The sequence below is a fragment of the Homo sapiens genome, chromosome 5 (genome assembly GCF_000001405.40).
Source record: "Homo sapiens chromosome 5, GRCh38.p14 Primary Assembly".
Taxonomy (NCBI): domain Eukaryota; kingdom Metazoa; phylum Chordata; class Mammalia; order Primates; family Hominidae; genus Homo; species Homo sapiens.
The window spans coordinates 3,396,471-3,684,828 of record NC_000005.10 but is presented as its reverse complement, the minus strand read 5'-3'; the positions used below and the strand labels follow the sequence as shown (position 1 = coordinate 3,684,828).

Sequence of the window (288,358 nt, the reverse complement as noted above, 5' to 3'; positions counted from 1 at the left end):
CAGCACTGGACTCAGTCCCAGCAGGCCGAGGAGGAAGGAGGTGTTCCGTGGGGAGGTGTTAGATTCACTCAGAGAGGGAGACATGATTCTGGGACACCTTTAGGTTTGTAAACCTCATGACATTTTGTTAGCAAAGCTTTCCCTGAGCTCCCTGACTGGAGGTTGGAGTTGGGTTTTCAAAAGTCTCAAGGTTGCACGGGGCCAACTATTTATAGGGTGAATATAACCGGTTTCAGCAAAGCCAAATGAGAGGATTGGTCTAATCTTTCTGCCCTGTATTTCTTTCTGTGACCTAAGGTCTAATGTTGAAAATCTATTAAAAGACTTCCTGATAATAAAAAAAAATGTTGACATTTCACTTGGTCAAAATTGAAACCCAGCAGGGACAGCCTCGACTTCTGATGCTCCCGGATTGACACAGCTGCATTTTTGCTGATGAGCCTGTCAGACGCCAGCCCCGGCACAGCAGGCCAGTCAGGACAGGGGCACCTGGAGGGCAGCCTGGGAGCCGGTGGGCAACATCTGTGCAAACACGCTTTACAGGTGCGGGATCACAGGTGCGGGATCAGCCACCGAGGGCGCCCAGATGACCCACTTCTTCCAGTGTGGATACTGGCTTTTCCTATTAGGTGTCCCCCATCTTGGAAGCCAACCTTACACATGGGCGGGAGGCACGGGGACTCAGGAGCACGTCTGTCTCCTCTGGGCTAAAGCAGAGACAAGCCTGGCCCCTGCTCAGGGGAATTTGTATTTCAGGAATCTCCTGGTGCTTTTCACGTAACTGACCCTCACAAGAAGCACAGAGCTCTGCACTTAGAAAATGTGAAGGCGGACGTCTATGAACAACAGGTCCTGGGAAAACCATGGCGTGCACGGAAGCCGTAGTTTCACATTTTTAATTGATCTCACCCTTAATCTCATTTCATTCTCCCCCAGCTCAGCGGAGGATGAAGGAGGCCTGTGGTCTCTGTTTCACAGGAGAGGATGCTCTTCGGGGGCCCTTTTCTCCTTTGTCTTTCTGACCAGATGCCTGCGAAGAATAGCCCCTGGAGCATGCATTTGGGAGGGGCCATTGCAAGCTCAGAAATGCCCTCTGGGCTGAACAGGGCCGGCTTGCTCTCTGGGCAATGGCAGGGCTGCCTGGGCAAGAGGCTGAGCTTTGCGCTGAGTGAGAGGGGTGCAGGTGAATTGAAAGCATGCAGGGAGACAAGAGAATGTATACCAGATTGAAAAGTTATCATCTGTCAAATGCAGTCAGAAGTATTTTAAATACATGTTTAAGAGAGTCTGAATGAGTGGGTGATGCCTGTGGCTTCAGGACTTTGAGATTGGGCTTCTGGGTTCCAGGTTCTAATAAAATCAGCCCTGGTGCTGGCACCGTCACAACCCTCCCTGTTCATGCCATTTTCTTCTGCTTCTGTAGACCCCTCCCACCCTCCCACTACCTAAGGAGCCAGCACAGGAGAGAGAGAGAGAAAGAGAGAGGGAGAGAGAGGGAGAGAAAGAAGGCAAAAGATTCTCTACATATTTCAGACTGCAAGTGATTGGTGACATTTATGAACACGCACCGTGGGCCAGGCCCCAGTGCCCAAATGAGCACCTCACCCACGTCATCTCACGTGTTCCTCACAACAGCTAAAGGAGGGGACCGTTACCTCACTTTTCAGATAAGGATGCCAATACCCCTAGAGCTGGGATGATGTGCCAACATCACCCAGCTAGACAGCAACGAGCTGGGATTACAATCCTGACTGTGGGACCCCAGAACCACTCAGGCCGGTGTTTGTGATGACAGGTACAGTCAGTCCTCTAAACCCCTGAGATCTGCACCTGCAGATTCAACTCATGGAGAATAGAAAATATTTGGAAACTATTTCAGGAATGGGAAACCAAACATGGTATGTTCTTGCTCATAAGTGAGAGCTGAGCTATGAGGATGCAAAGGCATAAGAATGATGCAATGGACTCTGGGGACTCAGGGGAGAGGGTGGGCGGGGATGAGGGATAAAAAACTACACAATGGGTACAGTATACACTGCTCAGGTGATGGGTGCATCAAATTCACAGAAATCACCACTAAAGAGCTTATTCCTGTAACCAAACACCACCTGTTCCCCAAAAACCTATAGAGATAAAAAAAAAATGTAAAAATATGACTATTAAATGGGCAAAAAAAGAAATAAAATATTTGGAAAATAATTGTGTCTATGGCAAACATGAACAGACTTTTCTCATCATTATTCTTAAATAATTAGCATAACCACTATTAGTGTTTACATTGTGTTAGGTACTATATGTAGTCTAGAGATGATTTAAAGTATACGGGGGATGTGCATAGGTTATATCAAATGCTTCACCATTTTATATAACAGACTTAAGCATACATAGATTTTGGTATTTAAGGGGGTCCTGGAATCAGCCCCCCAGGGTCACTGAGAGATGACTGTGTATTCCCTGTAACATAAACCTAAATTAAAAGGTTCACTCGCTCACACAATAATTAATTTTGGTGAGATAAAACAGGAATTATGTTAGGCATCTTTGTTTCTAACACTGTAAGTCAGTTTGAATCAGTTCTTCACAACATAAAATTAAAACAAGTATCATTTACAAACCAAAGTAAGACTAAAACAACTCTTGTTCTGCCAACATTAACTTGGAAAAAAAATCACTGTTATAAAGATCCTAAGACCATTTCTAAACTTCTCAAGGTTGTCCAAACAGGAAAGAAAAATAAAATTAAAAAGGAAAACTAACACAAGTTCCCTGGAAGCATTAAAATGCAAAATGATTCATCTGCCCTCCACCCCCTCCAAATGGGATGGCTTTGGACTCTTTATGTCCACAGACTCAACACCCAATTAAAAAGCCATCAGCCCACCACCCACGGTGCAAGCTGACTCTCTGAGCATCAGGCCAGACCCTCCACCCAGCCATGGCCAGGAGAGAACTGGGGACCTAGCGGACAAAGAAGAGATAGCGAGAGAAGAGAAAGAATCTGGCTGCTCCAAACAATCCCTTGAAGTGGAGTGTCCTGATTACACTGGTGGTGATTGACTCGGAAAGCCCTCAGTCTGGCAGTGAGAATGGGCCTCCTTCTATCCTCAGGAGAAGTGTGGACAGCATCACCCTCTGGGAATGCACAGGACTTAGGGACCACTTGAGGCCAACTTTCTTCCAAGCCCTGCAGGTCTGAGCTTCCAGGAAACCTCAGGAAATCTCCCTCCACGGAGCCGCTCATGGTGTTGAATGCTCGGTAAACTGCCTGCGATGTAGGTGAAACTGCTCTGCCTGCCTAGATCCGAGCTTCGTCTGTACGCTAATACCTCCAGAGAGTTTCCAAACACTTAATCTGAGCCAGACAATTTGTTCAAACCATGTATGTGTGTCCTCAGGAATCCTTGGAATACCTAAAGCACGCATTCTTACTTTCCCATTTTACAAATGAGGAAACTGAGACCTGGAATGGTCCAGTGACTTTCCCCACCTACCGAGGGCGGGGCCCCGCTATTCAGCCAGAGTCTAGTGGTTTCCTCAGCCTGCTCCATTCCCATACTGTTCATACACTGATCAAAGCTGAAACAGAGCGTTTGGTTTAGATATATTGTTGAAGTTTTCTGAATACAAATTGCTTGATTGGCGCATCCTGAACTCAGCTGGTTCTTATTTCACATCCCTGTTCTTAAAGAGAACCCATTCACAAAGACCCAAGCAACAGGATTGTGCTTCTATCTGGAAACACTTGAAAGCAGCAGTGTTTTCTCTCACTTGTCCTTCCCTCTGATGGATTAAGTGATCAGGAGGGAGAATGGTGACTGCCCTGGATGGGAGCCAAGAACCGCTCCAAATAGTTCCTATCTGAAAGGCGGGGAGAGGATTCTCTGTGTCCATCAAAACCCCCAGCACCATGTGTCCTCAGATCAATGGGACGGGGTTACCCTGCAACTGAACTTCTAAGAAAGTCATCTAAATGCAAGTACAGCAGGAATAAAGGAGAGAAAGGCAGCGCCGTGAACTGGAGTCAGGTGCAAGCCTCCCTCTGCATTCATTGGCTTTCCTCATACAGTGGTCAAGAACCACACTCTGTTCTTGCCGGTCATGAGGTTACTTCTAAAACATCATTTTCTTTTTCTTTTAGACGGAGTCTTGCTCTGTCGCCCAGGTTGGAGTGCAGTGGTGCAATCTCAGCTCACTGCAACCTCTGCCTCCTGGGTTCAAGCAATTCTCCTGCCTCAGCCTCCTGAGTAGCTGGGATTACAGGTGCCCGCCACCATGCCTGGCTAATTTTTGTATTTTTAGTGGATACTGGGTTTCACCATGTTGGCCAAGCTGGTCATGAACTCCCAGCCTCAAGTGATCAGCCTGGGCCTCCCAAAGCGCTGGGATTACAAGCATGAGCCACCGCACCTGACCTAAAACATCATTTTCAAAAGGAATAAAATGAGTAAACAACTTCAAATTTAAAGCAGTCAAGTAACCCTTTTAAAAGATGCAGATCTTTTCTGCTGTAATTGGCAGTATAGAGGTGTAACTTTCATCTGGGTCTCTGATAATTTGTAGGTATGGAACATAGAATCAGAAGAAAACACATTTAGTGGATAGAGATGGGTAGGTAGACAGAGATCCATAGAACAAAACCTGACTGTGAACTGCTTATTCCCAAGGGAAATCATTAATTTGGTGAGTATATGGAACACTTTTTCTATTGAAAGTATCTGCCACATCAACACAAATGGCCATTACAGGAAGTTCATCCTGCTTCCTGGAGGTGTTTTTGGGGATAAGTCAACTGAGACCTCCAGGGCGAATGGACATTAAATCGATTGATTGATTGATTGATTGATTGATTCAATTAAAAGAAGACTGTAAACTGAGGGATTGGGGTATGGAAAAAGGGAGACATCAGTCAGTGGGTGTAAAGATTCAGCTGGATGGGAGGAATCAGCTTTGCTGATCTATTGCACAATGTGATGACCGTGGTTAATCATAATTTGTACATTTTAAAAATGTTGGCAGGGCGTGGTGGCTCACACCTGTAATCCCAGCACTTTGGGAAGCCGAGGCAGGCAGATCACGGCCAGGAGATTGAGAATATCCTGGCTAACACGGTGAAACCTCGTCTCTACTGAAAACACAAAAAATTAGCCAGGCATGGTGGCGGGCGCCTGTAGTCTCAGCTACTCGGGAGGCTGAAATAGGAGAATGGCATGAACCTGGGAGGTGGAGCTTGCAGTGAGCCGAGATCACGCCACTGCACTCCAGCCTGGGCAACAGAGCGAGACTCCATCTCAAAAAAAAAAAAAATGTTAAAAGGGTATATTTTAAATGTTCTCACCACAAAACGTGATAAGTTGGTGAGGTGCTCGATGTTTTCATTAGCTTAATTTAACCACTAGGCTGTATGCATAGGTCAAGCATCACAGAGAACCCTATAAATATATGCAATTAGTATATGTCAATTAAAAATAATTTCTAAAATTTGAAAAAGAAGATTGTGAATAGAAAAAAAAGGATGAGGGAAGGGAGAGTGGGAAGGAAGGAAGGAGGGAGAGAGGAAAAGTAACTAGAAGGATGTCATACACATCAGTCTAAGAAAGAATTGTTTGAGAATAAGAGAAAATTTAATAACTGATATACCCTTTTTTGTTTGCTTGAGTAATTATACTTCATAAAAATGTACAGGATTATAAACACTGTCACAACCAAAAAGACTCATACGACAAATTGACTGCTTATAAAAGCATTTCTTGGACATAAATCACCATGACAAATGTTTCAAAAGAGATTCAGTTCTAATTTTCTTTATCATAATTTATTATGAAGCAATGCAAGAATCTATTGCATAATCAACTCATTTGTTCACTCAACAAATATGTAGGAATGCCCAGCACGAGTGAAGCTGCAGTGTAGCACGGGGCTGGGGAGGGGGCAGTGATGGAGGGATGGCAGTGGGCAGGCTCCACTCCTATGGAATTCACATCCTTGATACACAATGCGGGGGTGGGAAGGAGGTGGTGATGGAGGGACAGCAGTGGTCAGGCTCCGCTCCTATGAAATTGACATGCTTGAAACACAACGTGGGGCTGAGGAGAAGGTGGTGATGGAGGGATGGTAGTGGTCAGGTTCCATTCCTATGGAATCCTTGATACACAACGCTTTAGCCATAAATGCAGCTCTTGTCATTTCATAGAGAACTTTATTTTTTACTCAAATTTCTACTCACATTACATTTTTGTGTGCCTGTTAAGTTTTCTTCTTTCTTGAATTCCTAGATATGGTGGACTTCAGGTGAACTCCGCAGAACAGAACAGACCCTCTAGTGGTCCACAGTTACATGCTTTTAGGGCTGGACCTCCCAGGTTTTGTCCGGCTGCACAAGGCCCTTCTTTATAGGACTGAGTAGGGTCTCCCTTGTTCATTCGGCTCCAGTAGTGAATGCCAGATGAAGGGCGTAGCTCCCATACTGGAAGAAGAACCTCCATTACTGGACTATCTGTCCTTATGTCCCCTCAAGATATTTTCTACTGAAGTGTGTGTGGAATTCCCCACGTCCAGTCTCCTCCCCTCTCAGAATGAGCCCACACCAGTGCAAGGACAGTTACCACCCTGACTCTAGGTACTTCCCAAGCCCAGTCTGTCTTGACCCCATACCTTTGGGCCTAGTTTTGAACTGAATTGAAGGATCTGTGGGGTCCTTCAAAGGGCCTTGGAAAATTAAACACCTCCCAGAAGGTGTCATCCACACAGGGAAGCAGGGCAGCATTTCAGGTGAGACCTTTCACCCTCTTATGGGACCAGGAACAGCCTGCCCACAGCCCCACAGTCTGAGCAGCTGGGTCTACAGGCCCCATCACAGAAGCAGAGGAGAAAAAGCCAGAACCACAAGCACCCTCTTCCAGGAGGGCCCTGCTGAGGCCACACTGGCCCTTTTTTGGGGGCACTGTCTCCTCCTAGAGGGTCTTCCTTTTTACAGATGTCACAACAAGGAGACTCCCTTCTGGGACTGAAAATGGAGAGGCTTCCACCAAACACACCCAGGACTGGCCAGTGCCCACTGCCAGGCTGGGAGTCTGCTGGGGCAGGTGCTCCCCATGTGCTGCAGGAGGCACCCTCTCATGGTCCACACAGCTGCCTTCCCACCATGAAAAGAACAGATGCTCACTCACTGCTTTTCTCCCTGCTTTCTAAAAGCCCCCATACTATAGCAAGGTGGGCACTGATGTTAGAATTAAGAGAAGATGTTAGAATTAGCTGGGCTGAGGAAGGACAATATACTTAATAACCAGGTAACCCATGCTTGGGAGAAGAACAGTTGTAAGAAGTGGCTGGTTCACCATGTTTGCCAGTTCCCATGGTGTAAATTCTCCCAACAACAGGGCTCCCAGGTGTGGCCCTGAATGTCAGGTTGGCAGTCAGGGCTATCACCCTGATGCACACCATGGGCACTCCTCAGCCCAGGAGGAGGCTCCAGCAAAGGGCAGGAAGAGGCTAAGGCAAGCCAGACTCTCAGGGCGTGGCCTGGAAGGAGCTATCCATGCTTGGGGCCATCCTGTGTGACCTGAGCCTGGGCATCGCCCCGAATGCCCCTCCTGAGCTGCTGCCTGCTCCAGCTTGACTTGGGAGCTGTCTGCTTGGGATTCCATTTATTATTGATCAACAGCAGCTTTGAGAGGCTGTGAAAACCTCAGGGAAGCCACACTCGCTTCTTCACATCTCCTTTGCCTTGATTGGGACCCTGCTGGTAGCTCAAAAGGTGAAATCGTCGCCCCGTGAAACCAGAGAGGAAGCCCTGGGAAGCAGAGTTTTAAAGGGAATCCAGGGTTGAGGAAGGACTGCAGAAGAGGGGGCAACATCCTGGCCATGAGGGACCGAGAACCCCACCCCGAAGACAGGAACTATAGGGACAAAGATCAAAGCGAAGAATTACCGCCTCCAGGACCACACCTGGACCAGGAAGTCATTCTCAGGGGGAAAGTGCCATCCTCTTCCTTCCCACTTGAATGTCATCTGCAAACCCAAGAAAGCCACACTGAAGCTCAAAGGAACAGAGTCCCCACATGACTGCTGCCTGGCTGTGACAGTCCTGACAGTTATGATCTTCTCCTCCTGAAACATGAATGTATTCATTCACTTCAGATGCAGAGGGAAGAGAGCAGAGAGGGATGGTGTCTCAGTCCCACCCGTGAGCTTGTCAGAGGGCCGGCTGCCAGGCATATGGGCTGTTAGGCCTCACAGCTGGAGGCCCCATGGGTGGCACAGTTGGCCAGAGCAGAGGCTGGGCAGGCACACGCCGGGTCAATGGCATGCCTTGTGTTGGGAAGAGGCAGCAAGGTGCATGTCCAGGGTCTCTGCAGCCACCCCCTGCGATGTCCTCCAACCCTGCTGCTCAGTTCTCTGCTGTGTGCAGTCGCTCAGCCATGGGGAGCTTCTGCTTTGAGTCTGCCGGGCAAAGGCAAACCTTTTATGCTGTCTTGAAAGCCAAAAATTAAATCACATCTAGGAAAATGCCCACAGTGGAGCTGAGGTCCTGCTCTGTCTCGAGAGGGAGGATGTGTTCCCAAAGCTACTCTTCCATTTCCTGTCTTGTCTTCCCAACACACTTGAGGACACTGATGTCTTAAGGAGTTTAAAAACAAAGACACACCCATGGGGAGGGACCATTATGCCTAAGAGTAAACAGACACTCACGATGAGGCCAGGTGATGTCTCAGGAGGAAATCCAGCAGCCTGGAGGGTCCAGAGAGTGGAGATGGTGACGGGAAGGCCACAGCAGCTCTGAATTCAAACCCTGCTCAGCTGCTCACCAGCTGCCGGCTGGCCAGCCTTATGAATATTCCTTAGGCTTCCTGGGTTCCCATCTTTTCTTCCAGAAAAGAGGATCATGAGCACTCCCTTGAAGTTTGCTTTGAGGCTAATGTAAGTTTAAATGTAAAATGTCTTAATACAGTTTAAATGTAAAAATGCCCCTCAAACAGTAGGTGTTTAGTAATTGTCCCTCTGTCTTCTTCGCTCCCCTTGGCTCTGCTTCACTGTGATTGATTGAAGCTTCTTTCATCAGACAGCCTTAGATTCGGGTCTTGTCTATTGATTAACTCTAGAGACCTAGACATGCATTAGCCTGTGTGAAGCCTTTGTCTCCCTATCTCTTAAATTCAGAGTTGTGATATCTATGTCCTTGCATTGTTGTGAGAATTAAATGAGATAATATATGTCAAAAGCTTAGCATACAGTTAGGCCATAGCTAACACTTAGTAAATGGCAGCTACTGGTATCTTTCTTTCCTCAGACAGAAATTTCATAAAAGGTGAGTATTGAGTAAGTTGTCATTTCTCTATTCATAACAAATTGAGAATGTGAATAAATCATGAACCTCTAACACTATGGTAATCCACGAACAAGATGAGAAATTCCAGTTAGGAAGGGTTTTTATAAGCTTGCATAGCCCACTCAAATAGCAGCATGACAATCCTAACTGAGAGACGGAAGAACGGTTTCGGCTATTTTTTAAAATTGTCGATAATGTTGAGTTAGAATTATTTATTTTTGCTGAAAGTAATATGTTCATAAGACAAATTTTAAGCTAAGACACCATAGACATATAAATGCTTTGCTAAGGTTTTTACAAGTTATTTATGATTTTCTAATGACTTTCCTAATAATTCTAACATCAAATTAATTCCATATCATCAGCTTAATACAAAGTACATTTCACCTTCAAATTAGCATAAGAAAACTTAAAAAAATTTAAGGAAGAAGACGTAACTTTTGATTAAATTTCATTGAGAATTTCTTTTCGCGGTGACTACAGCAAAAGCATGGCTCTTCCTGTGATCTGGAGTGAACTTCATTCAGCAGGATTAATCTGTATCAAATGCTAATTTACTTCTATTGAAATTGTGCTTCTTGAAGACATTTAGTTATTAAAGATATGTAGCAGCAGGCCAACAGGACCAAGAAAGAAATATCTGGCTTTAATCCTATCCTGACTGGCAGCCCCCAAAAGCTCTAAATAATTTAACAAAAGGCTAAACTTCTAACAGCCTAGAAGCGACGTGAACAGAAGAGACTTCCAGCAGGTGAGGAGTCGCACAGGGAAGCAGAGCCTCACCCGACCTTCCCGCTCCTGGAACAGACGTCTCCATTTTCCCTCTCCTGAATCCACTGACTGTCAGAAACCACAATTGCGGTGGCTTTATAGCCTCTCTTGTTTAGTAGCTTGTTTCATAATTTAAAAGATTAAACTTGAAAGAAAACTTGAGGTCAGGGAAGGTAAATAGTCCCTGGGACCATCCCCTCTTCCCATCTCTCACCTGGGGAATTTGGGAGGTTTGTGTTGGCAAGGATGCACCTGCACGGTATGCTGGCTGTCAGGAGCGTGGCTGGCTGGCCGCTGGCGAGGGGCCTAGTGAGCACACCGTCCACTGTCCCTCAAATCCACTCATGTGTCCTTTGACAAAGATGCTTGCTCTGGGCTTGTGGAATCCACTGGGGAACAAAATGGACAAAGATCTCTGATCCCTGCCCTCCGGGGGTTTACATTCTGGTGGTTGGGGAATGGTAGTACCATAAAAGTAAACATACAAATAAGTAAATTATCTATATGGGAAAAAATATATATATATATATTTGCTTCATATATATATATATATATATATATATATATATATATGAAGCAGAAAGTAGAGGGAGAGAGCCAGCTCTGTAGAAAGAGGGTGGTCAGGGCATGCTTACCGGAGAAGGTGGCATCCAGGAAGGAGCTGAGGGATGAGCCCTGCAGGAAGGCCGGGAGCAGCATCTGTGCAGAAGGAACCACCAGCACAAACACGCCCAGACCCAGCTGCCGGGGGTGCTGAGGAAAACATAAGGAGCAGCCGGAGCGGAGTGACTGGCAGAGAAAACGGCAGGAGGCGAGAAGTGAGCTGAGTAGAACCAAGGCTGGAGCTGTCCCTGTGACGATGTGAGCATTCTCAACAGGGAAGCCAGGACCTTGGCTGGGTTTGGTCCCATGATAAGTCAAATAAAACCTGCAGTTAAAGACCCAAGACAAACAATACATTCAATGCCGAAAGCAGTGTGCAAAAATCACAGAGCTGGATGGATAGAAGAGAGGTGTCAGTATTTGCAGGTGGTGGTAGGATTCACTGCACTTTGCTTCTCCCATCAGAGAGTTGGTGGGCTCCTTTCCTATCTATGAACAAGTGTCTGCCAGTGAAAGGTTTCCAGAGACTTCTCTGTGTGGTGATAGGGCTTGGAGGGGATCCTCGTCACTGCAGCACATTCCAAGCTCCAAGGAGCATGCCTCTTAGGCCAGCCCATGCATGCCCGTGAGAGGCTGCCCATGAGGAGGAGCTGGGAGGCCTCTGGACTGTTCAGATGACTGAAGGGAGGAGGCCGATTTGCAAAGGGGCCAAGAGTTTCCTAGAAGCCCAACGTAAAGACCTTGAGCCTTGGCCCTGAGAGTGGTGTTATCAAAAGTTTTCTGATTGATTGAGAAAGGCCTGACCAAGACTCCCTGAATTTACCCTGGAAACCCAACGGGCAGTACCCCAACTTGGAGTTCTGGGGTGGTAAGTGAGGAAACACGACTCAAGAAGCCCTTAGCAGTAAAAGGAAGAATTCCAGAGTGTATTAGTTCCTTCCCACACTGCTATAAAGAAATACCCGAGACTGGGTAATTTATAAAAGAAAGAGCTTTAATTGACTCACAGTTCTACATGGCTGGGGAGGCCTCAGGAAACTTACAATCATGGCAGAAGGCAAAGGGGAAGCAAATTTGGACCTTTCACGTGGCAGGAAAGAAAGGAAAGCACAAGCACGAGAAACACTGGATGCTTGTGAACCCCTCAGATCATGTGAGAACTCACTCACTATCACGAGAACAGTATCGGGGAACTGCCCCCATGACCCAGTCACCTCCCTCCCTCCACATGTGGGGATTACAATTCAACATGAGATTTAGGTGGGGACACAGAGCCAAACCATATCACAGACGTAAGGCGGGCCTTAGGTGGGCTTGACCCCGTGGCCACTGTGACCTCAGGGCTGTGGCTCAGTTCCTCTGGCTCTCCCGGCTCTGTGACTGCTGTGTGTTTACTTCTGCCTTGGCAGTTGTTCCCTGTGTCACAGCAGCTCCTAGGACAAGTGTCTCCACTCACATCAGGGCAGGCTTTTGGGATTCATCCTGACTGCACAGTCCTAATGTGTGAGCATAGTGCAGTGGGGCAGGGTTAACCCAGAGGGCTCAGACCAGGCAGCGCTCTCCCCTTGAGGTGGAGAAGTGCCCATCCCACCCAACCCTCCCAGCTGCCATGTCATGGGGATGGGTGATGTGGGTGAAGCAGGGACAGAAGGGCACTCACTGAGAGTCCACCTGATGGCACTGGGAGCCCAGGCTCCCTGCACACTCCAGCCATGGCCCGGTGGGCCTGCTGATCCAGGCTGTGTAGCTCGGGGGAGGCCTTGAGCACATGCCTGGGCAGCCCCTTTGCCAAACAAAACACAGAGGAAGCAGGCAGCCTTTCTTTTTGGGGTCACCATACCTCACTTGGCCCCACCAGCCCCGGGGTTATCCAGCAGTTGAGGAACCGTCTTAGGAAGGGTCTTGGCCAAACCCAATGGCATCTCCTTTATGCTGCTCAGCTCAGCACAGAAAGTATCTCCACAGGGCCTTTTCTTACCCTTGTTTCGTGTGGCTCTCTGGGGGCTTATTTGGCCCTTCCTGCCCCCTACAGCCTCTGGAGTACAAGGTCAGCACCATCACAGACAAAGCCTCGCTGAGCCTCTGCTCACCCCCAACACAGTTAAGGTCCAGGAGCGGCACAGGTCTTAGTCGAGTCCACACAAGTTTCTACTAGAGGTGTTGGGTGGACTCTGTTTATCACTCAGGGGTTCAGAGCAGCAAAGACCACACACCATGAGCAAGGAGACCCTCTTCCCTGGCTTGTAAGGAAGCCGTTCACACAGGAGAGAGCAGGGCTAAAACCCAACAAGCAATGCAGCCAAGTGGCAAGAGGAAGCCATGACGCCACTGTCTCAGTCTTTCCTTCCACCCAGGCCTGAGCCTTTTACCCCAGACTTTTCGATTATGTGAACCAAAATTTCCCTCCCCAGGGTTAGGAGGTGGGAGTCGGGCCTTTAGTCAGAGCAACCAGCAGGGCCCTGGGGCACACACACATTGAACATTCATGACTCCCCAGTACAAAGCCTGGCCACAGCACTGCCTTGCTCTCAGATATCTCCCTGCAAACACCTGCTTCTCCCATGTGACTCATCTCAGTCACCTTCCATCCTCTCTCTCCCAGCAGGGTGCATTCTCCCTGTCTGTGTCCCTCCCTACCACATCACATTACATCAGTCCACGCTGGATTGAATCAACTGGCTTGCAATTCTCCCTCCCCACTGGCCCATGGGTTCCTCTGGACACAGCTCAGAAGGCATATCTGTGCCTGAGTCAGCTTCGATTCTGCAGTCCTCAGCACAGTGCTGGCACACATTAGATGCCAAATAAATAGGTAAATCCCTAAACTAGCAACTGAGCTGCAGGCTGTGGCTCTCGGCAGCCTTATCCTCTTTACATAAAGGTACAAATTCACACTAAACAAGCAAATACTATGAAGAACATACATGGAAGACATATTCAAACTCCCTGGAAAATCACTGATTACCCAAGTCCCATGTGGAGTTTGTTCATGTATCCCAAACCCACATCAAGTCCTCTTGTAGGAATCTATTGAGAACATCCAAATATGCCTAGGATGGTGAGCAATAAGATTGTTACCATAGATTAAAGTTTTTAAATTGCACAAGAACTTTGTAAATATGTGATAACTGTATCCACATATGGGGAGGGGATAAAGTTACACTAGTAAGTAAATATTTGAAAAGATGAAGGTGCAGAACCGTGTGTAGTCTTCTGCCACTGTGCAGAAGCAATTGTGCATGGCTATGCGGACAAGAACGTATCTCTGGCGATACACAGATCCTAGCAATGTCAGTTTCCTATTAGAAAGGAAAGGTGGCTAAGCCACAGGAGAGGAAGGGAGGTGTTTTCTTTTTTAAATATCCTTTTATTTATTTGTTTGTTTTAATTATGAACCATAATATTGTATTAGGTATTCAAAAATTTTCATGTTTTAAACACGGTCAAGTCTCTGAAGGGGGATTAATATAGTTGTATTTGTTTGCAGAGAGAAGCTCACCAATGAATGAGCATTGTCTCAATCACTGCTTCTCACCTCTTTTGCTCATCTCATCCATGTGGCTTTTCAACAACAAAAGGTCACTTCAGGGAGCAAGGCCGGGAAGCTAATCAATAAAGGAATTGGACTGCTCTTGATGCTTTAACATAATATTTGTATTTTCCTTTCCTGTAAATGTAATGAAGTTATGTCCTCACAGGGAAATCTGAACTAATTCAAGGTCGTATCTGCATAACTTAAGAAAACTTGGTCTTCGAGTGGCTGGCAAGATGGCTGAATAGGAACAACTCTGGTCTGCAGCTCCCAGCCAGATCAATGCAGAAAGCGGGTGATTTCTGCATTTCCAGCTGAGGTACATGGCTCATCTCACTGGGACTGGTTAGACAGGGGGTGCAGCCCATGGAGGGCTAGCCAAAGCAGGGTGTGGTATCACCTCACCTGGGAAGTGCAAGGGGTCGGGGAACTCCCTCCCCTAGCCAAGGGAAGCCATGAGGGACTGTGCCATGACAGATGGTGCATTCTGGCGCAGATACTATGCTTTTCCCGTGGTCTTTGCAACACACAGACCAGGAGATTCCTTGGGTACCTTCACCACCAGGGCCCTGGGCTTCAAGCACAAAACTGGGCGTCCATTTGGGCAGACACCAAGCTAGCTATAGGAGTTTTTTTTGTACCCCAGTGGCACCTGGAATGCTACTGACACAGAACCATTCACTCCCCTGGAAAGGGGGCTAAAGCCAGGGAGCCAATTGTTCTAGCTCAGCTGATCCCACCCCATGGAGCCCAGCAAGCTAAGATCCACTGGCTTGAAATTCTCTCTTCCAACACAGCAGGCTGAAGTCAATCTGGGATGCCCAAGCTTAGTCAGGGGTGGGGTATCCACCATTACGAAGGCTTGAGTAGGTGGGTTTCCCCTCACAGTGTAAAGGGGAAGTTCAAACTGGGTGGAGCCCACCGCAGCTCTGCAAAGCTCCTGTAGCCAGAATGCCTCTCTAGATTCCTCCTCTCTGGGCAGGGCATCTCTGAAAGAAAGGCAAGAGCCCCAGTTAGGGGCTTATAGATAAAACTCCCATCTCCCTGGGACAGAGCACCCAGAGGAAGGGGCAGCTGTGGGCACAGCTTCAACAGACTTAAACTTTCCTGCCTGCCAGCTCTGAAGAGAGCAGTGGATCTCCCAGCACAGTGTTTGAGCTCTGATAAGAGACAGATTGCCTCCTCAAGTGGGTTCCTGACCCCCATGCCTCCTGACTGGGAGACACCTCCCAGTAGAGGTCAACAGTCACCTCATACAGGAGAGCTCTGGCTGGCATCTGGCCGGTGCCCCTCTGGGACAAAGCTTCCAGAGGAAGAAACAGAATCTTTGCTGTTCTGCAGCCTCCACTGGTGATACCCATGCAAACAGGGTCTGGACAGGACCTCCAGCAAACTCCCAGCAGACCAGCAGCAGAGGGGCTTGACTGTTAGAAGGAAAACTAACAAACAGAAAGGAATAGCATCCACATCCACAAAAAGGACATCCACGGAAAAACCCCATCCAAAGGTCACCAGCATCAAAGACCAAAGGTAGATAAATCCATGAAGATTAGAAAAAAAACAACACTAAAGGACTAAAAATTCCAAAAACCAGAATGCCTCTTCTCCTCCAAAGGATCACAACTCCTCACCAGCAAGGGGACAAAACTGGAGGGAAACTTAGTTTGATGAATTGACAGAAGTAGGCTTCAGAAGGTGGGTAATAACAAGCTCCTCTGAGATAAAGGAGCATGTTCTAACCCAATGCAAGAAAGCTAAGAACCTTGAAAAAAGGTTAGAGGAATCACTAACTAGAATAACCAGTTTAGAACATAAATGACCTGATAGAGCTGAAAAACACAGCACGAGAACATTGTAAAGCATACACAAGTATCAATAGCTGGCTTGATCAAGTGGAAGAAAGGATTTCAGACATTGAAGATCAACTTAATGATATAAAGCATGAAGAAAATATTGGAGAAAAAAAAAGGAACGAACAAAGCCTCCAAGAAATGGACTATGTGAAAAAACCAAACCTACGTTTGATTTGTGAACTTGAAAGTGATGGGGAGAATGGAACCAAGTTGGAAAACACTCTTCAGGATATCATCCAGGAGAGCTTCCCCAACCTAGCAAGACAGGCCAAGGTTCAAATTCAGGAAATACAGAGAACACCACAAAGATACTCCTCAAGAAGAGCAACCCCAAGACACACAATCATCAGATTCACCAAGGTTGAAATGAAGGAAAAAATGTTAAGGGCAGCCAGAGAGAAAGGCTGGGTTACCCACAAAGGGAAGCCCGTCAGACTAACAGCAGATCTTTCTGCAGAAACCCTACAAGCCAAAAGATAGTGGGGGCCAACGTTCAAGATTCTTAAAGAAAAGAATTTTCAACCCAGAATTTCATATCCAGCCAAACTAAGCTTCATAAGTGAAGGAGAAATAAAATCCTTTACAGACAAGCAAATGCTGAGAGATTTTGTCACCACTAGGCCTGTCTTACAAGAGCTCTAAATACGGAAAGGAAAAATCGGTACCAGCCACTGCAAAACATACCAAATTTTAAAGACCATTGACACTATGAAGAAACTGCATCAACTAGCAGGCAAAATAACCAGCTAGCATCACAATGACAGGATCAAATTCACACATAACAATATTAACCTTAAATGTAAACTGGCTAAATGCATCAATTAAAAGACAGACTGGCAAATTGGATAGAGTCAAGAACCATCGATGTGCTGTATTCAGGAGACCCATCTCACATGCAAAGACTGACATAGGCTCAAAATAAAGGGATGGAGGAAGATTAACCAAGCAAATGGAAAGCAAAAAGAAGCAAGGGTTGCAATCCTAGTCTCTGATAAAATAGACTTTAAACCAAAAAAGATCAAAGGAGACAAAGAAGGGCATTACATAATGGTAAAGGGATCAAAGCAACAAGAAGAGCTAACTATCCTAAATATATATGCACCCAATACAGGAGCACCTAGATTCATAAAGCAAGTTCTTAGAGACCTACAAAGAGACTTAGACTCCCACACAATAATAGTAGGATAATTTAACACCACAATGTCAATATTAGACAGATCAATGAGACAGAAAGTTAACAAGAATATTCAGGACTTGAACTCAGCTCTGGACTCAGCAGACCTAATAGACACATACAGAACTCTCCACCTCAAGTCAACAGAATATACATTCTTCTCAGCACCACATCACACTTATTCTAAAATTAATCACATAATTGGAAGTAAAACACTCCTCAGCAAATGCAAAAGAACAGACATCATAGGCCTGGCACAGTGGGTCACGCCTCTAATCCCAGCACTTTGGGAGGCTGAGGTGGGCGGATCATGAGATCAGGAGATCGAGATCATCCTGGCTAATACAGTGAAAATCTGTCTCTATTAAAAACACAAAAAATTAGCCGGACGTGGTGGTGGGCACCTGTAGTCCCAGCTTCTCAGGAGGCTGAGGCAGGAGAATGGTGTGAACCTGGGAGGCAGAGCTTGGAGTGAGCTGAGATCACGCCATGGCACTCCAGCCTGGGTGACAGAGCCAGACTCCGTCTCAAAAAAAAAAAGAAAAGAAATCATAACAAACAGTCTCTCACACCACAGTGCAATCAAATTAGAACTCAGGATTAAGAAACTCACTAAAAACTGCGCAACTACATGGAAACAGAACAACCTTCTCATGAATGACTACTGGGTAAATAATGAAATGAAGGCAGAAATAAATAAGTTCTTTGAAAACAATGAGAACAAAGACACAACGTACCAGAATCTCTGGAACACAGCTAAATAAATGTTTAGAGGAAAATGTATAGCACTAAATGCCCACAGGAGAAAATGGGAATGATCTAAAATCGACACCCTAACATCACAATTAAAAGAACTAGAGAAGCAGGAGCAAACAAATTCAAAAGCTAGCAGAAGATAAGAAATAACTAAGATCAGAGCAGAACTGAAGGAGACAGAGACATGAAGAACCCTTCAAAAAAAAATCAGTGAATCCAAGAGTTGGTGTTTTGAAAAGATTAACAAAATAGATAGACCGCTAGCCAGACTAGTAAAGAAGAAAATAGAGAAGAATCAAATAGACACAATAAATAATGATAAAGGGGCTATCACCAATGATCTCACAGAAATACAAACTACTATCAGAAAATACTTTAAACACCTCTACGCAAATAGGCTAGAAAATCTAGAAGAAATGGACACATTCCTGGACACATACACCCTCCCAAGACTAAACCAGGAAGAAGTCGAATCCCTGAATAGACCAATAGTAAGTTCTGAAATTCAGGCAGTAATTAGTAGCCTACCAACCAAAAACAGCCCAGGACCAGACAGATTCACAGCCGAATTCTACCAGTGGTACAAAGAGGAGCAGGTACCATTCCTTCTGAAATTAATCCAAATGATAGAATAAAAGGAACTCCTCCCTAACTCCTTTTATGAGGCCAGCATCATCCTGATACCAAAACCTGGCAGAGACCCAACAAAAAAGAAAATTTCAGGCCAATATCCCTGATGGACATGGATGCAAAAATCTTCAATAAAATACTGGCAAACCTAATCCAGCAGCACATCAAAAAGCTTATCCACCACAAACAAGTCGGCTTCATCCCTAGGATGCAAGGCTGGTTCGACATACACAAATCAATAAATGTCATCCATCACATAAACAGAACCAATGGAAAAAAACACGATTATCTCAATAGATGCAGGAAAGGCCTTTGACAAAATTCAACACCCTTGCATGCTAAAAACTCTCAATAAACTAGGTATTGATGGAACACATCTCAAAATAATAAAAGATATTTATGACAAAACCACAGCCAATATTATACTGAATTGACAAAAGCAGGAAGCATTCTCTTTGAAAACCGGCACGAGACAAGGATACTCTCTCTCACTACTCCTATTCAACATAGTATTGGAAGTTCTGGCCAGGGCAATCAGGCAAGAGAAAGAAATAAAGGGTGTTCAAACAGGAAGAGACGGAGTCAAGTTGTCTCTGTTTGCAGACGACATGATTGTATCTTTAGAAAACTCCATCATCTCAGCCCAAAATCTCTTTAAGCTGATAAGGAATGTTAACAAAGTCTCAGGATACAAAATGAATGTGCAAAAATCACAAGCATTCCTATACACCAATAATAGACAATCAGAGAGCCAAATCATGAGTGAACTCCCATTCACAATTGCTACAAAGAGAATAAAATATCTAGGAATACAGCTTACAAGGGATGTGAAGGACCTCTTCAAGGAATACTGAAACCCACTGCTCAAGGAAACAAGAGAGGACACAAACAAATGGAAAAACATTCATGCTCATGGATAGGAAGAATCAATATCATGAAAATGGCCATACTGCCCAAAGTAATTTAAAAATGCTGTCCTCATCAAGCTACCATTGACTTTCTTCACAGAATTAGAAAAAACTACTTTAAATTTCATATGGAACAAAAAAGAGCTCATATAGCCAAAACAATCCTAAGCAAAAAGAACAAAGCTGGAGGCATCATGCTACCTGACTTCAAACTACACTACAAGGCTACAGTAACCAAAACAACATGGTACGGGTATCAAAACAGACATAAGACCAATGGAACAGAACAGAGGTCTCAGATATAATGCCACACATCTACAACTATCTGATCTTTGATGAACCTGACAAAAACAAGCAACGGGGAAATGATTCCCTATTTAATAAATGATGTTGGGAAAACTGGCTAGCCATATGCAGAAAACTGATACTGGACCCCTTCCTTACACCTTATACAAAAATTAACTCAAGATGGATTAAATACTTAAACATAAGACCTAAAACCATAAAAACTCTAGAAGAAAACCTAAGCAATACCATTCAGGACATAGGCATGGGCAAAGACTTCACGACTAAAACACAAAATGCAATGGCAACAAAAGCCAAAATAGACAAATGGGACCTAATTAAAGAGCTTCTGCACAGCAAAAGAAACTACCATCAGAATGAACAGACAGCCTACAGAATGGCAGAAAATTTTTTCAATCTATCCATCTGACAAAGGTCTAATATGAAGAATCTACAAGGAACTTAGGCAAATTTACAAGAAAAAAATCAAACAACCCCATCAAAAACTGGGGAAAGGATATGAACAGACACTTCTCCAAAGAAGACATTTATGCGGCCAACAAACATATGAAAAAAGCTCATCATCACTGTTTTTTAGAGAAATGCAAACCAAAACCACAATGAGATACTATCTCACACCAGTTAGAATGGCGATCATTAAAAAGTCAGGAAACAACAGATGCTGGAGGGGCTGTGGAGAAATAGGAACACTTTTACACTGTTGGAGTGTAAATTCGTTCAACCATTGTGAAAGACAGTGTGGCAATTCCTCAAGGATCTAGAATCAGAAACACAATTTGATCCAGCAATCCTATTACTGGGTATATACCCAAAGGATTATAAATCATTCTACTGTAAAGACAAATGCTCACATATGTTAACAATAGCAAAGACTTGGAACCAACCCAAATGCCCATCAATGATAGACGAGATAAAGAAAATGTGGCACATATACACCATGGAATACTATGCAGCCATAAAAAGGATGAGTTCACGTCCTTTTCAGGGACATAGATGAAGCTGAAAACCATCATTCTTAGCAAACTAACACAGAACAGAAAACCAAACACCACATGTTCTCATTGATAGGTGGGAGTGAACAATGAGAAGACATGGACACAGGGAGGGGAACATCACACACTGGGGCCTGTTAGGGGGTGGGGAGCTAGGAGAAAGATAGTATTAGGAGAAATAACTAATGTAGATGATGGGTTGATGGGTGCAGCAAACCACCATGGCATGTGTATACCTATGTAACAAACCTGCCCGTCCTGCACATGTATCCCAGAACTTAAAGCATAATAAAAAAAAGAGAAAGAAAAGAAAACTTGGTCTTCATATGATGAGATCTAAAGGTGTGTTTCTCTAATAGGCATTTTTTTCTTGCAAAAAGGGGTCCACAGGCACTTCCAGCAATGTATGCATTTGCCACGCCAAGATGCTTTTAATTTTTCACTGCAGTTTCAATTGCAATAAAAAATGTGTGCAGGGCCAGGTGCGGTGGCTAACACCTGTAATCTCAGCACTTTGGGAGGCCAAGGCGAGTGGATCACCAGAGGTCAGGAGCTCGAGGCCAGCCTGACCAACATGGCAAAACACCGTCTCTACTAAAAATACAAAAAAAATGGCTGGGCGTGGTGGCAGGAGCCTCTAATCTCAGCTACTTGGGAGGCTGAGGCAAGAGGATTGCTTGAATCCCGGAGGTGGAGGTTGCAGTGAGCTGAGATCAAGCCACTGCACTCCAGCCTGGGCGACAGAGTAAGACTACATCTCAAAAAAAATAATGTGTGGAGACCTATCCTATTTTGGCTTTGTTTCATGGGTAAAGTGGCCTTAAGAAAAGGACAGAATTGGATGTAATTAATAAGTGGTTCTTTTCTACCAAACTGAGAACATTTGGCACCGTGGTGGATGAAGGGATGCTTCTCTAAAGTTCGGTGGAGAAAACAGAATTGGAGAATTTTGTCATCAGATAATACATGGTATGTTTAACATACAGCAAACTGAACCCTAGAAATCACAATAATATTCACATTGTGAAGAGAAACTTAATTCCAACCAAACAACACTGATGCTACTAATTTAAATATTATTGATAGTAAAACTGTATTTGCATCTAATTTTCAAATTTTGTGCATAAAGGTAAATGGGAAGGGTTGATACTAGTTTTATTTGTGTACATCTTCAAGTAACAGAAATCAACATCATTTATGCCAACAGTAGAGATCACTGAGAAAATGTATCCCCTGGGCAGAGAGCCTATGTAATATTCATGTCCAAGAAACCCTGCCCTGTGGGATCTCTATAAACTAGGAAATCCAGGGTTCCTTTGTGAATTGCTAAGAACTCCTCGAAGCAGAAAGCAGGGTAGAGCCACCACAGGAAGCATTTTTCTAAATTGATGCATTTCCTGAAAAATCTCTATGCAAAGCCTCCTTTCTTCTCCACCCACTATCCAGGTCTAAGCATGCACACAGGGCTGTAGATACAGGAGAATGTTTCTGCTTCTCTAATCTGAAGCACAGTCTATATTTGTTCATGCTATTCTATAATAATTCCCAGTCAATTTATTTCTTCTCTAATGTGTCCATGTAGAATGATCTGAGAATAATGCACTTGGCCTCAGGCAACAGACAATCCTACAAAGAGTGGTGTCTTTATAGGCACATAAGGCTTTCTTTTCCTCTGTAGCAGATTTCTGGAGGTGGGTGACTTGGAGGCATGAGGGTGCCAGTGCTGCACTTTGTAAATCTCTCAGCCTCTTCTCGATGGCAATCACCATGCCTATGGTCTCAAGGCTACAGTGGGAGCCCCAGAGCCCAAATTTGTAGGACAGGCAGGGATAAGGCCACAGCTGCCAGGGCTTGCTGGAGAGACTCTTTCAGTTTCATTTTGTTTCTGAGAAAGAGAGTTCTCCCCAGCAGAGCTTCTTCCTAAACTCTAACCAAAACTTGACCCCATGCCCACAGTGAGGCCAACCACTGGTCTAAGGGAAATGAGGCTTCCAGAGCCCAGGACCCTGGCCCTGTAGGGCCTCGCCCCCCTAAGATTACAGGAGCTGAGCCAGCAACCTAGCTCTCTTGGTGGCATAGCAGGAAGGGCGGGAGGAGGTGGCCATTCCACCACAAACAAGCCTTTCATTCTCATTTTTGAAAACACTGTCATGTTGGCTGATAACTGTAAGAAACCTCAGAATTGTAGGAAAGTCCAAAATTTATGAAAACAAACGAAAGGTTTATAAAAATTGTTCAGAATATCAGCCTGTTGTATGTAATAACAAAAATACTCATTTGGTATATCCAATATTGTTTGGACAAGATTCAATTCTATTTTTAGGAGATTTCAATTTCCTTTCCCATAAACTCTATGAAATACAGTATGTGGCATATTTATAGTGACCCTTTTGAAGAGTGTTACACTTTGGGCCCTTTAATAAGTCTAAATGAGATGGTCTCCCCCTCACCTCACTCAGAAAATAAATAGCTGCCTGTGACAATCATTGGAATTAGGCACAGTGTCCCTTTGCCTCTCATGCTTAACAATCTCAAGGCTTCCAGTTCCTGTAACAAAAGCTCTCTGAAGACGGTTCTAGGTAATAAAGACAATATTTAGGGCCATCTGGTGATTCTATTCAATTTATTTCATTGACAATACTTGTAAATAAGAAAGCGCAATTTCCAAAAGCAATCATGAAATTTACTATGCAAACTACAAGCCGTAGCCCCTTCTGCCCCTCTTTCCTTCTAGTGTACATGTGGGGCCTCCTTACATCATGATAATTTTACACCACTTTGCATTTTCAAAGCACTCTGCAAAATTAACCCATTTATCCTCAGAGGATGGATGGCAGCAGTATCTGCAATGAAATGAAGCAAAGGCAGAGCTTTTACGCACCCGGTGAGAATCGCAGTGGACATGCCCTTTCTGTTTGCAGATATTTATTGCCACCCCCTGTGTTCCTTGGGTGCCTTCCATCTCACGGAGGCAGCCCCTAAAGAAGATGCATCTCACATGCTCTTCATGGAGCCACAGCACCCTGCCCTCCCAACTCTGGAGAACACAGCAAAGCCAGTGTCTCATCCTCAAGGCATCTAACAGCCTCCTCTCCAAAAGCATTCCCCTATAAGCCCAGGTGCCCGAAAGCCTGGGAGCTAGAACAGTCCCCTCTCCTGTGGTGATCCCCATCAGGGGAGGTGGGCACCAGGGAGGGCTTCAGGAGATGCTGCTTGGTTTTTCTAAATGAGCCCCACCACCTCCAGCCCACGTAGAGAGTCACACAAGTAACTCCTCTTGCATTGGCATAAACTCATCCCAGTGGCCCTACAATCTCTCAACACCCGTCAGGAATCCTTTCTTTGGAAGTTTTTCTAGGAACTATGAAAATGAGACCTGTATTGTGGAGGAGGGCTTAACAGGTTTTACCAAAGTTGCTAAAGATGACTACTGAGATATTCTGAGCAGCAAAAGCATTATTTTAAAAAGTGCCTTTCCATCCCTGCTCCAGGATTCTACGTAGCAAGGAAGAGGGATGAACTATCAGTACAGGCAGCAGCCGGCATGGGTCTCAAGGGGTTTATGTTGAGAGGAAAAAGCCAGTTCTGAAAGGTGGCATACTGTGTGATTCCATTTGCATAGCCTCCTTTCAATGACAAAATTCTAGAAATAGAAAGCAGATCAGTGGTTTCCAGGGATTAAGGAGGGGAAGAGGGAAGAAGATGAGATCATAACAGGGCAGGTCATCATATAGCATTCCTGCGGTGGTGGGAAGGTTCTGTGTGGTCATAACAGGGCAGGTCATCATGTAGCATTCCTGCAGAGGGGGGAAGGTTCTGTGAGGTCATAACGGGCAGGTCATCATATAGAATTCCTGCAGTGGTGGGAAGGTTATGTGTGGTCATAACAGGGCAGGCCATCATATAGAATTCCTGCGGTGGTGGGAAGGTTCTGTGAGGTCATAACGGGCAGGTCATCATATAGAATTCCTGAGGTGGTGGGAAGGTTCTGTGAGGTCATAACGGGGCAGGTCATCATATAGAATTCCTGCGGTGGTGGGAAGGTTCAGCGTCTTAACTGCGATGATGGGTGCATGAATCTGCCTGGGTGATAGCATTGCATAGAACTCAATGCTCATCTGAGTGAGTGAAGACCGATTGGGGAAATCTGAACAACATCAGTAGATGACATCAATGTCGCTATCTGGCTGTGAAGTGCGCTGTAGTTTCGCACGAATGTTATCATTGAGGGAAACTGGGCATTTGATATCTCCCTGCATTATTTTATGCTCCTGCATGTATATCTACAATTATTTCAAAACAAAGTTAAAAGTTGAGTTTTTTTAATAAAATGTATTACTTCTCGGAATTTGCTGGCACTGGGCAACGTAAATTCCATTCCTTGAATCTGCGCTCGTCATCCAACGTGCTGCTCTCTCACTGCTCTTATCGGAGCCGAGTCTGTGGCCCACACCACAGACCAGCCTCCCAGAGGCCTTCAGAGGCTGCCGGGCTGGGGCTGAGTGAGCACCCTCTAGGCCGTTTTGAAGCACTGCTCTTACTTTCTGGTGGTTCTTTGGCCAAATGTGATCCTACTTTTCTGTAAAAGGATGCTTAGAAGTTACTTCCGCATTATTATCAAATTTCTTCTATATCTCGCTGTTGAGAAAATCATTTCTCTGCTTGGCTGGATCCAAGAATGCCGAATAGATATGAATGCAGAGACAGGCCCCAGGCAGAATATCCACCGCGAAAATCCCACAGGCAACCCCAAGAGCCCTTCCTAACACGGAAGCAAGGACCATCCAGACCCAGAGCCCCAGGGACTCCACGGTCCCCTCCTAAGAGCCCAGTCCACGTCCATGGCCTCCCAGCCCTGCAGGCCACCCTTCTGCTCACTCTTGTGCCCTGCCCCAGTGTAATTTCATCAGTTCCAGCCACAGAGGCAACCTTGCCCCTCCCCAGACAGCCCAGGCCCTTTTACCCCGGGACTTTCGCACGTGTTTCCATCTACGTGTTTCCATCTGGAAAGCTTGCACCCTCAGTGTCTGCATACTAGGAGGGGCCTGGGTTTTGGATGCTAGAAGCCTAAAGCGAGAGTAGATCAGGAAGGCGGGGGTTTTTCAAGAAAGGAATACAAAACTACCAGTAGGAAATTGGGCACACAAGAAAATATTTCTTTAGAATGAGTACATAAATCACAAATTTTTAGTTTTATGAAGACCACATATATCACAACATCCAAAATGACAGCACATTTTATAAATCTCCTGCCAGACAGTCTAATACTGCTCCTCCACGTTTTCATTGCTTCTTATCATGACAATGATTTACTAACATCATTTTTCTGCAGAGAGAACAGATCAATGGTGTAACCTCGCTGATGGAAATTTGCGTTTTATCTTTGATGTTTGGAACGCATAACCATGCACCTTTACACACAGGTGTCCTCAGTTTTTGTAGAAATGCAACAAGTCTGTATTCTGTAAACAAATAAATCCTGCAAATTCTATTTTGATCTTTTCCCATTTTAAAAACAAAGAGAAGGGGGCTGGATGCGGTGGCTCACGCCTGTAATCCCAGCTCTTTGGGAGGCCAAGGCGGGTGGATCACGAGGTCAGGAAATCGAGACCACAGTGGAACCCCGTCTCTACTAAAAATACAAAAATTAGCCGGGCGCAGTGGTGGGCGCCTGTAGTCCCAGCTACTCGGGAGACTGAGGCAGGAGAATGGCGTGAACCCAGGAGGCAGAGCTTGCAGTGAGTCAAGATCGTGCCACTGCACTCCAGCCTGGGCGACAGAGAGAGCCTCCGTCTCAAAAAAAAAAAAAAAAAAACGCAGAGAGAAAGGAGAAGAGGAGGAAGTAGCCTGTATCTACAGAGGAGGATGCTGCCTAGGAGAGAGTGCCCCTGGGATGAAATCTCTTGTTTGGGCCAAGCATGGAAGAGAAACTAGTCCTCCTCCTATACAATCCTGTACAAGCCATGAGTGGAGGAATGTTCCAGCACTGTGCACTACGGACATGGTTTTTCCTCCTTCCTGCAGGTTTCCAGATAGGGGCACCCTGGGATATAGCCGAGGTGAGCTGGTCCCTCTGGCCTGGAATCTTCATGCCTCGACGCACTGGCGATGACCCGGAAAATGATGGACACCTTCCCATCAGGGCTGTGCAACTCAACAGAGAGTGGCCGCAAACCACATGCGCGTGGTTACTAAACCCAACCAAAGCATCCCAACTCAACCTTAGCCGGATCCCAAAATTGTCCGCAGCCCTCCAGGGCTACTCACTGCAGGGCAAAGTGACAGAGGGGAATTCAGGATGGAAATAGTCCTGACTGCAGAGAAATCATATGGACCTGGGAGCTGCAGGAACAGCCCATGCAGAAAGCGGGTCTTGAAGCTGAGGACCCGTGGCTTTGGGGCAAGCCCCTCCCCCTGCAGGGCTCTCCCTGACACAGTGCAGGTCCTCCCTCCACCCCTGTGAGTGCTCCCTCCCCTCACGTCCTCCCACACTCGCTTCCCCACTGCTTTTCCTACATGACACTTGCACGGTCGAATGTACTGTATGCCTTACATTAATTTCCTGATTGCTGGCGTCTCACCACTAAAATATGAGATGTTCCTTCTATTTGGTTCCCTGCTGAATCTCTAAACCTAGGAGCATCCTGGCACACAGAAGACACTCAGGAAATATTTGTTGAATGAATGAATAAACAGCTATAAGGTCCCTAATCATTCCTCCCTCCGCAGGTCCCACATACCCTATGATGGCAGCGTGGCATCAGGAAAACAGCTCAGCTCATGCCCATCACCTGCAGCCATCACCTCACCCGTGAGAATTTTTAGGATCAACAAGGAGTAAACAGAAAGAAGACCTGGGGGAGCTCAGAGGGAAGTCTGGAAAAAGTCTCGGTGAGAAAACCCTTCTCTGACAGCAGCTCTGAGAAGCACTGGGGAGTGGGGAACCCAGGAACAAGAGAGCATGGGAGGTGAGCATCCTCCTGCCCCCGACTTCAGGCCTGGTCCCCAAGCAGCACCCACCATCGCTGCCCAGGATGCTGGGTCTCCCCGGCACCTGGTTTGCACTCATTGGCCCTAAAGGAAACCAAGGGACTCAATCCTGTGCCGGCAGAGAGAAGAGCTGAGGTGCAGACTGGCTTGGCAGCCCAGACCCATAGCTCACGATCAGTGGCAGCTCACAAATAGCAGATGTGGGGCCATTAGAATCCTGCCTGCAATGATGCCTGGGTTAAGTAGCTTAGATTCCCAGGGATGCACTCAGCCCACTAAAGCATGGCATAGAGGAGGAGGAAACAGCCTATCTCCACTGTAAACACCTAAAGTCTTAAGAAAATCGTGCAGAAAAGAGACAGACTTACCTCAGTCTAACCCAGTGTTTCCCAAACTTACAGTATTTCCTAGGTGCTCGAGTGCTTTAAAATAAGAACTTCTGAAGTTTGGGTGCATCTAGGAAGTGCTGTTAGCATTACATGCCTAAGTGTCAGATGTATTCCAGAAAAACTGTCATTAAATTAATGAGGCATACTCCAGCTGTCAGCACCTGGGAATTAAGGAAATGTGATATTTAATTATCCACTGTTTCAAACATATCTCCCCCCACCCCCACCCCCAAACAATCAGAACAGAGTTTAGGAAAAGGAGTTTTACATGGAAAACAGAGCTGACCTGGCACATCGAGTGTCTGTAGATTGGAGAGGAGTAATTCCACAGAAGAGCACCCCACTGGGTGAACAGGCTGGGAGCCCAAGCACCCCCTCCCTGCTTACAGAAGGGCTTCTCCCCAAGATTTGGAAGCTGGGCCCCAAAGAGCAGGGTCTCCCTTGGGCCACCCAACTGTCCTGTCCAGGCCCCTGCTCTGTCTCCTCTGGAAAGCAACCCCTTCTTGCAGATGTGTCAGGGGATGTGGAGAAAAGAAAACCCTTGTGCACTGGAAATGGCGATTGGTGCAGCAGTTATGGAAAACAATCAGGAGTTGCCTCCAAAACTCAAAGAGAGAACTACCATCGGAGCTAGAGACCCTACTTGTGGGCATACATCTGAAGAAAACAAAACCAGCAGCTCAAAGAGACGTCTGCACTCCAGTGCCCATTGCAGCATTATTCACTGCTGCCAAGACGCAGAAACGAACTAAGCCTCCCTCGATGGATGAATAAAGACATACAGACATAACAGAATACTGTTCAGCCTTAAAAAAGAAGAAAATCCTGCTGTTAGTGACAATGTGGATGAATGTGGGGGCATTATGCTAAGTGAAATAAAAGTCAGACAGACAAAAACTAATACCACACGAGTTCTCTTATATGTGGCATCTAAGAGTCCAACTCATAGAAACAGAGTAGAATAGTGGTTCCCAGGGGCTGGTGATGGGGGCAAGAGGGAGATGTTGGTCAAAGGGTTGGGAGGTTCAGTTACAAGATTAATCAGTTCTGGAGATCTAATGAACAACACGGTGACTATAGCTAGCAATCCTGTATTGTATCATTGAAATTTGTTGAGAGTAGATCTTAAATGTTCTCAAGAACACACACACAAATGGTAACTAGGTGGGGTGCTGGATGTGTTAATTAACTTGATCGTGGTAATCATTTCACTACATATATATTATATTATAATAAATATAATATATATGTATATATATATATATAATCAGCATGCTATTTTCCCCCTTAATTCATACAGCTCTGTTTGTCTATTTTACCTTAATGAAACTGAGAATAAATTTTAAAATAATAAAATTAAATTGATAAAGATTTAAAAGGCAAATTATGCTGTTCAATTCACCAAGAGATGAATATAACTGTGATTTGATTGATAGCAAATCTACAAGAAAAAAATTGATTGAAGTCACCTTTGAACCAAATCCCTTGCTTTGAGATGTCCCAGCACACTCAGAGGCTGAGAGCAGGCAGAGAGCTGCCCTAGGAGGTGAGGGCAGTGGATTTCAGAGACAGGAGCAGAAGCAGGGAGGTCAGGAAGGGAGCCACCTCCCAGGGAGTTGGCAGGTGCTTCCTTTATGGTCAGATTCTACCTCCTTGGGTAACAATCAGTGCAGCAAATCACACTGACCACATTGGGTAGGATATGTGTTTTTGTCCCTGGAAAACTATATTGCCTGAAAATCCAGTTAGTGTCAATTTGCAGAGATCTGACTGGTCTGGGGGGCAGCAAGAATCAGTCCCCCATGGTTCTACAGTCCCATGGACAGCGGGCAATGCTCCTTCAGGCTGGGTCGGGGGCCAGGGAGAGCCCTTCAGAAGGATGGAGGCAGCTCCAGGCTTCATGTTGTCTCAACGCTTCCACGCTCTAACAACTGTGCAGCGCGACACAGCCACGAGTCCTGGGATCGCCACTTCATCTCGACAGATGTGGCTGAGGAGCATGTAAGTGGCACCTACTGAGAGTGGAAATGGACTTATTTCCTGGCTCTAAATTTTAACTTAGCATTTACTGTCTGGATTCAGATGAAGACCATGACAAATGAACAAACTCAGACATCTCCATTAGGCAGGTTGTCAAGGGCCCGTGCTAAATAGCTATCCAATATTTCCAAAGTCCCTCTCCCCACTCTGAGAATTAAGTGACACGGTAACGTGAGTTGGGTGACAGGAGAGTGGATCACTATTACCCCTGAGTTCTGACTGGGGCTTAATGAAAAGTGAGGCGGCAGGCATGCCGCATTCCAAACCTCCTGTATTTTCATAATTGTGGGCAATCTTTCACAGTGGGTTGTGTGTTTGTGTCTCATCAGATGTGTAATGCAATGGAAAAAAAAGTAATTTTCAGACTCCAACACACCTGGGTGCGAGGTTCCACTGTGCCATATCCTCAGTGGTGCCTAGATCTCCAGTGAGATGCATACATGTTTGGAGCCTCCGTTTTTCTCATCTGTAAAGTGTTATTCTTTTACTTACTTCATGGGTTTGTAAGGGTTGATTAAGACACTAAATTGGTAAGCAGATGGATCTCACACACAAGAAGCATTTGACAGTGGTGGTGCCTTTCCTTCTACCTCCTCAGTCGGGCCCTCTTGTGAGTCCACGAGTTGCTTCTCAGAGCACAGCAAACAAGGTAACATTGATAGGACAAGAATAACAGTTTCTAAATGACAATATATAAAGCCAGAAAAATAACTTATCAGGTAGTCTCTGATTCTAAGTTCATAAAGGAAGCTCACATGCTACATGGGTTCCCCAAGTAAAACCACTTACTCCTCCCAACTTTCATTCCAGCTTAGTCTTTTCTTTCTTTCTTTCTTTTTTCTTTCTTTCTTTCTTTCTTTCTTTCTTTCTTTCTTTTTCTCTCTTTCTCTCTCCTTTCCTTTCCCTCCCTCCCTCCCTTTCTTTCTTTCTTTTTTCTTTCTTTCTTTCTCTCTTTCTCTCTCTCTCCTTTCTTTCTCTCTTTCTCTCCCTTTCCTTTCCTTTCTTCTTTTCTTTCTTTCTTTCTCTCTCTTTCTTTCTTTCTTTCTCTTTCTTTCTTTTCTCTCTTTCTCTCTCCTTTCCTTTCCCTCCCTCCCTCCCTTTCTTTCTTTCTTTCTCTCTTTCTCTCTCTCTCCTTTCTTTCTTTCTCTCTTTCTCTCTTTCCTTTCCCTTCTTCTTTTCTTTCTTTCTTTCTCTCTCTTTCTTTCTTTTGTCTCTTTCTCTCTCCTTTCCTTTCCCTCCCTCCCTCCCTTTCTTTCTTTCTTTCTTCTTTCTTTCTTTCTCTCTCTCACCTTTCTTTCTTTCTTTCTTCTTTCTTTCTTTCTCTCTTTCTCTCTCTCTCCTTTCTTTCTTTCTTTCTCTTTCTTTCTTTCATCAGATTCTTGCTCTGTCACCCAAGCTGAAGTGCTGTGACATAATCAAGGCTCACAGCAACCTCTGCCTCCTGGTTCCAAGCCATCAAGCCATCCTCCCACCTCAGCCTCCTCAGTAGCTGGGACGACAGGTACATGCCAGCAAATCAGGCTAATTTTTTTTTTATATATAGCGGTGATGTTGCATCATGTTGTCCAGGCTGGTCTTGAACTCCAGGGCTCAAGCAATTCCACTGCCTCAGTCTCCCAAAGTACTGGAATTACAGGTGTGAGCCACCACACTCAGCCTCCAACTTAGTCTTTTTACCAGATTTTTCCCACTATAAATTTTAATCAATGAAATACAATGAACCAACCAGAATGCTTTCTTGCAGTGCAAAGTAAGTTCCTTATAGAAGCTATATCTTAGGTATTTTATGGTTCTGAAATGGTATGCTATGTCTATTGATTTGAAGTAAAACATGGACACCTAAACTTTATTGTTAGGAAATGAGACATTTTGGTCGGTGACAACATCATCTAAACGTTGGCCAATACTAAATATGCACTAAAGCCCTCCTCCCTCCACCCTCCTTGTCACCCCTGGTGGGAAGATCTAACCGTGCTGGGCTGTGCTTTCTATAAAGGGATGGATTTTCACCTCCCATTTCCCACTTTCCCTGCCCAACAACACTTCACAGTCACCACTGCAGACCAACACTCCTAGAAGATGTTGTTGGGGAAGAAATGTAGACTCGTGGTTAGGATTATACACTTCAAGAAACTTTAAGGTGAAAGTAGTTGAAAATCAAGGTCTGAGATTGCTTGGAATGCTTGACACTGACAAAGAAATATGGGGCTACAAGTTACAGATTGAGACATTAACTTGTTTTGTCACTCCAGGGAATTCTTCTGAGCACCAATCAATGAGTTCATTTGATGCTTCAATATCCTCCCTCATGGAGTCATTTCAGGGGTGAACATTCCCCAAATGATATAGAGGAAAAATAGCAGCAACTATTTTGTCAGGTATGATAATAAAAAACTCAAAAGGGAACATATGGGGATAATAACATTAGCAATGGAAGGTATCGCTACTGCCTTTTCAAGGGCATTCGGAATATTAAAATGCTGAATCCTATGGTGGCTGGGGATCCTGGCATGGGAGCTGCAACACACAGAATGCACAATGGTGGCCTAAGAAACACTTACCCTGTTTGACAGTTTGCTTGCTTTAGAAAAAAATGCAGATTAGATTTAGACTTCAAGGCTATTAAGGAGTGAGTTGAGAAGCAAAACAGGTACACAGAATGCATTGTTTTGAAACCTGTATCCACACCCAGTGCTACAGGAAACATGCTCTGCAGACACAGCTCTGTCATTCAGTCTGGAACATGGCAGGGATAAGGTACACACGAGCAGGGCTTTCAGGCAGCCAGTTCCCAGGGACCTGATTGCTCAGCCGCCTTGCCAAAGGAGACTGAACTGGAGCTGAGATGGAATGGATGGCCCCTGGTGATGCTGTCTGCTCAGGCACTCTATGGCAACCATGCTTACACAGTGATTACCACAAAACTACAGCTATGCATTTCTGGCTGCGTGGCTTGGGTTGGGCTTCTTGGACCCATTCTCCTCCATCTGCTCATCTCTAATGTGGGTTCATACCATCAAAAGTTTCTGAAGAGTCAACTACGTCTTGTCCACAGTGGGCTGCCCAGGACACCTGGAGCTTAGAATGCACTGAGTGTTGGCCCCTGATGTTGGTATCAAGAGACTTCTTGACTTTCCACCAAATAGGGTCTGGAAAACTCTCCTCCCAATGCCTCTGTTGAGGGCCCAGGTGCTGGGTGAGCACCGTCCTGTGGGTTATTACTGCCCTCGAGGCTCTTCTGAGACATGGAGGACCTATGGGAACTGGCAAGCAGAGAACCGGCAGTGCTCCAGGAGCACGTGTGTTTAGGGGGTCAAATTCGCCATGAGCAGCCAGGACCCCAAGAATGAAAATCATGGCAGGTGCCGCTTGGCTGGGGGTGCCTCTGAAATGGCTGCAATATTTATATTTAGGTGTAACCACCAACTGAAAGCACGCTGAGCCTAGAATACAAACACGGTTTCTCCCAAGAAAACAGTGGAGAAAATAGCATATCCGGTTGCATCATCCAGGCCCAGAAGAACAATCTCCAGCCCACGAGGCCCACAGCCTTACCTCAGTCAGAAGGTGGAATATTGTTCACAAGCTGAGTTGTAAAAAACACAAAGATTCTGTGTGTATGAAGGGGAAAAATCTAGCGGAAAGTTCAACCATTCCAAAAATGAAGCTCATAAAATAGTTTTGAGCAAATGACTCTGCTTTTAACAGTTATTTACTGGTTTTTATAGCCCAATGTTAACCAAAGTCATAAAAGTATAATGACTTAGACTGCACAAAAGCACCAGTACTTTTCAAATTTTATTCCCAGAATAGCAATGCATGGTTTTAATGTTTAATTGGGATTATGGGAGTGTCCCAAAAATGTGTTGTGAATTGTTGTAGAAATTAGAATTTGTTCAACAGAAAAATAAAAGAAACTATGGCTGCCCGCTCCTTCCCACTCTCAACCCCAGCACACTGTCCTTTGTGACATCTCCCTCAGGCGCCAGCCCAGTGAATGAGGCTGACAGGGGGAGCAGTTCCATGGGCAGACAGCAAACTTCCAATGACCTCCTTCTAGAGTTGCCTGACAGCCACAGCAGGCATTCCTGGAATGGATCTTCTCAATAGGAGAGGTTTCTGTTTCCCTCACTTCCTGTTGGAACTGACTGGTTACTGCTGAAAGAGGATAAGGTAAGGTAGGGTAAGGTTGTCCACCAACCAAGGAAGCATCAGCTTCTGAAAGGCAGAAGATGCCCCTGGAGGAGCTGAGGTCTGTACCTCACCCTGTTGTAAGAGGCAAGAAATGATGTCGCCACATTGATCTGTGGAGTCTTAAGCTCCAGGTAAAGGAAGGAAGGATTATTAGTCATTCTCACGCTGCTATAAAGATCTACCTGAGACTGGGTAACTTATAAAGGAAAGAGGTTTAATTGACTCATAGTTCACTATGTTTGGGAGACCTCAGGAAACTTACAATCATGGCACAAGGCAAAGGGTAAGAATGGCAGCTTCTTCACAAGGTGGAAGGAAGGAGAAGTGCCTGGCAAAGGGAAGCCCCGTATAAAACCATCAGATCTCGTGAGAACCCACTCACTGTCACAGAAACAGCATGGGGGAAACAGCCCCCATGATTCAATTACCTCCACCTGGTCTCTCCCTTGACATGTAGAGATTATGGGGAATATAAAGATTACAATTCAAGATGAGATTTGATGGGGATACAAAGCCTAATCATATAAGAGGGTCTCCAGAAACACAGCCGGATTCCCCCAGGCCAGCTGCACTGACTGAGCATCCCCACTGCCTCCACATTCGCCTAGCAATTAGGGTCATAGGAACTAAAGCTCAGAGAGTAGCCTAGCATCTCCTGACAGCCACCAGCCTGAGCCAGGGTGGTGGGACTGGCTTTGCCTCCATGAGGGGAACTCAGGCTGCAGTCATTGCTTTCCAGACCCCCTCCAGGTATGGGTCACAGTGAGGGATGGTTGGGAAGAACCTATCCCTGCAAAGACAGCTAGGAGAGGAAGAAAGAGAAAAGGAGCCCTGAACAAGTGGGTGACAAGTTCCCCACTCGCCCTGAATATGAGTTTAGCAATTGCTTAGCACCTTCTGCAGAACTTCAGACCTCAGGGAAGGACAGAGAAACCAGCCAAGGAAGATTCTGCAAAGCCCTCACAATGTGCTGGCATAGTCTTTATCATGAAGACTTGTCGGGACCTCTCTCTCTACCCCAGAACAGCAAAATGCAGAAAGAAACCCATGTTTATGAAGCACCTGCCATGCAACAGGGGCTGTGCCAAGAGCTCTCAGTGGATCATCCCCATTAGGCTTCACACTGGTGCACGAGGTGGGTAAGAGTGTCCCAACATTCGGCAATGCTAGGCAAGACACCCAAACTCACAGGGCTACAGGACGCAGCTGAGTCTCCCATGCAAGCCTTATGATCCCTCATCTTCTGCGCCACAGCTCTTAATGCACCTTAGATGCCTCAAGGATTTCACCAGGGGGTAAAATCAGGGGTGAGACCAGGGCAGCCTCAGCTCCTGAAAGGCAGAAAATGCCCCTGGAGGACCTGACGTCTGCACCTCACCCAGTGAAAGAGGCAGGAAGTGGTGTTGCCACATGGATCTGGAAGCTTTGGCGATAAAGGCAGGCTGAGTATGATCCCATCAGGAGCCAGGATGCTGGTCTTCATGTAGGGAAGGGAAGGGAGAGAGAAGCCCTGTCTAAAGTCTAAGCCCCTCTCTGTTTTGAGGGTTTCGTGTATTCAGAAGGGTGGACCAAGGAGCAATTAGTCCTGTGGGCATCTCACCTGTTTCCCCAGGACATGCAAGAGCTTGACCACCCAGGGTTTTTCTCCCTCACCACTGCAAGTAGTTGCCTGAGCCACTTCCACAGTTTGTTCCCTGCACACAGCTAAATCCAGACTACAAGGGTTTCCTTCCAAGGCCTCATGAAAACAAATAATCCTACTTATATTTGTATCTTTCACAAAGGATCTTTTATGATGATACAGAATATGTGTGAATTGTATTTTCTCCACTGGATGTACTCCCACTTATGAATGAAGGCTACGGAAAAGCTTCCACCCCTCCTGGTAGAAACAGCAGCCATTTGCCTTCGAGCCACCCTGACTGCCCTTCTTCCCACTCCTTGGTCAGTGTGCCGAACAAACAGGACCACAACTGCCACTGGTGAGAAGGACCCCAGGAGTCACCCCAGTGACCCCATCCTTCAACAGTGAAAAATAGAGCACAGAGTGATCCAACCAGCGCTACCCCCATGTCCACAGCCAAGCTGAGATGGGGAGCTGGGTTCCCTGATGCCCTACTCAGAATTCTTCCTACATATGAAAACAAAATTATAAGCAGAGTTTTGAAGTATGTAATGCCACAGCTAAGACAATGGAAAGATTTCAAAAAGCTAGATCATGACATAACAAAGTAATTTGGAAAACACTAGAAAATGACCATTCTCATCTATGTTTGGCCATTAAAAGGAAAGACTATAAAAAGGAAAGACTGTCTTTGAGGATTATGTCTTTATGTTACTAATGAACACATAACCAGGTCATGAAGCTCATCAGAGCCCCTCATTCCTGGAGCAAGTGCGAAGAGACCCCAGCAGGGGCTCTGCAATCCCCCACCAGCTGCACATCTCTGAAAACTGCCAGGGCTTCCACGTGACCTGCTGAGAAGCACTAAGATTCCTTCCTGGGTTCCTGGAGCTTCCTGAGGACAGACACCGTATGTGGGCATGACACCACCAAACATTTAATAAGCATCTGTTGAATTATTTGATTGATGGGTGATGGATTGATTGTCCCAGTGGGTGAGTGAGTTGATGACCTTTCAAACAACTGAAAAACATGTGTCAAGTCAAATTTCTGTTCAGGAATGCCTCCAGCAACAGAGGCAGTGCAGACATGGCACTGGGGGAAATGGCAAAAACAAAGCTCAAAATTAGGGGTCTTGCCAGGCCCATTTCTGTGGACAAAACATGGCTGTGGGGTTTGTTGAGAGAGAGGTTCTGTGGACCAGAACTGGTCTGGAAAATCTGGAAAAATCTAGGATCTATGCACGACAGTCCTTAGAAATCCAAGGCTCAGGCCGGGCACGGTGGCTCATACCTGTAATCCCAACACTTTGGGAGGCTGAGGCGAGTGGATCACGAGGTCAGGAGTTTGAGACCAGCCTGGTCAATATAGTGAAACCCTGTCTCTACTAAAAATACAAAAATTAGGCGGGCGTGGTGGCACACACCTGCAGTCCCAGCTACTTGGGAAAGTGAGGCTGCAGAATCACTTGAAACCTGGAGGCAGAGGTTGCAGTGAGCCGAGACCATGCCATTGCACTCCAGCCTGGGTAATGGAGTGAGACTCCATCTCAAAAAAAAAAAAGGAAAAGAAAGAAAGAAAGAAAGAAATCCAAGGTTCTTGGTGGGGAAGGCAGAGAATATTCCAAATGCTCAGTTGGCTTGATGGGAGTCTTCTTTTCAAGGTGCCCTCTAGAATAGCTAAAACTTTCTTTTTTATGATTTCAATTTTTATTTTATTTTCAGTGGGTACCTGTGCAGGTTTGTTACCAGAGTATACTGCGTGATGCTGAGATTTGGGGTACAATTGAAACTGTCACCCAAGTACTGAGCACAGTACTCAATAGGTCATTTTTCATACCTTGCCCCCTCTCTCTCTCCCTCCCTCCCTTCTTTGTAGAGCCCAGTGTCTATTGTTCCCATTGTTATGTCCATGTGTATCCCAAGTTTAGCTCCCACTTATAAGTGAGAACATGCAGTATTTGGTTTTCTGTTCCTGTGTTCATTTGCTTAGTATAATGGCCTCCAACTTCATCTATGTTGCTGGAAAGGACATGATTTCCTTCCTTTTGTTTGTCTGAGTAGTATTCCATTGTGTATATGTATCATATTTTCTTTATCCAGTCCAGTGTTGATGGATATTTAAGTTGATTTCATGTCTTTGCTATTGTGAATAGTGCTGTGATAAACATACGCACACATGTGTCTGTTTGGTAGAATTATTTATTTTCCTCTGGGTAAATACAAATACCCAGATATGGGATTGCAGGATCTAAAGGTAGTTTTGCTTTTAATTCTTTGAGAAATGTCCAAACTGCTTTCCACAGTAGTTGAACTAATTTACATCCCCACCAACAATGTATAAGCATAACCTTTTCTCTGCAGCCTCACCAGCTTCTGTTATTTTTTATTTTTATTTATTTATTTTTTTTTTTTTGAGACAGGGTCTTGGTCTGTCATGCAGGCTAGAGTACAGTGGCATGGTCATGGCTCACCATAGCCTCAACTTCCCGGGCTCAAGTGATCCTCCCACTTCAGCTTCCCAAGTAGCTGAGACTACAGGCATGTGCCACCATGCCCACCTTATTTTTAAATATTTTTTGTAGAGATGAGGTCTTGTTATGTTGTCTAAGATGGTCTTGAACTCTTGGGCTCAAGCGATTCTCCTGCCTCAGTCTCCCAAAGTGCTGGGATTACAGGCATAAACCACCATACCCAGCCAGCATCTGTTACTTTTTTACTTTTTCGTAATAGTCGTTCTGACTTGTGAGAGGTGGTATGTCATTGCGGTTTAAATTTGCATCTCTCTGAAGATGTTGAGCATTTTCTCATGTTTGTTGGCTGCTTGTATGTTTTCTTTGGAGAAGTGTTTGTTTATGTCTTTTGCCAAGTTTTCAACGGAATTATTTGTTTTTTGTTTGTGAGTTGTTTGAGTTTCTTGTAGATTCTGGACATTAGACCTTTGTGGAATGCATTGTTTGCAAATAGCTTCTACCATCCTGTAGGCTGTCTGTTCACTCTGTTGATAGTTTCTTTTGCTGTGCAGAAGCTCTTTAGTTTAATTAGGTACCACGTGTCAATTTTTGTTTTTGTTGTGACTGCTTTTGAGAACTTCATTATAAATTCTTTCCCATGGCTGATGCCCAGAATGGAACTTCCTAGGTTTTCTTTTAGGATTCTTATAGTTTGAGGTCTCATATTTAAATCTTTAATGCATCTTGAATTTATTTTTGTATACGATGAAAGGGAGAAGTTCAGTTTTATTCTTCCGCCTATGTCTAGCCAGGTATCCCAGCACCATTTATTGAGTAGGAAGTCTTTTTTCCTGTTGCTCATTTTTGTCGACTTTTTGGAAGATCAGGTGACTGGAATACGTGCAACTTATTTCTGGTAGAACCACGAAGACTTTCTGAGGACAGACTCCAAAACAAACTCTGGCCTCAGCGGCAGAAGGTGGCCCATTAGCTCCAATCTAATAAATCCACTTGAGCTCCCACTGCCAACAGACAGGAGACTCCCCAGCGCACCCCCGAGAGTCTGGGAGGGCTGTCTTGAGAGCCACCGAGCCCACCATCCACCACGGTGAGAGCCTGTCTCACGAGCCTGCCTCCCCACCTCTCTTCCTTCTCCCCTTTCCTCTCCTCATCCTTTCTTCTTCCCCTTCCCGTTGGTGGGGATGGAAAGAGCTTCAACTAATATCCTGAGGACAGTCTCACAACCTCCGCAGAGGAGACCAACAAAGTAGACCAGTTCGGGTCCTAAGCAATGCAGGAGGAAGCTGCCTTCCCCTACAGAGTCTGGAAACCCCCATAGTGGGTTTCATGGCAACTCAACTTGAGGGACACTGGGTTTGGCTCAGGAAGCAGGTATTTGTGAGGATTACACAGGAGGGCAGTTTCTGTTGGGTGTGCTTGGGGCCCAAGAAAGCCACTGTGAATATGAAGCCAGAAGGATGCAAAGGAAGTGAATACGTATACCTTTGACCCAAAGGAAATTTGAGTTTTTCCCTTGACTTTAGGAAGAAAAATGGAGCCTAGAGAATCCAGCACACTTGGACCTAAGTCTGGGCTGACTGCTCAGTTAAAGCAGACCTGTAGCAGGAGAACAGGCAATCTTCCTTTCTTGGCTGAGCCCCAGGGAGGAGCTTGACACATGCCTGGGATATGGAGACCACTGGATAAAAGAAATCTAAGCAAAGAACTTCAAATATGGCTCCATGTCCAGGGTTCTGCAAACTGTTGGTTTCCTAGGGACTTGCTGGGACAACAGCCATGCAGCCTGTCAGAGGGAATCCTTCCTCTTCTAGCAGCAAAACGTGGCTGTTAGAGAGAAGTTGTAACTCAGTGAGGCTGGCATCCTCTGGGCACCGAGGGCTCTCGTGCACACATCAGAGGTCCTTTCTGGGCTTCCAGACTGGAAGAAAATACACACTCCCGGGGCATGGAAAGGGTCCTCGTTATCCCCTGCTGCTGAGGGGCGGCCTTTTTCTGGATTTCCATCCTCAATTAATGCCCCCAGCCCTCTGCACCAGCCCTATCTGTATATGGTTTCCTGAAGTCAACGGGCTGGGCACAGAGTGAAATTGCAGGAAAGCTCCGAGTCCAACCACCATCTAAGAAACCAAGACAGAAGACACTCTTTCCCTGGCTGGGGCTTCTGTTTGTCTTCTTAAAAATTCAGAAAAAATTGTTGGTTTTCTGAAAACGTCCCAATGGCAGAATCATTCTCTGACTCGTACGTGCTTTTAGAGGGCTCTATGGCCCAGTTAAATGTGTTTGGCAAGTAGCGGAGAAAATAGTTTCCTTCCACAAGTCTGTTTCTGTAACAGGTTAACGCATTGTACTTACAGTATCCAGTTAACATTTATAAGGATGCCTATGTTTTAGTGCAAAGCAAATTAAGTATTAACAAGCCCCTTTCTGTCAAGAGCTGGCTTCTGCAATTTGATGTTCGCAATTTGATGCCCTCCTGCTGCTGTTTCCTCCTCTTTCATGCCATTGCTCTCCTTCTGCTCCGGGAGGCATAGCCAGCATCCGAGGTCTGACGCTGTCTCCAAAATGCAGACTCCAGAGGCAGGGCGAGATTTCTGAATGTTCTAGGAAAACTACTTATTTCCCACTCATTTTTTAACTAAAGCGATTACTCGTCATCTTTCCATTTTCATTACCTTCTGCCACTGGAGTAGAGGGAGGGGTAATAAGAGTAACGCAAACATGGGCTTCAGCATCTGGAGGGGGCAGGTGGGGGTTTGGCCTGTTCATAGAAATGGGGTCAGTAGGAATGACTCTGGATTCACCCTCAAGAACCCACAGTCCATATAATGACAATGGACATTTGTTTAGTGATTTGTAATTTTCAGCGTCTTTTCCTCCATCCTGCCTGCCTTACTTTTCATGGAGCTGGATGAAACCAGAGCCCCTTTGCACCCGGTCCCCCAAGGAATGTCCCTTGCCCTTCAGCCTGGTGACTATGACCAGGGGTGGGTGAACACGGAGGCTGCCTCCTAGAGGGCCCCAGGCTGCAAAGGCACAGAGGGAAGCTGCTTGGGATGGGGGGATGGAGGGGGAAGGCCGTGGTGTCAAGTTGGATCTACAGCGTGAACTATCTGCCTCCTCATTTCAGCCCCATAACAGGAGGACAGAGGGACTGCATCCAGATTACAGTCAGCAAAGAGATTTTGCAAGATGTTGTCACTTAAAAGCAACACTTTGAAGAGCAATTTGGTCAAATCCCTTCATCATAGGTTTAATCTCTCTCTCATGAAAGATTTGCCTACGCCATGGGCCACTCAGCCAAGAAGAGGTTTCTAGACTTTAACTCCACCAAGAAACCTCGGTCTGCAAGGAAAGTGCAGGACCCAGGAAGGAAGGAAACCCAGATGAGAAGGCTTCTCCCTCCCCGCCAAGAACAACCCCTCATTTCCCACAGCCCCTCCCCACTGCCCTGGGTGGACAGGGCCAAGTGCTCTTTCAGTTTTCATCTTTTATTCTCTTTTTGTTTTTTATTTTCTTCATTTCTTCAGGTTCTACAATCACTGGAGACAGCCGTTGGCTACAGGACCCAAGGAGGGAGAGGGCCTGTTTCTAACTTGCAGGCCCTGGGAGCTCAGAGGAGGGGGGTGCAGAGAGTGTTCGAGACATGGTATATGCATGCTCCAGGCTGCTCTGAACACTTATTTCCCTTTTCCTGCTTCTTCCTTTCACTGGTCCCTGAAAACAGGATTGAGTTTAGGACCTGGTGCCCTTTTCCTAAGAGCACAGAGAACTAGCTCAGCCAAGTCTCGATGCTTTTCACCAGGCCTGGCACAGGCGGGCCCTGGGACCTCTGCTGACTGAATCTTGGCCCAGTGGAAGAGAAAGACTAGGTCCTGCTCCGTCCTCCCTGCCTCACTCTGGGAGTGGCCACTCACCTCTAGCCTGGAAGCTTCTGCCCCCAGCCAGATGATAAAAGTGACCTCTCCCTGCTGCTCCAGCTGCCACTGAGAATCTTGAGACAGAATCAGCTGGGGAAATCTTGACAATGCAGATTCCTGGGCCACATCACAGACCTGCAGATCAGATTCTTGGGTGTACTGAGTATAGTTCCCAGTACTGGTGGTGAGGGGACATCTGCATTTAAACAATCATTCAAGATGATTCTTCTTCAGATTCAACTCTGAAAACTGCCATCTTTCAGCATCCAAGACAGCACTGGCTGAGAGGGGGTGGGGAAGGGGCTGGGGGAGAGGAAGAGCTTTGCAGAAAAATGGAATGGACAAGCGACCCAAGAAACCCATAAATGGAGCCTCATACCTTTGTGTATGGAAGGCACACACCTCTCACCTCATACCTTAGTGTGAATCCAGAGAGTGCATCCCGGTAAGATACGCCATGGCAGAAGGACATAGGAGTTGTTAGGATCAGTCAGGCAGCCAAATCAGAGAAAACGAGGATGTGGAAAGAGCAGGCTCAAAAGCTTCAGGAAGGCCAGGCACAGAGGCTCATGCCTCTAATCCCAGTGCTTTGGGAGGCCGAGGTGGGCAGATCACAAGGTCAAGAGATCGAGACCATCCTGGCCGACATGGTGAAACCCCGTCTCTACTAAAAATACAAAAATTAGCTGGGCATGGTGGGGCGTTTCTGTAGTTCCAGCTACTCAGGAGGCTGGGGCAGGAGAAGCGCTAGAACCTGGGAGGCGGAGGTTGCAGTGAGCTGAGATCGTTCCACTGCACTCCAGCCTGGTGACAGCAAGACTCCGTCAAAAAAAAAAAAAAAAAACTTCAGGAAAAGTCCACCCCAAACCCAAGGACCGCCATGGACAACAGTTAAAATCCCAAGATTTTATGAGCAAGATTATTTAGCAAATGGGCTCTTGACTGAACCCTCAACTCTCCTTTGCTTATCCCACTGTCTTGTCAGAGGAGTTGGCCCTGTACCTCCCTGTTCACATGCAACAGTGAGGATGTTCTCTACATTACAGCAGTATGGGGTATGGAGTTAGGTGAGGACAGAGAGGGGCCCCATGCACCAGCATGCTAATGGGACTTTTCTCTTGCCTGAAACCCCTTCTAGAATTCCGGAGAGTAGGATAACAGGGAAAAGCCAGCCCCACTTTCTAAAGGGACCTGAAAGGGAGGTGCAGAATTGCTCCTGGGACTCATCAAGGGTAGGATGTTGAACAGTGCCCCCCAAATGATACGTTCACATTTTAACCCCTGAGATCTGTGACAGTGACCTTATTTGGAAAAGGGGGTTTGACAGGTGTCATTAAGTTAAGGTTCCTCGAATGAGATCATTCTGGATTTAAATTGAGCCCTAAAAGCAATGACAAGTGTCCTTATAAGAATGAACCAGAGAGAGGCCAGGTGCGGTGGCTCACATCTGTAAGCCCAGCATGTCAGGAGGCTGAGACAGGCAGATGACTTGAGGTCAGGAGTTTGAGACCAGCCTGGCCAACATAGTGAAACCCTACCTCTACTAAAAATACAAAAATTAGCCTGGTGTGGTGGCTTGTACCTGTAGTTCCAGCTATTTGGGAGGCTGAGGCATGAGCGCTGCTTGAACCCAGGAGGCAGAGGTTGCAGTGAGCTGAGATTGCACCACTGCACTCCAGCCTGGGTGACAGAGCAAGATTCAGTCTCAAAAAAAAATAATTTAAAAATTATTTTAAAAAAGAATGAACCAGAGAGAGCTTTGGAGGAAGACCCAGAAGTGGACTTGCTGGATCACATGCTACTTCTATTTTTAGTTTATTTAGTCTGATGTTAGTGTGGCCATTCTCATCTCTTTATTCTTCATTGGCTATCTTTTTTTTATTCCTTCATTTTCAGGCTATGAGTGTCCTTAAATCTAAAGTGAATCTCTTGTACACAACTTATGGTTGGATCTTGGTTTTTTCTTTAATTTATTCAGCTGCTCTCTATCTTTTGAGTGGGGAATTTCCATGCTCGTTGCAGCACTACTCACAATAGCCAAGATGTGGGCTGCTCCTAATTATTCATCAAAGGATGAATGGATAAAAAAAGGTGGTATAGACAAAGAGTAGAATACTACATAGCCATAGCCATAAAACCAAAGGATATCCTGCCATGTGTGACAACATGGATGAACCCGGAGGACATTACACTGAGTGAAATAAACCAGTCACAGAAGGACACAGACTGAATGATCCCACTCCTACGAGGGATGTAAAATAGTCAAATACACATAGGCCGAGAACAGAACAGTGATTGCCAGGGCAGGGAGGGGAAATGAGGAGTTGCTAATCAAATTAAATCAATGGGCATAACATTTCAGTTAAGTAAAATGAATACATTCTAGAAGCCTACTGTCTAGTATTGGCTCTCTAGGTAACAGGACTGTTTTATACACTGAATCATTTGTCAAGACAGAGCTGAAGCGGAATTTGAATCTCGGACAGGCAGCAGAGAAGGCAGGGTGAAGAGGGAGGCAGGGATAGAACTGGCTGCAAGCCCAGGATCACGGGGGCCACCAGAGGCTGGAAGAGGCAAGAAAGCGCCCTTTCTGGAGCCTTTGGAAGGAGGCCCAACCCAGTGGACACCTTGGCTCTGGACTTCCAGCCTGCAGAAGTGCGAGGGGATGCACTTCTGTTGTTTTTGTCCGCCCAGAGCATGGTTAGTTCCAGCAGCCACAGGAAGCTCATGCATCAGGAAAGAGTTAAAGGGTCTCTGCCTGACATCCTCACCCCTCCCACCCATCTAATAAGAAGAAGGCGACCGTGCCTCAGAGGACAGACAGGTGTCAGGGAGTAGGAAGTGTGTGGCCAATGCACTAAGCTATGCACTAGGGAAGGCCGGGCCAGGAGAACCACCAAGGACGGAGGAGCTTCCTGCAGGAAGGGGACCTCATGCCTACCTCACTGTGGATGAGCTCAGAAATGCAGCTTCCTGCCTGTCCCATAGCAGTTCCCTGGCTGGCCCCTCCCAATGGCCACCTGCCAGTGAATCACACCACAAAGGGATGCTGGGCGTCTCTACTGCAAGACACACAGGGATGCTGGGCGTCTCCAGTGCAAGACACAGAGGGATGCTGGGCGTCTCCAGTGCAAGACACACAGGGATGCTGGGCGTCTCCAGTGCAAGACACACAGGGATGCTGGGCGTCTCCAGTGCAAGACACACAGGGATGCTGGGCGTCTCCAGTGCAAGACACACAGGGATGCTGGGCGTCTCCAGTGCAAGACACACAGGGATGCTGGGCGTCTCCAGTGCAAGACACACAGGGATGCTGGGCGTCTCCAGTGCAAGACACACAGGGATGCTGGGCGTCTCCAGTGCAAGACACACAGGGATGCTGGGCGTCTCCAGTGCAAGACACACAGGGATGCTGGGCGTCTCCAGTGCAAGACACACAGGGATGCTGGGCGTCTCCAGTGCAAGACACACAGGGATGCTGGGCGTCTCCAGTGCAAGACACACAGGGATGCTGGGCGTCTCCAGTGCAAGACACACAGGGATGCTGGGCGTCTCCAGTGCAAGACACACAGGGATGCTGGGCGTCTCCAGTGCAAGACACACAGGGATGCTGGGCGTCTCCAGTGCAAGACACAGAGGGATGCTGGGCGTCTCCAGTGCAAGACACACAGGGATTCTGGGCGTCTCCAGTGCAAGACACACAGGGATGCTGGGCGTCTCCAGTGCAAGACACACAGGGATGCTGGGCGTCTCCAGTGCAAGACACACAGGGATGCTGGGCGTCTCCAGTGCAAGACACACAGGGATGCTGGGCGTCTCCAGTGCAAGACACAGAGGGATGCTGGGCGTCTCCAGTGCAAGACACACAGGGATGCTGGGCGTCTCCAGTGCAAGACACACAGGGATGCTGGGCGTCTCCAGTGCAAGACACAGAGGGATGCTGGGCGTCTCCAGTGCAAGACACAGAGGGATGCTGGGCGTCTCCAGTGCAAGACACAGAGGGATGCTGGGCGTCTCCAGTGCAAGACACACAGGGATTCTGGGCGTCTCCAGTGCAAGACACAGAGGGATGCTGGGCGTCTCCAGTGCAAGACACACAGGGATGCTGGGCGTCTCCAGTGCAAGACACACAGGGATGCTGGGCGTCTCCAGTGCAAGACACACAGGGATGCTGGGCGTCTCCAGTGCAAGACACACAGGGATGCTGGGCGTCTCCAGTGCAAGACACACAGGGATGCTGGGCGTCTCCAGTGCAAGACACACAGGGATGCTGGGCGTCTCCAGTGCAAGACACACAGGGATGCTGGGCGTCTCCAGTGCAAGACACACAGGGATGCTGGGCGTCTCCAGTGCAAGACACACAGGGATGCTGGGCGTCTCCAGTGCAAGACACACAGGGATGCTGGGCGTCTGTAGTGCAAGACACAGAGGGATGCTGGGCGTCTCCAGTGCAAGACACAGAGGGATGCTGGTCGTCTGTAGTGCAAGACACAGAGGGATGCTGGGCGTCTCTAGTGCAAGACACACAGGGATGCTGGGCGTCTCCAGTGCAAGACACAGAGGGATGCTGGGCGTCTCCAGTGCAAGACACAGAAGGATGCTGGGTGTCTCCAGTGCAAGACACAGAGGGATGCTGGGCGTCTCCAGTGCAAGACACAGAGGGATGCTGGGCGTCTCCGGTGCAAGACACAGAAGGATGCTGGGCGTCTCTAGTGCAAGACACAGAGGGATGCTGGGCGTCTGTAGTGCAAGACACACAGGGATGCTGGGCGTCTCTAGTGCAAGACACAGAGGGATGCTGGGCGTCTCCAGTGCAAGACACAGAAGGATGCTGGGCGTCTCCAGTGCAAGACACAGAGGGATGCTGGGCGTCTCCGGTGCAAGACACAGAGGGATGCTGGGCGTCTGTAGTGCAAGACACAGAGGTATGCTGGGCGTCTGTAGTGCAAGACACAGAGGGATGCTGGGCCTCTGTAGTGCAAGACACAGAGGGATGCTGGGTGCCTGTAGTGCAAGACACAGAGGGATGCTGGGCCTCTGTACTGCAAGACACCGAGGGATGCTGGGCGTCTGTAGTGCAAGACACAGAGGGATGCTGGGCGTCTCCGGTGCAAGACACAGAGGGATGCTGGGCGTCTGTAGTGCAAGACACAGAGGGATGCTGGGCGTCTCTAGTGCAAGTCACAGAGGGATGCTGGGCATCTCTAGTGCAAGACTGTGTTAATTCTCTCTCTAACCACACCCCAACTTCCACTCTTAAAAGTGGCCTGAGGATAAAGGTCCCACCTGGCTCACACTTTATGGCAGCAAATACAATGTCACTAAGGAATCAATGACTAGTAAAGCCTGTGAGATGGGCCAGTGGAGGAACGGTAACATTTATCAAATCAGTTTGTAAAAACTACTTTATTTGCCCAAACTAAACAACGGGGGAATTTGTAAACAAATAGATTGGAGGCTCAAGTGGTGACAAGAGTGCGAATGCTCTTGGCGGCCATCGTGAATGGTGCAGCCCCTCCAGAGACTGCCAAAAGGCAACTCCAAAATACACATGTCCAAGGTGTCACCTAGGTGCATGAAACCAGGTTTTGCATTGACTGTGTGGGTTTTCTCCATCGTAGCCTTTTAAAAGACTGTCTGAGACCTCTGAATGTCTTTCTAATGAGCGTCCATATTAATTTTAATAAATCAGTAAGAAGTGCTGCTTGCCAAAAATAATGTAATTCTGTAATACAAATTAGACCAGCCTTCGATGTCTTTGAAATGTAGTGTGTTAAAAATGGTACGTACAGGTTAAAAGATACAGATTCGGAACACCAGGATTTACATGAAATTATCACACAGACTTTGATAGAGCCCTGGACTGATTCAAAAGAGCACGTTTCATATGAAGCTGTCTCATTCCCTTTGAAAGTACCTTGATCTCCTTGCAGTCATCTATTAATTATGTTACAGATAAGGTAAATAAAAGTGTGGCAATATGGAGATCACAGCCTTCTTTTTTCTTGTGGAGACTAAAGGTATGGGCTCCTGTGAAGTCTGTGGGCAATAAGGGATGATAAAGGCATGCGAGAACCAAGAGGCTGTATTTATTTTGACATGTGATGGAAAGATCTGAAGTTCAATAGCTGAGAGCAAAACTGAGAGGGGCATCTCAGATATGGCAGAGAAAAGGGTCCAGGAAGAACCACAATTTTCGGCCAGGGCTCAAAGTGAGGGAGATCATTCTTTTAAAATTATTGCTGTTGTTTATATTTTCATATACTTCATTTTTGGAACAGTTTTAAGTTCAGAAAAATTGAGGGGAAAGCACATAGACTTCCTATCCACCTCCTGCTCCCCCATGTACACAGTCTCCCACACTGTCAGCACCCCTCACCCTAGGGGTACACTTTTACAATCACCCTACACTAACAAGCCACTGTCATCCAAGACCACAGTTGACATTCTGTCTTCTTCAATTCTTCTAATTAAACAAATGTTACATGCCTTGCACACTATCTTAGTCTTGTCGGGGTGCCATAACAAAGGGCCATCAGCCTGGAGGCTCATGAGCCACAAAAATCTATTTCTCACAGCTCTGGAGGCTGGAAATTCCAAGTCAAGGCACAGGCAGCCTCCGTGCCTGCCAAGGGACCTTTCTGGTTCACAGATGGCACCTTCTTACTGTGTTCTCGTAGGTCGGGGGGAGGGGAGGGGCTCTCTGGGGCCCAGATCCCATTCACAGGAGCTCTGCCTTCCATGACAATCACCTCCCAGAGACCCCACCTCCTCATATCATCACCTTTGGGATTAGGATTTCAACATACGCAGTCCAGGGGGACACGCACATTCGCTGCATTGCAGACAGCGGCAGTGATTCTCCAGGGTCTGTGTGCCAGGACCAGGAAATGCCAGGCGTGTCCCCGAAGCCACGTGCTCGTGGTCAGTGTCAGTGGGTGTGCTGCTGAAGCTCCCAGAGCTAAGGGGATGAGGAGTACCGGTCCCAGAATGTAGGGGAACAAACCAGCACCTTCTCCCTGATTTTGAGGTAGAATTCTAGGGTCTCCTCAGGTGCTTATCAATGTGTTTAAGTGAAGTCAGATTTGTCTCTGGGGAAAATCCTTGACTTGTGCCTAAATCATGCCATGGGCTCCAAAGTGTCTGTACTCCCTCTGAAGAATCCAACCACCTCATCAGCACTCAAGCCCACCCAATCAGGAGGACGGACCGTGGCTTCTAACTCTGTGTTTAGTAAGAGCTCAAGGCAAGGCCTAATATCTTAGTCTGCTGGGAAGGCCATAATGAGTGCCATACACTGGGGCTTAAACAACAGAAATTCTTTGTCTCACAGCTCTGGAGGCTGGAAGTCCAAGATCAAGGTGTCGGCAGGGTTAGTTCCCACTGGGGCCTCGATCCCTTTATCCATGCTGTGCAGATGGAACGTCTGCCCCATGTCTTCTCACGCTCATCTCCCTATGTGACTGTGTCCTAATCACCTCTTGTACTTCTTTTTTTTTGAGACAGAGTCTAGCTCTGTTGCCCAGGCTGGAGTGCAGTGGCGCGATCTCGGCTCACTGCAAACTCCGCCTCCCAGGTTCATGCCATTCTCCTGCCCCAGACTCCCAAGTAGCTGGGACTACAGGTGCCCACCACAACACCCGGCTAATTTTTTGGTTTTTTTTTTAGTAGAGACGGGGTTTCACCATGTTAGCCAGGATGGTCTCGACCTACTGACCTCATGATCTGCCCGCCTCGGCCTCCCAAAGTGCTGGGATTACAGTCTTGAGCCGCCATGCCTGGCCCCTAATCACCTCTTCTTATAAGTACACTAGTCATTTGGGGTTAGGCCCACCCTAGTGACCACACTTTAACTCATTTACCTTTGTAGAGACCCCATCTCCAAATACAGTTACATTCTGAGGTCATGGGGCTTAGGGCTTCAGCAGATGAACATGGCGGGGCGGAGGCCCAGTGCAGCCCCTAGCACTCAGGATGTAGCGTGTTTGAGAAGCACCCTGCAGGGCCACAGGAGTGACTGGCCTCTGACTGTGCGCTGGCCCAGCCCCTGATCAGAGGCATTTGGGGAGGTGTGCCATGCTCTCCTCATGAGGCTCAGCCTTTGTGAGTCATCTGAAAACTGCTCTGCCTTTGGCTTAACACTCCCCATGGGCAGTGCCCATAAAGCTTCAGCAAACTGCGAATGTGACGCAGGAGAAACCTCCCACAGAACGCAGGGCAAAAGAACCTCACACTGTTCAAGGAATGACCTGCTTTTTTTTGTCTTTTTTCAATAACTGAGGGACAGCCCTTGAAGTGGGGACTGTGGGCCTTCAGCAAATAGCATCAACTGCACCATAGAGAATGTGGAGAACGACTCTGGGTCCCATGGGACCTCAGCCTGAAAATGCCACAGGATCCGACAGGCTCTGCTCCTCTAGGACACCTGCAATCTAGTGGGAGAAGCATGATATCAAAATAGAAACACAGAGATACATGACAAGTGATGCGACTGACAGAGAAACAGCCAGGTAAGGGGGACGTGGGGTGCAGGTGTTGGGAGGGTGGAGTCACCCTTGGTGCAAAGAGGCTCAGTTGGCGGGACATCTGGAGGGCAGTATCCTTGGCATAGGGCACCCGGCGGGCTCTCAAAGCAAGAGCAAGCCCCTGTAGCCAGAGAGAGCCACAGGACTCAGTGCTCAGGGCCTGGAAGACCAGTGGGAGGCCAGGCCTCTACCCAGGCAAGACAGGAGCCACTCAGCAGTGGAAGGATCTGATTGACACCAGAATGTGTCTGTGTGGGCTGCTGCACTGAGGATAGCATGGGGGACGGTAGGAGGCCCAGGACACTGGCTCTGACCTGCCAGCACAGCCACAGGGGAGGTGGGGAGCAATGCAGGGACCCTGAGTGCATTTTGAAGGGACCACACGCTGGGCAGTGGCCCAAGCCTGTAATCCCAGCACTTTGGGAGGCCGAGGTGGATGGATTACCAGGTCAGGAGATGGAGACCGTCCTGGCCAACATGGTGAAACCCTGTCTCTACTAAAAATAGAAAAAAAAATTAAAAAATAGCTGAGCGTGGTGGCGTGTTCCTGTAGTTCCAGCTACTCAGGAGGCTGAAGCAGGAGAATTGCTTGAACCCAGGAGGCAGAGGTTGCAGTGAGCCGAGATCGCACCACTGCACCTCAGCCTGTCAACAGAGTGAGACTCCCTCTCAAAAATGAAATAAAATAAAATAAAGAGACCACCAAGGAGATCTGCAGACCAATCCAACACGGAGTACAAGGGAACGTGAACAGTCAAGGGTGATCCAGACTTGGGCCGGGGGGCTCGTGTCCTCACATCCCCATCACCGGGCCCAGCACCTGGCAGGTAACAGAGCTGAAACAGGTGTTTGCTAAGTGGGTGTTTCCTGGGTCATCTATTTTCATTTGTGTTCCCAATTTCATTCCAGGCATTGTGTGTATATTAAACCTGGCTGTTGGTACATTTGCTTCTCCTTCCCATGTTCCCAACTGTATACACATAATTTATCCACCTTTCAGTGTGCGTGTGCCCCTACTGCAGACTCCTCAGAGCATTCCTAGAAATAGGTGGGAAATAAGGAAACCAACTAGAGCAAGTACATGCTTTGAATATCAACCTTATTCTTAATGCCTTGTGTTTAGGTAGAAGCCGAGCTGGTGGCCTTATTCTTCACCATGACTGATTATCTGTTTTTATTGCTTCAACTTGATGTAGCTTACAGAGCTTTTCAGAAAACCCTACACCTTTCTGTCTCTAAAAGGCTCTGAATGAATGGGCTCATTACACAAAGTCTTCCTGTAACTCACACATTCATTCATTCTGCAAGTGTGTATCAGGTATCTGCAGATTCCAGATCTTGCAGATAAAACAACACACAAGCAGGCAGGGTGGGACTCAGTCTCCCTGGGCGAAGGGGAGCAAGATAAAAAGTGCGAGGCTCGCAGTTGTCATTCTGTATGTAGATTCAGGATTAAAATATTTCAAAAAAAAATCTTTATCAGAAACAATTCCATGCTGGGCATGGTGGCTCATGCTTGTAATCTTGTAATCCCAGCACTTTGGGATGCTGAGTCAGGTAGACCCCTTGAGCTTGGGAGTCTGAGATCAGCCTGGCCAACATGGTAGAACCTCATCTCTATGAAAACAATACAAAACTTAGCTGCACATAATGGGCTCGCCTGTGGTCCCAGCTACTTGGGAGGCTGAGGTGGGAGGATTACTTGAGCCAGGGAGGTTGAGTGAGCTGTGTTCATGCCACTGCTCTCCAGTCTGGGTGACAAAGCAAGACCTTGCCAAGAAAGTAAGAAAGAAAGGGAGAGAGAGAGAGAGAGAGAGAGAGAAAGAGAAAGCGAGAGAGAAAGAAAGAAAGAAAGAAAGAAAGAAAGAAAGAAAGAAAGAAAGAAAGAAAGAAAGAAAGAAAGAAAGAAAGAGAGAAAGAGAAAGAAAGAGAGGCAGGCAGGAAGGAAGGAGAGAAAGAGAAAGAGAGAGAGGGAGAGAGGCAGGGAGGGAGGGAGGAAGGAAGGAAGGAAGGAGAAGGGAAGGAAGGAAGGGAGACGGGAGGAAAGGAGAGGATCCTCAGAGGGGTGATGGGAGCACCTTTCCCCAGGTCTGCAGGCCTTTTGCCCCTGTGAGGAGTTGGGTGGTCAGCCTCAGATTGAGCTGGTGGATAACAAACGGACAAGAGAGGAAAGGAAAGGAGAAAGGAAATGAAAGGGGAAGGGGAAAAAAGAGGGAAAGGAAAGGCTCCACACTTCACTTGGCAATGCTAGTGTACATTTCATAGAAAAAAAAATTAAGAGTCACCTATTGTGTTGAGAAAATATAAGTATTCTGGATGAAAATGTTTGTAATACTATCTTAGAAACTATCCGAACAAAAATGGGTGCTGGAACAAGGGAGAATGAGAAGCGGCTGTGAGCCCGACCTGGTGGTCAGCACAGGCATCTGAGGAGAAGAGCATAGTGATGGCCACTCAGCCTCAGTCAGAAGAAGGCTCACTGGCTTCTGGGCTCCCCATGGTCAATGCTGCTGCACTGAGTCTGAGGAGGGAGGGGTAATGCCACTCCAGGCATCTCTCTCTCTCTCTCTCTCTCTCTCTCTCTCAGAATGCCCACTCACATGCATGAGTCAAACTTGGAAACTTAGACAGGCCCATCTCCAGGAGTGAAGGAAGGAATCTTGAGGATTTCTAATTGATATCATCGTCCCCAAAATATCCCAAATGAAAATCAAGTTCTCGCCCTGGATGAAAATCAAGTTCTCGCCCTGGATGAAAATCAAGTTCTCGCCATGGATAAAAATCAAGTTCTCGCCATGGATAAAAATCAAGTTCTCGCCCTGGATGAAAATCAAGTTCTCGCCATGGATAAAAATCAAGTTCTCGCCCTGGATGAAAATCAAGTTCTTGCCCTGGATGAAAATCAAGTTCTTGCCATGGATAAAAATCAAGTTCTCGCCATGGATGAAAATCAAGTTCTCGCCATGGATAAAAATCAAGTTCTCGCCATGGATAGAAATCAAGTTCTCACCCTGGATGAAAATCAAGTTCTCGCCATGGTTGGAGACACAGCTTCCAGACACATTCTCTAATCTTCTGCCCGCAGCCCCAGCACAGAGATTTCAGAAATGGTGCTTGTTATCCACCAGCTCAATCCGAGACTGACCACCCAACTCCTCACAGGAGCAAAAGGCATGCAGACCTAGGGAAAGGTTCTCCCATCGCCCCTCTGAGGACCAAGGTGCCCTCACCAGCAGGGAAATGTGAGCTCCGATTTTCACTGATTCATCTGCTGCGTACTTCACATTGAAAACCTTGTTTTTGCTATAGCTCTTGGTATGTATGTTTTGTTTATGCCAAGACCATAATGATAAACTGCAACAATTATCCATTTGTAGTTACAAAGACCCTATTTTATATTATTTGTTTAGCTGGCTATTAATACTGGGCTTTTCATTAGAAAAAAAACTAAACAAATTCTGGTTGACTGTAGTGGACACAAGTATGTGAAGCTTTCTAATCTTAAAGAAGTCTGTTATCAATGCAACAATGACATTTTCGATTGAAAAATCAATTTTTTCCTTTCACTCCTTTTAACCTCTGTGCCATCTTCATTCCTTCCCAGCATCCAGATAACATAACTCACCATGAAAGCCAGACAGAAACAGCCCTGGGCGTGTCTATGGGAAACTCACATGCATCTCCTCTGCAGAAGGACTCATTTCCCTCCAGCTACTGGGCTTTCCCCAATCATACGTTTCAACTCCCCTTATAAGTCCTTACAATTCCTGGGGGAAAAAAAGTCGAGTTGTTTCTGTTAATAATGCAAGAAGGCGTGAATGCCAACCGGGCAGTTCTGGAAAAGAAGTGTTATGGCTCAATTAACCAGACGCCGTACTCAGCCTGAATACAAGCTGACGGGTGCAGCCCAGGGTGCTGGAAGCCCACTCTGGCCCCGCGAGTGAAGCCTGCATCATCAGAGCCTTCTGTGCTTCGCAAAGCTCCAGACCCTCATTTCCTTTCCTGAGACTGACCTAGAAGGAATTTGTGTGGTCAGTAAAGGGGTTAAGACCGAAGGCCCTGGAGCCGCTGGGTGGATGCCAGTGAGCACAGAAGAGATGCTCCCCGAGGACTGAAGATACTTTCCATGCATTACTGGGTGCTCTGCCCACAGACGGCACAGCCTCAACCTCTCTGGGAATCTCCTGGTTTAAGAATGCCTCCCCCAAGATCACACATCCACTGCGGCAGCCCACAGCCAATCCCAGGTTAGTGTGTGGGTAACAAAGCCCCCTCACCAGCCCCACGAGCACAGCCCAGGCTCCCGTGAGGCTGGCGGCATCCCGCGTGGAGACTGCATCCCAGCAAGGTGCCTGCCCTCCACCCTTCCTCCCACAGGCGTTCCTGCACGGAGCTCTCCTGCTGAGCTTCCTGCATGCTCACCTCCTTCCCAGCATCTGCTTCCCGGGAACAGGTTGAGCTTAACTTTACCCTCTGCAAACGCATGGCCTGGGCACGTCTTGTAACTTCACCTCGGTTTCCTCACCTGTAAAGCTGTAAAGCCAGGATCGTCACAGTGCCCACCTCTTAAGACTGCGGTCCTGATGCAGGCCAGGTGCTTGTAGCTCTTCCCAGGACGCAGGTCTTTGTAGCTACAAGTGGATAATTGTTGCAGTTTATCATTATGGTCTTGGCATAAACAAAACATACATACCAAGAGCTATAGCAAAAGCAAAGTTTTCAATGTGAAGAAGGCACCAGCTGAATCAGTGCAAATCAGAACTCACGCCTTCCCCTGATCCCATTCAGAATCTATTAGCGTTGATTCAGGCTCCTATCACAAAACTACCATAAACTGGGTGGCTTCAACAATAATCATTTATTTCCTCACATTCCCGGAGGCTGGGGGCGGCTCTCAGGTCCAGGCCCCGGTAGTGTCTGGTGAGGGCCGCTTGCTGGTTCATGGACCACACCTCAGGCCGCAGTCTCACCTGGCTCTACCCTAATGGCCGTGTCACCTCCCAAAGATGCTACCTCCTAAACCATCGCTTATATTATTTCAGCAGAGGAATTTGGGGGGAGACACAAACATTCCATGAATAATAATCAGTTATTACTCATATGATTGTAGCATGGCTTGAGCAGGTAATTTCAGTAAAGGGCTGATTTTTCTCCCATTTGTGAAATGGATACTTCATGCTCTTCTTTGTAAACCACAGTGAAAAGTTTATGTGTTTTGTTTTGTTTTGTTTTATGGCAAGAAGCAGCCGTCAACGGAAGCTCATAATCACAGCAATAAAGTGATATGGTTTACACTTTTAAAAGCCTTCCCTGGCTGCCTTCCCCATCCAGTAAAAGTTCGGTGGCTTTTCCAATTATCCAGGTAAGAGAAGGTGGTGGGTTGGGCCAGGGCAGTGGTTGCAGAAATGGTCAGGAGTGGTGGATTCAAGAGAGACCCCGGAGGTGGCGCACACAGGACTTGCTGATGGACAGGCCAGGGAATGAGAGGAGAAGAATGAGGAATGGCCCCAGGTCTTCAGTCTGAGCACCTGGAAGCAGAGGTCCTGTTCATTTGAAGAGTAGGAGGGGTGTGGGACAGGCTTGTGGTGGAGGTCAGGACACCTTTGGCCTAGAGGGCCCTTGGACGCCCTGCGTGGAGCCCTGCACAGGGCAGCTGGCAAGGCCAGTGTCTGGCTCTGGAGCCATCTGAACGTGGATGCTGCTCAGAGTCACCTAGGGGATGAGTCACCCGGGAGAGAGTAAGGAGCGGTGAGAAGGTGAACCTTGCACCCTACAGAATTAGAGGGCAGGAGGAGCCAGGAGAGGCAGCTGGAGGTAGATGGCCAGTGAGCGGGAAGGACAGCTAGGGTGTAGGCAAGCCCAGAAGCCACATCTAAATCATGCTTTCCCGCTACGGGGCCAGAGAGGCCAAGTGTGCCAGATGCGATGGAGAAGCTGAGTCAGGAGAAGAGGCGCCACACACCGTCGGATCTGCAGAAATGAAGGTCTCGGTGAGCATGGCGGCTGCAGGTCCAGGTCCGGCGGACAGGCCAGGAGTGCAGCACCCGAAAGGGAGTGGAGGAGAGGTGGAGAGATGAGACCTTGGGGGCCTGGATAACTTTCCAGAGATAGTTTTAATGAAGAGTCCATTGAAAGGGGACACAGGATCATGACAGGGGCGTTGCTGTGCTGGTTTGTTTTAGAGGAGAGATACTAGAATGGGTAAAAATGATCCCAGAGAGAGAAATACATAAATAAACCTGAGAAAGCAGAAAAGAAAGGCTGCACAGAACAAAGCCAAGTCTTAGGGGATAGAAGGGCATAAGACCCGCCGCAGGAAGGCAGGGTCCTGACTTAGCACAGAGACACTTCCTCTGCTGTGATATTAACAGGAGCAGGTCAGGAATATGGGCTGGCTCTTGTCTGGCTCTGGTGGTCAGCTGGGCATGAGGAGCTTGCAGCCTTCGAGAGGGAGGGGAAGAGGAAAGTGGTTATATTGATAAGAGAGGGAATCCGGGAGGCACTAACACAGTGGACCATCCTTCAGTCTCAGCAATGCCACCACTAGCTGGCCATGGTTTTGAAGGTTCCAGGAGGAGCTGAGTCCTAAGTGTGTCCTTTCTTACTCTGCATATGTCTGTAGGGAGGACGGCTAGATTCCCAGGTGTAGGTGGGTGCCTAGTAGGTTTGAGCCTTGTTGAGCATTCCGAAGATGTTTACCCAGCCTCATCAAATCTCAGAGATGGAAGGGGACGGTCAGCAGACACCGTGGTCAGTGCCTCCCTCATCCTCTCTGGCTGTCCCCACCCAGCCCTGCTCCAGTGACACTCACCGCTTCCTGTAGGCAAAGCCCTCGGACCATCCCAGAATCTAACGTAAGATGCTACCATCCCTGGCTTCCATGACAAATTCAACATGGAATGGGATCTAGTCTGGGTCACTGGGACCCAAGAAAAGAACTGCTGTGAGGCTTGTGGGAAAGGTTCTCTTGCATCTAAGAAACAAAGAGGTCAGGACTCTCTTCCTTGAAGGTGAGATCACAGGCATATGGTCCCTGGAACTAATGAGTCTTCCTGTGACCTTGATGTGTTCTTGAGGGGACACATGTCTCCTCCCACCTGGAGAAAGATGGCACATCCGAACTCTGGCAGCCGCATGGAGATGTTCACCAGGCCAGGACACTCCTGCCTTAGAGGACGGCCTCGTGGGAGGGTGAATGCAGACAGCATTTCAGAGATTCCAGACTGGCATCTCCTTACTGTAGCACAGGACACACTGATGGCTGGGGTCACTGCTCAGAACTTGTTCTCATCTCATTGTACATATTGTAAGAGTCCTTCTTGTAAAGTATATGCATTGGTGTTTGCCAGGATACAGATCATGGCATAAATTCAGTTGGTCACAACCAGCTGTAACATTAGAATGGAAGGCCAGGCATGGCGGCCCACACCTCTAATCCCAACACTTTGGGAAGCCAAGGCAGGTAGATCACTTGAGCCCAGGAGTTGGAGACCAGCCTGGGGAACATGACGAAACCCATCTCCACAAAAAATACAAAAATTAGCTGGACATGATGGTGCACACCTGTAGTCCCAGCTACTTGAGAGGCTGAGGTGGAAGGGTCAGTTGAGCCTGGGAGGTTGAGACTGCAGTGAGCTCATGATCACACCACTGCACTCCAGCCTGGGTGAGAGAGCGAGACCCTGTTTCAAACAAAAAAAAGGAAAACAAGATAAAAAATAACAAAACAAAGTGTGTTGCACGTGTACCCGCAAGCATATTTTTCTGAAGTCTTTCCTTGCCTGTAAATCTGCACGTATATGAACATATATGTACAAGTGCACTGAAAATATTTTTGTTTCTGTGCTATAGGTTAGTCTGTTTTATACTTCTGGAAAAGGAAAAACAAGTTTGAAGTCATCTTACTCAACGATATCTATGATTTTGACTCAATCGTTGACTCCATGAGAGATTGAGTGGCTTACCCCAGACTGCCTGGCTTACTAGATTCAGAAACCACAACTCACTGTGGGGCCCACCCCCAACACCAACGCATTTCCTATTGTACCATGCAGCTAATTGTGTTGGTGTTATTGCTAGGTGTAAAATAGTCACAAGTGCTAACAATTAGAAGAATCTTACAATGATAGACTTCCAGAATGAGTTACATGAGGGAGATATAAACGTTATAAATTAGTACATGAAATTTGGAAAAACAGAAATTATAATTATCCTCAAGTATGGCCTTCTAATGTGACTAGAAATGGTGTGGTTTCTACCCTGTGCATTTATGGCAAAGCCCCAGGACAGACTGTCCTGTCACCAAGCCATCATGACGGTTTTCCTGCTATTAACAGGCATGCTGGTGCTCCTGCGTGAAGTGAACAGACACCTGTTCTATGACAGGAGAGGAAAGATGCTTGATATGGTTTGGCTGTGTCCTCGCCCAAATCTCAACTTGACTTGTAGCTCCCACAATTCCCAATTCCCATGTGTCATGGGAGGAGCCCAGTGGGAGCTGATTGACTCATGGAGGTCGGTCTTTCCCATGCTGTTCTTGTGATAGTGAATGAGTCTCATGAGATCTGATGGTGCTAAAAACGGGAGTTTCCCTGCACAAGCTCTCTCTCTGCCTGCTGTCATACACGTACGACGTGACTTACTCCTCCTTGCCCTCCGCCATGATCGGGAGGCCTCTCCAGCCACGTGAACTGTGGGTCCAATTAAACCTCTTTCTTTTGTAAATTGCCCTGTCTCGGGCATGTCTTTATCAGCAGTGTGAAAACGGATTAATACAGTGCTCTCTCACTGTCCAGTGATTTTGAACCTTTTATTCTTTTGCTAAAGATCGTTTTAAAAATTCAGTTAATAGCCAAAGTTTTTATTTTTGTAAGTTTATTTTTTACAAACAGGAATGCCATCAGGGAGGCTTTATCTGAGTTGTGAGCCTGATGGCTAGAGTCGGGGGTTTGGGAACAGTAAGGACCTGGCCATTGTTACTGTGTCTCCTATAGGTGAACGTAAAGGTGTTTGAAATGGTGCATCACCCACAAGACAGGCATTTGGAGGGTTCAAGGGTGTTGACTGTCAGGACACACATTGTACGGGCTGAGTGTGTTTATATGAGATGGCTTTTCATTGCTAAGTGGCACTTGGAATATGGAGTTCTTTATTTTTACTTTCCACAATCTCATAAGGATTGCTATCCATCTAGCACCGTTTGCAAATATGCATCTCTACGTGGTGTGAAAGAGCTACTATAAGTGATCTCTGCCTGTTCATTCTATGTCTACCTTCATTGGCTGAAATGTGCACACACACAAGAATTACATCTGATTTTAAAGGACATTCTGGGATAAACCCAGATCTCAAAAAACTGGTGTAATTAATTTTATAACTTGAAGTAAAAATTATTCCGAAACTATTTGAACTATTACTGTTTTATTACAAAGCTTTTCTGTCTCATTTAGTAATGTCAAAAACTCATTCAAGTATAAAGAAGAAACACCAATCAGCACTATCACACCATTTAATAGGAAAAACACAATATGTTTGTAAACTTCTCTTTAGGTTTGTTTCAGTGTATTCATGTGGATAGAGATATGGTAATACATAAAAAACTATATATTGTTTTCAGAATTAAGATCAAGTCATAAATATAGTCAGTTTCCATATTTTGTCACTTAGCAATGCAACATAAACATGTTCACATTGTTAAATTTTGGGGAAATTTGCTTTTTAATGCCTGCATATTTTTCCTTTGAGTGCTTGGATCAAAATCCATTTAAGGAATTCTCTCCTCTGAGACTTTTAGGTTGGTTTTCATGTTTCACTTTCATAAATAACTTGATGATGGCAGATCTTCCCCTGAAACCCGAGAATTATTTCATACTCTTTTCTTCTCTCCTTACGTTTTCTTGTAATTCTTATTCTTCCCTCACTTCCTTTTTTTTAAAAAATATACATATATATGTATATATATGTATACACACACACACACAGAGATAAGAAATTCCTTGGGACTACTCTTGGGTTGAAAATCAAAATTAGTGCCATTTTCCTGGGGCAATGCCATACAAGCAGAGCCAGAGTGGAAGCTGAGGTCTGGAGGCAGCCTCAAAGCTGGAATCCTTCAGGGATGTTCGGGAGACCTGTTTCTCTCAATGGATCTAAAGAAGTCAGTCACTTTGAGATAACACAGCTGGCCTTTCAGGCCCTATCGGCTTCCCCAGGTTTGGAGGGATGAAGCTCGAATTTTGTGGACTCTTACGACCACAGATGCCACAGAAGGGATCTCAGGGGCTCTTTTCCCTCTGGAAAGTATCTCGGGGTCTCCTTTCCCTCTGGAAAGTTTCTCGGGGTCTCCTTTCCCTCTGGAAAGTTGAGCATTTCAGCTCAATCCTATTACCTACCTGGTCATGATTGCCAATCTGTCCTATTAAAGAATCATTTAGTCAGTTTGTTTTTAAAGCAATCTCTCAAATTCAGTATTTTTTACTGAAATGAAAACATAAAAAATAGAGTATTTCTCAAGGAGCCCACCGTTTGGTCTATTGTGAAGAAGGCCCAGCGGGTGCAGTGAGTTTTGTCTAGCCAGCACATAAGATTCATAACTAGTGGCTCAATCCATGGTCCGTGGCACTGTGCACACATAGATGGAGAAGATTGCACCTTTTCCATGACGTGGGCCTGAGATTGCTTCACCTGGGTGTGTGAGAAACAATACCTGGCACCTTTCCATTTCAGAAGTGCCGGCGGTGCTCACCAGAGCCTGCTCCCGTGGGCTCATTTCCCTGAACCGCATGCTTGAGGGTGCACCGTGGGATCATCTAACTCTGTAGATGCCATGAAGTCCAAGTGCAGATGAACATATTCCCATAACCAAGGAGCCCATGTATTCCGGGTCCTGATTGCAAATAAAGGGGGTACCGGTGAGCTTCCTGAAGCACACAGAGGTGCCTGGACTGCCGTTCCCTTGACCCCAGACACACCACAGCTGGTTCATGGGAAAGCTTCCTCCTACAGCACCTCGTGGAAAGGTGAGCTTGCTTGTTTTCTGAATGTTTTGGACTGAATTTGTCCTTTCTTGCTTCCTTTTCTGATTGGCTGTTGATTGTAGACATCTTTCTCACCTTTCAGTCATTGCAATGTAGTGCTTTCCATTTCAGAAAGCAAGGGTAGGTCCTAGGACCATCAGCCCAGGTGTGAAATGAGATTTTATCCCTGTATGTTGTAACAGTTTAGGGAAAAGAAGGCCTTTCCAGCTGGCTTTCTAAGGAGGGAAAGGAATTCTATCTGCCTCTGCCTTTTCAGAAACACAGATGATGTTATGCAAAGTTCCTGACCATGGCAATAACTAAACAGAAGTGAATGGCAATCACCAGGCCCGAAGAGCTGGTCAGCATGAGCCGGCCAGGCTTCTGAGCTCTGAGTGCCAGCCCCTCTTCCTAGGCACTGGGATGATCCTGGTAGGTGTAGGTGAAGTCTTCCTGTGCAGCTACCTCCTGAACTAGGGGAGAAAACATAGCATTGGCCCCTGTGCATTGAGGTGTCACCCTTGCTGCCTAACTCACTCTGTCTGTACTCCCAACTCTTTGATTTTCTTCTTCCTAAATATTCTTCAAGTGATATAAAAACTCAAAGGGATTGTCCTCAGATGCCTGACAGTTTACCCTTTTACAAACCAGAGCTGGTTTTAATTCACATTGAGATGCATATGGTGGCCAACATGCTCTCTACAGAGGGGCTGCAAGGACCCCTTGGCTATGCCCGCTGGAGACACTGAGTGTGGGCCACTGATCAGAAGACCTAATTCATGAAATTCAAATGTAAGGTTCCTATTCTTTTTGACTGCTGACATCTGGCCATCTGGGAGCATTCAGATATTAAGCTTCCTTTACTTGAGGTGAATGTCTTGTGTAAGCTGCAGCAGGAGTGGTGTCTTTCTCCCAGCTCAGTATCTTTCACCAGAAACACAAGCACAGGACAGTCAGCCCATTCAGAAGTCCAAACAACACTCTGTTGAACCAGAAAGAGAGCACTGGCTCCCAGATGGGTAAACTGAGGCCCAGATGTGATGGTAACCAAGGTCACACAGTGAGTGTGTAGAGGAAAACAGGGCCAGGTCTTGCATCTGAGAGTGTCCTGATTAAATTGATTATCAAATTATAATATCAAAGGTTAAAATAAAATTTGGATGAGTGATCTCTAGATATGAATATGACACTTCATGAGAAAAAAGAAGTACTGGGGAATTAACAAAAGAGGGAGATAACAGTGGTGGAAAGATGCCCATTGGAGCGGCTGGAGTCCTCAGCTCTGCCTTTCAGCCTTCCAGCCTTCCAGCCTCAGGCACTGGCACAATGTCAGGATCTGCTCTTCAGTAAAACGGAGTTCACTCACAGGCCTCCGCTGATGCATGACCCCCAGAGTTGCAACTCATCTGATCCCCACTCCTCCTGTGCCTAGAGGAAAATTGTGCTCAGCCCTGGGATTGCATGTCCCCTCCCTATGACACTTCTTGAAGAAAGGCAAGAGGTCCTCTATGTCCACTCTGCAGATAGGAAGACAGAGGCCTAGAGACACTGTGACCTGAAGAAGATGCTGTCGCATGCATGCTGGGCCTGGGGCTGGAACCCTGGCCTTTCTCCATCCACAGCCATGAAGGAAGGAGCATGCACATGCGGCGCTACCCAGCTTCTCTGCTCTGGCTCTGCTGACATTGGGGCTGGATAATTCTCTGCTGCAGAAAGGGGAGGGTGTCCCATGCATTACAAGATGCAAAGCAGTGTCCCCGGACTCTATCCACTAAATGCCAGCCGCACTCACTGTCAACACCCATCGATGTCTCCAGATATTTGGAAATGTCCTCAGGGCAGGGAGAAAACCACTCCACTAACGGAGAGAGCGGAGGGGAAAGCAATTTATCACCAACGTGTGTGCAAAAAAATTCATGGTCACTATCAATGACAGAGGCCCACCCCAAGTCCAAATTATTGTTTGCTAGGAAACTATTGAGGCTCCTCCAGAAATGTCCCCTAAGATACAGGCTGTGCAATTTAGACCCAAGACAAACTGTTGTCAAGCTGGCCTCCCTTCCCTTACTCTGTCACCTGGAAGCCACCACCCCAGCTTAAGCTCTTGTCCCACTTCATTCTCATGGGGCCACGTGGCCTGGCCACCTGCCCTCCCACCGTGGCTTTCCTGCCGCCCTCGCTGTGAGCCCCCTGAAGCCAGGGGCCCCCCTGGTGTCTCTGCACAGCCCCAGGACAAAGCAGAAATTGGTCCTGCTTCGATATACAGCATTGAGCCAGTGCTTTCTCTCAACCAATTCCAAAGGACATCAGTTCTTGTGAACTCCTCAGTGGTAAATTAGGCAAAACTTTGATTGAAAAGAAAATGTGAGCAAAGGAGTTGACCCCAGAGAGCCTTGAGAAGGAGGGAAGACTTGGAAAGGCAGCTTTCACCTTCCAACACGGTGGGCAGCTGTTCCAGTCCTGTGCTTCAGAAAGCCTGCCTCGTGACCTGTAGCAGGCAGGCTGTGGTGGACTTGGTGCAGCGGGAGGCCTCTCTGGTGTGCCTGGGTTCACAGATGGCTGGCGGATCACCAGAGGCTGGAGGGGGTGCTGGGTGCAGGGCCTCTTTCCTCTGTCTCTTCTGGACTGAGCTGAGAGTCTGTGCCATGGAGAAATGGCCTCCGAGGCTTAAGTTCCTTTATCCACTGACACTTCCTCTGGCTTTCAGAAAACTGGCAGTAGGTGGACACTCTTGCCCTCTTTGATGGCAGTGATTAGACAGGTACAAATGATCACACATGAGCTTCGTTATCTCCTTTCCTTCCCCTGCTCAGAGACAGTTGGACACCACAAAACTTCATTGTATGAATCACAGCGTGGCTGCCACAGGGGCTGGGCAGCTCTCTGAAAGGCCAGGTCCCTGCAGGGCTGGGGGAGGGTTGTGGAAGCTGCCTCCGCCCTAGTTTTTTTTGGCCTTTACTTCCCACTTCACTCAAGATCCTCTTCAGTTCCTATCCAGGAAACAGGATGTCAGCATACGTTCATTTCAACTTGGTGGCATTTCTGTTTGATTCATACCACAGTTGCAAGGAAAGCTGGAGTGACCAACTCTTTCCAATGATTCATTCCAGTGGTAATAGTAAGGGGACAAAACAATTGAGGATCCTGTGGAATCTGGAGGTCTCACGTTCCCCACACACTAAACTTCCTTATCGGAGATGATCCCAAGGATCGGATCTAAATACCATCTCCCTGCAGCCACTCTGGGCTGATGCCAGCTGCGGGTGACTGAAGGACTGTGCTGTCCTCGGGGGTCATGGGCTGGCCCCCCAGCTTGTTCTTCTCATCTTCTTTCAGCTTCCAGTGCCCACCAACTGTCACAAGGGGAGTTGGTCCTCCAAGCTAGAGAGACAACAGCCTTGGAGACATAAACTTGGCTTAACGTGGAACATTCCTTCTCTGATAGGGACACTCAACTCTGGAGTGCACTGATACCTGGAAGCCTCACAGTGAAGCAGCAAGGACATTCCTGAGACTGAGAAGCCCTCACTGCTGAGCACCTGTCATGTGCAGTGATGGGCCGGTGTGCTTCCAGCCTGCAGAATGAGGGGACAGCTGGGAGACAGAGGCACAGAAAAAATAACACAAAAAGACACATTCTTGGAAAGTCCTGCAGAAACTTTGGAGGAAATATTGGGTTTTATACTGTGGTTTACAATTATTTGCCCTGGACAAGAGCAGGAGCTGGTATCAGGGAGGCTTAGAGACCCAGAGCTTGGGTCCTTTCTGTATTCCCGGGTGAGAGTTATTTGGTTTGTCACTGATATATGCTTCATTGTCATAAACGACATTTTTCATCATGAGCTTATACATTTTTAAACATCATCCTTATGGTCAAAGAGACATGCATGTTAAAAAGTCAACAAATAATTGTCATGGTAGAACCATTTGTCTGCCTCCAAATAAAATTACTTGAGTATAGTTATATGATTTTCATATCACTTCCATTTATGGGAAAGATCAGCTATCTATCTGAATTAGGGAATGTCTTATTTTATATTTGCTAGGGTGCATTCTTAAAAATAAACTCGTAAGACTTTAATATTTATTCATGTTCCGTTATGAGAACACACATCTTGGACACATCACGAAAGATGAGACAGAAATAAATAGTTGTACTCATTTCGTAGTGACCTGCATTTATCATCAGATGTAAAAATCAGAACATGAAATTTTGGTAGAAAGATAAAAGTCGGACCACATGCCGAACGATATTGGTGGCAGATGTGATTGTCAGAGGAGCGATGGCATTTCCTCTGAATGGGAGGGTATGTTCCTCCAACTTGGATGCTAGCATGATGAGCAATGAAAGTGTGCTTTGTTCCCTAGCCTTCACATGCTCTCCATACTGGCAGTTATCATTTACTGGTATTTTTGAAATCAAACACTATCCCATCCCCCGGATGGACGCTGCCTCAGTGCCGCTTTTGAGCTGGGCCATACAGTCAGCTGTTCATAAATATCCAGCTCCATGAGCTAAAAATAAGTGCCACAGGCCAAATGCTTTGCCTTTTGACTTAATGCAACTCTATACCTACCCACACAAACATTCCCATACATACACATACACCCCTGGCTTTCTCTGTGGGTGCCTCGGGTGCTCAGCCCAAGGACGTGTTCTCTTAGCATCAACGCCCCTCAGATAGCTCTCCAACCCCCAGACACCCATTAATTGACTGCAAATGCAACTTTATTGCAAAATGACTGCAGCTTTATTAAGCAACTGGATTTACAGGCAATAACATAATCAATATAACATTAATATAGCACATAATTAAATAAGATTCCTACAAGGTCCTGCCTGGATCCTGAAATATAGAGAAGTTAATTGTTTTCATGGATGGCATTAACTAGAGGGATCTGAAACCAAAGTTGGAAGAACACAGTTCCCAGTGGTTCTTTTTTCTGGTCCAGCATATTCCATCTGATAAAAATAGGATATGATCCCCCAACCCACAGGCATGCAGTATCACCAGTAACTCCCTCAAGACCCCCTCTCTCCCAGCCCCTGGGGGACAGCAGTCACTCAGCCGACTAATGATCTCATGATGAACTGAGGGGTGAAAGGCAAATAGCAAATTGTGTTTAACTTGTTTCCCACCAACAGAAACAGGACAACCCACCACGGGCTCTTGGAAAGTGACCACAGAATGCACCATGTCTGTCGGAAAATGGAAGAGCTCAGTCCTCCTGGAATGAAGTCAGCCAGCACTGTCTCTAAAGTCATGAGCTCAGATTTCAAATTCAGGGAAATCCGTGTAGAATGTTCTTGCAAAGGGCCAGGTAAGGAAAATACTGCGAGAAGGAAGCCCGTTCAGTGGGAACATGGCACATGTTTGCAGCCTAGAGAGTATTTGAAAGACAAACATTGCACACAAGGAAGAGTCCTAAGGGAGGAAGTCACTGTCTCATTAACTCCACCCAGTCCGGCCTCGTAACCACGCTTTGCCCCACGGAGCTTCCTACCTGTGCCCTCCATAATTTCAGGAACTTAGACACTAGCTGCTCACATGTTCCATTACCCTTCATTACCACCTACCACTGCCAAAATTAAGTGTTTAATTTAAATAAAGAACTAAAGTTGATGTAGCTCTTGAACACAGGGTGTACAAAACCATCCTTAAGCCACTTGGCATCATATGCAACTCAGTGAGATGAGGAAACAGAGGCATCACCATTAGCAACGCTTTACACAGATTCCATTTTGTATATGATGCTGGCTGGGTAACTTGCAGAAAGACCTCTACCCTTAAGAGGGTCCCAGTCTTAGAAAGAAAGCAATGCAATCGGGCACAGGGCCTCAGTTGCAAAGAGAAGACTTTGAATGCACTTAGGTATGGAGCCCAATATTGATCCAGAATCAAGGCAATTGCTATTCATCAAGTGAATTTCAACAGGTCCTTGTAAAATCCCTCTGAATGAGAAAGTCTTAGAGTCCAGACAATACAGGAAAACAAAGCTGTTCATGTGCAAAGGGTCCAAAGACTGAGTTCAGGGTCCGGGCAGTGGTGATGGTTGACAGCATCATGACCACAACCAGTGTGGCCAGGCCAGGAGATGCTGGGAGACTCGGAGTGGGAGGAGACACACACGCAGCCACTCTGGCCCAACTTCAAGGTCAATGAGGACCACCTGCTGGGGCATGTGTGAGTTCTTAGGGATGGAGTCAGGGAATGAAGGCTGAGCTCAGGAAAATGGAAGCAGGCAGATCTGTGGAACCTGGCGTGAATGTGCCAAGCCCTGGAGACCAGAAGGCCAATGCTGAGGCCCTGTCCGCTCATATCTCCCAGATGCCCTCTGCCCCCCCTTTACTGGCCACCTTTCTCAGGTGGCCTGAAGACCTTGGGAATGTGCTGACATGGAGTCACTTCCTCACACATGCTGTCACATGTTCACACTGGCCACAGGTGGCCCTGACTAGCATATTCCTTCTTCTCTCCATTCGTAGACAGATTTGTGGGTACTTAGCAACTTCACTCAGCCTTATGGGGTTCATTTTCCTACCAGTAAAATGAGCTGTGTGTACCCTGCAGGGTCCGTGAGGTTATAGCAATGAGACAAAGACATTTGGGATAGGAGACTTTCCCTCGGTAAACACATGAGGTTCACAGGCCTCAGTCATCCGCGCTGGTGTCTACTTGAATCAAGTTAGCAACGCTGATCCTTGTCTCTCCCCATGCCCTTCCCACACCACCTCCAACACCCACACACCTCACACATGCGCAGACATTACGTGCACATGTCACTTACCATTCAGAAGCATCGTTAGATCCCTCACATCATAGACAAAACCCGACCACAATCACGAGGGTGGATGTCATATCCATGGCGATTGCACCTTCAGTCTCCAGAGCGATCTGGGGCAGCCATGCCTCCTCCTTTTCTACGTGAGCCTTTCTGCCCCTCGCTGCTCCCACAGAGCCTTGTCACCAGAAGGACACTCTCAGAGATGCCCTTCCTGGGGTGTGGGGAGCCTCAGAAACTTTGGGGAGAGACACAAAGAGATAGATGCAAACCACTGAAAGACACTGGCTCCTCTGCTTTTTGCCTCTCGGCTGCTGAGTGCCTTTTCTTCCCCAAACCCTGACTCACTCACCTTTGCTTTCTCTTTTGTGTGGCTCCCCAAAGGGCACCTGGGTTGTGTATGTAAATCAGGCTGGAGCTGGACAGCTGTTCCTCTGGGTTTGCATCAGAACATCAAGGACAAGTTCTGGGGGACAGTGTTGGTGGCATCCCAGGTCCTGTCCTCAAGGATGTAGGACACACTGCAGGGTTAGCATAGCAACACTAGGGAACGAAAAGGCTAGAAACTTACCTGGGTAAACAGAAACACACACACACAAGCAATTTTGATGATGAAGACCTAAAGAATGCAAAAAGGCTGCTTCTATCATGAATTCACAGCCTCTGAGAATCAGAAGAAACCGGAAGCTGTCAAAAAGTCCAAATCATCCCAGTGGAAAAATGCCCTCCACAACACCATAGCAAATGCTTTCCATCTTCTGGAATGACTCCTCCTTGGGTCATTTCTGGAAACTCCTAACACCTTCCCTCTGAGCCTCTCTCGTTAGAACACTCTTCCTTAGATGAGCTGATTTCTTCCTGGACTTCTCTCCACAGCAGTACTCCTTCCAGCCTCTTAGTAAAAGAGGAAAAATCTGCTAACTCCTCATGAGACGACCCTAAAACAGCCAATGGTGTCATCTTAGCCTTCTCCTTCCCATGCTGAGCAGACACACTATCCCAAACCATCAGCAGCAAACACTCAGCCCTTCTCCTGCATTAGGAGCCCTGATGAGACATAAGTCACAAAACCAGAAAAAGGTGGGGGAACCTGAACATGAGACCCAGAATTAAAGTAAATCAAGATGGTCCTCAGGTACTACAGGAAATCCCACTCATAAAGAACTTTGAAAAATGTAATGAATATGCATGTCTGGCCTGTGCACATGATGTAGGGGTTTCATCTGTGTTTGCTTCTGAGTCACCGAGAGAGGAGGCATCAAAGGCATGAATATGAAGAAGCAGGTGCATCTGCCTATAAAGAATGACCTAGGCCAGCGTGGCGGCTCATGCCTGTCATCTCAGCACTTTGGGAGGCCAAGGCGTGAGAGTCGCTGCAGTCCAGGAGTTTGAGACAAGCCTGGGCAACATAGTGAGACCCCATGTCTGTAAGAAAAAATTTTAAAATGAGCTGTGTATGGTGGTGTGCACCAGCTACTCAGGAAGCTGAAGCAGGAAGATCACTTGAGATTGTAGTGAGCTAAGATTGTGCCACTGCACTGCAGCCTGGGTGACAGTGAGACCCCGTCTCAGAAAAAAAAAAGAAAGAAAACAGAAAGCAAAAGAAGCTATGTGGTCATCGTTGTGAGTTGACATTTAATTCTAAAGATCCAGCAAATACCATCACTAGCCCCTGAAAATCCTGTTAAATAAAGTGTATGCATCTCCAGGGAAGTCAGAACAAACAACATATTTCTTCTCTCTCTCTTGTGTACAGAGGAGAAAGGAAATCGGCATTCATGGATAGCCTAAAATTTGCTCAGCATCTTACTTGAGAGGAATTATAAGTATCATATTATTTTAAATGTGCATTTCTAGAAGAGGTTAAAATCTCAGTGGTCCAACTACACAAATAAAGAAGCCAAGAGAAAGGCAGGACCAAGGCCCTGGATGGCACCGTGGTCTGATGCAAAGCCTGGGCTGTTTTCTCGAGGCTCCCGAGCCTGAGCCCTGTAGGTAGAGCATCCTGTGAGGCCCACTGGACTTTCAGTCCTGAAGGCCGAGGGCATCCCATTTACCCACCCATGGAGGCAGAAGATGGCTCAGCCCTTGCCGGTGGGGGTACACAGGGCCCTGGCTGCTCTCCCAGTGTGGGAGTGTCCCCCGCAAGGGCTCACTGTGACACTCAGAGGAACACAGGAAATGTGTGCATTGGCAGCCCTCTGCATGCCACGGCAGTGTGGGTCTCCTCTTCCATCCCGTACACACCGGGCGGGGGGTGGCAATACAGGAGTAACCAGGATCTTCACTGTCAATGGAAGGGAGAACTGGAGAACCAGGAAGATGGAACCAACTGCAAGTTCTGAGAACCGTGGACACCTGTTTTACATAGAACTCAGATGTCTGTGGCAATGGAGAAACAAGCGCTTTTCTCCTACAAAAAGAAGGTTGCTAACGATACGCCGGCCTGTTTTATTCTGGTGTGAAAAGACATCATTAAGAAAAGAAATAGTATTGCCTATTGATGAGAGAAAATTGAGAAAATTGCAGCCCAATTTTAAAAGGAAAATATTGCAACAGATCAGCCCCATCCCTAGGCGTTAGTGAAGCAATGGCAGGGGCTGAGGGCCACAGAGGGCCATCAGGGAGCAAGGCACACAGAGGCTCCCATGGCAGGGGAGCTCCCACAGCCCTTCAAGGCTCAGAAAGACAGCCACACCGTCACACACCAGGCAGGCATGGCAAGAGCCCCTCCTCCTCCCATGCCATTGGGCCAGGGGCAGGGGGTTATATTCAGAGGCAATAGACCTCGAGCTTCCGAGGTGACTTCTGTGTCCCAGTCCCACAAGCCTTAAAATTACATGAATAGTAACTCCAGCCTCACCAGATCCATTACTCCGTGTCAACTACAAAGAATGCCTGGCACCCCACAATTGTTCCTTAAGGTTCAGGAATTTTAATGATCCTAAGTCAGGACTAAGATACGTTCTCCTCTATCTGCCTGCGTACATGTGTTGACACCCGTGGGAAGTCATTTTAAAGACATCTCTTCAGGGCTGGGAGATAGGCTTTAACTTTCTAAAATATGAACTGCTTTTACATAACACATGCCACAGCACTGATTTTTGACTCATTGAAATTAAAATGTCATCGGTAAAACTCATCCACGAGCGGAAATTCCAGAGAACTTGCCTGTATCTGAGCCCTTCAGGAGGTGGAAGGCAGGGAATGAGAACAAGGGCTCACTCTCATTCCTACCTAAGAGTCACAAGTCATGACCTGCACTGATGAGCTCTGGACTCTCCCTCCAACAGTAACATCTTCCTACCATGGATAAGGCATTTCTGCAACTTTGATACTCCCTAGCACTTAGCAGCCAAGAGGCTGGAGTCAGTATGCAATGTGAGGGACGAGGAGGTTATGCAACTCTGGGAAGTTACACCCTTCTACTTCCAAAAGGGAAAAGAGATTGCAGAGTGATTGTTAAAGCCCCAGAGGAATTCTTCCACATCAAAAGCTATCCAGAATGAACAGTTGACTCTGGTAATTGTAAATATATCCAAAACATGTGCATTGAATTCAGCCCCTTAAAATTATGGATGGGTGTACCCAATTGCACAGTGTTTGAACACCTCGAACTTTCCAAAAATATTTGGGGTTCAAAGTAAGCTTCTCAAAAAAAATCAAAGCCATATGTTTCTTTTTCATTTATACTCACCTTATCAAAATGTTTGCTTTTAACAGATATTTGATGCCCAAAATGTTTGGAGGGCCTTTCTTTTTCTTTTTTTTGAGACAGAGTCTTGCTCTCTCACCCAGGCTGGAATGTAGTTGTGTGATCTTGGCTCTCTGCAACCTCCATATAAACATGGCATCTTATAAAATAACAAAATAGTATTTAAATATAGGCATAAGTTACAACATGGAAAGTCAGAAAACCATGGAGAGAGTTTAGATGTTTTGAGGTCAGGGGATCGAGACCAACCTGGCAAACATGGCGAAACCCTGTCTCTACTAAAAATACATGGTCCTGACCACATCTATGTATTTCCTTACATTTCTCTTGATTTGATTAGAAGAGTCTTTTTTTTTTTTTTTTTTTTTTTTTTTGAGATGGAGTCTCCCTCTGTCACCCAGGCTGGAGTGCAGTGGGGCTATCTGGGCTCACTGCAACCTGTACCTCCCAGGTTCAAGGGATTCTCCTGCCTCAACCTCCCAAGTAGCTGGAATTACTGGCATGCACCACCATGCCCTGCTAATTTTTATATTTTTAGTAGAGACGAGGTTTCACCATGTTGCCCAGGCTGATCTCAAAAACGTCCGCCTCGGCTCAAGTGATATGCCTGCCTTGGCCTCCCAAAGTGCTGAGATTACAGGCGTGAGCCCTTGTGCCCAGCCACCTTTCTTAACAAAGTCAAAAAAAATCTTCCTTCTTAGAAGTATTGCCCAAGATAAAATGAACATCAGTCCATGTAAATTAGGCTGGTTTCAAACTTGGCTAAGAAACTCTTTTCTATCTTTATTTTTCTACGTGGGTGACAGAGGGAGGAAAAATGAAGAGGAAAGCAAGTGTCTTGGGTGTGGTGATCTTTTTGCTTTTTTTCCCTGGAAAGGTCTCCTGGGTTTTGTGTTCCTTGTCCTACCTTGGAGGCCACCTGGGGTCAGCACTCAGGTCTCATTCACAACACTGTACTCAACAACATTTTGTTATTCCCCAGTATTTTATTATTACAATTATTTTATTATTCCTTTCACTGGGGGCTTCCTTCAATGTGGACTTTCTATCAAGGGTCCGCAGCCTCGTTCACCAAATGAGAGACTCTCACTCACGGCATCCATTTCATTACGTCTTGGACAACTGCCATCTACTTTTGGAATTAGCAACTGCATGAATAGTAAAAAGGAAAATGTGCATGAGTAAAGGTTAATTATGTCACAAATAATCAGCGGCCCTCCATTGCAGAGAAGACCCTTGGAATGAACTGTCCCTAGAATACAGAGCCCAAAATGCCACCGCTGCTGCTGGCTGACAAATGAATCTGCCATGCATTTCGGTTCCAGCTATAAGTTGGGGATCAGGCAACATTTCATTATCCCCTTTTTAACTGCTGGGAATTGATAAATGGCCCTGACGTCCATGGACACAGTAGGACATCAGCGAAGATCTGTTGTCGCCGTGGGTTCTGCACAACCAGAATGTGTTCACAGTGACCAGGCCCCTCCCCCAGGAGCTGGCCAGGGGAGCACTGCAGAGAGCTCCCAGAGGTCCCCTCCCTTGGTGAGCAGAAGCAATGCTCACCATTAAAGATTAATTTGTTTGGCTCTGCAATAAGTTAAAACCTTCCCATCCCAGTTCAAGTGTTAATAAACCAGGGCGGGTGACACTGGACTCTTTTAGTGGGGTCTTCTCTAGCAAGAAGTCATTTAACGCAGCTTAGGGTCGAAGCCTAGGCTACACCTTCAGCTTCAGAATGATCCTGATTTAAAATGCACATTCCTGGGCCCACTCCACTCCTGCTGAAACAGGAATTCAGGAGGGGGTGGCTGAGGAATATGCATTTGTAACAAGCTTCTCTAAGAGTCTTCTCCCGAGGGTGAGAGGTATCTGGGAGGAGGATAAAGAGAGAGTAGATTACACAGAGGGAGAAACCCAGTTCTAGGCCTCCTCCCCAACATCCCCATCCTGAGAGCTAGCGTGCTCTCTCTCTCTCTCACACACACACCACACACACACGAACACACACTTGGACAACTCTTGAGCCCACGATGCTGGAGGACCCTCCGTCTGAATGCCATGTGGGAGTGACCACTGGGGCTTCCCCTGCCTTCTTGGCAAGGTTTCCTCATGCCTCTCCTTCTGGGAGCCCTTGCCTACCTGTAGGCTCTGGCAGCTCACGTTTACTGGTAATACGGCAAGTTATAGAATTTTAATAGGGAACCACTAGAATTCTTCCACCAATACATCTCTGCACATCCTTGCTACTGGCGCAAAAATGCCAAATGTGTCTTTAGGAGCATTTAAAGTCAGAGAAAAAACAAATATAAAATAAAATAAAACCATCAGAGCAATATGTTCTTGTGTATACTAAACCTATTTATTTTCCTTCACAATTCCATATGCTTCGCTATTATTGTTACACTGATCTTTAGTTTTATTCCATATGCTTCACTATTATTGTTACACTGATCTTTAGTTTTCTTTTTTTCACAAACAAGATGTTATCTGAAATTAAATTTACAAACCCCATCCCAACACCGTGCTGAGCAAGGAAAGCAGACAGCTGACCACAGGAGAGTTCAAAAGAGAAGGACAAGGAGAATGATAAAAACTCCTGGATGAAAAAGAACAAACAAAGGAATACAGGAGCAAAATGTCCACCCTCGGGATGTGATCCATCCACACGGAAGCACCAACAACGACCTGTCCAGTGCTGGGAAGAGAACACAGAAGTAACACATTCTAATTCAGGGACTAAGATTGAAAAAAAAAAATCCTGTAAGTGTTCAAAGCTGGAGGTGCAATTCACAACCTAATCAGAATTCAGGAACTGGGCAAGTGGCGTGATGCAAGAGCAAAGAGACGGAAGGAAGGAAGCCTTTGGCATGTATTTCTGTCTTAGCCCAGGGAGCAATGAGGGGAAACCAGGGTCTGACGGGGAAATATGTGGCACACACACGCCACCCTCGAAGAGTCCACAAGGCCGGCCGCCGAGCATCCACCTGTGTTCCCTCTGGGGTGGCCGGGAGGCACGCTGGAGACAGGCCCTCGTCTGCTGAAGCTTGCAGAGGTCTCGATGCCGGGGGTGGGTGTCGGGGAAATCAGCCACTCTGCTGGGGTGTATTTATCGTGAGTAATCTTTCAGCCAGAAACCAACTGAGACTCTGGCCCTGTGCTTTTCATGGAGAGGTTTCCTTTACAGGCAATACAAAAATACATGGGTTTCTTATCAAATAAGAGCTGTGAGAAAAGGGAAAGGAAGGAAAAAAGTCTTACCAGAATCTCGAACCTGCCCTGGACATCCTCCTTTGAAGCCCCATGTTTTCAATGATGCCTCCTGAATCTACATGGATGCTAATATGTTTGCATTGCTGGGTTTCATTTTATTTTTTTACAATTCACTGCAGGACAGCAAAGTCAAAAATACACTATTCTGATCAACAGGACACATCTGTGGTGAATCCACACAGAAGCAATTAATTTCCTGGTGGTATTTTTACACTGGGGGCCTAATGCAGGCCCCCATTATACAAACAAAAACTCCAGACAGCTCCTGCTGCCTGATAAAAAATAAATCAGATTGCAGAGGGCTGTGTGGCCTAGGACCGCTACAGGCTATGACTTGTAATGAGGCATCCCAACACTAATTATGAAGCTTATTAAAAAGAATTGTCGAACTTGTACTAAAGTGCACGCTGTAATCACGTTAAAGAAGGCAGGCCTCAGAACAAGCAGCCTGCAGTCACCTTGCTCAGCAGAGTGGGCCGTGCAGGCGTAGCCAGGGCGTGGATCAAATCACAGGAACAGTCTTATTGTGTTTGGCAAATTGGTCACCATAAATTCGATAGAAGAGCAGGTGAGAATCACAACAGCTTGGTGAGGACTCACACATCAGAGTCTCCCCCACTCACTAACACCTGGAAGGGAAGGGTCCGGGACACCATCAGGTACACACATCGCCAACGCAGTATTTTATTATTAAGCTTATTCTGAATCTTCTCTAAGGTTGCAAAAGCAATATTTCAATGTACTCTTTCAGGAGGGAAGGAGAAAAAAGATTAATAAAGATGTTAGGAAGCTGAACTGCTGTGAGATTTGTTTAATTATTCCCCACAGGACTGCCCCCGCAATCTGCTGACATTTAACCCCAACCTTGCAAATCCTCAGTAAATATTAATATATCAACTCAAACAGGGACCGTTGTTTTATTGGTTCACGGAGCTCGGAGAGATTCGCCACAGCAGTGAAAAATAATGTGCACAACTGAGGAGGACCGGCTTCTTTGATTTCACCTTCTGCTGCGCACATGAGCTGGGAGCATCAACAAAATGGAAATGCTGTTACTTTGCACAGCTGTAGAGTGACACTTCAGATGCCTTCGCTTCCCTTTGTACAGCCTGCTGGAATAATCCCAAAACCACAGTGGCAAGAGATTAGAAAGGAGGCAGAAGGGGAGACAGAGAGAGGAGAAATCACACTTTATTATCTGGAAGAGTGGAAATTTTAATAATGCAGAAGACCCACCCTCCAATCTGATCAGCTTTGCCAGAACAGCGGGCCCAGGATGGGGGTCAGGAAGGGAAAAGCGGACTCCAGCCCCTCCTCTCGTATCAGCCCTGCCTGCCCTCCCTGACCCAGGGCCACATATCCCACGTGCATATCTGAGAATGGAAATGGCCTGCTTTGGTTGAGAGTTTGCTAAAAGAAAAAAAAATTTTAAAAATTACTGGTTGCTTTTTAATGTTGCCATGTGTTTGTGTGTTAAGGAGGGCAGGGGGAGAGGGAGGTGGAGGCATTTTTGGAGGGTTTTTCTTTTGAGGGGGTAGCTCAAACTTAGATATCGCTTATTGACTTATCTTCTCATAAATACTCTGAAATTCCTAATGGTTGAATGCTTGCTGTGGGCCAGGGAAGGCTCCAAATTCTTAGGTGTAAGAAAGGGGGCTTCGGGTCCACATTTGGCTTTCAGATGTACTGTGCTGCAGAGTTTAATGCGTGATTAATTTTATTCATAAAAATGTTAATCACTGCATTGTGAGATCTTTTTAACATTCACTGCAGAGAGCACCTTTTTTAATTTCTCTTGCCCACCATCTCACAGATGTATTTAATATTTTCAGTCATTTCTGCAGCTATCCAAGGCTCTGGCAATTAAGCATATGTTTAAAATTCAGTAACAAGCAAAGATACAGCAGCGACAAACAGCAAACAGGAGAAGACAGAGAAACACACACACACACACCACACACACACACACACACACACCAAGAATGAAAGTGACCAGCTGGGGAATCCTGCAGGCTGTCACCCCGCTATCAGGGCGTCCGCAGCCTGGGTGACCTTCCAGAGCGCCGCGCTCACAGGTAGATCATAAACACGCACGCAGAAACCGAGCTGGCTTCTTCCCTCATCGAAAGGGCTGTTTCAAAGGGGAATCGGAATTTAAAATAAAAGCCCTTCAATTTGGAAGATTTCACCGACCTTGGCGTCATTCCCACCATTGCGTTCTGCCTGAGGGCGTGGGACCCGTGGAGGGTGGGTCGTGGCTCAGCGTCTCGGGTGGGGCGGGAGGAGGGTGGCGCTAGCTGAGTGCCCGGTCTCCCTCCACCCCCGCCACCTCCTGCCGTTGTGTCCCCGCACCAGCCATTGCGCTCGGGACTCTGGATAAATGGATTAGGGGATCAGAGACACCCGCTGCGTCTTCAGAAGCCCAACAGCAGCCGCGGAGAGGGCGGCCACTTATGCCCCGCCCGAGGGGAAGGAGGGGCGCTGACTGCTCGGCCTCTTCCCCGGGTCGGCCTGACCCCCCTCACTGCCCAGAAAGGGCCAGGGCCGGCCTTTCCTCGCGGAGGGGCGCCGGGTTCAGGCGGGGAGCTGGGACGGCGCGGACGCGAGCTGACTCCGACTCCGCGTGGTCACCATTCAGGCCCACAGCCTGGGATCCTGCGGCGCGGCCGAGCCTTCTCTAGGTCCCAGCTGCCTGGCTTGCCATGTCTTGCCACCCAGGGCGCAGCTCCATCCCTTGCTCCCTCCCGGGTTCAAGGCCGCCCTTTCTCTGCCTCCTCATTTAGAGCAATCCTAACATTTTAGGTCGCTCCTGAAGCCTCCTCAGTCCCAGGCCACGTGGTGACTTCCGTGGGCCTAAGGCAGACTCCTTCTTCGTGAGAAACTTATTAAAAATTTTGTTTTACCACTCCATTGGTATGAAGATGAATATATTGATAGACATTAACACATTTTCTTCGACCCAAAAATTACCGGGTATTTTTATACGAAAAAAATTAAACCATTTTCCTGGGCCCCTCAAAATACTCGGGGCCCCCAGGCCCAGGGCTCGCAGTGCTGAAGTCACCGGGCCGGGACCGCCTTGGCATCTGGCCCCGTCCGCGCTCGCCCTAAGAGGTCCATTTTCAGACGTCATTCTGGGGCGAGGGAAGGGGATCCGCGTCCAGCCGCCAGTCACCGGGTACAAAAGGCGGCCAGCAGCCCCCGTGGGATGACCTTGGCAGGCCTCTCAGCTCAGGAGTCATAATTGGAGTCGCTGGCTTTGTGGGGAGTGCCGGAGAAGACCTGGAAAGCATGGCCTCTCCCTGGAGCCGCTCCTATTGCTCTGGGGTTGTCCATGCGCCAGGGTCGGCGGCCAAGTCACAGAAAAAGTCTCCGGGTGGGAGAGGCGGCTGGGTGCCCTGAGTGGGGAGCTCTCCTTCCACACATCTACGCATTCCCCACGCTCGCTGGCTCAAGGGACACCTAAAGGTGGGTGGGCTTCTTAATTCCCCCAGAATGCGCCCCCTCCACTGTTTGCCCTGTCTCCCGGCCCCCAACTTGGACTTACGGCCCCAGGGCCACCCCACATTCCCTCCCCACCTGGTGCCACATGCTGACTTCGGGGCCAGTGAGATGGCAGGGCCCTCTGTGGGGACAGAGAAGTCACCAGGCATTGGGAGCACGCTCAGTGTGTGGCTCCCCAAAGCCTCCCTTTCCTTTCTGGAGGGCTCAGAGCCTGGCTGACTCCTATGGCAGTGCTGGGTCCTGTGGTGTGGCCCGCGTTGCAGAGGCAGTGGCCACTGACCACTGGAGGTTCCTCTGGCCTTGCAAGTTCTTTCCACAAGGGCACCACGAAGCTCCGCTCCTCCGTGGGGCCAATGCTCCCCCAGCCTTGCAGGCGACCCTCCCCAGGCTCTGCTACCTTCCCTTTTTTTTTGACCTCCAACTTGCAGTCCCCACCAACAAACAGGGCCCTGTCATTTTGAGAAGTGCATTCAGTGGTCCACTCTTCCCAAGTCGAAGTCCACAAACCCCATCTCCACTTGGAATCCCCAACCCCACCCTAGACCTTGCCTCTGTGAGAGGAGGCACCAGCGACCCACTGGCATCATGGTTGGGTTGGGCAGGGGAGGGTGGAATTAGGATTCCCCTCTCAGGCAAGAGATTCAAAAGCAGAGAGGACAGGGCCTGCCTGAATCCTCCATGTTGAAAAGCCAAAGGCCAGTGCCTGTCCCAGGTACCCCTGGGTGCTGTGACCCACCGTGTCCTCTCTCCTTTCTGCCTCCCTCCCTCACTCCAGCTTCCTTGCTCTCTGGCAGAGTCCCATCTACAAGGACGACTGAAACTTTATAGGGCATGATTCATCGGTGGCGCACCCCTTGGAGCCGAGGCGCGTATTACATTAATCAGTGTCAGACCACTAAAACCAAGATATGAATATGAATTCCCCATATTGCAGGCGAGATAAATGTGCTGGTGAATGAAATTGATCAGAGGGCGGTGGGCAGGATGGTGGGAGCAGGGAGATTTCAGAGACTCCAGCTCAACCTTTGGGCTGGGGCTGCCAGGGCTGTAACACAGAACGCGGGAGCCCGGGACCAGATTTGTGTCTTGTTCCCCCCCCCACACACACACACCCCTCCAGAAAAAGCCCAGTATAACCAGAAAAGGGAACTTTTCTATAGGAAACCCATTTCTGATGACAAGAAATGTCTGGAAATTGGTCCTGTGGACAATCTCCCCTTAGTCTGTTCAGGGACTGTCTCCTCCCTGCTGGCCACAGAGCAGCTGCCACCTCTGAAACCATCCTGGGCACTGCTGAGGTAGGGAAGCCCCTTTCCTCAGGCAGAAAGCTCCTCCAGAACTAACAGGGCTTTGTTTTTAGAAGCAAAGGATATTTGTGGATTTTCTATGTCCACTCCAGATTTTTCAGGAGCTGAAGCACCAGGCACGTGGGGTGTTCCCATGGGAGCCTGCACACCTAGATGGCTCCCGTGGCCAGAAAGATGTAAACAAATAGTGCCCAAAGGACAAAAATGCCTTCAGTGCTCCATCACAAATTCATTTTAGCTTTTCACTGGAGAAAAATAATTCTGAGGCTGGCGATCTGATTTCCTTGTATGGAAAACCTAGCTCTCAGGAAGGTGCACAGACCTTTCATGACTCTAGGCCACGCAGCTCAGTAGCCAGGACTCCCAAGGATGAGCACGTGCTGGCCGAGCCACCTCAGCAGCAGTTCTTGTGGGGGTGGGGGGGGTTCCCAAATGTCTTGCATTGACAAAAAAATCAGGAAAGGGTGGAAATAGGGGTGTGCAAAGCAGCAGGCGCCAGCACAGACCATCCAATTTGATTCAGGGAAATAAAGAGCTGAGCTTGCCCAGGGGCAGAGAACTCTACCTGGCCCACCTGAATCCAACCTGCTGTTTCCAGCGTCACCCAGAAGGCATCTCCCAGCACACTGGTTGCTGGAGCAGCATGTCTCTGTGGCTGGGAACACAATTCCTCACCAGAGGCGAAGGGCGTAGCTGGTCAAGTCTCTCTAGAGACACGATTTGGCTAAGGACACAAGATCCATTTGGGCCCAGCAGTCAAAGTAGGCTCTAGGGCCCCATTGCAGAACCTCTGGAATGATGAGCCCAGGGCTCTGATGATCCATGAAGGACTAGGGCCGAGGGCAGATGAGAAACACCTCTCTGATTTAGCAAGGAAGGCACTGGACAGTAAGAGCACCCCACGTAGAGCCCAGTGCCCACTCCCTCCAAATGCCAGTAGCCTAACCTGCAGGCCCGGCACTCCCCCAAAACACACAAAAAGAACCAGTGGGTGCAGCCTTGGAACACAAATTGGTTCCCATCACTACAAATGCAGGCTCGTGCCCACGGAGCCCCAAGGCCCAGCGCCCCCAGAGTTGCCCCCACACCCCAGGAGCGAGATGGGCGCTGCTCAAGGCCGCATTCCGCTTTCGGACCATAGAGGGCGCCTGGAGCACGTCCATTCCGACTGCGGAGCTGCTCCCCGGGGCCCGGCCCGAGTCCGTCCGCCCGCGGTCCACTCCACTCCGCTCCGGCCCGGCTCCTCCCTGCCTCATCCCACCCCGCCCACTCCCCGCTCCCCGACGCGCCCCCGGTGTCCTCGGCCCACTTGCCCTACGCGGCGCCCTTCGAGCCTCCTCTTCGCCGCTTTTCCTCCCGCCTCGGGGCAGGGAGAGGACCTTCCCCTCTACAGGGACCAGGAACGGGGTGGAGGGCTGTAGAAGGATGCGGGCGTCGGGAGCGGGTAGGAGCCGTGGACTGGCACCTCCTAGTCCTAACGCGAGCCTCCCTCTTTCCTGGAACCTCTGAAAAGACACCAGCGCCCCGACTTTCCCCCTCGCTTCGGCCATGCACGGAGTCCCCACGCGCAGCACTGGCGCCAGTGGGTCTCGAGCAAGCCGGGAAGGGCGGGTCACAGGCTGGGGGTGCGAGCGGAGGACGGCCGCTCTGACCTCGGGACTCGGCTCTGACTTCGGGACTCGGCCCTGTCCCCACTAGACCGTTTTTCCCGGCAGCCCACATCCTCGCTGGCAGTTTTGGAAATGTTTGCTGGCTCAGTTTTCACGCATTCAACGCTGAGTCGCCTGCGCCCTGAAGGCCCCGCGCCGGGTCCGCAAAGCCTCCTGAAGGTGCCTGCTGCGGCGCGTGGCGCGCGTCCCGCTCCGAACCCACTGATGCTGATGTCCCGGATCCGCAGCGATGTCCAGGCTCCTAGGCCTTTCCCCACTCGCGCGCGCCCGAGGCCAGCCCCGCTGCGAGTGTTTCCCAACATCGCTGCTCCCAGCTGCCTCCCCGCTGCCCGGCCGCGGCCATCTAAGGGCAATTTGCTCTGGACTCCCGCGGTGCGCGCGCCTGAGGGCAAAGGACGCAGTCCGTGGAGCCCAAGTGTAAAGGGGCTTCCCTGGGAGACCAAAGCCACCTCCTCTTTCTCGCTTCCCACCACAGCCTCAGCCCCTCGTTCACACCTCACACCGCAGAGAAGCCCCGCACCGCATCCCGGCTGGCCCATCTGTGGAGTTTTAAAGAGCCTTCCAATTTCTTCCCGTGTTTGATTTAACCGAATCACTAAAAATACATGCAAAGCGATACTCCATTATTTTCACACTCAACTCAGAAAACGACCAGGCGCCACGATGCGCCGTTGAGACAACTAGTTGTAAACTGGTTTCTAATCCGAAGTTCTCCTCTGGGGTCGCAATAAAAATTCTTTTTCCTCTGTTTTTACCGACGTTATAAAATCGTTTTGTAAAACTGCCTCAAATTGAACTTATTTATGTCCTGAGAAAATTATGTCTCAGAAAAATGTTCGTGAAAGCAATTGAACTGCCAGCAAGAAACTGCCACAGTGACAATATTTAAAAATTCAACAACAACCACAAACAACGAAGAGATGTTTAAAGCACCTGCGTCTTGGGTGGCAACAGTCTCTAAAGGCCCCCATTGAGAAGCCCATCTCCCCCAGCCACAGACCCTTGGGTCCCACCCAGGGTTCCAGGATCCCTGTATCCCCCACTTCTCTCTCTCTGTCTCTGTTTCTGCCACACAGACACTCACACACACACATTCACACACAAACACACACTCACACACACGCTGGACAGGCACACAGCAGCAGGAGCGGGGAGGGGGTGTCATTTCATTTAGTTTATTAGACAAAAATATATGATTTAGACAAGTTCGCTGACGCGCTATTTACAATCTGAAACCACTCTATATACAGAAAAGGGGGGAAAGAGACACAAGCACGTGGGGGCATTTACCGAACCCGATAATCGCAGCCACTGGAGCCGCCGGCAGAGGCCTGGCCACCTGGACGCGAGCTCGGGACCGAAGAAGCCCCTTTCTGCAGAAAGCGACGGATGCGAGTCCTTGACGTCGTTGTCATATTTGTCCTTTACACCAGTCTGAAATATTTGTCTTAATTCCTCCCACATTCCCTCCCTCCCCAACTCCTCCCCCCTCCCCCCCGCAAAAGTAAAAGAAGACCCTTAATCAGGCGGACGGGAGGGCTGCTAGGATCCGCGGCGTTCCCTCCTGCGGGGCCAGAGAGCTGCATGGGAAACACAGCGAGACAAGAAGACAGGGGCACTGTGAGTGGGGGACGCAGCGCCGGGCGACGCCGGTTCCAGTAGCGGAGCCCTGGGGGCGGGGTCGACAGCCAGCGCGGCTCCCGGCTGGGGAGAAACTCCAGTCTCCTCGGCTCGCCCGGCGCCCAGGGCTGGCGGGGAGCGCTCCTTCAACTAGGACTGCGCGACCCCCACCGCCACCCAGCCAGCTCCGCCCGGGTCCCGACCACTCCTCCTCCCCCCTCCCCACCGCCTTCTCCCATAGCAAAAGCAAACAGCACTCACTTGTCGCGTACCGGCTGGAAGGGCGACTTTAACTGCTGTGCCGGCGAATCTGGCCTGGGGACGAGGTCTCTCTCTGCGAGAGATCGGAAGAGGCAGAGTTAGGACGGAGAGACGGGCGGGAGAGGTCCCAGGCCTCCTTCCCACCAACTTCTGCCGGCTGCCCAGGCAGATTCGCCGAAAAACGTCACCCCTCACCCCACCACCACCCCGTAGCAGGCCCGCCGGTAGGGCAAAGCTCTCTTGGGAGAGCCCTAGGGCCTTGTCTGGCTTTCTAAATTGAAGCAGGGATTAAGCGCAGCCCCAGGGCTCAGCGGCCACTGCCTGGTACCCTCCCGGCTCATGCTGCACCCCACGCTACCACACCTAGCCAGGCCTCTGCATTCCCAGCTAGGGGACAGGTGGACGCGGCCTGGAGCTGTACCTGGGAGCGTGGGGCTGCTGCGGACCGAGGCCTTGTCTCCATTGAGTGCCCCCGGGGCAATAGCGACCGGCGGCTGCGGTGGTGGAGGTGCAGGAAGGTGAGGGCCATGGGGCGCGGCGTGGGGAGCGCCAACGCCCAGGAAGGAGCGCATGTTGAGCAGGGAGCCCTGTGCGAGGAATGCGCTGTTGGTCCAGTTGGAGAACTTGCCGATGTGGCAGGTGTACAGTCCGTGGCTAGGCAGGAAGGCGGGGTGTTGCAGCGGCGCCCCGGCGGAGGGCCCGTGCGCGCCGGGGTGGCCCGCGGGTGGTGGTGGCGAAGCCTTGGGCGCACCGTCGGGGCTCGTGGCTGTCTCCGCCAGCGACCAGATCTTGGGCTTGCCGTGCGGCGCACCCTGCAGGCCGCCCGCTGCAGCGCCGGGGCTCAGCAGGCGCGTGCTGCCCGGCTCTGGGGCCTCCTTTGCCAGGCCCAAGGGCGAGTCCTGGGGCTTGAGAACGTCGGCTGCTGCCAGCGGCGAGCCTTGGTCCCGGGCAAGAGCAGAAGGGGCTGCGGGCGCGTGCGGAGCCTCGGCCTTGTCCTCGTCATCCTCGTTGCTCTGGTCGCCATCGTGCTCGTCGATCTTGTCAATGTCGATGCTTTCCAGGTCGATCTCCTCGTCGTCCTCGGCCTTCTCCGGGTCGCCCTCGGTGTCGCTGCCGAAGAGCGCTCCATCTTCCTGGTCCTTGCTGCGCGCTCCCCATGTCACCTTGTTCTCCTTCTTGAGGCGCCGGCGCGCGTTGGCGAACCAGGTGGAGACCTGCGTGAGGGTCATCTTGGTGATGATGGCCAGCATGATCTTCTCGCCCTTGGTGGGGTAGGGATTCTTGCGGTGCTCGTTGAGCCAGGCCTTGAGCGTGCTGGTGCTCTCGCGGGTGGCGTTCTTGGGCCGCCCGGGGTCCCCGTATTGGAACTGGCCGTAGGGGTAATAAGCCGGCGCCGTGTGGGCTGCGAAGGTGGCGGGGTGCACCCCAGGGTTGTCCTTCAGTTCATACTGCGAGCCCTGAAGCCACAGGGCAGATCCATCGAGGAGAGAGAGGAGGGAAGTGGAGAGAGAAAGGGAGAGAGAGAGAGAGACATGAGTCCCCAAGACGGGAGAGTGGGAAGCAGCCGCTTCAATGGACTCGAGGGCCTCCCAGGCGCTTTGCGGGGCTCTCCTGTGCTGGGCAGATCAGGAAGTCACCCCCAGTTCACTGCTGGGGAGAAGGGGAGCCAGGACCATGAGCTGACTTCAGGAACTGCCCTTTCACCGACAGTGGAGATCGTTTTTGCCACTCTAGAAAAGTTCCACAAACAGTGCACTCTCCAGAAGAGCACAACAGAGGCCGCGGCCCCTGCAAGTTCCCTAGGCGACCCCTGTCCCCACCACCAACCGCTGGAGAAACCTGCATTTCCAAGTTTATCTTTCACTAGCTAGAGGGAAAAACCTTTCAACTGAGCTGATAAAGCCATTTCTCCAAACGTAAAGGGCCCAGAGCCCAAGCCTCCTCTCTGCCACCCAGAGGGGGCTCAATCAAAATAAACCATCCCGGGTTTTCTACCGGTCTAAATCCGCCAGCAATTTAAAACGAAAGCACAGTCCTTTGCCTTCCAAATTAATCTGCATATAATGGTTTACCCACATTAAAAGGTCTTTAGAGGTGACAGGTAATTTAAAATTTTAATCCCGGCCATCATCGACAACAATAACAAAAACACCATTTTTTTTTTTAATACAAAAGGAAGGCTTAGCCTGTAAAATATTAACGCAAGGGCTGGGAGCCACCGGCGGCCAGGAGGGGAACCGGTTCAGTATCCTAGGCCTCTTCTCAGTTACTTCATCTCTTAAGTTTGACTTTGATCTGGAGGGAGCAAACACTAGCTGTTTGCAGGCATTTAGAGGCGCTGATTTATTTGCAATCGATATTCTTTTTATAATCAGTAGTAAAACACAGCAAGTCAAATTATCCCATCAGGTTTTTTGGTAAATAACATTTTATCTTTCTAACAACCTCATTAGGCCTCATTATTACCATAAATTGCGCAGACAGACATTCAAATACAATTTTATCTTTTGACTTCCAAACACCCAATTATAATGGCTTGGAAACCTAGGCCTAGAATCAGGGTTTGGGTTTGAGTTTACTCTCTCAGAACCAGTGGGAGAGCTGGAGAAACACACACCTTTTGGGTGGGAATAATTTTTACATATTATCCCTCTAGGTGGGAAAAACAACTCAGAACAGCAAACATCTCCCTTCCCCAGCTCTCCACAAAGGGTGCAGGTCCTCACACTGAAGCTCTCTCCCTCCCCCGCAAACACAGGCAGGGTTCCCAAATGGCACACAACTGCATTCGCAATTTCTGTAAAAAATATTCATCCTCTGAAAAAATGGTCTAGTTGCAATGTTAGCAAAGGGAGTTCCGGACTCTGAGAAAGTTGTAAAGACCAGAAGATTTCTTGGACTAATTAGTTTGGTGACTGAGGCCGCAGAGAAAACATTTCTGCGGCTAGATTTCGTTTTTGCCCAATCGTTCCAAAATGTACTTTGCGCTTTTCTAATTATTTTGGTTGTAATTGTAAAGAAGACGTTTCAGCCTCGTCTCCACTGGGAATTCTTTTTGAAAGGACACCTTGTAAATCTCTCATCGCGTCCCGGCCTCCCCGCCGCCTGAACAAAATGGGGGCTGATCTTTTTCGATAGTAAGAGACCTGAAAGGCAGCCGGGCCGCTTTCTTTCAAAACTACAAGAAAAGTTACAGGGAAACCCGCTCTTTGCTTGTGCACACTTGAGGGGCGTTTACTCCCCGCTTCTCCTGCGGGGAGCGGGGAGATATCGCGGGTGCTTGGAAATTGCTTTATCCCGCGGGCAGCGACCCAGGAGGGGGCTGCCTCCCAGGGCCCCGCGCCCGCCGCACAATTCACCAGCCGTCCGAAGTTTAAGCACCGACCTTGCAGTCAGACCAAGGAAAATGGATGATTTGGACCGGCAGACAGGCCAATGCCCCCGCGGAGAATTAAGTGTGCAGCCGCCTGCCCCGACATCTAACGCCCACTGGGACGGGAGACTAAGAGGACACCATTTGTTTTAAGCCAAGGGACACTGTTTTCTTTAATCCTCCATTATGTAACGCAGGAAGAAAAGTGCTTTTCTTTCTGTGCAAATGAAATGAAAACTTGGGCAACTTACAAAAGTAAAATCAAACACCGTTTCAGACACCAGCACATTACTGCAACTTAATTTTTGTTTAATCTCAAATTCGCACTCACGCCGTGGAGAGACCTCTCCATCCCTTTGGACCTCTATTGTTAAGATTATTTTGATTGACTCTACCAGGCTTAGAAGGGGTCTGTCTGGCAAACTCGGATACAACTATCTCGGAGCTGCTAAAGAGGGAGAAAACCAAGTTTTCCAGACTCGGTTCGAAAACTAAAGAGGCCGCGCGAGTGGAACCCGCGGCCAGGAAGGGAAGTCCTGCTACGCTACGCCGGGCCGACCTGCAGGAACCCCGTGGGCCTGCCCGGGCGCCCTGGCCGAGCCAGGCGAGTTTGCCCCCGACCTCCAGCGCGGGCACCGCTCCACGGGCCTGCTTCTGCGGCCTCTCTGAATTCACTCGCTACCCGCTCCCTGGCCCGGGCCTTCCGCTTTCCCAGGCCGAGATGGCCCAGCCGTCACCCGCCCGGCCTCCCAGCCCTCTTGCGTCCCCGGGGGCCGCGGCCTCGGCCACCGGGAACCTGCCCCCGGACCTTTCTAGTTCCTCTTCCGGACCAGGTCCACCCGTAGTCTCTCCCTCCCGGGCGACCCGCCACCCTTGCCCTGGCGCGGGTGAGACAGAGGAGAAGCGGGGGAGGCCGGGCGCACTCACCATCTGCGAGAAGAGGCTGAGATCCGCGGCGTAGGGCAGGAAGGCGCTGTAGTTGGGCGCGCCCGCGTACGGCCCCGCCGCCGCGTACATGCCCAGCACCGAGGTGACTGCAGCCGCGCCTGCCCCGCCGCCCAGCTCCGCGGCCCCCGGTCGGCCCGACGAGGCGGCGGCAGCCGCCGCAGCGGCCGCGGCCAGCACCCCCGGGCGCTCGCCGCCGTAGGCGCCCGGCCCCGCGGCGCTCAGGTACTGCGGGTAGCCCAGCTGCGGGAAGGACATGTCCGCGGACTCGGCGACCGCCGCAGCGGGCGAGTATTAAAGGCGCGGGGAGGGAGGCGGAGGCCGGCCGGAGGGGGTTGCAGGGGGCGCCGCGAGGGGTCTAGGGAGGAGCGGGCGGCCGGCCGGGCGCGCTCGGGCGGGCCGGGAGATGGAGGCCGGTCGCGGCTCCTCTGCCCGGTGCTCGCAGGCGCCCGGCTCCCGGCTGCGCCCGGATCCGCAATCGCGCGCCGACTGCGGCGGCCGCCCTCCGCTCGGCGGCGGGGCTTTCAGACACAATTTGAAGTTGATGCTTTGATTGGCATCCCCTTGAGCGCAGGCCCCGCCCCTGGCTCCCCTCCCGCCCCCTCCCTGCCTCCCGCCCGCCCTCGCCGGCCGCTCCCGCCCCTCCCGCGAGCACGTGGTGCCCCGTGCCGGCCCGGCCAGCTACTCTCGCGGTGGGCGCGCGCGTCGGGGCGGCGGGGTGTGGGCCCGGAGGCCGTGGGCTCCTTCCCGACCAGCCCCCGCAGCTGTCTGACAACCTGTCGACACGGGTTTACAGCTGTCTGACACCGGGTTTGCAGTTTCGCGGCCGAGGTGTGTCCCCTTTTTAACAAAAACAACTTGGCGCCTGCTTTTCTACTGTTTGGGCAGCGGGGAAGGGGCCGGCGGCCTGGACGCTGGTGACAGCGAGGGGGGAGCGGCCTCTCCCCCGAGTCCCGCGCGGCCGGGGCCTCCAGGGGACATCTTTGGCAGAAGTGCACCCGGACGCTCTCCGCGAGCCACTGAACCGGCGTGGCGTGACACCCCCGACTCCAGATGCGGGTTCCCGTGGGCCCCTACTGGGTAGTAACCGATCGTCTGCCAATGACCGGCCTCGCCGCCCTTGGGGAAGCGGGGAGCGGCCGAGCTCTGCGGGCTCTTTCAATTGTGCAAACTTTGAGCGAGGGCAAATCCCGCGGAGAAGTCGCCAGCTCGGGGGAAGCAGGCGCAGTCGGCGCCGCGGGTTCTCGGAGGGAGGGGTGGGGGAGACGCGGGGGGAGGGGCTTTCTCTTCACCCAGAAAGCCCCCTGGCAGCCGGAGGGAAACATCCCCCGCGCCCCCGCGAAGGGGGAAGACGGTGTGGCCTGGACGCCCGGTTTGTCCACCAGGTGTGCAGAGGCAGACAGGAAACTTGTGTGGAACGCGCGAACCCGAGTCGGCGCCGCCGCCAGACCGGCAACGGAGCGGCCTCTTGGGTCCAAGTCCCGCGTCCCTCTTCTCCCTGCGTCTCCCCTCTCCATCCTCAGCCTCGTCGGGCTACAGGACGCGGCCAGGCGCGGCGCACTTGAGATGGGCTCCGTTTCGCCGCGGCCCTGGCCGTGCGGCTCCCGGGAGAAGATGCCAAGTGCACGGGCCTCCTCGCCTCCCTGAGCCTGGGAAGGCGCTGGCAGGCCACTTCTGCGCCTCGTGGCTGGAGAGCTCCGGACGGTGCCGTGGGGAACCGGGTACCAGTCCCGGCTCCCGGGGCCACTTTGCGAACCACCTCCTACGCAGAGACGGGGCCGGGAGTTCACCCCGCTGCGGCTCTCCAGCACACCGGACTCCGCGGGAATTTCAGCAGCGCACTCTGGCGTCTTCTCGGCTTTAGGCCGGGTTGGGGCTACGGGATGAAGGCGGCCATCGGGCCAGAGTCGGCATGCTGTTCTGCTGGTGGTTTGAGCCACCCGTATCCTGGACACCGGCCAGGCGGTCCCTTCACCCCCTGCCTCGCTTCCCTCTCTTCACGGAGCCTCGAGGCCCAGGGACTTCAGCAGCATCAGGAGGGGCTCCGGTTTTCCGGGCCTGAGGACAGACACTGAGACATCGCCTATAATTAGCAACAATAATGCCCGTGATGGTAGTAATTACTAATAACCAGCTCCGACATCGGGCTTGATTTTTCCCTGCTCTGAGTCAGATTGTCTTGCTAGTCATGCTGCTTCCCGCGCTCAATTCGCCCCTCCACACTCCAGGATCCGCCTACAACCTCCAGGGTTCCTTTCCTGCTTTTACATAGATTCCGGGCTGGGTTTGTGGGGACGCCGAGGGTTGGTGGGGAGTGGATTCTTGGTGACACAAATCCGGGAAGCCCCTAACTGCAGCTTTTTCCTGTTCCCCAGCCTACCACCAGACACCTTCTAACCCTAAGACAGATTTCCGATCTTCAACCTCCTCTCCTCTATACCCAAAACAAATCCATCCATTGCCTGTGACTCACTGTGTGAGAAGTGGGCCAGTCCCACCCACCCCTGTCCTGTTCAGCAAACTACAGTGTCACATTTCAGGTTGACAGGGGAGATACGCCCTCTTGAGTGACCTGGAGAATGAGGTGGGATGTAAGTCCAGGGACACTTCTCAGCCTTGGGATTCAGCTACAGCTTATCTGCCTCCATCCAACCCACTGAGCACCACCGCCCACCCCACCCGCAAGCCTCAGGTCTCTCTGCAGCTGGCAGAGCTCTGTGGGGAGGCAGGAATAGGGGAGTGGAGGCTTCATCCTAACTCAACCAGCCCACTCCTCTGTGCCCCGGCTGCATCACCTCCATTGGCATCACATCACAAAGTGATTGCAGGCTCCTCAAAACACCAGGGAGCTGGGTGGGGAGGAGCTGGGTGGGGAGGACCTGGCTGGGCCCCACCTGGAGACTCCCCTGTGAATCCTGCCTGAGGACTGCACAGTTCCTGGGGAAGCGGCACTAGCAAAGCTGGGTAACTTGCTCCCTGGAGAGCCCTGCAAAGGTGCAGAAGGGGAGATTGTGGTCTATTCTCTGCCCAAGGCCAGGGCCTGAGGCTGCACTCCAGGTCCCTCGCCTAAAACCAATTCTAGGAAGTCCTTTCTAGGAAGCTCTAGCAGAGCCTGGCAGGCCCTGACTCACCTCCTCTCTTCTTTCTCCTTGGCCCTTGTCCCCAAAACTTTCACCTAGGATACTAGGAAGCAGGGTAGACTGAGAGAAAGAGAGAGAGAATTGCCACCAAAGCATCCCATCAGAGAGGGGGAGGGGCGGAGAAGGAGCTAGAATCTCCTGGCTCAGCCCCTCCTGGTAGAGTTTCCTCCCACTCGTTCTGCCACTCATTTTCAGCAGCAAATGTTTCAGTGGGGCCCAGGGCTTCATGGCCTCAGATGCTGGAGCAGGCAGAAGGGCTGTGCGTCTGGAATCCGTGGGCCTGATTTGAACGTCCTTTTAAAAATGTCGTGAGAAGGTCTAAAACTTTCCCTCAAAGAGACTGCCCCTGCCGCTGCCCGGACTCAGCATCACTGGCATCTAGGACCATCCCTCTGGTGGCCCTAGGGGTGCCAGGCAAAGGCGATGGACATTGGAATGGGAGGTTGTGTGGTTCCCTCTGCTTGGCCTTCGAAACCGACGCCCCAGCTGTGAGGCGCTGGACCTCTGAGGCAGGAGAGAGCCACTTTGTTGGCCCCTCAGCCACTTTTCCTGCCTCCAAAGGGGGTGGCTGAGGCAGGCCCTGCCGCTGCTCCGGAAGTTGCTCCTGGCGGAGCTGGCCGCACCCGGTGGCTGCCCCCTGGTCACTGTGCCAGAGACAAAGACGAGGAGCCTGACAAAACCAGGTCTAGGGGTCGCTGCGCAGCGGAATCGGAGCTCCTCCTGCTTAGCGCCGGGGATCCAGTCCGGAAGCCCTTGGGCCCCAGTGCTCCGGGGACCCAAGGCACGTGGCCCAGAAGGCTGGCAAGACCCCGCGAAGCTCGGCAATGGGGGGTGACTGGGACACCCCTGCTGGGAAGCTAGGACCTTCAGCGCGTCCAGGGCTGGGACAGATGCAGGCCTCCGGCTGCAGCGGCATGGGCAGAGAGCGCGCGTGTCTCGGGGAGCGCAGGGGGCAGGCTGTGGGGGTGGGGGTTGGGCGGGGAGGAGAGGAAAGGCCCAGAGGCGGTAGTGGAGGGGGACGGGCGTTGGTGTGCAACTGCAGTTTAAGCTAACTTGATTAAGCTGGTGTTAAGGCTTCATGGAAAGTTTACTTGCAAGGTGCTGCTGTTGTTATCATTATTATTATGAGTCAGTTTTCTAAATGGGAGGGATTTTTTATTCCTGGAGAAGATCGTTTCCCTTTTCTCTCTCCCAACCCTCGGTGAGGATTCCACCCGCCCTGCCCCACCCTCCTGGGGCATATTTACATCAGGACAAGATTAAACATACCCAACAGCTTCCTAATTTACAATTTTATTTCTTGGGAAACAGTTCGCTGGTCTTGAAGCTCTGCAGTCCGGGGGTCGCTAAGGAAGAGGAGGATGCTCGTGGGGACGCATCACTCCCGGAAGCCGTCTGTGGGACCAGCCTTTGGCGCCGAGAACCAGGCGACACAGACCTGCCGCGGGATGCAACGGGTGGCGCGGCCCTGGCCTCCTGCCTTCACAATGGCCACTGTCAGCTCCAGATGGCGGGGCTCTGCGCTGGGCCGCGGCTCGGTGGCGACGGAGGCGGCCTGACCTGGCGCCGCGCCCCGACTCGCGCGCAGACTTAGGAGTCTGCTTAAAAACGCACTAGGACTTCGCACCGTCCCTCAGCAGCAGCTGGGAGGCCACCCAAGTCGGCGACATTGAGGCAATAGTCAGACAGTCCTCAGCTGTTGAGACCCCCGGTGGGTCCGGCCGCTGCGACTCGATGGTTCCCTAGGCTCCGACCCCTGTGTCCAGTCTGCGCTTTCCTGCCACGCCAGGCAGGGACCGGTGGCCCCTGGGGACCAAGAATAGTCTACAATGAGCGCCCCGAGGGTGCAGGGCTGCAGGGACCCAGTGGCGAGCGGAGCTGAGTTGGGCAGGCGGGAGGAGTCGACTCGAGCCGCTCCAAGGAAACCCCAGAAGGAAACGCCCAGAAGCGAAGGACGCAGGACGGTCGCAGGCTGCGGGGAGTGCCCCCCGCGGCAAGCATCGCGGAACCAGGTCCTCAGCAGCGTGGGGACACCACCCGGGAACGCGGCGGGCGGACCAAGGGCGACCCAGGCCCTAAAGCTGCGGCACTGGGCCCGTATTTCCCACAAACGCAGGGCAGAGGAATGGACCGCAGTGGCCTGGCCTGGAGTGCCGCTACGACGCCGTCCCCAGTGTCGAAGGAAGTGAATTACATGCGTGTGCACACACGTAAATATTTTATAAACCTCCCCTTAATTAACCAGATCATTTCCATTATGCCTCCAATATGAACAACAGCAGCGGTGTGAGAGTTCTCAGGGCTTCTTATTTGATGTCACCAGACGGTTGCTCGGGGGCAGAGGCACCATCGCCGTGCCAGCTGCACTTGTATTTATTTGTTTTTCTGCCTTGTTCCTGTAGGGCTCCATTATGCGGTTTTTAATTAGTTTGTGTTTGTATTTCACCCGTCCCAAATCAATGCCATCCCGAAGCAAGGCGATGTAAATTCTCTCAGTACAGGTGTAGCTGCCTGCGCGGGTACACCGGCAAACGCGTGTCTGACAAATGAAAGCGGGGCCGCTGCGCAGCCGACTGTCAGCTCTCGGCAGCGGAGAGGCGCGGATCAAAGCCAGCGGGACTTCTGCGCCCCCGTGAGCGCCGTCGTGGCTGCGGCTCCTAATGTCATTAGAGGAGGCCGGGCTGCGCACGGCGTGAGGAACAAAGTGACTTTTCATTTTGCTCAGGTCCTCTGGTCTTTGGGCCAGCGCTGGCCTCAGAATCGCCTCCCGCTTGGGGCCTATCGGATGCAGCTGAAACCGCAGTGGCTCCCGCCAGGATCCCTGGCTGTGCGCACCCGCACCCGCACCCGCACCCGCAGTGACCCAGAGCCCTGGGATCACTGTGGCTTCCCAACGGGTCCCGCTAACCTTAACCCGCAGCCTTAAGCTGAAACTGCCCTGGAATCTCTAGACAGGAGACATCCCCTCTCCGTGTTGTGTTTGCATCTCCGCCTTCTTGAAATGACCTCTGTGGAGCGCGTGTGTATCTGTTCTTCCAGCCATGGGGAATTCTTTTAAAGCTTTCTTTTTTTGTCAGGAGCAAGAGATAGCTCATCTTTAACTAGGCCACATAGAAATTATGATTCAACAGCAGTGTATATTTAATTAGAGTAATCTCACTTGAATTTAATTACCTAATGAATTATTTGTTTAAAAGGTAGAACGTCTTGTTTGCGAAGTACCATGCAGACCTCCGATAAGAATTTCTGTTACGAGGACGTTACAGTTTAAGAGCAGGCATGTGTAAGGTTTCTATTTTAACTCTTTGAGTATGTGACTGTTACTGTACACTCCAACAAAAACTAAGATGGTGGGTACAGTCTGGTGGGTAGAGTCCGGAGGGCAGTGGGCATGACCCTGGCCACACAGAGGTGCGCTCCTGTTATGTACACGTGTGTGCCCAAGTCGCTTTGGAAATTAATATCCTTTGACTGTCATGTGAGTCGAGTTTATCTTAAAACTTATTTCATGTTGCTTTCAGTGCCATTTTTTCCCTCCTGGTGCAAGTCAGGACAGTTCTCTACTAGTGAACTCATTTTATGAAAGTGTTTAAAACAAAATAATGCATCCTTCAGAAGACTCCAGTCAAGCCACCGAGTCCCACGCACTCCTTGAGCCTCTCCCATCCTAGCTCCTCTTGATCCCTGAGGCATTCACACTACCAACAAGAAGTCTGTCAGGGAGTTGTTGTTTTGTTTGTTTGTTTGTTGTTTGTTTTAACTTACAGCAATGGGAGGTACCACATCCCAGACTTTGACCTAAACTCTTAAGTCTTAAACTGTGGAGCAACCTCATTTCCTCTTGGTTTCCAAAAGCAAGAACCACTAACTCCAAGCCATGACAACTTTTGAGAGGCTCCAAAGGTAATTTGTCTCCACACAATGCCAACAACTGGTGCATCTAATGCAACTTTAAGAATTTTCTATCACTGCTGCATGATGAAATGCCAGCAGGGAAACTTACATAGGGGTTTAGGGAGGGGGCAGAGAGCATTTCACCCTCTTCCTGAAAAGAAGATAGGAAATAAGAAGAACTCAAATCAACTTGGTTGAATTCCACTGTCATTTTCATTAATATTTCAATAATCAAATAATTTTTTTAATTGTAAGCTCATGAACTATTGTCAGATAAATATCAAATATTATTAGTATAGTGTTCAATCAAGTAGGAAGGGGTTTAGAAAATGCAACAAGTTGATAAAAATGATTGACTTTTTATTTCTTTTTAGAATTCCTGACTCTTATCATAACTGTGCATTTTGAAATTGATGTTCTAACAACCAATAGTGGTTAAAATATACTATCCACTTAATTACATTCAATTATGGTTATAGTAGCATGTCTCATTCAAAGAACCAGATCTACATGGATGCATACTTAAAACTTATTTATCAATTTACTTCACATATTCTTCCCAATAACAACAGACAGTAACGACCAGAGAGGAAGTAAGATACTAGCTTAGAAAGGAAAATACATTTCCCAGAGCTGAGCAAATCCAGAGAAGATTTCAGGGTAAAACCCTCAAAGGATTTATATGTGTGTGATGGAAGCAGGGGAAAGTACTAAATGGTGTATTTGTGTTTGATGTTTCAAAAATATTTAAAATTTAGACCAGTGTTCTGTCTCCAATGACTTCATATCAGCCCTCAACCACTTATACATTATTAAAGATAAAAGCCCACCTACTACAAATCTCTTTAAAAATCCACTGACAAATATATGCCCAAAAAACACCTCCCAAGCAGAAAGCATAGCACATTTCAGGTTTTTAATGAACGTGTGCAACAGCAGACCTCCTGGGCCCATAGGTTAAAATCTGTTCATCAGACTTTAGGGACACCAGCTCAACAGCACAGCGTAGTGTCTCAAAGCCTAACAGACATTGGAAGTTCAGGGAAAGTTTCTGGGAAGTTCTGAAGACACTTACAGTCTACCAGCATATTCCAAGACCACTGTTATAGAAAAATCTGGGGTATGAAATGAGTCTAAGGAGGAAAACTTAAAATATCCCTTGAACCATGGGTCCCATATCTGTTCTTGCTCTGACTTTGCCTCTTACATAACTGTCACCCAACATCATCTCCAGAGCTGTACCCTAGTCTGGGGTTCTTAGCCAGGCCCCCACCACTCCCATCCTCTCTTTTGTAGGACATGAAGAAAGGCCTCCGGACCTTCCAATCTTACACCAGCTTTGGGTGCTGTGTGAGTGCATGCATGCTTGTGAAAGGTGAAAATACCATGGGGGTGGAAGAGAAGAGAGGAAGAAGAGGAAACATTTTCTTCTCCCAGACACATTTCCAGTGGGGAATTTAGCCCCTAGAACATAATACACCTGTGACCAAGAGGAGCCCAATCTAGGCAAAATCCCCAGATCGGGAAGTTCCTCTTCTCAGTCCTCTGCATTCCTCCAGATGCCCTTCCCAAACCCCCCTATTTTAGAGCCCGCCCTAAAGGTCCTCATGCTGATGGCAGGCTGCCTGGGTTGACCTTCAATGCCACCTATGACCCATTTTTGGGCTCCCGCCACCTCCAGTGAAGATTGATGGGGCCTGTGGTCCATTCTCTTGGGAATAAACTGAGGGACTGGCAGACGAATCAAAGATTCTAATATGACCTAGGATATTTGTTAATTGACAGGGATAGGTTAGCTTAATCTCCTGCAGAGAGAACATCTACATTTTAATAAGGGGCCATAGAGCAGTCACCCAAAGCTCCTAGGGGACACCCACACTTTTGCTGGAGGTTTAGGGGAGAAGCAGCTTCCTTCCCAATCACTCTTTGGGGGAAGGAGGACTTCTGCATCCCCCTTGTCAGTGATTTCCTTCTCAGATGCTGCTGATGGTAGAGCCAGGTTTGAGAGAGGCTGCAGAATCCTGTCCACCTGTGTGCCTTGGCTGGGAGTGCTGAAGCAAAGTCCCAGGGACCGGGGGCTTCAATAGCAGACGTTCGTCTTCTCCCTGCTCTGGAGCTTAAGAGTCCAAGGCTAAGTTGTTGGCAAGGTTGGTTCCTTCTGTGTTCTCTCCCTCGCTTAGAGGTGGCCCAGCAGCCTCTTGTTGTGTCGCCTCCTGGCCACTCGGTGCATGGGCATCCCTGGTGTCTTTCTATGTGTCCAAATTTCCTCCTTTTGAAGGGACACCAGTTCAATTGGACAGAAGTCCATTCTAATGGCCTCGTTTTACCTTGATCACCTCTTTAAAAGCCCTGCCTCCAAATGCACTGGCATTATGGTGTACTGAGGATTAGGGCTTCAATGTATGAATTTGGGGATGGGGCGGAGCATGATTCAGCCTATTATACCATCCATGAACACCTATACCTCTCCCACTACCACCCATGATCACCTACACCTTCCCACTACCATCTATAATCACCTATACCTCTCCCGCTACCATGCATGACCACCTATACTTCTCCCACTACCATCGATAATCACCTATACCTTCCCACTACCTTCTATAATTACCTACACCTTCCCACTACCATCTATAATAACCTATACCTTCCCACTACCATCTATAATCACCTACACCTTCCCACTACCATCTATAATCACCTATACCTCTCCCACTACCATCCATGATCACCTATACCTTCCCACTACCATCTATAATTACCTATACCTTCCCACTACCACCCATGATCACCTACACCTTCCCACTACCATCTATGATCACCTATACCTTCCCACTACAATCTATAATCACCTATACCTCTCCCACTACCATCCATGATCACCTATACCTTCCCATTACCATCTATGATCACCTACACCTTCCCACTACCATCTATAATCACCTATACCTTCCCACTATAATCTATAATCACCTACACATTCCCACTACCATCCATGATCACCTACACCTTCCCACTACCATCTATAATCACCTATACCTTCACACTACCATCCATGATCACCTATACTTTCCCACTACAATCCATGATCACCTATGCCTCTCCCACGCAATCAACACCAGAGTTCATTAGCTGGGTATGTTCATTGCTCACACTGCAATATATTCTTTAGCTTTGGGGCAAAAGGTCTTAGAAAAAGCTCTAGAGTTTCCCCTCTTCAGTGTTAAATAAAATAAAAATATGTCATGTTTAGGAGAATTATATTATTCCATATATTAAAAATTTCCAATATTGGTTATTATCAAAGGTTAAATTTGCCACCCTGATACAGCGTATTCCTGTGTAAAAAGACTTCTGAATTTTGTCTGGCTTATAGACTCTCTAGACAAGAAGGGGCTTCGATTTTAGAAAATGAATTTGATCCTGGGCTCCGAGCTACTTCTACTTCTTCCTTCTTGACTCCAGGGTAGTCAGCTAGCTGGTAGGATGTCTTCATAAACCAAGGAGGCCAGCGTGCTGCTTTTACTCCATACAATAGATGTGCCAATTGTGCTATCTCGATGTCATTTCTGCCACGCATATTTCAAAGCTGTCAGTTAAGCCCCATCTCTAGATTTTGCAAAAGAGGAAACCTTTAGTAGCCCGTCAAGTGAATATGCTTGGGTCCCAAGGTCGTGGCTTACCGTATGTACATTAGGCAAGAAAAAACTGCCATAAAAACACAACATTCGAGCCCCCTTGTGTTTTATCAGCTGCTGTGCCTCACTGCCAGCAGATACATTGCCACTGTGGCTGTGATAGCAGTGGCAAAGGATCAGTGATCATTTTACAAACTGAGGACTGTGTGACATTATCTCTAGGGTTGAGTTAAGTGGTTTGTCGAAGGTCGCTCAGCAAGTGTTTAATAAATCCAGGATTAGAACCTCAGCACCTCCTTCAACAGCCCGCCCACTGGGCCCGGGACTGACAGACTTGTTGATCTCATGATGTCACCCTTCCCACACTGTCTTCTCCCAGACCCTGTGACAGTCCCCTGCTCTCTGCACTTCTAGGGGCAGCTCATCATGTTACAGGGCCATCACCAGCACAGCTGTTACCAGTGCCTGACTGCTGTTTCCTCCCTCCTTCCATCCTCCCATCCCTCCTCCCTCCTTCCTTCCTCCCATTTCTCTTCCTTCCTTCCTTCCTTCCCGCCTCCCTCTTTCCTTCCTCCTGTCCCTCCTCCCTCCTTCCTTCCTCTTGTCCCTCCTCCCTCTTTTCCTCCTCCTGTCCCTCCTTCTTCCTTCCTTTCTCCCATTTCTCTTCCTTCCTTTCTCCTGTCCTGCCTCCCTCTTTCCTTCCTCATCCTCCTCACTTCCTCCTATCCCTCCTCCCTCCTTCCTTCCTCCTGTCCTTCTTCCTTCCTTCCTCCCATCCCTCCTCCCTCCTTCCTTTCTCCCATTTCTCTTCCTTCCTTCTGTCCTGTGTCCCTTTTTCCTTCCTCCTGTCCCTCCCCCCTTCTTCCTTTCATTCCTCCTTCCTTCCTCCCATTTCTCTTCCTTCCTTTCTCCTGTCCTGCCTCCCTCTTTCCTTCCTTCTTTCTTCCTTCCTCCCATCCCTCTGCCTCCTTCCTTCCTCCCATCCCTCCTCACTCCTTTCTTCCTCCCATTTCTCTTCCTTCCTCCTGCCCCGCCTCCCTCTTTCCTTACTCCTGTCCCTCCTCACTCCTTCCTTCTTCCTGTCTTTCCTCCTTCCTTCCTTCCTCCCATCCCTCCTCCCTCCGTTCTTTCCTCCCATTTCTCTTCCTTCCTTCCTCCTGTCCTGCCTCCCTCCTTCTTTCCTCTTGTCCCCCCTCTCTCCTTCCTTCCTCCTTTTCCCTTTGTTCGTTTATTCCCTGAAGGCTTTATGGAACCACTATAAGGAATAGACAGTATCTTGTGCTCTGGGAGAAACTGAAATCAATTAGACAGTTGTCTGAATATCTGTGTTACATGTCTAAATTAGACAATTAGGTGAAACACATACAGACGCCTAATTTTTCTATAAGGCAAAAGTAAGTGCTAGGAGGGATATGCCATTATGACATGTCCATCTCCGAGTTGCCAGCCCCCCTTCTACATTCTGCTGCACAATGCCAGGCTCTGCTAAACGCACTTCTCCACAGCGGCCTCACCCCTCCTGCCCAGGTCACTTCCTGTTACTCTCCACATCAGCTCGGTCACCTGACTTCACCAGGCAGCAACTAGTCCAGTGGTCCAGGTGTCCAGCACTTACCAAGCCAGACCGTCAGATTCCCTCAGACAACACCATACCAGCCCAGCCTCTGTTCGTCTTAGAGGCCTGAGTTTCAGCCTCTGCGCTCCTCCAATCCATCTGCCTGCTCTCCCTTGTCCCCTAGCTAAGGGGTGGCAGCTGCTTCCCGCATTGCCTCTGTCATAACTTCATGTTGGCTCTTTGGGTTTTCTGCTAACTTGTTGAAAATCCATCATAATGTCTTCATTTGCTAGGGCAGTTGTAACAAAGTGCCAAGACAGGGAACCTAAACAACAGAAACTTATTGCCTGGCAGTTCCAGAGGCTGGAGGTCCAAGTTCAAGGTGGCAGCAGAGTGGGTTCCTCAGAGGGCTGTGAGGGAAGAGCTCAAAGATCTCAAAGCCATGTTCTCTGCCAGTAGCTGAGGGTGTACTGGCAGTTCCGGTGTTCCTGGACTTGCAGATGCCTCACCCCAATCTCTGCCTTCAGCTTCAGATGGAGGCATTTTTCCTCTGGGCTCTCTGTGCTCAAATATCCCCTTCTTATAAGGTCATTAGCCATATTAGATTGGGGGCCCACCCTACTCCAGTGTGACCTCACTTTAACTACTTACATGTTCAGCAATTCAATTTTTGAATAAGGTCTGAGATACTGAGGATGAGGACTTTCACATCAATTTTAGGAACATGCAATTAAACCCATACCCATATCTAGTTAAGAATTTTTTTCTCTCTCCAAATAATTCAGAGTTTCTGTCCCCTAGCTAGACCCTCAGTGATAGCAGAGCTGTGGACTTCAGGGGTCAAAGGAGGACATGACTCATTCTGTCAATGAGGAAAGAGTACAATGACCTGCCATTTGGACCAGGCTTTGGAAGGCGACAAGGATTTTGATAGAGAATATGAGTTAAGGGGATTCCATCATCTCAGAAAACGTCTCAGGGACCAGTGAGCAGTAGGTGAGGCTGTGGCGTGGACTTGATCAAGGATGCAGTCAAGGACACCGAGGTCTCATTTAAGGGATTTCAGTCGCATATGAATGAGTCTGGGCTTTATCCTCTGAGCAGGGGGAGTTATCAAAGGTGTCTGAAGAGGAGCAGGACAGGATTTAATGTGTCAGAGGATGATTACGAGACTGATCGAGGTCATATCTGCAGGGTGGAAACACTATCAGCAAAGATGATTCTGCATTGCTGCTGATGTTCATGCACAGTGGGAGTGAAGAGCCAGCCCAGGATTGAGAATCGTTGGCCCCATCATCTGCTGGTGCATAAGGGACATCTCTGTCCCCTGGCACTCAGATACTTCTATGAATTGATGAGGAAGATGGTTGGCTCAGGGGCAGCAAAACATGATCTTAACCCCACCAATGTTATTGGAAGCTCAGAAACCACATGGAGTGGGACGGTGTGGTGAGAGAAGTCCAATTTGGGAGGACACTAGGAACATTTCTCCTTGTCCTTTAAACAGAACAGCTCCAATTTCCTTGTTTTACATATCAAATTTCCAGATAAGGTTTTGTTTGAACAAAGTTTTTCTTTGCCTAAATGTGAATTGAAAAATCACTGAAGTATATGACTGTTAGAGTTCGATTCTAATGTCTTCAACTGATTTGATGATGCATACACCTCTGATTGTTTGGGAAATACAGCACATTAATTAGCACATCTCCTTTCCAAGGGCAGATTCAGCGGCCATCTGCACATGTGCAGAGTATGTGCCCACATCCCTCATTACAGAAATGTTAAGCATTTGTTTGATTCTTTACGATATATGAAATGTTAAATTAAACAGTAATCTGGAATGACAGAAATTAACAAGGAAAATAATACTTTCGAGTAATGGTAATTACCACTATTATTACTATTAACACTGATGAAAATAATTTATTTGCAAGCCTTCCCTTGGCATCAAAACATTCATGCTGTATCACAAAGTCTGTGTTAATAGTTTCTTCATGGGGGAGGACAAATACGGTGCCTATAAAGTACAATGACGCTCCTCCTGAGTTATATCACAAAACTCATCATAGTCATGTACAGGAGGAATAATTAGATATCACAGGAACAAAACATGTTCCTATCTCCATGGTTTCCTTGCTAGTGCCACACATGCACAATCTGTGAAAAACATCTCATTGATTATCATCTGCGTGCAGCTCCAACTCAATGCCAATTAAGAACTTTTTCTCAATGCCCCTTGGAATCTTCGCTTGGAAATACACTCTGCCATGCTTCCAGTAGTCACGTCAATTTCATCTGTGTAGAGGAAGGACGGGAAGGTGCTCCTGCTGCAGTTCTCTAAACAGTGGCATAGTCTAAATCCTCATCAAGTCTGTAGTCAATTTCTGGGTAGCTTGCCCCTAACTTAACTATGTCACTATGTAACCAGGTTATGTAATTAGTTAAATAAAAGAAGCTGTAGTGAAACACTAGCCTTAACGTTCTTCCCTCCATGATGATTGTAAGTCTTAACAGAAGGGAAATGATTTTGTAGAACTCTGTGTTTGTGTAGGTTTATCTGTCCATGCCTGGGAATATCTATCATGACACAAGGATAAAACCCTACTCCTCGCGACTCATTCTCTAATAAGTGGAAACCCTGCAAGTTTGTAACAGAAATTTGTTTATTTCAAGAATTTGATTGTTGTTGATGTTCTAAAAATTCTTTTTGCCCCTTAAATTACATCTTCCCTTTTTGACATTGAGCTAACCCACCAGAGGAAACCCCCGCTTCTTACAAACTGTATTAGGGTTCTCCAGATAAACAGAGCCAATCGTGTGTGTGTGTATACACACATGCACGCATGCACACACACACACTTATATATAAAAAGCAATTTGTTATGATGAATGGATTCGTGCGATTATGGAAGATAAGAAATCCCATGATTTGTTGGAGACCCACAAAACCCCATGGTATAATTCTAGGCTGAGTCTAAAGGTCTGAGAACCAGGAGAGTCCACGGTGCAAATCCTAGTCCATGGGCAGGAGAAGATCTATGTCTCAGCTCCAGCAGGCAGCCAGGAAGCAAAAGCGTTCATTGTTTTCCTCCTCTGTGTTTGCTCTTTCCGGACCCTCAGGGGATTGGATGACACCTGTCATCTTGGGGTGTGGGGGGGGGGCAATCTACTCCATTGACTCACATGGTGATCTCCCCTAAAACGCCCTTCCAGACACATCCAGCAGTAATGTTTAATCTGGGCACCCTGTGTCCCTGCAAAGTTGACACATAAAAGTAACCATCACCCTGCCTGACACCAGAAAGGTGCATCTGTGAAAATTTCCAAATGCCTGATTACCATGTGTCCTACTTTCTTGCCCAGATGAATCACCTTTCACCCCTCCCCTCCACATCCTCCCATCATCCACCTCAGTGAATGCTTTCTCCTGCAGCCCAGGAGCCTGTTTTACTTCCCTTTTTACATGCTGCCTACATCTGTTTACTATGATCTGCCAAGCCTATCTCAAAAGCATCTTTGAGATCATGTTCATCCCTCCCAAGTTCAAGCCCTTAGAGTTGCCTATCTGGGTTATTACCAGGGCCTTGAATAATCATTATTTTTATCACTCTTTCATTCTCGCGTGCACTAGTCATTTTGCAATCAGAGTTACCTTTATTTTATTACTCTACTAAAATATCCTGAGTTTCATCTTCACAAGAGAATGAAGACTTCATCTCCATACATATCATATGTCTTCATGTTCATGGCTAAAATACATCAAGTGAAGCTTGAAGGAATTAGCAACTGTGGATCTATTCTCCTCATCTCCTAGAAAGTTTATTTTAATCTTGTCCACGTTTTCTTCACATGAGAGGAGTGTTCTTGGTGAAATGTGTGGTTGGCATCTGCCCAGATCTATTGTTTATTCCTATTTATTGCTTTCACTTTTACAACCCACAGTTCTCAGCCCAGAATTGTCTTCTCCTTTCTAAGCCCATCTTTTATTCCTTGGTCTTCAAAATCCAAGTGGAAAGGCCATATATTACCCTAGGATTCTAAAACTTCAGAGTCCCTCAGAAAACATGTTAAAATTCCTGGACCTTGCTCAGAGATATTCGGATTCATTAAGTGCAGGATTGGTTCCAACATCTGAATTTTAAATAAGCACTTGAGGTGATTGGGATTCTGGGGGTTGAAGGAACATATTCCATGAAATAGAGTGCTCGAAGCAGTTTGATCCTGCAACCCAAGGGACCTCATTCCATTCTGCTGCAGACTTCTAAGTCAAGCTTCAGTGGCTGTGGCTCTGACACCCACCGTCACTGATACAACCCCTTCTAAAGTGTTCTTTTATCTCTCTGGTCACTCCTTCTCCATCTAACTTTCCCTTAATTTCTTCTTTGCCTACTTCCTAACTTCCATGCTGTCATACATTCTGTTTTTCCCCTCTCCTCAGCCCAGGCACCCTCCTCGGAAAATCTTATTTGCACTCTGGGGATCCCAAGGTGTGAATAAGTTGTCCATCTTCAATTCTGTCTTCTTCAACATCCATTTATTCAAAGGTTATTTATTGAGCGCCATGATGTTCCTGGTAATGGAGCAGCTCTGGAGATAAATGGTAAATGATGAACAGAAAAGGAGATGTGCTCCTGCTTTCATGGAGATATCAGGCAATATGTTACTGTATGGATATCATCCCAGTGTTTCTCTTCTTTGTCGCCTATTACTGGGATGATCATACATTCCAGTTTACCTGGGACATTCCCAATTTATGCCTTCTGTCCCAATGTCTCTCTGGCTACCATATTTCATTTTTTTAGGTTTTCTTGGGTTGGACAATAAATTATATGGTCACCCTACATGGTAGCATCCTTTTACTTAAACTGACATCGTGAACAGACTGGGCTATTGTCATTATTCCCTAAAAGATCTCTCTGCCTTAAGTCTGGTTCCATTTTCATGTACCTTCCATTATACTTAAATATGATCTTTGTACTTGATAAACTAACCAAATTATTCTCATCAAGATAATAGTTATCAAGTTTTTCTCCATCATCTAGAAAGTACGTCCAAAATTCTAAGCAAAGGCATAAATGATTCCTAATTGTTGATTTGGTTTCTGTCCACTTTTCTGACCTAGCTCCAGTCTATTCCAGGGTAGTCCTTTTCCAGCTGGGCTGCCCAGCACATGGGCTTCTGGGACCTCATGCTATCCGTGCCTTGTCCCTCTTTTTGCCTGAAGGTCATGCTGCCCCTCCCAGCCTGATGGGCTTTGGCCCCTCGCCCACCTTCAGTTACAAGGACCTCCTTCGCCAGCCCCCATGGAGTTTCTATGGTAAAATGTCACCCTCTTGTAGGTAGCCCTGGAAGACATGATGTTTGGCTGGAACCCGAGTTTTTTTCTCTGAACAATATCTTGCCTGTTTTTTTAATGTCAGCACATATAGATTTTCCCCGTGTTTTAAAAACTGTTGCTCAGGATTGCAGGGCATGAGTGTGCTGTAGTTTATCTAATTACCTGCTTCATAAAGGACACTTAAATGGTTTCTAATTAGTAACAAGTGTACGTGGTGCTGCAGGAGCTGGCTGTGCACATGCCTTTTTGTGTCTCTGTGTAAGAGTCTCTCTAGGGTGTTTGCTTTTAAGGCTTCTGATTTGGGAGAGTATCCATAAGCCTTCTTTGTGACTGTCCAGGGGTGAGCTCACCTGAGATCTTCAGGGCATGAACCTCCCTGGGATGGAAACTCCTGGTGTGGGAACTACTGGCCTGTGTGGGGTAGAAGCTGCACCGCAGCACTTGCAATGGGTTGTCCACCCTGCATGTCTCTGTCACTCCCCTGGGAAAGCCTGGCAAAGTATGAAGGGTGCAGGGGCCGAGGGGGCACCTCTGGGAAGCCCCGCCTGGGAAGAAGAGGATAAGCACAGGACACTTTCTGAGGAGGGTGAGATGCTTGCTGCTGGCATTGATCTCCTGGGCCAGCCCCATGGAGGTCAAAGCTGAACACCAAGGCAACAGGAGCCAATGCATGCAATGGGCAATCTGCTGCATGTCTAAATGTCCTGGCCCACAGGCACTTCTGGACATGGACCCCTGTGGAATGGTAGCTCAAGGGACTGTGCACAGGCAGCATGAAGGAGACATGGCCAAGGGAGGAGCCACGAACTTGCCCACAAGGCCACCGAAGACTGGCTGGTAGAAATGCAGAGACTGTACAGTTTGGACAGGTGGAGGCTGGGAGTCTGTGCCCAAGGGAGAGGGGCCATGGGCCTGGCACTCAGTGCCCACCAGGGCCTGAATCAACATAGTAAGACCCCATCTCTCTCTCTCTCTCTCTCTCTCTATATATATATATATATATATATATATATATATAGAGAGAGAGAGAGAGAGAGAGAGAGAGAGAGATCTATCTATCTATCTATCTATCTATCTATCTATCTATCTATCTATCATCTATCTATCCGTGTACATATATATAGACAGATGGGGTCTTACTATGTTGACCAGTTTGGTCTCGAACTCCTGGCCTCAAATGATCCTCCTATCTTGGTCTCCCAAAGTGCTGGAAATAGAAGCATGAGCCACCATGCCCACTCAACCAAAGCCAATTATATTTAGTCTATTCTTGCACTACTATAAAGAAATACCTGAGACTGGGTAATCTATGAACAAAAGAGGCTTAATTGGTTCATGGTTCTACAGGCTGTAGAGGAAGCATGATGTTGGCATCTGCTTGCTTGGGTTCTGGGAAGGCCTTGGGAAACTTACAATCATGGCAGAAGGTGAAGGGGAAGCAGGCAGGTCACAGGACCAGAGCAGGAGCAAGAGAGATTGAGGGGACAGGTGCCACACACTCTTAATCAACCAGATTTCACAATAACTCACTCACTGCTAACACAAGAGTTGCACCAAAGGGATGGTGCCAAACCATTCTTGAGAACTTTGCAGCCATGATCTAATCACCTCCCATCAGGCCCCACTTCCAAGATTGCAGATTACAATTTGGCATGGGGTTTGGGTGCGAACACAAATCCAAACCGTATCACCAATGAATGAGAATGCTACTTTTGTTTGCAGAACAGATGTCCTCTACTTGGTGTCTCCCAATGTCTGCTGAGTGACCAGCAGGGAGGTGTGGAGGAAGCGTTAGTTACCTTGATTACCCATGACCACATGCTTAAAGGGTCAGTTTTGGGGCAAAACAACATTACATCAATAGAGTTTATTTTAGAGCATGTAGTGTATACCGCATTGTCTGCCTGCTTGTTGAATGGCTTTATGTCACAATCTGATTGCATTTCCTTCCAGAAACTTTAGTGAGATTGGAGATGGAATGGGATTGGTGCAAATAAAATCCTAAGGATGAGAAATGGTGGCCAGAGATAGAGCATCCTTTTCAAGGATGGTTGGTGAGTACGGCTGAGACCATCTTTTCCCTCCTGCTTATCCTGACCCAAGTTGGCCCTGGCCTCAGCCATGGCATGAGATTGGTCATCCAATCCCAGCACTCGCCTGGAAATCTTATTACCGAATAAATTAGGTACATCATGGGCAATATACCTTGAAGCTAAAACATGGAAGAACTTGAAATATGTCTTACCTTCATCCAAGTTTCTTTGCCGTTGGCACATATCCTCCTGAGTCTTACTTTAAAATTCACGGAGTCCTATACTCTGGAATTCTTCTTTCAGTATAGTTAGTTACCTAATATTTGTATTTCTTCTGCTCACAAAACACCATCAATAAATAGAAAAGCAAAAAGACGAAATGGGTTATGCTTAAAGCGCTGCCATTTCCTGTGTTTGGTCTTTGGAATAAGATGATTCTGGAGTCACGGGGTCTTCCAGGCATGTCTAAGGGCAGCGGTACCCAGAGTATATTCAGTAAGTTAGGAGGCAAGACCCAGGGGAGAAGACCTAACTACAACGGGACCCCAAATAGAAACTCAGCCGGTCAGTTAACACCACAAGAAACGTAGCAGGGGCTTTACAAAACACTCAAAATAATGTGAAGAATCATTTTTTTTAAATTACCTTTACGTGTGTTGAAAACTGAAAACCTCAATGACTTCCCACTGTGGATTTTTGCACCCAAGTTGTCAAGGGCATGCACAGTTTTCCTTAAGCAGGGTTACATAACAGATCAAAAGGCTGTCGCTGGACAGATATTTATTGAGGGATGACCACAAAGATGGCATGGGGCTGGGCTTTGGATGCAGCATTCAGAAGGCTCAATTATGAAGTTGAAACAGCCTGTTCACTGACTTTGGGGCTTCTGAATTTCCTGAGATGAGCTTTGGCAAGCAGAGTGCCCTGCATAAAACAGCTGCTTCATGAAAGATTGCCAGAGGAAGGGTTGGTTCTATGAGTGTCCTTGAGGCCTGCCAGCCTTCCCCAGAGTTCCTAGAAGCTTCTGTGTGGACGGTCAGGGCCTAGCCTGGTCTCTGCCATTGCCAGAGGCCCAGATGTGTCTGCTTGTGAGGACTGGAGTGCCTGGTTGAGGGCACCTGGGAGGCCGATGTGTCCCTGTGCTTCCTACACACCATCAGCGACACCGAAGCCAGAGGACGCCTCAGCTCAGGGCCCTCAGGAGCAAAGCGGGAAGGGGCTGGGATCCGCATTCTGCAGCTGCTATCACAAATCACCAGGACCTGGGTGGCTTGGAACAACAGAAGTCTGTTCTGTCACGCTTCTGGAAGTCAGAAGTCTGAAATCACGCTGTTGGCAGGTCTACACTGTCTTCGGAGGCTCGAGGGGAGGGTCCTTCTCTTCAAGGTTCTGGTGGCTCCCAGTGTCCCTGGACTTGTGGTCACATCAATATGCTCTCCACCTCCTCAGCTCATGACCTTCTTTGTGTGTGTGTCTTTTCTCCTGTTTCTTGCAAGGACACTTAATAGATTTACGGGCCATCCAGATAATCCGTAATAATTTGTGCATATTGAGATCCTTAAATTAGTTACTACAAAGAGCCTTTTTCCGAATGAGGCCGCATCCACAGGTGCCAGGGCTTGGGCTGTGGATGTACCTTTAGGGGGCATTGTTCAACCCACTATAGGGCTTAACACCTGGAGCTTCTGGCTCTTGTTGGGGAAGGTCTTAGCCAAACTCACAGTCAGTGAGCACATGTGGACAGGACCTTTTCCCACGGCCCATGCAGACCACAGCCTGGGGGCACCCTAGGGAGAGGGGAGGGAGAGAACACCCTGGGTTTCCATGTGATGATGTGAAGATGGTCAGAGTAAGGCCCTAGAAAATTGGCAGCGGCTCCAGCCAGTCCCACATGAGGCAGTGGGATCAGCCCATTGACATCCTGAGCTCTAGCCAGTCCCACATGAGGGTGGTGGGACCAGCCCCTTGACATCCTGAGCTGGGGTCAGTCCCACATGAGGGTGTTGGGACCAGCCCCCCTTCACATCCTGAGATCCAGTTAGTCCCACATGTGGGTGGTGGCACCAACCCCTTGACATCCTGAGCTCCAGGTGTCTGGCAGTTTCTTCCCTCTGCCACTTCCTGGGGAAGCTCCATGAGTTTACTTGTGTCCCATAAATGAGCACCTCCTCTTATTTTTCCAAATACTCTTGTCATTCTGAGACTTGGAGAGAAGTTTTCTTTTACCTCTTTGCTCACCTGTTATGATCTTAGGGAGTTTAATCCTCTCTCCCCTTTTCCTTTCCACACTATAAATCATCCTGTTTTATCTTTGCGTATCATTCTGGAATTCAGTGTTCAGACTGGTGAACTGAAAGGACACCTTTTGATGTGTCTTTTTAGTTCAGCACTGATTCAATGCTGTCCGAATCACAATGGATCAAATTAAAGAGAGCAAAACTGCCAGATTTTAATGGAGTTTAATTAAAGCTACCCTCATTAAGGACAGGAAAGGAAAGCTCCTTCAATTGCTTTTAAAATTCCTTCAATTGCTGTTGCCAGCTTCAAACTTCTCAAATTTTCTACAGTTAATTACACTCCGAGTTTCTAGAGCTGCTTTCATCTGGAATTCTGAGGTCTATTCAAGTTACTTGCAGCCTCCTGCTAAGTCAGGTGCTACCTTCTGTGCTAGATGAAGGTAGGAATCAGAGCCCACTGAATGACAGAGATGTAAACTGATAGCCATATGCAGTGACAGATATTGGCAGAGAGGACCAGGATGTCCAGAGGCGAGGTGATCTGCCACCTTCTGCCTGCTGCAGCACAAGTGGACCCAACACCCCTGATGAAGCCGCTCCCCTGCTGCCTGTCCCTTCCACCTTCTCTGTGAGGTCCTGTCATCAGGGAGGCCCTGCCCACCTGTGATGCAGAGACCACAGCCTCTGTGTTTTAAACCTGCCGGTTTTCTGACTATAGAAGTGAGGTATCCTCATTCATTCTGCTTTCCCGTGGCATTGGTGATAAACACTGTGATCAACTGAGTCTCTAGCACCCAGGATCTAGCGCAAAGCCTGGTGCTGAGTCAGTGAACCATGACCAAATGAGAGGTTACCAGAAAGGATGCTGTCCCTTGCAGGCAGTCTCTGCAGACAATGTCTGTATTCCAGGTGCCAACCGATCTGTCAGCATCTTTACTCCTCAAGAGACTGTCTGCAACTGCCCCAGTGGAATGAGTTCTCCTTCCTGGGGAACTCATTCACTGAATGTTACTGAATGTTAGCTCTTCACTGAATGTTAGATCTCTATTGCAATGCTGCCAAGTCTATGCTGTAGCTCGTTATTTGCAGAACTGTGATTGTGTCAGTTTGGATTCATTCATCTACAAGCAATAAAATATCTGACTAATTGACTAATCAAGGCTTAAACAGAAAAGTAGCTCCATTGTCTCACATAAGAAGCCTGAGGTGTGTAGTTCAGAGTTAGGTGTGGAAGCACTCTGGTGTCATGCATTCGTTCTCAGGCCCTCTTTATTTTCCTTCTCTGTCACTATCAGCTTGTTGGAGTTGCCTTGTGGCTTCAAAATAGCTGCCACAGATCCAAACATCACATCCTCACACAAACTCATTCAAACAGGGAGAAAGACAGGCAGAAGAAAAGGGATTCACTTATATCTGAAAGAACACTCCTTCCTAAGAATCTTCCAGCAGAGTTTGTTCCCAGGGCTGGGCACATTCCCGCCTATGGTGGTCCTTACTCTGATCACACATTCCTAGCCTCTTCTTCTGTGAACGTGGTGGTCATCTCTTCTTCACTCACTTGAGGCTGGATGTGGTCACATGATACTTGGAGCAGTGAAATGCAAACTGAGAAGCATCTCTCAATTCCAAGAGCACCGTTTGGGGCTGGTGCACCAGCAGCAGGTATCCTTTCCTCTGCTCTGATGATCTGGAAGCTTGTGTTCAGAGGAAGCCTCTATCAGCTGGACCCTTGCCTATGAGGGTGAGCAGAGGACCCTGTGCTCCTCGAGGGACACAGGATATTAACAAGAAAGAAACCTTTGCTCCGTGAAGTCACTGTAAGTCCAGGGCTGTTGGTTACTGCAGTGTAGGGTGTCCCATCCTGACTGATTCTCCCTCATCTTTGACTTGATACAACTGCCTGCCTTTGGCAAGGGGAAAGAGACATAGAATGGGCACCTCAGGGGTCTGTCAGACTCTCTTCTCCACAATTATGTCCCCCTCCCCCCAGGGCAGAGAACATGCCTTCTCTTTCTGCCATACTTTGTGCTTGATATAACTCCTGTGCACAAGAGGGTATTCATATATTGTTTTTGGTTTCTTAAAATTTATTTTTAATTGACAAATAATAGTTGTATAAATGTATGGGGTACGATGTGATGTTTTAATATTTGGATACATTGTAGAGTGATTAAAGCTAATTAACATATCCATCAGTTTATATTTTTCTAATGAGAACATTTAAAATATACTGTTAGCAATTTTGAGATATGAAGTACATTATCATTAACCGTAGTCACCATGCTGTGCAATAGATCTCACATTTTCCTGCCTAACTGAGGTTTTGTACCCTTTGGCCAGTATCTCTTTTCCTGCCTAAGTGAGGTTTTGCACCCTTTGGCCAGTATCTCTTTCCCTAGCCTCTGGAAACCACCATTCTACTCTCTACTTGCATGACTTTGACTTTTTTAGATTTGACATATAAGTGTGATCATGCAGTATTAATATTTCTGCACCTAATTTCACACCACATAATTTTACTGACCATAACTCTAGGTTCATTCTTGTTGTTGGAAATGATAGAACATCATTATTTTTAATCGATACATAGCACTCCACTATGTATATATACTACATTTTCTTTATTCATTCATCTGATTAGCGACACTAAAGTTGACTCCATAACTTAGCTGTTGTGCATAGTGCCACAATAAACATGGAGGTGCAGATATCTCTTTGACATGTTGATTTCATTTCCTTTGGATATGTATCCAGTAGTGGGATTGCTGGATTATATGAGAGTTCTATGTTTAATTTTTTAGGAACGTCCATCCACTCTTCTATAATGGCGGTAGCAATTTTATCTTCCCAGAAGTATTGGGTTTCCTTTTCTCCGCATCTTCACTAACATTTGCTGTCTTTTTTCTTTTTGATAATCAGGTATGAGGTTGTAACTCATGGTTCTAATTTGCAAGTCCTTGATAATTATTGATTTCCAACACCTTTTCATATACCTGTTGTTCATTTGTATGTCTCATCTTTTGAGAAAGGTCCATTTGGGCCTTTTGTCCATTTTTAAATTATCTTATCTGTTTTTCTGCAGTTTAGTTGTTTGAGTTTCTTATATCTTTTTGATATTAGCCAGATGTATGGTTGGCAAATTTATTCTCCCAATTGGTAGTTTGTCTCTTCACCCTGTTAATTGTTTCCTCGGCTGTGAAAAAGCTTTTAGTTTGATGTAATCCCTTAGTCTATTTTTACTTCTGTTGCCTGTGCTTTGAGGGTCATATTCAGAAAATCACTGCCAAGACCCACGTCATGAAGCTTTGACTCTACGTTTTCTTCTAACAGTTTTACAATTTCAGAACGTATATGTAAATCTTTCATCCATTTTGAGTTGATTTCTGGATGTGGTGTGAGATAGGGATCCAATGTTATTTTTCTGAGTGCAGATATTAGTATCAAGTTTTTCCAGTTTAATTAAGATCAGCTCTTTTTACTTAGCTCATCACTTTGTGTTTTAAGGGGACAAGGAGAAAAGGTGAATACAGAGAAGAAGGAAAAGTGGAAAGAAAGCCAGGAGTAACTGTTGCAGAATTTCACAGAGACTCAGAGGCATGAGCATGGTGTTACATTCTCCAACAAAGTGAAGAGTTTCTTTCTAATTTCCCCCACCCTAACACCTTGATTCTCTCCCCATGTGATACCTATTATGGACTTGCCTGCCTCTATGCAATAGATGTTTCCATTTTGAAAGACAATGAGACAGTGTGTATAATGAAAGTCGATTAGTTTAAACTAGATTTGGAAGTTTAACATATAAATGAGGGCAATCACGAATATGTTTGAAAAATAAAGAATTACCTCCAATTTATCCTTAAAACATCACTACATTTGCTTAAAGATCTACCTATAGTCAGAATTGGTGCCAGTGACAGAAACAAACAGTTCTTCAAGGAGCAAGAGTCAGCTCCTTGACTCTTGTTGTCACCTGAGATCACTTTGCCCACACTAAGTATGCCCAAGCAGAGACACTCATTCACTGCAGCCAGTTATTGTTGTCCCATTGTTTTCTTTTAGAATTATTCCCTGATGTTAAGAAAGTATGTTTTTCAGGTTAGAACAGAGAAAAAGAGATTTTCCGAGAAAGTGTTCTTTAGGTCGTTCTGTGACGTTTTACACATGCAGTATTTTATATTCTATTGTTCTGGGGGTTTTTGTTTCATTTATTTTGTTTTAGCTTAAGATACAAGATGTGTAATGTGACCCAGTTACCATTCTTGTAGAATCTTGTAGAAATTGGGGGGTAAAACAGACCTTTTGGATGTTAGGCTTTCAAGCTGAACTTTGTGAGAACATAGTTGCGTGAGTTCTGATGTGAAATCCATTTCCAGATAGGGACGGGGCAGAGTTCAGCCCGCTGTCAGATGTGAACAGCATGACAGGAGAGATACCTCCTGGGTTAGGGAAATTGGGGTTCACTTCTGACTGACAGCAGGAAGTTCGTCTATCAGTGGAATGTGCTGGATGATTTGTCATCCATTTATTTATTTTAAAAAGTGGCACCTTCCTCTGCAAATCGTTAAATATGGGGAAAATATGGTCTGTGATTTATACTTTATTTTGCTGGTAATTGGGACTTTGGTGGTTTTCTAAAAATATTGGATAATAGTTTAGGCAAACTCTGTGTCAAAATGAGAATTTCTAAGTGAGATTTGAGGGTCACTACTTTTTTTGAAAGTTCATTTTTTATCAATCATTTATTTGGAGGGATGTTTACTTTCTGTAGGAGGGAGAGGCTGATGGAACAGAGATGAGACGGAAGCCTGACAGGAGAGAGTGCCGGGAGTGTGACAGGGTGGAGGGCTCTGCTTCTGGGGGAGCCACATGCCTTCCTGACATCTGTCTTGGGAGGAGAGGCTGTGCAAGGCAGCTGATGCCTGGGGCAGGATGTCAGTCGGGCACCTTCTCTCCTTCAATTATCCAGCAGCTGATAAAAAATAAAATAAAATGAAGTTTAAAATTTGACATGATTCACTAAGTTAGTCATCACAAGTTTGCATAGAATTCAATTTTGGAGCGGTTGCCTGGCCCTCCTGGGGGGGTGGAATTAGATTGTGCACCCCAGGAAGCACATCTATACTCTCAGCCGCCTGGGCCCCTTGCAAGCTGCAGTTGTGGAGAAAGGACCCACAAGGAGGGAGCGATGCCTTCCACTTCCTAGAGCTTCCAAATGTGTGCCTAGCTGCAAGGTGTAAGGTGGTTACTTCTCAGAGTCCATCAACTTCCATCACTGGGTTTTCGTGTTTGATTGTGTGGCAGCTATTATTAGTTTAACAGGTGAATGTTCCACAGTGTCAGTGTCTACGCTGTTGCTCCCTCGGAACCAGAGTTTCCATGGGACCCGACTCTTTGCAGAGCTGCACTCAGCCAGGAGAGAAAGAGAGCATCTGAAAATAATCCACACATTAAACCACTAGTCAATTAATTTATTCAGCTAGAATGCACGTAACTGGTACCCAAATAGCTTGGAAAGAGTAAGTGCCGAGAGCTGTCTACTCGTCTCCCTGGGTACCATGTACTAGTTCAAATGCCCATTATCTGAATGACACACCACTGGACTGAAATAATTAATGTCATTGATTTTTTCTTTTGGTAAAAATAATTTAGGCACATTTAAGAAAATACAGTAAATTATAAAAGAAGAATAATTCTTTCATTTAGATGTGACCTTAGTCATATCTGTCTTTTCATTAGGCATCGAAATACATCTCCCTCTCTCTCTCTTTCTCTTTTTTATTAGACATGTAAACATAAACATAAACTAAGGGTCATATTCCATGTATTATTTTATATTCAGACTTATTCAATTAAAAGGATATAAGCATTTTCTTGTGTCATTTAATATCCTTAGAAACATGCCATCCTTTTGGAGAAATAATCCATTTAATGATTGCTCTATTTTTGAACACTGAGTAGGTCTGGAATTTTTTATAATTTGAATTAATGATGTTATTGATAATTGTGCACCCTAATCTTTGTCTGAGCCTTCAATTATTTCTTTAGAAAAGATAACTAGAAATACAATTTCTGGGACGAAGTACATATACTTTTAAAAAGGCTTGATAATTGTGGCCAGTTGCATGTCTTAAAATTTATATATAGATGGATGGGTAGAGATAGACAAATAAATCACAGATAGATCATAGATAGATAAATAGATGGATGGACAGACAGGTAGATAATTGATAGATATATGGATGGATAGATGGATGGACAGATGATAGATGGATACATGGATAGATCATAGAAGGATGGATAGATGGATGGATAGATAGGTGATAAATTGATAGATGGATAGGTGATAGATAGATGGATAGATAAATTGATAGATGGATAGGTGATAGATAGATGGATAGATGTTGGATGATATATTGATAGACACTCCATTGGTCTACGAGGGTTTAATTTCTCCATGTGCTCACGAATATTGAGTATTTAATGGAAAAGAAGCAAATGAATGTTGCAAATATATGTCTGATAGGTTTAAAAAGTCACTGGTTTCATTAGTGTGTTTCTTTGACTACAAAATATCTTTTTTTTTTCTTTTTTGTTTTGGTCCAACTCTTTATTCAAAGTTCTGAAACTCTGCTGTCCAATGTGGTAGCCATACAGCACATGTGACTATTAAACTGAAGAGGTGGTAATAAAATCACATTTTAAATGTTTGTCAGTTTGACTGGGCAAATTTCACATGCTCTGAAGCCACACAAGGCTAATGGCTAGGGTACTGGACTGTGGAGCATTTCTGCCAGTGCAGAATGCCTGTTGGATAGTTTTGCTCTAGGATCATGCCTGAGCTGGGGGCCAGGATGTCCCTCCTGGACTAAGCAGACTTTGGCCATTGGCACTGGGTCCCTCTGGACATCAGTGGCAACTGGTGACTGTCATCTCTAAGCAGCCTGTCAGTGGCAAAAATATTCACCTTGTGGTGTTCCGTCCCTGCAGGGATTATCTCCCAGGCTTCGGGCCTTAAGGGTGAGGACTGTGTGGCACACACAGTCTAAGGAAGTGGGCATCACTGGGGAGGTTCCCTCCATCCCAGGCTGACGGACCTTCCTAGGCTCATCTTACGTCATAGTCACCTCAAGAAGTGTTCAGATCTCACTTTCAAATTAAAACACAGAAGTGTTCAGAGCTCACTTTCAAATTAAAACACAGGCCATGCTAACATGGCAGAAATTTCACACAGCAGACCTTTTTTTCTTTGTTTTGAGACGAAGTCTTGTTCTTTTCCCCCAGGCTGGAGTGCAATGGCGTGATCTCGGCTCACCGCAACCTCCGTCTCCCAGGTTCAAGTGATTCTCCTGCCTCAGCCTCCTGTGTAGCTGGGATTACAGGCACCTGCCACCACACCAGCTAATTTTTGTATTTTTCGTAGAGACGGGGGTTTCACTATGTTGGCTAGGCTGGTTTCGAACTCCTGACCTCAGGTGATTCGCCCACCTTGGCCTCCCAAAGTGCTGGGATTACAGGCATGAGCCATCGTGCCTGGCCATAGCATACCATTTTTGAAGGTTCCTGCTACTGTCATTAAAAACACTTTGTGATTCCATTTTCAATAGGCATTGAGGCATGGCAAAAATAAGTTAATTGGAAAAGTTACCGTGTGCTATGATGACACAGTTATTATTGGTGCTTAACTCTTTTTAATATTGGCAGATCATAAGGTTTTCTAGCCCATTCATCTAGTCCTGACCATGGTGGAGTCTTGACCATGGAGGGTTCAGCCACTTTATCAGGTAACACTGTGAAGCTACCGCGGTGGCCGAAGAGCCAAGTTGAGGCTCATGTCTGGGTCATTTTGCTTATTTAAAAAAAGTCTTTATTACAACTTAGCTTTGAGAATATTGATAATCAACATTAAGGTAAAGAATCTCTCAAAGATAAACCACGAAATTGGCCTTTAATGAGAAAATGTTCCATTTCAGCTTTGGAAGATCTGATGGTTTCATTTTCCAATGAACGGTTATGAAACCATCGACGAGGTGTGCATCACTGGGCCAGTTCCAGGTTCCGTTGCATGGCTCCCCTTGGTAAGCAGCAGTGTTTCCACATACCCCCTTTCTCTGCAGCATGCTGTGCGTTTCCTTGGAATGTTTTTCACTGTCCTGAAGTCAATGCATTCGGGTGGAAGGGGCAGCAGATCTTCCTCACATTGTCCTTTGAGGAGCAGGAGGGCAAGTGCCCTTCAGAGATGGTTGGCCGAAAGGCTCAGAGGCAATGGCATAGGGAAAAATAATTGATGTATTTATGACTTGATAAAACGCAAAGAGACTTTGTAATTTTAATGGGAGATCATAGAGTTATTGATCTTCAGTGATTTCTTTAGCATCTGTGCTTTTAACAGAATGTATCCCACCGACCCCCACACCTATAGGTATTTCCTGGGCCCGTGTGAGAGGTGGGCCCAGACAGATGGTGAGAGGCAGTGGCCGTGTGCATCCTGAGGTCACGTTGCACAAAGCTGAGCCCCACCTGGCACCAGGGTGCCATCCAATTGGACCTCTCTTCCTGCTATTCTGGAGACTCCAAATAAAGCAGAAAATAATATTTATGGAAAATGTTTCCTCAGAAATATTGGCCTCTCTGGCAGGTTGGTTTCTCTCCTGATGCTAGTGGGAGAATCGTCTGATGCCTTTTGAGTGAAATTAGATAGTGGACTATATGACAAAGTGGCTTGCAAGGAAAACCCTATTAATTCCTTATTTACAAAGTGCTGTGTGGTGCAGGGGTACATATATATAGGCTCTTTTCCAACACCTGGCCTCGTTGGGGGCCAGTGTCAGGGCAAAAGGGATGAACAGGTCTGTGTCCAACCACCATGCGCCACTGGGTGGGGAAACTATGGTTGGAGCCACCCGTACCCCATTTGGCTCCTTGTTATATGAGATCACATGGACAAATAAGCCACACCATTCCTTGATCTGCTGGGGGTTTTCAGGTTTTACTCCTGAAAAGTCTGAGTTCCAATAGATTCCTCCAACATGAGAAAATCAGGACTGTTGGCCACCCTCTGTATTCTGGCCAGGAAGAACTCGGTTCTTATTGTTTTCCCAAAGGAGTGCCTCTGGTTTGTTTGGTTGGTTGCAACCTGATACTCACAAGATCTTTACCCACTTACCCCCCATAAATTAATGTTGCTTGCACAGAACTCTGGCTTTGAGTCAGGAGGTGGGGACTCTGTCCAGTGGGAGGTTTTGCAAGTCTTAGCACAAGCCCCTGCCAGGGGAAGAGGCCGGTGCCCTTGTTGGGTTTACTGTGGGGAAGCGAGGGCTGAGAGGGGTCTCTGTGGGCTGAGACCAGACAAACACCTAGGATGCCTGCCTCTGGGCTCTTCATCTGGCACTGAGGGAGGCTGCAGGTTTGTTTCTAATCGGGGACTTAAAAGCAGATTCAGTAGCCACCCAGCAGAGAAGGGAACCAGGAAAGAAGGGGAGCAGCATGGCCCAGGGCGAAACTTCCTAATCCCAGCCCTGGGTATCTGAGTCATGGCCCCGAGAGGCGAGCAGGCGGGAAGAAATAGCCTCCTCAGTGTATTTACAAAAAGCCTGAGAACACTCCAAGGAAATGCGCTTCAGATTCTTTATGTTTCATTAAAGGAGAGGAAAGTATTCAATAATTTTATCTGAAATCTGAAGTACCCAGTGAGTAGAATAAATGTTTGGCTTTATTGCTGCCATGTTGAGAGATGTCTTTGATTTCTAGTGCTTGCTAACCTTTTAGTTTTCCTGAGTACAGGTAATTCCATTATAAATTAACAAGGGAAAGTAAACCAACAGTGGGGTTTTAATTGCATATAATTACTTGGTGTGCCAAAGTATTTTACAATTGAGATAATTTGCCTGAAAGTGTTGGTATTTAGTGAATAGAATTTATGGTAATTCCTTTATTTTCCCCCAACTGCCTAGTAATCTTTATAACAAGGGAGTAGAAGCAGAGTAAGAATTCTGAACTGAAACAAAGCTATACATAAAAGTGCTTAAAATGTATCTGTTTGTCTTTGTTTCAATAGGAATCCAAAACAAAGTTAATCTGATCAACAAGGATCAATAGGAAAGTGAGTGAAGATTCACATTTCTTTGAAGCTAGTAAAGGCAAGGAAATAATCCTTCCAAACAATGGAGGCCTTTAATTCGCAGGCTCCAACACTGAAAGCCATTGTGAAGTGGGATTTGCTGGGTTTCAGGTTTTAATTTGAACTGTACAAGCAGGTGCAGGGATGGAGGCAGAACTTCTGTTATTACACTGTTGCCACTCCTGGCAAATGAAATTCCTCATCCATCCTGCTTTATGCATTTGATAACAGAGATACTGCCAATGCTGGCCTTCTTTTTACTTGATTTTGCTCCCCAGGTACTTCTCATACCTCGGCACTTTATTTCTCCTAAGAGGAAGAAATAAAAATCAGTGAAGGCAAGTTCAGTGTCAAATGTGAAAAACAAAAATCCGTTGAAAAAAAATTCTAACCATATAACTATGTGGACGGAAACATTCTAGGAGCAACTGGAGTAGAAAATGCCTATTTCTAAAGCAAAGGCCTCTGACTTCACCCCTGGTTGGTGCCCAGGTGATCCAGCACTTGGAGGGGTGCCCCTGCCCCCTACCCAGCCCGCCTCTCCAGCAGACTCTGGAAGGGTAGCGTTAGTTCTTTAACAGCTCTCCTGTCAAGAGTGGGAAAAAACACAGTCACCTCCACTTCTCTCTGTTTCTTTTTGCATCATGGGCAGAATTTGAGAACAACAACATCAGGAGAAAAAGTCCACGACAACAACAAAGTGTGTGGGTATCCATTTCTGTTGGCCAATCACTATTCAGGCACATCCCCCAAGATGCTTCCTGGAGGGTCCTTGAGTTTCAGTTTATTGGAGTTTAGGGAAGGCAGAGAGGGTAAGGTAAGGAGTGAGAGGTTTCCGTGGGCAGGTTCACTCTTGGCACAGCTGTGCTGGTCTTCACTTCCTTCCCTGAGAGAAATCAGATCCCTTGCAGTGAAGCTTTGCCTGGCAACATTGTGTATATATTTTTCATCTCAGTCTTGAGCACCATATGCCTTCTCATTCTTGTACCCAGGGGTGGCAGACAACTAGTAGAGACACAGCTCCTGTATCATTACCTACATGAATAAATAGATAAATGAGAATTTTCTTTTTGCAATGTCCTCCTGACCACGACCTCCTGGTCAGTGAGGTGTGGTAAGACATGAATACTCTCTGCCATTCTAGCCATAAAAATATGAATAGGAAAATTGGAAAAAGAGCCCCCTCTTCAATCAATGGTGCTTGGAAAATTGGATAGCCACATGCAGAAGAATGAAACTGGATTCCTGTCCCTCACCATATAAAAAAGTCAACTCAAAATTAATAAAAAACTTAAATATAAGGCCGAAAACTATAAAAATGTTAGAAGAAAATATAGAATAAACTCTCCTGGACATTGGTCTAGACAAAGAACTTAGACTAAGACCTGAAAAGCCCAGGAAACAAAACCAAAAATATGCAAATGGGATTTATTTAAACAAAAATGTGTCTGCATAGCAAAAGAAATAATCAACAGAGTGGAGAGACACCCCGCAGAATGGGAGAAAATATTTGCAAAGTATACATCAATGGGGGACTAATATCCAGAATATGCAAGGAACTGAAACAACTCAACAAGGAAAACAAACAAACAATCTCATTAAAAAGTGGGCAAAGGACATGAATAGACATTTCTCTAAAGAAGACATACAAATGGCCAATATGTATGTGAAAAGAAATGCTCAACATTACTAATCATCAGAGAAGTACAAATTAGAACCAGAAAGAGCTTACCCCAGTCAAAATGGCTATTAATAAAGAGACAAACAGTAGCAGATGTTGACAAGGATGCAGAGAAAAGGGAACTCATACATGCTGTTAACAGGAATGTAAACTAGTACAACCTCTATGGAAAACAGAATGGAGATTTCTCAAAAACGAAAAAGAAAATTATCATCTGATCTAGGAATCCTAGTACATGATATTTACGCAAGGGAAAATAAATCAGTATATCTATAGGATATTGGCACTTACATGTTTATTACAGCACTATTCACAATAGCAAATATATAAAATCACCTAAATGGCCATTGCCAGGCAAAGAGATAGAGAAAATGTGGTATATATTCACAATGGCATACCATTCACCCACAAAAATGAATAAAATCATGTATTTTTCAGACATCTGGATGGAAATGGAGGTGATTATCTTAAGTGAAATAAGGCAGGCAAAAAAGACAAATATCGTGTGTTCTCACTTATATGTAAGAACTAAAAACTTCGATCACATGGAGATAGAGAGTAGGAAGATAGACAACAGAGACTGGAAATGGTGAGTGGGTGAGTATTAGTCCATTTTCACACTGCTATGAAGATATTACCTGAGACTGGGTGATTTATAAACAAAAGAGGTTTAATTGACTCACAGTTCCCCATGGTTGGAGAGGCCTCAGGAAACTTACAATCATTGGGAAAGGCAAAGGGAAAGCAAGACATGTCTTACATGGTAGCAGGAGAGAGAGAGAGCCAGCAGGCAGAAGCACCAGACACTTATCAAATAACCAGATCTCCTGAGAACTCATTCACTGTCATGAGAACAGCAAGGGGGAAATTCATCCCCATAATCCAATCACCTCTCACCAGGTTCCTCCATCAGCATGTGGGGATTAAAATTTGAGATGAGATTTGGGTGAGGACACAGAGCCAAATCATATCATGGCAGGAGAAGGGAAGGTGGAGAAGTGGGTGGCAAAGACATGGAATCAACCTAAATGTCCATCAGTCACAGACTGGATTAAAAAAATGTGGTACATATACACTATGGAATACTATGCAGCCACAAAAAAATACCAAGATTATGTCCCTTGCAAGGACATGGATGGAGCAAGAAGCCATTATTTTTATCAAACTAATGCAGCAACAGAAAACAAAATGCTGCATGTTCTCACTTATCAGTGGGAGCTGAATGATGAAAATACATGGACACATGGTGGGAAAAAACACACACTGGGACCTGTTGGAGGGTAGGGAGTGGGAAGAGGGAGGGCATCAGGAAGAATAGCTAATGGATACTGGGCTTAATACCTAGGTGACAGGATGATCCGTGCAGCGAACCACGATGACACACATTTACCTATATAACAAACCTGCACATCCTGCACATGTGCCCCTGAACTTAAATAAGTTGGAAATTAAAAAATAATCATATGAACATTAAAAAAAGTACAAACATATTGCAAGATAGAAGGAATAAACTCAATGTTTGATAGCAGAGGGGGGTGACTATATTTAACAAAATGTGTTATACTTGGGTGATGGAGACTGTAAATACCCTGACTTGATCACAAAACATTTAATACATGTAACAAAATTTCACATGAACCCCATAAATTTGTACAAATAAAAAATATGAATAGGAAAAGTGGAGATATGGAGGCTTCCCCTACCTCTGGGAATGACTTCCCATTAAAATAGTTTATTATCTCCTCCTTTTCACAATTACAATTTGCTAATGACTACCATGAGTGGGGCCCCATGCTGGGATCTGGGAATGCGGGAGGGGGCAAGAGGTTGTTCTCAAGAGCTCAGAGCACAGAAAGCAACAATGCCCAAGCCATGCCAGAGATGTGGGGAGGGAGGCAGGTGTGGATGCTGCTGTGAGGTCCTCAGAGCTCAGCTGACTTAGCTTCACTAAGGGCAGCTCAAAAGTGGAGGGTGAGGAGCTGATACAGTGGCATTATAAATGCAGCCATTAGGTGACTGTGAAGGACTTTGAGGTTGGAAACCTTCATGCAGAAGGCCTTTGGAAATGGAGGGAAGTGAGAATTGGCCTATAGATTCTGTGATTCTGTGCTGAGAGGAGCTGAGCCCAGTGTTGTGGGAGTGGAGGCTCTGGGAAGATGGGATGGGCCTGGCCCTGCAGGACATGGTATCAGGCTGAGGAGTTCAATCCACATCCCAAGAACTGCAAAGAGCTCTTAAGACTGTCTCAGCCTGGGGCAGTAGTGATAAAGTTTCCAAATAGTCATTAGGATAGTGACATGAAGGGTGGGTTTAGAAGAGGAAGGAGTTGAGGCAGAAGCTGTTCCGATGGGAGATGCCCGAGAGGATAAGGCTCAAGGTCTTCTTTACCATGTTGTAACTTTGAACTTGGGTAGATTACATACGTCTTTTTTGAATCATGTTTTACTAAAAATGGAAATTAAAAAATAACTTTTCAGTTCTGATAATTGAGAGAGCTACTGTATATAATAAAGTGGTTAATAGATGTGCCTCAAGATGTTGACTTAACATTGTTTTTTCTTCTCCTGTTGCTTAGTCTAGTAGGTGGAAAAACACAGCTCTGAAAAACCTCAGGAAAATCATGGCTAGAGGTGAGTATGTTGACTAAATAGGATGAATGAGACAGGATGACACCAATTGCCAATGTCGTTTTCTGTTTATTTTTTCTTGACATAACCTAGGAAGGTGCTTGCTTTCTAAGCATGGACTAGCCAATGGGCGACGATTAGTTTTTTGGTGATGACCGTGGTGTGACCTAAACAGAAGTGGGGAGGAGTGATATGCTCAAAAACACCACTGCAAGGCTGAGCTACTTGAATGACTGCTGCCAACGACTGTGACTGAGTTTTGCTGTGAAGACCACTGTCTGTCTCTGTATTCCTAATCCTTCAAACAACCCTGTCTGCCACTGTGTGCATGATTTCCCAGTGTGCAATCTCTGTACACATCATTTTGCCATTGTGTAGCCTGTTCTTCCCAAATGGTACAATCATGCAAAGTAGCACCCACTTCTGATACTTGGTGGTAGTTAAAAGAGAGTGTATCTTGATATTAGAGGTAAAACCTGGTCTTAAAATAATGCTAAAATAATGCCTTTATTAAGCCCTCACTCTCAAGAGAAACAGGACAAAGCACTTGTCATAGTTTTACCCTTTTATTTCCCTCAGCATCTTATGAGCTATTTTATTATCCTTAGTTTAAGAACAAGGAAACTAGGATTCAGGAAGTTGAAAAACTTGTCCAGGAGTTTCATAGCAAATAGGTAGAAAAGCCAGTATTTCAACAGGGGGCTTGACTCCAGAGTCCTTACTTAAATATTATGTTGCCTGCCACTGTGTGCATGATTTCCCAGTGTGCAATCTCTGTACACATCATTTTGCCATTGTGTAGCCTGTTCTTCCTAAATGGTACAATCATGCGAAGTAGCACCCACTTCTAGGGGAAAAGGAAAAAAAAATCAAGATTTTTTTGAGCAGCTCTAAATAGTTAGTATTCCTGAAAATGGCCAGTATATCTAATGTTTCAAAATGGAAATGCAGATCTCTCCCCATCAGGGTTTTACCATTCAGTATTTTATCCCACACCTAATGTTTATTGCAAGACCTTTCTCTCAGTCTGCCATTTGCTTAAGTTTGGTGGCTGTGTGGTCCTCTCAAGTTTCCTTATTATAGGAGCATCACTGAGTGTGCCTTATGACAGCAGATCTCTGTGAGTTCTTGGTCTATGTTTTTTGTGGAGGCTTCTGTCCTCCAGATGTCTTAGCTCAGCAACTAAGTTGGGGCTCAAAAAATAGAAGTTAAAATAGCTCTTTAAGTTTCCGGTGGGTAAAGCTTTCTTTAGGCAGCATAGTATGTGGGATGCTTCCTAAACAGAACTCACCTCCTTTTGCTTCTGCTCATGTTCTGTTTGGCACATATGATTTTTAATTGTAGCCATTGATAAAGAACACGTTAAGAATGACAAGTCAAGCATTGCACTATTGCCTTGTGTTAGTTCTTTTATTAACTCCACCAAGATTTAAGTGAGATTTGCCAGCTCCTCAATTTCATTATCTCCTTTGCACCTTGGCTTACCCCATTAGCAACTTCAAGACAACAGTTTTACCTTTTCAGTTCTCACTTTTTGGGCTGTTCAAAGTATCACACCTGTCTCAGCTCACCTGGCCAGACTTCAGTTTGTACAATAACCTAAAAACTTTTTCCCTTGAGGCTTTTATCCTTGTCTCAATTGTCATTAGATGCTTTCCCTTGGAGTGCCTCTGAATTGAATGATCCCTGCCGGCTGTGACCTGGTGAAGACATCTGTGCCTTCAATGGCCACCTCTTGTAGCAGCACCTCTGTTGATTTGATGGGCTCTGAATCACAAGCCTTGCTGCTTGTTCCACATGTAGTTATTGGATCTTCTGTTAAACCTTTTAATCTTTCTCTCTTTATAGTTGCCTCTGCCATTTTACATTTTCATTTGAGGCTAATCAGCTATTGTTTGTGCTGTGATCTTTCTCTAAATAGGAGTTGCTTTGTGGGGCTGAGCCACTGCCTTGCTCATTCACACAGGCAAGCTTTCTTTCTCCTGTCCCTTGGGGTTTGTCTTTCAAACTCTCTGGGCATCCCATGCAACATCCCAGTGTTTCCATGGAGTCTCCAAACTGACTTCATATTTTTTTAAGTTTTTTTTTTTTAACTTTTCTACTCAATGGGCTGTTAAATATTTTCTTCCAAGTTTTAAGTCCACCCTTTTGAAATTCTTTGTTTCTGTATTATCTCCAAGGAAATCCCCAAGTGCTTAAAATATCAAACCTGCTTGTGCAGTGACCATTGATCCTTGTGGGATGCCCTGGGTCTTCCCAACTCACTTCCTGGGCCGGAGAGCCTGAATGCCATTTGAAGAGTAAGCTATGCATTAGATTATTTTACAAATCAGAATAATGGGTTGTTTTCTTAGTGCTCTTGTGAGCACAGTGGTAGATTCTTTCCAGATTGGCTGAATTCCAGGAAACTGCATGAAAAGGACTGTAGTGTCTCTGCTTGCCTTCTCTCCAGATGCCACATCCCTGGATAAATGAGCTGGAGCCCACAGGACAGCCTGGACTCCATGTGGTAGACCTAGAAATAGCTACCACTTCTCTGAGCTAATGCATGTAAGAAGCCAACCCAAATAGCTGGAGTGTGTTAGACCATGCGGGCAGCTCAGCTGTTAGATGGAGCAGGCATATTTCCCACAAGGGACTCCATGAGGGCAAGAGAACTGGTGGTCCCATCTGAGACCCACTGTAGCCCTGACCTTCAAATCAGGGCTGTAGAAGAAGCACCCATGACAGTGGAAGTTCTTCTTTCTGAATCATAGTTTGCAATTGACATGTTCCAAACTCTCTGTTCAGTATGAATGAAAGACTTTCATACTTTCCCAAAAATGACTTAGCCCCTGCTCTCTCATATTTTATCTAACATGGTGAAGGTCAGCCTAGCACTGTTATCCTTAAGCACTGGGCAAAATATCCCAGCTCCGATTGATTTTCACTCTATTCTAAGGTGATATGCCTTGTGGAGAAACTCAGGGAGTTTATTTAAGTAACATGTGCATTATAGTGCAGCCATATGAAAAGAATGACAGTCCTTGGGAACTTAAAGCTTTAATTCTGCATCTTTAATAACCTGCCTAGGATCAGATTTTAGTTTTGTGGCAAGCTCCTGCTGAGTGATTACTCTGAGTGAGGTTTGTTATTAGATCCAAGGGAAATAGAGATAGGAATGAAGCCAGTGTCTTATGCTGTTGAAATTCCTCCTAATAGAGGCAATTGAACACAACAACTCTTATCGCAGAAAACGTTCCTCCACGTTCAGAGTACTGCATACGCTCAGCTCCTCCAAGCTCCATGAGGGGCTCCAGAAGTGTATTCACGTGGTCTTATGTTCTTAAAAATGTGCAAAAGTGAGATATTTTAACCACAGTCAGTCAGATAAGTTTATTGTAGTGGCATACAGAGTAGTTTCATTGCTTAAAATCCCTATTCATCCCTCTTTTTCCCTAATCCCTTTTTATTGTCTTCATACGTTTACCTTTTCCAGAATGTTGTATAGTTGGAATCATACAATATGTATCATTTTCAAATTGACTTCTTTCACTTAGTAATTTATATTTAAGCTTCCTCCATGTCTGTTTATGCCTTGATAGCCCATCTCTTTTTTTTTTTTGTAAATATTCCATTATCTAAATATCTCATGATCTGGATGTACCATGGTTTATTGATCTATTTGCCTGTTGAAGGACATCTTGGTTGCTTCTAAGTTTTGGTAATTATGTATTAAGCTGCTATAAACATCCATGTGTAGGTTTTTGTGTATACATAAGTTTTCAAATCCACTGGGTAAACATCAAGGAGTGTGACTGATGGACCATATAATAAAAGTATGTTTAGTTTTGTGAGAAGATGCCAAATTCTTCTCCAAAATGGCTGTATCATTTTGCATTTACACAAGCAATAATTGACAGTTCCTGTATTTCTCCATTTTCATTAGCATTCTGTCTTGCCAGTGTTCTGAATTTTGATCATTGTATTAGATGTGTGGTAGTATCTAGTTATTTTATTTTGCATTTCCCTGATAACCTATTATGTTTAAGATCTTTTCATATGCTTATTTGCCATCTACTTATCTTCTTTGGTGACATGCCTGTTAAGGTCTTTGGCCCATTTTTTAATCAGGTTGTTTCCACATTGTTGAATTTTAAGGATTCTTTATATATTTTTGATGAGTTATTTATCAGAATGTCTTTAATAAATATTTCCTCCAAGTCTGTGACTTGTCTTTTTACTCTTTTGACATTGTCTTTTACAGAACAGAAAATTTTAAGTATAATGAAGTCCAGCTAATAAGTTCTTTGTTTTCATGGATCACACCTTTGGTGATGTATTTGAAAAGGCATTCACATGCATCAACATTTGTTGAAAAGACTCTACATTTTATTGTCTTGAGTGCTTTGTCAAATATTAGTTGACTACATTCATTTGGGTTTATTTCTAGACTCCCCATTCTGCTCCACTGATCTATTTATTATTTTGCCAGTATCACACTATCTTGATTACTGTTGCCTTATAGTGTCTTGAAGTTGGATTGTATTAGTCCTCCAACTTTATTTCTGTCTTCAATATTGTGCTGGCTATTTTGGATGTTTTGCCTCTCCATAAAACCTTCAGAATCAGGTTGGTAATATTCACAAAATAATTGGCTAGAATTTTTACTGGGATTGCATTGAATCTGTAAATTATTTGAAAAGAACTGACATCTGGACAATATCAAGTCTTTCTATTTATGATTGTGGAATTTGTCTGCAGTTATTTTGCTTTTCTTTGATTTTTTTCAACAGTTTTGTAGTTCTCTTCATAAGGATTTTGTATATGTTTTGTTAGATTTATTCCTAAATATTTTCCTTTTTTAGTGCCAATGCCAATGGCATTATGTTTTTAATTTAATTTGCCAATGAAAATTTTTACTTGTTCATTTCTGATATATAGGAAAGCAATTGACTTTTGCATATTAACCTCATATCCTGCTATCTTGCTATAGTTTACTTATTAGTTCCAGTTTTTTTGTTGACTTTTTCTGAATTTCTACATAGATAATTACATCATCTGTGAATGAAGGCAATTTTATTTCTTCCTTTTCAATCTGTGTATTTTTTATTTTCTTCTCTTGGCATATTGCATTTACTAGTACAATATTGAAAAGGAGTCATGAGAGAAGAAATGTTTGCCTCATTCCTGATCTTAGTGGAAAAGCTCCTAGTTTCTCACCATTAAGTATGATATTAGCTGTAGGGTTTTTGTTAATATACTTTATTAAATTGAAGAAATTAAACTTCTAATCCCAGTTTATTCAAACTTTTTTATTATAAAATTTAATGGGTGTTGGATTTTGTCAAATGCCTTTTCTACATCTGTTCATATGATAAAGTGATTTTTTTTTTCTTATCTAGGCTGTAAATGTGATAGATTAAATTAATTTATTTTCAAATGTTGATCCAGCCTTGAATTCCTGGTCATTCCTGAGCTACATCACACTTAGTCATGGTATATAACTATTTTAATACATTGTTGGATTCAACTTGCTAATATTTTGTTGAGGATTTTTTCCAGCTATATTTATAAGAGATATCACTCTGTGGTTTCTTTACTTGTCATATTTTTAGATGGTTTTAATATTAGGACAATGCTTGCTTCACAGCATAGGTTAGGAAGTAATCCCTGTACTTCTATTTTATAGAGGAGATTGTGAAGAATTGATATAATTTCTTTTTTAAATGTTGGTGGAATTCACTGGTGAACCCATCTGGGCCTAGTGCTTTCTGTTTGCAAGGTTATTAATTATGGATTCAATTATACATATAGTCAGCCTTCTTTGGGATCTGTATCTGCAGATTCAACCAATTACAGATCATAAATATTTGAAAAACCAATAAAATCCACAACAATAAAAATAATAAAATTTTTAAAAATATTATATAGCATAACAATTATTTAACTATTATTTACATTGTATCAGGTATTATAAATAGTCTAGAAATTATTTAAAGTGTATGGGAGAATCTGTGTATATATATATATACAGTTGTTCCTCAGTCTCCTTGGGTAATTGGTTCCAGGAACCCCTACAGATACCAAAATTATATAAAACGGAATTGAGCATCCATGAATTTTAGAGCTAGAGCAGAAATCATTGAAATTGAAAACAGAAAACCAAATTTTAAATAATGGATAAAAATATAAACATATAGTTATATATTATATATAAATTTATATTTTATAAAAATATAAATATAGTTTTATACAATTTTGTATAATGGAATTGAGCATCCATGAATTTTGTTACCTGTGGGAAGTTGTGGAACCAATTGTTCAAGGAGACTGTGGAACAACTGTATTTATACACAGATTGTCTACTTTTTCTTCTGTGAATTTTGGCAGATTGTGCCTTCCAAGGAATTGGTTCATTTTGTCTAGGTTAGCAAATGTGTATGGTATTTGCGGTGATGTGCTCTCTTTAATTTTTGATAGCAGTTAATTTTCTTTTCTTTTCTTTCTCTTAGTTATCTTGTATAGAGGCTTGTTGGTTTTCCTGATCTTTTCAAAGAAACAACTTTTCTTGTAGTTGATGATACTTTCTATTGATTTCTTGTTTTCAATTTCAATGATTTCTGCTCTAGCTCTAATTATTTCTTTTATTCTGCTCTCTTCAGATATAATTTGCTCTTTGTTTTCTAGTTTTCTAAAGTGGAAACTTTGATTATTGATTTTAGCTCTTTATTTTTTCTAATATATGCCTTCAGTGCTATAAATCTCACTTTATACACTGCTTTTATTGTATCTAGAAAATTTTGATAAATTGTGTCATATTTTCATTTTTAAAAATTTTTAAAAAGTTTCCTTTGAGATTTTTAAATTTGACTCCTGTGTTATTTAGAAGTGTCTCCAGGTATTTTGAGATTTTCCATTTTCTTTCTGTTATTTTCTTTTAGTGTAATTTCATTGCTATCTGAGAACAGACATTGTATGTTTTTTTTTAGTTTGTTAAGATGTGTTTTCTGAACCCAGAATGTGATGTATTTTGGTAAATTTTCCATAAGAGCTTGAGAAGAATGTATATTTTGGTGTTGTTTGGTGAAGTAGTCTATAGTTGTCAATGAAATCCCGTTGATTGATGTGCTGTTGAGTTTAAGGCTGTTCTTACTGATTTTCTCTGTGCTGGATCTGTCCATTCTGATACAAGCATGTTGAAATCTGTAACTATGGTAGTGGATTTGTGAATTTATTCTTGCAGTTTAGTTTTTCACTCAAGTAGTTTGATGCTCTCTTGCTAAGCACATGTATGCAGAAGATTGTTATGTCTTCTTGGAGTATTAAACATTTTTATTATGTAATGGCATTTGTTTATGATAATTTTCATATCTATAAATTCTGTTCTATCTGAAATTTGTATAGCTAATTCCACTTTCTTCTGCCTTATATTAGAATAGTATATATTTCTCCAATCATTTATTATTTATTTATTTATTTATTTGTGTGTGTGTGTGTGTTGTGGCAGTGGATAAGTCAGCTTTTATTGTAAAAGTGTTTACGGAGAACTTCAGTTCTTTTTTAAAAAAATTCCTAAATTTTATTTAAGTTCAGGGGTACATGTGCAGGATGTGCAGGCTTGTTACATAACTAAATGTAGGCCATGGTCCTTTGCTGCACAGATCAGCCCATCACCTAGGTGTTAAGCCCAGCATTCATTAGCTATTCATCTTTATCCTCTCCCTCCTCTCAGGCCCCGCCCTCCAACAGGCCCAATGTGTGTTGTCTTCTTCCCATGTGTTTATCAGTTCTCATCATTCAACTCCCACATATAAATGAGAACATGCGGCATTTGGTTTTCTGTTCCTGAGTTAGTTTGCTAAGGATAATGGCCTCCAGCTCCATTCATGTCTCTGAAAAGGACATGATCTCATTCCTTATTATGGCTGCATAGTATTCGATTGTGTATATACATACATATATCATATTTTCTTTATCCAGTATACTATTGATGGACATTTAGGTTGATTCCTTGTCTTTGCTATTGTGAATAATGCTGCAATGGACATACAAATGCATCTGTCCTTATAATAGAAAGATTTACTTTTCTTGGAGTGTATACCCAGTAATGGGATTGCTGGGTCAAATGGTATTTCTGCATCTAGGACTTTCAGGAATCATCACGCTGTCTTCACAACAGTTGAACTAATTTACACTCTCACCAACAGAGTAAAAGCATTCCTTTTTCTCCACAGCCTCACCAGTATCTGTTGTTTTTTGACCTTTTACTAATAGCCATTCTGACGGGTGTGAGATGGCATCTCATTGTGGTTTTAATTTGCATTTCTCTAATGATCAGTGGTGTTGAGCTTTTATTCATATGTTTGTTTGTTGGTTGCATGTATGTCTTCTTTTGAGAAGTGTCTGTTCATGTCCTATACCCACTTTTTAATGGGGTTGCTTGTTTTTTTCTTGTAAATGTTTTTAACTTCCTTATGGACACTGGGTATTAGACTTTTGTCAGACAGATAGTTTGCAAAATATTGTCCCATTCTGTAGCTTGTCCGTTTACTGTGTTGATAGTTTCTCTTGCTGTGTGGAAGCTCTTTAGTTTAATTAGATCCCATTTGTCATTTTTTTATTTCGTTGCAATTGCTTTTGACATTTTCATCATGAAATCTTTGCCTGTGCCTATATCCTGAATGGTTTTACCTAGGATTTCTTCTGGGATTCTTAGTTTTGGGTTTTAAATTTAAGTTTTTAATCCATCTTGAGTTGATTTTTGTATGTGGTGTAAGGAAGGGGTCCTGTTTCAATTTCACACACATGGATAGCCAGTTCTCCCAGTGCCATTTATTAAATAGGGAATCTGGCTAGGCATGGTGGCTCATGCCAGGCAGGATTCCGTATTTAATAAATCCCAGCACTTTGGGAGGCAGAGGTGGATGGATCACTTCTGGTCAAGAGTTCAAGACCAGCCTGGCCAACATGGTGAAACCCCATCTCTACTAAAAATAAAAAAATTAGCCAGGCATGGTGGTGGGCACCTTTAATCCCAGCTACTTCGGAGGCTGAGGCAGGAGAATCACTTGAACCTGGGGGCGGAGGTTGCAGTGAGCCAAGATTGCACCACTGTACTCCAGCCTGGGCAACAGGGAGAGGCTCTGTCTCAAAAACAATAAATAATAAATAAAAAATAAATATGGAATCCTTTTCTCATTGCTTGCTTATGTCAGGTTTGTTGAAAATCAGATGGTTGCAGGTGTGCAGTTTTATTTCTGGGTTCTCTATTCTGTTTAATTGGTCTAGGTGTCTGTTTTGGTACAAGTGCCATCCTGTTTTGGTTACAGTAGCCCTGTAGTATAGTTTGAAGTCAGGTAGCATGATGCCTCCAGCTTTGCTCTTTTTCCTTAGGATTGCTTTGGTTATGTGGGCTCTTTTTGTTGGTTCTATTGAACTTTAACATTTTTTCCCTCATTCTGTGAAGAATTTCAATAGTAGTTTAATAGGAATAGCTTTGAATCTATAAATTACTTTGGACAGTATGGCCATTTTCATGATATTGAGTCTTTCTATTCATGAGCATGGAATGTTTTTCCATTTGTTTGTATCATCTCTGATTTCTTTGAGCAGTGTTTTGTAGTTCTTTGAAGAGGTCCTTCACTTCCCTTGTTAGCTGTATTTTTTTTTCTTTTTCTTTTCTTTTTTTTTTTTTTTGAAATGAAGTTTTGCTCTTCTTGCCTAGGCTGAAGTGTAATGATGCGATCTCAGCTCACTGTAACCTCCACCACCCAGGTTCAAGCTATTCTGTTGCCTCAGCCTCCCGAGTAGCTGGGATTACAGGTGCGTGCCACTAAGCCCAGCTAATTTTGTATATTTTTAGTAGAGATGGGGTTTCACCATGTTGGCCAGGCTGGTCTCGGGTTCCTGACCTCAGGTGATCCACCAGCCTTGGCCTCCCAAAGTACTGGGATTATAGGCATGAGCCACCGTGCCCAGCCATTCCTAGGTTTTTAAGTTCTTTTTGTGGCAATTGTGAGTGGGAGTACATTAGTGATTTGGTTCTTGGCTCGCCTGCTCTTGGTGTACAGGAATGCTAGTGACTTTTGCACATTTATTTTGAATCTGGAGAGTTTGATAAAGTTGCTCATTAGCATAAGAAGCTTTTGGGCTGAGACAATTGGGATTTCTAGATATAAAATCAAGTCATCTGCAAGCAAAGGTAGCTTGACTTCTTTTCTTCCTATTTGAATACACTTTATTTTTTTCTCTTGCCTGATTGCCCAGGCCAGAACTTCCAATACTATGTTAAAGAGGAATGGTGAAAAAGGACAACCTTGTCTTGTGGTGATTTTCAAGGGGAGTGCTTCCAGTTTTTGCTCATTCAATATGATATCGGCTGTGGGTTTATCATATATGGCTCTTAATCTTCTGAGGTATGTTTCTTCAATACCTAGTTTTTTGGGGGAGAGCTTAACATGAAGTGATATTTAATTTTATCAAAGGCCTTTTCTGCATCTACTGAGATAATCATGGTCTTTTGATAATTATTTTGTCTTTGGTTCTATTTATATGATGAATCTCATTTATTAATTTGTATATATGAACCAGCCTTGCATCCTGGGGGTGAAGCCTACTTGATGGTGGCAAATAAGCTTTTTGACCTGCTGCTGTATTCGGTTTGCCAGTATTTTGTTGAGGATTTTTGTGTCAATGTTCATCAAAGATATTGTGCTGAAGTTTTTTGTTGTTGTTGTATCTCTGTCAGGTTTTGGTATCAGGATGATGCTAGCCTTGTAGAATGAGTTTGGGAGGAATTATTCCTTTTCAATTTTTTGGAATAGTTTCAATAGAAATGGTACCAGCTCTTCTTTGTACCTCTGGTAGAATGCAGCTGTAAATCTATCTGGTCCTGGGTTTTTTTTTGTTGTTGTTGGTAGTCTATTTATTACTGATTCAATTTCAGAACTCGTTATTGGTCTACTCAGGAATTCAGTTCTTTCCTGGTTCAGTCTTCGGTGGGTGTATGTGTCCAGAAATTTATTCATTTCTTCTAGATTTTCTAGTTGATGTGCATAGAGGTGTTTATAGTATTCTCTGATGATTGTATTTCTTTGGGGTCAGTGTTAATATCCCCCTTATCATTTCTGATTGTCCAACCTTTTTTTTTTTTTTTTCCTGAGACGACATTTGTTGCCCAGGCTGGAGTGCAATGGTGTGATCTCGGCTCGCTGCAACCTCCGCCTGCCGGGTTCAAACGATTCTCCTGCCTCAGCCTCCTGAGTAGCTGGGATTACAGGTACATGTCACTATGACTGGCTAATTTTTGTATTTTTAGTGGAGACAGGGCTTCACTATGTTGGCCAGGCTGGTCTTGAACTCCTGACCTCAGGTGTTCCGCCCACCTAAGCCTTCCAAAATGCCCAACCATTTATTTTTAATCTGTATGTGTATTAATATTTAAAGTTCATTTATCATAGATAACTTATAGATGAGTCTTATTTTTTGACACACTCTGATAATTTCTGTCTTCTAACTGGTACATTTAGATCATTGACATTTAATGTGATTATTAATATAGTCAGATTAATATCTACCATATATGTCACTATTTTTAATTTATTGCCCTTATTAGTTGTTTCTATTTTTGTTTTCCACATTTTCGTCTGCCTTTTGTGGTTTTAATTGAGCAGTTTGAATGCTTCTGTTTTCTCACTTTTCTTAGTCCATTAGTTACACATTTTTTTTTTACTTTTTTACTTGTTGCTCTAAAGTTTGTCATATATTTTTACAACTAATCCAAGTCCACTTCCAAATAGCACTATACCACTTTAAGCATAGTGCAAGAATCCTTTAATAACAAAGGAATTCTAATTCATCCCTTCCATTTCATGCGTAATTGCTATCATTTACTTCACTTATATATAAGCATATATATATATTCAAATAAATTATCAAGATTATTAATTTGGACAATTATCTCTTAGACCAATCAAGAATAAGAAAAATAAAAGTCTTGCCATGACTTCACTTACTCCTTCTCTAATGCTTTTTCTTTCTGTATGCAGATCTGAGTTGCTGATCTATTTTATAACCTTAAGTTATCTATAGAGCTAGGAGCTTCTTTTAAAATTTCTTGAAAGACTGGTCTACTGGCAGCACATTTTTACAATTTTTGTTTGTGTAAGAAAGTCTTCATTTCTCCTTCATTAATAAAGAATAATTTTGCAGGATAAAAAATTCTAGGTTGGTAGGCTTTTGTTTTGTTTTATTTTTTCCCTGAGCATTTACATATTTTACTTACTACTTGCTTGCATGGTTTCCGAGGAGAAATTAGATTTGATTGTTACCTTTGCTCTTCTATAGGTGTTTTCCCCCTCTGGCTCCTTTCAGGATTTTTTCTCTTATTATTAACTTTCTGTAATTTGAATAAGTTATGACTAGGTATAATGTTTTATTTTAAAATTTTGTTTTGTTGTGTGTGTGTGTCTGTCTGTGGTATTTATCCTGTTTGATATTCTGTCAGCCTCTTTGATTAGTGGTTTTGTGTCTTGTATTAATTTGATGGCATCTCTCAGTCATTACTGTTTCAAATATTTCTCCTGTTGTTTTTCCTCTTTCTTTTTTTTCTGGAGTTTCTCATGCACTTGTGTTGCATTGTTTGTAGCTGTTCCAGTTTTTAAATATTCTGATCTGGTTTTTGTTTGTGTGTTAGTTTTTTAATCTTTTTTATCTTTGCTTTTTTTTTTGTTTTGGAGGTTTTTATTGATACATCCTCAAGCTCAGAGATTGTTTCCTCAGCTATGTTCAGTCTACTGATAAGCCCATCAAAGGCATTCTTCATTTTGATTCTTCCTTAGAATTTTAATCTATCTGATTAAATTACCCATCTGTTTATGTATGCTGCCTACTTTATCCTGTAGGTTTCTTAGCATATTTATCATAGTTATTTTAAATTCCCAGTCGAATTCCAACATCTCTGCCAACATCCAACATCCCTGTCTGGTTTTCATGCTTACTGTGTCTCTTCAAATGTTTTTTTTTTCTTTAATTTGCCTTGTAATCTTTTCTTGAAAGCTGCGCATGATGTACCAGGTAAAAGGAACTAGTGTATACAGGACTTTACTAATGTGGTAGGAAGGTGTAGGGGAAGAAGAAGCATTTTATAGTCCTCTGAGTAGTGCTCAGTCTTTCAGTTAGCCTGTGCCTCTGGGTTGTGGACTTCACAGGTATTTCTCAGTCTTCCTCCCCCTTAGGTGAGACAGGGGTCTAGAGTGAGCTGGAGTTGGGTATTTCCTTCCTCCCAGTAGAAGACTAGAAGGGGCTTGAGTTGAACATTTTTTCTTCTTCCAAGTCAGTTATGATATGATAGAACCTCAACACATTAATCTCTGGCTAAATAGTTTCTTGTTGTGGCAGGTGTTGTTAAGAACGAATGCTCTTGCATGTTTCAGAATGGTTCTTTTTCTCTCCCCTGTTGAAAGCACAAGGGGATTGATTTCTGCTGCTCACCATGAGAACCTGGCAGAGCTCCTGGAGGTCAAACTTACAAAAATCTGGGGGCCTCCCAATGACTGGGGTCCTTTGTAGTTTTTTACTCTCAGACTTCCACACTGAGCCTCTAGGAATTCATCAATTAGAATTCAGGTTTTTCTGCTCCAGCACTGTTTCCTGTGGAGGCTTCAATTCTTAGGTTTCTGTTCCAGTAAGTTGTGATATCAGTATTGACTGTCTTCTTCAATATCAGTATTGATTGTCTTTCTTCAGTTTTGGAGTAGTGGTTTTTATCTGTGACCTAAATTCCCTGAGGGATCTAAGAAGAGTTGTCAATGTTTCAGTTTGTCCAGATTTTTACTTATTGTTAGAACGGAATGACTACTTCCAAGCTCTTTGCATGTGGAACCAGAAAACTGCAAGTCATTCTCTTCTTCAAAGTTTCATTCTTCTCCATATCTGAGCAAATATGAACACAGCTGGGAGGAGGAGTAGCATGCAACAGAGAAGGTATTGTCAGAATGGAAAAAGTTGTGCAGGTATGATCTGCATGTGACATTCTCGAAGCCAATGGGGCATGGTAAAGGGAGCCACTTGCAGTTTGCGTGAGCTACCTGGCTGCTGCTTCCTCCCGGGCACACCTGCCACATCAGGACAATTCGCCTTCCTCCTGACAAATAAGTAAGGGGCACAGTGGAGCTGCAGGTTTGCCTGAGCATCACTGAGATCATCAACAGTGCCCTCAAGCTGGAAGCGAGGTGTCCTGATTCTGACCTTGACCTCCTCCTGGCACTTAAAGGGATAGTGTTGCCTGCTGGTTGAGAGTGGCTTCTGAAGTCAGGCCTATACCTGGCTCCATTCTATGTTAGCTATGTTATCTCGCCAAGGTTCCCACCCTCTCTAGGCCTCAGCTGCCTCACCTGAGAAATGGGATGAATAAAGAGCCCTGCCTTATTCTGTTGCTGTGAGGAACAGGTGAGCCAATGCTGCTCACCACTCAGAACCTCTGGCTGGCCCATGGCAAGTGCTCAAAACTGTTGTGAGCTTTTATGATCAATACCCAGTGGATATCTGTGTGTTTCGAAGTCTGGTGGGTGTTTCCATACCATACTGGCATCATTGAAAAGGAGAGACTTTCTTTAGGAGTGACTAAAGTTGGGCCTATTCTAATTAGATATGTGTTAGGAGCAGAAGATTCCTTTGGAAATGTGAATGACTTGAAGAAATAAAAATTCATCAAAAAGATTAAGACGTTTAGCAGAAGGGAAGGATGCAGGTCTTAAACACTGGTGGTGCTCAGCACAGGCATGGCCCATCCTGCAGTGTCCTGTGGACAGGCTGGGGTAGCTCTGGAGCCTGCAATTCTATTTTGTAGGTTTTCTACCCAAACAGTACAAGACCTCTTTCTTCGCCCAACAAGGACTTCAACAGATGAAGACAAGAGTCAATAAAGTCACCAATAGGACATTTTTCTAACACCTCTTGTGTGTTCGATCCTTTTAATTTGTTATCTGAAAATTAATTATCTTCTGATAGCATATATGTAAATTAGGGAGTTCTAAGAGCAGATTTTGGGTACTACAACTCATTTGCTTTTGGCCGGGGAAGTTTAAGAAGCTGCCATCCAATTGTGCTTTTCAGAACTTCTTTGAGAACTTCAAAGTTTATTAAATCATTTCTATATCCTCAATATTACCCTTTTAACTTAAGTCTGATCAACTCTTGGTTTAAAATCTTGGATCTCCAATAACTAAATAAACAGGAAAATGGATGCAGTCATTGAGGATTGCAAATCATTCCACTGAGATGAAAAAAGGACCAGTTGCTGGTTTGAGGTTGGAATTTTAGGGGCTCCTGGGATTGGGATGTTTTGTGTCCTGGCAGTGATGACAGAGGAGAGTTGACTCTGTACTTCCCGAATTCAGGAAGACAGTCTCCTGGGATGTCCAGCCTTGGCAGCAAGGGAGTTCCAGGCTGGGTCTGCAGGGAGACCGTCTATCAGCAGCCAGCCAAGAGAAAAGGGATAATCATGACATGGCAAAATAAAATGTTATTTATCATGGTGCCAGTGTCACCAACCTGTAATTTTTATTGTTCTTCAGAGTAATGGAATTTATTAAGGCCATTCATCCTCAAGTCACATGGAAAACACTACGTTTGAATGACGAAGAGCATGGCTGAATATCCAAAAGGCACAAGAACCTGAAAATGAGTTACAAAGCTGTCTTTCAAAGCTTTAAAATTCTGCCCTTTAAGGAAAACAGAGACTACTCCAGGGATGTGGCAGCAAAGCAGAAGTAGAAGTTCCTGAAACAGCTCAATTTAGGAAAATGTGAAAATTACACGACGTTGGTGAAATCACAGACACAAAATAAAATGAAAACAGCTGTGGACACAAAAATCCCATGTGGACAGGGGGAGGCCATTTATCTTGGAAACTCGAGGAAGGAATTCCATGCGGTATTGACCAATGTGTATTTGGGAAAGGCCGGGAACCATGCAACATGCCCCAGTCACTAGGTGGCTGTTGATCCCTTGAAAGGCCTGTACCACTGAAGCATGAGACAGTGCCTTTCCCAGGGAGCAAGAGTCAAATGTAGGCATTGGTAGACTTTGCAGAAAAGATTTCCCACAGCACAAGAAGTGGGTGCTCCAGATACAGCCTGATGGAAGGTAAGTGCCTCCTGTGGACTTCCAGCTGCAAGGCAGTCCCATAGGATGAGCTATGCTGGCTGGCAGCCCAGGTAGCTCAGAGTCTCACAAACGCTTAGCCCTGACAGTGCAGTTAGCAGTGCAAGCTCTTTCTTCCTCTTAGGTACACAGGGCTCAGATGGAAATTCCAAACCAGGAGCGCAGGGCTGCTTCTTTGGATAGGCATGTCCTTCCATCCACCCTGTCTGGAGTTCACTAGCAGGGTAGATGAGCTGGCAGAGCTTCCAGGAGACAGGGACCACTAGCTGGCCAGCGGTGAGATCGAGGGGACTTCGCACGATTGCACACAGAGACAATGCCGCTGTCTAGAGTTATGGCTGTTGGGGCGGTTTCAGCATGTCAGAGTTCTTCTGAAGATAAACCCCAAGCTGGACATTCTCTCCCTGGCTGGGATGGAAGTGATTTGGTGGCGCCTCTCTGGATGAACCCGCGGGCGGCCCTGTGTTCTCCCAGGAGAGCCTTGCTGCTTGTCAGGTTACCAGGAGCGGCCACTGCTCTGTAGCCCAGGGCACCGTTGACTCAGGGATGCCCTCAAGTCCCAATTAGAAGAAAAACACTGCCTGAGAGAAAACGCAGGATAAATATGACTGGCCTTACTTTAATTAAGTTTGATTGAAAGTTATTCTGCACCCAGGGAAGCCAGAGCCAATTTTCACAATGTGGCTTGCAGACCAAAGGCAAGTCTTCTAAGACTATGGGAGAACACAGAACCTTACATTTGGCCTGGAGTGAGCTGAACCATACCTTGAGGCAGTGCACACAGAAAGGAAAGGCTCTGTGGTTCCTAAAGGCTCAGACTCTTAACTACAGCGCACTGTCCTCTTGTCAAATCCTTGGTGGCTCAATTCTCCTTCCTTACTTGGATAATCTTCCTGGAAATAGGTTTAGTTCACCAGGGGAGCATTCCGGGGTGAGTGGCTCAGACCTGGGTCCAAGTCTTCTCAGGCTTTCCCGAACCCATCCCCTACCATCACTCAAGGAAGACGTGGTAGTGACTGATTAGCCTAAGATGTTGGTCCCAGAGCAGGCTGCAGTTTGGACTGTGGGCTGGAGAGGGAAGGCATGGTGATGGCTTTGAAGGTGACACCTCGATAGCGTCTGCAACAACGGAAGACAGAATGCCACAGGATACTACACTGGGTAGCTGGAGAGCAGGGATTTATGTCTTTAAATCAATAAATTATATCTTATATCTCTATACCTGTTTATTTTTCTGCCGGGGAATGGAGAGGATGGTTATAGTTTCTTGAAGTGAAGGATTTTACACAAAAAAATGTACACAGTCACACAAACGATTTGTGTAAAACTCCACAGGCTGCCGTGATCTCCTGTCTTCCTGTGGTTGAGGCAGAGGTGCTGGAGGAACACGTGTCTGTGTCCTGAGAGAGCCTGAGCATGCAGCCGTGGGCAGGCTGGTGGGAGCTCGTTCTATGCCTGGTTGCTCTGCAGCAGGAGCACACAAAATGTGACCTGGGCTGTCCCTGCCATCCATCCTGGGAATGAGACTGGCCTGGGGCATCTCCATGACTCAGCTCTCTCATGGTAAAGCATGCTGTGGTTGCGGTTTTTGGGGGTGGTGAGCATCAGTGTTGTTCACAAATGTTAAGAGCTGAGAGTGACTGACCTCTGCATACCTCAGTGTTCTCATCTATAAAATGGGCACAGTGATAGTATCCATTTCACAGGGTGGTATCAGATGACTTACTGTATGTGGGAAAGGTTTTAGACCAATGCATGACATATAATAATCACAAATAGAACTTTCTTGAGTATTTCTGCTTTTATTCTGGAAGTCTGGAATAAACATTTCAAGTAAAACGTGGCTTTTTTATAGGGCAGAAGCCTTTAGTCTAATTTATAGATTAGTTTGGGCATACTTATTCATTTATTATTATTATTTTTTTTGAGATGGAGTCTCACTTTGTCACCCAGCCTGGAGTACAATGGCAACATCTCAGCTCACTGCAACCTCCACCTACCAAGTTCAAGTGATTTTCCTGCTTCAGCCTCCTGAGTAGCTGGGATTACAGGCACCCACCACCATGCCCAGCTAATTTTTGTATTTTTAGTAGAGACGGGGTTTCACCATGTTGGCCTGGCTTGTCTTGAACTCTTGACCTCAGGTGATCCACCCACCTCAGCCTTCTAAAGTGCTGGGGTTACAGGCGTGAGCCACCATGCCCGGCCTGGGCATCTTTCTAATATGGAGTCTTCTCATCTGGAAGAATGGATGTCTCCTTAATTACTTAGCTAATTCTTTATCTCCTTTCATGTTTTTTAACATTCTTTTTAACATAAGTTTAACATTCTTTTTAACATAATTTTTTAACATAAGTGTTTTACAATTATCATTATTAGTGCTAGGATCATTTTCCACTGTATTTCTAAACTACTGCTGCCCTACAGAAGGAAACTATATTTTTAAACATATATTTAGACATTGAGCTTTCTTATGAATTCAAATCCTTTTTTCATTTGATTATCCTGATTTCTTTTTGAAAAGTTATCAAAATCAGAAAAAAATATGTTTGGACTGTTTTCCCCAATATCTTGTAACTTCATGTTATTTCTTAGCTAGGAAGATCACATATTTGTTATTGAGATCAGGGCACTTGTAAAATAAGAAGGGTTGGAGTCGCTTAGGAGCATCACCTGTAAACAGGGAGGACAGTCTCATGACAGCGGGTGTTTGCTTCCCTGGTGGGGAGGCCAGGGTTGCATTGTGATGGCAGCGAGGGCGGATTGCTGGTGTTCCTGGTAGTGTGTCAGCATCCAGTTCAACATGTGCTGTGGCTATTTGATTTCAGTGTGTAGAAATGACTGTACGGTGAGGCATGCTGCTTATATACGTATATCTACATGTATCTATATATGGGCACATATATGTGTATGCACACACAGGTACACACATCGAGATACAGGTATAGGTATATACCTGTAGGAAGTTAAAGAGCTTTCTCCTAACCCACTAAAAAATTCAGAAATCTATGTAAAGTTTATCATTGTCTCACATGGTTTTCATCCTCCTGGTCACAATATGTCATCTTTAAACCACTGCTAGCTCAGGCTGCTAACGTTTTATTTAGAACATGGTTGTCACCTGCATACCCAGAGGTCTGTGTGTGTGTCCGCCTGTGTATGTGTATGTGTGTATGTGTACATGTGCTATGTGAGTCAGGTTTTATTTTGTGTGTGCTTGTGTTGGTAGGATAAATCAGAAATTATTTCCACTTAAAACTATTTTCCCCTAGTTTATGCAACAGTATGACGCATGAGAGGAGAAAACACCACCATAGTGAAATGATCCAGGTCTTGAAGCCTTTGACATGAGGCTTTGACCTTAGTCCCACAGGCACCCTTAGAAATAAATTGTTCCATGTCCATACAGGACTTTCCAGGAATGCGGCTTAGAACAACACCTGCCTGCATGGTTCCTGAAGGAGCCATGCATGGAGAGGTAAGTCCAATTCACAAGTGGCTTTTGCTAACAATGTCCCTTGCGTGATAATCCCTTCCTACAGATCTCCTTAACTGTAAATGATGAGGTTCTCATTTTTCTTAATGGCAATGACATGAGATGCTGTCTGCAAAGTGGGAAAGGACTGTGCATTCACTCCCTTTTTTGATGAGACTCCTTTTCCCAAGTTTATGAATGGAAGGAGGACTCCAGGTCATCATGGAACCAAAGGCTTCCCTTCCCTTTCCGTGCCCCCCAGACCACCAGCCTCCTCTGCAGCCAGACCACTGTTAGATGGAAACTTTAGCCATGCTGAGTATCAGGCAACCACCTAAGGGTACTTTGTCCTCATAATTCCAATTCCATGAGTTTATTCCTGTCTAGCCCAGCGTCTCCTGCCATGTCTGCTAGTGACCCTCTGGCATCCTTTAGGCAACCTGGAAGCTAAGCCTCCCTCCAGCAGCAACCGCTGGGCAGGGCGCATGCTCTCTCCCCCACTTGTATTGCACGGTGCTGGTGTGCCGGGCCAATCTCACTCAATTGCATGGTCCTTCCTGGGCTCAGGTGGGGTCCTGAACATTTTAGTGCTTCTAACCCCTAGCACAACTCCCAGTACTTGGGAAGTAAAGCTCTGAGTTCATGTTCAGTGAGTGAGCAAGAGAAGGACCACGTAGCTCTTCCCAATGCAGCCCTGAGATGCAGAGCAGAGAAGGTGCCAGGGAGCAGGTGATGGCTAGTGACCCAGCCCTTCTTACTCATGGGCTCCATCCTCCCAACAGACCTCACTTGCTTGACTCTCAAGAGCACGAGATCAGCCAAATTACAACCAGCCCTTCCAGACCCCAAGTCACCATGTTCCTGAGCTTGGAAGTATACCTGATTCCCAATCCTGCTGGAAGTATTATTTTTATGAGCTACGAAATGGTTATAGAAACTCATTTGCATCAACAATTTATAAACTCCAAAGATGCAGCAATGCTTTGGGGATGTCAGAAAAATGTTATTTACAAGTCACACTTCACTATAATTTATAGAGATTTACCCCCCGGGTTCCTGGAATTGAATTGGAAAGTAAGAAGAGCATTTCCAGATCTATCATTTGCATGTTTATTGGCACTTATCTGCAGATGTGACGATGACAGCGTCTTTCCTGCTCTGCCTTTCCCGCATTCCATGTTTGCGGTCATGGGTCATGGATGTTTATTAAGCACCCACTGTGTACCAGGCGCTGGATGAAGCCCTGGGTCAGAGCTAAGAGGACCCTATGCCTGCCCTTGAGGCATCTGCATTTCAGGGCAAGGGCAAGGACAAGGGGAAGAAGGCTGGGGCTGCGGGTAGTAAGTGCTGGGAATGCATGTCTGGGCTTCTTCACCTGTGCACAGGCACCGTCCATCTTCTTCCTGTCTTCCTTGTCCAGGAGGAAGAACTCAGGCAGGGACGCATCAGACCTCTGCCTTCCACACGCAGAAGGCCCGTGGGCATCAGAGGACCCGAGCGTCCCTTCCTCTCCTGGTGGCCAGGCTGGATGTTCCTGGGGAGCTGCAGTTCCTGGGGTTGAGCCTGGGCCCCTGCTGGGCAGCCTCCTTCCCCTCCTTATGACACTGTGGAGTGTCACTTTTCACCAAAGAACAAGAAGTGGAGTAGCCCCCTAGGCCCCTGTGGACTCCAGTGGCTGTCCCACACACTGCTGAAATCCACCAACACTGCAGGCCAGACAGCCCGGGAACACCAAGGTCTTAGGCTCAGCCTGTTTGTGTCCCCAGCCCCTGCCCAGCAAGAGTGGGTCTCCCTCCAAAGACAGGCCTGGGGTCAACCCTGCGGCCTTGGTGACCGATGCGTTCCCAGACTCAGGTGTGACCCCTTGCTCCTGAGGCTGCTGAACCTGGGTGGGGAGTGTCTGTCCTCAGCCCGATTTCTGAGTAGAGCACAGGGGGTCCTAAGACAAGAGGAACCCTCAGTGGAGCCTCCAGTGTGGGGAGGTGGGGATGAGGATGCAGGGGTGGGGCTGTGGGGTCCCCTGTGTGCCCCCCTGTGGGGCAGCCCAGCCACTGCCAGGGTGCTGCTGTCTGGGGACATCACATCCCCATGGTAAGCAGAGTGCCAGGCAAGGCCCATAGGAGGGGCTGAGGAGTCTGTCCCTGAAGCCAAGTTCCTGTTGGCTGAAGCTGCTGCATGGCAACTGTGGTAGAAGATTGCCACAAGCAGAAGGAAATCAATGGCCCCCGACTAAAAACCGGGGTGCACCACCTAGGCCTGGAGAGCTGACACCTGTCAGTGGCAGCGTCTGATACGAGTGGAGGTTGTGAGCCAGCCGTAGGCGTGGGGCATGGGCTGCAGGGGAGGCTGTGCCTTTGCATGGCACCTGTGCCTTTGCATAGCACCTGGACACCTGTGTCATGTAGGTAAGGGCATTTGCACAGAGTATAAGGGACCTACATGCATAGGTAAACATATACGCAGTGGGCTACCTGGAAATGGTTTAATCGGTTTAACTTCATAATCACAGAGTGAGCCACAGATAATGTGAATGAGGTGATGGAATTTGCCGGATTCCCGTGAAACGCTCCCTCCACTTCCTCAGAGTCCCCAGCCAAAGCGGGCACGGGCTTCTCCGGCATCTGCTTTCTTTGAGTCAAGCTAAATGTGATCCTTGCCCTGAGCCTTGCTCCACTATTAGTAGCCAAATGCTAAAGTATATCAGGGAGACTGGTGGGCGTGTACGGCTTTCCCTAAGGGACAGGAGTTATGCTGTATAGGAGAGGGAGTAAGAACAAAATCCACAGGCCCCAGAACAGCTGGGCCCCTGGATTCATCTGTTTCGACACTGCTTTAAAGAACTACTTGAGACTGGATCATTTATAAACAAAACAGGTTTAACTGATTCACAGTTCCACATGGCCGGGAAGGCCTCAGGAAACTTACAATCATGGCAGAAGGCGAAGGGGAAGCAAGGCAGGTCTTACATGGTGGCAGGTGAGACAGAGAGCAAAGAAGTGCCACCGTTTAAAACCATCAGCTCTTGTGAAAACTCACTCATAATCACAGGAGCAGCACAGGGGCAACCGCCCCCATGATCCAATCACCTTCCACAATTCTTGATGAGATTTGGGTGGGGACACAGAGCCAAACCATATCAGACCCACTGTGTGACGGAGTTCAGGGCCTGCCTTTGTTTCCCTCTGTGAAACTGGGTGAGTGGCTCAAAATGTCTGAGCCTCCTTTCCCTTACTTGGGAAAAGAGGAGTTTGAGCTGGGTCAATAGGAAAGCCTCTTCTGATCCTTGCATTGCGGGAATCTAAGTTATGTCCTCTATAGGGGAAACTAAACAGGGTTATCCTTCCAGGATTATCCTTCCAGGGTGTCATGTCTTTCTGTCTCGTTCACCATGCAGCTCTGAGCACTTACTGCGCATGAACCTACTGGGTAAGGGGACCGGTGGGGTTCACGGTAGAGCAGGAGGCTTTTCCCTGTGGAGCAGGCATTCCTGAGTGGGGACTCTGGCATCAAAGCATCCCGAAGTCTAGTAGAAACATTTAGGAGGGAACAGTCTTGCGAGTTGGGGACTTTTGCTTGCACTTCATATCACTATACCAAGCAAGCTCAAATATAATCATAAGTTAAAGTTAAAACATATTCATTTCATTTCTGATTCGGGTTTTTAGTGCTTAGCCAAGAAGCCGAGGAAAGTCCTCTTTGCCCTAACAGCAGCTTGTTTGCCGAGGGGCCCCATGTACCCCTCAAGTAGAAGCAGCTGCCCTCTGTGGCCTACAGCCCACCCCTCCCGTCCACACTCCCACAGGCTCCCGAGTGGAAAGTACTTGCCATATTTACTTTTTCTTGGATTCCGCAGTGTGAGCCTAGACAGATATTCTTTTGCAAGGGAAGGATGAGGTCAGCTGGGAGAAAGCAATATTTCCTTGTTTTAGATAACATTATGTTTTGAGAGTGCTCTCAAATTACTCACTTATATTTTTAAAGTCCTGTTTTTCTGTTAGATTAACAATATATTTGTTATCCAACTTCCAAACCCTAATGCATGGGAAAGTGTATGCCGGGCGTATTATACTCGGACCCCAGGAATATTATCCCAGCGATCTTCAGGCTGAGCCAACAGCTGATTGCATTGGGCACAAACCTTCCATAAACATCAGACCCTGCATCCATGTGGACGTTTTCATCCCTCAAAGCTAGTGCTTCATAAAGACACTGAAACAGACGAAGGATGACTTGGGACAGCCCGGATGCCACTGCTGGCGGCGGCCGCTCTCGGGGTGTAGGCGCAGGAGGTGGCGGTGGCGCACGCCTGGGTCCAGCGCACCTGGGTCCCCGCACCTGGGTCCAGCGTAGCCGGGTCAGCGCGGGTGAGCGTGCGCGCGGGAGTGCGCATGCGCGGCCTGCCGGGGGCGGCCTCTTGCAGTTCCCGCCCTGACGCAGCGCGAGATTAGAGCTCCTGCTAGTCCCCAGCTGACCCTGGGCCTCAAAGGCAAGCCCTGACCTCAGTCACACGGGGTGGCGGTGATATGGTTTGGCTCTGTGTGCTTCACTCTGCCTCACTCGCCTTCCGCCTGCTGGACGCTGCCCTGTTCCCCGCAGGCGGCCGCCGTGGAGGGCAGGCACCGCGCTCCCTGGCTGCTCCCGGGGCCTTCCAAGCACAGCCACGGCCATGGGGCCGAAACCCAGACCTCGAGGGGCCTGCGGGCAGAGCTCGACAAGCCCAGGTCAGTGTGGTCAGGGCCCTAGAAGTCCACTCAGCCCACGGAAAACTTGCTTCTTAAAGAATTTCAAAATGTTTCTCCCTCGGGCCGAGAAGCCTGAGAAGTCCGAGGCTGGGTGGGGCAGACAAGGCCTCCAGTCTGGGCGTCCCCGGCCGCAGCCTTCCCTCGGACCCACGCTGCTCTCCGCAACGTCGGATGACTGGTCAGCTGCGCAGGGCGTTTCCCATAAGCTCGCGGGAGAGAAGTCGCTGCATGTGCATTAGGGGAGACACGTGCATGCCTATGCTTATTGCACGCTCTCTTCCACTCACTGCATTCTCTGCCTTAGTATCGTGGTGAAGAATGGTACACAACACATTTTACACGCGAACGCTCTTCCGGGAGGAAGGTCCCACTGAGAGATTTGTAACAACATGCAGCTGTGAGGCCGGCGCTTGGCCGGCCAGGCCTTCCTTGCAAGGTCTGTGCAGACGGGAATGTTGGGTGCCCAGGCCTTGAAGGGTTCGCTTTCTGGGGATCCTATTAAAATAAGGAGATGGCAGTGCCTTCTGATCTCCTCGTCCAGGTTCATTCTTAGCCCACAGGTGTTCCTGAGAAGCCGCTAGGAAGGCAGTGGTCGAGTGACTCAGCGATTCATGGAGATTTTGAGTCAGGTCACATGTCTACATTGTGTGGACCTTGCCTCAGGACGCGCTTGATGGGCAGTAAATGTCAGGTCCAAACCAGGAGCCAAGACTTGTTATGACACCATCAAGCAGGAGATAAGGATTCAGTAAGGAAGGCTCAATTTCCCTTAATCTCTGTGGTGTTGGGAAACCTGGGTTTTGAAAAGCTTAGCCGCTGTTTTTTTTGAGCAACTCCCTTTATTGAATTATTTATTTATTTTATTATACTTCAAGTTCTAGGGTACATGTGCACAACATGCAGGTTTGTTACATAGGTATACATGTGCAATGTTGGTTTGCTGCACCCGTCAACTCATTTACATTAGGTATTTCTCCTAATGCTATCCCCTCCCCCAGCCCCACAGGCCCCCGTGTGTGATGTTCGCAGCCCTCCCCGCCCCCTCCCGCCTCCGTGTCCAAGTGTTCTCATTGTTCAATTTCCACCTATGAGTGAGAACATGCGGTGTTTGGTTTTCTGTCTTTGTGATAGTTTGCTGAGAATGATGGTTTCCGGCTTCATCCATGTCCCTGCAAAGGACATGAACTCATCCTTTTTATGGCTGCATAGTATTCCATGGTGTATGTGTGCCACATTTTCTTAATCCAGTCTATCATTGATGGACATTTGGGTTGGTTCCAAGTCTTTGCTATTGTGAATAGTGCCACAATAAACATACGTGTGCATGTGTCTTTGGCCTTTATTCGTTTTGGTCACATGCAGAATTTGACTCGGACAGGTTACACCCAACACAGTTAAGTTTTCTTTGGAACTGAGCTCAGCCGTATGGTGTTCCAATCCTTGGATCTGGCTGGAGATAGCACAGCCCTGCCAGGGGAAGCTGTCCTTTTGCTGATGGTGAGCTTGGAGTACTCTGTTCACATTTTAAAACAATGTGAGAAGGATCGAGAGCCAAAATGTGAGATAATTTCCATGTTTCCATAGATGGTTGTAACAGTCTAATGAGGTGATCAGACAGGGATTTATCCAGTCCCCAGCCCACAGACAGGTTTACGAAGTGTTTCTTTGTTTGATTTGGGGAAAATGAGTTAGAATTTTGTCTTACTGATCATCAAAAGAAACAGCAGGCTCTTGTCTGTGCAACAGCGTCCGTGTTGCCCAGACATGAGGCAAATATCTTCAAATGAAAATAAGTTTGTTGTAGAGGAGATACAATTCTGTCCTAATGCAAAATGCCTTGTTTAGAAAGGTTGTTCCGTCTGTTTCTGTTAAAGATGGCATGAGGGCCTGCGGGAGGAAGTACTGGGGATTGGAGCATGTGGGTTTCCCTCTGCTATTGGGGTAACTGTGCTGTGATCTAGAAATGTGAGGTCATCTGGGCCTTGGGCTCCTCGTTTGTGAAATGAGGGAGTTGGATCCATTCAGCTTCAAAAACCCTTGACCCAGTTGGGTTGCAAAGTCAGCAGTCACTTCTTCCTGCACACCCCATCTGGATGGAGGAAACCAATGAGCACATCACAAAGTCAAGCCATGGAGCAGCCCCACTAAGGAGGCTAGGCCCGCTACTCACACAGGAGCAGGAAGACTTGGGTGGGCTTTGACGGGGGTGTGAGGAAACTTGAATGGGATCCTTACAAGCTGGGTCCTGGAATGAAATGAGCAAAGGCTCTAGGAGTGCACAGGAATACTGGCTGAGCACCGCCTCTGGGAGGGGCCCCAGATGCTCTTAGCTTTATAGGACACGACCACACTGTGGGGCCCTCATCTTCAGGCCAAAACCTTTTTGATTAAATTGGCAGACCAGAGTTTCTCAACCTCAGTGCCATAGACATTTTGGGCCGGGTGGTTCTTTGCATGGGGGCGCTGACCTGTACACTGCAGGCCACCTGACAGCATCCCTGCATCCCCCCACCACCTGGATGCCAGCAGAACCCCCTCCGATGTGAGGGCCAAAGTGTCTCCAGACCTGGCCCAGGAACCCAGATCACCCTGGATTGAGAACCATTGTGGTACACTAATAGTATCTCCAAGTTTTACAATTTTTCACTCCATGTGTGGAAAAAAAAATGAGCGAAAATCTTCAATATATGAAAAATTATTTAGAAATTACATACACAGACTATTGTCAATATAAAACCATTAGGAAGCTTAATTTCTCTAGGCTTTAATTGCTAACTTTTGTCCTGCATCTCAATTGATCAACTTGCTTACAGCCTCCATTTTGGAAATGACTTTTGGAGACTGTGACAGTCCATTGGCTGTTTTTGAACAGAAATATCAGAATGAAAAAAATGGAAGGAAAATGTCAAGAGGCACCTTGAAAAAAATGCTATTAATATTGTTGAGAGAACAAAGTTAAGATTTACAAAAGAGTGCCCAGATGTGGCCTGAATTAGTTAAGAAGTGGGGAAATACAACTTTCTCCCTGAAATGCAGGTGGGCGTGGGCTCTGGAAAGGTCTGGAAGTGCTTTCAGCCACCACAGTGATTAGAGGTCCCTGGTGGGACATAGGGGTTGGTAGCTGGGGATGCCGCTCTGTGGAGGAGGTTTACCAACACAACAAAAGCCTGTACCCCAGAATATACAGGAAGGTCCCGTAGCAAAGGCATTCTTATCAGTTTGTCAGGGTGGTCTCTGAAGTTAAAGTTTCAACATGAATAAAATTATAAAATTATATACCAGTAGAGAAGCACTGCCCCACTCCCTTCAGAGACCAGGGTTCTGGGATCCTCCTAGAGTGAAACTATCACCCCACTCCACTCCACAGTCATCGTTCTCATTCTCAACACCCCAATTTTTTTCAGGCTCATTTTCTAGACTAATACTTTCATACTTGGCATTTTCTTTGACTGTGAAACTTAGGATTCCCGAAGTCGGTGCCTTGCTGCCAGGGTTCTGTCTCTGCGATTCAGGGCACTTTCTTGCCATCAAACCTTATCTCCTCATTAGGCCTAAGCTTCTTTCTATTTGTGAGAGGCAAAGCACGTTGCCCAGGTAGCATTAGAATGTGCTGCAGGCAATGCCACACACCTGCTGGGGGTCCGGGATAGACGTGTATTTGTGCTGGCAACACAAGACTTCTGCTGACATCCAAGGAGACCAGGAATGTCAATGCAGACCCTTTCTAGGGACCCTCACATTTGTCCTTCCCAGAACCGTTGACCACTCAGGTTTGTTCCAAGAAGAACAGGTGCATTTGGAGTCTCTTTTGGAAAAAATACGAAACAAATAAAGCCAGTTTCATTTTCAACTTCTATTTCAGCTGCTACACTGAAGGGAAAAACCTGAGGAAGCCCCTGACCTTCTTGAATAACCTGGATATTGCAGAATCATGCCTGGCACACGGCACTGGCAGAGACGCAGAAGGGAAAGTGTCCAGCGATGAGAGGTAAGGTGAGACAGAGACCTGCCCAGACCTCTGGACGTGGCATGGGGGCACATCTTGCAGTCAAGAGAATTTTTACATTGTGGCAACTAAGGAGCGTTGTTTAAAAATTCTTTGCTACCCCAACGAAACTTGTCAATGGGAAGGATTTGAGACTTCAAAAAAAAAAAAAAAATCTAGCAGTTGGAATTTTAGTGGAGGTGGCATTCCTGAGATTCCACTCTAGGGCTGGTACCTGTCTGTGCTCTGGGAGGTTCCTGGGGCCTTCTCTGCTGGGGATTGCTGTGCTCTCAAAAGCCAGTTTCCCCTGCCTATTGAAGTTAAAAGCACACTTCCCTTGCTCAATGGTTCCCTCAATATATTCTATCTTTTTTATTTTTTTGCCCATTGGAATATCTTTCATGAGAGCTCAGCAGCTACAGACAACTGCCTTTCTATAAAACTGAGCGAGGTTATTCAGTACAAATGGAATGAACGTGATTTTTTCTTTCTGATCAAAGCAAAACTCTTTTGAAGTTTAGCTATTTGATAGAAAGTGGCTTTTATAACAAGCTGATATATGAGTTAATAGGACATAAAGATATTTTATTAAACTGCAAACCATTGTTAATATTGCAGTTTCAACTTGAAAGAAATATGTAGAATGACACCGGAAATTAATTAGATTATTTCATCATTCTTTTACATTACAAACTTTGATACACTTGCACGGATATATAGGTACATTGATAAAAAGACACAAAGACAAACAGAATTTTAATGAGTGGGGAGCTTTTATCTGCTAACACTTTGTGACTTAATTTTTTCTGTTTATTCTGTCTATTGATTCCAGTTGAAACCTGCTGTTTTAATGTTGTTATTGATATTCTCTCTGGGTTTTCTTCTAATTCTGGCATTGATATTACCTTGATCGGATTTAGTTTATTTGAATTGCCTGTAGGTTTTGGTCTCCGGAGTTTTTCACTGCTTATAGACATGCAAAGATAAAACCTCTCTTTTTATCTAAAAATCCTTGAGAGACTCTGAAAGATACAGCCGTTTTCTGAGAACATTAAAAAGCAAGAGACAACAATCAAAAGGAATCTACTTCTCACCCAGTTTATTCAAGACTTCATTTCTATACTCCCTGCATATCCCGACACCCACTGACTTCTAAGCTCCTCAGTTCCATTTTCTTTTGCAAACTGTGCATGGAGAAAGGGTTTTGTCCCAATATCATAAGTGGTTCAAGCTTTGGGTCACTGCCTTTGCCTTGCAAGTGGGTAATTTTTGCAAGAGAAGATTATGCATAGAAGTACTTTGGAGGAGGATGCATATTTCTTTACTAAAGAAGGCATCAGCATATGCATTACCATGAACCAGATGAAATTGACCTTTCTTATGGGTCAAACAGGTTCAAATATAGGCTGTTTCATGTTCTTCAAACTAATGTGAATAACCGTCTTCTGAGATGGGAGACAAGTAATTTTCCAATCACTTAAAATGAGAGACAACATGTATTAATTAATTACAAATAGAAGCGAGGAATTTTCCATAGAAGTAATTTGGAGAGTGGGGGCTAAATGCAGGTGGTACTGTTGAACAACATTTTTCTAGTTTAATTATTTTTATTCAAAATATGTTATAAATTCCTGAGAATAATGAGCACAGTTATCAAAGTAACTTTCTATATCCTATTACATTCATCAAGGGCTTCTTGGCTTTAGTGTCTGTAATTTATTTTAGGTTTTCGTTGGCTTTCACTGGGGTGTCTTTCCAGCTCCCCCCATGATTCTCTGTGTCTGGTTTATTATTTCAGAGTCTGTGATCTTTTCCCGCACCCCGGCTTCTACTTTACTTTTGTTTTTATAGTTTTTGCCTTAAATAATGTTGAAAACGGAGCCACTGATTGCAGCGGTCCAAGCTGTGAACTCACTTACACTAGCAGAGTGGGGTCGTTAACGATTTCTTCTTAGATTTTCGAAGTCATCAATCCATTGGTTTCTCTTTTCTGTGAGTATTAGGGGCTTAAAAATCTAGTGTTTGGGCTGCCTAGAAGGTGCTGAGGGAGAAGGAGAGAAAAGAGGGGGCTTTCCTCTGCCTGGGAAGAAGGAAGTCTGTTTCATAGTAACTAGAAAAGAAGTAAGAGGGAGAAAAGGAAGCAGGTGACCCATTTCCTCCTCTTGCCTCTACTGGTTTGTCTTCTGAGTAATCCCTAGGCACTTACCCCATCTACTGTGAGCAACTCAACTATTTTATAAATATGTAGCTCTCATTGCAGGAAGAAGTCTTACCTGGTATCTGGTATTGCTTTAATTATTGTAACACCTAATTCACTAGGAAGCCATGTGACTTGCATGTTCTAGAGAAACTCTGCGTTCACCTAAGTGTCAAAGCATAAAGAAAAAGTAGCACATTGGATGAAACTCTTCCCAAATTTGTTAGATACTTTTACGTTTAGGGGGAAAAAAAAAAGAAAGAAACAACATAGAAAACTCTCAACATAATCTATAATTTCCTTAGTAAGTCACTCATCACCAGGAGTCAGTATTATTGGCAATGCTCTCAAAGTGATGGAGTTGTGGAATCTTATAGGACCCTACTATTCAATGGCCTCCGTGATGCTGCACTAAACACTGGTTTGTGTAGAGTTTTCATCCCCTGCCTTGTGGTTTCTAGCAAAAGAACATCTATGATCAAAATCACGTACAACTGTGCTATGATCAGCAGAGAGAAGCCTTGAGTAGAAGGTTCTCTTCAATTCTTGGACCCGTGACACATGAAGATAATTGGATAATTATTAAATAATTATTTGCATATTAATGTAATTATGATCCATATTTTAAGGTTTACTAAACCTACTCTTTAATATGTATAGCAGCCATCATTTGGATGATGTCTTTACTTATGTTCTTATTATATCTTAGAACTGGCTTCTGAATTCAGCACCCTCATAAAACATGACCTTGGGGAGCTTTACAGTTTTCTAGACCCACAAGATGGTGCTGACTCTTCCTGCAGAAAGAACATTATTCATAGGAAGCAGGAGACAATTAATTACCTGGAGAAATTCAGAAATGTAGCTGTCTGAATATAAAGCTAAATATAAAGACAATTAAACTGAGAACAAATTGGTAACTGGAAAGTCCTTAGAGGGAAGATGAAGGCTATGCAGCCGGGGGCCGAGCCACGTGTGGTTCACTTCCATGTCTGTCCATCCTGGGCTCAGCTGTGGTTCCCAGCACGGGTAAAAACACTGGCCCAGCTTGTGTGTTGAGAGAGAAAGCGTATAGAACTTGACAGGGGGTTGGGGATTTTTTTTTTTTTTTTTTTTAGATGGAGTTTTGCTCCTGTTGCCCAGGCTGGAGTGCAATGGCGCAATCTCAGCTCACTGCAACCTCCTCCTCCCGGGTTCAAGCAATTCTCCTGCCTCAGCCTCCCTAGTAGCTGTGATTACAGGTGCCTGCCACCATGCACAGATAAGTTTTTTGTATTTTTAGTAGAGATTGGGTTTCACTCTATTGGCCAGGATGGTCTCCAACTTTTGATCTCAGGCGATCCACCTGCCTCAGCCTCCCAAAGTGCTGGGATTACAGGCATGAGCCACCATGCCTGGCTGGGTTGAGGACTTTTTAAGGAACATGACTCTGTTCTAGTTCATCAATAGTTGACGCAGAAGACCAGCACTTAGACAAGCCAGCAGTAACAGAACCCTGGCTAAATCTTGTTCTGATTCATATAAATTACCTTTCTGAGCCATCCAGGTCATTTTTTGAACCAAGCACACAAGAGATATAGGCATGTGGATTAATTATGCAATAACAATTAAAATGTGTCTTATTTTACCCAGTTCAGAGTTGGTTGTAGGGTTGTAAGGAGCCAGGGCCAGGTTGGTGCCTCATCTGAAGACCTGAGCTCTTATCGGAAGCTTTCATTTTCATTTAGACACTTGGGTGTTGGGTCAGGTTCATGGATGATGTTTCCATTTGCGGTGAAACTGGAGTTCTTAGTTGGTTTTTCCTATTATATAGCAAACAATCTTGTCATCGTATAGAGTATGTCTTAGATATGTACTCTTTCTAAGATAACTTTTATTGTATACTATATCTTAAAATCCATACCATACGTTCATAAGGCAGTATAATAAATTACACTGATAAGTCTTTGCTATATTATTGCTTCAGGTGTTATTGTTTGGTAATCTCAAAACGCCATTCTAAATCAGTCTTATATTAAGCTGTATTATAGATGCAGTGGTATTCAACCTGGCTGAACACTTGTCCACACTCTTAAAACATTTGACATTCATGTATCTCCTGCCTTTTTCTATAAGCCACATTTACCATCCTAATAGTGAACGCATTGCATCCCTCCTCTCTTTGCATCTGCCATGGGTGTGTGGCCAGCCCTGTAAAACAGCTGCATTCCATTTATGTCATAATTTGGAGAAGTTGCCCGACACTTCTCAGCCTTGTGAGTTGATGGGTGCATACCTGTGTGTGTTGGTGAGGGGTGGTATTTAGGGTGTGGGCACCTTTGGACCAAATGCCTGGTCTTGGTAACCAATATGGAATGTTCCAGACACTCAGATTGTGCTAACCAGAGATGGCAGCCTGGGTCCCTGTGTGGAGGGCAGACCTCCAGGGTCCACTGTCAGGGCTGTGTGTGTGTGTGTGTGTATGTGTGTATGTGTGTGTGTGTATAAGACTCTGTGGTCACTGTGGGCTGCCACCAAGCCTCAGGCTGGAAAGCAACACCGTCAGCTCTGTGTCTCAAAGCCTAGCCCAGCTGGCTGCATTTTGAAGCAGGGGTTAGGTGGGTTGTGGGGTGGAAGCCAGGGCCTGAGGGGTGTTTCTGAGGTGTTGACGTGTGTGGGTTCATCCCTCTGCCTTTACAAAGAGCAGGAAACTGAGATTTTGAACAAATGGTTATTCTATAGGGATTAGAAAGAGTTTTAGAGAAAAGCAGACATTAAGAGTCTTCAAACAATGAAGACAAAGAAGAAGGAACATGCTTAACAAAACTTTTATTCATACCAGCATCCCTCAAACCCACCACGACTCAATAGTCCTAACTAAACCTCTACAAATGTGAGTCATGAATCTGTCTGAATGCATTGCACAGCATATTCTAGAGTTTATACCACGAGGAAAGAACCTCAAGCTAAACTCCTTTCATGAATCATACTCTTTTATTACATAAAAGGTAATTTTTGGTTAAAAGCTGTTTCAAAAGGAAAAGAAAATATCAGCCTCTAAAATTCTGATTCCAATCTCATGTGCCTCAAATAGCTATAAAAATTGCTATAATGAAGACATGGATGTGTTGATATTACCAGATACTTTTATTATGAGAAAAATCAAGTCTAGATGGTGTCAGCATTTACATGGGAAAACTGTTTGGATAATAGCAACTAACATGATAATGACATGGAATTTACTTACCTGTCACAGAAGATGGAAACCACATTTCAAGAATTGGGTGTCAGTAAAATCTAGTACGGTATACACATTTTATTCCATGCAGCAGAAGCTGCCATTTGGAATGCCCCTATCGAGACTTCCCTCCTCCATGTTCAAGAGAAGGTGTATTTTGAGTGCTGCTAACAGCTAGGCCGGAAATCTAAGACATTAAAAAGCCCCATGTAGTCAATGACATTTTTACAGTGGGGCAAATTAGTGAATAATGCTTTGTGGGAGTTAATTTACCTCACATGAGTAAGCACTTTACACCCATCGAATTGCTTGTCTGCTGTGGAATCAGCTCCTTATGTTTTGCTTAATGAGATCAAGGTGAAGGGATGAGAAAGGCTGGGGGCAGTGAGCGGGATCAGTCACATTGCCTTCTCTGGCTCGCAGGCTGGTACCTGAGCAAGGTCACGCTTAAGACTCCAATAGGAGTGGAATTGGAAGAGAAAGGGGGCCATGAACATTGAGTCTTGCATTCCATGAGCCCGTGTTATCTTTTCTTTCTCTATCATAGTGTTCGAGTACCCCAAAATGTGGAATTCGTGGTAATCTGACTTGGTTGCCATGAAGATCACTTTTGAACTACATGTGAAGACAATTCAGGATAAGATGATTGCCAGGATAATTTCATTGGCTGAGGAACAGATGTTCCTGGCAGAGCAGGTGATGGTGAATTTTATGTGTCAACTAGACTGGATCATGGGGTGCCCAGATTTTTGGCTAAATATTATTTCTGCATGTGTCTGTGAGAGGGTTTCCAGATGAGATTAGCATTTGAATGGGTAGACTGGGTAAAGCAGATGGCACTTCCCCATATGAGTGGGCCTCGTCCAATCTGTTGAGGGCCTGGATAGAACAAAAGGCTGAGGAGGGGTGAATTTGCTCCCCATGCCTGACTACTTGAGCCAAGCCATCAGTCTCCTGCCCCTTCACCACCAGCTCTCCTGCGTACTGCAGAGAGGGGGATGTAGTCTTCATAAGTTCAGCACAAGAACCAGTTCCTTGCAGCAATTGTCTTCATAGCCATGTGTGCATACGTACATGGATGGATGCAAGAGGTCATTGCAGTATTTGTCTTTCTGTGTCTGGCTTTATTTTGTTTAACATAATGTCCTCCAAATTCATCCACATTGTTGTAAGTAACAGGATGTCCTTCTTTTTAAAGGCTGTATAGTATTCCACTGTGTGTAGATGCCACATTTTCTTTATTCATTCTTCCTTGATGGGCACTTACGTTGATTTCATATCTTTGCTCCTGTGAATAGTGCTACAATCAACGTGGGGGTGCAGATATCCATTTGACATACTGGCTATGTTTTATTTGGACAAACACCAGGACCGGGACTTGCTGGGTCCTGTGGTCGTTCTAGTTTTATTTTGCTGAGAAATCTCCCTAGCGTTTTCCATAATGACTGTACTGATTTGCATCCCCCCAGCCGCGTGCAAGGGCTTTCTTCTCCCCACCTCCTCACCAGTGCATGCTCTCCTTTTCCTTTTTGACAGTAGCCATTTGAACAGTTGTGGGGCAAGATCTCATTGTGGCTTTAATTTTCATTTCCCTGATGATTAGCCATGTTGGGCATTTTTTCATGAAGCTGTTGGCCATTCTTTCATCATTTAAAAAATGAACACAGTGGTGGGTACCTTTCAGAGCCGTGGTGAGAATTAGCAGTGATGCTTGTGAAACAATGAATGGAATAAGAACTCCATAAAGAACGGCTCATGTTTGCTATTAATAATGGGCTGGGTGCAGTGGCTCATGCCTGTAGTCCCAGCACTTTGGGAGGCCAAGGCGAGTGGATCACAAGATCAAGAGATCGAGACCATCCTGGCCAAAATGGCGAAACCCCATTTCTACTAAAGATACAAAAAATTAGCTGGGTGTGGTGGTGCACACCTGTGGTCCCAGCTACTCAGGAGGCTGAGGCAAGAGGATCGCTTGAGCCCTGGAGGCAGAGGTTGCAGTGAGCAGAGATGACACCATTGCACTCCAGCCTGGCTACAGAATGAGTCTGTGTCTCAAAAAAAAAAAAAAACAAACCCCCCAAAAATAATGGAGCAGAAAGCTCTGAGTATGTCAGGAACAAAACCCTGGCAGTAGCCGGATCAACACTAGAAAGAAATGTCAGGAAAGAGGAGTAGAAGAAGAGCTGGCGGTCATGGTGTCTTGGGCCACAGGGAGTTGTTTCTATGAGTCTGCATTGCTCCTGAGTGGATGTAGGGTGAGGACAGGTGCATTCAGCACACCAAGAGAAGAGCCAGAGCCCTGGATATGGAGTTGAGAAACTACCCTGGAGGCACTTAGATAAACAACGGTTTGTGGTAGCTACCTGCCCAGTGAGTGAAAGAGCACACAGAGGGTCAAAATTGAGCCCAAGTATTGGATATGGGTCAAGGAAGAAGAGCAGCACAGACTAAGACAGAAAGTTGTGGTTGAAAATACCCAGAATAGAGCCAGGGTAATGAGTTCAACTGAGTGTGTTTGAAGGGTGGGAAGGTTTTCAGCAGAGTCCCTCTGAGGAGTGGAAGTTATGGGATTGACACTCAGGTAGGAGAGCAGGACCAGAGTGGTAAATTCCAGAGGCCTGATTGACAGCAGTGGGAGAGAGGGCAGAGGCTGCATGCATTCTCCCTGGGAGTTGGAGGGGACAGAGGGCTGGAGAAGGGATTTGGAGACAGTCCATCACTAGTAGATGGGAGTGGGCACGAGTACAGGAGGACAGTTAGAATTGGGAAATTTCCATATCAAGGGTAGACTGGATGTGTGACCTTGGAAAAGGAAACTGACCTTGGCCATATCATCATTCAATGTGGGCCTGATGCCCCTGCCTCAGAGCTGTCTCTGTGGGTTGTCCCAAGAGGTTGCGCGATGCTGCCAGCCCCTGCTGGCCACAGGAAGTGCGCAGTGAACATTGCTTGATCAGCAGAGCTATGAAGCTGACAGTGCAAAGTCACGGATGATGCAGAATTGGCTATGGAGATGGCAGGAAGATGGACTAATGGCCTTTTGGAGTTTAAGTGGGAAGGTAGAGATGCTGCCATTTAAAGGAAATTAATAGTTTGGGGACGTCTTGGTATCAGTGCTGATTTAGTGGCAGAGGGAGAAGTAAAGGAGATGAGAGGAAGTAAGACATGCAGAGAGAGGACATGGATGTGATGGGAGGCGAGTGGCAAGAAGGCAGAGGTGTTTGCTGTTTTACAGGACAAGTAGGTAGAGGTACAACAGCCGCCCAGGACTCAGGTCCCCACAGCCCTTGCTGGCATGTGAGTGTCTGGTGGTATCACCCTCCTGTGCTCAGAGATGTACCCACAGATAGGAGGAAGGCTGATGGCCGTGGATGCCATAACAACACCAGAATGCCAATTCAGGCCATGTCGTTCATACAGACTCCCCTTCATCCACACTGGCCAGCGTGGAGGATCCGAGTTTCCTTCGCATGAGGGCAGATGATTTTTCACACCTGTCCCCTGTATTTTCTTACTGTGGCTGCCATGGCAAGTCTCTACAATCTGAGTGGCTTTCAGCAACAGCACTGTACTCTGGAAGCCAGAAGTCCAAAACCAAGGTGTCAGCAGTGTTGGCTCCTTCATGGGGGCTCACAGGGAGAATGTGTTCCCTGCCCATTCCTGGCCTTGGTGGCAGCAGGCAGGCCTTGGTGTTCCTTGATTGTGGCAGCACCACTGAAGTCCCTGCTCATATCTTCACAAGACCCTCTCTGTGTGTCTGCCTGGGCCTCTTCTATCCTAGGAAAGGCCATCATATTGGATTAGCGCCCACTCTCCTCCAGTAGGTCCTTAGCTTAGCTCACATCTTAATTATGTCTACAAAGGTTCTATTTCCATTGAAGGGCACAGTAACGAGTACCAGGTGTTAGGACTTCAACATATTGTTTGGGGGATGCTATTGAACTCACAGCACCCCATCAAGAAGCCCTGGACAAATTGCCCGCACACCTTCTTCGACACTTCACATGTGGGCAGCCTCCTGGTCCTTTCTTCCTCACTTCCCAAGTCCTTGGTGGCTTTCTACTCATGATCACTGAAGACAGCAACTCCAGGAGAGGCAGCCCCAGAAATCCATAGAGAGTGAATGGAGGTTTAATTTCTGCACCTGACACCTGCAGGTGATGCCTTGAAGAATCTCAACCCAAGCCTCTGCTGAGAGACTCAGCTCAGATACCTCTGGTTGGCCTGCCCAGCCCTGGGCTGGGGTGAGAGGCGCCTCAGTGCCCTGCGGTCATCTTCCCCATGTAGGCTATACAGAAACACTCATTAGAGGGACCTAATGCTTCGCAGCAAGGCTTGGGGGTCCCCATGCTTCATGACCATACAGACCATGCTGGAATCCAATTTCGTTACTTTCCCAATTGTTTGCTACTTATTTTTGTATTTTTTTCTACTCTAAAAGACCTTATTTTGGAGCTATCCTCTGTTCTCTTTGAAATCCCGTTTTCAGCACCATCCATCCCGTTTCTGGTGTAGGATTTTAAAGTGTGTAATTCTTGGCCTTTGAAATGCACTGGAATTTATTTTTGGTGGAGGGAGGCAAGGGAGCATAAGGGGGAGCCCCTGCAAGAACCAGGAAGACCCTGTGAGGTGCAGGGAAGAGGGGGCAGGCAGGGATTTCAGTGTCAAACCCGATTATTTAGAGAATCATTTTTCCTTCTTGGTTTTTGTTCTTCCCTTTCCAACTGGCAAAACCCTAATCATCTTCTAGACCCGGTTCAAACCCCAGCTCCTCTAGATGCCTGCCCAACCCAGACCTGCCTCATGGGCATCAGCTGCTCCCTATGAGACGTGGAAGCACTCACCCTGGAGCCCTGGTTCTTCCTGCCTTGCTGCTGACGGACAAGGCCCAGCTGCCACCACCTGGCTGCCTTGGGACCCCGTCGACTATGTGGGCCCTCCTTTCCTTTCCCCCCTTCTCCTCAGCTTTATTGAAGTATAATTAACAAATAAACATTGTACATTTACATCATTTAAGTGTATAATGCAATGATTTGATATACATGCAGTTTGTGAAATGAATACCACAATCAAGGTAATTAACATGTCCATCAACTCACAGAGTTACGTGTGTGTGTGTGTGGGGGGGGGGGGGGGTGAGGACACTTAAGCTCTACTCTCTCAGCTGATTCCAAACACACAATATGGTTGTATTAACTAAAGTCCCCAAGCTGCAGCTAAATCCCCAGAACTTACTCATCTTATAACTGAATGTCTGTATCCTTTGATCAAGAATCCCTTTGCCCTTTTTCCTTTTTTTGACTTTGTTGAAAGCAAAATAACAGTCCCACCTCCTCTCACTTAAAACGGGAAGGTTTACACCCATTACCCCGGAGTAAGAGGGAGTCCTTCACTTTCCTGAAGTGTAGAACTGTCCTTCTGCTGAGATGGGGTCCTGTGTCCTCAGCGGGACAGTGGTATCTGCAAGACCTGGCTCCTGCTGCAGCAGCTGCCTGGTGGTAGCATATGGCCCAGCGCTGGGTCCCAGGAATGCCACTAGGCATGCTCCGGGGGCAGTGGACTTCTCATCCTTACCACTCCCGTGGCTTCCGCATTGGGTCCGATGCGTAGATTCCACACAACTGGAGGGTGGAGTCTTAAGGGGACCTGCTGGTCCCTCCACACACAGGATGTGCCTGCTCCTCACTGGTCAGGAGCTAGGAAGGTGGAGAGGCCGGAAGTGAGGAGGCCTGCTGAGCTGTTGCTGCTGCTGCTGCTGGGCGTGTTTGCCATGGGAGCCCACACACTCCTTGGCATCTCTTGATTGTGGGCCAGAGTCACCACCCTCCTTTCAGAACTGGGGTAGCTGTACTCTCCCTGACTGGTCGCTTGTCATGGCACATCATGTCACAAAGGTGAAACAGTAGTAGGGAACAGAGCTCCACAGGTCACGTCTCAGTTCCACACGGCCTGTTACAGCTGCTGTCTCCTGAGTTGGCGCCGAGCTCACTGTGGGAAAACCCAGCCAGGGAAAGCATCCCCAGCATGGACGAAGACGTGGGGAATGCTAAGCGTCTGCATAATTACAGTCCACTGAATCTAACTCACACAGAAATTGCTACCTTTAGAAGGTAAAAATGCAACCACAATTCTGCTGTGTATTTTGTGACTGGACTTTGTGGGCCCTCACTCTAGGGAAGGCCTAAATTCTGGTCTCAGTAGGACATAATAGGAGGAGGCTGGCGAACCAGGCAACGCCCTCCTCCTGTGCAAGCCCATGCATGTGTGTGTGCATGTGCGTGTGTGCATGTACGTGTGCGTGTATGCATGTATGTGTGCGTATGTGGTGATTAATCGATAGAGATTTCTTAACCCACAGAACCAGAGCAACAGAGAGAGAGGTCACAGGACTACTTGGACCGGCTTTTCAGACTCCCCACACATCCAATCCTGTTTCAAGGAAAGCTCAGGGCTAAGCTTTCATTTATGAAAATTGCAGTGTGGAAAAGACAACATTGTGGAACATCCTTTGATATTTGGGAAATTGCAGCTTCCCGCCTTGAGTGCACCGCAGTCTTCCCTGAGGCTGCTTGCTAGCTTTTCGTCTGTCTTGGAGGCCAACCAAGTGCAGGGCAGCCGTGTCCACACAGACAGAAACAGCCTGGCCCAGGGTTGGTCCTGGCTTTGCACCTTGGTGCACAAGGCTAGAGCTGTCACCAGAAGAGATAGTAATTACTGGCTCTTTGTGAATAAAATATCTTTCTTTTCACATGTATATATTACATTTATATGTTTCTAATGATGAAATTAAAATCAGTAAATCTTTTATGTGTCAATATCATTGCTCTAAGTAGAAACCATTGAATCAAATTATATTCAAAAGCACAATCAACTCATTCTCTGATTGTTTCCTATTTCTCTAAGTACTGTCCATTGCGAACTATTAGATGTGATATCTCTAGAAATCACAGATAGATCACAAATAGATCACAAATAGAAATTGCAGATAGGTCTCTTTTTGAAGGATTTAGTATCTGCTGTGCATTATGCTATGTGATAGACTCTAATGATCAGCAGGATAGGCTCCTGCCCCTGGCGAGTTGCACGCTCATACAGGACAGACAGGTAGGCAGGGCCTGCTCTTCACCACATGGTTATTACATGGGGGAACTACAAAGTGGCTTTTCTATTTTTCAGGACAATAATCATGGCTAAGATTTCAGTGATTACGTGGTCCACACACACACCCGGAGTATTCCATAATTTTATTTGTTTAAGGCAAAAATATCTATGGGTGACTTTTAAAGGGAAGCCAACCTCAAGCATTATTTCCTTATAGGAAAGCAAAGTTCATCTGCACCCCAGAGCAGAAGTTGCTCCCGGCCTGTTGCAGGGCGGTGCGTCTTCCTGCCATGTCCTGTGTGTGCTCCTCCACACCCCCATCGCCACATGGGGATGCCCTCCCGGTCCCCGTGTCATGCCTTTTCTATGGGACAGGAGCTCCTCATGGGTCAGCTGTACCCCAAACCCCGTGCTTGGCCCTGGGTAGATGCCCAGGATGTGTTCATTGAATGGCATCGAATGAACAAGTGTGGCCAAAGAATGTGTAAACTTTGGGTAAAGAAAAATCTCTTTCAAACACAGCACACAAGGAAAGTGCCTCCTGGTGCTGCTGGTCTTCAGAGGTTATGGGAGCATGGCTCAGCATGGGCCAAGAGCCCGGATGGTCCACCTGGTCACCAGGACATTGGAGGTGTTTGAGCAGAGAAAAGGCGTGGAATTGCATGGAGGGAGGCCTAAACACAGGAGTCCTCTTTAAGTGAATGGCCTGAATGGCAATATTCCTCGTTATTTTAAGGATCCCTAGAAACATCCTTTTTTCTTTGGGACTGGAAGAGAACCAGCTTTGATGCTTTCAAGTTGCTGTTGTGATATCTGCCACATATTGATTGGCCTTATTCTTTTTCTATTAGGACATTTTGTTTTTCAAGGTGGCTCCAAGCTCCCGTGGCGGTGTGCACGCGCACAGCCAGCATTTTGCATTCCTGTCACCACCGCCGAGGTCATATCTGTTAGTGCTGGAGGTTGTTAGGCCATTATCAGCCACTGATGCCTCTCCAGCTGCGAGACTAATTTGGATTCAGGGAGGAAACATGGACTGATCTCCCCTCGGTCATTCACCAGCAGGACTAACAGCGTTTGCGTTCTCTGTGCTGTTAGGGGCTGATGGTACAGAGTAGCTTATTCACCTATCTCAGAACGACAAAACAAGAGGTTAAAGCCCAGTGAGAATCTAATGCCAGCTCCAAGAAAAGTGGCCATGCCTCTGTCATTCAGCAGGCAATCTACAGGGCTAAATTTTAAGTTTATATTAGATATGTATGAAGAGTACATCATGTCATTTATAATTCATCATGAATAGCAAATTATTCTAATGGACTTTCCCATTCTATTCATATTCTACCTTTTCATAGTGGGGGGGGGGAGAAACAAATTCATGATGTGGCTTTTGATTACTTCCTGTATTATGGTAGGGTATTTTCTTTTCCACTCTGCAAACTCTATGGTAATTAAGACACAGAAATTTAGAAAGAAGGAAAGAAGGACAGACATCTGTACCTCTATTCTCCCACAGTACATTTTGAGAATATATTTTTTTCTCTCTACTATTCTTTTATATGGCAGAAACAAAAGGGGAGAAATATGAGATCGAGCATGTGTCAGAAACTGACCAAAGCAGTTCTTGTGATTTCAAACAATACCAAGTCATTCAGCTGCCCTGGGCCAAGTCCTTCCCCTTCCGCATTCTTCACCACGCAAGCCTTTGATGCACAGAGCTCGCTTTGAAATCAAAGACCTCTAAGAAGGGGACTCAGAGCAGAAAGACGGGGGGAGGGGGTGGCGAGGTAGAGAGCAGACCCTGGTCTCCTGGGTCTCGGCCTCAATGTGGGAACGATGGCCCTAATGAGTGGATTCAATGCATCTAAATCGTGGGACACATTTGTAAGCATCAGCAAATGTCCAATATTGCCCTCAGGAAAGAAGGAACTCAGAATTTAGACCCTGGTCTAGTCCCAGGAGTTGAGTTTATAGAATTTACAATAGAAGAGGTAATTTCGAAATTCAGACCTCTGGCACCAAGACAGACTTTTCCATTAGTAAACATAACTATCTCCCTGGAAGAATTATATAGGGAGCATTTTAGCCTAGGATTCCTAGACCCTTCAAACTTAGGCTTGTTAGAATAAGCAAAAGCCACCCTTGAAGAATGTTTGGGCATTAAGAGCCTTGCTGACCTCTCCCTAGGTAGCAGGAGAGATAACGCCCAAAGTTGATGCCATCTGAGAGTTTGACCAATCAGCATCGGACCCCCAGCCCAGGTCATCTTCAGCTGTTCCAGATGACAGTGTCTTTCTTTTATTGACCATCAAAATTTGTCTCTTCTCACATCAAGTCCTGATTATTTTAACTTAGCTTTGCTTCCTGCAGGTACATTTACTTTTCAGCTTGAAAAGAAAATGATTCTTGCTTCATAGGTTTTTGGTCTCAGTAAATTTACACCAGGGTCCTGAAGACTTAAAAAAAAAAACAGTTTGCTGGTTGACTGATGATTGATCCATTCACCAAGTATTGATTATTTTGTATTGATCATTTGATTGCGAACCTTGCCACTGTACTGTGTTGAGGTCTGTCCCCAGGTTAGCTAAAAACCTCGCCCGAACTTATTTCTGTCGTTTTCCTTGCTGATAGGGCGTGTGCTTTTTTGACGTTTCTTAGCAAACTAATTGATATGGTTTGAATCTGTGTTCCCACCCAAATCTCATGTTGACATGTAACCCCAATGCTAGAGGTGGGGCCTAGTGGGATTTGATTGGATCACGGGGGTTGTTTCTGATGGTTTAGCACTATCCCCTTAGTGCTGCTCTCATGATAGAGTTCCCACAAGATCTGGTTGTTTAACAGTGTGTGGCACCTCCCCTTGCTCACTCTCGCTCCTACTCTGGCCACGTGAGATGCACCTGCCCCCCCCCTTTGCCTTCCATCATGACTGCAAGTTTCCTGAGGCCTCCCCAGAAGCTGAGCAGAAGCGAGCATCATGTTTCCTGCAAGATAATTTACAAAGAAAAGAGGTTTAATTGGCTCACAGACTACAGAACCCTGAGGCAATCATACCTCTTTTCTTTGTAAATTACCCAGTCTCAGGTATTTCTTTATAGCAATGCAAGAACAAACGAACACACTGATTATATAATTGGCATCAATCCTTTCACCTGTGATGTACATAGACCTTAAAATGGACTGATCCTTTGGAAAGTGAGAAATTACTATTGCTTGTTCTCATGGGGCATTTTGGGTTTCTGTATCTTGCTCCTTTTATCTTTTCTCTGTTCACTCCTCATTGCTCTTCTCCTCTGGGTCATGTCCCTTGCTTCTCTGGTGATTAACAAGCCCCTTCCACCTTGCCAGTCCCCACCCTCTTCTTCACTCTGTGTCTGTGGATTTAGTGAGTGCTGTGGTCAACTGAGCAGAACTTATCTTTCCTTGACCCCTATTTTAAAATAATGTTTGCCTTTTGGATAAATGATGCCCAAGATCCAGCAGTGTTTCTGCAAGACATGGCTCACCTAGAGGGGCCTCCTGCATTTGGGCAGGGGTGAAGGCTGCAGGCAGGCTGGGGGTTTACTCTCATCCACCAGAGGCAAGCTGCCAGGGCTGTTCACACCAGAAACCCTTAAAGCTACACTCAACTTTGTTTTCAACATGAATGATTCCACTCCGTTTCTGTTTTTTAAGAAGTATTTTTCTCTCTTCAGGACTTTTCAAACATTATATCTAAATACAATGTATACAGTTATTCAATTATACAATAATAATGGAAATGTGGATTGGACAAAACAAAACAAACAAACAAAAAACAAATCCCACACAGCAGGCCTGAGTAGGGAGTGGGCTGTGTTGGTCCTGATTTTGCCCTGAGTTAATCCCTCAATTTGAGGCACAGCATCCCCTTCCCCTGGGCCACTTCTCACCTAGAAGTGATGATTCCTGCTCAGTATCTCTCAGCAATGTTATGGGGATAAAACTCAGTTGTTACCCTGTGAGTTTTCTGACCCCCAAAGTAGAAGACAGATGCTGGTATTACTGGGGACACCGGGGCAGGGGGGCGGGTGTGCAGCTCTGCTTCCTGCCTCATGGAGAGACACTTGTCCCATGCCTGGGCCCTCCTGTCCTCAGCATCTTCCAGCATGGCAGAGTTGCCAGGTGCTCCATCTGCACCTCCCAGTGCTGGCCTGTGTGGGGGGCTGGAAAGAGAGGGCATTGGCTTTCACTGATGAGGAGGAGGATGGGTCTGAGTTTGCTGTGCCCTGGCTGGGGTGTGCATCTGGACTCCAGGTGACCAGTACATTTTCCAGTGATCAGCCTTCCACCTATTCCTGGAAGCCATTTCTTATTCCCCACTGTGTAGAAAGGCAAACATTTATTTTCTTTATTTTCACTTTGAAGTCCTCACATTTTCTTGTCTTTTTTTTTCTTTTTTTTTAAGATTGCACACAATTACAAAAGCAGAATCATCTCCAGACACTCTTGGGTTTACCATATCATTAGTTTGCTTCTTTACTGATCGTAAATATTAAAAGTCAAAGTGACAAGGCAGAAAAATAAGTTTAGATTTAAGCTTCTCCAAACCTGCCCCTAGCTGTGGGCTGTTCTCATCTCTATATTTCTCCCTAAGCTCCTTCTCTGGGCTGGTCTTCGTTTTTGCTCAGTAGCCAGGGTCCCAACTTTAGATTTATTATGCAGATAAAAATCACAGCGAGCGCATTACTAACATGAAAAAGGGCTTGTTTATTGATTTGCTGCAACGCAACCTGCTCATGGAAACTCAAGGCCACACCCCACCGCAACTCCCCAGCCAGAAGTCCCATGGAAACTTGCCTCAGGTTTTTACAAAAATCAGTGGGAAAAAAAAAAAAAAAAACCTTTAGTAAGGAGATAAATACCCAGGCAAACACATTATACATAGATGTCTGCAACAACTCAAATTACTTTCCTTTCCTATTGAATACTACAATTTTATTTGCTTTGCATGCCTTATTTTTTCTTGCATTTTAATGGCATTTTTTCTTCTGATTTTGATGTCAAACGGTAACATCCTGCTCTGTGTTATTATAGTGAAATGTGGTTGTTTATCTCTGAAATCAAATTCCCTGCATTGTCTCTTTTTTTCTAAAAAAAAAAGACGGAATTAAATATTTTGTGTTTTTCTTTTTAAATAAAAAACAGAACTATTGGAGGTAACCAAATATTGGAAGAGTTGTCTCCTATCTTTGAATGTTTTATGTAACGTGAAGTCATCTTAGAGTGAAAGGAACTCTGCAGAGGGTGGGAGGTGCTTTTGCCTCCTGCTTAGATGGTGGCTTATGCCTTTAGGTTTGGGCTGAAAAAATGGGTTTGCTGCACGATGATTTTGAATGCGATTTTTTCTGCGCCTGAGCTCTGGGTCTCGTGAGCAGGGCTGAGGGCAGAAGCGCTGACCTGGAGCTCTCCGAGGGGCCAGAGTGGCCACTCTAATGCCAGGCATTTGTTCAGAAAGGTTTGGAAGCTCCAGATTTCCATCACGGCTTTTATCAGTCTCATGTTAAAACAGCATTGATCCCAGCTGAAAAACCTAATCCAAACAATGAAGTTCAATAACAACTCCATTACAGCCAGGCCGCCGATTGGAGGAGGGTAATGCTGACATTAGTGGCACTCAGCTGGACCTGCCAGACATCGACCACACCATGAAATCTCTTGTTAAAGAAAGAAAAATGGTGTTTGCTGTGTAATTGAACAATTTTATTTTCTCTCTTTCTCACCCCTCTGTCTCTGTGTCTCCCCTTCTCCTTCTGCCTCTCCCGCACTCTCTCTCTTTTTCTTTGTGTGGGCACCCATCAAATCAAGACCCCGGATCGATCCCGTATGTCACTGTGTGAGGAGGTTATTTATGTGGGCATCCAATCTCCAGCCGCCGTTGTATCTGAGCAGGGAACAAGGCCAGAGATTTTGTTAACATTGAAAGGAACATCAAAGCAGCCACCTCTTTGCTCCTGAAGAATCATAGTGCTCGCCTCTCATGAAACGAGCACTTTCACAGCCAGTTAGCCTTTAAGTAATAGATATAGTGTGTTCATCCTTGTAAAATAGATAACTACTTTATTATTTTTTCCATCAGCTCGGATTTTGAAGGTTAAATAAACTGAACAAGGATGGATGCCCACAACACACCTCCCTTCCACACGCGCACACACAGGCACACATAAGCTCGTCTATCTGGCATAGAAATGAATGATCCTATTTATGTTAATGCATACACGGCTGTTACACAGGTTTTCCCATGATAAGGCAATAGGTTAATGAAATGCTCATTTCATTTTACCAGTTGTTTTCTCTGTGAAGTTCCGATAAGTAGCAAACCAATGAAGCTTGTAATTACAATCTTACAGAAACCCGGCCAATCTGTATATAAATCTCACCATCCAATTACAAGATGTAATAATTTTGCAGTCAAGCTGGTAATGAGGTCTAATACTCATGCATGCGATAATCCCCCCTGGATGCTGACTCTATCAGATGTTAGCTTTGTAATTATATGAGCAAAAAATCATTATTTCATGTTCAAGTAGAAAATGAGGTTGGTGGGAAGTTAATTTTCTCTATGCTCTGTGAAGCGTAGACAAGAATTTAATGATTTAATTACAGTTGTTAGCCCTTTTTTGCGAGAGGCTTAAATTGAGCTAAGCATTTTTCATAGCCTGACATCAAGAGTCGAGAAACATCAAGGATTTTGACAGCATACAAAATGACAAGCAGCCCGCAGGCCCTGGAATTTTGAAGAGAGAATCTCCTTGGCATTTTTAACAGCTTCAGAAAATGGTTATATCCGCATTGCCAAGGTAACCACAGCCCAGGGACACAAACCTGCTAGATAAAAGCAACATCAACAAATATTAACCGCTTAGTCTTTCTCCACCGGCTGCTAATCCAGTGTGTGTGAATTTGTCATATCAGATTACTATGACAGTCATGGTGAGAACGAGGGGGAAGCATCTTTCTGCCGAGAAAGGACAATGTAGTTTTCTCTCCCCCCCACATCCGTTTTTGAATTTCAAAACAGGCCATGAGTGGTGTCTGTAGCTCTCTGATTTCCATATATCCTTTATGGAAAAGACACAGTAAATAAACTCCTCTGAGTAATCCTTAAAAGGCTTCAGTTTGCTGCCCTTTTTTTTTTTTTTGAAAACTGCTTTAAGCTATTTAATTCTACTTCAGAAATACTATCTCCTTGTTTATTCAGTGGCTGTGCGTCTGGAGTGGAGTTTGAACTGCTTAACGTGGGCGGGTAAGACTGCTCATTACGGTTTTTTGGGCTTAGATTTGCTTTCACACAGTGTTTTGGGTTATGAATGTATATGTTGGCTCAGATTGCCACCTAAGAGAGGGGCATTCCTCTCTCTAGCGCGCACGCACACACACAGGCACACACACGCACACACGCACATACCCACTCAAACACACAGCCCCCCCCCCCACATATGCACATGAATTCACACACACACGTACCCATGTGCACGCATGTGAATTCACAGGCATGCAGTGGTCGCCATCTCCAGCCTGGGTTTGAGGATTCTGGTGAGAGCCTCCTGTCTCTTCATTTAAGTATGCATGGCAGCGAGTCCTAATTCCAGCTTCAAATATTTGCTCTAAGCTGTGTGGTGGCCAAATGGCAGGAGGAGATATTTTGCTCAGGCAGGACATACTTCCATAATTGCTTTTCAAATTTCAGATACAGTTACAAGAGTTATTGCTGCGTTGGAGCCCAGTTCATGGAAGCACTATGCATCATTTATGAAAGATTTTCATGCACTATTTGCAGAAAAAGTGACAAACACCTTTTCCGTTCAAGCAAAATATCCAATTTGGTAACTCACGAAGCCCATTCCCGCAAGCACGAGGAGAAAGTCTATTCTTATGCACAGGAGGGGTCTGAATACATGAAGGGAGGGCAGGGAGTGGACATGAAAGGGACATGTGACACTTGTGTCTCGGGTAGCGGGGAGAGCAAGACGTTTCAGGCAGCATCAAGTTTTCACAAATGTAGAGGCTCATAAAACAGTGTAACTGCATGACTTACTCCTGGCACATTCATAGCACAGGCATTTAAAAAGTCAACTACCAGCAGTGTCTTTTGACTTGGAGGAAAATCCATCCTTCACAAGTGGAGAAAGACAGGCGCCCAGAGCTCTGTGGTGGGAGGGTCTTCTGCCGTGAATGACGCCGCTGGAAAGCACTTATACCAGGCCCTCTCGCCTTTGCTCCTTCCTCTTCATCCCTCTTTATAACAAAGGTGGTCCTGCTTTCTCTGGCCATAGGGGTGTTAGCAGGGCTGCTGTGTGCAGGCAGGCTCTGGGGCCTTGCTGGTGACTCCAACCCATGCCGGTTGTATTATTCACTACGCTACTCACCTTCTCTCCACCCCCTCCCTTCCTGTCCTTTCCCCTGCTGTTTGTCTGCAGGAAGGCGCCTCTCCTTCACCGCTCCCATCATCCCCCATCCTGCTGCCAGCCCTGAGCTCGTGCTCTTCCCCCTGAGCTGAGAGGTTTCGCCTTGACCTCCTGCCCTGACATCCACCTTTCTTGTCTCCCCTGACACTCAGGAGCTTCGTGCCTCCTCCTGCCTGGTCTCCCGGGGCTCACGGCACAGGCTTGCCAAGCCCGTCCTTCGGGGCCTATTCCCTTGCAATTGTTGCAGCGAGTGTGAGTCGAAGCCAGCCAATGGCACTGCCACTGGTGGAGGACACGAACCACAGTCGTGATTCTCCCAGCCACACCCATTACTGAAATTCTCCCTGGATGTTGGTTTACCAATGGCAGAGTAGAAGCTTACTATCACACAGTGTATTATCACACAAATTTAGGAATTGCATGCATCTATTTCTTCTCTTGAAAATACTGACTGTGCCCAATGAACCCCCAATATAATAATTCCTGTCATTCTAGAATTATCTCATTGTTCTCCCAATGCAGCATTATAAAGGATCCACTTAGCATGTAGGTGTGAATGGAAATAGGCCATGGCCCTGTGAGATCAGGGCTGGGTAACGTGCTGGTTTGTTTTATTATTTACAGCATAGACACTGACTGCACGTGCGATATCTAGAAATAGAGACCCTACAGCAAGTCATAGGATGCAAATATTAAAATACAGTATTCTAATATTATCACCATACATTGCCTTATACTGTTTGTTAGTTATCTCCACACATCTGAGTCTTCCTTTCCAATTTTCCTGACTATTCTCGTAAGGAGGCTGTAATATGCTCTTATAAGAAGGACACTTTCTTGTTAGGAAGATACAGGACCACGTACAAAAGAGTTCATAACAGTGACAGCTGGTAGAGCAGTTGGCCAGCTGGACAGTCTTAAGGAAACGACTTACTATTTGTGGTGGTCTTAGCTTTGTCATCTGCAACATGGAGGTGCTGATTTAAAACTTCCTCTTTGTAGCAGCCCTCAGGATGTAGTAAGGGCTGAGGAAAGATAGCTATGGCCAGTAGGCTTATATTTTCCATAGTACAGTTTTTTTGCACAGCGTAAGAGGTAATGCATAGCCATTGATTGGCTACTTTCAAAGGTGGGATGGTGGTCTTTCATTCTATAGTCCTTATTATTTTTTGATTCTAGTGGACATTTAGATAATGCATGTAGACACACAGGTGACTATGGCCACTACTAATTCTCATACTAGTAGTGGTTGGTGAGTGCCTTGGACTGCACTCGGTTTGTTAAGAATATTCTTGGACCTAAGGCTGGCTTGGATATAACACTGCCTCCAGTGGTGAGATGGAGGAGGACAGTGGACACGTCCCCACACCTACACTGCTGAAGATCTGAGCCAAGCACAAACTTCTGCTTTACCTTCTGCAGGTCAGTTCCTTGTGAGACAGGTGGTTTGACTCCCAGCTCTGACAGGGAGATAAGTTTCTAAATTGGGGCAAGCTACTTAATCTTCCCGTCCCTCAATTTCTTTATCCTCAAAATGGTATGAGTGCTTATTCTGTATGGTGTTGTGAGGATTAAGTAAGTGAACTCAAAAGCCTAGTAATGTTTTACCAGCATATCGTAGATGCTAGATAAATATTGATTATTCTAAGTTCTGTTGATAATGTAGTTGTTAATAATTAGGTCTTTCAATGTCTGTCCAAAAAAAATATATGTTAGCATGCACATGGAGGGACACAGGATAGGGGGACCAAATAGTAGGTGAAGCTTGGAGTCCCATTCCATCAACCAGTCAGCACCAGGGGTGCTGCTTATGAGAGGACAGCAAAGACACGATGTGGGGCAGACTGGGGGTCTCAGAGCTTCACTGTGGGGAAAAGTGGGAATGGCTGCAAGATGTCAGCCCCAGGAAGAAAGCCAAGTTGAGGCCCAAAATGTGTTTAGTTAGCTTCATATAAATGAAGCTTAAACTTAGAAAACATGTCCTTTTTTTTTTTTTTTTTTTTTTTTTTTTTTTTTTTTTTTTTTTTTTTTTTTTTTTTTTTTGCGCAATTGTTTCCTCTGTGATCTGACATTAAGTGTTAAAAGTACCATGGACCACCCTACTCTGGCACAACTATAAGCCATCTAGTAGGAGAAGCCTCTTAGGAAGAAGGTTTGTTTTGACACTGTTTGAAGGGAGATCTGACTAGTTCTGAGTAAACATCAAGCCTTTTCTGTTGCTAAAGCTGAGTTTCAAAACCATTTGACAGCTGAGGACAGCATGTATTTTCAACTTAGAACTTGGAAATCACTTTATTATAATTAGGTGTTTTGGGTGCTGTGACAGCGCCAATTGCAGTGTTTCTGTGTTTAAGACAGGACCTGCTCCAGGGATAATCGTCATAACTCCTTCAGCAGGCACACTGCCTTTGGTGTCAAAATATGTTTTTAGGAACACTTAATTTATATAATATTGACAAATAGGCTATAACCGTCACTGAGAACTGTGTGTTTTAAATTAACATGCCATATAAACAGCTTACTATACAATATTTGAACAAGTTCAAATGTGAGTACTTATTGGTCACATTTTATGTGTGATACACACTTTCAGTAAAATCAGGTATTCCCCATAGAAAAATAATGATGGAATTTTTATAGTTTTAACTACTTACTAATCACATTGCATATTTCATAACCAGCGAAGAGTTTTATGTTACAGAGAATAAAACATGTGGGACATAAGGGATGTTTTTTCCCCTTTATTCTCAGAAGTTTAACCAATTCTGGGCAGCTTCAAGAGGATCACTCTGTGAACAGTATGCTGTTGTGAAATAAAACACAGCAGTATTTTTTTGATCCTAAAAGTGTAAACATCTTCTATTTTAGAATCCATATCAACATTTCAAAAGCATGTTTTTGAGCAATTCAGGAAGAACTTGTTGAATAAAAGGATAACAGACGAGGCAACAAATTGCCAAAGAAAATTGGATCCAGTTTTGGAAAGAGTCAAGCAAACCTCTAGTTGAATATGTGGGATTAGAAGAATAACATTGGATGTGAAGGGTCTCCAAGAGTTGGTTTTATTGCATCCCTGCCTAGGCCTTCGCCAGGCATATTCCAGAAAATTGGGGCACACATGGTCTTTGAATTGCAATCTGACCGATGGAAACCTGATCCGGGGACTTCTTCCTGGAAAGGTGATATTGGATACACCCCATTCCCACTTCCAAGTCACATGGTTAAAGTAACACCGGGCAGAACCCTCCCTTCACCACATCTCCGTCACCCACTGCAGTTGCTGTATGACCTTTTAAATCAATGACACCCAGTGATCAGGACAACACAAGAATCAGGATTGATTTAAATTTTCTTGAACCTAAGCACACTCCTCTCAACACCTTTTCTCCTTCGGGGTGATATAAATGCTTTTACACATCCATACACACATACGTAAAATATCCACAACTGAGTTTTTCCTCGTTGGTATTGAACTTCCTTACAGCTTTCTGTAAAATAATTTGTAAATGTCATACTTTTCAGTTAACCCTTATTTTTACGTTTGATTATAAAATAATCTCTTTATAGTTTCAACATATGGGGATAAGTGATTTTGGGAGTGAACATTAAAGGTTTGCTGAGAATGCATCAGCAGCTGTTTCTTGACCCCAGTGCTGTTCTACCTTCTTCCCTTCCCTATGTGTCTTGCGGGTGAAAACATGTAGCTTCAGGTATCTATCTGGCATTGTTTGTATTTTCCTTTGGAATAGAGTAAAATTGTTTTGCTTTCACACCTATACTATCTGCCTCATGTCTAGTCTCTCAAACTCTTAATTAGAATATTGACAAACAAAATCTGATTTACAAAATCAGAGATTTACAAAGTCTGATTAATGTTGAGGTTTGGGTACATCGAGGAAAGGCGAGTAGCCCATTCTAATATTCAGTGGGGACATGACAACCGTGGAAACCGTCTCTGCAATGCAGCCCAACAGACACCAGCAAACCTGCTCTTGAAAGCCGGGGTCACTATTTTGGAATCTATCCTCCACTTGTTTACTTTTCAGAGCAATGCTAAAAGCCTTGAGTTTGCAAGGCTCAATGCTCTCCCTGGAAATGCTAGGGCCAGGGTGCCTAAAACAAGGTCGTGTAGAGAGCAGAGTGTAAGCTCTGCCGGCTTGTCTCACATCATGTTTAAGGCTAACAGAAGCCAGAAATGTACACAATTAAACTTGCCGGAGCAGGGAAACATAATTAAAGGACACTCCTTGAGAACCATGAGTTAAAGATCACCTTTTAATTGCTTTCCTTCTGGGAGAGATGAGAATGAATGAGGTTGTCACCATTTTCCGGTCAATCTTGTATGTTCCCTTTTCATAATTGCTGTAGGAAGGTTCCAGGTTGAATTCAGGAGGCTGCTTCCTTGTCCCTTCGTTAGGAGGAGCCCGTCATTCTCTTGTCCTTCTGCCTGAGTTTGCAATCCCTGTGACCAACGCCTTCTTACCCCGGCCTTGTCACACTCTCTGTGTCTTACCCGCATCTGGAAATTTACCTACAGGAGAGCCAGTCAGTCAAAATCAACAGTGACCCCATGCCTTCTTCTGTAGTTTTCTCCTTTGGTCTTGTCTGTGTTCATTCCAGTTTTAGAGTAGCATTTGTGATAGCAAGGGATGGGGCCCACCCAGCACTGGTATCGTGGTGAAGTCTCATGCACACGGATTGCTTTATGTGAGCAGTTGATTTGAATAAAATTTGTCTAATTCTCAAAGTCTGTGTACTAGTCTAGTGGTCAGCAAACTGTAGCCCACAGGTTACACTTGGCCTACTACTTGCTTTTTTAAGGCCCTGGAGCTAATAATCACTTGTATAAATTTTTTAATGGTTGAACAACAACAAAAAAAAACAAATATATTTTTTGCCATGTAAAAATTCTAGAGAATTCAGTTTTCAGTGTCCATGAATAAAGTTTTATTAAACTCAACAATGCACATTGGCTTAGGTATTATCTGAGGCTGTGTTGCAGCAGAAATGCAGAGCTGAGTAGCTGCCACAGAGACAGAAGGGGCTCGGATGCCTGAAATGTTTACTGCATGATCCTCTGCAGAAGACACTTGCCAACTCCTGGTTCAGTAGAGCTGGGATCATGAATTTAAACATTTGCAAAGGCCAGTGGAGTCCAGTACAGCATGGTGAGCCCACAGTGGCGCGGAGAGCCCACCCAGCTCAGCCTGCTTCAGCCGATGGCAATCCCGTGGGAAGCTTGGTGTAGCTGGACTCACATGTTTTCAAGAAAAGACAGTGACCATCATTTTTGTGTGATTTTTTAAAATTTAAACACTGTGTAGGGGACACCAGATATATCTGCCCTCCCTGTGTGTGTGTGGGTTACCAAATAGCACTCTGCCCCACTCCAGCTGCCCGCAGGACTGGGGCCATGGGTGAGGCTCCTGCTCAGGCTGGCTGGCAATCTTCAGTGCTAAGAAAGCAAAAATGAAGGCTGTAACTACGGAATGAGAATACAGATCTTGCCTTAGCCCCTCCACATGTGCAGTGCATTTTTGCAGTTTTCACTGAAGAAGTTCCACCTGGTGTTTTCAAACTGTTAATGAATTAGAGTTAGTTCTCAAGGATACCACCGATACAAGTATGTTATTAGTACAATTATCAAGTCTGCTCATGTCTAAACCATTTAAATAAAGATTATTCTTGTCATAAAGAGCACCATCACTTTCAGTTGGACATCATAGAATGTTGAATCCAAGAGAGGAATTACAATATCAATATGGTCCTATATTTATATACACATTTAGTTGACACTCAAATAGTTGATTGAATAGATGAGTATTGAATGAAAATATGTGGACATATAGGTACACACATATATAAACTTTTCATATATATTTGTATGTGTATATTTGTCATACACTCACACCTGCCCACCCCAACACAAATACATACACACACACACACACACACACACACACACATAACTCAAAAGAGGGAAAGAGAGAGAGAGAACGAACACAGGCCATCATCACATGAAATGTTTGGAGCGCAGCTCACACTGGATGTTTGTAGAGAGATTTCAGTCCACGCCACCACCCCACAGGTGACCCTGCTATGCCAGTGCAGTGCCCAGCCTGTGCTGGGAATGGCTGACTTCCCACTACAAGGATTCTGTTACAGAAACATATCAGTAAAATGGGCAGGCTACCCTGAGACCCTCCCCTGGCCATGCCAGCCCCATGTTCCCAGCTTCTCTGTGGGGATTGGACCACAGTGGGAACTGGAAAAACGTCACCTATCAGAATCATTTCCCAGTGGCTGTGGAAGGGAGGCTCCAGGACTTGCTCTCCTTTCCAACGCGTTTCTGAGTGGCTGTGGCATTATTCAGAACAGGGACAATGGGGCCAGGCAGAAGGGCATTCTGAGAGGGCAGCTGGGTGGGCTTCGCGGTGATGCGTCTGGCCTGAGTGATGATAGCACATCCAAGTGGAAGTAAGGTGAGCAAGTAGGAAGGTGCGTGTGAGCACCTGCTCAATCCCTACCCTTCAGTCCCGGCCCACTGGGAAGAGGCAGCCGGCTGAGCGCGGGCAGGTGAGGAAAGTAGGCTGAAGCCAGGGTGGGGTGAAGTGCCTGGGGTCAGAGAAGAAGAAGGGTGGGGGCTGGCAGGGGACTCTGCATTTAAGGCAGGATCAGGGAGGAGTTTCTGGCAAAGGTCTTGTGAGAAAGCAGGGCACAACAGTGCCATAGCAACAATGAGGGGGTGGCCACCAGAAGGCATTGGCAACGTCTGTTGGGTCACAGCTTGGGTGGGGGCTGAGGGATGAGAGAGGGGCTCTTGCTGGGCCTGCGGAGGAGAGCAGGTGCATTTTCAAGAGAGGAGATACCCATAAAAAATTCAGGAAAAAGGTATATATATGTGTATATATATATATATATTTTTTTTTTTTCCCCCCCAGAAGTTTGGCCATGAAGGAAAGAAAAAAATGCAGTGTGGAGTTCCACTTGGTGTGTGTGTGAGTTTGTGAGCACGTTCGTGAGCAGATCCACACACTTGTTTAGTGCTTAGTTGATGAAGAAGTGGGGAAGGCTGAGGTCCCACACATTTGGGTGCACGACACCCATGTGTTTCCCAGAGACAGGAGACTGCCATGTATCAGAAGGCAGACGGCAGAGCAGTCCAAGAAGAACGCGGGGCCGAAGCCATCCCTCCAGCCCCACTATGTCCAGAGCAAGGCCTAGCTCACCTGGGAGAGCTCAGAACACTCTGGTCCACAGACCTCCCATCAGTCAGACACATGTTAGAACACTGCCATTCAAAGCTCTTACGCTTCTCTGGGCCTTAGATCGTGTTGTTCAAAATCCGTGTCCAGTACCCATGTTCATTGATTGAACACACAGAATGGTTTCCAGGTTGAAATGGCTGTTGGATGGTTCCATGGCAATACAAACTGGCAACTGAGTGGAGCACAGAGTCATTCTTCCCATCCATGCTGGGGACTTTCACCACAGCTTTCCCGGCCTCTGTCCCTAAGGGGTGGCTTGAGTTAGAAACCTCGTGTCACGCAGCCTGGGATTGTGGTCTTTCTCACTCTGCCCTGTCTTGTAAACCTCACATTTATGTGCATGTGGTGTGTTTGTGTGTGTGCAACTGATGTTAACTTTGCCATCGTTTCAAGTTTTTATTTGAAGATGGGGGCACGTACAGCAGATACTTCCGTATTTACTGACAGGGTCCTTGTGTGTTTTACTGAGGGCTGCCTCTCAAGCAGGAGTTATTTTATTTGACAGTTGGTTCTGAGATTTCATCTTGATTTTTCTGAATCAACCCATACCATATTACGCTTAACATGAAGTCAGAGTACCCCCAAACCAAACATATCAGTGTTTTAATGTTTTCAGTAATCTCTGAGTAGCTTAAGTTTTCCTGTCTCAAGAAGAATGGGCAACCTTATTTAAAGGCATCGACACTGATCCACAATGTGTAGGAGAAGTCACTGTGTGCCTATCTGCTCATCACTCTTCTTCCTATCTGTGTATGCCCAAAGCTCCCCTGTGCATTGCTGCATGGTTTCCCAAGCTTACAACACTGCTTCTAGGAGCTGCAGCCCAAAGGAATCACCTTATCAGTCACTCACCAGGCGCTGGCCCAGTACCGAGGATCCTTTCCCCACTCTCTGCTGACTGCCACATGGCTGGTTCCCTCTCCCAGCCTCTGCCTAGGGTTTGCTCTGAGTTCTGGTGGAATGTATCCTCTACTTACCTTCTAGAATTGCTCTTGGGTCCTGCTTTTTAAAAATAAATTTTGGGCCGGGCGCGGTGGCTCACGCCTGTAATCCCAGCACTTTGGGAGGCCGAGGCGGGTGGATCATGAGGTCAAGAGATCGAGACCATCCTGGCTAACAAGGTGAAACCCCGTCTCTACTAAAAATACAAAAAATTAGCCGGGCGCGGTGGCGGGCGCCTGTAGTCCCAGCTACTCGGGAGGCTGAGGCAGGAGAATGGCGTGAACCCGGGAAGCGGAGCTTGCAGTGAGCCGAGATTGCGCCACTGCACTCCGCAGTCCGGCCTGGGCGACAGAGCGAGACTCCGTCTCAAAAAAAAAAAAAAATAAAAAAAAAAAAAAATAAATTTTGTGAAAGTATAATTTTGCAAACAATACAATACACACATATTAAGTGTACATTTTGATGAGTCTGAAAAATGTGTACACTGCTGAAACTACTCCACTTCATGATATAGAAAATTCTCGTCATCGCAGAGGGTTTCCTGGGGCCCCTTTCCAGTCAATCCCCATCCTTCAGCCCCAGCGCAAAGCAGCCACTGATTGACCTTCTGTCACTACAGATCAGTTTTGCCTTCCTTGTGCTTTGTGTAAATGGGATTACACTTTTGTGTCTGACTTCCTTTGTGCAAAATAGTGCATTTACTATTCATCCATATTGTTGTGTGTCAGTAATTCACTCTTTTCACATGCTGAGTGGTATTACATTATGTGGATGTGCAAGAAGGTCTATTCACCTGTTGATGGATATTTGGTTTGGCTCCAACTTCCGGCAGTTATAATCAAAGTTACCAGGAGCATTCGTGCATAAGACTTTGGGTAAATACCTAGGAGCAGAATTGCATGAACATGTGGTAAGAGAGTGTTTACCTTTATAAGAAATTACCAAACTGTTTTCCTAAGTGGCTGTACCATTTCACACTTCTACTAGCTAAGTAGTTGCTCCACACTCACTAAAAATAGTGTCAATCTTGTCTAATTTTAGCCGCTCTAATGGGTGTATAGTGGTATCTGACTATGATTTTAATCTGCATTTCCCTAATGACTAATGTTGAGCATCTTTTCAAGTATGTATTGGCTATGCATATGTAGTTTTTGGTAAATTTTCTGTTTAATCTTTAGCCCCCTTCTTTTATTAAAATTGGGTTTTATGTCTCATAATTGAGTTGTAAATGTTTGTACTTATTCTGAATATAAGTAATATATCAAATATACATAGTGTGAAAAATTTTCCCATTTGTGGATTTGACTTTTAATTTTCTTATTGATGTATTTCAAAGAGCAGAAATTTTAATGTTCATGAATTTTATAATTTTTTACTTTATAAATTTAAGCAAAAACAGTTTAGATTTTAAAAACAGTTTAGATTTACATAAAAGTTGCAAAGGGAGTATAGAGAGTTCTCACATATCCCCCACCTATCTTTTCTCCTATTATTAGCATATTACATTACCATGGTACATTAGTCAAAACTAATGAATGAATATTGATACATTATTATTAATTAAAGTTGCTACTTTATGTAGTTTTCCCCGAATGCGAATGTCCTTTTTCTGTTCCAGAGTCCCAACCAGGGAACCACTTTGTGTTTTATGTTCATCTCCTTTGGCATCTCTTAGATGTGACAGTTTCCCAAACTTTTCTGGTTTTAATGTCTTTTATAGATTTGAGAATTACTGGTCAGGTATTTTGTAGATGTCCTTCACCTGGTATTTGTCTGATGTTTTACTTATGACTAGCCTGAATTTATAAGTTTTAGGGAAGAAGACCTCATTTTATTATTTAGTTTTCTTTTAGGTTTTGTGCTTTTGGTGTCCTAAAAAATTTTGACTGTGATAAAGTAAAATAAATTTTTCTTCTTGTATATTTTTGTCTAGAAAATTTATATTTTGGCTTTTACACTTGGGGTTATGAAGCATTCTGAAATAATTTTGTATATGGTGTCAATAAAGGGTCATAGTCTTTTTTATGTGTGATATGGATATTTATTTTTACAACAAAACTTATTTAAAGAATATTCTTTCTCCATTGAATCACCATGGTACCTTTAAAAAATTATTTGACTATATATACAGGAGTCTATTATAAAACTCTCTTCTGTTTCATTAATTTATAAGTCTATTCTTATGCCAATAAGATACTATCTTGACTCTTATAACTTTATAATAAGTCTTGGAGTCAAATAAGATAAATACTTCCACATTGTTCTGCTTTTATAAAAATTATTTTGGCTATGCTAGGTCCTTGAATTTCCACATTCATTTTATTTTTATTTTTTATTTTTTATGCCTATTATTTTATTTTGAGTTCTGGGATACATGTTCAGGATGTACAGGTTTGTTACATAGGTAAATGTGTCCCATGGTGGTTTGCTGCACCTATCAACCCATCACCTAGGTATTAAGCCCCACATGCATTAGCTATTTATTCTGATGCTCTTCTTCCCCCTGCCTCCTCACCCCTGACAGGTTCCAGTGTGTGTTGTTCCCTTCCCTGTGTTAATGTGTTCTCATTGTTCAGCTCCCACTTATAACATGTGGTGTTTAGTTTTCTGTTTCTGCATGAGTTTGCTGAGGATAAATGCCTTCGAGCTCCATCCATGTCCCTGCAAGATATGATCGCCTTTGTTTTTATGGCTGTATATTATTCCGTGTACCACATTTTCTTTATCCAGTCGATCATTGATGGGCATTTGGGTTTATTTAATGTCTTTGCTATTGTGAATAGTGCTGCAGTGAACATATGCATGCATGTATCTTTATAAGAGAATGATTTATATTTCTTTGCATATATACCTAGTAATGGGATTGCTGGGTCAAATGGTATTTTTGTTCCTAGGTCTTTGAGGAATTGCTACACTGTCTTCCACAATGGCTAAAGTAATTTACATTCCCACCAACATTGTAAAAGTATTCCTATTTCTCTGCAACATCACCAGCATCTGTTGTTTCTTGTCTTTTTAATAATTGCCATTCTGATTGGCATGAGATGGTATCTCATTGTAGTTTTGATTTGCATTTCTCTAATGATCAGTCATGTTGAACTTTTTTTCATGTTTGTTGGCCATATAAATGTCTGCTTTTTTTTTTTTTTTTTTTTTTTTTTGAGGCGGAGTCTCGCTCTGTCGCCCAGGCCGGACTGCGGACTGCAGTGGCGCAATCTCGGCTCACTGCAAGCTCTGCTTCCCGGGTTCACGCCATTCTCCTGCCTCAGCCTCCCGAGTAGCTGGGACTACAGGCGCCCGCCACCGCGCCCGGCTAATTTTTTGTATTTTTAGTAGAGACGGGGTTTCACCTTGTTAGCCAGGATGGTCTCGATCTCCTGACCTCGTGATCCACCCGCCTCGGCCTCCCAAAGTGCTGGGATTACAGGCGTGAGCCACCGCGCCCGGCATGTCTGCTTTTAAGAAGTGTCTGTTCATGTCATTTGCCCACTTTTTAATGGGGTTGTTTGTTTTTTTCTTGTAAATTTGTTTAAGTTCCTCGTAGATCCTGAATATTAGACCTTTGTCAGATGGATATATTGCAAAAGTTTTCTCCCTTTTCGTAGGTTGTCTGTTCACTCTGATAATAGTTTCTTTTGCTGTGTAGAAGCTCTTTAGTTTAATTCGATCCCATTTGTCAATTTTTGCTTTTGTTGCAATTGCTTTTAATGTCTTCATCATTAAATCTTTGCCCATGCCTACGTCCTGAATGGTACTGCCTAGATTTTTCTTCTAGGCTTTTTATAGTTTTGGGTTTTACATTTAGGTCTTTAATTCACCTTGAGTTAATTTTCTGTACAAGGTGTAAGGAAGGGGTCCAGTTTCAGTTTTCTGTATATGGCTAGCCAGTCTTCCCAGCACCATTTAATAATAGATAGTCCTTTTCCCATTCCATGTTTTTGTCAGGTTTGTCGAAGATCAGATGGTTGTAGACGTATGGTCTTATTTTTGATATCTCTATTCTGTTCCATTGGTTTTATGTATCTATTTTTGTACCAGTACCATGCTGTTTTGGTTACAGTAACCTTGTAGTATGGTGTGAAGTCAGGTAGCGTGATAGCTCCAGCTTTGTTCTTTTTGCTTAGCATTATCTTGGCTATATGGTCTCTTTTTTACTTCCATATGAATTTTAAAGTAGTTTTTTCTCATTCTTTGAAGAATGTCAATGATAGTTTAATGGGAATAGCAATGAATCTATAAATTACTTTGGGCAGTATGGCCATTTTCATAATATTGATTTTTCCTATCCATGAGCATGGAATGTTTTTCCATTTGTTTGTGTCCTCTGCTTTCCTTGAGCAATGGTTTGGTTCTCCTTGAAGAGACCCTTCACTTCCCTTGTTAGCTGTATTCTAGGTATTTTATTCTCTTTGTAGCAGTTGTGAATGGGAGTTCATTCATGATTTGGCTCTCTGCTCGTCTATTGTTGTATAGGAATGCTAGTGATTTTTGCACATGGATTTTGTATCCTGAGACATTGCTGAAGTTGCTTCTCAGCTTAAGAAGCTTTTGGGCTGAGACAATGGGGTTTTCTAGATATAGGATCATGTCATCTGCAAAGAGTGACAGTTTGACTTCTTTTATTGTTTGTTTTTTTGAAGGCGTATCTCTCTATCACCCAGGCTGGAGTGCAGTCATGCGATCTCGGCTCACTGCAACCTCCGCTTCCCAGATTCAAGCGATTCTTCTGCCTCAGCCTCTCGAGTAACTGGAATTACAGGCGTGTGCCACCATGCCTGGCTGATTTTTTTTTTTTTTTTGTATTTTTAGTAGAGACGGGGTTTCACCATGTTGGCCAGGATGGTTTCGATCTCTTGACCTTGTACTTCCTGTCTTTTTATCTGAATACCTTTTGTTTCTTTCTCTTGCTTGATTGCCCTGGCCAGAACTTCCAATACTATGTTGAGTTGAGTAGGAGTGGTGAGAGAGTGCATCCTTGTCTTGTGCCAGTTTTCAAGAGGAATGCTTCCAGCTTTTGCCAATTTAGTATAGCATCACATTCATTTTAAAATCACCTTATCAGTTTCCACAAAAATTTCTGCTGGGAGTTTTCCTGGGATCCCATTGAATCTATAAATCAGTTTTGGAGAAATGTCACATCATAATAAAAAACGCTACTTTACATGATTTTAAGTTTTTTTTTTTCTTTTTTGACAGAGTTTCACTCTTGTCTTCCAGGCTAGAGTGCAATGGGGCAACTGCAACCTCCACCTCCCAGGTTCAAGTGATTCTCCTGCCTCAGCCTCCTTAGTAGCTGGGATTACAGGCACCTGCTACCACGCCCAGCTAATTTTTGGATTTTTAGTAGAGACGGGATTTTGCCAGGTTGGCCAGGCTGGTCTCGAACTCCCAACCTCAGGTATCCGCCTGCCTCGTCCTCCCATAGTGTTGGGATTACAGGCATTAGCCACCACACCTGGCCAATTTTAAGATTTTTAACAAACTTTGGGGGATGCATTTTATGGCCCAGCATATGACTTATCTTTGTGCATGTTCCTTTTAAAATACTTTTTTTCCCTTTTAGTTTTGAAGTGACTTTTGCTAGCTTTAGAATTCTACATGGACTATTTTAGCACTTTAAATATGCTGTTTCATTGTTTCCTGGCCTGAAGAGTTTCTCATAAAAAGTCTGCTATAATTGCTACTTTTTTTTTCTATACCTATTGTGTGTTTTTCCTCTGCCCAATTTTAAGATTTTCTCTTTATCTTAGGCTTTCGTACATTTTGCTATGAGTTGTCTTGCGGTTTTCAATGTGGTTTTCTATATGGTCCATTGATCTTCTTGGAGTGTCTTCTCTGGATACAACTACATACCCTGATATATCAGCGAGGACTGTCCAGTCTGCTCATAGGAAGTTGTGTGACTCCAAAGCCTGGACCTCACAGTTCATTCATCAATCTCTGCCATACTTGTGGACTTTCATCCCACCATGATATTCATGTCATAGTATTCGGCAGTGCTCAAGAGTATCCCAAGAAATAACTGTGTTTTTATTCTGTGTAGCTTGGAACCGCCTTTTCTATATTGTGGTCCAAAATGTTTCTCCGTCTATAAAATTGAGAAAATAATATGTCTCATCTCATTTGTTCCCCTTTTGTCCCCAAGGATCATAGTCCTAATATACCTGTAGTTCAATATCTGAAGAGGATTCTTTTTCATATATTTTTTACAATTTTCTAGTTTTAAATTTGGGCATGTTGGATTTTTCAGGGTGTGCCTAACAAGATTTTTGCTAAAACAAAAGTATCAGTGCTGTTCATTGGATTTGAATATAATACAGGCTCTTATAACATAATATTTGAAGTGTCCAAGATACAATCCAAATCTACTTGACATAAAAGGAGCCAGAAAAATCTCAACTGCAATAGAAAAGACACAGAAAAGATGCCAACATCAAGACAATAGAAATGTTGGCATTACCTGACAAAGACTTTAAAGCAGCTCCAAGAAATAATCATGAACTTTTTGAAACAAATGAGAAAATAGAACATCTGGGCAAATAAATGGAAATTACAAAAAAAGAACTCAGAAATTTTAAAACTGAAAAATGTAATAACAGCAACCTTAAGAAGCCTGACTAGATTAAAACATTAACTATGACTCAGGGACCTATAACAAGGCTTTAATATTTATGTCATCATAGTCCCAGAGAAGAAGAAATTTGGTGTTAAAAAGCATTTCAAGATATAATAGCTGAAAACTTTCTATGTTTAGTGACAGGCATAAATCTACAGATTGAAAAAATTGAGTGACTCTCTAATAGAATTAAACAAAGGAAATCCATGTCAACACATCATCATAATAAAGATGAACACCTGAAACAAACTAAAGTAAGTGCCCAGTTAAAAATCATGTATTACCCATGTGGGAATGATTAGAAAGATATGTGGATTTTTCATCAAAAATGATGGAAGTCAGAAGGAAGAGACAGAATATGACTAAAGTGCTGAAGGGAAACAATTGCCCACCTTAAATTCTATATCTAATGACCACTTTTCTCAGCAATGAAAGCAGAATCAAAATATTCACAGATGAGACAAGGAAGTTTGTTACTAAAAGACTCAATCTAAAAGAATTGCTAAGAAAGTTTTCAGCAGATGGAAAATAATATTTGAATGTACATTTGACCACCAGAATGAAGAAAGAACAGCAGAAATGGTAAATGTTAAGTAAGTGTAATATATTATTTTTCTCTTAAGATCTTTAAAATATATTTTATGCTTGCAAAAATTATAAAGTTTTTCTGGTGGGATTATTAATATATGAAAACAACTATAATATAAAGGCAGAAGTTATAGTCTTTATTGTTGTAAGGCAAAATATTGATTCTAAATAGACAGTGAAAAATTCAGTACATATATTGCAGTCCCCAGAGAAACCCTAAAAAATTACACACACGCACACACACACACATACATACACACACACATATGTGTATGTATATATGTATATATTCATATATATGTGTACATGTATTTACAGAGAGAAAAAGAAAAAAATTGCAATAGATGAACTAAAATGAAATATTAAAATAATGCAGATAACCCAATAAAAGCAAAAAGGCAAAAGCAGACAGGACAAAGAAGAAACAAATAATAAAATGATAGACCTAAATCCAAATGTATTAATAATTACCATAAATATGAAATGATCCTAATATAACAATAAAAATACAAAGTTTATTGCAACTGATATAAAAATAATTTATATGCTATCCATACAAACTCACTTCAAAAATGATAATATAGGCAGATTAATGGAAAAGAATGGAAAAAGGTATATCATGAAAACTCTAAAAGAAAGCTAGAATATCTATATTAAAATCAGAAGAAGTAACTTTAGAGCAAAGAAAATGACTGTGCTAAAGAGGGACATCACATAATGATAAATGAATCAATTATTTAAGATGATGTAACAATATGAAATATGTATGCACCTAACAACATGAAGCAAAACACAGCAGAACTAAAAGAAAAAATAGACAAGTGTGCAATTCTAGTTGGGCCTATTGATATTCATTGTTCTGTAGTAGATAAAACTTTTATACAGACCATTTTATACAGAAAATCATCAAGAATATGAAAGATCTGAGTAACACCATTAGCCAACTGGACCTAATTAATATTTAAATAACATTTTATTCAAACAAAATAATACACATTATTTTCAAATGTACATGTAGCATTCACAGAGACAGTTTGTATTTCTAGTCATAAAAATGTAATTGAATAATATTTTTAGACCATAATAAAATAAAACTAGAAATATTTAAGAGAAAGATAACCAGAAAATATCTAAATATTTGGAAATTAATCAACATAATTCTAAATAATTCATGGAGAGAAGAAGTTCAAAGAACTTCAGAAATATTTTAAATAAAAAGAAAATAAGATTATGTCACATTAAATTTGTAAAATACACTTGACACATTTCTTTGAGGAAAAATATATAGCATTAGAAGTATATATAATAACTTTTTAAAAAAAGGTTTTAAATTAAGGCTCCATGCTTCTTCTTTGAGGAGCTAGAAAAAAGAGCAAAATAAACACAAATCAATGAATGACAGATCCCAATAAAAGAGCAGAAATTCATGAAATTAAAGACAGAAAAACCATAGAGAAAAATGAAAAAAAAAATCCTAAAAACTGGTTTTTTGAAATGGTCCATAAAGTAAACAAACTTGTAGCTAGATCAAGAAAGAAAAAAGATAGAAATTACACCTTACAGACATTAAAGGGATAATAAGCTGTTACAAATGACTCTACACTAAGAGTATCAACAATTTTAAAAAGTCAACTACACAAAAATATTATAAAAATTACTTCATCAAAATTAAAAACTTTGCTTTTCAAAAGTTAATGTTAAAAGAATGACATACAAATATAGACTGAGAGAAAATCTTTGTAAAACATGTACCATATCTGGCCATGGACATGTATCCAAAATACATAAAAAAGTCTCAAAACTAAACAGTAAAAAAATGAGCAAAATATTTAAACAGACATTTCACCAAAGATAGAAAAAGTTAAATGACCACATAAAAAGATATACAATATCATTGATTGACCAGTAGGGAAATAAAAATAAAACTAAGATGAGATACTGCTATGCATCTATTTGTAGGCTGGAATAAAAATAGTCACAATTTCAAGTGCTGGTGAAGACCTGGAGCAAATGAAACATACATTGCTGGTTGACATGAAGAATTATACAGATTATCTGGACAAGAGTTTGGAAATTTCTTGTAAAGCTAATGATTTATTAACCACATGATCCAGTAACCCCAACCCTGGGCATTTAGCCTAAAGAAATGTAATTTGTGTTCACACAAAAATCTGCACAGATTTATATATATATATATACACACACACACACACGTATATATATTCATATATATGTGTATATATCTACATATATGTATATATATATCTACATATACATGTAGATATGTAGATACTTTTATATATACACTTTCATATATACTTTTATTATATACATATATACTTTTATATATAAATAAACATATTTTTATATATTAGTTCTATGCTTATATGTATAAACAACTTTCTTTGTAATATCTGCACAATGGGAGCCTCCCAGTGCGCTTCCACAGGTGGATTAATTTACCAGCCCTGGCACACCCCATGCCAAGGAGCTACCCAGCAATAAAAAGGCAGGTGCTCCTGTAGGATCAGCTTGAGTGAATGTCAAGGACGTTCTACTGAGTGACAGAAGGCAGTTTCTGAAGGTCACATACTGTGTGACTTCATTTATATTCATATGATACTCTCAAACAGACAAAAGGATCATAATGATAATGATATGGTGATGTATCAGTGGTTGCTAAGCATCGAGGGTGAAGGGGAAGGTGCAGTTCTGAGGGGACGGACAGCACAAGGAAGTTCCTGTGATGTGATGGACTGTTCCGTGTTGTGGTTGTGGTGATGCTGGTACCCATCTGCACATATGCACGCCACTGTAGCGCACAAAGGCCAATCTTACTCACCATAGTTTAAACATGAAAACTAAGGAAAAAGAGACAAAACGACAAGTAACAGAGAAATAGGCAAATGATGACAATGCCACTTGCTGGGATAGTAAAATAATAACAGATCGTGCCAACGTGATAAAACACATAATAATAAGTAAAATGAATCACACTGAACATTATGTGTTATATTTAATCTTATGTAAAATGTTCATGTGAATAAAAGAAATAGACAAAGTGATAAAAGGTAAGTTCCTTTTGTCTGAAGGAGAAATGACTGGTTTACAGGCCCTTTGTGACCCTCCCAGTCTTTCCTGCCTCGGTCGGTCTTGCTGGTGTCTGTTTAACAAGAGGATTATGGATGATTTTCTCTCACTTTTTTTTTTCTAGAATTGCTGTAATGATGGAATTTAAGGGTACACCAGTGAAGTGCCTCTTATAGAAGCTCAACTTAGGACAAAAATGAAGATATTTGTGTAAAGTGAGATATGATATATGAATTAATAATTGTATAATGGACATTTTAACAGAAAACAGTAATATCAGGAAAAACTGAAGTCATAGTTCTTTATCTAAGGAGTATGTGACAAAAGCACACCTGTATTTTTTAAAATTTCAAATTAGTAGATGGAATAAAATTCCTACCTTATTGCAATAGATGTTTATTTCTTCTGGTAGGAGACAAAGGGGCACGGGCCATTTAGTGTCAGATGGCAATAATTTATTTATCAATTGCAGCTTATGTGATGTTTCAAAATGTCAGATATTCAAGAATCTCCCACTCGCAGGCTTTGGGAGCAGATACAGTCAGTATTAGTCAAAATGCACTTTGCATCCTGAGACCTCAGGGGCAGACCTGTGATTAAAACATTTTCTGAGCCACAAAACCTGCAGTGGCTACAGATTTTATTTCTTGTTAGAGGAATAAATAATCCTGCCTGGTGTTGCTGAAGTTGTACTTGGAGTGGTGCCTGCCTGTGTGTGCGTGAACACACACACACCCCACACATGTATAATGAGCTCTGCATGACCACGTCTGCCGCCCAGCGATCATAGAGCCAGAGCTGGGGACGAAGGCGTGGGAACATAAATTAATTCAGATCACCAGAATCAAAGAGTGCACAGGAAAGCATCTGTTTGGGCTAGAGGCTAAGTCTACAAAAACTAAACCAAACCAAAAACAAACAAACCCCCCCAAAGCACAAACATGGGCACCTTCAGGAAGTTCAGTGTCGGGTCCGAAGGGGAAATCGCTGGTTTACAGGCCATCTGTGACCTTCCTGGCCTTCCATTCCTCGGTCAGGCTTGCTGGTGTCTGTTTAACAAGAGGAGTGTTGTGACCCATAATTGCGGCAGAGCCCCAGCAGGTTGCGAGTGGCTTTCTGAGCCGGGCGCCCAAGCAGCCTCCATCTGCTGCAGCCTCCCGTGCCTCCCATGGGGCAACTGGGCTAATTTTTCAGTCAATTAGCAGAGGGCTGCTTTTGTTCTGCCCGCTCACCCCCTGGGCTCTGCTTACACTCGAGCCGGCGTTCAGATGAGGTGGGTTTGGAGAAGCATATTGTGTTGGTTTTTTTCATGACCCTGTGACATTGTCGGGCAAACGTTATCTCGGTAATCTCAGCGATTTGCTGAAAAGCTGGGCCGGGCTCCACTTTCATCGCTGTTTCTGAGTGAGTGAGTGTGTGTGTGTGTGTGTGTGTGTGTGTGTGTTGTGTGTGTGTGTGTAGGGGGGAAGCTAGGAATGAACTGTTTTAGATAAGCCATGTATTTTATAACTCTGTATGTCTTGTCTCAAGTTTATTTATTAAAAAAAAAGAGTCACCGTAACTAGCACAAGGTGGGGGTTGAACTGATGTGGAGATTTATTAGGTAAAAAAGAGTTAATTTATTCAAACCTGCCAGAAATGGTTTAGTTTTTGTCAGTCCTAGAAGAAATTGCAGATCCAGCCTTGGGGACTTCTGGACAGGAGGTTATCTAAGTCTCTGAAGCCCTCTGGAAAGTTCAGGGGCCTTAGTCTCTTCTTGACTCAGTTTCCCTGGCCAAGATGGGAGGGAACAGGGTGTGCGGGGCAGTCGGCTTGCCTAAGAGAGCCCACAGGGATGCAGACCTAGGCTCCCTTCCCTCTCCTTGCTGCACGGTGGGGAGACCCCAGTGTGCTTCCCCAACTTCTCCTGGCAACCTAGATTGCCAGCACTTTGCCTTTTCCGAAATCACCCTGCAGGGAAGGAGTCTGAAGTGTTTTTACTGAGATATTTCTGCATTGACGATGCATCTCATGTGGGTATCACACAGACAGCAGCCTTCTCCTCTTAAAGTCTGTGATTCTAAGTCATGCTTTGTTTCCCATTTTCCTGCAAAAATAAAAACTATCCTTTCTATTAGGATTAAAAACAGTTGGAGTCCAACATAGAGTCTGGATTTTCATTTTTCCAAGAAAATACGACCAGACAAAATCTACTCCTGAAATCTGCCTCCCTCCCTGGCCAGAGGTGTATGGTTTTTCCACTGCCAGATACGTGTGATGTGGCTTCCTCTAATGTCTTGGAATGGTCCAGCCCGAGTGTTTCCTGCAGGCCGGTCCGGGCTCCCTCTGCCCTCCCCATGGGATTTAATCCCGAGAGCCTCCAGGCCCGGCTGAATGGGTTAGGGTCCCTGCCCCACGCACCACCTTGCTTCGAGCCTTCCTGCTGGTGTCAAGTGGGTTCTGCTTCTCCCACCTTTCATCTGCCCAGCCTCTGGGCTGGATCTTTCTATAGTTAATAAATATACTTTTTCTCAGTGTTAAGCAATAAAATATTCACTGGGTCTGAGCTGGGGTTAACAGATTTCTGAAAATTTCATTGCGTGACAGCCTGTCCTGCATAATCCCCTCAGCTGTCTCATGTTCCGGGGCAGAAATGATCTTATGTGTCACTCTAATAGTCTAGAATTACACTTGTATCACTGTCGCCGGCATATGGGGCTGTGTATACCCCTAGGCCCAGCTCCCTCTCTTTCATGGCTTTTAAAATGATAGCATTTGGCAAAGCCAGCTCCGACAGAAAGTGCACTCTTTCCAGGGCGGTGACAAAGGGGCCACCAGAGGCCTGACCGCAGCGGCCAATCGCGGCGCTCTTGACCGGGTAATGAGAGGGGCTCCTCGTCTTAATAACGCCCAGTGCCGCAGGAGAGAGCCGGCCTCCACTTAATTATACAGTCCTCATCTTAAGTGCTCTGGCCACCCGGGGCTTCAGCTGTGCAGGCCCGCTCGGGGGCCTCCCTCCCCCACCAAACATATTGATCGCTGGACAGTCGATGGGGCCTGGAGGGCTCAAGGTAGATAATGCAGAGGAAGCAATCCCCTTGCTCAGCCACTTGGAGAGGAGGGAGAGAGAGAGGCCGGGTGGGGGCAAGACAGGAGAGAGGGAAAGAGACAGAGAGAGAGGGAGAGAGACAGGGAGAGAGAGAGAGAGACAGAGAGGGGGAGAGACAGAGACGATGATAGAGACAGGGAGAGGGAAAGAGAGACAGAGAGAGGGAGAGAGACAGAGATGATGGTAGAGATAGGGAAAGAGACAGGGAGAGGGAAAGAGACAGGGAGAAAGGGAGGGAGACAGAGATAGAGGGAGAGAGATAGGGAAAAAGGGAGAGAGAGGGAGAGGGGGAGAAAAACAAAGAGAGGGAGAGAGACAGCGAGAGGGAGAGAGAGAGATAATGATGATAGAGAAAGGGAGAGGGAGAGAGACAGGGAGACAGAAAGAGAAGGAGACAGACAGGAAGGGGGAGAGACACAGAGACAAAGGGGGAGAGAGAAAAATAGGGGAAGAGAGAGAAGAGGAGATGGGGAGAGAAGGGTGTAGAGAGACAGAGATGTGGGGGAAGAGGGAGGAACAGAAAGGGAGAGAGAAAGACAGGAATAGAAAGAAAAGAGGAGAGAGACAGAGAGAGACAGAGAGAAAGGGAGAGCGAGAGAGTGAGAGAGGGGCAGAGAGGCAGAGAGGTGGGATGGGGGTTAGAGTGAGCGTGCCAGGGCTGTAATAGGGCAGATGGCACATGTGCCCAGGCATCAGCGTTATGGGATGCCCCCAATTTTTTTTTCTCTGCTCAAAGCCATTTATTTAATTGAAATGGGGAGGGGGGATGATAAAAAGGGGAGGGAAGGAAAGTTGACAGTAAAACTAGCAGGGCACCCAATTTTTAGAACAAGAAAGGAAGACATTCCAGAGAAATGGAACATAGGCCAGGCCCAAGCGTTTCCAGCTCTGTGATAACATGGGCAGCGGGAGAGACCTGTGTGCACTGGCTGAGGGAGAGTGCAGAACACAATGTGTGATGATGAAGAGGCCTTTGTCACTGTCCCCAGCGGTGACAGCTGAGGACTCAGGGCGATGTCCACCAGCCCTGGGGCAGACCGTGGGGCTACAGAGGCCTGTGTCTTCTCTGCCCTCCCCCTTCCTCCCCTCTCTGCCTCCCTGGGGGTTCAGCTCCCTCTCCAGAGGGCAGACTCTGTGTTCCTGTTCAGGGAAGCTGGAGCCCACTGGAGCTTGCCGTTGAGTGTACGCTGTTGTTCTGAATGAAGCCAAGGCAGGTCTACCTAGAGAGGCTGATTTTGGGTTGGATGGTCTTGCACCATTGGTCCTAACATGTTAAAAGGCTTTGCTGTCATGAGAAAACACCCTGAGAGTAGGTCTGGCCAAAGGCCCGCGCACTGAGCGCGTTCACTCTGGGTATTGGGTGGGAAACACAGTGACTCTTTGCAGAAACAAGTGCGTATCTCAGCAGTTCCTCAAGGTCAGCCTTTCTTTGCAAGAAGGTGCCATGTTCTGGATGCCTGTTCATCGAGCTGTCTCTTGCTAAGCTGCATTTTCGGAAGTTGTAGCCTGATACCTTCTCATGGCGTTTGCTCTGCTGATTCAGTCCACGGTGATGTCTGTGGGTCCCCACATCACATCAGCTTTGAGCCACTGCTACCGTCTCTTTTCTTCCAAGTCGGTAGAGGGCTAAGTTCCCCGGAGAGTCAGTGTCTGGTCCATGCTGGCTGGAAGCTGCCAGACAGTGCCTTTGGGTGTCATCCAGAGATGATGTCCTGCTAAGTGGTGCAAAGCCACTGCTGATGTTTGTTAGAGCTTTTGGACAAAAGCAGAAACAAAGACATAAACAAAAAAACAACAGTGACAAAATGCTGTACCCAGCATGCATGCTCCATGTCCATGTTTCCTGGTGTGGGTTGGAGTTGCCCTCACTGACCTGGCCAGACTTAGACAGTGGAGGCTATACACTCACAATTGATTTACAAAAATTACGGTGAAATTCACATAGCATAAAATTAGTCATTTTAATATTTCTATTTATTTATATATTTTTGAGTTAATGTCTTGCTTTACCACCCAGACTGGAGTGCAGTGATGCAGTCGTGGTTCACTGCAGCCTCATTCTCCTGGGCTGAAGCGATTCTCCTGCCTGGATCAGCTGGGACTACAGGCATGTGCCACCATGCCAGGCTAATTTTTAAATTTTTTGTAGAGATAGAGCCTACCTATGTTGCCAAGGCTGGTCTGGGCTCAGGGGTTCCTCCCATCTCCACCTCCCAAAGTGTTAGGATTGCGCTGCTTTCAGAAAGAAAGAGAAGAAAAGAGAGGGAGAGAAGAGTGTAGAGAGACAGAAATGTGGGAGAAGAGGGAAGAACAGAAAAGAGGGGGAGAGACAGAAAGAAAGGAGGAGAGAGAAGGGAGAGAGAGAGATAGAGAAAGTGAGACAGAGTGAGTCAGGGAGAGCACATGCCTCTCGTTCAGTTGTGGGCTGCTATGCCCGGCCACAAATTTAATCATTTTAATGTGTACAGTTCAGTGGCATCTAGTATATTCACAGTGTTATGCAAACCTCACCTCTATGGAGTTCCAAAGCCTTTTTCATCATCCCAAACTAAACCTCTCTGGCCATTAAGCAATTTCTCCTCATTTCCCCCTCCCTCAGTGCCTGGCTACCTCCAATCTGCTTTCTGTTTCTATGGATTTACCAATTCTGGATGTTTCATGCAAATAAAATGATACAATGTGTGCCCTTTTGAGTCTCGTTCCTTTCACTCAGTGTATGTTTTTGAGGTTTATCGTGTTGCACCGTGTATCAGTACTTCTTTTCTTGCCCAAATTTTATTCTGTTTTATGGATGGAACACATTTTGTTTACCCATTCATCAGCTGATAGACATTTCATTTACTTATACCTTTTGACTACTCTAAATACTGCCTCTGTAAACATGTGTGTACATGCCTTTGTTTGAGTACCTATTTTCAACTCTCTTGGGTGTGCACCTAGCAGGAGAAGTCCTGGATCATATGGTAATTGATATGGTTTGGCTGTGTCCCTACCCAAATCTCATCTTGAATTGTATCTCCCATAATTCCCACCTGTTGTGGGAGGGAGTTGGTGGGAGGCAATTGAATCATGGGACCAGTTTCCCCCATACTGTTCTCGTGATAGTAAATAAGTCTCACGAGATCTGATGGTTTTGAAGGAGAAACCCCTTTCACGTGATTCTCATTCTCTCTTGCCTGCCACCACGTAAGATGTAACTTTGCTCCTCATTCACCTTCTACCATGATTGTGAGGTCCCCCAAGCCATGTGGAACTGTGAGTCCATTAAACCTCTTTCCTTTATAAATTAACCAGTCTTGGGTATGTCTTTATCAGCAGCATGAAAATGAACTAATACAGTAATTCTGTATTTCGCTTTTTGAGGAGCCTGGAAGGGAATATTGATAGCCTCCCACCTTGCCGGCTCTTATTAAGGATAGACTTCTGCAGTGTTTCCCTGAATGCTCTCAGGTCAGTGAAAGGCCCCATCCACTCGCACTGCCCAGACGCAGACTGAGCTGTGGCTGTTGGCTCTATTTGGCGTCAGCATTTAGGTGTAGATTCCTCAATCCACTCCAGGAATAAATTAACTTCTTGTAGTCCTAGGGCCTGAGAAAATTAGACGCTTGCACAGTGGCAGATTCACTACCTGCCTTGTGATGCTCTTCTAAGAGTTGTGTGTTGAGGACGTGGGCATGGGAGGGCTGTTCATGGCTTGTGTCACTAAAGGCGAATGTCTGTGTTGGAAAGCCAACAGGAACAGAGCCTGTAGGAACTCACAGCAAACACTTGCATTGTAAAGTTAAGGATGCATGCTGAGGCACAATTTACGTCAAGATACAATCCCCACAGCCCCAGGATAGCAGTGTAGCTCTGCTAGGCTGATGTGCAGGATTTGTACTATGGCCCTTAAGTCATTAAAATTTTCCTGCAATCTGGAGGATTTTGTAGAGTGGTTTGATTAGCTGAATTTCCCCACCCGACGGTTAGAATTATATCATTATTTAATCATAAGAATCATAACTCTGGCCAATTTAATTGTGGTGTCATGATTAGATTTTAACAGGTGCCTGTAAAATTCAAACTTTCATGCCTTCAGATGCTGAAGATTAAACTATTGTGCCTAGCCGTTTTATCAAATGAGACCTTGCTCTTACAGCCGTTGCAGAGTGCATGCTGTTTTTTGGCTGTGTCCTGCTGAGATCAATGCTGAAATTTTTATGCATAAAAAGAAAGTGATAGCCTAGATACAAAGTGTGACAATACCATCATGAAGGCGATTTTAACCAGCAAGCTAGAATGTGCACTTCAGATGAGTGTCCTCCCTCCACACTGCCTCGCAGGCAGTCTCTGCCTTGCTCCGGGGTCACAGCCCAGATGCTCCCAGTGTTTCCAGTTTTCCTCTTGGAATTGCCTTAAATTCCATAGCACCTCATTACCTTTGAGGATGTTTTAGACTCTGAAAAATACCAAACTTTCTGATTTAAGATGGTTGAAAGGGAAGTTTGAGCAACTTAATAGAATGTGCGGTGTGTGTGCACATATGTGTAGTGCATTACGTGTGTGTATTTGTGTATAGTGGGTATATGTGTATATATGCATGTATAGTGTGTGTATATGTGTATGTACAAATGTGTGCACATGTGTAGTGTGTGTATTATGTGTATTTGTGTATAGTGTGTATATGTGTATTTGTGTGTACTGTGTGTATATGTGTATTTGCATGTGTGTGCACATGTTTAGTATGTGTATTATGTGTGTGTATTTGTGTATAGGGTCTATAAATGTATATATGTCTGTATAGTGTGTGCATATGTGTAGTGTGGGTATTATGTGTATATGTGTGTATATATGAGTGTATAGTGTGTGGACATGTGTATGTGCATTGTGTGCATGTGTAGTGTGTATTACAGTGTGTATACATGTATATATGAGTGTATAGTATGCGTATATGTGTATGTGAAAGTGTGCATATGTGTAATGTATTATAGTGTGTATATGTGTATATATGGTGCATAGTGTGTGTATATGTGTATGTGCATGTGTGTGCATATGTGTAGTGTGTTACGTGTGTATAGTGTGTGCATATGTGTAATGTGTGTATTATGTGTGTGTATAGTGTGCATGTGTGGTGTGTGTATTATAGTGTATGAGTGTATAGTGTGTATATATTTGTATGTGCACATATGTGCATGCAGTGTGTATTATAGTGTGTAAACATGTATAGATGAGTGTATAGTGTGTATATGTGAATGTGTGTGCATATGTGGTGTGTGTATACATGTCTATGTGTATATACATGTATATAGTGCATATATGTGTACATGTATATATAGTGTGTATATATGTGCATGTGTGTGTACATGTGTGTGCATATGTGTAGTGTATTATGTATTTGTGTATAGTGTGTATGTGTGTATATATGTGTGTATAGTGTGTGTATAAGTGTATGTACATGTGTGTGCATGTGTGTGTTGTGTGTACACATGTGTATCCTGTGGATAAAAGAATGATGCATCCTGGGTCTGACTTTTTGTAGCTCACCCATGGGCAGAGTGGCCCCCAATTGTCCCTGAACATCAGCACCAGGAAGCAGGTGGGCCAGGGGAGGCACCACAAGCCACTCTCCTCAACTTCCATCACAAGGAGCCTGGTGCAAAATAGGCAATCAATAAATGCCTGCTGTGTGCATGAATATGAGTGCCTGCAATGCATTTGATACACAGCTAACAAGTGTTACCTTCAGGATGTTATTTCTTTAAAACTGTCTTGATACTTTACAACCAAATCTTGTGTAATGATAAAAGTACAGATATGTGTAAAATAACTAGTCAGCCCTATCCATCTCAATAGCCAAGGTAAACTCATTGATGAGCCGAAAAGTGCTAGGAAAATATATCAATTGGTCGCTTTATTCAAATTTTGGATTTGGTTTTATGGGAGAAAAAAATTAAACTTAAAATATAGAGTTAGCTTGTTTTTTTTTTTTCATTTTGAGAGAATCTAAAAGAACAGAAATCTAGACTTTCTCCTTTGAAAATCACGCAGCTTTTGTGGGAAAACCACAGATCACCCTCAATGAACCAGGGACCTTTCCATATGAACACACGCATGTGTGGAGACATCTTCCCTCCACCAGCCTCCTGGGCACACGAATGTTGCCAGGGAGGCGCCATGAAATCAGAATAGATGAAGACTGTAAAGATATTCTCTCACTTTAGCTCTTCCTTTTATGTCGGCTTCATTAAAGATGCTTTTAGTGTTTATCCAGGATATTTACCTCAAAATACTGAGGGGAGGCCGGGCGCAGTGGCTCATGCCTGTAATCCCAGCACTTTGGGAGATCGAGGCGTGCGGATCATGAGGTCAGGAGATCGACACCATCCTGGCTAACATGGTGAAGCCCCGTCTCTGCTAAAAATAGAAAAAATTAGCCGGGCGTGCTGGCGGGCACCTGTAGTCCCAGCTACTCAGGAGGCTGAGTCAGTAGAATGGCGTGAACCCGGGAGGCGGAGCTTGCAGTGAGCCAAGATCACGCCACTGCACTCCAGTCTGGGTGACAGAGTGAGACTCCATCTCAAAAAAAAAAAAAAAAAAAACAAAAACAAACAAACAAAAAACAACTGAGTGGAGACCTGCCCCAGCTTTATAAATTGTTTTGTTTTCATGCAAATCATACTTAGGTTAAGACTTCTGTTTTAACTGTAGGGCAGAGGAGTTAAAATCTCAGAAAAGCTGAGAGCAAGTTACTATAGGAGCAGAAGTGTGGCAGGCACACCTGTGAGTGCTTGTGTGTATGCATGTGTATGTGGGTGTGTGTGTGTGCATGTGTGTGTGGGAACACTGCACAATTCAAAGCAACACCTGATCAATGAGAGTATAAATGGTGAACAATACAGAGGGTTTGGCCCAGGATTGGGTCGGAAGAGTCATGGTTTCAGCTGAGCATCAGTGAATGTCAGTGATAGGACTGAATTGTGTCCTGGCAAAACTCATGCCTTGAAGCCTTAACCCTCAATGCGACTGTTTCCAGAAAGAGACCCTTTAAGGAAGTTATAGCATGGGGCCTTACTCAGATAGAACTGGTGTCCTTATAAGAAGTGGAAGAGGCACCCTTTGAGGACATAGCGAGAAGAGGCCATCTGCAAGCCAAAACAAGAGGCCTTACCAGGAACCTAACCCTGCCAGAACCTTGACCTTGGACTTTCTAGCCCCTAGAACTGTGAGAAAAAAAAAATCTGTTGTTTAAACACCCAGCTAAACTGTTGTTTTACCACCCAGTGTGATAATTTTTTTTTTTCTGACACAAAGTCTTGCTCTGTCACTCCAGCCTGGAGTGACACTCCAGCCTGAGTGACAGGCTGGATTGCAGTGGGGCGATCTCAGCTCACTGCAACCTCCACCTCCTGGATTCAAGCGATTCTCCTGCCTCAGCCTCCTGAGTAGCTGGAACTACAGGCGCCCACCACACCCAGCTAATTTTTTGTATTTTTAGTACAGACAGGGTTTCATCATGTTAGCCAGGATGGTCTGGATCTCCTGACCTCTTGATCAGCCTGCCTCGACCTCCCAAAGTGCTGGGGTTACAGGCGTGAGCCACCTCTCCCAGCCCGGGTGTGATGAGTTGATATCACAGCCTGAGCAGACTAAGTCAGTCTTGTAGAAGGTATGATGGAGATAGTAGCTGTGCTAGACACACCTAGGTATGCTTCAGCATAGATTCAGCCTTACCTACCAATAAAGTCACCTGTACTTCAGGAGCTGGCAGAATTTGTCTGCACACACCTCTGAAGACAATGCATTCTGATGAATACACATTCCAGGCAGTGCTCTTGCTTTCTGACCTCGTCTGACAAGCTGAATTCAGTGTCTTGGCATGTGCCCCCTATTGCTTTATAACAAAGAACAAGGTACTCCTGAGGTCATTTTGGCTCCTTCTGAACCTCGAGAAGTGTTACCTTCTTAGAAAGAGCATGTGGGCACTTTTAAAACACACTTCCTGAAAGGCAAGAGGCAGTCGTGGGCCTGTGTATGTGCAGCCTAATGTGGTGGTGCCTTTTATGGGTCTGAGAGGAGCCCCTGTCAGTATGATTTTCATGACTGCTTAATACATTGAGTCACAATAGGGATGTGATGCCGCTGCACAAGTCTCGTGGCTTTGAGGAGACAGAATTACAGACCCCAAGTGTCTGTTTCATGATCAGCGAATGTGGGATTTGGACGGCCCTCAGAGATGAAGGCTTGCCCAACGGCCTTATTTTAATAGATGAAAAACCTGTGTCGTAGCTTAACTAAGTGCACTGCCTTCTGTCCCAGCTAACCAGTGGGGAAGACACCCAGATCTTGGCTTCTGACGGGATCTTTATTTTTATTTTTATTTTTATTTTTTTTTATTATTATACTTTAAGTTTTAGGGTACATGTGCACATTGTGCAGGTTAGTTACATATGTATACATGTGCCATGCTGGTGCACTGCACCCACTAACTCGTCATCTAGCATTAGGTATATCTCCCGATGCTATCCCTCCCACCTCCCCCCACCCCACAACAGTCCCCAGAGTGTGATGTTCCCCTTCCTGTGTCCATGTGTTCTCATTGTTCAATTCCCACCTATGAGTGAGAATATGCGGTGTTTGGTTTTTTGTTCTTGTGATAGTTTACTGAGAATGATGATTTCCAATTTCATCCATGTCCCTACAAAGGACATGAACTCATCATTTTTTATGGCTGCATAGTATTCCATGGTGTATATGTGCTACATTTTCTTAATCCAGTCTATCATTGTTGGACATTTGGGTTGGTTCCAAGTCTTTGCTATTGTGAATAATGCCGCAATAAACATACGTGTGCATGTGTCTTTATAGCAGCATGATTTATAGTCCTTTGGGTATATACTCAGTAATGGGATGGCTGGGTCAAATGGTATTTCCAGTTCTAGATCCCTGAGGAATCGCCACACTGACTTCTACCTTATACAGCTGTGCAAACTTGGGGTCCCCTAGTTCCTGCTGGACAAATCTACTGTAGCCTGTTTGTAGCTAATATCCATCTACTGACCCATCCACATCAGCTGTCTGAAATCAGAAGACTGTACCCTTGTAGATGGCAATAGCAAGTTCTAAACAAAATACTCATTTACCACTTTTTGTGTCCACCACAGGCATATCAAAGACTTTTTCTACAAAATGAGGAAGACATTATTAATCACTATGTCTTGCCCTCTGTTTCCAGATCCTGGGATCCAGAGCAACAAAAAGACCTTAATTTAGTTAACATCTTTATGAATCTATTGTAATTCTTGTGTTAAAAATTGTGTCATGAGGCTGGGCACAGTGGCTCACATCTGTAATCCCAGCACTTTGGGAGGCCGAGGCGGGTGGATCACGAGTTCAGGAGATCGAGACTAGACTGGCCAACATGATGAAACCCCGTCTCTACTAAAAATACAAAATAAATTAGCTGGGCATGGTGGTGCACTCCTGTAGTCCCAGCTACTCGGGAGGCTGAGGCAGGAGAATCACTTGAACTGGGGAGGCAGAGGTTGCAGTGAACCGAGATCGCGCCACTGCACTCCAGCTTAGCAACAGAGCGAGACTCTGTCTCAAAAAAAAAAAAAAAAAAAGGTGTCATTAGCCGTATAAAACAATGTAAATAAAAACCTCTAATAATTGGCATCAAAATGTTTACTTTTCAGTTTTAGAAAGAAAGCATAATACTTTATAACAAAACCATTTGGATTGTTAAATTACTGGAAATTGCTAGTTAAGTCAGTTGCTTATTATATGAATATTTTGGAAGAATCTCACAAACTAGCCCCTGGACTATTTTACATTGTCAAAATAACAAGAAAGTAAGGTTAAAGAGAAACAAATAAGTCAATCTTGTTGGATATACACTTGAAAGTTGTACAGACTCTGTCTGAAGTAATCAGGATGAACTGCCATTTCAGGCACTTGGTGATGAAGAGAAAGCACGATTTACATTCTGTTCCACTGAATGTAAATCTGGATTCTCTGTTGTATTTGTTCAGTTGTCCAGTGAAATAAGGGGGTTGATGTGCCTGGCAGTAAAAAAATATATATTTTTTAAATAGAGGGATTTTATAGAAAACTTTTCTAACTAAAAAATTTTTGTCATTGATTCTGTTTATGTGATGGATTACGTATGTTGAACCAGCCTTGCATCCCAGGGATGAAGCCGATTTGATCGTGGTGGATAAGCTTTTTGATGTGCTGCTGGATTCGGTTTGCAAGTATTTCACTGAGGATTATTGCATTGATGTCGCAGGGATATTGGTCTGAAATTTTCTTTTTTTGTTGTGTCTCTGTCAGGTTTTGGTATCAGGATGATGCTGGCCTCATAAAATGAGTCAGGGAGGATTCCTTCTTTTTCTATTCTTTGGAATAGTTGCAGAAGGAATGGTACCAGCTCCTCTTAGTACCTCTGGTAGAATTCGGCTGTGAATCTGTCTGGTCCTGGGCTTTTTTTGGTTGGTAGGCTATTAATTGCTGCCTCAATTTTAGAACTTGTTTTTGGTCTATTCAGGGATTCGACTTCGTCATTCTCAGCAAACTAACACAGGAACAGAACACCAAACACCGCATATTCTCACTCATAAGTGGGAGTTGAACAATGAGAACACATGGACACAGGGAGGGGAACATCACAACGCTGGGGCCTGTCAGGGGGTGGGGGGCTAAGGGGGGGATAGCATTAGGAGAAATATGTAATGTAGATGAAGGGTTGATGGGTACAGCAAACCACCATGGAACATGTATACCTGTGTAACTAACCTGCACGTTCTGCACATGTATCCCAGAAGTTAAAGTATAATAAAAATAAATAAATATGAAAGTCAGAAAAAAGAAAAAAAATTATCCCAAAATATATGGAACACTGTAATAAATTGGTCAGATCTAAATTTCCAACGAATACCAACGTCAACACTATTTTTGTACTTTTGCGAGCTGGAAACAAATTTGTTTGTCATGATGAATTACAGGAGGCTTTGTATTGACTTTGATGGTGATGAAATAAAGCACCAGGCAGGAGGGAACAGTGAGGATGCAGGGAGACCTTTGAGAGAGGCTGGAACTCTCAGTAACAAAAAAATTAGGAGACAACATTTAAGATATTGGAGATTCACAGTAGCATTTAGGGAACTGAGAATGCACAGTAAATGATTTCTTATAGGCAGGCAGTACTCTTTCGTGTGCCATAGATAAATCAAGGCTGGAAGAGGAGCATTGCTGAAGGTCTACCTTAAGCTCCTGTGATGTGCTTAGAGATAGTGGCCTCAGAGGTCTCCAGGTCCTGTCGCAGGGAGCTCATCACAGTAACAGGCACAGACATGAAAGCAGATGCTCACCACTTGAAAAGGGGTTTGCATAGAGATAAATTGGAAGGATAGCTAAGTTAAAGAGGCATATGTTTCTGCTTCATTACTGTATTTTTCTCATTCTGATTAGAAACAGTAATAAAGTAGTTCCCTTTTGCATTCTCTTGCACCAACTTTTGGAATTTCACTGTTGAAAGCAACTGTTTCCTGAGGGCACCTTCCATCCTTTCTCAGCTTCTGTTTCCAAAACTTTGCAGCCAGTTAAGGTGGATGGAAGGTGGTGATGAGGGTGGTGTGTATGTCTGTGTGTGTGTGTGTGTGTAAGGAAAAGACTTTGCCTTGCAATTAAACAAGATGGGCGGCAAGTCTGAGATGTCCCCCAAGACTAGTGCAGGGACAATGGTTTTCGGTTCTTAGTTTGTCTCTGTTCCCTGGTAGGGCTTCAGAGGCAGATGGCTTCTAGAGAACACTGGGGAGAGGGAACTCTTGTCAGTGGAATTCCAGCTCCAGTAGAGAGCTTCTGTCAAGCAAGTGAAAGCAGGCCTGGCCAGCTGCCCTCAGGGGACCCCGTGGGCTGAGCGAAGACCACACTGTCTTTTTTTTTTTTCTTCCTCTTTATTGAACATTAACTTATATTCCCCCCACCAAGTTTCTATAACTGTGTGCCCAGATTCTTGTATTTTATTATTATTATTATACTTTAAGGGATCTAGAACTAGAAATACCATTTGACCCAGCCATCCTATTACTGGGTATATACCCAAAGGATTATAAATCATGCTGCTATAAAGACACATGCACACGTATGTTTATTGCGGCACTATTCACAATAGCAAAGACTTGGAACCAACCCAAATGTCCAACAATTATAGACTGGATTAAGAAAATGTGGCACATATACACCATGGAATACTATGCAGCCATAAAAAAGTGATGAGTTCATGTCCTTTGTAGAGACATGGATGAAGCTGGAAACCATCATTCTCAGCAAACTATCTCAAGGACAAAAAACCAAACACCTCATGTTCTCACTCATAGGTGGGAATTGAACAATGAGAACACATGGACACAGGAAGGGGAACATCACACACCGGGGACTGTTGTGGGGTGGGGGGAGGTGGGAGGGATAGCATTAGGAGATATACCTAATGCTAAATGATGAGTTAATGGGTGCAGCACACCAACATGGCATATGTATACATAGGTAACAAACCTGCACGTTGTGCACAGGTACCCTAAAACTTAAAGAAGACCACACTCTCTTTAACCACAAAGGACCACATGGCAGGAAGGCCACCATCCCCTTGCGTCCTAAGGAGAACGAAACCCCACAGCTTTCCCAGGAACCTGGGAGGGAGAAGCATCCCCAGGAATGACTGGATGAAATTTCCTTCCATGGAAATAATATAAAGTTAGAGCTAGATTTTCTTTTATGCCAAAAATAGTAGGAAAAAAACCATATGCACACATAAACATATGCATACATAAACATATGTGTATACACACAGATCATAACTGTACATCTCAAGGGATTTTATTTAGCATATAGATTAACAACTAGAGTTTTTTTTCAAACCTCAGAAGAATTCCCTGCCAATAAACATGGTTACTTTTCCTTCCCTATGTATTTTCATGCTGCCCTTCAGGACCTTTGTTGAATTCCAGATAAATGGTCTCACACAATGTGTATTCCTCTGTGTTTGTCTGTTGGTCAATGTCTATCTATTGCACTGAGTAGTTCACCCTTAATATTTATTGGATAAATATGCCAAAATTTATTTATTGTCTATACTGTTGATGAACATTTGAGTTGTTCCCTTGTTGGATTGCTATAAGTACAGTTGGATTTTTACAAGTATAGTTGTATCAGACATTGGTGCACATTTGTACTAGTTTCTCATGGATATGAATCTAGGAGTGGGTTCTGTGGTGGGCGTATGTTTGTTTTTGGTGGATACAGCCAAAGCAAAGACATTGTGCCAAGTTGCATTTCAACCAAGAATGCATGAGTGACAGTTGCTCCCCACATCCATCCACACTTGGTACTTTGGGTCCTAATTTTAGCCATCCTGGGGGGTGTGTATCTGGTAGTATCACATTGTGGTTTAACTTGAGTGTAACTGATTTGTATTGACATTGAGCTTTTCATAGCTTGCTCACCATTTGGATATTCTTTTCTGTAAAGTGACTGCTCAATGCTTTTTGCTGATAAAAAAATTGGTAGTTTTTTAAATTGATTTACAGGTGCTTTTTAAAATATATTCTAAACAAGAATCTTTTGCTGTATTGCAAATGCCTTATCCTAGACTGTGGCTTTTTTTTTTTATTTTTTTTAATGGAGTTTTTCCATGAACAGAAGTTCTTCATATTAATAAAGTATAAATCGTCTTTTTTTATTTTATTATCATATTTGCTTTTTCTGTATATGTCCTGTTTAAGAAATCTTGGCCTACCCCAAGGACATAAAGATAATTTCCTATGTTTTATTCCTGAAGCTTTATTATTTTACTCTCCACAATTCGTCCTAAGACATTTAAAAAAATAATGTTTGCATTAATTATTAATTCATTCTAAGACATATTTAAAAATAATTATGTGATGAAAGGGCCAAGACTTATTTTTCCCCTTATGGATACATAACATCTTCACCACTATTTACTGAAAGAGCATCCTTTTTCCAGTGAATTTCAATGGTGCCTTTTTCATAAATCAGGTGATTTGTGTATGTTTGTATGTGTGTGTGTGTGTTTCTGAACACTCTTCTGTGCAATGATCTATTGTCTACCTTTGGACAATATTTCTCTGTTTTGATTTCTGTACCTTTATAGAGAGACTTAATCTCTGTTACTACAAATTCACTAACATGTTTGTTGTTTAGGATCATATTATATTCTAAGTCCTTTGCATTTCCATGTAAATTTTAAAATAATCTTGTCAATTTTCTTCAAAAAGCCAGTGAAAATTTAAATTCTGATTACATTGAATGTGTTGAATGGCATCAATATATGGAGAACTGACATCTGAATACAACTGAGACCTCCAATCAAGAGCATGGTCTATCTCTCCATTTATTTACATGTTAGGTTAGGAATAAACCTAACATACTTTGGCAGGATTATTTCTAAACATTTGGTGATTTTGATTTACTGTTATAAATTGTATTTTAATTTTAATTTTCAATCATTTGTTGCTAGTATATGGAAATATTATTGAGTTTTGTATATGAATCTTGTATCCAGCAATATTTTGACAACTCACTTCCTAATTTCAATAGTTTGTTTATAGATCCTTTTGTATTTTCTCTATATGCAATCAAGCGATCTGCAAAAATGACAGGCTTGCTTTTTCCTTTTCCATAAGAAAGCTGTCAATTTCTTTCTAAGGGCCACTGTTGTATATCTAAAAAGTTTTAATAATATTGGGCGTTTAATATATTTTGGTTCAAAATATTTTTAATTTGTCATTGTGATTTCTTCTTTTATGCATATGTTATTTAGAATAATGTTTAATTTCTAAAGAGCTGTACACTTCTTTGTTATATTTTCCCCATAAGTATACATTTTATTCTTATTTTCTTTCATTATTAATCTGGCTGGGATCCCCACTATAATGTTATACTGATAATATAATATGATAGTGGCCATTTGTGTCTTTTTCCCAACCATCAGAGGACAAATATTTGATAATTTACCAATAAGAATTATGTTTCCTGTTCATGTTTTATAGATTTTTCTTATGGGATTGAGAATGTTCTATTTTTTTTTAAGTTATCCTAGGGCAGTGAAGTCTGTCTCAAAGATTTTGGCATATATTTACTTAATCATATCCATTTTTTTCTTTTTGCTAATAAAATGAATTGCATTGTTTGATATTCAAATGTTAAACCAACCTTGCCTTCCTGGAATAAACTTCACTTGGTTATGATATTTATTTATTTTACATATCATCAAGTTTGATTTGCTAATATTTTGTTTAGCTTCATAATGATGTGCTCATGAGAGATATTGGCCTCTGATTTTCTTTTTCTGCCATGTTTTTGCCAAGTTTTGGTGTCAGGGTTATGCCGACCTCAGAAACAAATTGTAATATGTTTCCCTTTTCTCTGTTTTTTGAAGGAGTTTGTATAAATGTAGTATTATTTTCTTCTTAAATAAGTGGAAGAATTAAGCAGTGAGAACATCTGAGTCTGTGACATTTTCTATAGAAATTTAAAAATTATGTGTTCATTAAAAAAAGTAGATATAGAACTAATACTTTGTCTATTTCTTGTGTTCATTTTGATACTTTTTAAAATGAATTTGTTAATTTCCTCTACACTGTCAAATTTATCAGCATAAATTAGTTTATAATATCCTCATTATTTATATTTTTCTAAAATTTAAGAAAATTGTTGTAATAGCTTCCTTTTCATTTCTTATGCTGCTAATTAGATTATTTTGGCTTTAAAAAATCTATCTTGCTAGGGGTTATTTATTTTATTAATCTTTTCCAAGAGCTACCCTTAGACTTTGTTGATGTCTTCTATTATATGCCAGTTTCCTATTTCCTTGACTTCTGCTTGTATCTTTCATTTAATTATTCATAGTCTTGTAGATTTTGAGTTGGTAGCTTACATCATTAATTTTATATATTTCTTGTTTTCCAAGGTATGCATTTGAAGCTGTCAATTTCTTTCTAAGTGCCACTGTAGTACACCTAAAAAGTTTTAATAATGTTGAACATTTAATATGTTTTGGTTCAAAATATTTTTAATTTTTCACTGTGATTTCTTCTTTTTTGCATATATTATTTAGAATAATGTTGCTTAATTTCCAAAGAGCTGTAGACTTCTTTGTTATATTTTAGTTATTGATTGCTAGTTTATTGCTACTATTTTTAAATACCGTAACTGTGTGCTTTCAATCCTCTAAATTTTGTTGATTCCTGCTTTATGGACCAGAGCATGATCTGTTTTTAAAAACCTTCCACATACACGGAAGAAAAGTGCTACCCCTGCAGTTGTCAGGCTTAGGCTGTGTGTCAGTCACATAAAATTGGTTTATTGTGTTATTTGAATCTCCTTTATAATACAATTTTCTTCTCCATGTTGTGTCAATTAATGAGAGAGGTGTACTAAACTCTCCAATCAAAATAATAGATTTATCTGTTTCTCCTTTTAGTTCTGTCCATTTTTGCTTTAAATAATATGAAGCTATGTTTTCAGGAGCATAGGAATTTAAGATTGTTGTGTCTCTCTGTTGACCTGACTTATGATCTTGAAATGTATCTATTTGACACTAGTAACACTTTTTTTGTTGAAATCACTTTTGTCTATTATTATTGTCACTGCATCTATTTTGCTTAATATATATGATGTGTCTTCTTCCATTTTTAAATGTCAGCACATGTGCATTATATTTCTGGTGACTTTTGGTGGTTAAAAACTTATATATGCATCTTGCTTCTCTTTATTCAAACTGACAATGTTTTTAATTTTTTTAAAATAAGATTTAGCTCATTTATATTAAAAGTATTCATTTATATAATTGGGTCTAAATCTACCATCTCACTGTATACTTTCTACATTTCCTACTGGATTATTTGTTCCTTTATTCTTTTTTCTTATTTTGAATTAATCAAATATTTTTTCCCATTTACTCTCCTCTGTTATCTCTTAAATTTTACATAGTCTTGTATTACCTTTTTTAGGGTTTACCATAGAAGTTTCAATATGCATCTTTAAATTATTGCAGCCTAACTTAAGTTTTGCTTTTGTTATGTTTTGAACAATATCTCATAATTTACCCATGCCCTTTTTTTCTAATCTTATTATGTTCTTTTATATATGTCAGTCTCCCACAGAATAGTATTATTTTGTGTATAACACTCATTATTCTTGTATATTTGCCCACATATTTGTTCTTTCTGGTAAATTTTATTTTTTCAGCAGTACCATACTCACATCTAGAATCAGTTGAGTCCAGGAAAGAATTTTCATTTTCTAATTATTATTATTACTATCATGTTTCTTATAGGATGAATTCACTCAATGTTTGCCTGAAAGCATTTCATTACATATTTTTACTCTAAATTAGCTGTATTGAGAGACAATACAAATCCAATAATATTCACCAATTTTAAGTGGAATCAGAACACATAATTTTTCCATCACCTCCCAAAATACCCTTGTGTGGTTTTTGAGTCAGTCTCCTCCTTTTTGGCTCAGTCCTTTGCAGTCACTGATCTACTTTTTGTAAGTATAGTATTTTACTAGAATTCTGTATAGTCACATTCATTGAACACAATGCATTTGAGAGTCATTTATATTGCTGTGTACAACAGTACTTTAGTCCTGTTTATTGCTGACTAGTATTTTGATATAGGGGTATACCACAATTTATTCATTCATTCACCAGTGAAATAAAATTTGGGTTTTTTTTGTTTTTGTTCATTATTAATAAAGTTGCTATGAGCATTTATGAATAAATACTTTTTATTACATGCTTTTAATTCTTTTGGAAAAGCACTTAAAAGTGAAATTGCTTGGCCATTTGGTAGGTATAAAGTTGTATAAAAAGAGCAAAATATTTCCCCACTGGCTATACCATTTTACATCCCCATGAGAAATTTATAAGAATTACAGCTGCTCTTTATCCTCATCAAAATTAGTATTGCCGGTCTTTTTACTTTAGCCATTCTAGTGACTGAAGACAGGTATTCTATAGTGGTTTTAATTGAATTTTACCTAATAATTGATAATTTTGAGCATTTTTTGTTATGACCATTTTCAATTCCTATATTCTTTTTGATGCACTATTAAAAACTTTACCTTTTAAAAATTTGATTATGTGTCTTATGAATATTGTGATATAACAGATTTTAAATATATTCTGAACACAAATTCTTGTTCAGATATATATTTGCAAGTGGTTTCCAGTTTGTGGCTTCCCTTTTCTTTTTCTAATGGTGTCTTTGAAAAGGCAAAAAAAATTGATGAAATGTAATTTATTGATTTATAACTTTATAATTTGTGGTTGCCTAATTCAAGGTCATAAAGATATTTTTTCTAGAAATTTTATAGGTTAAGCTCTTACATTTAGGTGTATTATTCACTTCTAGTTAATTTATATGAATGGTGAGAAGTGGATGATATTTATTTTTCCAAATGGTTATCTATCTTTTCTAAGACAATATGTTAAAAACTATATCATTTCTTATTGTATTACACTGATATTTTTGCCAAAGATTTATTGATTATATATATGTGGGTATATTTATAGACTCTTCATTATGTTCAGTTAATTTATATATGTATTCTTATACCAATACCACGCTGTCCTAATTACTAATTTTAGAGTAATGCTTAAAGTTATATATTAGAAAGCCTCCAAATTTGTTGTTAATTTTAAATGTTGATTTGGCTATTCTAGATTCTTCATTTACATGTAATTTAAAAAATCAACTAACCAATTTCTACAAAAGGGTTTGCTAGACTTTTGGTTGGAATTACATTAAATATATAGATCCATTTGGAAAGGCTAGATATATTATCAATATTGAATCCTATGCTTTGTTAAATTCTTGAGTATTTTATAATTTTAGGCTACTATATATGATACTTCTAAAACTTTTAATTTCTAAATATTTATCATATATATAAATGCAATTGATTTTCATATATTGACTGCTATCATTTGAATGTTCCCTCCAAAACTTATGTTGAAATTTAAATGCCATTGTACTAGTCTAAAGAGGTGGGATCATTAAGACCTGATTAGGTTGTGAGCGCTCTGCTCTCATCGATGGATTAATGCTATTATTGTGGGAATGGGTTCTTTATCACAAGGGTGGTTTCCTTATGAAAGGATGGGTTTGGCCCCCTTTTTTTCCTCTCTCTTGCCCTCTCTTTGCCCTTACAACATGAAGTAATGCAGTAAGAACACCCTGAAAGATCAATTTTGGACTGCCTAGCTTCCAGAATAATGAGCCATTAAATGTATGTTTATGACAAATTACCCTGTCCATAATTTTCTGTTATAGCGCCATAAAATGGACTGACATTGACCATCTCGCCTATGACCTTGATAAACTCACATATTAATTCTAGTAGCTTTTTGTACATTTTTCAGGAATTTTACAGAAATGTTTAGGATGCCTGTAAGTGAAGAGTTTTATTTTTTTCCTTTCTAATCTAAGTGCCTTTATTTATTTTTCTTGCCTCATCATGCTGGCTAGTATCTCTAGCATAATACTGAATAAGAAATGATGAGTGTAGGGCTGGCAGGGTGGCTCACGCCTATAATCCCACCATTTTGAGAGGCCAAATAACTTGAGGTCAGTAGTTTGAGAACAGCCTGGCCAACATGGTGAATTCCCATCTCTATTAAAAATACAAAAATTAGCTGGGCATGGTGGTGCACACCTGTAGTCCCAGCTACTTGGGAGGCTGAGGTAGGAGACTTGCTTGAACTTGGGAGGCAGAGGTTGCAGTGAGCCAAGATCGCCCCATTGCACTCTAACCTGGGTGACAGGGTGAGACTCCATCCATCTCAAAAACAAACAAACAAACAAACAGACAAAAAACATGATGAGTACAAACAACTTTGTCTTGGTTCACCTAATGATAAAAAAAAATTGTCCTTCACTATGAATATATGTTTGTTGTAAGGTTGCATGGGTTCTCTTTATTGGGCTAAAGGAATACCATTTTATTTCTAGTGTGCAGTTTTTATCAATATGAGAATGTTCTCTCTGCTTCTATTTTGTGGTGTGATTTAAAAAGTCTTGAATGCATCTTGAATTTTTTCAAATTCTTTTTTGTATCTATTGAGGTGATCATATGGTTTTTATTCTCTAAGTCTGTTAGTATGGTCAATTACATTTATTGATTTTTAAGTGCTAAAACAACGTGGTCTCCCTTAACTAAGCCATATATTATAAAGTGTTATCCTTTTCATATATTTCTGGAACCAGTTAGCTAAAAGTTTTGATAAGAATTTTAGTGTGTGATTTTACTTTTATAATGTCTGTGTCTGATCTTGGTGCCAGTGTCATGCTAGTTTCATAAAATTAGTTGGAAAGTTTTTACACCTGCTCTGTTTTTTTGGAAGAGTTTGTGTAGGGTTGGTATTACATTTTCCTTTAATGTTTGGAATAATTCACCATGCTAGCCATATGAACATGGGTTTCTTTATAAGCAGGTTTTTAATATACATTCAACTTCCAAAATCATTATAGGGCTACTATGTGATCTATTTTTTTCTTAAATGATTTTTGGGATTTTGTGGTGTTCAATAAATTTGTTCACTTAATCTCAGTTGCCAAATTTACTGGTATAAATGTACTTTCCTAATATGTTTTTATTTTTCTGTAGGATTTATAAGAAAGTACTCACTTTCATTTCTGTTATTGGTGATGTGTTTTCTTTTTTTTTTTTTCTTTCTTTTCAACTTGTCCCAACGTTTATCGAAACTGTGTTGATCGTTTGAAGTGATCAAATTAAATTCTTTGAGTTTTTAAAATTTTATGCGTTTTCTCTTTTATTGATTTCTGCTCTTATTTTTATAATTTTCTTTCTTCTGCTACTTGAGTTTCATTTGCTCTTTTAAAAAATATATATCTTTTGGGTAGAAGCCAAAATCATTGATTTTGACATTTCTTATTTTCTAATATAAGTATGTGACCCTATCAAATTAACTCTTTTCATGGCTTCATCTATGTCCCAGTTATTTTGATGTTTCTTTTTCATTTTTGGTCAGTTTAAAATATTTTCCAATGTTTCTTGTGATTTATTCTCTGATCCATATTTATATTATTGTGCATTATTTAATTTCCAATTATTTGTGGATTTTTCCAGATATCTTCTTGTTATTTATTTCCAATTTAATTGCATTGTGTATGTCAGTCCTCTTAGGTTTACAGAGATTTTAAAATATAGATATTTATATGTACATATTACATATATAATATATAATAAGATACAAATTTATAAATATATACAATAAAATGTGAATATATATAGTGATATATATTTTAAGTGCATTCCTTGTGGCTACTTATATTTTGGTCTTCATTACAAAAAATAATCTGAAATTTTTTGCCTTTTGTGACATTACAGGCATTTATATTTAATGTAATTATTGATGTTGTTGGATTTAAATGTGTCATATTACAATTATATTTTTGAGGCCAGGTGAGGTGTCTCACGCCTGTAATCCTAGAACTTTGGGAGGCCGAGGCAGGCAGATCACCTGATGTCAGGAGTTCAAGACCAGCCTGACCAAAATGGTGAAACCCTGTCTCTACTAAAAACACAAAATATTAGCTAGGTGTGGTGGCATGTGACTGTAATCCCAGCTACTCAGGAGGCTGAGGCATGACAATCACTTGAACCCGGGAGATGGAAGTTGCAGTGAATAGCGATTGCGCCACTGCATTCTAGCCTGGGCAACAAAGTGAGATCTGTCTCAAGAAAAAAAAAGAGATAAAAAAAAAAAACAACCTAAATTATCTTTTTGGTCCTACCTGTTATTTGTTCCTCCATTTCCTATTTATTTGTCTTCTTTTGCATTGATTATTATTTTTTGATTCCATTTTGTTTCTACTACTATTACATAACTTTATAAGGAATACATCACCTTACAATAGTATACTTACAGCTTCCATCCCTTGTGCTGTTTTTGTCACACGTTTTAATTCTACAAATGTTATAAAATTCATAAGACATTGTGGATTTGTTTTGTACGAAACCATGAATTGTCTTTCAAATTTATTAAAATATACAAAGGAGCACTTTATATATCTGTCTATACATTGATCACTTCTGGTGCTCTTCATTACTTTATATAGATCCAAATTTCTATCTGGAACCATTTTTCTTCTGCTTAAATAATTTTAGCATATTTTTTCTTGTGGATGTCTCCTGTTCATAAATTCTCCAGCTTCTGCTACTGTAATAAATCTTTGTATCTTTTTTATTTATAAGAGATATTTGTGCTAGATTTTAAAAATTGAATTTTTTTCTCTTTTATTTTCTCTTCTTTTTTCTTTCCTTTCCTCTTTCTTCCTTCCTTCTTTCCTCCTCTTTTTTCTTTCTGTCTTTCTCTTCCTTTGCTTCCTTTTTTCTTCTTTCTTTCCGTACTAAAGGATGTCTCTACTGTCTCTGACATGTTCTGTTTCTGAAGAAAATCTATGTTTTTTCTTTTTTGTCCCTCATTACATAATGTGTCTTCTCTCCTCTGTTTTTAAGTTTTCTTCCTATTGCTGGTAGCAGAATTTTGATTATGATATCTCGCTTTTTTATAATTTTAATCTTCTTAGGATTTGTAAAATTTGTTGAATCAGCTATTTATAGTTTGCATCAAATTTATAAAATTTTGGCCATTCTATTTTTATATTTTTTCTTCATTTCTTCCTTTTTTCTGAGATTCCAGTTGTAGATGTGTTAGACTGTTTGATATTGTCCCACAGATTATCAATACTATTTGCATTTTATTTATTTTTTTATTTCTTTGCTTCACATTTAATATTTTCTGTTGCTATGTCTTCAAGTTTGTGATCATTTCTTCTGCGATGTACATTTTGCTGATATTCCAATCTAGTGTATTTTAAATTCAGACTTCCTAGTGTCTATGGAAGTTTCATGTGCCTTTTAGAGAACTTTTATCACTCTCTTTCATGTCTCTGTTCTCCTTAATTTTTGTGATCATATGAAGTATTTTTTGCATCTGTTTTATGTCCTTTTTCTTCTAGTTCCATCATATCTGTCATTTCTGAGTAGTTTTTATTAATTAACTCTTACCCTGGTTAGTAGTCATGTTTTTCTCATTCTTTCTTATTGAGTGCCAGATACTGGGTTTTGTGTTTGTTTTTGGTTGATATATTTTGTTGTATTCCTTTAGATACTATTACATTTGCTTCTGATGCATAGTTCAGTTATTTGAGTCCGTTGGCTCTTTTTGAGGCTTTTTAAAAGTGCTGTCAAGGTTTGCCTAGAGAAACTTTTGTTCTAATACTAAGTTAGTTTTAGTACTAAGATGATAACTTAGGAGGAGTCTATTCATGTACCCTTTCCATTATAACCTATGCTGGTGAAAACGCAAGCAGTTCTCTGCCCTGAGTAAACTCTAAACATGGTTTCACCGACTCTTTTTCAATTAATACCAAATGTATGCAGGTTTCTCTTTACCCCGGTTCCTCTGCACTGTCTCAGGCTGCATTGACCCCAGAGAAGAAAAGAGACAGTGCACGTCGAGTCACCTAGCAAGGACTCTTTGCTCTCTGGAATGAAGTTATCTTATCCTTAGTGCATTCACGGTTATCAAGTATCTGTACAGAATGATTTTCCCACGTATCTTGTTATTTTGAGTCCTTATAGTGAAATGTTAGCTTTCATGACGTATTAGAGTCAACCTGGAAAAATGGAAGATTGCTTACAGACCCAAGTCTGTAGGGAAAACAAATGTATTAAATCCATAGATGTATCTTTATGAAATGTGCCATACTCAACAAGGTAGATTGTTTATTAATTCTTACAAAAGAATAGAGCTCATGAGGTAGCCACATATAAACTTGAAGGAGTCAAAAGTTCTACCTGTTAAAACATTAGAGTGTATTGAAACATTAAGAATCTCCCCTCCAACTCTCAACCCAGCATCTCTGCACCTTGTCATTCACTTTGTGGGATGGTTTCAGGTCAGTGTGGAAATTGACCAGAAATGCTCATAAGAGCATAATACTTGGAAGAGATATAGAATTCTATAAGTATTCAAGTAAAGGAAGGGGGGAAAGCTTTATGAGTGAGTGAACTTGGGATACATTTGAGATAGGTAAGTAAAATATGTGAATCAGAAACCGATCAGGTGGGCAAAGTGCATTCTAGATGGAAGAAACAGAATGAGCAAATCCATGGGGTCAAATGGTAAGAAAGATGATTTGGGCAGAGAAATGGAGATAAATTAAGACTTTTTGAGAAGCAAATTGTTATTCCTTTGGGAAAGGCCTTGGTGGCCAAAGAGAAGCATGAGTAGTTCTTTACTGGCAGATTTAAATGCTCTGAGGCAGAAACCATGTGTAGGTTTGTGTATTACTAAATTCGTGGTGGAGTCTCAATTTATACAGATTAGATTTTAAACTCAGTGTGGCAGGTAAAATTGTGAGCTGCTGAAAGTACCTTTTAATAATCTCTTCATTACTCCATTAAATATGATATACAGGAATACTGTCTCTTAAAAATTCCAACATCACCAGTTTTCTTCCAGCCCTGTAATAGATTTCCATATTTGAGAACAAGATAAAGTCATTGGCTTATGGACAGGAGCCACATTATATAGAAAGTTCATATCTGTAATAAGCAGACTAACTCGCTCTCAGCACTGAGGGAATTTAGTAGAGTTCACACATGTTAATTGCATGTAAGTTGTGGCTCCACTGGGATCTCATTAGGATGGATTGTGGTGGAAGATACTGCAGGTAGTGTGATGACTGGGGAGGCTTTCTGACTTCCAGGGGAAAAGTACCTAAAATTTCACTTGTGGCCCATTTTGAAAGGCTTGACAAGTTATTTGGTTTGAGTGCTGAGAATGTCAATGGTGAGAAGAGGCAAAAAAAAAAAAAAAAAAAAAAAAAAGACTTGCATGAGGGGAAGATGACGGAGCATTCACTAGAATAGGAGGCTCAGCCGTGCGGCTGCTTTCTGTGCAGTGAGGGGAAGGGCGTTGTGTTGAAGATGCTATGGGCTATCCAGTTAGTGATGCTTGGAGGACAGAAAAATACAGGGCTGGACATAGGAATGGCTAGATCTCCAGACTGACAGCTGTCTGCACATATCATGTTTGAAACTATGGCCTTGAGTAAGACTATACAGACTTAGCCAGAGATTAATAAATGGATTTATAGTTCAGAGAAGCCTTGGCATACTGGTAAGCATTACTTTTCCCTAATAGGGTCTACTAAATTTCATTACGTAGACCTTGGAAGATATGACCCAAGCCATAATCTCATCTCATGCAGCAGTAGCTCTTCATCTGTTTGCCCTCAGTGGGTGTTCAGGTAGGGAGTGGTTGTTATTTGCTGACCCTGATCTTACATGCTATGTCCCTAGAATGAGTATGTCAGCATGTGGCCAAGCCCATCTCATAGGACTGGTGACAAGTATTCATTCATTCATCAGACAGAAACTGATCACCTTGAAGTCACCAGCCGCATACTGAAATATCAGACCAGAGAAACTGATCAACTTTCAACTTCAGCAAAAGGTGTTTGAGTTTGGCCCCTCTGACAGACAAGTCATAATTCTGATTTTACTTAACTGGAATGGTAGAGAGAATAATGTGACATTTTATTTGCACAAAGAGTACTTTCCAATATCCCATTGTATATGCAGTATATAATTCACTAAGATCCTTGTCATGCTTTTCCTAATTATTTCTTTTTTTGGGGGGGAAAGTTATACAATTCATTTTTATAACATTTTAATGTAAAACTAACACCATATTATGAGCAAGATATCATAGTTTACATAATTCCCTTGGATTTATTGCTTGCGGTTCTGTGTATTACTCATAACAATATCACACATTAAAAATTGCTTCTCTACCTTGCCCATTATATTTATAGAGAGGGTCATAATTACCAAAGTATTCATTTTCAAAGTCTTTTGGTTTGACTCCAGTCTCATTTATTGTGGTTGCATTATTTCTGTAATGCTGTTTATTAGTTGCTGCCAATCAATATCATAATACATTTGCTGTGTTGCAGCCAAGTCATATAATAGATATAAAATTCTGTGAGTCACATCTTTTACTACCCTGTCAGTTGCCTGAGAATGAAACTAATTGAAAAATTTCTCCATATGCATTTAAAAGAGGCATATATTTACTGTGACATGGGCAGAGACAGCTCAGATTTGGAAGAGAGAACGCCGTTACCATATAGCAGGCCTCATTTTTCTCACTGGTAAAATCAGGTTCACCTATCTCAGGGTTTGTTAATCTAAGGTTTGCAGAGCCCGAATTTCCTTGGAGCCTTAGGGGAGGTTCTGAGAATTTGGGATCCCTCTCCACTCATGCCAACAAGAGCAGCTACACTTTTGTTTCATATATTGTATATGTGGATGTAAGGATCCATGCATAATTATGTTTGAATAAAAGTTCCCATGAGTCTAATATTATATGATTTCATGAAGGAAAATACTTAGATTCCTATCGATGTGACAGAAATAATAGATCATGAGCCCGTGGAGCTCTTTGTGTGAATGCCTGGATATTTGGAGGTACCTGAGGATGAGTGCAGGAAGCGGAATCTCGTTAAAATGAAGGAAGCTCACCTTCATGCGTGTACTGAGCATTGCTTCCTGGGGAAATACGATGTGTTGAGACAGTGTCCCTAGTGTCAAGGCTGGGGACATTGACAGTGTTGACATTGGGGACATTATCTCCACATGTTGTATTGAGGGGAAGGTTCAGGGCAGTTGAGGCAGGCACCCCAGACTGGGCCATGCTAGAAGGTTACCAAGGCACCAACCCTCTGGCTCACCATCTTCTGGAAGTCACAGTGGCTAACTTACATTCATATTGGTTTCTACCCTACCACAGCCTGCAGAATTTTGTGTCCATAACTTTTATTTAATGTTTCTTGAATAATATAAAGGAAAATATATCCAGGAAAGAAACATGAAAGGGATGTGGAGTGATAGGAATGGAGCTGATAGGAACTAACCACACTCAAGAGGACTTTGGGGTTCAGGTTCCCATAGGTAGGCTGACACACACCTGGGCAGATGTTGCAACAGCAGTCTTTCAGAGCTGTGAGGGCAAGGGATGTCCAAACAGGATGGAGTATTCCACCTCCGTCCTGAAACTGACAGTGTGGCTGTGTATGTACAGCTAATGTACCATGAAAGAGCGTGACCATAGTCCACATACCTGTGTGGAGATGTGAGTTCCGCAGGGGTGTTATATTGACCTACATCAGTCAAGCAAAAGTAGGAGATATTTTTTCTGAATGCAGGTAGATGTGTTGCATTGATTTTCAGGCTTCTTGAAACTATTAGTAGTGACCCTTTCCCAAGGCCACCACACTACACAACTCTGAGAAGCACTAGGCACATGGAAAACAAGAGGACAGGTAACTCCTGAAGCTGAGTGGTGTGGCAGCCCTGAATCCTAATATGAAGTCACCATCCTCCAGCTGTCTTTGGCCACCTCTGTCTAAACAGCTCAAGGGTGCATCAATAATCTACATTTTCCAAACCAAGCACACTCCCTACTTCCCTATCCTCACTTCCCTCTGACCCCCAGTCCCCTGTATGCTCTTCATGATGGTGGTGAAGCATTGTCACCCCTTGGTCACCTCCATCACATTTGCTTTCTCATTCCCTAAGATCAGCCAGCCACACAGCCAAGTGACACATCCTTCCCCTTTTGCTCTGTCAAGCTTCTGTAACTGGCATCATTAACCTTTGGGACCTCATAGAATCTTCACAGCTGAGAAGCTCTCTGACAGCTTCCTCTGGCTTGGGGACTCTACTCCTTTAGATGAGAGCTGGGTAGAACATCATCCAAGTCAACTTCTCAGAGCTTGGTGTTGGTTGCGGACCTTCATTCTTTCTTTCCTAGTGCATACAGGATAAAAGACAGACAGCTTAGTGCAAGGCGTTTCACTTTAAGACCCCCAAATGCTTACGAACTTAGCTCCTGATTATTTCTGTGCAAGGACCCCATGCTTGTGACTCAAGGCCATGCTCCTTTCCTTCATGATTTTGCATTCATTTTTCCACTGTCCCCTGGAAGGCCTGTTCTACCATCTCCACCCATCAAAGTTCTCACCATTAATTCCACTATATGTGGGCACCTGGGCACCCTTCCCACAGTACCTCTGCCCCACACAACTCAGACTTCCTATACTGAAAGTTGGATTTGCCCTTTTCATTCTGAAAACACAGCCAGTTGTCATGTTTTTCCTTTTCGGAGCTGAAAACATAGGCAGACAGACTCAATTACCATAGGTCAGAGGTTGAATCAACCCACAGCATTTCAAGCTTTTGCTGGAGAATCCTGAGTTATCCTTCTGAGGAAAATTACAAAATAAAAGTTTTTTTTTTTAATTGACATTTTATGACTCCAAGAACAGAGTGGGCAAATGCAGTGTTAAAGAGCTGGGTATATATAGCTATTTAGGGTTTGTCTTTTTAAATAAAATTTAAGAAACACGAAGCTTCCAAAGGTACTCAACTGTTACCCAAACTGTCTTACTTCATCTCTGAGTACTATAACTTTCCACTTGAAGGCTTGTGATGGTCACAGTGATTGGGCAATACTGTATATCGATTATTTCATATGATGTGTTTATTTGTAAGAAATGGAATTTGCTTGCTAATGTTGTATATGAACTCAGCAGCCTTCTGCTAATATACTTATAGTTCTAAACAGTAGACAATATATTGCTAAGTTTCTATATTAAATATTATAAAGGTGACAGATTCCTTTGTTGCTCTGAAAATGTAAGACTTTGATTTACCTTTCTCTTTTTAGGCATACTTTACCCAAAAATGTGACCCTAGCACATTCAATGCAAACAAACTGAAATCTATTTTTCTAGCATTTTCTCTAGACTGGAAGACAAAATATAATTAATTTATAGCTTGCTTTTCTAATTTATTAATCCCAACAATAATCCAAATTCATCTGAAGCCCATTTTCTCTTTATTTAGTAGTATTTTGTTGTTGTTGTTGTTGTTGTTTTTGTTTTTATTTTTTGTTTGTTTGAGATGGAGTCTCACTCTTGTCGCCCAGGCTGGGGTGCAATGGTGCAACCTCAGCTCACTGCAATCTCTGCCTCTCAGGCTCAAGCGATTGTCCTGCCTCAGCCTCCCTAGTAGCTGGTATTGCAGGCACACATCATCATGCCTGGCTAATTTTTTTTAAATGTATTTTTAGTACAGACGGGGTTTCACCACGTTGTCCAGGCTGGTCTTGAACTCCTGACCTCAGGTGATCCACCCACCTCTGCTTCCCAAATTGCTGGGATTACAGGTGTGAGCTACCACGTCTGGCCTGTTTTGTTTTTTTTTTTTCTAACCAGTGTCTTTACATTTGGATCATTCACAGTGAAATTCCTCTTTCTTTTTTTTTCTTTCAGTAACTGCATCTCCAACCCTATTTCTCATGAACTCTGTTCCGTTGAACAGTTTCAGGAATAGTCTTCTCTCCTGTCTATCTAAAGACACGTGTTGAGTTTTCAGCCTTTTGTTTCCAAATTGAGTCACCCTGTCTCCTTCCTATTTTTAATGCAAAACATCCTGTATCTGTTTTTCAGGCTACTGCGTACGTCTCCCTCTTTTTGGACTGTCCGTAATGACGTTCTCTTAGCTTTGTGGTTGTGGAGTGTCTGTGTCTTCTCCACCTTAGGAGATCTCTCAGGGATGCTCCTCATAAAGTGTGGGCATGGGGTAGCTACCATATGTGTGAATAAATTTTTAAAAATACCGTATATAGTATGCAGACATGGCATTGACCACTTATTCCAAAGTCATGTGTATTAGCTTAGAAACTATAAATTGTGTCAGATTGAACATCTGGTTGTCTATCTGGCGAAATGTCCTCATTATCTGATGAAGACTTCTTGTCCTGGCATATGGACGTTAGCGTTGGATGATTGGGAGCAGGCCTGTGCATGATGGGATCCCTACACTCAACCACTGGATGCCAGTAGCATCTCCCTCTCCCAAGGGTGACCACCCAAAATGTCTCCAGACTTTGCGAGATGTCCCTGTGGGTGACTGTGTGTGGCAAAATCATTCCTGGCTGAGAAAACCATCCAAGAGCAGGTACTAATTAAGGACAGATGTCCAATGCCAACATAGAGAAAGAAGAACACGTAGAAATGAAAGGCATTTAGAGTCCAGCATGTTGATGACTGTCAGAATACATTAAATACATCACATTATTCTGAGGCAAAACATTCTTTTTGAGTGATTTTGGTATGTGTCTGCATAACAGCAGTTTCAAAGGAAAAGAGTTTTGCTTGAAGTGAGAATTTATCCAAAGGTGAAATAAGAGGATCACATCCAACATTCGTCCTAGAAAGATTGAGAATTCTTTTGCTCTTGACAGAAGAGGGAGGGCTTTTTTTCCTTCATTTAAATTTTTTTTTTCACTTTTGGTCCATCAGGAATATCTCAGATTCAGAATAAAGTATTGGTATTCCACAGAAGACAAGGAAAAAGGCCCAGTGCCCCAGCTCTTGGTTGCAAATGTTTTGCAGAAAGATTTCCCTGAGTGCCAAGAAAAGGAATTTTTTTCCTTTTTAGCAAAAAGTGTAAAAACCTCAGTTAACTCACAGAAATAAAAAGGACACAGGGACTTGCCTGTCAATCAAAAATAGTTGTAAGAAATCAGGTATCTATGGGCAGAACCGGTTTTAAATAACTCATTCTCTCCACTTGGCTCAGCCTCGTTCCCCTGAAAACAGAAGCCTGGCCGGGTTGTTAGTGCCAGGCAGAAAGGACTGTGCCCAGCTCCCCGGAAGGGCACTTGTGGTTCCCTGCACACAGCTGGTGATGCCCAGGGTCACAGGGCATTGCTGGACCCACACAGGCACCTGTGGTGCCTTCAGTCTTCCTGCTTGTTGATGTCTACCTTTCTTCTAATCCTATACAGGTGGCAGAAAACTTGTTCTCAGAGCTGTTCTTGTTCAGATTCTGGGGTAAGGAAAAGATTGTTGTACATACAGGCTGAGTAAGGTGCAAGGGAATTTTGACATAAAGTGGAAGTTTTGAGTTTTTAAAGCTGGCACTGCTGGTCCTGGACGCATGCCATGAATTGGCCAAACCTTTCCATCCGTGAGTGGCAGCTCTCAGAAGCTCGTCCTTAAACCATGGCTGTTGGCCTCCATCCTAATGGATATTGTGAAGCATTTTTCCCACTTGAAGGAGACTGTATTTATCACTTAGAAAGTAGAGCAACCCGGAGCCTAGTGAGCATTTCTCCGCTTCATCAAAGGCCCTTGATTTCACTTCCTTTGCTTTAGAACATTAATTACATGGCCCTTGGCATAGGGAGGGTTTGTCACCAAGATTCCTTTCTTGCCTATAAGCCGCAGAATAGACTCTCACCCACCCGAGATGGAGCCATGGAGAAGGCACAGCTGTGCCCTTCCAGAGCCTTTCCCTATATGGACTTGCTGATTATGTTCACGATGTTCTAAGATGCTGACCCCAGAGGGGCTGCCCAGAGTTCTAATCTCAAGGAAAACTCTGAGTATTCTTCAGTCTCTCACACCTGGCAAAGCGCAGGGAACCAAGCTCACCTCCAGTTTGCCCACCAAATATCTTGGAGTCTCCAGCAAGACTGTGCACTTCAGTTTCTTTGTCCCTGCAGCGTGGGGGAAGGTGACCCCCCTCCTCCCACATGGACACTTTAGTGATGATTAAATTCAGCAACATGTGCTTGTATCAAGTATGAAAGTCAGCCCTGAGCCATAATAGCCTCCCCTAAAGTAGGCACAGAGCTATCAAAGTTCAGTGTTAGAAAAGCAAATCAAGCAAGCTGAACTCAAAGTTGTCCACCAGGAGATTCTAGAAAAGGATGGGCTTTCCTGGGCCGAGCCTCTGACTTGTCTTTATTCAAACATCATTCAGCAAACACGTATGACCCCATCCTATGTAGTGTGGAGGTCAGGGGAGTGATCCAAAAGACACAGCATCCCACCATCAAAATGCTGCATGCGTTCTCGTGGGACCCTGGCAGAGCAAAACCAGCTCAATGACGGGCATAACCCAGCCCAGGGAGACGTCCAGGTGGCAGAGGGAAGGCTGCACTTGACTCTCATTTGCCAATTAAGCATTTTTCCAAAGGGTTTAAACCCATCGCATTCTCATTTGAGCTGGCTCCTTTGTGGCATGTGGAAGGCCCCTCGGAGGGCTTGCTGGGGAGGACGAAGGGGAGCTTGACAGCCTTCCTTGTGTCGCAGGCCTCCAGACGGACAAAGTCTGAAACGGGCACAGGCAGGGCCCCGACCAGTGCTCCAGGACTGATGTTTCCTGGACATGGCAAAGTTGCTGGCAGTCAGGAAAGAGAACCTGCGTGTTGGTGCTCGGAAGCAGTTCCTGAAGATCTCAATCTTCGGCTGTCCCCAGCACACCTCCTGACACTGGGAGTCTCCACACACCTGAGCCAGCTGCTGCCTTCCAGAACCCACCTGTTCAGGAGGCCCAATTCCCTTTAAAGAATAGTCTTCCTTACACATGGTGCACAATAGTCTGCCCCAGTACGTGGTCCACGGGTCAGAAATTATGTTTCTCCCTCCACAGCAGCCTGTGCTCTCACTCACCCACAGACTCGCCCAGCTGGCAACCCTCCCTCCTCCCGGCTGGCTGGCTGTGGCTGGGGGCTGCTCCAAGGTGCCCCAGCACTGTTCCTGCTGTGCTCTAAGCCCGCATGCCCTCCCGCAGGATGCTCTGGTGGAGACACCACATCCTGGCTCCACGTTAAACCGTGTGGCTTTCAGAGCTGCTAAGGCCTCTCTTCTAGAAGGCGCCATTACACATCCCCTCTCAAGTCTCCTCCCATCCTGCCAGGGGCTGGCAGGGGCCCTGCATGTCTGGACAGCACTCCAGCACTGGATTGCCCTTCCGCATCTGACAACAATGCTCTGGGTGTTAGGAAACTCAGCTTTTCTGTAGCCTCTGGGTATGGGCGACAGTAATTGCCAAGTCACAGAGGGAGTTGCCACAGAACTGGAGGTGAAGCGTCTGACCCAGAGTCTCCTTCTGTGAGTGTGGACGTTGGAGGAGAAATCGGGCCCCTGAATTGGATTATCTTTCTGGAATAAGCATTCCTGTTAAGTTCTTCTCTCCGTCATTCTCCCTGCCTGGGGCTAGCTCCTTTCTATCCTCTGAAATTGCTTCCCATGTCTCCCACTTTTACTCTGTCTTGAATAGGAAAAAGAATACAACAGGAATAGACTGAGTGTGTGCCTTGTGCTGGCTTTGTTTGCAGTCTTAATTTTTCAGATCTTTGCTGTAGGTGCTGTAATGGGAAAGGCAAGCGTTGCCTTCAATGGATAACCATTATTAATTTAAAATCTACATGCTAAATGTGAGCGGGGAGAAGCCCAGGTCATTATCAAGATTCTAACACACACAGAAAAATGAGCTGGGCACCTGCCAGTTATAAATCCTCTCCTCTAAGAGATATTTGCAGCTGGTTAAGATGATCCTGATGTAATGGAAGCATTTAATGTAGAAAATGTTGTTCTATTTCTCTTCTTGATAGCACCAGACAACCAGGGCGTTGAGGTGGGGGAGAAGAGCTAGAGAGGAAGACTGCCGAAGAAAAGCAATATGTTTGCTACGCTGATCAATAAGAAGATTAACTTACCCAAGTAGAAGATGTATCAATCTTATTATTGATCAGTTTAGCACACATATTGGTGTGCTGGTATAGGATTACAGAGCTGTCTGGACAGCGCTTCATCAGGTCCTGGGTAGATAGCTATTCCTGGTGGCAACCGTGGGGCCTCACACTTGTGGTGCATGCATCCATAGCAAAGGTCACCTCTCTTCTCTTCCCATTCAAGATGATCTCTGGAGAAGGGGACTGAGGGAGAGAGTGAGGTGGGGTTATGTCAGTGGGCAGCATGTACTGGATTCAAGGTTAATCAACAAGCTCTTGTTTAGTGAGGGGCTCCTGGGACCCGGACTCAAAAAGATAATGATAATGCAAGCTTTTACGTGTTGAATATTTGGTGAGAGCTCAGAGAAAATCATTTTAAGCATCCACATTTGTGACTCAGCTGCGATCATTGAATGTACCCTATACCTGAGTGCTGAGAAGTAGACTAATGTCTATTTTCAGAAATAGCAAAAAAGCTGGCAGATTTTATTCTTTAGAAATAGCTATGATTTAAATATCTTTAGAAAAATGTCAAATGCTGTATTTTGAATCACAGATATGAAACAAGAGGTTTTTGAGGTGATATTTCATGTAGCTTTTAAAATTATGTGTTCATTCAATAAATATTTACTGCACACAAAGTCTAAATCTTTTGGCTTGTGACAAGAGATCAATCCACTGTGTACTTGTATTGCTAATCCACTTTGAGAAAGAGTGAATGGAGCAGAATGAGATGACATCCTTCCAGGAGCTGAAGAGCTTCTTTCACCCACATTCAGCTACAACTCCAAGGAAAGGGCAAATCCTTAGATTAATTCTTCACAATTATTATTATCTGCAACTTGAGTAATTGTATTATAAAACTAAATTTCATTCCTAGTTAATTCCACAATGGTTTGGCTCATTTCACCTCATTTCATAAAAGATAAATACTTGGCCCAAGATCCTTTGCTTCTTATTTCCCTTCAAAACCTTAGAACTGAAGCTCATTCCAGAGGGACTTGGATACCATCACGTCCTAAGGTATTACAGACAGGATGAACGCACTGTGGTTCTTACAGGGGGGATATTGTGCTTACATACAAGGAAGATGAATGTTGCCTCTTTCTCTGAGGAACTATTGATCCCTCTGGGGAATTCCCTCGGACATCCAGGAAAGAAGAGTCCAGGGCTGCCGTGTGTGTTAGTGGGTGACGCCCACCGTGCTAGCGGGAGCGTGTGTTAGTGGGTGACGCCCACCGTGCTAGCGGGAGCGTGTGTTAGTGGGTGACGCCCGCCGTGCTAGCGGGAGCGTGTGTTAGTGGGTGACGCCCGCCGTGCTAGCGGGAGCGTGTGTTAGTGGGTGACGCCTGCCGTGCTAGCGGGAGCGTGTGTTAGTGGGTGATGTCCACTGTGCTAGTGTGAGTGTTAGGGGCGGCGTTGCAGAGGCCTCACTGGGTGAGGACAGCAGACAGGGGCCTGTCAGCGTGGCTTTTTTATCTGGTGTGATTTTATATGCTTAGGCAGAGAAAGTGAGATGATCACCTACTGGTTAACTCATCCAAAAATATTTCTTGAATGCTAAATGTTTTGCCAGGAATTGAGAGTGAAAGATGAAAATAATTGTTCACTGCCTTCAAAAAAAAAAAAAAAAAAAAAAAAGGAGAGTCTGGGAGGGAAGGAGACTCAGGCCATTATGTGCATTTAGGAGGTGTCTAATGGCATGGCGCCTCTTTCTGTCTGGGTGCAGGTACCATCAAGCACTCACCTTGTGACAGCCTTCCTAGTGGGAAAGATTATTTCAGTGGCCTCCATTAGTTGTGTCAAAGCAAGGCAGAAACCATCCTTGTTCTAGGAAAAGGGAACAAACAGAAATCCGCCTCGTGATGTGTCTAGTTTATGCCTGAGCATAAACCAGAGCTTTCTGGTTATCAGAGTGCCCCCAGATGGAGCGCTCTCTTTAGGAGACCCCCTACTTTGCTTTTTCCAGAGGTGGTGAGAGACAGCTTGGGCAATGGCTTGTCACCAGGCACAGTAAGCGCGGATTGGTTACCTAAAAAGAGTGAGCTGTATGGATATTTCTAAACCTAAGGGTTTATAATTCTGTTAAATGATCAGTGAAAAACAAAAGTAAAATTGCATTCAAAAGTGTGTTTACCTTGTGGGTAACTAACAAAGAAGTGAAATCAATGACTCCACAAAGACAAAGGTTTAGAAACATGATCTCCAAAGCCGCTCCTCAATGAGATACCTGGACCTAACTAAACAAAATGTTTGTCTGCAGCTCAAAAGATTTATTTCTGTCATTCCTAAACAGTGAGACATCTCCTAACCTGCAGACAATCACTCACGTGCTGTCAGCTGCCTCTCCAGGCTGTGAGGACATCATCGCTGAACTGCCTCTCCCCTTACACTCCATTCCCCTTTGGGGTCAACATCACATATTTCTGGAATAGCTAACTGTGTTGAAGAGGGTAGCTTTTGACCACAGAACTGAGTTTTTCTCTTTGCACAGAGTTAATTGGCCATAAGGGGCCTGAGTCTCTATCTTGCTCTCATTAGCACCAAATTTTAACTAAATGGCCCAACTGACCCATGTCCAGAGCCAACTTCCTCTTCAAATGGTAAGATGAAAGTCCTCTGTGGCGCTTGTCATTCATTAGCATTTACATGGTGATGGCTGAGGCTCGGGAGGCTGTGGGTCTGAGGGGAACACGCTGGAAAACTTCTAAAGTTCCTTCCAGTTTGGCGTCCTGCATTTTTATGACATGCCTGTGATGCCACAATAGGACATTATATGGCAAGTAAGAAACAATTGGAAGCCATTTGCCTGAGACAGTGCCCGGGTGAGGGTCTGCCCCAGCTCCGGGAAACCAAGCTGAGGGAAGATGATTAACGCTAGCCTCACACAGCCTGCTTAGGCCCAAGATGATTCATTTTCAGCCAATATTGTGGGCAGCCTGGATATGGCTAAAGAGCGTGAGACCCACAGGGTGCCGAGCAAAGTTTGCTGAATGTATTTGGAGGGAATGGCCATGGGACGCAAAAGCTCCTTCATTCCTGTACTCATTTATTCCTTCACCAGCTCACCACTTCCTGGGCACAGGTGATGTGTAGAGGGTGAGCCGGGGTAGGGATGTGCAGGTGGGGACCTGGGTTTCTGGGAGCCTGACCTTGAGGGCTAATGCATAGCTATTGAGGGACGGCGTTGGGATCTCTGCATTCTTCGTCCCCTGCACAGTGTGTCTGGATGTCCTCAGCATTGTGATCCACATTGGCTCCTGGAAGTCTCTCCTGTGAACATAATTTCCAGGAGTCTCCCTGCCTCACCGGTAGAGTGCTGAGAACACAGATGTACACACCGCGAGTGCCGAAGGGAGAGGAGGCTGGCAGTGGTTCTCACCACACTCTGGCTGGCTATACTCGAGATAGCGAAGGCATGCGAATTAAGCTGTGGCATATCTGTAAGTGTTCTCTGTCTGGAAAGAGAAGAAATGGTAGAATTATAAACACTCAAAGGAGCCTGAGGGACTGCCTTAGCCTGAGCTCCTTGGAGTGGGGCATGCAGTGGTTTGCAGACAAGAGCTGGGGAGGTGTCTTTGTGGGGAGGCAGGGTTGAGCAGAAGAAGCTGGAGTTCAATGCAGCTGCAGCTGAGGCCTCAGCGATTCTGGAGCTTGGATGATCCTCCGGCTTGACTGGAGGTTGTCATCAAGCCAGTTGCTGTCCCCTGAGAAGGGTTGTGAACTTAGGCAAGTCAATTCTATGAGCTTTTAGCAGACAATATTGTCAACATCTGGGAGATGCTGCCTCAGCCCTGAGGTGGGGATCCAGGTGGAGAACCCCCATGTCCACCACAAGGATTACCCGGTCTAATACTCCATCCCCTCACGAGCCCCCGACGTCATGCTTCTGACAAATGGTCACCCAGCTTCTGTTGGAAACTTCCAGGAATGATGTTCCTGCCTCCATGCAAGTAGTTTATTCTGTTTTAGCTGAATTATCAAGCTATCAGACATGTCTTTCTTTTATTGAGCTAAATATGTCTTTCTACAATTTTCACCCTTCGCTGGCACAGGTACAAGAGGATAAGACATCCGCTGGCCCTATCTGTGGTAGAATAAGTTCATTTCTCCTTTCCATTCATACCCTTTAAATAATCAATGCCAATTACTATGTCCCTTTAATAACTTTTTATCTCTCAGCTAAGTAATAGCTACGGTAACATCAGAACATAATCACAGGAGTGATTTAAAAGACTCAGGGAGAAAAGATCTCTGGAATAATCTTAGAACTTATTTAGTCTTTGGTGGAGAAAGACTCGGTATGAATGGCTATTCCAGAGCAGAGCCTATGTTCTGATGGCCAGAGCTGGGCACAGGTGGTGGTACAGAATCCATCTCATGTGTTGTGGAGTGCCTGGCCCTGAAGGATAAAGTTTGGTCATGAGGGTGGGCCATGATTTCTGCTCCAGCGCGTTATTTTCCAGATACTTTCCAGAAGTGAATCCAGTGACATTTTAGTCCTACCTGCATTAGGTAATGCCACCGCCCCTAATGGCTTTGTACACAAAGCAATCGCCATCCTTTTTGTGGCTCACAAAGGCAGCTGGACATAATAATGTTTCTGTCTGGCGACTTTCTTTTTTTCTCTTTTTTTTTTTTTTTTTTTTTGAGGTGGAGTCTCACCCTGTCACCCATCACCCAGGCTGGAGTACAGTGGGGCTATCTTGGCTCACTGCAACCTCTGCCCCCCAGTTTCAAGCAATTCTCATGCCTCAGCCTCTCGAGTAGCTGGGATTACAGGTGTGTGCCACCATGCTTGGCTAATTTTTGTATTTTTAGTAGAGATAGGGTTTTATCATATTGGCCAGGCTGGTCTGGAACTCCTGACCCCAGGTGATCTGCCTGCTTTGGCCTCCCAAAGTGCTGGGATTACAGATGTGAGCCACCACACCCGACCTGTCTAGGGACTTTCTGTGATGCTGTGATACAGACAGATATTCTGAGAGGACAGAGTATGTTGCCTTCTACCATGAAACTGAAAAATCCACAATAGAAAAAAACAGAATGGCAAAGTGTCCCTCACAGGTGGGCGTGAGTGGCTCTTCCTTTCAGGCTGCAGTTTACGTGGCTGCAGCTAGACGGGCCCACCTTGGACGGGATCACCTGGGGCGCCCCCATGCTCTCTGCAATGCACGTGTGCAGAGCTGTCATAACACATGCGAACTGGAATGTCTGTCCTTAAGAGCTGCCTTTTCATGGAAAGATAGAAACGTAAATAGCTTAATTATCCTTGGTTTCATCATCTGTACAAGGAGGAAACGAGAATAGATGATCTTCAAGTGTCTTTCCCTTTAAGGATCTTGGAAATGATTTGAAATACACACACACTCACACACATACACACAAACACATACACAAACACACACACAACACATACATACATACACCAAAAAACCCACAAACATATATATATATATATATATATACACACACACACACACACATTTCATCATTATCTATCTATCCATCTATCTGATTTAATCATAGGTTATGGCTGAGCCCAGTGGCTCACACCTGTAATTACAATGCTTTGGGAGGCCAAGGCCAGAGGATCTCTTGAGGCCAGAAGTTTGAGGCTAGCCTGGGAAGCATCGGGAGATGTCCATTTCTACAAAGAAAAGTAGCCCAGTGGCCCAGCATGGTAAAAAGCACCCTTAGCGTCAGCTACTCAGGAAGCTGAAGCGGGAGGATTGCTTAGGCCCAGGAGTTTGAGGCTGCAGTGAGCTATGAACACATCACTGAACTCCAGCCTGGGTGGTAGAGCAAGACTCCATCTCTCAAAAATAAATAAATAAAATAAATAAATAAATAAATAAATAAATATATAATAAAAAATTTAAAATGGTGACAAGAAGTATTAAATAGAAAAAAAACCCACCTTGATCGTACTATCTTTAAGTCCAAAATTAGTGTAGTGTAATTAGTCAAGCAATTATTTCTGGCTGTTTAAATAGCAGTTTTGCTTTTGGGAGGTGTGCTTTGCTCCTGGTCACCGCCTTGTTCTTCATACTGACTGTCTCCCATCTGTGAAGCCTGTAGCAGAACCACTCTCATTTCTACTTTACAGACTCCAAGGGAAGGGATCTGAGTGTCCTGCTTTGGTCACGTACCCAGCCAGGCCTGGAGATAAAATCGTTGAGGGAGGGCATTAGCCCAGCCTGGGCCAGGTATCCACCTGAAGCCATCAGCAGTGGCAGGGGCATGCTGGACAATGGCTGGTCTTCTGGGTGGGATGCCTGAGGGGGCGGGGATCACCGTGGAGATTAGCTGGCTGTACAGGGGGTTAAAATACAGAAACATCTGTGTACCAACTGGTAAATAGAAGTTGTCGTGAGCGCCCAGATGCTGCAACTTAGTCAACAGGGTTTCTGAGATCCCCGAGACCTCCTCCCATCTAGCAACTAAAAGGATGACAATTGGGACTGCAGGGAACTCCAGGCCCCTGCTCAGACACTGAGACATGTCCCTTTGGGTCCCTTTGGTTGGTGAGTAGCCACTGTGTAGGACCGTTCAATGTTTTGTTACTGCCAGCCCTGGAATAGGGATGTTGTGGAGAGATGGTGCTTGGGTGGCAGGAGTGCTGTGAGTTCTCAGAAAAGCAGAGAGGGCGGAGTTGCAGACAAAACTCTGTTTCCAGTACAGTCCTGTGGGTTTGACCCTTGCAGCGGGACTTCCACCAGGCATTTTGCTTATGGAAGCCTCTGCTTCCTTATGTCTACAAGGGGTAAAATTCCATTCAGTCCTGTGGTGTGTAAAGTGCTTGGCATACAGTAGCCCAAAATAAGTGATCATTATAGGCATATGGGTTTTAGAATCATAATCTTCCTAAAAAAAAAATGCACCTTGTGGGGGTGGTTGGGATGCTAGAATGTGAAGGTGCACTCACAAGGCCCAGAACCGAAGGTGTGGTTTGGAGATGATTGGAGCCCTTGCCCGCTGCTCCCACTGCAAGCCCCACAGAGCAACTGGAGAACCTATGATTGGGTGAAAATGGTAGAACCAGCTGAGGAGAACCTATTCTGTCAGCATGGCACTGGTATGGGTGACTACAAGAGACAGTCCATTTTTGGATGGCAACTTCCCAAAATCTCGTCCCCGGAGGGTAGAAGTTAGCAGCCAAGGGTGATTTTTTTTTTCCCTCAAGGAACCTTCAGCAATGTCTGGAAACAGCTTTGCGTGTCACAACCAGGAGAACAGGGGCTACTGGTCTTGTGGGTGGAGGCCAGGGATGCTGCTGAAGCCCCTATATGGCACAGGGACCCTCACAATGAAGAGTAATTGGACACCAAATCCCACAGTAGCCTCCCTTCTTGAGGCAGGGGCCCTGGAGGAAGGCAGCTGTGCTGATGGGCAGGTGTCAGCGGTGAGACACTGTTTGGCCCCCTTTGGCAGTCAGGCGTGGCATCCTTGGTTGAATCAAGGACTTGAAAGCTGCCATGACCATAAACCTGCGGGGCTCAGGCCCAGGGTGTCCAATGAGGAGACAAGAGTTTCCCCAGCTCTTGGGTCACCAAAATATGCCTTAGTATTAAAATTAATTTAAAATGCAATTCCTGTTTATCCAATAGATTCTACTGCCAAGCCCTGGCATGGGCACTGGGGCTTCAGCAGTAAACCAGTTGGGTACCTCAACCTCCCTCAGCCTCATAGAGCTTAAATCCCAGAGTCCAGTCCCAATCTCAGTAATTGTAGGTGATTACATGTTGGAGACAGAAGGTACAGCACAGTAAGGGACTGAAACAGGAAGGCCTTGCTGGGGAGGGGACATTGCACCTGAGACCAGGTGAAGAGCATGTGTGCTCGGTGGGCCGCTGATCCCCACTGTGGAGCAAGGAGCAAGCAGAGCCTCCAGCATATCAGTTATCTGCCCAGCTCTCCAATCAGAGGAGGAAAAGGAGGGAGCTAGAGGCCACAAGAGTTCGAAGCATAAATAAATATACGGAAGAGGACGTGATGTATTCTGGATACTAGTGATCAGAGAGAGATATTGCAAATGCTCTTTCCCTGTGCATGGCTTGCATATTCACTCTATTAACTGTGTCTTTGCCTGAACAGAAATTCTCAATGTTATTGAAGTCAAATTCATGCATATTTACTTTCATAGTTAGTGCTTTTGTACAGTAGGCAAAGATTTCTTAAAATACTCCCATGTGTTGATTCCTAAAGGTTTTACAGTTTAAAGTCTCAGGTTTAGGGCTGTGATGCAACTGGAATTGGTTTTGGGTAGGCTGTGAGGTTTGGGGTAATGGTTTATTTATTTATTTATTTATTTGGTCTTAGATGGATTTCAAATTGATCTAGCACTATTTATTAAAATGACCGTCCTTCCCACCCCTGGGTTGCCTAGCTGCCTGCAATGTAATAAGGTGATGAGTGTGGTCCATTTCCGGTCCTCTGCTTTGTCTCTGTTGGTCTTCTCTGTCTTCTTCACCAATATCAAGTGGTCACAACAACTAGAGGTTTAAATAAATCGTGACACTCAGTTCATAAGTCCTTGTTCTTCTCCAAGGTTGCCCTGGCTATTCTTGATTTTTAGCATTTCCACATAAATCACGCATTATGCAGGCCAATTCTAACATTGTCATGGCCATCATCACCACCATCATCACCATCATTACTATCATCACTATCATCACCACCATCAGCATCATTACCATCATCACCATCACCATCACCATCATAACCTTCACCACCATCACCACCACCATCACCATCATCACCATCATCACTACCACCATCATCACTGTCACCACCACCATCACCACCATCATCACCATCATCATCACCATCACCACCATAATCATCATCACCATCATCACTATCACCATCAACACCACCATCACCATCACCACCGTCATCACCATAATCATCTTCACCATCATCACCATCACCACCATCACCACCATCATCACCATCATCACCATCATCATCACCATCACCACCATAATCATCACCATCATCACTACCACCATCATCACCATCATCACCACCATCACCATAATCATCATCACCATCATCACTATCATCACCATCACCACCGTCATCACCATCACCACCGTCATCACCATCACCACCATCACTATCATCACCATCACCATGATCACCATCATCACCATCACCACCATTACCACCATCATCACCGTCATCATCACCATCACCACCATAATCATCACCATCATCACTATCACCACCATCATCACCATAATCATCACCATCACCACTGTCATCACCACCACCATCATCACCATCATCACCATCACCACCATCACCACCATCAGCACCATCACCACCATCACCACCATCACCACCACCACCACCATCATCACCACCACCACCATCACCACCACCACCATCACCACCATCACCATCGCCACCATCGCCACCATCATCACCATCGCCACCATCATCACCATAACTACCATCATCACCGTCACCACCATCATCACCGTCACCATCACCGTCACCACCATCATCACCATCATCATCACCATCACCACCATCATCACCATCACCATCATCACCACCATCACCACCATCATCGCCATCATCACCATCATTGCCATCACCACCATCACCACCATCACCACCATCACCAGCATCATCACCACCATCATCACCATCACCACCATCATCACCATCACCACCATCATCACCATCATCACCATCACCACCATCACCACCATCATCACCATCATACCATCACCACCATCATCACCATCACCACCATCATCACCATCATACCATCACCACCATCATCACCATCACCACCATCATCACCACCATCATCATTGCCATCACCACCTTAATTATCACCATCATCACCATCACTACCATCATCACCATCATCATCATCATCATTTCTGATGCCATTTTGCTCAGGATTGCCTCAAATCTATATCTCAATTTGTAGAAATTGTTCCTTTAAAAATATTAACCCTTTCAACATATGGTCTTTGTATATTCTTCCTTATATAGATCATCTTCCATTTTTCCTCCTGTATATTTTTTAGTTTTCAGTGTAGAGGTCTTGCACATCTCCTGTTAGGTTTCATTCTAAACATTCTGTTGGTTTTGATAATAATATACACAATTTGTCTTTTATAGTTCACTTTTCATCACTTTGCTAATCTATAGCATATATTTGATTTTTGTACCTTGACCTTATATTCAGTGACCTGATAAATTTACGTATATTTTAATTGTTTGCAAATCGTTTTAGATTTTCTACATACAAAAATATGTCATTTGCAAATTACAACAGTTTCATTTGTTCCTCTCTAAGTGTATCTTTTCTTTACTTTTCTTGCCATATTGCATTTCTTTCCTTCCAATCTTTATATATTTTATTTATATTTCTATGTTAATTACATGGTTGATCATATGATACATTTAATAAATGTTCTGCATTCACTTAAATTGAACATTCTTATTTATTTATTTATTATTATACTTTAAGTTTTAGGGTACATGTGCACAATGTGCAGGTTAGTTACATATGTATACATGTGCCATGCTGGTGCGCTGCACCCACTAACTCGTCTTCTAGCATTAGGTATATCTCCCAATGCTATCCTTCCCCCCCGCCACCCCACAACAGTCCCCAGAGTGTGATGTTCCCCTTCCTGTGTCCATGTGTTCTCATTGTTCAGTTCCCACCTGTGAGTGAGAATATGTGGTGTTTGTTTTTTTGTTCTTGCGATAATTTACTGAGAATGATGATTTCCAATTTCATCCATGTCCCTACAAAGGACATGAACTCATCATTTTTTATGGCTGCATAATATTCCATGGTGTATATGTGCCACATTTTCTTAATCCAGTCTATCATTGTTGGACATTTGGGTTGGTTCCAAGTATTTGCTATTGTGAATAGTGCCACAATAAACATATGTGTGCATGTGTCTTCATAGCAGCATGATTTATAGTCCTTTGGGTATATACCCAGTAATGGGATGGCTGGGTCAAATGGTATTTCTAGTTCTAGATCCCTGAGGAATCGCCACACTGACTTCCACAATGGTTGAACTAGTTTACAGTCCCACCAACAGTGTAAAAGTGTTCCTATTTCTCCACATCCTCTCCAGCACCTGTTGTTTCCTGACTTTTTAATGATTGCAGTTCTAACTGGTGTGAGATGATATCTCATTGTGGTTTTGATTTGCATTTCTCTGATGGCCAGTGATGGTGAGCATTTTTTCATGTGTTTTTTGGCTGCATAAATGTCTTCTTTTGAGAAGTGTCTGTTCATGTCCTTCACCCACTTTTGGATGGGGTTGTTTGTTTTTTTCTTGTAAATTTGTTTGAGTTCATTGTAGATTCTGGATATTAGCCCTTTGTCAGATGAGTAGGTTGCAAAGATTTTCTCCCATTTTGTGGGTTGCCTGTTCACTCTGATGGTAGTTTCTTTTGCTGTGCAGAAGCTCTTTAGTTTAATTAGATCCCATTTGTCAATTTCGGCTTTTGTTGCCATTGCTTTTGGTGTTTTAGACATGAAGTCCTTGCCCATGCCTGTGTCCTGAATGGTAATGCCTAGGTTTTCTTCTAGGGTTTTTATGGTTTTAGGTCTAACGTTTAAGTCTTTAATCCATCTTGAATTGATTTTTATATAAGGTGTAAGGAAGGGATCCAGTTTCAGCTTTCTACATATGGCTAGCCAGTTTTCCCAGCACCATTTATTAAATAGGGAATCATTTCCCCATTGCTTGTTTTTCTCAGGTTTGTCAAAGATCAGATAGTTGTAGATATGCGGCGTTATTTCTGAGGGCTCTGTTCTGTTCCATTGATCTATATCTCTGTTTTGGTACCAGTACCATGCTGTTGTGGTTACTGTAGCCTTGTAGTATAGTTTGAAGTCAGGTAGTGTGATGCCTCCAGCTTTGTTCTTTTGGCTTAGGATTGACTTGGCGATGCAGGCTCTTTTTTGGTTCCATATGAACTTTAAAGTAGTTTTTTCCAATTCTGTGAAGATAGTCATTGGTAGCTTGATGGGGATGGCATTGAATCTATAAATTACCTTGGGCAGTATGGCCATTTTCATGATATTGATTCTTCCTACCCATGAGCATGGAATGTTCTTCCGTTTGTTTGTATCCTCTTTTATTTCATTGAGCAGTGGTTTGTAGTTCTCCTGGAGGAGGTCCTTCACGTCCCTTGTAAGGTGGATTCCTAGGTATTTTGTTCTCTTTGAAGCAATTGTGAATGGGAGTTCACTCATGATTTGGCTCTCTGTTTGTCTGTTATTGGTGTATAAGAATGCTTGTGATTTTTGTACATTGATTTTGTATCCTGAGACTTTGCTGAAATTGCTTATCAGCTTAAGGAGATTTTGGGCTGAGACAATGGGGTTTTCTAGATATACAATCATGTCATCTGCAAACAGGGACAATTTGACTTCCTCTTTTCCTAATTGAATACCCTTTATTTCCTTCTCCTGCCTAATTGCCCTGGCCAGAACTTCCAACACTATGTTGAATAGGAGTGGTGAGAGAGGGCATCCCTGTCTTGTGCCAGTTTTCAAAGGGAATGCTTCCAGTTTTTGCCCATTCAGTATGATATTGGCTGTGGGTTTGTCATAGATAGCTCTTATTATTTTGAGATACGTCCCATCAATACCTAATTTATTGAGAGTTTTTAGCATGAAGGGTTGTCGAATTTTGTCAAAGGCCTTTTCTGCATCTTTTGAGATAATCATGTGGTTTTTGTCTTTGGTTCTGTTTATCTGCTGGATTACATTTATTGATTTGTGTATATTGAACCAGCCTTGCATCCCAGGGATGAAGCCCACTTGATCATGGTGGAGAAGCTTTTTTATGTGCTGCTGGATTCGGTTTGCCAGTATTTTATTGAGGATTTTTGCATCAATGTTCATCAAGGATATTGGTCTAAAATTCTCTTTTTTGGTTGTGTTTCTGCCCGGCTTTGGTATCAGGATGATGCTGGCCTCATAAAATGAGTTAGGGAGGATTCCCTCTTTTTCTGTTGATTGGAATAGTTTCAGAAGGAATGGTACCAGTTCCTCCTTGTACCTCTGGTAGAATTCGGCTGTGAATCCATCTGGTCCTGGACTCTTTTTGGTTGGTAAGCTATTGATTATTGCCACAATTTCAGCTCCTGTTATTGGTCTATTCAGAGATTCAACTTCTTCCTGGTTTAGTCTTGGGAGAGTGTATGTGTCGAGGAATTTATCCATTTTTTCTAGATTTTCTAGTTTATTTGCGTAGAGATGTTTGTAGTAATCTCTGATGGTAGTTTGTATTTCTGTGGGATCAGTGGTGATATCCCCTTTATCATTTTTTTTTGTGTCTATTTGATTCTTCTCTCTTTTTTTCTTTATTAGTCTTGCTAGCGGTTTATCAATTTTGTTGATCCTTTCAAAAAACCAGCTCCTGGATTCATTAATTTTTTGAAGGGTTTTTTGTGTCTCTATTTCCTTCAGTTCTGCTCTGATTTTAGTTATTTCTTGCCTTCTGCTAGCTTTTGAATGTATTTGCTCTTGCTTTTCTAGTTCTTTTAATTGTGATGTTAGGGTGTCAATTTTGGATCTTTCCTGCTTTCTCTTGTGGGCATTTAGTACTATAAATTTCCCTCTACACACTGCTTTGAATGTGTCCCAGAGATTCTGGTATGTTGTGTCTTTGTTCTTGTTGGTTTCAAAGAACATCTTTATTTCTGCCTTCATTTCGTTATGTACCCAGTAGTCATTCAGGAGCAGGTTGTTCAGTTTCCATGTAGTTGAGCGGTTTTGAGTGAGTTTCTTAATGCTGAGTTCTAGTTTGATTGCACTGTGGTCTGAGAGACAGTTTGTTATAATTTCTGTTCCTTTACATTTGCTGACGAGAGCTTTACTTCCAAGTATGTGGTCAATTTTGGAATAGGTGTGGTGTGGTGCTGAAAAAAATGTATATTCTGTTGATTTGGGGTGGAGAGTTCTGTAGATGTCAATTAGGTCCGCTTGGTACAGAGCTGAGTTGAATTCCTGGGTATCCTTGTTAACTTTCTGTCTTGTTGATCTGTCGAATGTTGACAGTGGGGTGTTAAAGTCTCCCATTCTTAATGTGTGGGAGTCTAAGTCTCTTTGTAGGTCACTCAGGACTTGCTTCATGAATCTGGGTGCTCCTGTATTGGGTGCATATATATTTAGGATAGTTAGCTCCTCTTGTTGAATTGATCCCTTTACCATTATGTAATGGCCTTCTTTGTCTCTTTTGATCTTTGTTGGTTTAAAGTCTGTTTTATCAGAGACTAGGATTGCAAACCCTGCCTTTTTTTGTTTTCCATTTGCTTGGTAGATCTTCCTCCATCCTTTTATTTTGAGCCTATATGTGTCTCTGCATGTGAGATGGGTTTCCTGAATACAGCACACTGATGGGTCTTGACTCTTTATCCAATTTGCCAGTCTGTGTCTTTTAATTGGAGCATTTAGTCCATTTACACTTAAAGTTAATATTGTTATGTGTGAATTTGATCCTGTCATTATGATGTTAGCTGGTGATTTTGCTCGTTAGTTGATGCAGTTTCTTCCTAGTCTCGATGGTCTTTACATTTTGGCATGATTTTGCAGCGGCTGGTACCGGTTGTTCCTTTCCATGTTTAGCGCTTCCTTCAGGAGCTCTTTTAGGGCAGGCCTGGTGGTGACAAAATCTCTCAGCATTTGCTTGTCTGTAAAGTATTTTATTTCTCCTTCACTTATGAAGCTTAGTTTGGCTGGATATGAAATTCTGGGTTGAAAATTCTTTTCTTTAAGAATATTGAATATTGGCCCCCACTCTCTTCTGGCTTGTAGAGTTTCTGCCGAGAGATCTGCTGTTAGTCTGATGGGCTTCCCTTTGCGGGTAACCTGACCTTTCTCTCTGGCTGCCCTTAACATTTTTTCCTTCATTTCAACTTTGGTGAATCTGACAATTATGTGTCTTGGAGTTGCTCTTCTCGAGGAATATCTTTGTGGCATTCTCTATATTTCCTGAATCTGAATGTTAGCCTGCCTTGCTAGATTGGGGAAGTTCTCTTAGATAATATCCTGCAGAGTGTTTTCCAACTTGGTTCCATTCTCCCCGTCACTTTCAGGTACACCAATCAGATGTAGATTTGGTCTTTTCACACCGTCCCATATTTCTTGGAGGCTTTGTTCGTTTCTTTTTATTCTTTTTTCTCTAAACTTCCCTTCTCGCTTCATTTCATTCATTTCATCTTCCATCGCTGATACCCTTTCTTCCAGTTGATCTCATCAGCTCCTGAGGCTTCTGCATTCTTCATGTAGTTCTCGAGCCTTGGCTTTCAGCTCCATCGGCTCCTTTAAGCACTTCTCTGTATTGGTTATTCTAGTTATACATTCGTCTAAATTTTTTTCAAAGTTTTTGACTTCTTTGCCTTTGGTTTGAATTTCCTCCTGTAGCTCGTAGTTTGATCATCTGAAGCCTTCTTCTCTCAACTCGTCAAAGTCATTCTCCATCCAGCTTTGTTCCATTGCTGGTGAGGAACTGCGTTCCTTTGGAGGAGGAGAGGTGCTCTGCTTTTTAGAGTTTCCAGTTTTTCTGCTCTGTTTTTTCCCCATCTTTGTGGTTTTGTCTACTTTTGGTCTTTGATGATGGTGATGTACAGATGTGTTTTTGGTGTGGATGTCCTTTCTGTTTGTTAGTTTTCCTTCTAACAGACAGGACCCTCAGCTGCAGGTCTGTTGGAGTTTGCTAGAGGTCCACTCCAGACCCTGTTTGCCTGGGTATCAGCAGCGGTGTTTGCACAACAGTGGTTTTTCGTGAACCGCGAATGCTGTTGTCTGATAGTTCCTCTGGAAGTGTTATCTCAGAGGAGTATCCGGCCGTGTGAGGTGTCAGTGTGCCCCTACTGGGGGGTGCCTCCCATTTAGGCTGCTTGGGGGTCAGGGGTCAGGGACCCACTTGAGGAGGCAGTCTGCCTGTTCTCAGATCTCCAGCTGTGTGCTAGGAGAACCACTGCTCTCTTCAAAGCTGTCAGACAGGGACATTTAAGTCTGCAGAGGTTACTGCTGTCTTTTTGTTTGTCTGTGCCCTGCCCCCAGAGGTGGAGCCTACAGAGGCAGGCAGGCCTCCTTGAGCTGTGGTGGGCTCCACTCAGTTTGAGCTTCCCGGCTGCTTTGTTTACCTAAGCAAGCCTGGGCAATGGCGGGCGCCCCTCCCCTAGCCTCGCTGCCACCTTGCAGTTTGATCTCAGACTGCTGTGCTAGCAATCAGCGATTTTCCAGGTGCCGTCTGTCACCCCTTTCTTTGACTCAGAAAGGGAACTCGCTGACCCCTTGCGCTTCCCAAGTGAGGCAATGCCTCGCCCTGCTTCGGCTCGCGCACGGTGCGCGCACCCACTGACCTGCGCCCACTGTCTGGCACTCCCTAGTGAGATGAACCCGGTACCTCAGATGGAAATGCAGAAATCACCCGTCTTCTGCGTCGCTCATGCTGGGAGCTGTAGACCGGAGCTGTTCCTATTCGGCCATCTTGGCTCCTCCCCCAAATTGAACATTCTTGTGTATGTTCATTATGTTGATTTTTTATAATTTCGTACAAAATCACATTCTATTTTTGTCTGCTTGTTCTACCAATTACTTAAAGATTTATATTAAAATATCTAAGTATGAAAAAAGTTACACCCTCCATTGCCTCGTTATAATTAATAAACTATGTAACTAATTTTATCAAAACTTGAAAACATTGAAAATGTTGTTATAATCTGTAACTAGTCTGCTAACAAGTTAGTTCACTTAAGGAGCTGTCTTCTATCTAGAAACAACAGCTCTGACTGTCTCTACATATATATTCATATGAATAGAAATATCTTCATATCTCCTGATGCTCAAAAAGATATGGATACTGCTTAAATAAATAGATCATTTTGTGACATGCAATAATCAAACATATTTGGACATACTTGATTATTCAAATTCTAAAATATGGAATAAATAATCCTAGTAAATTTTATAATGAGAAAAACAACTATGTAGGTATCAAGAAAAGCAGGTCTTTATGAAATCAAGACAAAACTCAAGTAAGTAAACCTGAAGTGATTGTTCTTCACACACTGGAATATATTCATAGCAATGATGCCCATTTTCACTGCTGCCTTAGAAATTGGTTCCATTAGTTCCCCTGGGATTTCAGCCAGGAACTGTTGAGTGCTTCCAGGTTCTTCCTCTCCCTGACCATGAATCATCAACCAATCTAAAACTTCTCCCCATGGCTTCCCTCCCCACCATGTTCAACCGACTGACACACTCTCTCTATCGCGTTGCCGCCTACATAGAGCAAGGCACCATCTTCTCTTCTAAGTCATGGCAACAAACTCCTTCTCTGTACTTCCTTTTTTCATACACCCACAGTGTTTCTGCTCCATACTTACTAACATGGGTCAGACCACACCATCTCAGGGCTCTTTGCTGCCTTCCTGCATTGCATTTTAAATTAAGTCTGCTCCCCTGGTGGAACCTTCATGCATGTAAGCTCAGACTGCTGTCCCTCCTGCAGTCTCTCCTGTGATGCCTTTCTGCACTCCTGCCCACCCACAGCTTCCTCCCCTTCTCAAGAAGCTTCACCCAACATCATCATCTTCCCTCTGTTTTTCTTTACTCTTCCCTGCTTTTGACAAGATGGAATTATTTGCAACCTCAACTTAGTTTAAACATGATTCCCTGGAGTGCTTTCCTTGACTATTCAGCAAGTTTTGATCCTGACTGCATCGTTGTATGCTGTTCACATTATCCTTGGCACAGGCACATTTGTATCTTGGTTGGCTACTTGGTGTGCGTGTGCACTGTCAGTCTTGCTAGAATCTTAGCTTCCCAGGCGCAGAGCTTGCTTGTGTTACCTACTCCCAAATGTTCAATTATTTGCACAGTGACTGAAAAACTAATAAATAATTAACAACTCTTTACTAAGAAAAAAACAATATTTTAAAAACTGAGCACAAAATAAGCATATCATTACAATTTTTTCAAGTGCAAAGAAGGAAGAGGATTTCATCTTCTAAGGAGGTGTATCAAGCACCTTGTGCTTAAAAACTTAAAATCTAGTTTCTTATTTGCATATGCTAAAAACACTGCAATATTTAACATGGTACAACTGATTAATTATATAATTATGTAATCAATAATTATGTAATCAATAAGTATTGTTAAAATCCACAAGAGATAATAATAAGTGAATTCCCATAAATCACATACAGGACACCCTTTTTGGTGTGGGTTCTCCATAGACACAAGGATTCTTCTCTTGGGAGATCACCTTAAATTCTTCTTGCACAGTGTGACAATTTCTTGGTTCAGGGATGATTAGACATATCCAAAGAGTGGGAGACTAGTAATATTCTAGACACATCAAGAAATAGCACTGAGAAAATACCATATTATTATTAATCTGCTAGAGTATAATACAATCATTAAAAGGTCCTTCATTTCCATATTCTTCAATTGTATTACTCCAAATCTAGAGTCCCACATAATGGGTCCCATGTAATACTATCCCAGAATTTTTTTTTTTTTTTGAGACGGAGTCTCGCTCTGTTGCCCAGGCTGGAGTGCAGTGGCACGATCTCGACTCACTGCAACCTTTGCCTCCTGGGTACAAGTAATTCTTCTGCTTCAGCCTCCCAAGTAGCTGGGACTAGAGGCACCCACCACCATGTCCAGCTAATTTTTGTATTTTTAGTAGAGACGGGGTTTTGCCATATGGACCAGGCTGGTCTCAAACTCCTGACCTTGTGATCTGCCCTCCTCGGCCTCCCAAAGTGCTGAGATTACAGGCGTGAGCCACCGTGCCTGGCTGCTATCCCAGATTTTAACCAGCCAGACTGTCTGGAACTACATTGGTTTATAATATTCTTTTGTTTGTAAAATAATGAGGATTCTGAAGATTACATCCAGCCATTGAGGAAGTGTTATAAATAAACTAACATTACAAAGACATACTGAACTATTTTAATGCAAATTTATACATTAGGAATAGGAAACAAAGAAGTGTTCATTTGAAAAGTACTTTGCTTTGGCTTTTTAAATAGAGCATCATTTCAGGAATAGTACGTATCACTTATATAGAAAACACCAGAAGCATAATCAAAATTAAGGAGACGTTACTTTTATTGAGAAAATAATGAGGCCTCAGAATTGTGGAAGACCAAACTAGCTTTTCCCTTCAAAATTTGGGGTATTTCACCAGCTTTGGAAATATAATGAGACTCCATCACTACAAAAATGTCAGCAAAATTACTAGACATGATGTCAGGCACCTGCAGTCTCAGCTACTTGGGAGGCTGGGTCAGTAGGATTGCTTGAGCTCAGGAGTTTGAGATTACAGCAAGCTATGATCACATCACTGCACTCCAGCCTGGGCAACAGACTGAAACCATGTCTTAAAATTGGACAAATTAAAACCACAATGAAATACCACCTCGCTCTTGCAAGAATGGCCATAATTTAAAAGCCAAAAAATAATAGATGTTGGCATGGATGTGGAGAAAAGGGAACACTTTTACACTGGAGATGGGAATGTAAACTAGTACAACCACTATGGAAAACAGTATGGCAATTCCTTAAAGAACTACAAGTAGAACTACCATTCAATCCAGCAATCCCACTACTGGGTACCTACCCTAAGGAAATGAAGTTATTATATGAAAAAGAAACAGGTACACCTATGTTTTTAGCAGCGCAATTCACAATTGCAAAGATATGGAACCAACCTAAGTGGCCATCAACCCATGAGTGGATAAAGAAAATGTGGTATATATACACCATGAAATACTGCTCAGCTGTAAAAAGGAGCAAAATAATCTCTTTTGCAGCCACTTGGATGGAGCTGAGGGCCATTATTCTGCATAAAGTAACTCAAAACCAAACATCGTATATTCTCACTAATAAGCGGGAGCTAAACTATGAGGATGCAAAGGCATAAGAACTACATAATGGACTTTGGGGACTGGCGGGGGAAGGGTGAGGTAAGGGATAAAAGACTACATATCAGGTATTTTATTTCAAATACAAATAAACAAGTTTTAAAAAGAAAAATGTGGCTATTTGTAAAGGAGAAGATTAGTTATATTTCATAATTACAAAAATAATTGAGAAATTCTTTAGTCACGCACACATAAAAGTATTGTAATCACATATAATTTTATTCATTCCACAAATGTTTATGGACTGGCTATAGTGTCACAGACATTGACCTGGGTGCTGGGGATGCTGACGTGAGTGAAAGCAGCAGGCGTCCCTGCCCTTCTGGGGCTTACATTCAAGTGAGCCGACTGTAAAAGTCAACAGTTACGGGTGCTTCCGTTGTACTAAGAACTTTCCATGAATTCACTTATATAGAGAAGCACACATTTATTATCATGGTTTTGGAACCATGGCACAGAGAGGTCAATAACCTATTATGGTCACGGAGTTAATATCAAGTCCAGAACTCTGCCTCCAAAGCTGATGCACTCTCAATAAGTTGATCAATATTTATTGAACTTCTGCCATGTTCCAGGCCCTGTGTGAGACAGTGGAGGTATTCCAGTAAATGAGATGGTGATTCCCACCCTTGTGCATCTTTTGTGCTCATAGCCACTGCCCTGCATTGCTCCTGGAATGGTGTTTTCAATTGACTCAACTCAGCAGGTGCTTTGCCTTTTGCATGGAGGTGGGTGTCTAATCTAGGGGTAAAGTGCAATTTTTGAAATAAAATTTCAGTGAAGATATTGATAGTGTGTAGTAATCTCACTTTCAAATTTTTCTTTACCTTAGGAACAAAGTTCCTATGATCATGTAGGATATAATAGAGGAAGAACCTATTGGTTTCAAAGAACTCAGTCTTTTCCACAAAGTAAACTGGGAAGCTTGTGAGGATTTCATGTCTGACTGCACAAGAGGTAGAGCTTGGCAGATTAGGAATCAGGTAAAGGATGAAGTGCTCCGCTTCAGAGGGTGGTAGGCAGGATATTGGCCCTCAGAAAGGTTTACGTCCTACAGTTTGGAGCCTGAGGTTGCACTTAGAATGAAGGTTGCTTTTCATCTAACTTTGAGATGGGAAGATTTTTCTGATTTTTCCAGTGGGCTCAATGTAGGCACGGGATCCTTATAAGTGACAGAGGGGGCCAGGTGCGGTGGCTCATGCCTGTAATCCCAGCACTTTGGGAGGCCGAGGAGGGCAGATCACCTGAGATCAGGAGTTCAAGACCAGCCTGGACAATATGGCAAAACCCCATCTCTACTGAAAATACAAAAATTAGCCAGGCATGGTGGCACATGCCTGTAATCCCAGCTACTTGGGAGGCTGAGGCAGAGGAATTGCTTGAATCAGGGAGATGGAGGTTGCAGTGAGTCAAAATTGCACCACTGCACTCCAGCCTGGTTGGCAGAGCAAGACTCGGTCTCAAAAAAAGTGACAGAGGGAGGCAGGAGAGTCAGTGTCAGAGAGACCCTGGAAGTGGAGGTGGAGTGATGAGATTGCTGACTTGGAGATGGAGAAAGGAACCAGCAGCCACAGAGCATGGGCGCTTCTAGAAGCTGGAGAAAGCAACGCCTGGATTCTCCTCTAGAGGGTCCAGAAAGGAACGCTGCCTTGCTCACTCATGGATTTCAGCCCACGGAAACACATTTTCGGCTTCTGACTTCCAGGTCTATAAGACAATCAATCCATGTTGTTTTAAGCCACTAACTTTGTAGTGAGTTTTTACAGCAGAAATAGGATTCTAACGCAATCAGGTAGACAGCTTCCACCACAACCATGTCAACAACATTCCCGGAATTTCCTAGAAACACTGATGATTGTGTTTTCTTCTTGCATACTTGTGTCCTGTAGTTTTGGGGGGTCATATCTTATCCCTTAAGAGTTTAAGGTGGCCGGGCGCGGTGGCTCACGCCTGTAATCCCAGCACTTCGGGAGGCCAAGGCAGGCGGATTGCTTGAGGTCAGGAGTTTGAAACCAAACTGGCCAACATGGTGAAACCCTGTCTCTACTAAAAACATACAAAAAATTAGGCTGGCATGGTGGCATGTGCCTGTAATCCCAGCTACTTGGGAGGCTGAGGCATGAGAATTGCTTGAACCTGGGGGATGGAGGCTGCAGTGAGCCGAGATTGTACCACTGAACTCCAGCCCCTGGGAGACAGAGTGAGTTTCTGTCTCACAAAAAAATAAAAAGAGTTTAAGGTAAGCTCACTTTTGTCCTAATCTGTCAGGCTTCCCTTGCTACCCTAAATAAATTGCTTAGAATTAGACTTGTTAAAGACAATCACCAGCCTCACTCTATAGCTCAGCTCTCTTTAAATAACCTTTGGACATGTTCTGTGGATCTAACAGATCATTCCAACTGTAGATTCTCCAGTACTTTGGTGGATTATGTCTCCCTAAACATCGTCTCTAGAGATGAAAGTGCTTCTGTGTGTATAAATAGCATCAGGTGGGCAAGGCACCTGGAAATAGTGGTTCCATTTACAGATACTGCACAACCTGAAGTGGTCATCAAAAGCTTACCTTTCACTTTGACTAAAACAAACAAGATTGCTTTCTTTAGCCAACTAGTTAGGGATGACAGTACAGTCTTAGATTTTATTTTGGTCAACTTGTGGGTAATCTAAACCATTGCCAGCACTTCACGCTCTTCCTGGATCATGGACTAACACCATCATCTCCTCTTCATTATAATGTGTGTGGTGTTTTAATATCTGATGAGTACTTCTCTACAACTACTGCTCCACCAGATAATTCAACAAAGGATTCAAAGACCCAAATAGGGCAAACACACATTGATTGATGTGTAAAATGAGAAAACCAGATTATTTTGAATAGAATACCATCTTCAAGAGAAAAGTCAACAATATTAGAGAAGACCTGGACAATTCCCAGTAGCTTCTTCTGCAGTGTTGGCTGAGGGGCTCCTAAAAGGAGATGCTGAGAATTTTAATAGAGTTCCAGCACACCGAGGAAAATATGTCACTTTACAGCAGGGTGAATAGATGCATGATTCCAAGAATCCTGTTCAAACGCCAATCCACAGATCTACCGGATTCTGTTCAAATTCCTGTAATCAGTCAATGATGCATTTCCACAGTGCAGGTGCTTCAGGGGCTGTGCCCCCACGAATGTCAGCAAAATCACTAGAGTACCCACTTCCTGCCGCCCCTCACAGTGTGCCAATCCCTGAACCCCACACTAGACAAGATAGAAGCCCACTTAGCTTAGGGAAGCTGACTCTCACAGGCATAGCTCTCCTTTACTTACATAAGTAATAAAGTCAGCCTCTCTTCCACTGTTGAGTGGGGTCTGCTCCTTGATAGCCAGATCTGCTGCCTCTTGTCTCCTCACCAAACAGGAACTGATGTGGATGTGTGGGAAAAGGAGGTAAGAGGAGAAGCAGCCAGAAGTCAGAACATACGATAATGGCTGCAATTAAACTTGAGTGACTGGAGTATGCCCAGTGTTAAGTCCTAGAATGAAGTTAGAAAATATTTCCAATGACCATAGTAGAGGAAACAAAATTATTTAACTGTATGTTTATATGAACATTAATTATTAAATCCTAAAATACGTATATATGCAATTTCTTATTTTTATGCTACATTTAAGAATCCAATAGTCAGATTATTGTGCCAAAGTGTAACTTGCCTTTGGATGAATTTCAGTTGTTTATTCATTGATTTAAAAATAAGAATGAGATGTACACTTCTCAATAATAAGAATGAGATGTACATCTCTCTTTTCAATAATAAGAATAAGATGTACACCTCTCCTTTCAATAATGAGAATTAGATGTACACCTCTCTTTTCAATGAATAGGCACAACTTTGATTAGTTCCTGAGGTTGCAGAGCCCAAGGTGGAAGGAACGTGAATGTGCAGTTAGTCTTGTCTCCAGAGGGTAGGTTTGCTGACCTGATTAGTATGTAGTTAGCAGGACAATTTAAAACAATTTCCTGGGTCTACTTTGTGCTGTGTTCCTAATGGAAACATCAGAAAATGCCCAATTGTAGCTTTCATCTCCTGCTGTGTCCTAGCCACAGTTTCAGCATGCTATCTTCTTTTCACTTTTAGAAACCACAGTGGTGTATATAACAGACGCACTGGAGCACCAGAGATATCATTAAGAAATGGAAGGTCAAATATTTAGTTACAAGTATGGGAAATGCTTTAAAGTTTGTAGTTAAGTATGATTTTAAAATGTGAAGAATGATTTTAAGCAGGATGGATATTTTCACTTCCCTAAAACAGTATAACCAATTGAGGGATTTATTTGAGCTCAAGATCTTAACAATTAGGTGTTTCTTTTTTAAGTGCAAAGAAGAAACAAAGAATTAGAAAACTCAGTGTTCTTCCAAAATCAATCTTGTTCTCCAGATGATGCAATTTTCCTGTGTTATTTCCTTCTGTTTTATCATCATCATCAGTTATGAATTCTTCTATTCAGCAAGAATGATTTTGTGTGTCCCGAATTATGTAGGATGGCCATCAATGTGGAAAAGAAAAGAAAGGAAACAAAACACTCAGGGTGATAACCAGTACACAGCTGAAAGGAGGCAGAAACTCCCTCTTCAGGCCACCACCACCTCGCAGAATAGTCAAGGTCTTGTGAAAAGCATCATTAGCTTCCAATTAAGTCAGTCCCAGGAGGGTAAAATTCCTGAATGTAGGGAAAGTCTCAGTGGGAGGCTGGGATGGGCAAGAGCATTGGGGTTTGAAGGAGCAGTGGGGCTTTTGCTGAGCACCAGCTGTATGCAGCCTGTCTATTAGAAACCTTGCTTTGCGGCTAAGGGCTGGAATGTGCGTTCCTGGAAGCTGGTTAAGTCAGTGGCTGCAGCAGCCACAGCCGTGTCTGTCTGTGAGAGCAGAAGACCCAACTTCAGGGGACAGGGGCTCCAGGACACACACAGAAGATGGCAGAAGGAAGGCACAAGGCAAGGTGAGGTGTCAGGCTGAGGGTGATGCCAGCATGGGCACAGCTGGGGCTGGTGGGCCTTATAGTTGGCTGTGACCTCGGTGATCATCCAGACACGTGTTTCTGCCCTCACAGGAGCAGCGAGGGACCTGGCTGGGGAATGCCAAATGCATCTGTCGGCTGGCAGAGGCATGAAGTGTGCGCTGATTCTTTTCCGGAGAGAGGCAGGCTCCTGAGTGGGAGTGCTGGGTGGCTCATCCCTGGGTTCCTCCAGACTGTGTGTGGTTGAGTGCCTAGCACTCAGCCCCTCCTGCCGGTGCCATCGTCCTTCTGTGGAGAACTGCCTCAGTGCCCTGTCCCACTTCTTCCACCCCTGCTATGCCCATGGCCTGACTTGAGGCCAAGTCTTGAGTCAGAACAAAGCATTCATTTCAGAAGGAGCTGCAGTGCCAGCATCAGCTGCGCCAGTGCCCGCACCCACAGCCCCCTGCTGCCTGGACCTCTGCACCTGCTCCTCAAGCGTCCACTCCCCATCCCCCACACGCACCTGGACGCAGACTCCCTCCAGGAAAAAGACCCTCCAACACAGCATGCTCACTTAGCAAGTCATTATATTAAAGTACATTCAGATATAGCTCACAAATGAGATAGTGTATACAAAAAAACACAGACGTGAAGTTTTATAGCCCTGGGGAAACACTAACTCTTAGAGACACATGCATCAGAATCTAGGCACTGAAGGGTGCCCACAATACCTGGAGAATCTTTTCCCTGCTCAGTAAATAACCCTCAACCTTACCCATTTTCCATTGCTTTTGGGGGACAGGAATTTTTCCTACTAACATGAATTCCAGAGCTTTCTTTTAAGTACTAGTGGTAAAGGGTGTAAGTGGTGCTAAGCCAGTTGTCACTAATGGATACTGTGTATTCAAAGACTGAGATTTTGCCAGCTCTCAACACTGATCACATTTAGACTCTATACCTGGAATCTCATGTCTAGGATGTAGATTTTGAAGACAGCAAATACATGTATTAATGCAGATACATATTTGCATAGCTCTGAAGCTGGCTGGGCATCCATAATTATGCATACTGTCAGGAAAGAAGAACAATAAAGGAGCCAAAAATAAAGAAAGACGGATATGGGGACAGCAGAGTCAAATGAAGAATCTGGTGCGAGAGACTGGCACCATGCCCGACCGGTGGGGTGACCTCAAACCAAGCATGGGAAGTGCCTGATGCAGAGGCTTCCCTTGAATCAAGCAATTAAAAACAGCAGACAGTAAATCTATTTATTTCAAAAAGGTGTGTGGAATTCCAAAGGAACCTGCATTTATAGTGAATGTGTATATGCCTCTTAAACAGCCTAACAGGGAAGAGATGCCTAATGGGTTAATGCAAAGATTAGATGGACAGCAGAAAACATCACAGGCCAGGCTCCCCTCCACAGCAGTGGGACATGGACCCCGCCTTGGCCTCTTTAGGTAAGAGGCTGTGTAATTTCTAGCTTCTTGGAGACCTGGTCATGAGAAGCCCTGCCTATCTGTGTAATATTGTGAAAACGTGGCCAGCAAATCCTGAAGACAAACTCTGACCCTGCATTATCTGCGATTAAATCCTCCAAAATTACAGCAGCATGGCCACCTCTGCATTGATTTCTCAGGCATGTTTAAAATTACATCGCCTGTTAACTTGTTTGTACAAATAGGCAAAGAAAATCCCCCCAAATCAGGTCACGTGGTTGAGGATTTATGAAACATGCAGGCAGGATAAATATTTCCTCTTTAAAAAATTAGGCAACGTATGAATTGCCATTACAACGCAATGAGGCAGTTTAGCTCAATTTAGCAACTAAGGCAATGTTTAGCCAAGCCATCATGCGAGCGCCTTATTAAAATCCCAGTGGCCCTGGTGTGTCTGAGGTGGGAGAAAAAGGTTAAACTGCATATCAACTACTGAAGGGAGCGGAAAGGCTGTGGAGCCCAATTAAACCTTCAGCACGGCTGGCTCATAAACACTTGCTACTTCATTCCCCCCGGAACGCACCACCAGGCGGCTGGAGCGAGGACCTAGCAAGAACCTTTTCATGCAGCTCTGCCGCTGCGCCTGGGGTCTGGCCGAGCCCTCATGGGTGAGAGGCGACGCGCTCCCTCTCTATTAATCATCCTCTCGCTCTCAACACCTGGGACTGGCTCCAACTCCCCCGGTTGCTATATTGACAATATTCCCTGTTGATTTCCTCATTTTCTCAGCCAAGGCTAGACTGACCTCTTTAAAATTCTTTATAAACGTCAGTAATTGCTGCATCCAACTTCAATTCATTACTTTCCCAGGCCTCATGTATTTTGATGATATGAAAGTTGACCGCATTTACATGCAAATTGAAGTTTTATATTAATAAGGGCCGGTGAAAGGAGATCGCATGGTAATGCTCCATTATGACTTTTAAATACATTTGCCCACGTCTCGACTGGCATGAGCATGGTCAGACCACGAGGAAATCATGTTGGTCTGATTGCAATTTTGTTTTCCAATTGAAAGTACAATTTCATCAGGTTTCCCTGTCATTTCTAATAATGACTTAAGTTTGCTTGCTAAATTGGAGAATTTCTCCGGTCTTCGGATGGGCTGGCAAACAGGTGAGGCGACAGCTGCTTCTGCATGAAGTGCTTCATTACAGGCGTGGGCAACCATCCGCCCCAAGAGGCTGCTTTGATGACAGGAGCAAAATTACTGAAGGCGTCACTCCACGCAGTGGAGATTGATGATCTTAAGCACATTAACTTTATCATACAACTTGGAAAGCCCAACGTTTTGTTTGCTCACACACTACAGTTTTTAATACAATAATCAATGGATGCTTAATTTCCCCAACTGCAAGTTTGGTGATTTTCATCACAGCTCGTACATTTGTATTCTGTATTGTCAAAAGGAGCTGACTTTCTTTTTCTTTCTTCAAAGGGAATTTTCTGTATACAGCGAGAGCAGTGTGATGCTTCCGCATCATGAATAAGACTGTAAGATCCAGGGCTCCACCCAAACTAGATCTTCAACAGGGACATTTTTTCAGACTTACCTCCCATTAAATTGAATGTGGATTGTGTCCTACAGTCCACCCAGATTTGTCAAGATGCTAAATGGAAGTAAATGAAAAAATCCTCAAAGGTTAGAATAGTAGGAGAAGCAAAATACAAAGATGTATAGTAGAAAAAACGGAAATGTTGATCAGAAAGGACAGTCATAGAGCTTTTCCTTGACTCAGTTTACACAGTGAGAGTGTACATTGTGTTCACCTCAAAACTTGCTCTCAAAAAAAAAAAAAACTTGCTCTCAGCTCCACTAATTTATGAGTTTTTGAGGGCATCAACATTTGTTTCTTGCATTGTAATGATTTTCTAAGTAAATATTTTCTGGATGATATTCCAGGTAAAAAATTCACCACCAGCCATCATAGGTCTGGTCTCCCTAGCAAAGAGCCTTAACACAAGTCACTTGATTTAGATAATTCAGTAAACTTCTAATCAACAAGTTCTTCATGTATTTCATTTTATCTGCATTGTCTTTATCTCTGAGTAGAGAAGATGCTGGTAGCAAGTTGAATGTGAAAAAGGCCACTGGGTGTACAGTAGGATTCCATTGTCTCTGACCAGTACAAATATTTACCCAGAGAACTAGCAACATTCACACCTCCCATTCTCAACTGTACCCTTTGGCAATCTGAAGATAAGCATGATGCATTTTATGAATGAGTCCAATGACAAGAGGTGCAAGGGCTATCTATGTCAGAACAGAGATAGAAAAGATTGCTTGTCAGTTGACATGTTTCTGGTTTCAAAGTGAGATTAAGCCCAATATGTACACTGTTGTTTATTTACATATGTTTTTTTAAAAATCTTAGTGATTACAAAAATGTTTCATAGAAATGACATAAGCTGTGTCATGGCAAAAACACACGTTCTGGGTAAAGATGGACCCTTACTAGAGCCTCCAGGGACAGGGGGAATGGAGATGCTTTGAAGATTGACGAGAAATGTTTAATGATTGAATACAACTGCGTGTGTGGATTGGAAAAATGTATTTCACTCTTTCAAAGTGCTGGTAAGTCACCAGCAAAGAATCATACTTTGTAGTAAGTCACATAACAGAAAAATCACTTAGAGAAGTAAGGAATGGTTGTTTTATTTGTTTAAATTTGTGCTGGAGATGAGAGGAGAGGCCTGGAAGCACAAAAAGAGAATTTCAGCTTTTGTTTGGTTTATTTCAGGGACTTTAATTCTCCTTGTTGTCATGGTCAGTTACTCAGGAGATGACTTTTCTAAGAAGTAAACAGTAGATACTCATAGAGCAATCACCATCTAAATCTGTTTTCACCTTTTTCTCTCCTCAAAGCCATGTAAAACCAATTTAAAAAAAAATCTTAATCAGAAGCCCGATATATATAAACACAGAAACAGCAGCTCTGATGAAAGCTGGGGTGTGGGGTGAGTCACCCCCCATTCCCTGCTCCTTAACAAATAGCCCCTGGCAGGAGCGGGACAGAGGAGATCCCAGGTGGAGACCCAATTCGGGCTGAACACTGAGGGGGAGAACAACATTGGGGATGGGGGCAGGGCATCCTTCTCCTCTGTGTGTGGGGGATGGCAACAGAAGGTTCTTTGCTGGCATCAAAATTGCGTGTTGTGTGGCCAGGTGCAGTGGCTCACGCCTGTCATCTCAGCACTTTCAGAGGCCAAGGCAGGAGGATTACTTGGGTCCAGGAGTTTGAGACCAGACTGGGTGATGTAGGGAGACATCATGTCCTCAAAAAAATAAATAAATAATTAGCCGGGTATGGTGTTGCCTACCTGTGGTCCCAGATACTCAGGAAGCTGAGGCAGGAGGATCATTTGAGCCCAGGAGTTTGAGGCTGCGGTGAGCCATGATTGTGACACTGCACTCCAGCCTGGGTGACAGAGTGAGACCCTGTCTCCCCACCCCCCAATGGAAATTCTATGTGCTTTCTTCTACATAGGGTAGAATTCAAAGGGGACTCAAAACAGAAACATCCACATGGTAGAAATATGTTGGCCATATTTTTTTTTTCTTATTTCTTTTACCATTAATTCTGTACCCATCCACACACACACACACATACACACACACACAATCTAAGGCATTTCATGGGCTAAAGTGTGACAGGAAAACATTCTATGAGAACAGTGTCAACTAATCCTCCCAATAACTTATGCTTTCCTAGATTATTGAGGGAATTTAATAGATGGAAGTTCTTCTGGACAGTAACCCTCGTTGACCAGATATGTTATTTAGTAATAAAACTCATAACCCACTGTGCATCATGCCTAAACTTTCAAGGGTTTCCATGTCCGTTATCTCATTTTACTTTTATAGCACCTCTGTGAAATGTGTAGTATTGCTGTAATTAGCCTCTTCTTTTTCTTTTTTTTTTCTGAGGCAATTAAGGACAGCAACAGGCACAGGCAGCTACAGAACTGAAGCCAGGCCTCTGGTTTATTGCTGTCTTTATTCCCTTGCAAAGTTAACAGCTGCAAGACAGGAGTTGTTTTATTTTTGGCTCTACTATCAAGATAATTGTGTCTCTCCCCATTTGACTTTCTATTTTATAGGCCATAAGAGAAAGCCAAACTTGTTTTTTTTTGGGGGGGTGTTAATTTGTCCCAATTGCCCACTGATGTTGATCATGGACATTGGAAAGGCTGGTTAACTCTTTAAACCTTTACCTGTGTGGAAGCAGCAACTGGTTGGAATATTTTGTTTGAGTCAGGTAATTCAACTTATGCAAAATAATTCAATTCGATGAAAAAATAAAATAAAATATTCTAACCACTTGGTAGAAAACAACTGAAATGATTGTTCCCTGTAAGATTCCACAGGACAGTGACTTATCACTGCCTACACTGTACACATCCCTGCATACATCTTTTGGATGTAAACCTGGAAGAACCAATGCTTAATTACATGGCTCTGTCATTGTCTGTCTGTCTGTCTGTCTGTCTGTCTATCTATCTATCTATCTATCTATCTATCTATCTATCTATCATCATCATCTTTTCAGAGATAGGATCTCACTCAGTCGCCCAGGCTGGAGTCCAGTTGTGCCATCATAGCTCACTGCAGCCTCAAACTTCTGGGCTCAAGTGACCCTCCTGCCTCAGCCTCTCAAATAGCTGGTATTATAAGCACACACCACTATGCACAGTCCCCCAACGTACCTGGCTAATTCTCTGTTGTTGTTTTGAGGAACTACCATTCCATTTTTCACAGTGGCTTGCCATGTCACCTTCCTGCCACCAGTACACAAGAGCTCCAATTTCTAAACGTCCTCATCAACTTTCTTTGTCTTGAATAATAGCCATCCAAATGGAGGTGAAGTGGTATTTTATTGTTCTTCGGTTGCATTTCCCTAATGATTAGTGATGCTGAGCACCATTTCATGTATTTCTTGGCCGTTTGTCTGTCTTCTCTGGAGAAATGTCTATTCAAGTCTTTTGCCCATTTTTTTAAAATCGTGTTGTTTGTTTTTGTTATTGAGTTGTAGATATTTTTATATATTCTAGACTGTTATTTCTTTATTACTATATAATTTACAAATGTTTTCTCCCTTTCTGTGGGTGGCCTTTTTCCTCTGTTGTTTATGTCCTTCATTGAATAAATTTTTAAATTTTAATAATGGAGGGCCTAAAGCCCAATTTATCTATTTTTTTGTTTTATTACTCATGTTTCTGGTGTCACGTGCAAGATATCTTTGCCAAATCTAATGCTGTGAAGCTTTTTCCCTATGTGTTCTCCAGAGTTTTATAGTTTTGCTCTCATGTCTAGGTCTTTGATGCATTATGAGTTAATTTTTATGTATAATGAAAGGTAAGGGTCCAGGTTCCTGAGAGTTTTTCTTGTTTTTTGTGTTTGGCAAGTGGATGTCCAGTTTCCCCAACATCATCTGTTGAAAAGACTGTCCTTTCCCCATTGACTGGTCTTGGCACCCTCGTCAAAAATCATTTGACCTTATATATGAGGGTATATTTCTGGGATCTCTATTCCATTCCCTTGGTCTATATGTCAGTCTATGCCACAGCATACCACACTGTTTTGATTACTGTAGCTTTGTAGTAATTTTTGAAAGCAGGAAGTGTGGGATGTCCACATTTGTTATTTTTTGAGATTGTTTTGGCTGTTCAGGGTCTCTTGAAATTACATATTATTTGTAGGATAATTTATTTTTTTATTTCTGCAAAAAAGGTTGAGATTTTGATAGGGATTGAATGGAATCTGTAGATCACTTTTCCAATGTATTGACTTCTTTAGTTTTCCAATCTCAACAGGGAACATCTCACCATTTATTTGTTTTTCACTTCTTTCTGCAATGTTTTATAGTTTTCAGAGTACAAGTGTTAAGCCTCCTTGGTTAGGTTTATTTCTAAGTATTTTATTCTTTTTAATACTTTTGCAAATAGAATTGTTTTCTTAATTTTCTTTCCAGATTGTCTATTACTAGCATAAAAAACACAGCTGACTTTTGTGTGTTGATTACATATTCTGCAACTTTGCTGGGTTCATTTATTAGTTTTGACAGGTAGGTGCGTGTGTGTGTGTGTTTGTGTGTGATCTTTTAGCTTTTTGACATTTAAAGTCATGTCATCAGGTAAGTACATTCTTCAAATTATGAACAATTATACTTATTTATTGAAAGTAATCTTGAGCCTGTCTGAAAATAAGTGAAAGGGCACTACCAATTCCTCCTAGGTCACCCTGCTTTTAGGTGGGAAGAAATTCACCATCTCAGAGATGCACCCTCCACACTCGTAGTAACTGGCATTATATTCAGACATTTTTAATGGTGTAACTGGTTGATTCTTTTCATTTATGGCTTGTATTCATGTGTTTGTCTTTCTGCCCAGAAGTGACTCTCAGGTGCCTGCCATATATAAATGAATTTTAAGCCATTTAAAATATACTGAATGATTCTTCTTGGCTTTGTTTCCCACAGATACCGGCCAGGGGGCAAATCTTCAGCTTGCAGCACTCACTTTGCAGATCCAGTTGGAATTATTTGTGTTGACGCTCTCTGCTCTCTCCGCTCTCCCCTGGAAATGACGAGGAACTGAGTACAGTGGACAATGGCTTCCGTGTCCCTAGCTCCCCCCGAGCCATGAGCTGCTACATCAAAAGTCTGCAGTGGGCTGCCCTTCCCATAATATTTCAATTTAAGCACCGACTTGCTGCTGCGGAGTCATATCTCATTCATGCTGCAGCCTTTGCAGGAGTCAGGGATCATTATGGAGCAAGCACTGAGAAAAAACAGATTACAGCTTGGCACCGAGCAGCCAGGTAAGGGGACGCATTGGAAGGAGTCGCGTCCCAACGAACAACCAGGAGAAGGGGGGCTCTCGGGAGATGTCAGGGCCAGGGGAGTATAGGAACCCCGGCCACTCCAGATTGTCAGGCTGGAGTCAAGTGCATCCCTGCTGACACCACTGGCTCCCTACCTTGCTCTCAGAAGCCGCCTCTCAGCTTGTCTCTGGTTGGTGCAGTAAGTGCAATTCCCTTGTGCTTTCAGGGCCAAGATGATCCTCTTCTCTTTAGATTTCCCTTTATCCATTCTTATTTTTAGTCTTTTCTACACACACACGATGGGCCTTGCCGCGCATTATGCAGACCGCTCTTCTGCAGGCCCTGCCTTTAAATTGCATTCATTGGTTTAGACAGACCCTCCAGTGAGGAAATAGAAATCATCTTTTGTTTGTTTGTTTTATTTGCTCTCCAGCCTCTGCAATTCACAGCCTAATAATTTCATTTTAAAAGGAACACCTGTCATGAAGCTTTGCTCTATTTACCATTAAAACAGGAAGAAAGAACCTTATTAAATCTCCAGCTAGAACAAGCCTCCTCCTTTTATTCCCCTTCCTTCCTTTCTCTTTCTCTCTTTCTTTTTCTCTTGCTGTCTTCTTTCTTGTCTTTCTGTCTTTCCCCCTCCCTCTGCCCCTGTCATCACGTGCGAAGGATATCGCCAGGATGTGGCTCAGTCGCTTCAGGAAAAGTCCGGAAGTTTGGTCCACAGGGTCTTGTCTTGGTTCCCTTTGGATCACTACAACCTCTTGACATGGGTGCATATGTGGTTATTTGAATGGATGAATTTATAATACATGAATAACCAGTTCGTTTCGGCAAAAATTGTGATTTTAAAGGGAAAAAAACACTTGAGAGCTATTGACTCAAGCAAAGGTTCATATTTACAATATTTGGAAACAAACTTGGCCTGATGCTACGCAGCCTAACTGTGGATCCCGTGTTTCACCTATGCCTAGGTTGCACCCCAGATGCTTCAGGGACATGGTGCCTGCTCTGGAGAATGGGGCAGCTTCCACACTGCCCAGGAGCCAGGGCTTCTGACCCAGGAGCGAAAGTCTGTCTCTTCCATTTCTGGGAGCTGGCAGTATTTGCACGACTTTCTGGGCCTCAGGCATCCCATTGCCCACCAGGAATTACCTTCCTCCAGGATCATGGTGAAGATGACATGAGATGCTAATGCTTGGCCTGCGGTAAGTACGTTGTAAATGTATAAACTGTTATTTTAAATCACATGTGCTGACCCATTTCCTTTAAAGGACCTTTTAAAGGGTCCACTGAAAATCCCATATGATTAATTGTAGCTTTGACTGATGAACTGGCTGGAGGAGTCCAGAAATTGTGCTTCTGCAGTCTAGGGCTCATGTAGTCTGGGCTGCTTGAGGAGCTGGGGTCGCACTATAGGTTCATCCCGTGACCCCGTCACCTGCTTACAGGTGTACACTCCTCACCATCTCCCCATGACCCCACTACCTGCCCACAGGTATACTCTCCCACCATCGCCCCGTGACCCCACCACCTGCCCACAGCTGTATTCTGCCCACCATCCCCCTGTGACCCCATCACCTGCCCTCAGGTGTATTCTCCCCACCATCCCCCCATGACCCCACCACCTGCCCACAGCTGTATTCTGCCCACCATCCCCCTGTGACCCCATCACCTGCCCACAGGTGTGCTCTCCCCATCATCCCCCCGTGACCCAATCACCTGCCCACAGGTGTATTCTCCCCACCATCCCCCCATGACCCCACCACCTGCCCACAGCTGTATTCTGCCCACAATCCCCCTGTGACCCCATCACCTGCCCTCAGGTGTATTCTCCCCACCATCCCCCCATGTCCCCATCACCTGCCCACAGGTGTACACTCCTACCATCCCCCCTTGACCCCATCCCCTGCCCACAGGTGTACTCTCCCTACCATTCCCCTGTGACCCCATCCCCTGCCCGCAGTTGTACTCTCCCCACCAACCCCTGTGACCCCATCCCCTGCCCGCAGGTGTACTCTCCCACCATCTCCCCATGACCCCATCACCTGCCCACAAGTGTACTCTCCCCGCCATCCCCCCGTGAGCCCATCACCTGCCCACAGGTGTAGTCCCCCTTCCATGATCCCACCACCTGGCCATGTCATCCTCCGTTGCCCGTCCTCTTGGCCTCTGAGTGGTCCTGGCTGATGGCTAAAGTTTCCATGCCCCTGGGAGGTCTCAGGTGTCCAGGAGGGAGGGGCTTGCTTCAGTTGCCCTGGTCTCACAAGCTGGCTCTAACTCAATCTTTCACATTTTCATTCTTTCCTTCTCTGAGGAGGTTGGCAGAGAAATTACAGAAACTCATTGGAGATGGTTGGGTTCATGAACTTAATTCTTTCCTAGTGTTCAAATAGGTGTTTGCTTAGCATCTCCCTGTGAACATCTCCCTTCACCTCCTCACTGGACCTCTCCTTCATATGGCTCCCCTCTTCCACCCGCATTCCAGAGAGTGAGAAGACAGCAACAGTGTCCTCTAAGAAGTCAGTCATTTGGGGTTTTGGGGAGAACTTTTAAGAGACGAGTCTGTTTTATGTTTAGAACACACACCAAGAATATTTCAGTTTTAGGACCCTGGAAGACTCTTTACAAAAAGTTTTCTGCCCCCACACCTCCCACCCCTCACCCCCGCTCCTGAGTCTTGTTCCATCTATGCTGTAGAGAAGGGGTTCCTGGGAGCCATCCCATAGGACTTGCCCTTAAACAATGTGTTCGAGTCATTCAGCTGTTCAGAGGAAAGTGCTTGGTGAGTCAGAATCACCAGTGGACACAGTGGACCCACTCTGTCCATGTACACACGGCTCCAGGGCCACACCTGTCTTAGCAGCAGAGGCGGAGGCCAGGATAGCTCTTCAGGTAATTCAGACCAGGACAGATATTCCCATTCCTCATTTGAAACTTGTATTTTTTTCCATGTCCTTAGGTTGCTATTTTTAGTTCTCCACTTTCCTGGAAAGCATGCAGTTGAAGTTCATGACGGTATTCTCTCAACGTGTGACTCAAAGACAGAGGCCGTTTCCCATCCACCGGTTCTCACACTGCCCCATTCTGCAGCTTCACCATCCACGCGCTAAGAAGGCAGGCCCCAAAGTCTCAGCACCCAGCCGCTGGGGTCCTCGCTCTTATGGACAGAAAACTCAAGAATGAATATGTTTCCCCATCTTGTGCCCTTTTGCCTGGAAACTATACAGAGCAGGGGTCCCTGCTGGCATTCCTTCTCTGTACTAGTACGGCTTCGGAAAGTACTGGTTCTCTGAGGAGCGCTCAGTTGCATCTGGAAGGTGCAGTGTGCACAGCGATGCCCCTTGACACCAAGGTGTGAGCATTTGAGCTGTGCTGGAAGGTTCTCCATGGAATAGTGCCCACCCTGGAGGGTCCTGTGCCGCGCACTTGAGGAGGCTGTGGTGGTGAGGAGAGACTCTGGAGCAACCCACACTCCCGATAAGTCAGATAAGAGTGCCTCCTCTAGGTAAGTTTATGTTGCAAATTTAAAGAGAGGAACCAAGAAACAGCAAGGACACTGAGCCAGGACTGAGAGTTTGGGTCTTAGGTGGCTTTGGGTCATTACGCCCTCTCAAGTGGATTGCTCTAAGCCCTGTTTATTTGTTAATGTGAATAGTTGGATGGAATTGCCTTTGTTCTAAAATCTTTTATTCTGCCTAAAGTCTCTGGGTCAGCAAGCACATGCCACATGGCTTCTCTCTCTGCATGGGAATGCACACCTGAGTAGGGAGGCTGGCCAGCCCGTGCTGCCCTGGTGGGGTGAGTGTTAGCTGGCTAGGGTTGCTGGAACAGAGGGGATTCAACCACAGGAATTTATTCTCTCACACCATGGAGGCCCAAAGCCCCAGATCATGGTGCTGTAGGGCCAGGCTCCCTCTGAGGGCACTAGGGAGGACCTGTGCCCATCCTCTCCAGCTCCTGGTGGTTCCTTGGCTCGTGGCAGCACAGCTTGTACCTTCACGTGGCACTCTCCCTTTATGTGTGTGGATGTGTCCAATTTTCCTTTTCTGTTGGGGCCCCAGCCGTAGTGGCTTAGAGGCTCACCTACTCTAACAGGACCTCGTCTGAACTCATGACATCTGCAAGACTGTGTATCCAAATAAGAGCACATTCTGAGATGCTGGGGGTTAGGACTTAAGCACAGAAGATTTGTGGGGAGGTACACAGTTCAATCCATCTGGAAGGTGGATAGCCATGGCAGGGTGGAAAGACGTGTGTGGGTATAGGCCGGAGGTGGCCTCACTGGAGAAACCTGTGCACGGCCCCACAAGGCAGCAGCTGAGCGTGGAAGGGGCTGGAGCTGCCCCGTGGTAGGGAAGGGGCCGTGTGGCCAGCAGCAGCATCTGCCTTTGTCATCACTGGGTGGGACCACGAGGGCAATGCTACTCTTCCCCTCACACCTTCTACAGGCAAGTTGGCCAGGTGTCAATGCAGCCAGGTGACACGGCCGCCTGGAGGGCAGGAGCAGACAGCCCCATGGAGGCTCTAGGAGATAGACAGGGAGGCCGCAGCTGTCCAGGAGCTGAAGTGAGCAGCAGAGGGCGCCGGGGGAGATGCGCCCTAGCACCAGGCTCTGAGTGCCCCAGCGAGCTTCCTTGCCTTGACTTTCCTCACTGGGAACCCGGGCCTGGAGTCCATATGAAGCCTCAGCCCAGGGGAGGGTCTACCTGTCCAGGAGGCTCCCACCATCCAGCTCGCCCTGGATGGTGCCCTCAGAGGTGCCTGGGCATGGGGTCACCTCGGAGAGTCTGGAGGGGCCTCCGGACAGTGCGGCCACGGGCTGTCCTCTGCTTCTCAGTGCCCAAGACAGGGAACCAGAGCACAGCACTGAACACGTTTTAGTGCTCTTTTAGTTCATGTGCTGCTTGCTGAATTTCCCTGAATTCAGAGAAGAGCCTGACGCAGAGGAAGCATCTGAGATCTTCTGTATGTTTTCTCGTCTGTGCAAAGTGTTTTCAACTCTTTCAAAGGTCGGCATTCACTGAATTTCAGCTCCCCTTGGCTTGATCTCTCATACAAAGGTTCTCAAATTCCCTGAAAATATGCAATGATTTTCTCACTCAATAAACGACTTTTCTGTCACCATGAGAGGATTCCCAGCCCTGCCCCGCAAAGCGTATTTCAGTATCACTTCCTTTCAGCGGCGCAGCAATTATGAAGTCATCTGCTGCAGAAAAGTTAGTGTTCTAAACTCTCAGAAAACTTCAAGCCCTCTTCAAAAAAGTATTTTAAATACATTCTAGACACATCCACAGGCATGTCTTTGCCAGGGCTCCCCTAGACGAGCAGCCCTCCTGAAGTGGGGATGGAAGTGGCTCCCACCAGAGTCCTTCAACAGGAACCCTTGGAACAGAGAGGGGGCGAGCAGGGCCATGGCGGGCTTCTCTCCTTCGGGTGGTAGCCTGTACGTTTTGTTGTTGTTGTTTTTGAAAAGGGTTTTTTCTTGTGATCGGTCTCCAATTTCTACTCAGATATCTGAGATATTTGCTGTGGGTCTACCATGAACCAACTCGTTCTAGACAGGTACCCCTGGGGGGCGTTCCTTGTGGGGAGAGGGCCCTCCCCAGAGGGGAATTTTGCACAGGTCTCCTGTGTGCTTGGCAGGGAGGCGCAGCACGGGGGTCACAGGGCAGCTGTTCCTCTGCGGAGGGGATACCCCTGAACTCCCAAGGCCTGTGGATGGCGTGGGGGTGGAAGGGGCAGTGTGGGCAGGAGGAGCGCTTTTTCTGTGCCCGCAGACCCTAAAAGGGTAGAAGATTTATTCGACACATACCTGTTAGCACCTGTTACAGGTAAGGCTCTGTTCTCCTGGAACACAGAGCACACAAAATAAAAACAAACAATCCTGCCCTCCTGGAGCTGCCATCGGTGTGTGGGGGGTGCAGGTCATCAGTAACAGAGTGACCTGACTCCCCTGGGGTCCTTCGTGCAGCAGGACTGGAGAAGGATCACTGCGAGGAGGCACAGCGGATCTGGGTATATAATGGTTGTGCTCATTGTTAACTAGGGTGGTGAGAAACCCCCACGACAAAGGTGACTTTGCACAGAGGCCGGAAGGCAGTGAGCGAGAAACAGTCTGGGGGTATTGAGGGAAGGACCTTCCAGACACAGGGAGGAGCAGGAATGGGAGCCCGAGTTTGGGTTTGGAGCATCTGGGAGAAGCCAGAAGCTAGTGGAGGGGCAGGTGTGGGAGGACAGGTGAGGAAAGGTTGGGGCCTGGGGGCCACACAACCTCCTTCCCTGGGGAAACGGGGTCTATGGAAGGTGCAGGAAGAGCACTAGGCTCTGTGTCCTGTTTCTAGAGGGCCTTGGGTTGAGAACAGGTGACGGAGACAGAGAGAGACATGGGAAACCCTGGCTGGGAGGGGACAACGACAATCAAAGGGGATGGCCCTGGATAGGTCCAAGTAGGAGCAGAGAGTTTTCAGGAAGGGGTCTGTGGCCCCCTCAGGAGGGAATGATGCTCTGCACAGATGTTCACCCTCAGGGGCTTGGAGTAGATCCACTCCATGCAGCAACATTTTGACAGTCTGGGCCAGACTCTTTGGGAACAACACCCCACAATGATGCCATATTGTCTACGTCCAATTGTTTCCTGGCAGAGAAGTCAAAGTCATCATTTTTTAAAGTGGATTTATCGTGCAGTAGAGAACACATTAGTCAATTACAGATGAAAACAGAAAACAAAGGGCAGTATGTAAAATACCGGAATGTTTATTAGACCATGCTCTGGGTTCAACATAGACTATGTGAAAGCATCACTTTGAGTATTTTAAAGCCCTCCTTTTCTTTTCTAAAAAATTTATCTTTATCCACCATCTTCAAGAACATCTATCCCATATATCACCTTTTTTAAAAGGGGGGATTGAATTTCCCAAGCGCAGCCAAGACCACGAATAAGCTGTTGAAATTCTCTGTGTTCTTCATTCGACTCTAAGACCTTGGGTCATTGTCTTTATTATAATAATTACACACAAATCCCTGCACATGAAATGTTTAGACTTCCATTTTTAATTATTCATGAAATGTGCAGAACATGGTCCAATGCACACTTGAGCAAAATTCGCTAATGCCTCTGAACAAATCATAAACACCTCACCAGGGTGCCTGGGATGCAAGGCTCTCCGCTAATAGGTGCTTTACTATAATCTGCTCTTGGTACGTAGGCAGTGAATTCATGGCAGCGGTCCCCAGCACCCAACCACTGTGACTTCGCCACCATCTCACCCCAACAGGAGTTACATTCAGCAGCCTTCACAGGCTGAATGTTAACCCCAATTCTTCTGTGCTGAAGAAATAAGAGTCCAGTGACACCCTTCAGTTTTGGTGCCTGGATAAATCTTTACAAAACTCCAGTTAAGACCTGGCTTTACTGTGAGGCAACCTGACAGAAGCAGGAATTGCCACTGGAGAGATCCTGACTCTTACAGATTGGAATGAAGCCAGCGTGCTCACAATGACAGTCTGAGATTATTGCTTGGATGGTGCTCCATATTGTGTGAGATGTTCACAGAAACTGAAAGGAAAAAATATATGAAGATGCCAAGAAGGACACAGGTATGAGCACGTCACTCATACAAGAGAAAACTGGGAAATGTTCAAACTTATTTGCTAACAAAAGTCATAAAGTGTAGCAGCACTCAGCCACGTGTCTTTGAAAGGTATTTTTCGAGCATTGATTTTTGTCATGTGCGTTTGCAGATTCAGAAAATACAGCAATGAAAGAAGCAGGCTAGTCCCTGTTTTCATGGGGGTTACATCCTAGTGGGAAGATATAGGAAAACGAACAAAGAAATACACAGCATGTCAGGTAACATGGTCAGATGGGCTTGGAGCTGACATCTGAAGCCGTGTGGGCGTGGTCTACCCTGAATCTGCAGAGGGAGCACTCCAGGTAGAGTCAGGGACAAGTGTTCCATCAGGGTGTTCTACAAGTTCAAGGACCAGAAGGAGACAGTGTTGTGGGAGCAGAAGGAGAACCTGGGACAAAACCAGATGATGAGGCCGGACGGGAGGTGGGCCTGGTCCCCATGCTAAGTGGGATGGGAAGTCCTGCCAATGAAGTCACACAGTGTCAGGTATTTGGGATTTGCCTTGTTTCACACAAAATTATGTCTATGAGCTCCATCCAGGTTGTTGCACTTAATAGCGGGTCATTCATTTTTATTGCTATCTTGCTCCATTGTGTGACACCATCACAGTTGATCAATTCTACTGTTTGATTTACATTTGGGTGGTTTTCAGTTTTGCCTACTATGAATAATACTGCAATGAACATTCCTTCGTTTGTCTTATGTTGCACATACATTTTCACTAGTTTGCATTTGAGATCTAGGAGTGGACTCTCATTATCACTGGGCATTTGTGATAGTCACTCCTATGAGCAGCATGGCGTGCACTTTTCCGTGGTTCATATCCTCAACTACTTTTGGTATTGTCAACCTTTTCAAATTTGGCCATTCCGATGGGCATGGGGTTTACCGATGATGGTTTTATTTCTCAATTTTCAGATGACAAATAAGATGAAGTGTCTTTTTAAATGCATTATGAGCCCTGTTACTATCCTCTTTTGTCCAGGATCTTTTAAAGTCTCTTGATGTGTTTGCTATTTAATTAGTTCTTTTTTAATCTGTAGAGATGTTGTGGATTCAAGCCCTTTGGCAGATATTTTTGTTGCAAATATCCTTTCTCTGTGTGTGTGTGTGTGTGTTTCTGGCTTGCTTTCTATTTCTAAACAGTTTCTTGTGATAAATAGAAATATTTAACTTCAGTGTAGTGCAATTTATCAGTCTCTTCTTTTACAGATTGTGTGTGTGTGTGTGTGTGTGTGTATTTCCCTACCTTAAGCTCATAAGTTTTTACTTCTAGATCGACTCTTACGTAATTAATGTTTCACCTTACATTTAATATATAAACTACGTACATTTACATTTATAATATATAAACTACTACACATTAATTTATGAGTATGGTATAAAGTTAGTCAAACTTGCCAAACTACACACACACACACACACACACACACAGACATACACTACACACACACACACAGACATACACTACACACACACACAGACATACACTACACACACACACACACACACACACACACACACAGACATACACAGAGAGAGCTGGGATTTTTATTGGGAATTCAGTAAGTCTATTGATCAATTTGAAAATAAATAACATATTTTAGTATTGAGTTCTCAATTGATAAACATATTATGTCTTTCCATTTATTTAGATGTTTTAAAAATGTCCTATCAATAATATTTACAGTTTTCTGTAGGAGAGTTAAATAACTTTTAGCTATATTTCTGGGTCTGTGTTGTATTTGATGCTACTCTAAATGCTATATTCAATTAAAATTCTCTTTTCAATTAGTTTTTGACAGATTTTGACAGGATCACCTTGATTTCTGTCTGATAATAAAGTGTGAGGAGCAAAAAAAAACCCGCTCAAGGGGGCAAGTGTAATAATCCGCACCAGACACGGCAGGTAGTGGAGGATGGTGGTGAGACATAGCTAGAGTCTGACTATATTTGAAGGTATAGGTGACAAAATTCTATGTTGGGTCACATATAGAGTAGAAAAAATAGAAGACTTAATGACAACTTTAACACCTTAAAGCAAACTGAATAATATAGTTATTATTTATTAAGGTGGGGAAGACTGCTGGAGAAGTTTGGAGATAAGTATTGAGAGCTTGCTTGAAGACATTAAGAGTGAGATGTTTCTTAGACATCTAAGTGGAAAGAGTGAGGAGACAGTTGGATTTACAAGACTGTAATTCAGGAGAGAGGTATGGACTGGAGGATTTTGTGAATCATCAGTGCACAGTTAGTATTTTTAAATAACGGGCTGCATAATATTATCTGAAAAGTGAAAGTGAAAGAAACACCCAGTGAGGTAGAAGCAAAACTAAGAGAGATCTTCCAAGAACCCAGTAAAATGTTTGAAGAAAAGCTGTTGATCAAATCTGTCTATTATGAATAGGCCAAGTCATCTGAGTTCAATGAATTGTCCATTTGTTTATGTTATGGGCTGTAGTTTCTGCTTCCAAAATTCATAGGTTGCAATCCTAACCCCTGTACTTAAAAATATGACTGTATTTGGAGATAAGGCCTTTAAAGAGGCAATTAAGTTACAATGAGGACATTGTGGGAGGACCCTAATTCAATATGGCTGGTGTCTGTATAAGAAGAGGAGGTCAGAACATAGACACACAGAGGAGAGATGCCCTGAGCAAGTAGACAGCCTGTTATAGGCTAAGGAGAGAGACCTCAGAAGAGACCAACTCTGCTGGTATTTTGATCTTGGACTTCCAGCCTCCAGAAATGTGAGAAAATAAGATTCTGTTGTTTAAAGTCCCCAGTCTGTGGTACTTTGTTCTGACAGCCCTAGCAAGCTAATGCTAACTTGTCAAAGCACATGTGGTTACCAGGCACAATGCTGTGGCAGACATAGCTGGTTAGTGACCCAATATCTACTTCTTCATTTTCTACTAAGTTGGCCTTGTTTGGATGACCATGTACCTGTCTTTAAAAGAAAATTTATTATTGGCCTTTACCCTTTGCATGTAATCAGTCCAGAGAGCATGTTCTGACAAGAGATGTAAGAGGTTCTATGCTAAGGTTTTGGAGGGAGGGCTTGCTCTTTGATGAAGGAGAGATGTAGGAGAGGAGATGTCTTCTCTTCTTTCACTTTCACTCTCTAGAGACGAAGGAGAGAATAAATCCCTAATACTGCCATGCTCCTTGCACCTCTTTTATATGTTCACAGCCACGTAATAAAACTAGAAGTCCACAACTAAAAAAGGGCTTCCTTCTGATCTTTTCAAAATCAAACAACCCATATTTAGTTCAGTTGTTAAAGAAGAGATCACAACGGAATTACAAACATGCACACCAAAATCATGCATAAAAATCGTAGTAAATCAAACTTAGGAGAGAAGGCCAGAGCCAAATTCAACACTCTTCAAAGGAAGATAACAGAAGCCAGAGTCTCTACAATGTATTTTATGTAAACTCCAGCATGTATTTTGTAAAATATCATCAAAGATAAAGCAGTAAGTATCAAAGAATCAAGAGAGAAAACAGATGATTGAAGCAGATCAAAAGTAACTCAGGTTTTGTTATTAGCAGATAAGAACTTCAAAAAAACTATAATTAATGTTAAATAAAGCAGAGGATAATATGGGCAAATGAAGAAGAAAAAGCCTGAGCGAAAAGTAACCCCAAATATTCATTCTAAAATGGAAAGCTATAATATATCAAATGTGTGTGAATGTATAAAGAAAGAGGGAGTAAGTGTGTGTGTGTGTGTGTGTGTGTGTAGAGAAAGAGGGAATAATAAAAGTTAAAGCAGAAAAAAGGATCTTTAGCTTGAAAAAAATTCAGAATACAGTGTCTCAACTGAAGGATAAAAAGAAAAAGAATAGAAACAACAGACTAGAGCGTGGGAGAGATAAGGAGCATTGTGTGAATGAAAAATGATAAAATAGGAGCTTTATTTTGAAAAATTATAATCCAAAACTTTCCAAATAATAAAAGATCTTGACTCACAGATTTAAGAAACTCAGCAAACTCAAAAAAATTGCAATTCATCACATCATTGTCAAACTGTTCAAAACCAAAGATAAAGAGAAAATATTAAAAGAGCTTGGGGTGGGAGGTGGGGCCTGCATTACATTAGGGGAACAACTCTGAAGAGAGAAGACAACGATGTGACTATTTAAAGCTCTGAAATTCTATACACACAGAAAAAGTGTTCTAAAACTAAAGGGAAGCAATGATATTCTTAGACACACATAAAAAAAAAGCTGAGAGTATTTGCTTCTATCAGGTTTCATGCTATTATAAGTATTTTAAAATCTTCATGTATAAAGAAAATGATTCCAGAAAGAAGCAGAGAGCTGCAGAAAAAAGAAAGAAAAACATTGAAAAAGGAAAATGTAAAAGGTAATTGTTTACAACAAAAATAGTAACAGTGTCTTACGGGGCTTATGACATATATAGAAATAAAATATATGACAATAAGGGCAAAAATGACAGAGGTTTTAATTGAAGTTTACAGGCTCTTAGATGTTTTGATTGCTTGAAGTACTAAAGGTAAAAAGTAAAAAACTAAGAATCTATTTTTTAAAATTTTAAGGTAACTACTAAAAGCGTGATACTAAAAACAAAACAAAAATATAATAGAGAAATAATAACATAATACTTGATTTGTTGAAAAACAAGTTTGACAGTAATTATAAAAATGATGTATAGTTATCAAGTAGCATTTATCTGTGGAAAGTGAAGATAATTTAACATTAGAAAATCTATTCAGATTTAGTTTTTTGAAAAAATAAGATAGGTCACTAGCTAGACTAATAAAGAAGAAAAAAGAGAAGATCCAAATAAATGCAATTAGAAATGATAAAGGTGACATTATCACTAACCCAACAGAAATAAAAATAACCATCAGAAAGTACTACAAACACCTCTATGCACACAAACTAGAAAACCTGGAAGACATGGATAAATTCCTGGACATATACAACCTTCCAAGACTAAACAAGGAATAAATTGATTTCTTGAACTGATCAATAATGAGTTCTGAAATTGAATCAGTAATAAATAGCCTATCAACCAAAAAAAGCCCAGGACCTGATGGATTCAGAGCCGAATTCTACCAGGTGTACAAAGAAGAGCTGGTACCATATCCACTGAAACTATTCCACAAAATTGAGGATGGACTCCTCCCCAACTCATTCTATGAGGCCAGCATCACCCTGATACCAAAACCTGGCAGAGACACAACAAGAGAAGAAAACTTCAGGCCAATGTCATTGATGAACATCAATGCAAAAATCCTCAACGAGGCCGGGTGCTGTGGGTCACACCCGTAATCCCAGCACTTTGGGAGGCTGAAGTGGGCGGATCGCATGGTCAGGAGTTCCAGACCAGCCTGGCCAATATGGTGAAACCCCATCTCTACTAAAAGTACAAAAATTAGTTGGGTGTGGTGGCAGGCGCTTGTAGTCCCAGCTACTTGGGAGACTGAGGCAGGAGAATCGCTTGAACCCAGGAGGCGGAGGTTGCAGTGAGCCGAGATCACATCACTGCACTCCAGCCTGGGGGACAGAGCAAGACTCCGTCAAAAAAAAAAAAAAAAAAAAATCCTCAACAAAATACTGGCAAACTGAATCCAGCAGCACATCAAAAACTTATCCACCACGATCAAGTAAGCTTCATCCCCAAGATGCAAGGCTGGTTCAACATATGGAACTCAATAAATGTGGTTCATCATGTAAACAAAACTGAAGACAAAATCCACATGATTATCTCAATAGATGCAAAAAAAAAGCCTTTGCCCACTTTTGGATGGGGTTGTTTGTTTTTTTCTTGTAAATTTGTTTGAGTTCATTGTAGATTCTGGATATTAGCCCTTTGTCAGATGAGTAGTTTGTGAAAATTTTCTCCCATTTTGTAGGTTGCCTGTTCACTCTGATGGTAGTTTCTTTTGCTGTGCAGAAGCTCTTTAGTTTAATTAGATCCCATTTGTCAATTTTCTCTTTTGTTGCCATTGCTTTTGGTGTTTTAGACATGAAGTCCTTGCCCATGCCTATGTCCTGAATGGTAATGCCTAGGTTTTCTTCTAGGGTTTTTATGGTTTTAGGTCTAACGTTTAAGTCTTTAATCCATCTTGAATTAATTTTTGTATCGGGTGTAAGGAAGGGATCCAGTTTCAGCTTTCTACATATGGCTAGCCAGTTTTCCCAGCACCATTTATTAAACAGGGAATCATTTCCCCATTGCTTGTTTTTCTCAGGTTTGTCAAAGATCAGATAGTTGTAGATATGCGGCGTTATTTCTGAGGGCTCTGTTGTGTTCCATTGATCTATATCTCTGTTTTGGCACCAGTACCATGCTGTTGTGGTTACTGTAGCCTTGTAGTATAGTTTGAAGTCAGGTAGTGTGATGCCTCCAGCTTTGTTCTTTTGGCTTAGGATTGACTTGGCAATGCAGGCTCTTTTTTGGTTCCATATGAACTTTAAAGTAGTTTTTTCCAATTCTGTGAAGAAAGTTGTTGGTAGCTTGATGGGGATGGCATTGAATCTATAAATTACCTTGGGCAGCAAAGGACATGAACAGACACTTCTCAGAAGAAGACATTTATGCAGCCAAAAAACACATGAAAAAATGCTCCCCATCACTGGCCATCAGAGAAATCCAAATCAAAACCACAATGAGATACCATCTCACACCAGTTAGAATGGCAATCATTAAAAAGTCAGGAAACAACAGGTGCTGGAGAGGATGTGGAGAAATAGGAACACTTTTACACTGTTGCTGGGACTGTAAACTAATTCAACCATTGTGGAAGTCAGTGTGGCGATTCCTCAAGGATCTAGAACTAGAAATACCATTTGACCCAGCCATCCCATTACTGGGTATATACCCAAAGGACTATAAATCATGCTGCTATAAAGACACATGCACACGTATGTTTATTGCGGCACTATTCACAATAGCAAAGACTTGGAACCAACCCAAATGTCCAACAATGATAGACTGGATTAAGAAAATGTGGCACATATACACCACGGAATACTATGCAGCCATAAAAAAATGAAGAGTTCATGTCCTTTATAGGGACATGGATGAAATTGGAAATCATCATTCTTAGTAAACTATCGCAAGAACAAAAAACCAAACACCACATATTCTCACTCATAGGTGGAAATTGAACAATGAGAACACATGGACACAGGAAGGGGAACATCACACTCTGGAGACTGTTGTGGGGTGGGGGGAAGGGGGAGGGATAGCATTAGGAGATATACCTAATGCTAAATGACGAGTTAATGGGTGTAGCAGACCAGCATGGCACATGTATACATATGTAACTAACCTGCACATTGTGCACATGTACCCTAAAACTTAAAGTATAATAATAGTAAAATAAAATAAAATAAAAGCCTTCGATAAAATTCACCATCCATTCATGTTAAAAACTCTCAATAAAATAGGTATTGAAGGAACATACCTCAAAATAGTAAGAGGCATATATGACAAACCCACAGCCAACATCATGCTGAGTGGGCAAAAGCTGGAAGCATTTCCCTTTGAAAACTGGCACAAGACAAGGGTGCTCTTACCACTCCAACTCAACGTCGCATTGGAAGTTCTAGCCAGAGCAATCAGGCAAGAGAAAAAATAAAGGACACTAGAATAGGAAGAGAAGAAGTCAAACTATCCCTGCATGCAGATGACATAATTCTATGTCTAGAAAACCCCACAGTCTCAGCCCAATAGCTCCTTCAGCTGATAAACAATTTCTGCAAAGTTTCAGGATACAAAATCAATGCACAAAAATCACTAGCATTCCTATACACCAACAGCCAAGACAAGAGCCAAATAAGGAAGGCAATCCCGTTCATAATTGCCAAAAGAAAAATAAAATATCTAGGAATACAGCTAACTAGGGAGGTGAAAGATCTCTGCAATGAGAATTACAAAACGCTACCTAAAGAAATCGTAGATGACAAAAACAAATGGAAGAACATTTAATGCTCATGGATAGAAAGGTTCAATATCATTAAAATGGCCATACTGCACAAAGCAGTTTACCAATTCAATGCTATTCCTATCAAACTACCAATGACATTCTTCACAGAACTAGATAAAACTATTTAAAATTTATATAGAACCAAAAAAAAAGCCTGAATAGCCAAGGGAATCTGAAGAGAAAAGAACAAAGCTGGAGGCATCATGTTACCTGGCTTCAAACTATATTTCAGGGCTACAGTAATCAAAACAGCATGGTATTGGTACAAAAACAGGCACATAGACCAATGGAAAAGAGTAGAGAGACCAGGAATAAGGCCACACTCCTACAACCACCTGATCTTGCACAAAGCTGACAACAACAGGCAATGGGGAAAAGGCTCACCATTCAATAAATGTCCTGGGATATTGGCTAGCCATATTCAGAAGACAAAAACTGAACCCCTTCCTTCCACTATATTTAAAAATCAACTCAAGATGGATCAAAGACTTAAATGTAAAACCCAAAACTAAAAATCCTGGAAGACAACCTAGGCAATATCATCCTGGACATAGGAATAGGCAAAGATTTCATGACAAAGATACCAAAAGCAAAAATTAATAAATGGGATCTAATTAAACTTAAGAGCCTCTGCACAGCAAAGGAAACTATCAACAGAGTAAACAATCTACAGAATGAGAGAAAATATTTGCAAACTATGCGTCTGACAAAGGTCTAATATTCAGCATTTATAAGGTTCTTAAATCTACATGAGAAAAACAACCCCATTAAAAAGTGGGCAAAGGACATGAACACACTTTTCAAAAGATGACAAACATGCAGCCCACAAGCATATGAAAAAAAGCTCAATATAACTGATCATTAGATAAATGCAAATCAAAACCACAATGAGATATCATCTCACACCAATCAGAATGGCTAATATTAATAAGTCAAAAAACCATAGATACTGGCGAGGTTGTGGAGAAAAGAGAGCCCTCATACACTATTGGTAGGAGTATAAATTAGTTCAAGCATTGTTGAAAGCTGTAAGATGATTCCTCAGAGATCTAAAGCAGAACTACCAGTTGACTCAGCAATCTCATTCCTGGGTATATACTCAAAAGAATGTAAATCATTCTACTATAAAGACACATGCACATGTATGTTCATTGAAGCACTGTTCACAATAGCAAAGTCATGGAATCAACATAAATGCCCATCAATAACAGTGGATACAGAAAATGTGGTACATATTCACCATGGAATACTATGCAGCCATGAAAAAGAATGAGATCATGTCTTTTGCTGGAACACGCATGGAGCTGGAAGCCATTATCCTTAGCAAGCTAATGCAGGAACAGAAAACTAAGTACCACATCTTCTCACTTGTACATGGAGGCTAAGTGGTGGCAGAAAAGATCACCTCAAGCAAGAGATGGGTCCTTGCTATTTAGAACTGGAGGACTGATTGGACTTGTCATCACCCCCCAAGACCAGCCCTTAAGGTGGCCTTCTGACCTGGGAAACCCAAGGGTGGCCTTCTGACCTGGGAAACCCAAGGGTGGCCTTCTGACCTGGGAAACCCAAGGGTGGCCTTCTGACCTGGGAAACCAATCTCCTTCTGCCTCAGGTTTTTCTTCTAGAAAATGGTGATAATAGCATTGTTGTCAGTAAACATGTAATGATGTGTAAAACACACTTTTTGTGATACCTTATGTACAGATAGTGCTCTAGAAATGTTAGTGTCTATCTCACAATCATGTACAGACTTAAGTCACCCTCCGGCCCATATTCAAAATCAGGTGGATTTTTTAACCTTTCCACAAAAGATTCTAAACTTCATTTGGAGCATACACAGATAAGTGTCAGTGTGAAAATGTTCACAAATCAGAGTGGCTAGTGGGGCCTTGTCATTCACGATGTGAGATGCCAGCTTTTGTGGAACAGTACGACTCAAATGCTGAGGTCCGCAGAACAGCACAGACGCTCCACGAGAGAGCTTCTCATTCATGATGTGAGATGCCAGCTTTCTGGGACAGTACTACTCAAATGCTGAGGTCCACAGAATAGCATAGACGGTCCACAAGAGATCTTCCTGCTGGTCAGTCCCTGTTGTGTGGACAAAAGTGCAATGAACAGAATGAGGAAGGACATATCATTCAGAAAATAGGTTCCAAAAATGAATATTTGAAAAAACAGCCAAGTACTCAAATTATAGCCTTTGAAAAAATATTCTTCAAATGGATTAAAGAGTTATACAGAATACAATTTTTCTACATTATCTGATCTGAGACATGGGACATTTTGAGCATATTTATCAATGGAAGAGCTCAAAGGTTATGATATTAAATATTATAAATTTTAATATACAATTTCTACTAAAAATAATGAACAATAAAGACAATGATGCAAATACAAGATATGAAATGAAAAGACCCTATAAAGTTACAAAACATTGCCTGACATTATCGTATCCAGATAAAATGCAAGTTAGAGCAAATTGTGTCTGACTTATTGATATCTAGCATGTAATGCTGAATCCTGTCCAAGGTGTTCTGAGCCACTTCTCTCGTAGTTGTAGTGGGATTTTATATTTGGCATAAGTTTTCTGCAGAGCATTTTTACAATCGATAGAGTTTTAGCCCATCCAGACATTTGAGCTCAGCAATTCCACTGAAGGAATATCTCCTAAGGAAAAACTCAGGGATGCAGTTGGTAATTTAAACTGAGAGAGCTCAGGATGGGGAACATCACACCCCGGGGCCTGTTGTGGGGTGGGGGGAGGGGGGAGGGATAGCATTAGGAGATATACCTAATGTAAATGGCGAGTTAATGGGTGCAGCACACCAACAGGGTGCATGTATACATATGTAACAAACCTGCACCTTGTGCACATGTACCCTAGAACTTAAAGTATAATAAAATAAAAAAAAATAAAAAACAAAAAAAATAAACTGAGAGAGCTGTCTCAGTGTTGTGTGTAAGAGTGAAACACTGACATCTATCCAAATATCCAGGGACAGAGGAACTTAAATATCGGAGAGTGTACTGGAGAAGAGTAGGCTCCCATAACCATGTAATTCCAATGTGCCCAAAAGACCGATGTGCATTAAAAAGACTAAAAAGAAATATTTCAAAAGTGAATCATTTACCCCTGAAAGATACCCCCCATTTTATAAGGTAATACAATAATTCTATAGTTAAAAAATATCTTGAATTAACTTAAAAATATATATTGTGACTCTATAAAGGCATACTTGTGAGTATACAGTCAGGAGGCACTTAACGATGGGGATGCATTCTGATAAATGCATCATTAGGCCACTCTCTTGTGAAAGCATCACAGAGTCTATAACACAGACATAGGTGGTCCAACCTCCTATGCACTTAAGCTGTGTGGTGCAGCCTATCGTTTCTGAGCAACAAACTTGTGCAGCATGTCACTGTGCTGAATACTGCAGGCAACTGTAACACCATGGTAAGAATGTGTGTATCTAAACACATCTAAACATAGGAAAGCTACAGTAAAAACAAAGTACGAAAGATAAAAAATGGGACACCTGTCTAGTGCACCTACCGTGAATGGAGGTTACAGGATTGGAAGTGGCTCTGGGTGAGTCCGGGAGTGGTGAGTGGATGTGAGGACCTAGGGTGTTACTGCACACTCCTGTAGACTCTGTAAACACTGTACACTTAGGCTACACTAAATGTATACAAAACATGACCCTTCTTTAATGCTAAATTAATTATTGCTTACTGTAACTGTTTTAGTTTATACATTTTTGTGTTAAAATCTTAATTCTTTTGTAACACTTAGCTTAAAGCACAAACACATTGTACAGCTGTACAAAATTTTTTTTTTCATTATATTCTTGGTCTGTAACCTTTAAGCTTTATTCTCTCTTTTTTTTTTTTTTTTTTTGAGATGGGGTCTCACTCTGTCGCCCAGGCTGGAGTGCAATGGTGCAATCTTGGCCCACTGCAACCTCTGCCTCCCAGGTTCAAGTGATTCTTCCCCCTCAGCCTCCCGAGTAGCTGGGATTACAGGCACCCGCCACCATGCCCAGCTAATTTTTGTATTTTTAATAGAGATGGGGTTTCATCATGTTGGTCAGGCTGGTCTCGAACTCCTGATCTCAGGTGATTCACCTTCCTTGGCCTCCCAAAGTGTTGGGATTACAGGCACGAGCCACCGCACCCAGCCTCTATATTAATTTTTAATTTGTATTTATTTATTTATTTATTAAACTTCCTTGTTAAAAACTAAGACACACACCTTAGTCTGGGCCTACACAGGGTCAGTAGAACCCCATCACTGTCTTCCACTTCCACTCTTGTCCCACTAGAAGGTCTTCAGAGGCAAAAACAGGCATGGAGCTGGCAGCTCCTATGAGGATAATGCCTTCTTACAGATACCTCCTGAAGAAGCTGCCCGGGGCTATTGGCAGTTAACTTTTTAAAAATATGTAAGTAGAAGGAACACAGTCTAAAATAATGATAAATAGTATAGTGAACACATAAACCAGTAACATCGTTGTTTGTCACCACCGTCAAGCATTACGTGCTGTAATTATGTGCTAGACTTTCATACTCCCAGCAGCCCAGCAGGTTTACTTACACCAGCATCAACACAAGCACGTGAGGAATGTGCTGCACTGTGGCGTTGCAGCCCCATCTCTAGGTGATGGAAAAGTTTCAGCTCTAGTATCATCTTCGGGCACCATTGTCCTCTATGGGTCCCTAATTGACGACACGTGACTATGTATGGGAGAAAGAGCGGTGCCCAGTGGATGAAATGGAACAAGTAGAGGAAAACCATGACATCATCAGAGGAAAGGTGCTGCCCCAGGGCTGTGGGTTTCCTGGCTTGTCTACCTGTTCCAGAAGGCAGATGCCCAGTGGCCCCCCAGAACGGCCCACTGCCTCTTCCCTGGGCCTCAAGGGAAGGAGACTCAGGATACGCTGCAGCATCGCTCACTTCCCTTTGTAGCTTCTTTCATGCGTGCACCTTTTGGATGGGGGACATCCACTAAAGATCAGGGCTGAGCCAGAGGCTGGTGGTTGCCCTGCAGTTGGTTGACCTTGCACACTGTACTGAAGAGCCCTGTGTCTGTCTTTATTGATTAATCTCTATTAATAAGCCATAAGAGATGACAGGCACATCACGGGGCTGGAACACCCGTGTCATAAGTGTAAGGGAACCAGCCGAAGTCCCAGACCAAATCCCCGCCTCATTACAAAAGAGCCTGTGGCGTGTTTGTCAGTGCGGGGCCTGGGCCATGGCTCACTTCAGCTGGGCAATTATTGAACTGACCCTTGCAATTTTCAAAGGAATAACACTTCCCTTCTAAGATCTGACCTTTGCCTGCCTCTCCTCAGAGCAATTTCCCTACTCCAGAGAACTCTTGTTGTGGAATCGGAATCCAAGGAGCGCCATGCTCACTACAGGAAGGAGGATGCCACTGTGAATTAGAGACTCACGTTAGGCTTCCCTGCCTTGGCTGCAGGTTCTGTGCACGCAGAAGCGCTCCATGAGACATAAAGAAATGGAATTGCTCAATCGAGGCACTGTGCTCAGCTCACCCAGGGAAACTGTCCTGCATTCTGCAATGCAACAAAAGGTGACTCTGGCAGACGTGCTTATTTATTTGAAACAGCAACATGCAAATGAAGAAGTAAAAATTCCAGAGGAATTGTGAACCGGTCTCAGAGATAGAGGTGGGGTAGAGAAAGGCAGAGCAAACACCTGCGCTGTGCAGAGATGCTAAGGGCGGGGCTGGAGTGGGAAGCGTGTGAAGGAGGTCTGTGCCACCGAGTAAGTGAGAAGAATCCCTGTTTACGCTTCAAAGACCGAGGCATTAAAAATGCTGACTTGCCTTTTCATCTCAAAGATTTTTGTTTCTTTTCTGTTTGCTCATAACACTGGGTCTCAGTGAGCTACCATCAGGTAAATAGACCAGAAAGTCAGTGGCTTTTCTGCGTTCTCAGACATCTGTGTGCAGAAGAGTAACCTGGGAAATTTGTAAAAATGCAGAATCCCGGGCCCTGGTCCAGACCTACTAAATCGTAATCTCCAGCTGTGGGACATGAGAATCAGGATTTTTATCCGGCTTCTTGGATGGGAAAATCTGACTGAACAGATCATATTACACTTGGGCAGATTCAGTTATGGTGAATGATAGTAATTCAAGTATTAGCAAACGTATGTAAACATTTATTTAATGTATTTAAAGACTATATGGAAAAGCTGAACAATAAATAGATAAATAGAATGAAGGTAATCGCACATCTTTGTGTGGATACACCGACAGAAGTGGTGATGTAGGTGTCCAGCAGTCTATTAATGATAATGAAACACACAGAGCTTTATGTTGTGACTCTCCAAGCAGCTGCTCACCTCTCATCCATATGATCTTCTCATGCAATGCTACCGGAGGAATCAATAAGGTTCTGTATGTTTGTAAAGTGCCTAGAACAGTGTCTCCTATCAAGGAAATGCTCAATAAATAGCTCCATAACCGTTTTAGGGGGAAATCTATGATTTAATAGCAGGAATATAAACAGAAATCAGAAACGTATGCATGTAATTACATGAAGCAATGTGTGTGCTTTACAACATTTGAACAGGGTAGGTGATCAACATTGCTGCTGTGTCATTGACATTACTATAACTGTTATTGTTTTTATTCTCCTTTTTCATTCCCACTGCCACCATCTAATTTAAAGCCTCACCATCTGTCAATGGTTGGCTGTTAGGACCTGCTCGCCACCCCACTCTGTCCCCATTTCTCTGGGCCTTCAAGTTCTGTACATGCTAATCTAGTGGATTTGTGCTTCAGGAGAAGCTAACCTAAATTCACCTCTATAGCATTTGTGATATTACTCTCTTGCTCTAATATCTTTGTATACAAGCTAAAATCTAATTATCATAACAAAAATTTTAGATTTTCTTACTTTTTCAAATACTCATACACCCTACATTCGGCCTCCGGACTCTTGTGCCCAAGAGTGCTGTCCTTCTGCTGCAAGTTCGGATCTCATAGCCCCTCTTCTTTCCAAGCTTCCCCATTCTTCAAGGTCCTCCTCAGCCTGACCTTCCCCCAAGGTTGTCCCAGGATTAAACCATCCTTGTCTCCTCTCTTCACTGGACAATCATCTGAAATGAATCTGCAAGATAGACTTTTTTTTTTTTTTTCAAAGAAAAGACTCACCACTTATGTTGTTCTCCTGATTACTTTGAGCTTTTGTTCCCTGTCTGTGATGACAGGGCCTGTCTCATTCTTTAATTTTTTCATTTCATCTATACCAGAATCTGAATGTATAGCAGGTGCTTAACATATATTATGCTTAATTTTTATGAGAACTTATCATTGTTGCTGACACTAAAACTCACACCAAATTTACAATCTGAGTACTGTTATTATTCCCATCTTTTAGATAAAAAACAGAGGCAGGCCAGGTGTGGTGGCTTATGCCTATAATCCAAGCACTTTGGGAGGCTGAGGCAGGTGGATCATCTGAGATCAGGAGTTTGAGACCAGCCTGACCAACATGGAGGAACCCCATCTCTACTAAAACCACAAAATTAGCCGGGCATGGTGGCGCATGCCTGTAATCCCAGCTACTCAGAAGGCTGAGGCAGAAGAATTGCGAACCCGGGAGGCAGAGGTTGCAGTGAGCCAAGATCGCGCCATTGCACTTTAGCCTGGTCAACAAGACCGAAACTCCATCTCAAAAACAAAACAAAAACAAAAACAAAAACAAAGAAATAACAAAAAACAAAACACAAAAAACCGGAGGCAAACAGAACTTAAGCAGCTTGCCCAAGCTCTCAAATCAGTAACACTGTAAAGCCTAGATTCCAATCCAGACTTTAATTACAGAGCCTGGCATTTTAACATCTTTTGATTCATTGAAGCATTAATCAATCTGTGAAATCGTAATTTGTGTATGTGTCATGTGTTTACAGAGTCTTCTTTTTGCTCTGAGAACGGACCTGACCTCAGGGGAGCATAAGCTTGGGGGTTCTTTATAATAATAGCCCATCACATTCCTGCTCCATTGTAACCCATAGTGTGTTTCACATTTCCTGGCCAAGGGTGAGCTTCCTCTTGTGATGCTGAAATAGAGTGAGGCACCAGGCTCAAACAAGGCCCCTGGGTGCTATTATCTCAGAGGCTGACTATGTAAGAAGAAATGGCATCCCAGCTTCTCATGTCACCTGAATGGACTGGAAGTCACAAAAACACCTATGAATGACCACCCAAAGGCCAGGGATTATAGGAGCACACAGTGGGCCAGCAAGATGAACCAAACTTGCTTTCTTGCCCTGACAGACAGAATCCTCAGCAACCAAACAAAAGCCTCTCCATTGTGCCCTTTACTATTGAGAATTAGGAGCTTGAACCCCTATTTCTCTCTCTTCTCCCAAAGAGAACTCTGAGAAATTGAGGAACTAGCCCATTATGATATTTGGATATGTTCTATGCACAGATCGGGCAACCCTGAGCTACTTTGTCCTGAATTCCTTGACCAGGCACCATTGAGAGTTGGTTGGTGTCTGTGCTGGACTATGACAAATGATAGATTATATTTTAATTGAATCCTAAAGGGCCTCAAGTTAGGTCATGAGAAAGCTAAATTAGCATCATAAGCCTAATGAAAGTAACCTGAGCTCCTATTCTAGCTAGGCTGACATGTGATCATTAAAAAATAATTGGCTGGGTGCGGTGGCTCACGCCTGTAATACTAGCACTTTGGGAGGCTGAGGTGGGCAGATCACGAGGTCAGGAGATGGAGAACATCCTGGCTAACACAGTGAAACCCAGTCTCTACTGAAAATACAAAAAATTAGCTGGGTGTGGTGGCAGGTACCTGTAGTCCCAGCTACTTGGGAGGCTGAGGCAGGAGAATGGCATGAACCCTGGAGGCGGAGCTTGCAGTGAGCCGAGATCAGGCCACTGCACTCCAGCCTGGGCGACAGAGCGAGACTCCATCTCAAAAAAACAAAAAAAACTATCACTTTTGGTACACTGCTATAGAGATGACAGAGAAGTACATAAGTAAATGTTTCATTTGATCCTGTTTTAACTGAATTTCCATTTGTACTTTAAGCCATGCCCCTGTGCAAAGTCCTTCAGATGCTTGTTCTTGTCTATTGGGTAGAGGTGGGTGGCCTCCAAATGTCTGCGAACACTTCTGTGGTCTGACCTCAACTCCACTCTGCAGCCTCATCTTTAGCTACACCCTGCTCGACCCCATGAATCAGACAAAAATGAATGAGGCAACCAGCAGTGGGCTTCTCAAAATGGCAAGCGGCATCCCTACCTAGAAATGCCCATCACCCTTTGTTTACTACTCTCATGACAAGACGCAGCTGGTGGGACGAAAAGCCAGAACTCAAGAGCCAAGCAGTGCAGCCTCCCACCCATGAGCTGGTGTGGACTTGGGCGTGTTAACTCACCTCAGTTTCACCACAATATGGGGATAAAAATAATTACACCGCACAACATTACTCAGTTTATGCATGTAAAGCACTTAGAACAGACTGAAGCTAAGAAATGCTAAAAATGTGTTTTTACTACTAGGAGGCTCTCTTCATCTTCCTTCTGAGCACACACACATGCACACACCTCCATGACTCTGCGCAGGTCAGTTTCTAGAAGTTTCTCATCCACATATCACTAAGGTGCCTAGGTCCATGCCCTGCATATGGTAGTAATCAAATATATAGAAATATGCACTCTTTCTATAAGAATTCAGTCTTTCTACAAGAAATACACTGACCTAGATTTAGATAGGTAATAACTAAATGGAGTTGGAAACCAAAAGTTATCTAGATTGTTCTTACCACCTTATGCCCTACCAACAAAAAGCCTTTTTGTTTTACATATATGGTTATTTTGTTGGTTTGAAAGCCATCAAAAATTTGTCAGCCTGCAACGAACACAAAAATGTGTATGGTAGAATGTATAGGTGTATTAATTGAAACCAGTTTATCCTTCTAAGCATTGCATCTGCTTCTGTAATTTAGGTAAATGCTATGATTAGTAGCTAACTAGGCCAAAGCTAATAAGGATCATGAAATGTACCTGCCTTTGCAAAGGAGATTCATGGTTGTGTGTGTGTGTGTGTGTGTGTGTGTGTGTGTGTTTTAAGTTACTAATCCTATTTTAAAACAAAGTAGCACAGTCTATTTAAGTTTTTTTCTGTCAATTTTTCTTGGT

The 288,358-nt window shown here is 44.3% G+C and overlaps 1 protein-coding gene and 4 long non-coding RNA genes across 5 annotated transcripts, besides 13 other annotated features; 2 read left to right on the top strand and 3 right to left on the bottom strand.

Annotated features, from left to right (window-relative positions):
* Positions 56,805-57,305: an enhancer, noted in NCBI's record as "H3K4me1 hESC enhancer chr5:3627638-3628138 (GRCh37/hg19 assembly coordinates)". NCBI's record gives its function as "activates a minimal SCP1, AML or CMV promoter by ChIP-STARR-seq in primed H9 embryonic stem cells {active_cell/tissue: H9 hESC(primed)}" and the evidence as "EXISTENCE:reporter gene assay evidence [ECO:0000049][PMID:30033119]".
* Positions 66,746-79,269, bottom strand: LOC107986399 (uncharacterized). The gene is made up of 2 exons (XR_001742554.2): positions 68,807-79,269; positions 66,746-67,399 (listed from the first exon to the last, which is right to left on the bottom strand). It is a non-coding gene; the product is annotated as an uncharacterized LOC107986399 (long non-coding RNA).
* Positions 83,426-88,997, bottom strand: IRX1 (iroquois homeobox 1). Its single transcript, NM_024337.4, has 4 exons — positions 88,448-88,997; positions 84,569-85,604; positions 84,148-84,220; positions 83,426-83,846 (listed from the first exon to the last, which is right to left on the bottom strand). The coding sequence occupies exons 1-4, from the start codon at positions 88,721-88,723 to the stop codon at positions 83,789-83,791; spliced, it is 1,443 nt and encodes a 480-aa protein (NP_077313.3). The 5' UTR covers positions 88,724-88,997; the 3' UTR covers positions 83,426-83,788.
* Positions 83,486-84,146: an enhancer, noted in NCBI's record as "H3K4me1 hESC enhancer chr5:3600797-3601457 (GRCh37/hg19 assembly coordinates)". NCBI's record gives its function as "activates a minimal SCP1, AML or CMV promoter by ChIP-STARR-seq in primed H9 embryonic stem cells {active_cell/tissue: H9 hESC(primed)}" and the evidence as "EXISTENCE:reporter gene assay evidence [ECO:0000049][PMID:30033119]".
* Positions 84,810-85,471: an enhancer, noted in NCBI's record as "H3K27ac-H3K4me1 hESC enhancer chr5:3599472-3600133 (GRCh37/hg19 assembly coordinates)". NCBI's record gives its function as "activates a minimal SCP1, AML or CMV promoter by ChIP-STARR-seq in naive H9 embryonic stem cells {active_cell/tissue: H9 hESC(naive)}" and the evidence as "EXISTENCE:reporter gene assay evidence [ECO:0000049][PMID:30033119]".
* Positions 85,472-86,134: an enhancer, noted in NCBI's record as "H3K4me1 hESC enhancer chr5:3598809-3599471 (GRCh37/hg19 assembly coordinates)". NCBI's record gives its function as "activates a minimal SCP1, AML or CMV promoter by ChIP-STARR-seq in naive H9 embryonic stem cells {active_cell/tissue: H9 hESC(naive)}" and the evidence as "EXISTENCE:reporter gene assay evidence [ECO:0000049][PMID:30033119]".
* Positions 89,000-89,294: a silencer, noted in NCBI's record as "tiled region #3294; HepG2 Repressive DNase matched - State 9:DNaseU". NCBI's record gives its function as "represses a minimal TATA promoter and a strong SV40 promoter by Sharpr-MPRA in HepG2 cells {active_cell/tissue: HepG2}" and the evidence as "EXISTENCE:reporter gene assay evidence [ECO:0000049][PMID:27701403]".
* On the top strand, positions 148,735-267,677 carry LINC01019 (long intergenic non-protein coding RNA 1019). Its single transcript, NR_033898.1, has 5 exons — positions 148,735-149,067; positions 152,951-153,076; positions 262,207-262,547; positions 263,525-263,758; positions 265,513-267,677. It is a non-coding gene; the product is annotated as a long intergenic non-protein coding RNA 1019 (long non-coding RNA).
* Positions 164,201-164,701: an enhancer, noted in NCBI's record as "H3K4me1 hESC enhancer chr5:3520242-3520742 (GRCh37/hg19 assembly coordinates)". NCBI's record gives its function as "activates a minimal SCP1, AML or CMV promoter by ChIP-STARR-seq in naive H9 embryonic stem cells {active_cell/tissue: H9 hESC(naive)}" and the evidence as "EXISTENCE:reporter gene assay evidence [ECO:0000049][PMID:30033119]".
* Positions 165,446-165,946: an enhancer, noted in NCBI's record as "H3K4me1 hESC enhancer chr5:3518997-3519497 (GRCh37/hg19 assembly coordinates)". NCBI's record gives its function as "activates a minimal SCP1, AML or CMV promoter by ChIP-STARR-seq in naive H9 embryonic stem cells {active_cell/tissue: H9 hESC(naive)}" and the evidence as "EXISTENCE:reporter gene assay evidence [ECO:0000049][PMID:30033119]".
* Positions 171,544-172,965: an enhancer, noted in NCBI's record as "VISTA enhancer hs261". NCBI's record gives its function as "enhancer in: midbrain (mesencephalon)[7/8]" and the evidence as "EXISTENCE:transgenic organism evidence [ECO:0001131][PMID:17130149]".
* Positions 171,544-173,014: a biological region, named in NCBI's record as "VISTA enhancer hs261".
* Positions 172,515-173,014: an enhancer, noted in NCBI's record as "H3K4me1 hESC enhancer chr5:3511929-3512428 (GRCh37/hg19 assembly coordinates)". NCBI's record gives its function as "activates a minimal SCP1, AML or CMV promoter by ChIP-STARR-seq in naive H9 embryonic stem cells {active_cell/tissue: H9 hESC(naive)}" and the evidence as "EXISTENCE:reporter gene assay evidence [ECO:0000049][PMID:30033119]".
* Positions 173,015-173,516: an enhancer, noted in NCBI's record as "H3K4me1 hESC enhancer chr5:3511427-3511928 (GRCh37/hg19 assembly coordinates)". NCBI's record gives its function as "activates a minimal SCP1, AML or CMV promoter by ChIP-STARR-seq in primed H9 embryonic stem cells {active_cell/tissue: H9 hESC(primed)}" and the evidence as "EXISTENCE:reporter gene assay evidence [ECO:0000049][PMID:30033119]".
* Positions 173,587-174,086: an enhancer, noted in NCBI's record as "H3K4me1 hESC enhancer chr5:3510857-3511356 (GRCh37/hg19 assembly coordinates)". NCBI's record gives its function as "activates a minimal SCP1, AML or CMV promoter by ChIP-STARR-seq in primed H9 embryonic stem cells {active_cell/tissue: H9 hESC(primed)}" and the evidence as "EXISTENCE:reporter gene assay evidence [ECO:0000049][PMID:30033119]".
* On the top strand, positions 180,825-188,457 carry LINC01017 (long intergenic non-protein coding RNA 1017). The gene is made up of 3 exons (NR_104618.1): positions 180,825-180,902; positions 187,418-187,478; positions 187,972-188,457. It is a non-coding gene; the product is annotated as a long intergenic non-protein coding RNA 1017 (long non-coding RNA).
* Positions 193,619-194,119: an enhancer, noted in NCBI's record as "H3K4me1 hESC enhancer chr5:3490824-3491324 (GRCh37/hg19 assembly coordinates)". NCBI's record gives its function as "activates a minimal SCP1, AML or CMV promoter by ChIP-STARR-seq in primed H9 embryonic stem cells {active_cell/tissue: H9 hESC(primed)}" and the evidence as "EXISTENCE:reporter gene assay evidence [ECO:0000049][PMID:30033119]".
* On the bottom strand, positions 223,169-232,013 carry LINC02162 (long intergenic non-protein coding RNA 2162). Its single transcript, NR_147000.1, has 3 exons — positions 231,867-232,013; positions 231,042-231,124; positions 223,169-223,512 (listed from the first exon to the last, which is right to left on the bottom strand). It is a non-coding gene; the product is annotated as a long intergenic non-protein coding RNA 2162 (long non-coding RNA).
* Positions 267,678-288,358: the final 20,681 nt, after the last annotated feature.

Bases quoted from the DNA above. Each gene is read 5' to 3' on its own strand.
- IRX1 (NM_024337.4), bottom strand. From the start codon at position 88,723: ATGTCCTTCCCGCAGCTGGGCTACCCGCAGTACCTGAGCGCCGCGGGG. The intron at 84,221-84,568 runs GTACAGCTCCAG...GATCTCTCGCAG, and splicing joins CAGCAGCCCCACGCTCCCAG to AGAGAGACCTCGTCCCCAGG. The intron at 83,847-84,147 runs GTGAGTGCTGTT...TTTCCCATGCAG, and splicing joins TTCCAGCCGGTACGCGACAA to CTCTCTGGCCCCGCAGGAGG.